Source organism: Folsomia candida, unplaced genomic scaffold (genome assembly GCF_002217175.1).
Source record: "Folsomia candida strain VU population unplaced genomic scaffold, ASM221717v1 Fcan01_Sc006, whole genome shotgun sequence".
In the NCBI taxonomy this organism is placed as follows: domain Eukaryota; kingdom Metazoa; phylum Arthropoda; class Collembola; order Entomobryomorpha; family Isotomidae; genus Folsomia; species Folsomia candida.
The window spans coordinates 5,772,939-6,015,519 of NW_019091198.1; the positions used below are offsets into that span (position 1 = coordinate 5,772,939).

The 242,581-nt window shown below is 39.6% G+C and overlaps 21 protein-coding genes, 2 long non-coding RNA genes and 1 other non-coding gene across 39 annotated transcripts; 10 read left to right on the forward strand and 14 right to left on the reverse strand.

Moving 5' to 3' along the window:
• Nucleotides 1–5,784: 5,784 nt before the first annotated feature.
• On the forward strand, nucleotides 5,785–60,751 carry LOC110850626 (teneurin-m). 4 transcript variants are annotated; one of them, XM_035852583.1, is made up of 31 exons: nucleotides 5,785–6,337; nucleotides 36,841–37,182; nucleotides 39,771–39,944; nucleotides 40,270–40,320; nucleotides 42,690–43,058; nucleotides 43,157–44,275; nucleotides 44,742–44,784; nucleotides 44,901–45,016; nucleotides 45,313–45,428; nucleotides 45,565–45,718; nucleotides 45,818–45,880; nucleotides 45,974–46,012; nucleotides 46,109–46,264; nucleotides 46,703–46,828; nucleotides 47,166–47,249; nucleotides 47,363–47,471; nucleotides 47,624–47,652; nucleotides 47,758–47,821; nucleotides 50,420–50,553; nucleotides 50,682–50,727; nucleotides 50,876–50,901; nucleotides 51,239–51,374; nucleotides 51,738–51,764; nucleotides 52,231–53,295; nucleotides 53,406–54,991; nucleotides 55,069–55,321; nucleotides 55,435–55,609; nucleotides 55,753–57,693; nucleotides 57,782–57,836; nucleotides 57,940–58,091; nucleotides 58,204–60,751. In XM_035852583.1, exons 1-31 carry the CDS (start codon nucleotides 6,316–6,318, stop codon nucleotides 58,561–58,563), a joined length of 9,132 nt encoding a protein of 3,043 aa, XP_035708476.1. In that variant the 5' UTR covers nucleotides 5,785–6,315; the 3' UTR covers nucleotides 58,564–60,751. The 4 variants fall into 4 exon arrangements, with proteins under 4 accessions (XP_035708476.1, XP_035708477.1, XP_035708478.1 ...); XM_035852584.1 differs by having other exon boundaries at nucleotides 36,841–37,176; XM_035852585.1 differs by lacking the exon at nucleotides 51,738–51,764.
• On the reverse strand, nucleotides 40,307–42,522 carry LOC118435986. Its single transcript, XM_035852589.1, has 4 exons — nucleotides 42,176–42,522; nucleotides 41,771–42,117; nucleotides 41,432–41,710; nucleotides 40,307–41,358 (listed from the first exon to the last, which is right to left on the reverse strand). Exons 1-4 carry the CDS (start codon nucleotides 42,489–42,491, stop codon nucleotides 41,341–41,343), a joined length of 960 nt encoding a protein of 319 aa, XP_035708482.1. The 5' UTR covers nucleotides 42,492–42,522; the 3' UTR covers nucleotides 40,307–41,340.
• LOC118435985 lies at nucleotides 47,870–50,483 on the reverse strand. 2 transcript variants are annotated; one of them, XM_035852588.1, is made up of 4 exons: nucleotides 50,343–50,483; nucleotides 50,064–50,191; nucleotides 48,979–49,955; nucleotides 47,870–48,900 (listed from the first exon to the last, which is right to left on the reverse strand). In XM_035852588.1, exons 3-4 carry the CDS (start codon nucleotides 49,280–49,282, stop codon nucleotides 47,933–47,935), a joined length of 1,272 nt encoding a protein of 423 aa, XP_035708481.1. In that variant the 5' UTR covers nucleotides 49,283–49,955; nucleotides 50,064–50,191; nucleotides 50,343–50,483; the 3' UTR covers nucleotides 47,870–47,932. The 2 variants fall into 2 exon arrangements, with proteins under 2 accessions (XP_035708481.1, XP_035708480.1); XM_035852587.1 differs by having other exon boundaries at nucleotides 50,064–50,452.
• Nucleotides 60,752–61,033: 282 nt separating the features above from the next.
• Nucleotides 61,034–62,899, forward strand: LOC110851277 (store-operated calcium entry-associated regulatory factor). The gene is made up of 6 exons (XM_022098991.2): nucleotides 61,034–61,351; nucleotides 61,450–61,631; nucleotides 61,725–61,835; nucleotides 61,913–62,154; nucleotides 62,247–62,462; nucleotides 62,588–62,899. Exons 1-6 carry the CDS (start codon nucleotides 61,267–61,269, stop codon nucleotides 62,763–62,765), a joined length of 1,014 nt encoding a protein of 337 aa, XP_021954683.1. The 5' UTR covers nucleotides 61,034–61,266; the 3' UTR covers nucleotides 62,766–62,899.
• Nucleotides 62,900–63,055: 156 nt separating this feature from the next.
• LOC110851366 lies at nucleotides 63,056–68,149 on the reverse strand. Of its 2 annotated transcripts, none has more exons than XM_035853191.1 (18): nucleotides 67,911–68,149; nucleotides 67,635–67,817; nucleotides 67,448–67,543; nucleotides 67,247–67,375; nucleotides 67,134–67,175; nucleotides 66,952–67,059; nucleotides 66,717–66,812; nucleotides 66,517–66,655; nucleotides 66,200–66,434; nucleotides 65,905–66,138; nucleotides 65,693–65,818; nucleotides 65,485–65,616; nucleotides 65,334–65,409; nucleotides 65,052–65,237; nucleotides 64,450–64,922; nucleotides 64,217–64,360; nucleotides 63,891–64,091; nucleotides 63,056–63,786 (listed from the first exon to the last, which is right to left on the reverse strand). In XM_035853191.1, exons 1-18 carry the CDS (start codon nucleotides 68,031–68,033, stop codon nucleotides 63,231–63,233), a joined length of 3,279 nt encoding a protein of 1,092 aa, XP_035709084.1. In that variant the 5' UTR covers nucleotides 68,034–68,149; the 3' UTR covers nucleotides 63,056–63,230. The 2 variants fall into 2 exon arrangements, with proteins under 2 accessions (XP_035709084.1, XP_021954799.1); XM_022099107.2 differs by having other exon boundaries at nucleotides 67,906–68,063.
• A 241-nt stretch (nucleotides 68,150–68,390) lies between these two features.
• Nucleotides 68,391–72,268, forward strand: LOC110850776 (protein lin-9 homolog). 2 transcript variants are annotated; one of them, XM_022098335.2, is made up of 9 exons: nucleotides 68,391–68,544; nucleotides 68,640–68,940; nucleotides 69,134–69,542; nucleotides 69,669–70,218; nucleotides 70,309–70,723; nucleotides 70,919–71,119; nucleotides 71,211–71,417; nucleotides 71,500–71,682; nucleotides 71,783–72,268. In XM_022098335.2, the coding sequence occupies exons 2-9, from the start codon at nucleotides 68,755–68,757 to the stop codon at nucleotides 71,951–71,953; spliced, it is 2,322 nt and encodes a 773-aa protein (XP_021954027.1). In that variant the 5' UTR covers nucleotides 68,391–68,544; nucleotides 68,640–68,754; the 3' UTR covers nucleotides 71,954–72,268. The 2 variants fall into 2 exon arrangements, with proteins under 2 accessions (XP_021954027.1, XP_021954028.1); XM_022098336.2 differs by having other exon boundaries at nucleotides 68,432–68,544; nucleotides 68,643–68,940.
• Nucleotides 72,264–74,511, reverse strand: LOC110850777 (ubiquitin carboxyl-terminal hydrolase 46). The gene is made up of 7 exons (XM_022098337.2): nucleotides 74,126–74,511; nucleotides 73,968–74,045; nucleotides 73,585–73,882; nucleotides 73,383–73,513; nucleotides 73,006–73,299; nucleotides 72,772–72,915; nucleotides 72,264–72,700 (listed from the first exon to the last, which is right to left on the reverse strand). Exons 1-7 carry the CDS (start codon nucleotides 74,126–74,128, stop codon nucleotides 72,590–72,592), a joined length of 1,059 nt encoding a protein of 352 aa, XP_021954029.1. The 5' UTR covers nucleotides 74,129–74,511; the 3' UTR covers nucleotides 72,264–72,589.
• Nucleotides 74,512–74,644: 133 nt separating this feature from the next.
• Nucleotides 74,645–76,897, forward strand: LOC110851171. Its single transcript, XR_004835180.1, has 4 exons — nucleotides 74,645–74,802; nucleotides 74,983–75,196; nucleotides 75,320–75,427; nucleotides 75,512–76,897. It is a non-coding gene; the product is annotated as an uncharacterized LOC110851171 (transcript).
• On the reverse strand, nucleotides 76,879–79,971 carry LOC110851170 (acyl-CoA synthetase short-chain family member 3, mitochondrial). The gene is made up of 11 exons (XM_022098829.2): nucleotides 79,785–79,971; nucleotides 79,471–79,668; nucleotides 79,152–79,380; nucleotides 78,703–79,075; nucleotides 78,391–78,622; nucleotides 78,198–78,308; nucleotides 78,031–78,103; nucleotides 77,820–77,946; nucleotides 77,599–77,744; nucleotides 77,120–77,521; nucleotides 76,879–77,044 (listed from the first exon to the last, which is right to left on the reverse strand). The coding sequence occupies exons 1-11, from the start codon at nucleotides 79,838–79,840 to the stop codon at nucleotides 76,952–76,954; spliced, it is 2,040 nt and encodes a 679-aa protein (XP_021954521.1). The 5' UTR covers nucleotides 79,841–79,971; the 3' UTR covers nucleotides 76,879–76,951.
• Nucleotides 79,972–80,388: 417 nt separating this feature from the next.
• On the forward strand, nucleotides 80,389–83,485 carry LOC110851242. The gene is made up of 7 exons (XM_022098941.2): nucleotides 80,389–80,630; nucleotides 80,902–81,488; nucleotides 81,554–82,400; nucleotides 82,488–82,606; nucleotides 82,699–82,849; nucleotides 82,924–83,162; nucleotides 83,240–83,485. Exons 1-7 carry the CDS (start codon nucleotides 80,543–80,545, stop codon nucleotides 83,372–83,374), a joined length of 2,166 nt encoding a protein of 721 aa, XP_021954633.1. The 5' UTR covers nucleotides 80,389–80,542; the 3' UTR covers nucleotides 83,375–83,485.
• A 5,519-nt stretch (nucleotides 83,486–89,004) lies between these two features.
• Nucleotides 89,005–175,905, forward strand: LOC110851528 (ecdysone-induced protein 74EF). 2 transcript variants are annotated; one of them, XM_022099343.2, is made up of 10 exons: nucleotides 89,005–89,921; nucleotides 122,770–123,136; nucleotides 125,433–126,429; nucleotides 129,872–129,985; nucleotides 162,264–162,410; nucleotides 163,751–163,858; nucleotides 164,191–164,295; nucleotides 172,025–172,363; nucleotides 172,454–172,646; nucleotides 173,209–175,905. In XM_022099343.2, the coding sequence occupies exons 2-10, from the start codon at nucleotides 123,014–123,016 to the stop codon at nucleotides 173,315–173,317; spliced, it is 2,235 nt and encodes a 744-aa protein (XP_021955035.1). In that variant the 5' UTR covers nucleotides 89,005–89,921; nucleotides 122,770–123,013; the 3' UTR covers nucleotides 173,318–175,905. The 2 variants fall into 2 exon arrangements, with proteins under 2 accessions (XP_021955035.1, XP_021955034.1); XM_022099342.2 differs by lacking the exon at nucleotides 89,005–89,921 and adding an exon at nucleotides 104,234–105,717.
• LOC118436093 lies at nucleotides 96,168–97,457 on the reverse strand. The gene is made up of 3 exons (XR_004835195.1): nucleotides 96,738–97,457; nucleotides 96,497–96,657; nucleotides 96,168–96,386 (listed from the first exon to the last, which is right to left on the reverse strand). It is a non-coding gene; the product is annotated as an uncharacterized LOC118436093 (long non-coding RNA).
• Nucleotides 175,906–179,322: 3,417 nt separating the features above from the next.
• LOC110850939 (calcium uptake protein 3, mitochondrial) lies at nucleotides 179,323–182,944 on the reverse strand. Of its 3 annotated transcripts, none has more exons than XM_035853322.1 (11): nucleotides 182,789–182,944; nucleotides 182,449–182,689; nucleotides 182,246–182,384; nucleotides 182,051–182,161; nucleotides 181,940–181,987; nucleotides 181,788–181,870; nucleotides 181,440–181,505; nucleotides 180,466–180,716; nucleotides 180,135–180,263; nucleotides 179,751–180,066; nucleotides 179,323–179,670 (listed from the first exon to the last, which is right to left on the reverse strand). In XM_035853322.1, the coding sequence occupies exons 2-11, from the start codon at nucleotides 182,662–182,664 to the stop codon at nucleotides 179,602–179,604; spliced, it is 1,428 nt and encodes a 475-aa protein (XP_035709215.1). In that variant the 5' UTR covers nucleotides 182,665–182,689; nucleotides 182,789–182,944; the 3' UTR covers nucleotides 179,323–179,601. The 3 variants fall into 3 exon arrangements, with proteins under 3 accessions (XP_035709215.1, XP_021954239.1, XP_021954240.1); XM_022098547.2 differs by having other exon boundaries at nucleotides 181,362–181,505; XM_022098548.2 differs by lacking the exon at nucleotides 181,440–181,505.
• A 126-nt stretch (nucleotides 182,945–183,070) lies between these two features.
• Nucleotides 183,071–185,325, reverse strand: LOC110851346 (calumenin-B). Its single transcript, XM_022099084.2, has 5 exons — nucleotides 184,913–185,325; nucleotides 184,706–184,833; nucleotides 184,120–184,544; nucleotides 183,938–184,053; nucleotides 183,071–183,830 (listed from the first exon to the last, which is right to left on the reverse strand). The coding sequence occupies exons 1-5, from the start codon at nucleotides 185,030–185,032 to the stop codon at nucleotides 183,642–183,644; spliced, it is 978 nt and encodes a 325-aa protein (XP_021954776.1). The 5' UTR covers nucleotides 185,033–185,325; the 3' UTR covers nucleotides 183,071–183,641.
• A 407-nt stretch (nucleotides 185,326–185,732) lies between these two features.
• On the forward strand, nucleotides 185,733–187,384 carry LOC110851243. The gene is made up of 5 exons (XM_022098942.2): nucleotides 185,733–186,306; nucleotides 186,377–186,504; nucleotides 186,597–186,621; nucleotides 186,693–186,768; nucleotides 186,857–187,384. Exons 1-5 carry the CDS (start codon nucleotides 186,193–186,195, stop codon nucleotides 187,300–187,302), a joined length of 789 nt encoding a protein of 262 aa, XP_021954634.1. The 5' UTR covers nucleotides 185,733–186,192; the 3' UTR covers nucleotides 187,303–187,384.
• Nucleotides 187,385–187,568: 184 nt separating this feature from the next.
• On the forward strand, nucleotides 187,569–189,095 carry LOC110851230 (mitochondrial cardiolipin hydrolase). The gene is made up of 3 exons (XM_022098923.2): nucleotides 187,569–188,283; nucleotides 188,364–188,500; nucleotides 188,574–189,095. The coding sequence occupies exons 1-3, from the start codon at nucleotides 187,803–187,805 to the stop codon at nucleotides 188,739–188,741; spliced, it is 786 nt and encodes a 261-aa protein (XP_021954615.1). The 5' UTR covers nucleotides 187,569–187,802; the 3' UTR covers nucleotides 188,742–189,095.
• On the reverse strand, nucleotides 188,736–191,922 carry LOC110851229 (E3 ubiquitin-protein ligase RNF14). Of its 2 annotated transcripts, XM_035853320.1 has the most exons (8): nucleotides 191,459–191,922; nucleotides 190,775–191,017; nucleotides 190,466–190,710; nucleotides 190,132–190,273; nucleotides 189,916–190,054; nucleotides 189,747–189,845; nucleotides 189,499–189,671; nucleotides 188,736–189,381 (listed from the first exon to the last, which is right to left on the reverse strand). In XM_035853320.1, exons 1-8 carry the CDS (start codon nucleotides 191,603–191,605, stop codon nucleotides 189,160–189,162), a joined length of 1,410 nt encoding a protein of 469 aa, XP_035709213.1. In that variant the 5' UTR covers nucleotides 191,606–191,922; the 3' UTR covers nucleotides 188,736–189,159. The 2 variants fall into 2 exon arrangements, with proteins under 2 accessions (XP_035709213.1, XP_021954614.1); XM_022098922.2 differs by having other exon boundaries at nucleotides 190,132–190,710.
• A 321-nt stretch (nucleotides 191,923–192,243) lies between these two features.
• Nucleotides 192,244–195,026, reverse strand: LOC110850813 (FGFR1 oncogene partner 2 homolog). Its single transcript, XM_022098386.2, has 5 exons — nucleotides 194,257–195,026; nucleotides 194,030–194,179; nucleotides 193,658–193,912; nucleotides 193,441–193,566; nucleotides 192,244–193,367 (listed from the first exon to the last, which is right to left on the reverse strand). The coding sequence occupies exons 1-5, from the start codon at nucleotides 194,326–194,328 to the stop codon at nucleotides 193,266–193,268; spliced, it is 705 nt and encodes a 234-aa protein (XP_021954078.1). The 5' UTR covers nucleotides 194,329–195,026; the 3' UTR covers nucleotides 192,244–193,265.
• A 539-nt stretch (nucleotides 195,027–195,565) lies between these two features.
• LOC110850608 (dipeptidyl peptidase 9) lies at nucleotides 195,566–200,618 on the forward strand. Of its 2 annotated transcripts, none has more exons than XM_022098047.2 (14): nucleotides 195,566–195,991; nucleotides 196,155–196,699; nucleotides 196,783–196,941; nucleotides 197,015–197,153; nucleotides 197,255–197,401; nucleotides 197,488–197,776; nucleotides 197,870–198,219; nucleotides 198,295–198,657; nucleotides 198,742–198,815; nucleotides 198,902–199,000; nucleotides 199,088–199,207; nucleotides 199,292–199,444; nucleotides 199,580–199,787; nucleotides 199,860–200,618. In XM_022098047.2, the coding sequence occupies exons 2-14, from the start codon at nucleotides 196,226–196,228 to the stop codon at nucleotides 200,000–200,002; spliced, it is 2,718 nt and encodes a 905-aa protein (XP_021953739.1). In that variant the 5' UTR covers nucleotides 195,566–195,991; nucleotides 196,155–196,225; the 3' UTR covers nucleotides 200,003–200,618. The 2 variants fall into 2 exon arrangements, with proteins under 2 accessions (XP_021953739.1, XP_021953740.1); XM_022098048.2 differs by having other exon boundaries at nucleotides 195,567–195,991; nucleotides 196,155–196,690.
• Nucleotides 200,614–207,967, reverse strand: LOC110850607. Its single transcript, XM_022098046.2, has 15 exons — nucleotides 206,643–207,967; nucleotides 206,239–206,572; nucleotides 205,970–206,158; nucleotides 205,098–205,889; nucleotides 204,694–205,010; nucleotides 204,483–204,623; nucleotides 204,301–204,405; nucleotides 204,120–204,224; nucleotides 203,911–204,045; nucleotides 203,282–203,845; nucleotides 203,021–203,182; nucleotides 202,754–202,933; nucleotides 202,178–202,677; nucleotides 201,887–202,092; nucleotides 200,614–201,817 (listed from the first exon to the last, which is right to left on the reverse strand). Exons 1-15 carry the CDS (start codon nucleotides 207,777–207,779, stop codon nucleotides 201,717–201,719), a joined length of 4,968 nt encoding a protein of 1,655 aa, XP_021953738.1. The 5' UTR covers nucleotides 207,780–207,967; the 3' UTR covers nucleotides 200,614–201,716.
• Nucleotides 207,968–208,968: 1,001 nt separating this feature from the next.
• On the reverse strand, nucleotides 208,969–219,544 carry LOC110850605 (transcription initiation factor TFIID subunit 1). 3 transcript variants are annotated; one of them, XM_022098045.2, is made up of 17 exons: nucleotides 218,645–218,790; nucleotides 218,115–218,466; nucleotides 216,744–217,956; nucleotides 215,121–215,408; nucleotides 213,728–214,155; nucleotides 212,886–213,638; nucleotides 212,596–212,770; nucleotides 212,001–212,531; nucleotides 211,326–211,919; nucleotides 210,931–211,211; nucleotides 210,715–210,859; nucleotides 210,512–210,639; nucleotides 210,261–210,420; nucleotides 209,876–210,180; nucleotides 209,651–209,768; nucleotides 209,443–209,562; nucleotides 208,969–209,342 (listed from the first exon to the last, which is right to left on the reverse strand). In XM_022098045.2, the coding sequence occupies exons 2-17, from the start codon at nucleotides 218,463–218,465 to the stop codon at nucleotides 209,182–209,184; spliced, it is 5,751 nt and encodes a 1,916-aa protein (XP_021953737.1). In that variant the 5' UTR covers nucleotide 218,466; nucleotides 218,645–218,790; the 3' UTR covers nucleotides 208,969–209,181. The 3 variants fall into 3 exon arrangements, with proteins under 3 accessions (XP_021953737.1, XP_035709212.1, XP_035709211.1); XM_035853319.1 differs by lacking the exon at nucleotides 218,645–218,790 and adding an exon at nucleotides 219,409–219,544 and having other exon boundaries at nucleotides 208,979–209,342; XM_035853318.1 differs by lacking the exon at nucleotides 218,645–218,790 and adding an exon at nucleotides 219,034–219,168 and having other exon boundaries at nucleotides 208,979–209,342.
• A 42-nt stretch (nucleotides 219,545–219,586) lies between these two features.
• LOC110850611 (NADH dehydrogenase [ubiquinone] 1 subunit C2) lies at nucleotides 219,587–221,860 on the forward strand. Of its 3 annotated transcripts, none has more exons than XM_022098051.2 (6): nucleotides 219,587–219,721; nucleotides 220,522–220,622; nucleotides 220,759–220,808; nucleotides 220,909–221,129; nucleotides 221,208–221,351; nucleotides 221,589–221,860. In XM_022098051.2, exons 4-6 carry the CDS (start codon nucleotides 220,922–220,924, stop codon nucleotides 221,636–221,638), a joined length of 402 nt encoding a protein of 133 aa, XP_021953743.1. In that variant the 5' UTR covers nucleotides 219,587–219,721; nucleotides 220,522–220,622; nucleotides 220,759–220,808; nucleotides 220,909–220,921; the 3' UTR covers nucleotides 221,639–221,860. The 3 variants fall into 3 exon arrangements, with proteins under 3 accessions (XP_021953743.1, XP_021953745.1, XP_021953744.1); XM_022098053.2 differs by having other exon boundaries at nucleotides 220,912–221,129; XM_022098052.2 differs by having other exon boundaries at nucleotides 220,522–220,619.
• LOC110850610 (chitin deacetylase 1) lies at nucleotides 221,857–224,834 on the reverse strand. The gene is made up of 6 exons (XM_022098050.2): nucleotides 224,562–224,834; nucleotides 223,776–223,870; nucleotides 223,552–223,663; nucleotides 222,922–223,412; nucleotides 222,447–222,832; nucleotides 221,857–222,374 (listed from the first exon to the last, which is right to left on the reverse strand). Exons 1-6 carry the CDS (start codon nucleotides 224,614–224,616, stop codon nucleotides 222,077–222,079), a joined length of 1,437 nt encoding a protein of 478 aa, XP_021953742.1. The 5' UTR covers nucleotides 224,617–224,834; the 3' UTR covers nucleotides 221,857–222,076.
• A 565-nt stretch (nucleotides 224,835–225,399) lies between these two features.
• Nucleotides 225,400–226,893, reverse strand: LOC118436110. The gene is made up of 3 exons (XR_004835214.1): nucleotides 226,549–226,893; nucleotides 226,220–226,401; nucleotides 225,400–226,027 (listed from the first exon to the last, which is right to left on the reverse strand). It is a non-coding gene; the product is annotated as an uncharacterized LOC118436110 (long non-coding RNA).
• Between the last annotated feature and the right edge of the window lie 15,688 nt (nucleotides 226,894–242,581).

Genomic DNA, 242,581 nt, shown 5'->3' on the forward strand with positions numbered 1-242,581 from the left:
TGAAATCGGCAGCAAGGCTGTAACGTATCCAACTAGCAAAGTGTCTGCATTTTATTGTCAAGTGTTTTCTTTTCAAGCTCTGCTCCCGATAACTGCATTTATTCATTTTTACATTTCTCACTTAAGCCGTGCATCTAAATATGTATGCAAACCATTTGGTTTTGAAGGTTTTAAGAATTGTATCAAATTTCCCAAAAACGCAGCCTCCTCTCCTGAGTGAGTCGTAGCCCTGAATACGAATCCAGCCGTTTGTTGGCTTTTCATTTCGTGAGCACTTCATCTCGTCAGTCACTCCCTTACACTTTTGCTGCCTGGTGATGTTCTGGTTGCGAGTGTTGGTGAAGGTGACGGAATGAATGCTCAGCAGCCTAAGTGGGCCACAGACAAACAGACTACTCGCCGTTATGTATTGTATATATCGTTAACTTGTTTTTATGCCTTGACGACTGACGAATAATGTTTTGACAAGAATTATTTGCTTTAGTTTTTCATTCTACTGCACACTTAATATGCTGTGGCCCAGTAGTGGTGCAATTTTCTGTTGTGTGAGCGGCTGCCAACCTTCTCCGCCTCCTCCTTCTCATCGCAACTCGGTTTTGGAGTATTTTTGAGAATTTCGAGAGCATACTCACCCGTTTCCATCCATCCTCTGGCTGTAAAGTGGCCAAGCACTTGTGCAACTTGGTTCTCTATTATCCTCCTCTTTTTCCCATTTGATGATGCAGCACAGAGTACGAGAGAGAGAAAGCATGCTAGTCGGCCTTTGTGACTTGGGATGGATGATGTGGACCAAGATGATGCGAGTTGACAGGACCTGCGTCCTGACCAGCGTCCTTGAGCTGAAGCTCCCCATCCTTCTCCACACACACACTCCGCTCCTCAACCTTATTGAATTATCCTGCCTCTCCGTGTCAATCAGACAAAAATTGCAGGACAACTTAAATCGCTCCACTATTTCACTACAAAAGAATTGCTTCCACGGCATGAAAGAGCAGCAGATATGTGCAGTAATAATAATAATAGTGCTGCGAGGGGAGAAGCAGGGAGGTCTTCTTGGTCATGTCTTGGCCACTTGAGCTATTTTTACTTACTCTTTTGTACTTGCACTTCAATAATGGTCACATTTGGACATGGAGTTGGTTGTGACTTTGGGAGGATTCGACGGTGGTGATGAGTTGCATGGTGAGGTCGGTTGGCGGTGGTGGTGGTGGTTGGCTTCCCTTTCGGCTTGTTGAACTTGATCAGGGTCGTAAAATGAAACGGCTGTTGCACATCCTTGCTTTGCATGTAAGAAAGGAATCGGATGGAACCCAATGAATGTGAAACGCAATCAGGACGGAGAGAGGGATTAAATCAATCAAAATTTGAGCCAACGGAGGCAATTTTGATTTGGCGATGGTAAATGGAATAAAAACCGGAACATAAAGATTAGTTTTGTGCCCAGTAGAGTTGAATGGGTGCATGCATTGCATCATCGTAGCCATTCTCTTCGGAGAATCATTGGTGGAGGATGCACGTTGCAGCAGCAGTCTTGTCCGTATAATAATAATAATAATGGTTCAATGCACGCTGCTGCTGTCGTCGTCCGGAAACCCAAGTTGGATCTCAGTCGACGAACCAAAAAGTAGACCCGATGCTGAGCCAAAAAGTGGACCTGATCAAGTATGGTTGCCGCCTCTGTGTGTGTTTCACCACCGCCAGTGTCAACGGATGTGAATGCAGTGGGGAGTCGACGAGGGAGTAAAAAAGTGTAAATGAGAGAGGAGTTGACATGACCTATGATTGATCACAGATATTCATTAGTAAGTGGGCCATGGTGGACGGATGGATGGATGTGGATGAGTCAGTAGTCCGGTTCCATTCTATTGATGAATAATGGACATAGGGATGACAGTCCCTGAATGAAATTGCACTCTAAATTGTTACATTTCATCTGGGCAAGCAGAGACCCATTACGACCAAATGGCCCACTCCACCATTCATTCCCTATCACACACGTTATTACGTTGCTCTCTCCCATTCATCTTATCCTCCACCTTATCTTTACTCCCGACGACCTGGATAAGCCAACAATAGCCACCAACCTTATTCGACCAATATCATCATCGTCGTTTTCTCCACTGCTCTCACTGTCAAGATTTCTCTCATACTCCATCAGCTCGTCTAACACAACGACATACACGCTCTAATCGTCACCCCACACACTAGCACATCAAAAAGGAAAAAGAGATTGGGTTGGACCAATGAACAACTGTCATAATAACATATTATATGAGACCATAATAGTCCTCATCTCAACTCCATTCACTTGATGGAGGTGAGCTTGCTTGTCGTCGTCGTTGTCGTCGCCATCGTCGTCTCTGCAGAATCATTTTTCTACTTTAAAATCCGCTTGAACTTTCCCCCACCAAAAATGTTCCTTGGTTCGTGGTGGTGGTGGTGGTGGTGGGGAAGAAAAGTAAATCTGCAGGCGTCCATCCGTCCATACATAATATTCGGTATTTCATATATAAAAAACATGTGTAGCAATACTGGCGAGGAAGAATGAGGAGGGAGAAAGGAGGGAGGGTCGCATATCAGAACTCATCAAAAGTATCAAATATCGAGCAGTGTGCATCCCTCATTAATAAGTAATGGCCAGGGTGTGTCGGATTCGCTCCAAGTAGGTGGCATAAAGCAAAGCAAGCTGAAAACAAACAATGAAATTTGTACAGATTTGTAATTACAGAATAAACGATGTTGTTCCATGGACGACGACGGAGGGATGGATGGATGTGCATAATTTGCTCTGGAGATGTGTGTGCGTATGTGTGTGTGTGCAAACATAATGCATGCATGCAGATGAGAGAGAGGGAAGCGAGCCAAGTACACGATGTGAGCTTTCTCTTGAGCTCAGCCTCTTGCTCACTGTATTATTATTACAATGTATGCATCACGGAAATGCAATAGATGTCTGAAAATGGGTCGGAGATAGTAGAATTTGTGAAGTTCGGACAAAGTTTTGGTTTTTTAATGAGGAGAAGGGAGAGAGAGAGTCGGGTCGGGATTGCGCCCAACAATATGATTAGAAAGAAGAGACATTGTCTTGGTTTTGGTGGTGGGATGGGAGTTTCGGAGGCAGTAGCAGATTCAGCAGCAGCTTTGAGTTTTAGTTGATGTTTGTTGCCACGGTGGAGAGGGGGATTTTTTATTTTTTATGAAATGAGATAGAGAGAAATGCAATTTCCCTTGCTCTCTCCGCTCAATGATACTTTCCCTAAATCATCCTTCTTCTCTGCTCTGGCACAAAATCCACATTAAAAAATATCCCCTTCACATAACAAGAAAATACTTTCGCCGAGGACCTCAAAGACATCCGCTGCTGCTTGGTCGGATTCACAACTCACCCTCTCCATTCCACCCGTCGTCTTCTTCTGCCTCGTATTTAGTAGGACTTTTGGACCACCACCACCGCCACCAGCTCGCTCGCACTTAATTCAGACCTCACAACGGGTAGATCTCTCCTCAAAAGGTGGGCAGCATTACTTTCTAATGAGATCTATCACTGCCTTTCTCCCCGCTTTTTAATACGGATTTGCAACCAAATCTACAGCAGAATTAATTAATCCTTTGCATTTGAATTGATTCAACCGCATTCCAAACCCGACAAGTATCCTCTCGACTGATACGACTAATACCTGTCGCCACCACAGTATGAATGGCTTCGAATATCCATGTTGGATGCGTTATTATATAGCAATGCGTATGTAATTCTGTTCGAAATCATCGTCATCAGCATAGAGTCTCCTCCTCACCCTAATTTTCCTCTCTCTATCTCCCGATGTGAAATGTAATGTGTGTGTGAGGAAACTGCTGACTCGGACGACTTGTCTTTCTTCCTCCCCGATATCCACTCGCTCTCTCCGTTTCATATCAAATGACGCTGTCGATGATTTATTGGGACGAGGTTGCTCAGGCTTCTTTCACTGCTCACTCTCTCTCCATTTTCCATTTAATTAACGACTCCCATTTGTTAATATCAGTGGCAACCGCAAATCTCTCCACCACCATCGCCACGACCACCACCACCACTCGCCAGCCAGCAAACCATCTCTTCTTGTGGGCCTTTTCTTCTTCCTGCTCTCTCAGTGTCCTCAAATGCAAATAGTACAAAACATCGATAATCGATATTATCAAACAAATCCAGTTTTCTTATTTGGTTTGTTGTGCTTTTTCCGTTCTGCTGAATGAATGAATTGAATTGTATTTTCATGCGGAATTGCTCGCTCGCAGCAATTGATTTCTTATCTCGATTTTGAAAGCCTCCCTCCTCCCATGTTGTTACTTTAAAAGTCGACCAATTTCGGCCAGGAATTTATGATGTCAAACATCTAAGCTGCTTTCTTGCATACGCGAGAGAGTGATGTGGCCCACCACCCGAAATAAATGATCGCATTTGCATGAGTTGGTATATTTTTTGACAAGGGCTTTTAGTTGCTTGCTGTTGTGTGAAGCTAAATGCATGGAAGCGTTCGTTACATAATTCCCACTTCCATCCACCAAGTTGGCATTACGAAGCAACCCTCACACCGTGGCACTGTCGGCATCATCATCGCGAGTTGATGGACATGAAGAGTTGGGTCAGTCAGTGGGTCGGAAAAGGAATGCATGCATATCTTGAGGTTCAATTAGCTCCAATAACAATAAAATAAGTCAGGATGGACTGATGATGGATTAGAGGAACTTAAAACGTACAAGGATCGCCTTGCCTCGGCTTAAGTGGCGAGAAGCATGAGAGAATAAGAGCAATAAATGATGGCTCAGTATCGATATTTACAAAAAGTGATGGAAGGAACAATGCGACCAACTTTTTTACAACTTCAAAGGATTTAAAAGAGGATGAGATGAGTGAGTGGAATTAACGTCCAACGTTTAAAAAAGGTCGAACCCTTCTAATTGTGGCCCTTACATGTTCCTTTGTCCCGCACTCAGATCATCATCACGTCATGAAAGTTCTAATATATATTTGGAACCTTTTCACCCATCATCGTAATATGGAAACATTCGTTTCTTCTCACAAAAATTTGTAGCATAATGCGAACGATACATGACATACATGCGTACATATGTGTACATATATGTACATATGTCCCATGTATTTTATTCGATGGCGTTTATAGAAGTGTATTCGCATAGTAAGAATTATTATCCTTTTACACTATGTACGTATGTATGTGCATTGTACATACGAGTCCATGTCAATGCGTGTGTCATATTTTGGGTTTCATAGCATGTTTCGTTTTTGATACGATCTCGAGGAGCAGGGCTAAATCCATCCTAGTGATTTCAGTTATTGAAAGCTAGATGAAGGTCTGTCTGTGAAGAGGAGAGAAGGTATTTTTCCAGATCATCGTCGTCCCTTCAAGTGGAATGATCCAAGGTCTGTAATAGGGTCGACCAGGTTGAACCATCCTCCTCATCATCCTGAGCCTCTTCTTCTTCTACTTTTCTTCTTCTGAGGATGTTAAGGAATTGGTTTGTGTAAATGATGAGCCGGAGGATGAGGATATTAAAGTGATGATATGTGCAATTTCGGATCTCTGTTGGAGTGCAGATGTCTGTGGGTCCTTAGATGAGGATGTGGATATGAGGGTGGATATCAAAAGGGTGTTCAGCACTCCGGGCATTCGGGGAGAGGGTCGGGTGGGGTCTGGTTGAATTCACTCTTTTGGATTATTGGTGAGGAGGCCATCGTCGTCGTTCCCTCCGCACCAACAACTTCGTTCAGCCAGTCTCTCTCCAGAACCCGTTCGCTGCACAGCTCATCGTCGCCCTCCTGGTCGTCCTCGCAGCGCAGGCTGCAGAGTAGCAAAGGAAATTTCATTGAACCCAAAAACCAACCAGCTACGAGAAGAGTGAGAGCAGTACATTTTCCCCACCAAGTAGTCGGACCTACAAACGCGAACCTTTCTTCGTGGGCAACATATTTTACGAAATACTCTCTCGCTCCGTTTTTCTCATCCGTGGGGCAGAGTTTTAGCTAGCAACAGAAATAAAGAAAGAACACAACTTTGTTTTATTGCGAGTGCTGCTGAGTGCATGGTCCGTGCTGAAAAATGTGAGTTTGCACCAATTCCAAGATTTCTTTTAAGAAACTGGTATCAATTTGTGTGGGAGTTGGTTGGTCAACAACAACACTTCTTCGTCGGGTGGGTTGTTATACTCGCCGTGTTCGAGTGGGTGGAATTTGGATGTGTGCAGAAGTAGTGGTTTTGCTCCTGGTGATATATTATTAAAACCTTCAGAGCAAGACGGATCCTTTCATGGGATACGAGAATGGAGTATCAAAATTATTCAGGTGCAAAAAATTCTTTTTAATCAAAATGGAGTACAACAAAATGTAGCAAAAGTGTATCATACCAAATCATATTTGCATTCATGCATACATGCATTTTTTTTACCAAAAACGGTTAAATTAAACATGCTTCACGTAATATGCAATTATTGCATAAGCGTTTCTCCTGCAAAACATAGTTATTCTTCGTTCATATTCATATTCGCATTCATTCATATGACAAAGAAACAGAGTTGAAGTTTGCATATTCCCTTTTGGTTAAATAAAAAGCAAAGTTTTAACAACCAAACTTTTTCATGGATGACAAAACCATTAAATATTCGTGTGTTCGGCTTGAAATTGGAGTCAATATAATTTAGCATATTACCATTATTTACGAGCATTAAAAACCTACTTAATAACAAAAGTATTGTTTATAAAGAGTGTCAAATTGTGACAAAATTCAAAGACTGGGTTCTCGCTAATAATGGTAATAATGTAGAAATAATAATGTGGATGACAGCTTAACTGCGGTATTTGTGTGTGTGCGAGGCATTTCAATTTGATTTTATTTCTCAAGTTGAGTAAAATGTTCGATACTTTCGCTTTGGTTTGGTTTGGTTGATTTGGTTCGACGCACCGAGAAATTTGGATTTCGCATGCACCATGCAGCTCTCTCCGCCGAAAAGAAACGTTGTGACTCTTATCTTAATCTGGGGTTGAATTGTGCAGTGGAAAGCTGTTGTACTTAAATCAGTGTGGATTAGTCATGCAAACTTAAAACGCAACGGACCAATTTAGATTTTCCTTCGTTTGTCTTTCCTCACTAATCTCTTAAATAAATAAATTACCAAGAATTACCAAAAAGGTCAGCTAAGTAATCAATCCCAGCACTATTTGTCTTCACGCAAGCAAACTACACGGCTCATGAATGGGGACTTATTGTTTTATTCCATGCACTCGGAATTACTACCATACATACTTTCACATACGTACACAGGCCGTAAGGCAAGCCGTATATATTACAGGTTACACACGGTAATGAAATTGTTTACCATGTTTCGTTTACTAGTCAACAATCGTGGGACGCAGTGTGGAAAGAAATAGTCAATGTTTAAACATAATTAAAGTCATGGGGAGTTTCACACCTCGGAAAACCATGTGCTAATTGTGACAGTTATCCGCAGCAGTGTTTCCCTTACTTATTCTTTTTGTCCACTCATCAAATGCATAGCACGGGCGTGGGGTAGACGGCTTCTAATTGTTTAATTAATTATTGATTACTCGCTTTGCAATGACACACAATCACACTTGGGAGTTGGGCTCATTTTTATTCCCTTTGCGGTAGGATCACGGTGCATATTGGATGTTCACAATATGCGTGCACGCGTGTGTATGTATCTATTTTGCCTGTAATATATCTGTAAACGAGCCCATTCATGTAACGGAACGTGCAGAAATATAAATCTCAGTCACACACAAGAGGAGCTTATTAGCAAACATTAAATTCGCCACTGCATAAATAGCAGATTGTGTAGTCCTAAACCCATTTCTAATCCTCTTGTCGGGATTGAGCTGCTGCTTTTGTTATGTTGGTTTGTGTGTGAAAATATTAATGCATTTCCCAATTATTCCGTGTTGGGCCACCACAACATTATGTAATCCGTGTTGAGGAAACCGATGAACCACCGCACTACACATACGTACGGACGTGTATGCCGTATAGGTTACCAACTTAGTGCCCAACTTGCTACCTGGTTCGGCTAGTGAATACTAAACCGAAAGAACGAAAACCACTACAGAATCCTGGGCACGAGTAAGACTCCCATCGATGAATTATTAATTAATTAATAGTGCTCCCACCTTCCTGTGTTGCTGCCTGCTCCACAAATGAACTTCTCGCTACCGGAATTAGCACTTGAGGACGGGGAGCAATAGCATTACGCCTTCACTACTGACACACCAATTTCGTCCAGTATTAGCTCATTAGCAACAACATTGGGTCGTTGTGGAGGAACATAATTACCACAATTGCGCGACTCGTGTGTGAAACTTTGTTTGGCTAAACGAGCATAATATAGTGCATGAGATAGTCGCCGAGATATTGTCACTTGACATATTCCCATTTTGTGTATACATCCAGGTCATAAAATATAAATGACAATAATTTGAGACACGAGATACGAATCTCAAATTTCATTCCTCCTTTCACCAACACACAATGAGCAATGGGAATACGGTGTCGGCATTAAATAATGATGATGATGGAAATGGAAGCTGAATGAAGGAAAGTGAAAAGTCCGTACCACCGCAGCCGCCCAGACGCCGCAATAAATATTAAATATCTAACGATAAAAATGGTAATGGAAATAGCAAACGCAGATAATGATAAAATACCCAAGATTGATTGACGGCTGCCACACACAAACAAATATTTTGTATTCCATTGTTTGCTTATTAGTTTGCCATTGTGCAGTTCGAATGTCGAATGAATTACAACATTTTACACTTCTCCTTCTCTCAGAGAATCCTTATTTTATATATTTGCCAACTTATTATTATACCCGCACCACACGGGACACGGATGGAATTTGCTTTTCGATTTATTATTTCTGTGTAGCAATGGTGCTGCAAGCGGTGTTATGGTGTTGTCACTTGTCAGATCAGAGGGAGCATGAAATGGCAATTTTTATCTTAATGTATGTATGCAACTGAAACACTATTTTTCTCTGTTTACAATCCAATGAATAAATCGGAAGTAAAAAAAAGTAACGTATTTACATACATGCTTACGTACGCAGGGATCCATTAGGATTTAAGATTGCTAAAACAGGAATAAAACAAATATACAAAATAATCTAAATGTGTGACATTTGATTGGTCTGCTGTGCGTGAATGGGAGTTAGTTTTTATTAGAGAGCGAGAGAAACATTTCCGTTGGAGAAGGCAGGAGGCAAAAAAAACGAATAAATTCAGCATATTCAAGCCACTGTGATGTGAGATAATATTGAGATTCAGTAGTTTGGCATTCAAGTTATCATTTCAAAATTCTAATCGTATACATTTGCCTGCCTCTGCCAGGCTGGTTGGCTGAGTGAATAAATGTGTCTCTTTCCAGGAGCTCAGAGAATGACTAATGATGTTTGATAGGGCTAGAAATGCACTAAATTATTATTCTCTCTCTCTTGAAGATGATCTCACTCAAGAAGTTTTGTTTGACAAATAAATGCGAATCTCCAGCCTAATCCGCTCCTGCTGAAGTTGAGATGCACTCTTGCCAATTATTGGCCAGCTACCAATACCAACAAGCAGCACTAAACATGAGGAATGTTAGTGAAACTTTGGTTGGTGGAGAAATAAATCAAGTCGTAAAAAAATGTTGCTCATCTTGTTGCCCGTCGTTTATGTACGTGTGTGTAGTTTGTATGTTTGTATGTACAAAGGCATACGAGAAGAAGGAGGAAGGAGCAGCTTGGACCAAGAGATAGACTCGACATTCTGCAATCTAATCCAAAGTGACCACGAAAAAATAAACGACAACTTAGTGAATTGAAGGAGTCATTAATTTTATAGAATTAAATTTATCCTCAACACTATAAAGTGACGGAGCGGTATCCTCATTGTACGTTACTCGCCACATTTAAGTATATCAATCTCTTGCCATCCAACCAAAGAAGTGCAATTTCATTGTGGGGTATGCACTGCAGGCAGAAGACGTGTAATTCATAGTTATTCTCCAGCACCAGAAGGACATCATCCCACATGTCAAGGATATACAGAAGTAAGACTCGAGCAGTTTTCGGTCCATGGTGGTGACGATGATGAAAGTATAAATGTTGTCATTAAATATTAAGAGGTTTTGGTCACTCTCTGGCATGGATGCATGTGGTGGTGATAGTTGTGAGCAAAAGGTCAGGGGCTGTGTTCTTCTTCTGCTTGCCTACTGTCGGAACAGAGCTCATCCAGTCATTGAGACGATTTAGTCAGTTAGTGACTGAATGTCTTGGTGGTAACTTTATGATTAAGGATTTATTTTATTGTGTGAAGAAGTCCATATGAATAATATACGGCTGGATGGATTATAAGAAGAAGCTGGTGAAGCAATAATAATATTGCACACCTTTCGAAAGAATATACTGTCAGCGAGTTTTGGCCTAGTTTTCTTCAGTGGTAAATAAAATACATAATTGTCAGCGTGTCTTTCTTGCCCGAGACATTTGTTGTCTCACACTGCCAAGGTGATCTGTTATATTGTCGTGTTTCGATCCTTCCAAAAATAAAAGACTGATTTAAGACACGGAAGTGTGTGTAAGTTGTCACCCAAAAACTCCAAGGTGGTGGAAAGGACCATGTTTAATTTAAACAAAGTAAATGTAAACAAATAGCGGTGATGTTGGTGGTGAATGTAAAGTTCAGTTGTTTATTTCTCAAGCTATTTTGAGATCGTTTGGCAAAAATTTTGGCAAAGTGGAGTTTTTCAATGGAATTGCAACAATTTCGTTCCAGAGGTAGGTGAACGCATAAACGTTGATGATGTTCATGATGATGTTATTTCTCTGTTGTTAAAGTTTTCAGCACATGTATGCATTGAAAGGGAAATAGAAATTAGACAAAGACGATGATGTGGTGGGGTAATGGGAGGAGGCGACCGTATCGGTTTCATTGCATTTATTCATTATTCTTGTACTCTCCATTGTGCATGTGCCCCGTTGACTTGAGCTCCACTAATTGACGATGTGGTCTTTTGAAACGGAAAAGGTGAGCATTGAGGAGCACATGCAGGGCTACAAAACAATACAATGAAGTGACTCTCTCTGTCGCAGTCATGGTTCAAATGGTAAACGAAACGCTGACAACACAAAAATCAAAATTCAAAGGTCTGTTAAACAACAAAAAGCAAAGGAGCTACTACACCGCGGACTCACACACTCCATGTCGTCGCCACGCAAACAATGGTACAAAATAGAGTCACTCTTATCATTGGCTACATTATATAATAGGAGGCAGAAGTAGTGCCAGCCATATACTTTCCATGTGGGGGGAATGAATCGTTAAATAACGTCGACTTACGATACAGTCAAGTACGTACGTAAAATGGTTAAAAATAAAGGTCTCCTGCTATAGTCACCTGCCAATCTCTCGAATCTCTTCTTCCGTCCTAATTTTTTTTACACCTCTCACTCTCACTTTGGAGACAATGAGATCTTGCTTTAAAAAAGTGAGACTGGAGGAGAGGAGAGAATGACGGAAGCCACAGGGGTGCTCGCCTAAATGGTAAATGAGCAACGACATCAAATCGCGTCACTGTTTCTCCCGAGTAGAACGTTCAAACTTGTGTGGATACAAGTACACGTAATAAATATGCACCATGGAATGTTCCACTTTCCTTCTTCCACGATTCCCTCCATGGTCGCCTTATTCAGGAGATTCGTGTAGTAACTTGTATGTACATAGTTATTACGTTATTGGGCATTCAATGCCAAGTTATCTGGGAGGGAAAATAAATATTATTTTTTTAATAAGAAGGATCACGCAGGCAATCCTTTGCTGGTGGTATTATACACTCCGCGTCAGTCAGTCAAGTCAACTTGGTTCGTGTCATGGAGCGACTCAACCGTAAATTAAAATTTTATTGCATTGTGTTTGTCGGAGCGAGTATATGAAATTGATTAAAGTTGGAGAATAAGACAGTGTGAAACGATTATGATTTCTGGAGAATGCGAATGGTGGAAGACGCTTCTTTCTTCTTCTTTAGCGGACATCCGGAGATAAGCAATAACACAAACGTAGGTCCAAACACCAGCCATCCATCCAAATTCCATCCTCTCTTTCATCCAACGTCGTTGTGCCAGAAATGTCGCTCAACTCGCGACCAGTCCGCCTATCATCCATCCTTATTCTTCTTTCATTCTTGTCATTGTTACCAGTTAGTTGGAGGAATATTTATACTTGGAGAAGCTCACTTTACAAATATGCAGCTCCGTGGGAAAGTACAATAAGAAGAGAGAGAAGGATTTACATAGTGTTTGTGTGGGTTTAGTTTATTTGGTTTAATTATTCATTCCAAGTCGTATTATTTCAACGACAAAGAGTAGCACACATAGTTTACTCGTCAATAACGTTTCTTGGTGGTGTGAAAAGTCTACATGTGTCCAAAGTGTCGTTAACACTTGGGTTTGATTTAAAATAATAATCCTACACGAATACGTAAGTAAGGAATTATGTTTACACGCAAAAAGTTGGTATAAATTAGTAACGTTAGTTCACTGTTTCCCGAGCTTTAACCTACATACATACGTCAACGATTATAAAAGTGTCGTCCCTTACTAGTTGTCAGTGTCGAAGAGAGAGCGTTAACCGGATCATTTATTTACGCCAACCTGGATATTATCAGAGGTACAGTAACAAACAATGTCAAACCAATAACTCATTTTCACATACAGACCCCATGCAACATTGATATCTTATAATTGTAATTTCTTGACGAGATAAGATAAGCACTTGAAGTTACTGGGTTAGTAGTCGTCTGGTTGGTTGGGGTTCTGTATGTTTACCTTAACCACCACCTCGGCCAATAGTCAAGTGGACCATGCTACTCGGTGGGCCAAGAGAAGAAGGCAAGAAAAGTGTTTTGTTTTGGAGGATATTATCTAATCGGACGATTTTGTGAGGTTTAAAAAGTCTCAAAATTTCTCGAGTTTCTCACTCTGTCCTGTGACAATGAAATGTTGACTCAGTTGGTTGGGTTCATGATACAACAAGAAATGCTCTTATTTTGTCAATAGCTAAAATTGTCTGGAAAGCTGAGGAGGGTAATAAAAAGGTTGTTTTTTTCTTACTCAAAAAGATTCTGACATCCCTACACACTATTATTTATACAATTTATATATGTGTACTGGATAGCATGATCCTGGGATGTACATAAAATTGACATTAAACACTTCTTTACTGTAAACTACTCGGAATAGAAATCATCCTTGAAAAAAACTAGAAATTATGCCTGTAATGCGCCATTTGTCGCGTTTTTATTATAAGCACCTTATTACTCACAAGTCGGAACAATCATGTCAAAAAAAATGCTGAGTGACAAATCTGTTTTCTTTTTAAGGCACCGATTACTAAACCCTAACTTAATTGGATATATGTATGCATCGTCGAGGATGGAGAAACTAAACTATTCTTTTTGACAACCAATGCGACACTTTTGACGTTGACAATTGACACCGGCGTGGACTTATATGGTTCACTCCTTTATTCACATGACTTAAACTGCAAAAACTCATGCAGCACACACTGGTCAATAGCCAGCAAATATAGCAATGTGAAAAATAAGTTTGTTTTGTTATCGCATTATCAAAAAAAAGAATATTGGAATGATATGTACCGCTTCGCACTGCAGTCGTCCAACTCTTTTGACGACTAATTCCTAATCTGGATTCTTGTCACTGTTCGAATCGAATAAGCAGGCATTTTGCCGTCGTGAAATATTTTCTTTTGTCTTTTCTCATCCATATCCATTTACATTACGTAACTGCAACCTTTCGAGCTGCTGCGAACGTGATTATACGACTACGACGTTGAGGAGTGGTTGGCAGCCTGGTTGTGCAAAAGTGAGATTGGGAGGAGCAGATAGTAATGAGAACTTCCTTTCCAGACGTTGGCATCCGACGCCATCACCTGCAATCTTTTGTTAGCAAATAAAAATTAGTGAGACAGACGCGCCCCTTTATATTGTGAGAAACTCAATAATTAGCAGTGGAATTAATTATCGATATCTCTCCAACAAAACTGAGACCACGCAGCCACTACATAACTAACGAAGAAACAAAAAGAAGAAAAATACTAATCGACTATTGATTCCCTCTTCTTCTTTCATTTCCTTCCTTTTTCTCCTGCTTATTCTCTCACTCTTCATCCTTTCCAAGTTTTGCTGTCATGCTATTATCATGAAACCCAAGCTGGAGAGAGAGTGAGAGAGAGAAAAGTTCATCAACAACGCTGCTGCCTGTCTTATTAATTATTATTGTTGCCACTGCCAGCAATAAACGCAAGTCAATCAATCCTTGCTAGGGACGAATTAGGAAGCAACTTTCAGACGCAACTCACAACAAAACTGTCTGTCAGCAGAAAATGTTTGTTCGTTTTTACTCTTTTCCTTCGTCTTTTCTTGTCCTTTTACCAAAAAGATTGGGTGAACGTGCATTATTGTCAAACTCGCCTCGTTTTCGAAAGTCTGGCCTCTAGAAATATTTTCTACTACTATGTACATACTCGTATATAATACATACATACAACTTTTATACTCGACTTTTGGGTGGTGTTTTGTTTTAGGTTATGGCATTAAGTTAACCAACCAACCTACATGAATTGACTGCTGCTAGCTGGACTGGACTCACGAAATTCGATAATATCTCATTCTCTTACTTCGCTTTACTTTAGTCCCGGTCGTAAACTCGAGTTTATGGTTTCTGAATGAATAGTTCACTTTAAGTTTCCAGATACTGAAAACAGATTGGATAGGATGGATGGTCAGATCAGGTCTTGTTCAAATTCCCTCGACTAAAACTCGGAGAAACCTTTCTCTCCATTTGATATTTTATGGGAGAGGGCTAAATGAAAACTGAAAATCTTATCAAAGCATGCATGCACCACAGCACAACCTGTATACATAAGTCGGTTCTTATGTCCTGGGCAAAAAGCTGTATCATTATTATTTCCAGTCAGTTTTTGAATCATAAACTCTTCTACTCCACAACTTCAACCCTACGTACTTCGTATTATTGACAATGACGCCTATCTTCAAAATCATCTTCGGTCTTTAAATCCACTCTGGAGGAATAGTATATAAACGAGGACATGCATATGTACATGACCGAAGCGGATGCCAATACGATGCTACACATGTAGATGTGTCTGCCATTGTGATGTCTGTCAGTTGCTTAGGACGTAAGTAGGTGAAACTAATCCAGGATAGAATCAATGATAAGTTGCTACTGAACTGAACTGGTGGTGGACCTGGACACAATAAAAGAGCTGATCCTCCAACAACATCAGAAGCTCCTCGGGCTATTTTGGTCATTAAATAAAGTAAAAATAGACCTATGACGGACTTACGGTGTCTTTTAGAACCTTTCCGAATGAAATGCAACGCTGTTTTATGAAAGTTTCAAACGTTCGTTGATTAGCTTGGCAATGTTCCCTCGAAGCGGAATATATAGGAATTCGTAATGAATCCATTAAAGGTTTCTTGCTGCCGGACAGTAGTACTTTCGGAGAGAGAGGTATACAAACACATATTGCTTTGTTGGTAGGTTTCAATATGGTTATTGCGTTTCCCTCTGAAATGGAAGAGTACGTATGTACGTACGTACAATTGGTATTGTTCTGTTGTAAAATGTGTATGTGCATATTGACCAGGAATTAAGAGCGTACTTGTGTACAGTAGTAGGTATGTGGTAACAGTGGCATTATTTAGTGGTTGATATGTTAAATATAAGATGTAAAGTGCCGAAGGGATGACGATTGCCATTATCCAGTTGATTAATTATTTGTAGACGCATCCCATTGATTTCGGAGAGAGAGAGAGAAACCTGTTCCCAATCCTGGACAATCAATTACTTTCATCTTCGTCTAACTATTCGTATAACATCCGATTTTAAATCTTGATTCGAAAATCGAATGTAAATGTGGATCTAATCTGGAAAACAGTTGCTCGATCATCCGCCATTTAGTTTGGCCATCGGCTCTGGTTTTTTTGTGTGAAGCAAGCCAACAACAACGAGAACCAGCTAGCCAGTAAATATATTATATGGACAAACCAACTGGCACCAACCAAGAACAAGCGTGTTTTTGGGACAAGCTGAAGCAAGTAGTACAGAAGCTCAATCAGTTCACCTCCAATCCACTTACTTATAAATGATTATCATCCATCCTTCACTCGTGGAAAATAAATTTCATCCACTTCATATTTGGTCTTCTCATTATTCCCTGCCTGCGCCTGTATCCAAAACTCCACGTACAAATACCCACCACCACCACAACCACCAACCATGTATGCCATTGTTTATGATGCACCGTTTAATTCCGCAATTTATTCCCAGTACCTCATCGTCCTCTGATCATGGCACACACACGCCATCGTATTTCTGATCGCTTGAGGTTGAAATTGTCAGAGTGGTGCATATGAATGTAGGGATTGTTTGCTGTAGGAGTGTATGCTGAATGTGTGTGTATGTGTGTATGTGGGGGTGGTTGTGGTTCTTGTGGATGAGGAGGCCATGGCAAATGTATCAAAGGAATTTCAATTTTCCTCATTTCATATTCAGCTTTGACGCAGGATAATGGTCTCTTATGCAACATTCGTTCCGAGTCTGAGATTGGTGGTGCATTGCATATTGCATTGCTTTGTGGTACATGAGAGGTACATAGGTAGAGTTGTAAAAGTATTTTTTGGACAAATGCGGTATGCGTCATGAGTGTCATAATTTTGGGCTGCAGTGAATTATATGCGGTTCACAGGCACATCCTTGAAATACATAAATGAGTAACAGCACCGTGAATTGCTTTGTAGTTGAGTTTGCTGAAGTCAGACAAGTCTGAATTTCTGTAGTACAAAGGTGAAATAAAAATAGCAGGTGTAGAGTTCCCAGAAACTTGCTCTCGCGTCGTAATAAAATTGAAACTTTTACAAATTTACGAGTTGGTCTAGGATTAGAGAGAGCAGACGTATCGAAACAACCTTCTTATTCTTCTTATTATTCTCACGAGATGAAAAACTGACCGGCCGGACTCGAGCTGAGAGAGTGCTGACCAAAAGCCAGGTTGAAGGATTAAGATTGGCATGCCCGGGGAGGACTTGGTTCTGCTTGTTGGTGGAGAATGGATGCAGAGTTTTCTTTTACCGCAGTCGACTACGACGACTGTTGTTGTTGTTAGTTTATGATGCATATTCATTGAGTATGGAAATGAGCAAATTGCCGACATGAATCTCTTCAGTTGTTGGTCAACTAAATTTTTGATGACATGGAAGATACCAAGACTTGGGGTTTGCTTGTGGCTGGCTTGCTGGTTGAGAAGAATTGTCCCAACTTCTCTCTTTCCATGATGATGAGACTCCATACGTAAGAGAAACGAGGCAATGTAGAAACGAGAGATAAGTCGTCGTCGAAACAGGATTGCAGTTGGATTGTGCCAGAGAAGAGGACACAAATTTGTCTCGGTTTGTCCATTGTGTCAAGGATTGATTTGTGAATGATGTTCACCATACATACAAGTCCGTGTCTACTACTACTCCACTCTTTCGCACCCAGCCTGCCAGGGTCCCTTCTAAACAAAAAGATATGTGGGGACAGTGCATGATACGATTAGTATTCTGCTGCTGCTGATGCACCTTCAATAAGAACAATAAAATACTGGTCCTAATCCACGTCCCATTATTGCATTTTCATAGCGATTCTTATAAAAGGCTTTCTGGAGGATTATCCTACAGGCTGTTGTAAATCACACTGTAACAATTCTGCAACTCTTGATTAGGAGGCCTTCTCTAATACCCTTTGAGTAGAGGGGCATAAACTTGTAGTACTTACATGAGTAAAGGGCTTCATAAAATTTATGAAGGCAGATAAGAGGTCAACAGGAAACCACGAAATTCATAGAGGTTCCTTGAGAAAGGGGTGGAAGGCAAGAAGGGCGAAGTGGATGAAGCAAAGTGGTTGTATCATATACGTAAAACATTATAAACCATCAAACTAGAGAGAGAAGAGTGGAATGAAACATGTGAAGTGAACTCGAGAGATCAGAATCGTCTTGCTGGATTGGATCTGTTTTTTAGTGTTTGAGCCCTGAGGGGGTGGTACGAGGAGTATCTCGTCGTTGTAGGCAAGAGCAAGTCGTCGTCTCTACTTCTACTTGAACTTCTGCCTGTTTGAACATCCTCCAAGTTGTTGCAAGACCCTTCTCTCTCATTTCTGCTCCTTCGTCGTCATCCTCGTCGTCGTCGTCTTCTGTTCCTGATTACACTCCACAGGAATTCTCTCCTCTCTCTGAAACACCAACCACCACCAGCAGCCAGCCAGCCAGTCAGCCAACCTGCATCCGAATTTATTTCCAACAACCGACCGACCCTAGTAGCGCATGGTCCACTATTTGCACGAGTTGACAATAAGAAAGAACACCATCGCCATTGTTTGAAGTTTAAAGAACGGCTTACATTCGATGAAAAGGGTTACGTGCTTGGCAGTTGCTTATTCTATGTCCGGGCGGACGATGGGCTGATTGAAACTTGGATTGGACATGCACCTCAATACGTAAATGCTCCTTGTGCTTGCAACCACTGCTGTCGTGATAAGAGGGCAAAAAGTTAAATGCTAGTGGGGGGATTATGCGCTAGTTGATTTTAAATGTGTGTCAATTAAGTCTCCATAATTTTCCAGTCTCACCTGCCTCGCATGTATGTAATAATTCCTCAGAGTGGAAATGACTCTCAAGGTTTCTCACTGGTGGTGGAAGTGGGTTGACTTGTTCACTTTGCTCGTTGTCGGAGCATTACACAGCAAAGTTTAAGAGTTGTGGAATAATAGATAAATATTAATTGTTGCGAGGTAACATTCTGAGCCCTTCTTGTTGCTCTTCATAAATACAAATACCTTGCAGCTCAACGGCTTCGAGTTTACGTGCACGCTTGCTTTAGATTTAGGAGAAGAAAGCCCGTCCCAAGTCCGTTTTGTTATTCTTGGGCCCAGAATGGAAGAAGACGAAGGGGAATGTTGCTGGATGGAAATGTTGGAATTATTATTGTTGTTAATGTTAATGGTGGGTGGATGGAGAGATGGATGAAGCTGGTTTTCCTCTCTCCTCCTCATTATCATCATCCACCAGCTACAAACCAGTCGAAAGTCGTCGTATATTCGCCGCGTCTATATGTACATATGCATATGTAGTTTATTCCTACTACTAACAATTTCTACATATTATAATTCCATATGCCTGGCTAAGGCTCGCTTGATCAAGCAAGAACCTCTTTCTATAAACTTATATTATTCCGTTTCCTCGAACCAGCTACTCACCAAACGAGCCAGCAGCCAACAACTCTGCACAAAGACCGGATTGCTTTTAAGCGTCTTGCTGCTTTAATTATTATCAACAATTTCTAGAATTCCGGTGGAAGTTGGTGGAAATGTGGCTCGTATAAAATATACAGCGTGATGTTGTGGCTTATTTAAACTTTATGCTAGAGTGGCCTCTTATTCTTAAAAGGATTAAGTATTGACATTCACTCCGCATCCATGAGAATAATATCGGATAAAAGTGATACAATAACCGTGAAGGCGTGTGCACTCATTTTCAATTTCGTCTTCTCCAAGTCTCGCTCGCCGTGGCGTGGTTGCTCCAGAAAGGATAAGACGGATGTGGATGAGGACAGAGTGATTTGCATAGCCGCCATGTCATCGTCATAACATCAAATGACCAGGTGGCTCCGTCGTCTCCGGCTTAAATTAATTGGAACAGAAGATGAAGAAGAACTACGGCCCTTGGTCATTTTTTTAGATTTAGGACCCTGCTGAGCCTTCCCGTATTTCCTTCTCAGTCAGCCAGCGAGGAGAAGCAGGAGCAGGAGTAACGCCGTGCAAAAAATTAAAAAACTTTAGAAAGAATCGCTCCATACTCGGTCGTCATCTGTCATAATAGCTCATCTCCCTCTCTCTCCTTGTCTTCTGTGTGAAGCAATAAGGAAAGAGAGAGAGAGAGATGGAGAATAAAAATCCATCCACCACCACCTTTTAAGGCTCTTGGTCCCAGCCTAATTAACTCCCCGATGTATTAAGCAAGGCAGCCCGAGTGTAGAATAGATGGGATGCAATACGATTAGGATCTCTTTATACGGGGAATTAATCACGACTTGAGTAGCAAGAAGCACAAGGAACACAGAAGTGGCGTCTCCTACCTGGTCCTTCCTTCGGGCTTCCATCATTACTGGGCTGCGTAGTGATTAAGTGCCTTCTTTTTAAAATATGACTGATCTCCAACTCAAACAACAAGGCACCATTACCTTCGACATCCTTATTCCTTACGGCATAGCAACATCTCTCCCGAGCAGCAGCAGCCACTGCCCATTGTACTTTTTATTTTCGCCTCCTCCTTCTTGGACGGGCAGGACTTGAATATAATTTCATACGAATAATCCGTGAGCATGATAGCGAGGGATGCAAATAAACATCAGCTATTAGATATGTATGCACTACTTGTATTGGTATTTGCATTGGAGGTTATTTTGTACATTAGGGAATTTGGGATGGTACATGGAATTTTAAAACTTTTGAATTAGAAAGGTTGCATAATGTTTTCAGCACAATGTGGCGGATGCAATTTGGTTGATGGTTCGCTGGTGGTTTATGATGTAACTCTGATTTATTTATTCTTCAGTGTAATGTTCGACGACAAAGTCACAACTCAGAGATTAACATTTGACCATGTCACTGTAAATGAAAACGCGTCGGGATGGAACGCAGTTTATCATTTAGGACGACGAGACTCATCCATTGTTCAAAGTTTTGGTTTCCCTGTCGTCAAATTGGATTTGGCGAGCATGGAAAGAAAATGAAAATGAGTGTATGAACTCCAAGTTGGATTGCGCGTGCATGTAGCAGAACAAGGGAATGTGATAATGGAATGAATGGAATATGGAGTGACAAAATAGTGAGGAGGAGGATGCAACCAGACCTGATCCGTTGAAACGGTTCGGGTTGGGTGAGTGAGCATAATGAGGAGTTCTCTGGTGAGATAGAATTAGAGAGAAGAGGAGCTTTGTCTGATGGGAAAAGAGTGTGGTGGGTGGAAGATCAATAATTTATGACCGCGAATGAATCGATTAGGATTTGATTAACGACATTGTTCCCCCTGTTCTACTTGTTTTCGCGTCCAACTGTCCTCCCCTTCTAATTAACTCGGAGCAAGCCATTCCGTGACAAAGACAAAATGGGTCCCACTTTTTGGTTTTTCGTGTAATTGAAGAAGGGCATTATTGGAGTCAGGGTCTGGTTCTGGTAGCTGCTAGCATGCATGCGATCTAGGCAGGCAGACCGGCATGCATGGATGGAGGAGGTTAGCACAAAGGGAAAAGTGGGGCAAAAATCTCAGAAATTCGACATTAATTATTCAGAGCAGAGTTCCCCGTGGTGTCAATATCTATGTTGCCTGTCCCGCTGGGAAATCTCTTTCCTTCCGGTTTCATCACCTCGACTCATCATTTTTGTCTGTAGAGCGGGGATTCAATGTTTCATCCATATTTTTATGGGCTCAAATTACGGCGAAAAAGTAAAAGACGAGGAAACTCCGCGTTCGTGTACTGCCAACACCACCACTGCCGCCATTTCGACTTTGATGATGTAAACGAAGTGAAGACAACACTTTTTGTCGCACTCTACATCCTCGCCTCTCTCGGTCCTCTCGCCCAAACTGCGTGGAATTCTTCCGTTTATGACTCATTAAAATTTAAACATCTCATTGAGTTTAGTGACTTCTATGATACAAAAAATGGCTCATTCTCACTCTGTCTCTCTCAATGTGAGTCTCTGTGGTGGGACTTTTTTTCTTTGAGGTGCAAATTATGATTCCGACAACTTTGAACGATTCCACCTTGTTCATGCTCAACATTTTTATGATTCATTTCCTCCTGTCGAGTACAAGAGTGAGCTTCATTATTTTGTCTGGTTCCTTGTTCTCCAGCTTGTAAATATCTACGAGGAGGAGCACGTAGCAGTAGTGCGGAGTATATATTTCTTTAAAATCCTCTACTTAACGACCAGGCAAGCAAGCGGTCATTTCAGGCTGTAGCATTTTTGCGCAAATAATGACGACGTGCAATTAAGTAGGATGTTAATAGGAGCATATCAACGACTTGGCTGAACATGGTTTCAGTTTTAGTGTACATAAATAAATACACGCATCTTAATTATGATCATGTTCATTATATTCCTGAAAATTCCATCTACTTAGCACTACTTACAATTAGCTATGCATTATTAAGGAGGAATCGTATTAAGAAGACGGGATCAGCACTAATACTTCTTGTGCATGAATTTCTATTTGAGTGGTATTGGATTTGTTTGTGTTCTTTGTTAACGAGCACTAAGCATTATTGTGCAGCACGACAGGATTAGTACGAGTTGGTAACAGTATAAAAACTCGGGTTGGTTTCTTTGTGGGATCTATTTGTAAACTGTCCCATTGTGAAAATCAGAAAAGTTTTTCGAGAAAATCCTTGCACGTTTCTTGTTTTGCAGTTTTAATCCCAAAAGGGAATTCTTGAGCTCACTCACAGAACTCAAATGTCTTTTCCGACATTTGACATTGGAAATGGAAGGGAATGAACTGTTAGTAGTGTGGTGTGTACCTTGAATGAATGCCTCTGCCTGCTCCTAAACATGTAGGAAATCGGATGACTGCAGATATGCTATATTTCCATCACCACGTAGGCATAGTGGTTGTCGGTGCAGCCAAAATACGTAATGATAATGGGGGTATGGGCCATCAAAAATTCTTGGCAAAGCACGCTCCCCCCATCGCACTGCTGCCTGCGTAAGTAATAAGTGTGGAAAAGTGGAAAATAGTTGGAAGACTGCCGGGTGAGATTCGGATGGAGGAGTAGAAGATATTATATATTGGACAGAGTGTTATGGCTGGATTTGAAGAGACAGTAGTCGTCATCGGCCGTATTGGCGGTGGTGTGGTGGCCATGGACATGGGTGGAATTAGGCCTCACTGCAATGGGGCATTAGTCAGTGGGTGGGGACATGTAATGTGTGTTGTTTGATGGGCAATAAGAAGAAACATGAGCAACACCATTCGGGGGAAAAGTACCCATTCTGCTAATGTGTCATGACATGGAGGCTAATTGACCCCCTCCTTCCCCAAACTAATTGCCCCACGTTCCCAAGGCACATCCCATCATCATCATCATCGGCCGTCTCTTTCCATATTTCCGCTCCCAATAATTCCTCGGGAAATTAGTCGCGGGGGGTCTCATTTTCATCCCGATGGGTTTCGCCCTCTCTCGCTCTCTCTTAAAAATCTAACTTTCATAATAACCTGGTCTCGTCCCCCCTACGAAGGAACGTCATTAAAGGAATACGGTGCTCACATAGCGAGGAAGCAGCCCAGCGACTCGAGTGGGAAACGTATATGGTTATTTAACATTGTCGTGCTGGGATTTACAACAAAAGTCAAAGCTGGAATGGCTCGCAAAGATTCTTGCACTGTGGAGGAGTGGATGGATAATAAAGGAAAGCACAATAACAGAGTGCAAAAGACGAAGAAATTGAGCAAGGAATTGCTGCCTGGATGGTGAAATTATGTATGGAGCCGCAGAGCCATGCAGTATGTACACAAGTTTTTGTAGGTGCCGTAAAAGTATTGGCGACCGGAGAAAGCTGCTTGTTTGTGGTTGAGTTGTGGTGCTGGATGTGTGTGTGCGTGTGCAGATATTGATGATGGGTGTGGCCTCCCCGCCCTCAGCACACCCACGAGTTTATTCACAAGCAAAAATACATATCGGATCGTTAGCCCATTGAAAAATTAGTCATTTATCCCATAATTTATACCCGTTTAAGTCTTTACAAATACTTATCAAGTATACACAACTATCAAGTAAATATTCACTCGCCTTCGCAAAGTCTTAACACATAAGTACTTATTTGTGTTCGTGTAAAATAGACGGCATGACATGCATACTACACGTACTTACTTTTATGAATATGCATGTATTAGTGTATGTATTTGTGTGACTGGACAATAAATATTAGGTGAGAAGACGTAATTACATGAGCAGATAATGTAACCCAGCCACTTGCGCTTTGTGCACAGTAATTGCAACTCCAAATTGATTCTCTGCTCATCAATAATTAGCAACAAAACGGACTTTGTTATTATTTGTATTTGCCCGTCCGTGGCAGAGGACGGTTGATAAACTTCTCTTTGTGTTGTAATTGCACATAATTGAAAAGCATAATAACGGTTCGTTCCAAAGTAATTGTAATTGCTCGTCTTTTGGCTACTAAACATTCCATACTTCAATCTCTCTCTCAACCCGTAAATACATACGACTGCACTACACTTTTTCCCGTGAGCGTCGAGCAATTGAAAGTCGAACGAGTTCATTTCCCCGTGAACATGCTCACACCAAAGTAATTAGTTTCTAATTGTCTGTTTGCAATGCAAGGTAACCTCTCTCGCGGAAATTCAGACCCAATTTAAAATCTTATTTAAGCGCAAATTAATACCCTTTGACACTTTTGGATTTATATGTAAGAGCCCACAAAACATTTCAACATGCCAACCTCACCACCATGCATGCACACATTATTTAAATTGTGATTACTCTCGGTGGCTGGAGCATTGGCATTTACTAATTTTCATTATTCCTCAAATAAGCGAATGAATTGCAATGAAAATCAGTTTTCAATTTGAGAGAGAGAATGAGTCTGTGTATGTAATTTACTTTTGTGCACATTCCTCCAGACGAAAAGATAGGTGGATATCCAGAGAGAAGAGAGTTCCTACTTGTCATAACCCCGAGTGAGTGACCATGTCGGTTATAAAATGACTGGTTATTAGCATTAGTGGCCAGGTCGTGAGTAAAGTAAGGCAAAGTGCTGCATTGCACGGCATCCATCCTCCTCCTCCTCTTCCTCCTCCGGTCGGGCAAAAATGTCAAGAAAGTAAAATAAAGAGTTGGGCTGGTTGAGTCTCTCTCTCCTCGTTTTCCTTGGTGAGGAATGGTGAACGACGGAAGGATTGCGATTGTTGTGACTTCCACTCTTTTGCTGCTATTTCCTCCCCGTTTATTTGCTATAGACTTTCGTTAAGTCCAAGTCACTCTCTCTCCTTGATGCAGTGCAGCGTGGTTCCACCACTCTCGACCACGACTGCAATGCATTGTGTTTCATATACATTGTGTACATATATAACTTGTTATACGTATACACCACTTTGCTCCTTGTGATGCTGCTGCTGGTGGTAAAAAGCGAGTTTTTTGTCCGGGATTTCTCATGTGGCCAAATGAAATTAACCAAGTTTTTGAGACTGGCTGACTGACTAGGACTCACGAACATGCGAGAGAGAGTGAGTGTTGCCTTTTGCTGTATATACTAGCTGCACGCAAACCCTACCAACAACCTCATCTTTTACCCTGACTTCTCAAATCCAATCCTGTATCCTGTTCGTTCGTATATAGAGAGAGAGAAACCACGGTCGAGCCGCCGATCTCTATCTGGATAACAGCCCTTCATCGTATTCTTTCCTTTGAGACTGCCAGGGACCTTCAACCACTCGGTTGGATTGAAATGATCCCCCTTCAAGGAGAAAGGGTGAATCCGGAAAGCAAATTTTGGAGGACTTTCTCTCTCCCCATGTCACTTTCTGACTTGTAGTGAGCAAGCTGGTGACGGAGGATGTTCCGTTCGGTGGTCAGTTGTTGATCTCAAAATGCAACGGGTTCTTCTCGGTCGTGGTAAGGAAGAGCAGCATCGCGTAATGCGATTGGAGAAAGCTCTCATAGCATTGCGGTTGGTCCCGTTGCGTTGCATGCCACCACCGCCACCACCACAGGACGATGGATAGAGTGAGTTGGAATTGTTAGTTGGGTGGGAGAAGAAAGTAATGATCATTGCATTGCATCGGATTTCCATTTGTGTCTTGTACGGCACTGGAGAGCAGCGGTTGGTTGGTTTGGGTGCAGGCCCTGGGCTTGCGGGACGGTGAAAGTTGGGGCGAAAGCAGGGAAGGAAAGTTCTGTTGGAGAAATCGATACGACTCCAGTCTTTCTCCCTGTTCCACCGATCCGGGTGCGTCGAAAAATAAAGTAAAAACCCGAATAAAAGTCAAGTTATACACGCGTTATGCCATGCTCTTTCTCCCAGCATAGCCCCCACAAGTACAACACACTAGCATTTCCACTCATCTGATGTGATATGTTTCTAGATTAAGGGTCAAAGTGCCTTTCCTTGCCCATTTATTTGGACTCCACACCACTCTCATTTCCCACCACCACCAAATACCAAGTACGTACATTGTGTGTCCCACTGTGAGCGGTTGTATTTATGTCAAAACATGGCAGGCCGGCGTGTGTATCGTGGTGGACCATGAGAAAAAATAAAACCTTTTCGCATGAAATTAGACTCCGACGACAGCCCAATGCGAGGGAATAACCAACATAATAACAAACCAAGCAGTAGCCAAAACTTTATCAACCGTCCACTTTTAAATTGGGCAAAGTGCATCGGTATCAGTACTCCTACTCCTCCTCGTATGCTTTCCGAAGTGTGTGTATTTATATACATACTTGCGAAAAGATGTAGTTTAGGTTTTCTCTTTCTCTCTCTCTTTATGACCAGACTTTAACTTTGTGGGCTGGTTGGAAACTAAATTATGTAATGGCCAACCTTGTCTGACTGAAAGTTGTGGGGCAGAAAAAAGAGCTTTTCCTCCGCTCCTACTCCTGCTGAATTCATATGTTTGTGCAGAGTAAGAGAGTTTTTGATGCTGTAATTCCAAAGGTAAATATTGGGCCATGAGAAGAAAAAGGAGAGGAGAAAGAATCAACTAACTCGAGTCAATCGCTATTTGAAAATTCATACATAAATATTTGTAGCAAACATCTTGTCCTTTAAGAAGACGGAGATGGTCCTTAAATGTTAAAAGAATATTGATCACACAGCGAATCTCCTTCTCCTTTCATATAATGTAACTTGTCCGAGTTCCACTTTCCCCTCATGCGAAAAAAAGTCAGGAATCAGGTCTTTCTTTGAGATAGCGGGTTACATATCCTCTCCACGTAGTTGTGGGTAGAAGAAAAAATGTCTTTGAAGGTTATCTAATGATGCGCAAAATCGAATTCCTTCAAAATTTTGAGTCGACTACTTCATCATAATATCATATCGTGATAACAATAATAATACTGTACACTTTTTCCGTCTACATACAAGAATCCTGAAATATAATACTACACGTTCATCCTTATCTCTTGACAAGAAGTTACGACACGATGCCGCCGAGAGGAGGAGAAAGTCTCTTTGGGAAGGAAATTTAAGCTTTAATTGAAAAGGAGAAGATTCTCTCGTGAAAGAGGAGAAAGATTGCGAGAAGGTGGGCGGTAAGATGGGATAAGATGTTATCTGGGTTGGGACGACGTGGGTTGGTTGGCTGGCTGGTGGGTCGGTGTTGGCTGCTGGGACAGTCTAGTTGATGTGGCTGTTGACTCATCAGTTTCTCTTTGGTGACCGACGAGTGGCTGCTGGGATGACAAATGGAAGCCTGCTCATGAGTTGGGGAGAAAAATGCGGAGAAAGTCGCTCGTCTCTTCTCTGCCTCCTCTGCCAGCCAGCGACCGTGGTGGTGAATGCACTATCCAAGAAATGGAATTGGATTTTCAAGTTTTGAATTGAAGTAATAAAAAAGTTGGCTTCCTCGTAGCGTGCTGTCCTCCTCCTTCTTCTTCTTCCGAGGTGGTGGTGCGGTGCGGGATATGTTGTAGTATGTGGTCGGATGGGAGAAGGAAGGAGTTGGGCGCAATGCAATCATAAAAGTTTTCCGGCTGTAAAAATAAGTTGGTTGGTGGGTCTCTCTCTCTCTCTTCCTCCGCCTGGTCGAAAAGCGAATAAGGCTGGTGGTTGGTATGTAGTTTTGGTTGCTGGATATGAACAAGTGATGTTGAATGAGTAGTTGCCACCTGGCCAGATAATCAGCCTAATGTACCCTAGACCCAGAGACCAAAGAGAGGAGAGAGGACTGCACGGTGGATCCCCTGCCACCTTCCTCATTACCTTCCCTGCCGGGACCAACAATACGAATCCAAATCCAATTAATTCTCACCTCACTCTCCGAATTTCCAGCCACAAAATTGATCAACTCACAACGAGGATAATTGTCCCCACTTCCAACCGCCAACATAATTGTCATCATCCACGTCAAAGTCGTAAGTAAGCAGTGCGAGGATATTACGACGCCATTAGGCAGACGTGAATATAAATAAATATATGAGAATGCAAGGGATGCTCCACATTTGTCTTTTGACTCGACGACGACGACGACTCGCTCTGCTGATTCCAATAACTCACCCACCACACCACCGCAATATTGTTATTTCATGAGAAATTAGTCAACATTTTGCTCTTTGTCCTTAAATTGTTCAACCTGCACAATGGCTCACACAGCAAGTTTGTTGGTTCGTGAGACACGGTGGATGCCTTTCCCACGGAAGGATGATGCGTGGATTAGAGGAAGGATGCGTGGAAGTCAAATTGCTTCGATCATACAAATATTCAAATTGAAAAGTACAACAATTTAGTTCCTCATTGAACAAGTAAACAAATTGAAAGGTTTCTGGTAGAGTAATAATATGTAACTTCCTTCCACCATGGCCGCTTCGCTTTTGGCTTTTACTGACTCCATTTTGCGGTCAATGAAGGTAGATCAAAACAAAGCAAAGCGGAGAGTGTGTAGTAATCAAGCAATTATTATGTCCTGTATCCCATTGCGTTGTATCTCTTTCAAAGGCCGAACCGACAGCAAAATGGGAAAATGTTGCTTATTTGTAGTTTGGTTTGGTTCGTGAGAGAGTGTGTGAAATAAAAGTAGTTCTGCTTTTCCAGTAGTTTGCCTACTACATATTCACGTTTCACGTAGCAAGTTGTGGGGAATTGAGGAGACGGAATAAAGGATTCTCATGAAGTTGAGAAAGAAAAAGGAAAAGAATGTCCTTTGGTGATGGATGAATTTGTGTGTGTGGGTGATTCATGGGGCTTGAGTTGAGCTATGCACATAGATATTACACTGCACGGTGCACTACTCCTATTGCCATATTCAATACTTTACACAATAATTCAACAATGTCTTCTCCCAACAAATTTTTCAGCTTATTAAACAACGATACATCGAATTTACAATTTAAGAAGGTTTTCCCAAATTACAAGACGTTTAGGTTTGACTTATTGCTTTATGACTCGGTGTGAGTACCTCGTATTTGGATACGTCTGATGGCACACGTAAGACAATCCATCTCGGTCAATGAGCCGTGCGATGCGGAATGAAATATTTTTGCAGATTGAGGAGGAAAGAGGGCTGGCAGAGAGGAATAAGAGAGATGGGACAGATCGAGATGAAGGAATGGTCGGTCTCCAGCCGAGGAGGAGAGGAATGCGGAGGGGACTTAATGTCAAGAAATTAGGGACGAGTTGTGTGTGGCCCTTTTTTGTCCCTCGCTTTCAAATCGGTCAACAAATCTCTGAAACAACATCTTCCACTCTGTCTCCTTTTGTTCCCCTTCTCACCCAGGCAGCCCCATATGGCATAATACGGCATTATTTTATGTATGTGTGCACGGAGAAAAAAGCATACATGGTTCGTTCGGATTATAATCATCATCATCGTCATCATGCACCAATATGTATGAACTATATAGGAATATATCACCTAAACTGTTCTTTCTTTCTCCTCTGCTACTGCTGCTGCTTATTATGCTGCATGTACGACTCCGCTGGCAGCCGGGTCTTCTCTTTCACATTGAATTTCTTCACCCTCTTTTCCAAAGCAATTATATCTATTACTGCATTTTTTGAGTCAAACTTCCGATCCATCCCAACTTCCGAACGATTTTCAACAGCAAATGTCCAAATGGACGACTGCAGCCAGTTGTTTCTGTCCAATTCCGTCCGTGGCGAGGGAGAGAGAGAAAGATGGAGATGAAAGATACGAGCCAACAGTCCGGACGACGGGAGAAGTGAGGATCCCGCAGCATGCGATGTGATGGCGAACATTATTTAGAGAATGAAATAAAAGAGACTCATGTGGCCTAATAAAGGTTGGCTGCGAGTTAAACGAGTCCTGCAGGGAGGTTGTGTCACAGGGCGAGTTTGGGTAGACGAGAGACGTACTAGATATCCACTGCTCCCATAAATAACAATAATTTCCCAAATTGATCATCCATAACCTCGACATTGCTCACGAATTGGACTGGTTGGTTGGTTGGTCATCACTTTTTTCGCAAACAAGTTTTTAGCAAACACCAAAAAGCAATCTCATCTGAGTAATAACAAAACGCAGTTTCTTTATTAGTCATCTTTATCTATTTTGTAAGGTTTACTTCTGTCCGTCTTCACTTTTGTCTGGATGTTTTCATTGTTCTGCAGTGCATTATTTTTGTGTGATCATAAAATCCTTGTAAGGGTAGACACAACTAATAATCCGAGCCATTAAGAAAGTGAAACTACTACTCACCAGACTCAGACGATTCAGACGACGACGACGGCGGACGGAAGTTGCTTCTTCTGTCCATTTCGTTCGTCCATCCGTCCGTTCTCTCTCTCTCTTAATACCCACATCTTTGGACTACTTTACGTTTGTATTTATTACATTACGTGCATGTCCACTTTAAACCAAGCCAAACTGTTTATTTTACATTTATGCACTCCCTTACTCACTAAAGCATCTCTAATTCTGAGAGGATAAATCATACACTAAAGACCCACTCTGCCCACATAATGTATATTCATTCAGTGGGAAAACCATTCTCCCTTCCTTCTCGTACTTCTTCTTCTTCAGGCTTAATGGCTTTTTCGAATATTGACTCCCTTCTTCTTCTCCTTTTCCTTCTTTGCTTTGGTTTACTTTAGTCTGAGGCTGGTTGGGCGGAGAAGTTGTGAACTCACACACAACAGTGCTCCGCAGATTCTGCTTCAACTCGGTTTTCTTCCTCTTTCAACTTTTAGCCAGCTCTTTTCTTCCTCTCAACAACTCGAAGTATTTGTATTTATAAAGGAGGGGAATTCGGTCTCACTTGAAAGAAACCTGCCTCTGCCTCCCTGATATGTCGACGGGGTAGAATGTGTGTATCCTTCAAATTTAACCTGCACCACTTTCCCTACTGGGTTCGGATCATGGCATTAAGGCGCACATTTTGGCAGAAGAAGAGGATGAAAATAGTTGCGGAACACTATTTGTGAAAGGGTTTGAGAGGATGACGACGAGGGTGGTGGTGGTGGTGGTCGTGGCGATGATGACTATACCACGCGCCCCCTTCTTCTTATAAAATTCCCCAGTTTAGGCTTTCATTATTGACAATGGAGGAGAGTAGGAAGGAGAGAATAGGAAGAAAGGGAGTGAGTACATTAACGCGTAAAGAATTGGCTACAAATGATTTTGAACGAGCTCTCTCAGCAGCACCCTGAATCCGATTATGCGAAACACACGCCAAGAAAACTTTTTTGGATGAAATATCGAGATATTATTCATGTTGGAATAGCTAATTAAATAAGAGTGGATGGCCCTTGACTTGACTTGACGCCTGAGTTGAATTGAAGTGGACTGAAATTGAAATTATTCTTGGAGTGAGTGAGTGAGAAGAGGGAATGCAAAAGATAAAGAAACACCAACCAGAGTTTTAGTCAGTAGGACGGCTTTTGTTGTTGACTGTAACGTCGTTTGTGGGAACTGGAGCGTTTTTCCAACTCGTTTCCTGAATTTTTTTATTAGTTCTTCTACTTGTTCTCAATGAAGGGAGCGGAGAAGGAGGAGGAGGAAGGGGCACACATTATATGGGAGCCACTGCTGCTGAAAAGAGCAATTTCCTCTCTATTGGCGGATTTCTTTGAACATTCTTCTTTTTCTCCAGTCTGCGTGGGGGGTGCAGTTGGGCCAAAGTCCGTATATACGTGTTGACTTGAAACAGTGAAAGCAGTTCTAGATGGCAAGATCAGATCACTGCCGGACTAGTTGCAGCAGTGTAAATAACAGCGAGAAGACGGGAAAAAAAGTTTAAGAGAGAGATTTTTGTTCAAGACAAACAGACGGAGACTTTTTTTTTGTAAAAAACCAATTTAAATGTAAAACGGAGAAAGAATGTAAACAAATGAGCCACACCCACTCCGTCCTCCATTCATTCTCCCTCCAGGGCTTCATAAAGAGTCTTCTAACCTCTCTCAACCGAAATGCAAATAAAGATTTTCCAGCAACACAAAATCCCACTTTCACTCTGAACTGAACGCTGCTGTTGACTATTTGATGGTGAAAACAGGGGCACACACTTTATTTAGAATAACGTGAGTGCATTAAATAAATGTGTATTAGAGTGGATGGTAATTTGGGAGAGAGAGATTTTCGGAACAGGTTGAGACAATTTTATTATAATAGTTTCCCAACTAAATGTAAATACTGCTTAGGAACAAGTGCAGGTCACAATTGGTTCAGAAATTGTGGTGATTTCTTCTGAAATATATCTAACAATAAGTACATGTGTATGTGTACGGTATATAAATATACTAAATATGTATGTATGGAAAGACAAGATTAGAACCAGGTTTTTGTACATGTGTCAATAATAATAATAGTCAGAACTGCCTCGACCAGCAGGTTGTCTCAAATGACTTTGCTCAGCCCGTCCATGCGAAAAGTGTAAGTATAATTTTAGTCCTGGAGGAATTTGTATTACGAGAAAAATTAGTGGACGGTTGATAAAATAATTTTGTTTTCCTGTTTCTCTTACCTTTGATTGCCGGGTTGGTGGAGAATGTGGTGTTTTTACATTCAATGCTCGTACAACAGGAGAGCGAGAGAGAGACAGAGCTACTATTTCGGCATGGGAGACATTTGTAGAGTTGAGTGACTTTACTTAGTGCAGTCGTGATTTGCATTGACTTGGTCGACAACGACGACGACGACGAGGACGACGAGGAGCAAGCAGGGAAAGAGGGAGAAAGTCGGGACGCAACTTTGCATGAAGAGGCAATAAGGCGGAACTCTTGGTTTGGGTGGGTTGCTGCTGCTGCTGGAGAGAAAGTTGGTGGAAATTGGAATGTGATGTAGCTGCTGCTGGTGACTATTAGTGTCGTAGTTTACGAGTGGAGCAGCAGCCTCGTCACCCCCACACCCACGACCACCCACTCGTCTCCCTCTCTGCTCCCACCAAGAGCAACCACTTCTTCTTTGGTCCAACTTTCTTCTTGGAGGGAAGAGGAGGAGGACGGATATTGCGTCCGGAGAAAGCAAATATCCTGCTGCGAATATGATTTAAAGACAACAAATTTGGTATAAATGTGTGCTCCATCTTTTACCCTGGTCACCTCGGACTGCAACAGTAGTAGTAGAAGCAGAAGAGCAGTTGCGTCTGCTTCTTCTGGTGCAAGTGAAACAATATTTAGCCGGGATTTCCGCAGGCCCCCTTAGGGCTCTCATAATCATTTGTCTACAGGCCAGGGTTGTAATGTTACACAAATTTCGCAATTAGTTTCGCCTTCGCCCTTCCTACTCCAAACAACTGCCCAACTTTCCAAGCACACCATGACATTACTCGAGCAGTCCAGGAACAAGGTTATGGTAATGAGCTTTCTCCTAGCCTCGTTCCACCCGCACTATTCATTTGGCCCCGTGTGTCGCAGTAGTACGTAGTACAAACTAGTCGTAGCCGCCGTTCTTCGGACTTTGGTGCGCAAACAAAACTCCTTTTTGAATTTATAAGCAAGCACCCAGACATGGAACATAATGTCGTCTTTAGGACGACGACATGGAGAGAGAAAGGGTCGCCAGAGAGCCAAAGCGATGCTGAGTCATGTCATATATGTAGATACTTATAAGACGTCAAAATAAAGGGCGAAGGCATGTTGGTCGCAAATGTCTGTGCACCATCTCGACTATGTACTAGTCAACATTTAGTAAACGCAAGACATTTCAAGAATTGAGTGACAGAGTGAACTTTTGTCCAGTCGATAAATCTTCAACTTAAGAGTTGAACTTTCCTTTTGGAAAATGTCACAATTCGAAATGTGTCATAATTTCACAGCCGATTGGGTTCCCAAGCAGTGCAACAATGACAATGAGCAGTGTTCATCTGTCAACCCCTGAGCGCCTTAATATGCACAGACAAAGTAATGAATGGCCACTTCCACGTCCAATTTAGTGCATTCCTTCCCCCAACTTTCACTTCCCCTTGCACTCCATTCATCCATCCTCTCTCTTTCTCCCGGCAACATCAGTTTTCATCCACCATCACCCTGTCTCTCAGACTTGTTATTGATCACATGGAAATTTTATTGGAAAATAAGTTAAAGGAATGGCAACTTCTGAGAGAATTTCAAACATGCTGCTTTTCATTCCCGTTCGTCCTTCGCTCTTACCTGTGCACATGTATCACATCTGGTCCTGTGTATAGGCAGCTCAGTTCTTGTGTCTCTGTTGCATGTGTCAGGTTTAATGAGCTCGTAAAATACAATAAGGAGACAACAACTGGCGGAATGAGAGACATCGTTTGAGGCGGTTAGTCTTGGGTCGTGATTTATTTAAGGCTTTGGTTCTGTCTTTGGTCGTGCATGGTTGGTTACTGTAGAAATGCAAATCTTGCTAGTAGTGCAATATCCCCGTGACAGTGGCGATCATTGCAGGAACATAGTGATGACGATGATACGTTTATACCGATATAGATACATTCATACGCATATCAGATAGCAGAAGTGTGTGTGGACTATCTACATATTGGAACAGTACGACAGTACCGCGATGCGTATAGATAGCATGAGCCGGGTTTAAGGGAACAGTGGATTTGTCGTCGTGAAATCCAAACGACGGTGTTGTTAATTGTAGGAAGAGATAGCGAGTTTGTTCCGTCTCCTCTGGGAGTTCTCGTCACAAGTCCAATCAATTATTCATCAACATTTCCCACCCCAACCACTTTCACCTTGCTTTCATCCACTGCTTAATAAAACCTTCTTCACAACACCTCCACCTCCTCCTCCTCTCTCCACTTTTACTACCACGACGACTACCACTTCTCCTGCCGGGCTTGGGTGCTAGGTTTTGGATTGACGCAGAGGAGGAGGAGGAGGAGGAAGCAGGCAAGTGCGAGATGGGGAGCAACGAAGCGCGTTGAAATACTTTAGCGGAGGGCTGAATAAATAAGCAAGGAGGAAGACGGACTCTTTTTTGAATTAGAAAGTTACCCACCAGCAAAGCACCCAGTTTTACATATCTCTCTCTCCTCTCCCGTCTCACGCGCTATCTAGATTATGGTGATGATGATGATGAAGATGGTTCAATATCTGGAGCTATACCAACTCCACGGCCACTCTAGAAAATTGTTATTATTATTATTTTTACTATTATTATTATTATATTGTTCAGGTGTCTTGATTGTATTGCACGTACTGTTCGTGTGTAATGGTGAGGCGAGGTGAGAACAAGTCGTGTTTTGGGGCTGCTTGTCGCTCGGTTGCATTGATGTCTGATTGGGTTCTTGGGATCAGAGTGGAATAATTAAGTTTGAGACGACGAGTCGTTATTGAAACCTTTGACAAATTATGGAGCGAATGAGGCATGGCTTTCGTTTAATTTGACTGAGAGAGTCAGTTTCAACTTTGTATTTTATTTGGTTGAGTGAGATCGATATGGTAAAGCTTACCTTCTCATCGATTTCCGTCTCATGCTCGACAAGGCAGCACCACACAGCACCCAAGTAGAAAGCAGCAGAGAAAGCAGTAGGAGCCAGCTCATAGAGGGATCGTTGATGGTTATGACTTTCTCTCTCTCACTCACTGTTTCTCTTTATCCGATCATTTGCTCTCACCCAAAGCCAGAGAAAGTGAAAAGGGAAACATTAGAGGAGCGGAGTCGGAGAGGAGATCCTTCATCAAAACAAACTTAAAGTCAACTCTCTTGTTTACTCTTATTCCTTCTGCTCCTTCTTCTTCTTATTATTATTATGATGATCATGATGCTTTATGCCACTCTGGCCAATCGATACTCTTCTCCTCACTCACTCACTCGCTTAGTCGGGATTACTCTCTTTCACTCCAATTGGATTTTGATTGGATTTTCTCGGCATGTAGTTGATCTCTCTCTGCTTGAGGTCAAAGGTCGTCTCCGTTTGACGCCTGCTAAAATTTACAAGAGATACTTTCACCAGAAGAGAGAAAATGTTGTCTTGGCAAAGATGAGGATGATGATCAACTTCTTGAAATATTGGTTGTGTTACGAGGAGAGGAACACGCACAAATTCAATTGATTTGACGAATAAATCTTTGAGTGAAGAGGAGGCAGAACCATCTCGTCCCCTCCATTATTCATCCCACCGGCCACAAATTAGACACTCTTTTGTCTCCATTGTTCTCTGGGAGAGGAAATCAGTTGCAGTTGCCCTCATGCTAAAAGTTGTAGCGAATAATAATATAAATAATGTGGAGATCTACGGCCTCTTCCATATCGATGGTACATACATACACATGCATATTGCGTAGAGATGACAAGATTCCGTCTTCTTTGTCACCAGTTTTCCCTATTACGCAACAATAACAAGATTCTAATGCGTTGGAAATGAATTTTACTCGTGGTGATGGGGGAGCGGCTCACACGCATATACAAATAATAGGATAGAGTGACCCCCTACTGAGGCCTGAGAATTTTACCATGCCTGCATTCATATCTATGAAACTACAGTATGAGATTGTATGATTGATGACAAGGACTAACGCCCTATTTTTATTGTATAATTGCAGGGAGCGGAGTGGGGTATGGAGGGGGGAATTACGGTCTGGGGGAAACAATGGACTACCACCACCGGGCTGAAATGGAGGAAGAGCCCCCACGCGGACACCACCCCCACGCCCACCACACCCAGCAGAGTCTCCGCCGGAGTAGGAGTCGTCCATCCCCAGGAGTGATTTACCAAACGCCTTCGGTGGGTCACAGTTCGGAGAATCCTTATCAGCAACCCTATCTGCCTGGACGATCTGCGGGTCTCTCCGACTCCCCAACGTCGGACAATGGTTCTGCAGACACACTCACAGACTCGGAGCTACCCTTCCCAAACCCTGCCTTACCTCTGCAGAACGGTAAGTGTAAGTACATATCAACATTCTCCTGCTAATAATAAAGCATTCGTGTAGTATTAGCTCTTGTCGTCACATGGTAATGAGAAAGATGTCGCATTTGTGACACTCGACTGAGTTCTCGAGTTCATCCCTACTCCTCCAACGTGCAGTCGGTCGTCGATGGATTGTTAGTTAGACGATGCTTGATGATGGAGATGGTAACTGATGATGATGAGAGAGATGTGAGCTTTCTATATCCATTGGACGGATGGATGGAAATGGAAGTGAAAGGAGAGACTCGTCGTCGTCGTCGAAGCTGCTGCTGCTACCACGTTGCTAGTTGACTTGACACAAGTCAGTTTTGTATTTGCACAAGAGGGATGAGTTGGATGAGGCTTGACTTGTTAGTGTGGCATGAGGATCAGGGCATCTGATCATCTCTCTTCGCTTGTCGACAAAATTGAGAGAGAGAGAGAAAGAGAGAGAGCTGGTTGGTTTCCATTAACTCGAGTCCATCTCGATCAATAAGTCAAATAATGAGGGAGTCTCTGATCAAACATGGAATTCAATTATCCACAATTTGAATTAGTCTAATATAAATATTTATCTCCTTAGCCAGGATGGATGGATGGGTTGAACGGATGGGTGGGTACGCACTACAATGCTCAAGAGTTTCTGCTACTGCTTCTCGTCTAAATACGTAGTTGGAGCACTTCAATTTTTCGCTCTACAGATTTCATGTTTCCAAAATCTCTCTCTCTCTCTCTCTCTCTCTCCTGGCCAAACATTAAAATGATATTGGATTGATTCGCCTCCCAAGTAAACTCGAACATTTCCTTGTATAGCGTTCAGGAATGAATGACTGTTTGGAATATTATGGACACGGGTGGTCCGACTAAGGACACGAACTAAAGTTGGGCTTGGATTGCGATTGTAAATCAATTTTGGGGTGATGGCGTCTGTGTGTGCATGATGTAAGCAAGGAAGAAGAACGGAAGAACAGGCAGGCGAGGAGGATTGAAGGGAGAGGGAGAAAGCGACTACATAGTTGGTCGTAGTGGGGATGATGATGCAGCTCGTGCTCTGGCGTAATGGATTCCCAGAGGAGTTTGGAGGTAAAAGGAGGTCGCAGCAGCAGCCGTGGTAGCATCAAGCATCAAAAGTAACATTGATCAGAGATCCTCACTCACTCACTCACTCACTCAATGATGTGTCATTGTGGATGAGTCGGAGGGGAAATGGAAGTGGAGAGGATAGAAGAACTGGTCTGGAGATGAGTCTTGGTTGATTTTTTATTTTTACAAAATCGGCACTATTCAATCGCCGTCATTCTGTCACATTTGCTCGTAATCATTTCTCTTCTGTCCTCCGTGACACTTTCACTCCTGCGGTTCTTCCAACGCACATATTGATGAGGGCATTTAGCAACTAGTTCTTCGACCTCGATGTTACATCCGCCCAGCCCAACTCTGCATTTCATGGGATGGAGAGAGTTCTGGTTATACAAGGTTCCGTGGTGATGGTGGGGGTTTCCTCGTCTCCAGGGACCACTTTATCTCTGAATTGCTATGTTCTCGACGATATGCTCACCTTGCCGACGTGAGCATGCTAAATGCTAATATCTTCACAATAGTAGTTCCAGCCAGCCACTGACGTACATATGTATGCGCTATGCTCGGAATACATATTCGACTACTGCTCTGCTACTCAATCAAATCAAGTGGATTTTCTTTTTCCATCTCGCAAAGAAAGAATTTGGCAGGAGGAGAACCAAGAGAAAGCAAATTAGATTAAATTACAAGTAATCTGTTTGCTTTTTAATTTTGGGAGTAAAGTGGGAATAACGAAGCTTATTATGCAGATGGGTTGTTGAGGTGGAAGGAAAAAAAGAGTAGTCTCTTTCTCCTTACTTGTGGTGATGATGGGTGGAATTGGAATTGGTTGGCTGCTCAGAGGAAAATCATCGGTAACTAACTACAGGACAGAGTTGGTTGTGGGTATGTAGTTGGTTGTGTGCTTGGTGGGACAATCAGCATACGTAGGTCCCATTTTCTCCGTCTTTTTCTGTCCAGGATGAAAGGACGACAGCGACGACGAGGAGGAGGAGGACGAGGAGGATGGGTGAGAATTAGAAATGATGATGTTGATGTGGCTGGATTATATAATTTTCCTTTATGTGTGGGCATCCACCGTTCTGCTGGTGCTGCTGTATGAGGAGTAGTCCTGTCTCATTAGGAAACTTTCACTGTGAGCGCAAAGGAGAAGGCAGAGTTGGCTTTTATTTTATTGCCGATGTTTCCGGTTTTTTCATGGTTTCTCTCGGAGAAAGTGTGAAGGGAGGGAACGTAATTACGACTCTGGTGCGGGGAATCCACAAGATGAAGATGAGGATGTTTGGAATTTCCGTCTTCAATCAATTTGCATCTCATTTATTTCCTTTGCTCAGGGTTCCCTTCATACGTTCAGTGAGTGAAAGGAGTAGTGGAAGTAGTGAAAGGAGTTTATTTTGCACTGCGGTTGTCTACTTACGAAGGGAGCTTCTTCGCCATGCCATCATCACCACCATCGTCCCGACCAATGTCACACAATACTGAGTCTGACTTTCTCTCTTCTAGGTGCCCTGCTTATGGGAGGAGGAACGCTGGATTTCTCAAATACGGCTCGACTCAGTCTGAAGAGACCGATGAATTCCAATGGGAAGAGCCAAACCGGCGTTGGTCTCAATCACGACACACTCATCGATCAATTTGTGCTTCATACCAATACGGGAAAAGTCTATATTCCTTCAGGTATTTTGAACTATTTTAATGCTGCACTAAGTGACAGTAAGCCGAATATTCCCAGCCCCTTAACTTCATGTCGCCTAAAAGCCATATTGTGTCATGTGGACGTTAGTTTAAATTGATCTGAATTTTGCTCTAAAAAGACATATTCAAGCTTTTTTACGTATTTCCTTCTCCTCTTGCCACCCACATTATCCATACAAAAATACACCCTATCTTGAGATACTAGAACCACGAGCATATAGCATGCGATGCTCACAATAAGATTAGCAGCACTTTTGAAAAGCAGTGAGGAAAATACAAACTGAATCCTTTTTTGTCATTCTCACAGATACGCCGAAAAATTCGAGTTCGGAGTACAAGACGAGTCCAGGAAGCACAGGTGAAAAATCATGTTTTAATTACCATAAATCGAAAATCAGCCTAAAAGAGGTTACGTATGAATGTATAATAATATTAATTTCACAAAAGGGTTTAAATTATTTGTATATGTAAACATATTTAACATTTAACACAAAGAGAGAGACTTGACACCTTGACCGTAAATATATAAACATTGTGGAGTTAGTAATTAATTAATCTGTAAAATTGAACTTCACTCTCCCTTCCTTTATCTCCAGGCATTCCTGCTCCACCCCTATTTTACGCTGCGTCTTCATTGCGAATAGAGTTCCAAAAGTGTCCAAATCAAAACCTGCTTCAAAACTATAAAGTTTAGTAGTTAATGGGTGGATGGAGTATCTATTGTTGGTCATCTTGAGCATTGCAGCAATGACAGTGGCCATCAATCCCATCATCTCCACCTGATCAGCCCTCTTCTTCATTCTATTAAAAATATTCGCCGCCTCATTTAACCCTTCATCTTCATCCCCTTCTAATTCTTCATCATCGTCCAATTCTTCCTCCAATTCGCCTCCTTCTTCCTCTTCACCCAATTCTTCCTCATCCTCGTCATTTCCAACGTCCACTAAGCCCAGTATCGCAGTCTCTTCCTCTGTCAGTTCATCCTGGAAAATGTTGACTATTGTCTTCTTGTCAACATGTGACATTCCAGTCTTTTTCAGCCGGTAGTGGCCCGTACTTCCGTTCCCGGCATGGGTTTTTCGACGCGAGTGTTTCTCCCCGTCATAAAAACCACCCTTGTTGTCGTGACCTTCATACGTGTGGGGGAGTTTGGAGTAGAAAGGAGTAGGCTTGAGAGGGCTCTGTTTTCTATCCATGAAGTAGTCCATAGGTTCGGTGGTAAATTGAACGTGGTTGTCTTTTAAAAATTGCAAAACTTCATCCCAGTTGGCTGTATCTCCAACTTTCCCTAACTTGGTCCTTCGAAACACAATCCAACCCATGAGCATCTTGATCTTTTCTTTTCCTTGTGAAGCGGCATTAGCGTTGTGGAATTGAGTTAACAAAAACAGGCGGTCTGTGATTAACATCAAATTATAAATATGAGATAATTAATTAATGGATGATTATTTGAAGGTAAACAAACTTACCGATACAGTATTAAACTTTTGAATAGCTGAAGTTGTAGGGACAGGCCAACTCTTCGTAATCTCAAACCACGCGTCAGGGTGATCGCGAAAGTGCTTCTTTAATTTGGGGTGACCCTGCCTGTCTCTCAAGTATTTGTTTACGGACACCTCATCATATTTGGTCATCTTAAAGGCTGGTAAACCGACTGAATAAACAGGAGTGGCACTCTTGGTGTCTCGAATGAGCAAAACTTCTTGTTCTTTCTTGGAGTGAAGGCGACAGAGTCCATTTTTAAAATCCTAAGTTCATACAAAATATATAAATAGCAAAGGTCAAAAATGTCATAAATTAGTACTAACCGCAGAATGCCACCAGCATAACATGCATTTCTTGTGTGCGTTTGTTTTTTGGGTAAAGAAGAGGTGGTAATCTTTTGTGGATTTTGATTTTGTCCACTTTATGTAGACAGCTTTCTCCTCATGTTCCAACTTCGTCATAGTTCCATCCGCCTTCTTCACTTCGCAAGTTCCTTGTGCAGGGAGACTACGCATCAGAGCCAGAAACATCTCACTTGAATAAAAGTCGTCGATATTCCCTTCAAACCCGAGATGTTCGACGAGTGTGTCTCTGATGCTATCCATCACTGTATGTTTTTTTGATGTGATTTGTTGTTGTTGAGGAACATCTTGGGAGCCGTATGGTGAATCTACAACAATTTATTTATTCACATTCATTCATTAATGGCCTTGTTCCTGTTTCCTCACCTGTTTCCTCTAATTCAACGAACTCCCCATCATTTTGATAACCTAATTTTATGTTGGAATTGTCCGGGAGGATAAACTTCTTCACATTATTTCCACCACTCTGCAGGATCACACGTTTTTTATTTGGTGGGGGAGGTTCTGCGACGATGGAATTTTCTTCAATTTCCACTGGGCGTTGCACTTTACAGGACGACGAAGTTGAGGGGAGAACGTTTTCCACGCTGGAGACAACAATATTCTCTTTTTCTGACTTTTTCACTAAAAACCGGTTCATGGAACCCATTGCTACTTTATCGTGGTCAATAGGCTTGACCATTGTAAAAAAAACTAATTAAAATTTAAGTTTTGAAAATGTAAATACTGTAATTTTGATAATTGAGAGAGAAGAGAATGTAAATATGTAAATTTTGAAAAATGAGAGAAGAGATGTTGAGTGGAGTGGAGAATTAGAGTTGAGTACTCTCCTAAGAGTAAAAGTGAAGAAGAGGTCATTAACCTAACGTTAATTTCGCAGCCTCTAAAAAGACTTCCGGCACTCTGCTCTACAAGGAGAGTGGAACGATGGGTACGCTGCGACCACCTCCTCCAGATCCTCGCCAAAGGTCAAAGGTGGACGAGGATGATCTAATTTACAAAGTCAGAGGGCTCTGCACGTGGAGACAACTGATCTTTTTCGGAGCACTCCTATTCCTCGCCATTTCCCTCGTGCTGAACATCCTCTACAGCACGGGAACACTGCCACTGGGGAGCGAGTCAAGTTCCAGCTGTGGAGATGGGCTCGGTTCTGGTGACCCATACAACAGACAATCAGGGTCGAACGGGACTTTGCAGTCCGCCCAACACCCCACAGGACCCAACCACAGGGCCGTTCCCACCCCAGCAGGTCTGATTTTTTCCTATTTTTGTAGAACGTATAATTATGTAGAGCATGCATTTTTTAACCCTTTATTTTTCCGTTCACCCATCCATTCACCATAAAAGCACGAGGATGGGGAATTTTAATCGGCGTTGTGGCGGCTGCAGATGATAACAATGCCCAATCACTATACACTTCAAATTGGGCAGCTATTGGTGGTGGCTTTCTCTTACCAAACTCCTCCATTGTGCATGTTCCTCACTATCGCATGGACAGTAGTGCCATGCAATTTGTTCCTAGTAGCAGTAGTAGAAGCACGACCACTTCCTCAGTAATGCTTTCACCCTCCTCACCACCGGACTTGGAGCAGGAGGACGAGGACGAGGACGAGGAGAAACCTGACAACGATGACGATGTCGCAGGAAATATTGTAGTGCAGTTACACTCTTTGGAATCCTCCTTCAGTAACGATTATCTTCAAAAGACTCGGTACAATCCAGAGGCAGAAATAAAAGAGTCATCAACCACACCACGTAGTATTACGACGGGACCAGTCCAAGAACAACCAGAAGTGGTAGGGGCCTCAACAACGACTTTTACAACGGAAGTGGCTTTTCACAGTACTTTTTCTCCACCACGAAGCTCCATCCACTTCCTAACCGAGAACCCATCGGCATTCTCAACATCAACTACAGCACCCACATTTGCGGGTGGTGGTTTCATATCAACTACCGTTGCAACCACTGCAGCCCCAAATGACGACCGAGGGGGTGCCGTGTGTGTGTGTAACTGTCCGAGTTTGGGTGGTCAGAATGGAGATGACTCGGACGAGGAAGATTATCCTGTTGATTACCAAGGGTCTGGGAGTGCTCGACTTTCTCCACTAACAACGGATGAAGAACGGCAAGTCAACATTTGGGATGATGACCATTTTGGCTCCGGTTCAGGATCTGGCTCTGGGGATGGAGGAGAGGAATTGTTTCACGACGGACGAAATTCTCGACGCATTTCCAACCCTCCAACAACAACAGAATTTTCCAGCATCAACGACCTGGCATGGTTAAAGAATGAGCCGGTGTTTGGTGGTGAGGAGAATGGCTCAGTAGTTGGTAAAACAGAGGAAGAAGTGGATTTAGCGGAAGAGAATTACATTCCAGTTTTTCCCGGAGCTGAAAAACCCAGCAAGAGCCAAAACCATTATTATGATCGAAGTAAGAGTAACTGCACCATCTGCCAATCAGCAGGTAGTCTCAAATTTAATGGATTCATTGTCACTGTTGAAATACTCCAGTGCTTTTTGGGGTTGTTCTCAAACGCTGCTGCTGCTGTTGGAGTCAACGTGTGCTCTCTCTCTTCATATGTATGTCTTATGTCGTGTATGAACATGCATCATCATTATTGATGTGTGTGTGTGTGTTATTATTATTCCTGACGCCTCCTCTCCAATTTCAGATAAATTCGAACGCACCAACCAATGAGGAAATTCTGCATTAGCTCCGCTTCTTCCCCTTCTTGATCAGCATGCGTCCATACCTTTTAAGAATTTGTTGTGCTGCTTTGCTTGCTTGTGACCAATTCATAACCATCCACCTGTTTTCTCCCTTCCGTCATCATCGTCTGTGGCGTTTATGTGGCAAATTTACGGACCTCCTCGCTTATGGAGGAAACCAAATGGAGATCGTAAATGAAATTGTTGTTGCTTGTTGACAGGTGGGAAATTTCCAGGAATTAACTATCCGCCGGATGGAACAAGGTATGAAGAAAAAAACCCACAATCTGATTGAATATACAGTTGTATTCGTCTTATCAGTAATTTATGCAAATGTGTGTAGTACATTTCATGGAAATTATTTACACATCAATTTTCAGCTTTGGGCAAATCACGATTCCTACCCGGTTGTCTCACGTGGTGGGACCTTACAGTTACTGGAACATGCAGTTCTACCAGGGCGAAGGGGCCTATGTCAACTGGGAGCTATCCGTTGGTAAGAAACACTTTTGAGTCAGCTGTAGTGAACAGAGATGTGAAACATTAGTACCTATAACAAAAGTTTTATTATATTGATACACAACGAAAATGAACGGTAAAACAACAGAGGTTTTATGCACTGTTAAGTCCTCCAGAAAAGTATTAATTTTTGGCGATTGTTAATTAACGAATATGCCAATTTCTTGAGACAGATTGAATGGGAATTATTTGTTTGCTAGTGCAAGGAGATTTTTAGTCTGCAATTGCATACCCGTCAAATACTGAATAATATTTATTTTGTGATCTGTTTAGCTCGTGGAGCTTCCATCGGGTTCTATGCACGAAGAAATGCGCTTCCTTCGCACACTCATTATGACTTTATGGAGATTCTTCGCGGATTCAAAACCAGAACTACTCGCAGCTCCCCGGTAATTATTCGTTTTTTTTTTCTTTTGTGAGAGATGATTAGCGTAATTTATGTAATGATGGGTATGAATTTGCAAATACGTGGAGGATTGTTTTACTGCAAATCTCACCAAAAAAGTATGCATGTCTTCCTTGCAGCCCTCTGTTTCTAAAGAGTTGAGCAACTTCTTGGAAGCTGGCCACTGGTTCCTCAGTCTATATAATGATGACAGTGACCCGCAGGAAGTTGTCTTTGTGTGTAACATATCCGAAGAAATGACTGAAGGATGTCCGAATGGGTGCTCTGGAAATGGTTAGTTTTTTCAATCCACTTCCACTCTGATGTGTATTATTGACTTTCAAATATGTGAACATGTTACCAAAATATGCACTCTAATTAAAACGATTACAGGCCAATGTCAATCCGGTCATTGCCACTGCAATCCAGGTTTTGGGGCGGACGATTGTAGTCAAAGTATGGGAAAAAAATTATTGATTTTTATTTTGCATTTCTTTCTGAAAATTAAATAAGAGAAAGTATAATGGAGTTAAATTTCCATCTTTCTAGGCGTTTGTCCCGTTCTCTGCAGTGGTAGAGGAGAATATGGTAAAGTTCACCATCCAATCAATTTGTTCTTAAAATTAATTCTAGTAAAATTTAATAAAAAGCTTATATATTTACATATAATATGAACTTTTTTAGCGGACGGGTTTTGCGTGTGCAACCCAGGCTGGAAAGGCAAAGAGTGCAGTTTACGACACGACGAGTGCGAGGTGTCGGACTGTCACGGTCATGGCAAATGTGTGAATGGTCACTGCCAATGCAACCCAAAATTTAAGGGAGAATTCTGCGAGCAAGGTAAGATTGTCGCCCTTCAAGTCCGAACTGGTTAGATGTTAATTTCACTCGTACAAAATGAGTGAGTTTCTCCATTACAAGTTAATGAGTACAACGTTTCCCACGTGGATTAGCCACAATTCAGTGAGTCTAGGATTTACAAGGGGCGATGGACACTGTTGTAAGAGATTCCTGACTGGCACACGCCTCTCTCTCTCTTCGAGAGAAAGCATCAGATGCCGCATTTCCCACGCCCAATTCTCATTTAATTCATTTCAATCATTCTCTTATTTGAAAAGCAGGTAGAATAGAGAATCAGTTTCTCGTAGTAACACTTCTTTCATCATCATCATCATGAGAGATTTCTCTGGAATGGACTTTTCAAGTCTTTAATCTCCACAATTAAGCTGAGACTGGGGAGTACACAGTAATAAATGGCTTATTTGACTGGCATTGCAGTGGACTGTCCTCATCCCTCGTGCAACGGACATGGTCTCTGTGTCAATGGGACCTGCATGTGCAAGAAGGGGTGGCGAGGGGTGGACTGCGCTTCAACCGACAAAGAAGCCCTTCAATGTCTTCCGGGTAAGTTATTTTGCATAGTTCGTGTTACTGAAAAATACGCAAAGTTTAAGAAAATATGTCAAGCCAGAAGTAGCACCCTCGTTTTTGTTAAAAATGGTTAAAAGTATTCTTTAAAATTAATTTCCACGAGTAAATCACCTCCGTGAATGTAGTTAACAAGTGGGAGTTTCGTATTAGAGATAAACTAGCTTTGTTTATCAACATTCTGCAAGGTTGGACCCTTAATTTCGATAAATACTCTAAAATTGCGTGTTCATTACTTGAGCAGCACATACATATTTGAGTGGAAATGAATGGCTGTAGTCAATGATCTCAATGCATTCATACGAAATTATAGACTGCTCTTCCCATGGCGAGTTCAACCTCGAGTCACAGACGTGCACCTGTCAACCCAAATGGACTGGGGAGGACTGTTCGCAAGGTCAGATAACTTTCACCAATACTACGTCTACTTTCCCTCCGAAAATACTTTCTCTCCCTCGCTGGAGAAAGTTTGATGCAAAAACTAACGAGTATTTAACTATTGTTGTGTAGAACTTTGTGACATAAATTGTGGTCCTAATGGAGTGTGCATTGGAACCGGCTGCAAGTGTTCGGAAGGATGGGCAGGACCATTGTGCAATCAACGCCTCTGCGACAAACGGTAATGAGTCGTTTACACTTTGCTTCCCAGTCATTAGAATGTCCAAAACAATTGCATTTCATGAGACAAATAGTTATCTAGTAATACTTGGATGGAATTGTGTACGATATTATTTTATCATTATTAAAACTATGTTTTTGGACTGTTTTTAGCTGTGCTGAACACGGTCAATGCAAAAATGGTGAGTTACGCATAAAACATGTGGAAAATATACAGCTAAAAATAGGTCTTTTCACTTTTGTACGAGATGACAAGTTGTGAAACTGATTTATTTTTGTTTTGTAAGGAATCTGTCTGTGCGTGTCTGGGTACAATGGGAAGCACTGCACGTTGGAAGGTTGTCCCAACAGGTGAGATATTGGTTATTTGAAAGCGTATCGTTTGGCCGTAACAGAGCGTTAGTATTTGATCAGTATCAAGGTTTATTAAGAAATGTAGATTAAATATTTAATACAAAAGAGTTACAATTTAATAAACTCAAATTTGCAGCCAAACTCTCTCTTCAAAAACAAAACAATTTTCTCCCACGAGTTATCATCGATATAAGAAGAAATCACCTCCTTGTTCAGGCAGTAGGGATGGGTTTTGGCAAAAGTTGGGTGAAAAGGATTTCGTAGGCGGAAGAGATACGCAATATAAAGACAAATTTGAAGATGAGCTTCTACTTTCTTGAGAGGATCTTCTTCCTTCTTTCGCGTAGATGAGGTTGCCTTATCCTCTGTCTTTGTCTTTACTTTGTTGGATATTGGAATTGCACACAATGGAATCTTTACTAAATTTCCGGTTCCATACTCGTTCTCATACTGGGCAACCGTGTCGGTAGGATTTCGTACGATATCATGTGAATCTTTTCCGCTCACTGTCTGCCCACCATAAAACATCTTCTCGTCACACTTGATGTAAAGGGCTCCATTATCGTCATCCAACAAATCAGTCAATTTCTCTCCTGGTGCAGCTCGCCTACCAAAGGGGAACGGGATTTTTGCATTCGCAGACTTAGAATTATTGATTCCTGTGATCTGAAGTGTAAATCTTTGTTTCTCCATCTCTGCCTGCACTTCCGCCTCGAGGCCATTTGCCAATGATACGGATGGTGTGATATATTTGAATTTAGTAGGGTCCGATAAGCATTTCAACATAGACACCGTCTGCAAGACGGCAAACCTCTTCTCAGCATCATCACAATTATCAAAAAGTTCGGGTTGTCCTGCAGTCCCTTTCGGTTTTAGCCTGGAACTGAAGGCTTCTGTCAAGTGGTCAATTTTTTTATTGCTGGCGTAATTGTAGCTGATTATCATATGCCCAATTTCCGTAACTTCTGCCTCCTTCTTTTTGAACTCATAAACGGAATAGCCAACGTTGGGTCCCTTGTGCATGAAACACTTCGGCTCCATTTCACTTGTCCTTGTTCCAGTCGTAGAAAAACAATCTGTAAGGGAGGAACAAATAGTAATGCATAGAATAATTAACGTGATTTGCTAAAAATATGTGAACTAAATATGTTTACCTTCACACTGTGGACCAATATGAGTGCATATTGGTCGACAATGACGGCCAACTTTTAAGTGCATCTGGTCTGAAACCCTTTCCTTTTGCCCAAATCCAACTCCACACTTCTCTTTCCAAATAAATTTTATCCCCGTATCTCCAATATCTTTCCCCTCTTCTCCTGCAGCTATAATTTCGCCAATGGCAAAGGCTCGCTCTTCTTTTGAAAGGAAATACAACTCGGGTTGTGGAACAATTGGTGGTGTTGATTGTGATGCAATTTCTGGTTGGCTATATATATAATCATGGGGATCTACTTCCATCTCGTGTGAAGTTCCGTTTATGGGGGGTTGACTGCATTGATGGTGGTGATGAGGAAGATGAGACGATCGTCGTCGTCGTTGTGGTGTGTGTGTAATAATTGGGAGGCGAGATGAGACTCTGTTGCACTTTTCTTATAGAGGTTTTATTGATTACTTGTATAACAGGCAGAACTCGGCCTCTCCCAATAATATTGGGAGAGGTAAGATGCAGTAGCACAAAATACTTCCTCGACCCGTCCTCCACCGTCCCCCGTCTGGTGGCTGCGCTTTCGCTTATATATCCTAGCAATACCTAATTGATACCTATGTGTTGACCGATTATGAACCGGTTGGCCACGCTGAATAGAGATATCTCAGATGAGGTTGTGACGAAGCTGGTTTGCAACATTGTCTCTTGTTTGTAAGAGATGATGGAGGTGAGTGGCATACTAATTAGGGGGTTTGGCATTAATGAAGTTGACCAAACCTGCTCTTTCACACTCGATTGGTCTGGCCAACAGGTAAAAGGCAGCCTTAACTTCCTCGACAGACCCCCCTCCACTGGGTGCTCCCTCCCGTTTCATCTTTATTTTACAAAATGCCGGTGGCGGTCCTCGGGTGACAATGTTTTGTCGATTAGGCTGAACGGGACCAAAAAGACTCAATGAGTCAATGTCCGGCGAGACGTCTTCCGCTACAATACAAAAGTTTTATTATTATTAGTACTACTACATACATAGTACTACATAAACAGTAGGCACTTGTCAACTATTTAGCTGTTGAAAAAAGGGAAATCGTCTACCTTCAGCCTTATCTTCTCCTCCTTCACCAGTAACACGCTCTCCCCGTCTGCCATCTTTCTTGATTTCTTTTGATTTCCTCTTCTCTCCTCGTTTCACACCCTCGGTTACATTGAAATCTATCTTGAAACTATATAGAAATAGTCATTATCACTTATTATGACGTGACATGAGAGAAGAGGGAATACAAAATTATGTGAATTTTTTAACCGGTCTCTCAAATCAAACCTTCCCCCGCCCCATATTACCCCTAAAAGTATTTCACGAAAAATTGCCCTTACTTGTTTGTAATTCTTCTTGAATCAAGTTAGGATGGACGAATTTATTGAGAAACAAATTACTTGTTCTGTCCCAACAGTTGCAGTGGTCACGGTCAATGTAAAGCCAACATGGACGGCCTTTGGGAATGCAAGTGTCATTCTGGATGGGCTGGATCTGAATGTGCCGTCATGATGGAACAAAATTGTAATGATGGAAAGGATAATGACAAAGGTAACAAAAAAACAAGTCAACTCAGCACGCACCATTCTATTTTTAATGCTATTATCGCATGGCATTCTTGATGTTTAATTTACATTCCTACTTTGTGGGTTTTACTACTTAATTGCTCTCACTTATAGATGGACTAACTGACTGTGAAGATCCAGAATGTTGCGGAACAGCACAGTAAGTAGCATCAAGTGTTAAGTTTTAAAGCATTTAATTGGACTTCAAAAAGAAGCTATAAGTTGTCACCATATAAGTTGTCATTGAATATCTCATATTCAAATATTAAATGTAAATCTAATACTAATTTATTGTTAATTATCCTTAGATGTGACAAGTCTCAACTTTGTGTCGGTAAGTGAGAATTTTTTATTTTGGTAGAAATATAAAATCGTAAAGCATATAAATCAACCTATAAACCCCGTGAAAGTGAAAGCATATCGAAATTCATACTCGTATTGCTAGTGGCACTCACTCGCCAAGAAAAACTAGCCATACGTTTTGTATGACAAACAATTGCGTATGTATTATTTCGTAGAAAACTGAAATTTCCAACTTTTCTTTGTTTTTACAACTCGACTCTCCCAGAATATCTTACCAAACGCAATTATAGTTTATGTATTCGGGGTTTCGATTTTTTGGGTAACGATTTTTGTATGCCCAAATTGACTTTTTTTTTACTTTGTTACAGCTGCCAAAAAACCGACCGACATTCTTCTCCGGAAGCAACCTCCTGCAATAACGGCATCCTTTTTCGAAAAGATGAAATTTCTCATCGAAGAAGGAAGTTTGCAAAGCTATGCTCGGCAGGACGCTTTTAACGGCAGGTATGCGAGAAATTTATTGGTATTTGGATCCGTGGGTATATTAAGAGAGGATGAAAAAAAAGATCGAATAACCAGTTGCGTACTGTGTACATAATATATAGAATTTTTGGAGATTGGATTCCCATTCTGTACATTTTTTATAAATATTGTTCCAGTTGTTGTATAAAAGTTGACATACTTTATCGAACCCCGATTAATTAATAATGAACCAAACTAACTGTGCCCCTGTCTTTGTACTTGTTTCCTCCTTACTTACCTATATGTGGAGTGAGATCAAACCCACTCTCAAATGTGTACTCCGGTTAGTCTTGGCTAACTGTGCTTTTCAATCTGTCTTTTTGTGCTGCTTCATTGAATTCCAAGTGTGTTTTGGAGCCATTTCAACAAGAGGTAAGTTATATCGTCAGTCTGTCTTGTTCTTGTTGTTGTTAACTTGTCGTGTCCGTCCTTACATTCTCTGTGCGTTTTTCTTCATTCAAACGTTATCCGTCAATTATCCAGTGTCCTCTGTGTCAGTCCGTCCTCCTATCGTCCCCATATAACAACCACAACGACGACTACTTAACTAACCCTTTCCCATCTCTTACTAAGTTATTCATGAGTCAAACACTTTATTAGTTGAACCTCTTCTTCTTCTTCGTTTTCTTTCCACCCAGAATTATTTATTATTATGCCCAACGTTCTTCATTATGTTTGCTTCGACTTTGGTGAACTTCCACAACACAAGCGTGGTCATATTTAGTACGTCGTGTGGTGGAAAAGTTTTGTTGCTATTTCCTGTCATAACTTAATAAACGTAATTACAATTTATTAAATAATGATCACCATGCTTAAATACAATATGTTCAATTTACAGTCGAAGTGGCGTGGTTCGAGGCCGCGTGGTCACCCCGAACGGAAGTGGTCTTATGGGTGTCCGCGTGTCAAGCAGCTCACCTTTGGAACCGCTCGGAGGTTTCACCCTCACTCAGGAGGATGGTTGGTTCGATCTCATGGTGAATGGGGGTGGAGCCGTCACTCTGCAGTTTGGCCGAAGTCCTTTTAACTCCCTGTCTCGCACTATTTTCGTCCCCTGGAATGAGGTGGTTATCATGGACACGGTGATCATGGGGTCAACCACTTCCGACCCAGTCCTCGTCCCCACTCAGTCATGTGAAGCGCATGACTACGAAGGCATGCGACCCGTGGTACTGGCAACTTGGAAGCATGGATTTCAAGGGAATTGTCCTGGCACGAGTGCAATCCTCATCGAGTCTCAAGTTGTTCAGGAGAGCATTAAGATCCCAGGATCAGGAATTTACCTCATGTATCACAGCTCTCGAGGTACAGGTTACCTCTCCACGATTCAGCTTCAATTGACCCCAGAAACGGTGACGACGGCCTTGAAGCGAATTCATTTGAGAATAACGATTGAAGGAGTTCTGTTTGAAAAGACGTTCGAAGCAGATCCCGGAATAAAATTCACTTATGCGTGGAACAGGCTTAACGTGTACAGGCAACGAGTATACGGAGTGACCACAGCCGTCGTAAAGGTCGGATTTGAGTATGAAAATTGTGGACAAGTGATTTGGGATGTTCAGAGTACCACATTGAGCGGACATGACATGGGGATAAGCGATATCGGAGGATGGAATTTGGACGTTCATCACCGGTACAATTTCCATGAGGGGATTATTCAGAAGGGCGATGGGTCAAATATTTATCTGAAACACCGACCCAGAATTATTATGCCGATTATGGGAAATGGACACCAGAGAGCATTAGACTGTCATGCAGATTGTAATGGGGTGGCTAGTAAACAGAAATTGTTGGCCCCAGTGGCTCTGGCGACTGCATCGGATGGAACGCTATTTGTTGGAGACTTTAACCTCATTAGACGCATCCTTGTCGACGGAACGGTTCACACCATTGTTAAGCTAAAGTAAGCGATTGGAATGAATTATTATTTGATTTATGTACTAAGAATTGGAAATCATATTTACATAAATTATGAATTGTGAACTTTTAATAATAATGGTTTAAATTTTTCAGTGCTACCAGAGTTTCCTACCGTTACCACATGGCTTTAAGTCCTGTTGATAATACACTATACATTTCCGACCCTGAATCTCATCAAATAATCCGCGTTCGAAATGTTGAAGATTTCTCTGATCCGGAACACAATTGGGAGCCCGTCGTTGGATCTGGTGAACGCTGTCTTCCCGGGGACGAAGCTCATTGTGGCGACGAAGCATTGGCCAGAGATGCAAAACTTGCATATCCAAAAGGAGTTGCTGTCTCTTCTGACAATGTCCTATTTTTTGCGGATGGAACCAACATTAGAAAGGTGGACCGGGATGGGATAATTACCACCGTGATAGGGAATCATCAACAGAAAGCTCACTGGAAGCCGATTCCTTGTGAAGGGACATTAAAAGTAGAGGAAGTTCACTTGCGCTGGCCCACAGAACTCGGAGTGAACCCAGTGGATAATTCCCTCTACATTATTGATGACCACATGATTCTGATGCTGACAAGGGACAACAGATTACGGATCATTGCGGGGCGTCCATTTCACTGTCCAATCCCACTTGGAGGATACGATGCAGATCTCGCAATTCACACCGCATTGATCAGTCCACAATCAATCACATTTGCGTCGAATGGTGATCTCTTTGTTGCAGAGTCTGACTCTCAGCGAATCAATCGGGTGCGAATGATTACAACGGATGGGAAGGTTCGACACTTTGCTGGAGCTGAGTCGAAATGCAATTGCCTGGATCGAGGATGTATTTGCTACGAAGATGACCACTATCTCGCCTCCACGTCCAAATTTAACACCATCAGTGCAATAGCGATGGCCCCTGATGGAGTGCTGCACATTGCAGATCAAGGCAACTATCGCGTGAGGTCTGTCATGGCCTTAATTCCTCAACCCAGTATCGGAGAATCCCGACAGTACGAAATATACTCACCCGAGACGCAGGAAATTTACATCTTTAACAGATTTGGACAACACATATCTACAAAAAATATCGTCACTGGAGAAACCATTTACACTTTTCTGTATAATGTCAACATGTCAAACGGAAAATTGAGCAGTGTCACGGATTCGGCTGGAAACAAGATTCAAATTCTTCGAGATTATTCATCCCAAGTGAAAACAATTGAGAATGCGCAAGCTCAGAAATTTAACCTTCGAATGTCCAGGGTACGAATGCTTCAAGAGTTTTCTTCTCCAGAAGGATACAATTATACATTCGATTACCACGGGTCTACTGGACTTATCAAAGCTCGACAGGATTCGTCTGGTCGTGCCAGCGTATACTCGTACGATGAATTTGGTCGACTCACACAAACTGTTAGTCCCACCGGACAAGTGGTCAACCTCAATTTCGACCTGAGCAAAAAGGGAGCGTCCGTACGTGTCACAAAAGATCAAAATGCACCAGAAATTTATTTCATTAAAGGATTCTCAGTTACAAAGAGGATTGGAAAATGGGAACAAATGACCTCAGTTCAGGACACTAATGTTGTCCTACAAGAGCCCTGGGGCCAAGTAGTCACGACAGAATCTGTCCCCTACAATTTGCTGGGTGAAATCAATCCTGCCCTATCCGATAGCTTCCCTGTTCCCGGTAAGTACTCACTGTTATTAAATAAAATATGTAGTATGGAACACTTTTATGCAATATATCTATATTTCTATATTTAGGAAAACAAAAGACGGAACTTGGTGGCGATCTGATGAACCGAGTCGAATGGAGATACGTTGCAAGAAAGGAAGGTCGAGGCAAAAACAAGCAGATTGTTCAGATTGATAAGAAATTACGAATAAATGGAGACAATGTGCTCATGCTCGAGTACAACAGGGAATCAAAATCTGAACTCATCGTAATCGACGATAGAAATGTCATCCTTAATGTCACCTATGATAAAACTGGCCGTCCACTCAAATGGATTCCAAGGTAGGTTGACAAGCAGTCATTCCCATTTTTTTTCATTTTTTAAGAACTGTCGAAATTAAATGACAATAAGATGATGAATGTTATGTGAAATCTTTTATGTCCGATTTTTTCAGGGGTGGATTTGCATCGGTGGAAGTGGAGCATGACCGTTTCGGACGATTAGTGGGCTGGAAATGGGATCAGTTAATGGAAACTTATGAATATGACAGGGCAGGGCGATTGTCCAAGATTAGTTATGCTGATGGAACCTCACTATCGTTAACGTTCAAAGACCTCATTGCTACTCTGGTAAGACAATTTTGACTTTTGACAAAGAACGCTAAAAACTTCGTTGTTCTTTTCAATGCAATAAATTAAATAAATTGCATAAATTTGCTATAAATATAACTTGACGTATGCTCTAACATTTGTATTTGTGTGATTTTTTGCAGCCCATGAAAATGACAACTGCTGGTGGAAGCGACTATCTGTTAGAGTACGACAACGCTGGGGCATTCCAGTCATTGACAACTCCTAGAGGACACATTCATAGCTTCGGTCTTTCCACCTCCATTGGCGTGTACGAATATCAATATCGAGCCCCGAGCAGTCGTGAAATGTACAAAATCCAATACAACGATAATGGCGAAGTTGTGAGCATCGTCTATCCCCAAGGATCCGGCCGGGTTAACTTGGTTTACAATCGATTAGGAAAATTGGAAATTTGTGTGGCCGGACTCCGCTCTACCCGATTCAATTATCAAGAAAATACAGGTCTCATGAAAGTTGCAGAAGTGGCTCAATCTGCATTTGAATTGAAAACGGAATATAAATATCACGGAGGAATTTTGAAGGAGCAACGAGAAAAATTCGCAACCAAGAGTGGTTTGGATAATGTCCATCTCAAATTCCAATATGATGGGAATGGTCGAGTCAGTTCTGTTGAGACGGAAGTAAATGGGAAACAAATTCAGACTTATAGCGTAAAACGGAATCAAAATACGGGTAGTTTGGAGTCTATCGGTGATCTCAAAATTTTCGGAACTCCGCTCCAATTTAATCGCACCATTGTGGAAGATTCTTCCAAGTTATTTGTCTTAACATCGGACCGAGACGCTGTAGGCCGTCTCAAGGAACAGAGCATCATTATCAAGGGGGCAGAAGTGTACAAAATGAGCATGCAATATGATGCCAGGGGCAAATTGAAACATCGCAAGTTCAACCTTGACGTCCGAGGATCAGTTTACGCCGACAATGTAATGTATGATGAGGACGGACACGTTTCTGAAGTTAAAGGATCAGGACACTGGAAATACTCGTATGACGAGAATGGGAATGGAATTCAAGTGATGGAGCAGGGAGAAAAGTCCTCTCTAATTTACGACTCAGGGGACCGTGTAATCCAAGTAGGCGAACTTCTCCGATACACGTACGACGCTCGTGGATTCCTAGTTCAACGTGGGGCGGAAAAATTCCAATATGACGACAAAGGTCATCTTATCCACGCCGTGAAGAAAGATGACTACAAAGTTTGGTTCTTTTACGATCACTTGGATCGTCTCATCTCTTGGAAGGATGACAAGGGAAATGTCACCCAGTTCATTTATGCAGACCCACAGCATCCTCAACTCCTTACACATGTCCACTATCCCGTCACTGGGTTCAACCTCCTCTTTGTTCACGACCAGAATAATCACTTGGTGTCGATGGTCACCTCGAAATCGCATCGCTTTTATGTCGCAACGGATCAGAATGGTTCACCCCTTTCTGTGTTTACACCGGATGGCAACCTCGTCAAAGAAACGCATCGTTCTCCCTTTGGAAAAGTGATTAGAGACACAGCCCCCGACTTTTACCTCCCGATTGACTTTCACAGAGGAATTGTGGATAAACATACCGGGATAATTATCATTAACGGGAGAGCATACGATCCAACAATTGGACAATGGATGGTTCCTCGTTGGCAAGCACTCACGTCCAGTTTCCACAAGCCCACGGATATTTTCACCTACAGATTTGCCGATAACGATCCAATTACCCCGAAACTGTGGCAAGTCGCTAGTCGTATGACTACTCTGGACTCTTGGCTCCGACTTTTTGGCTTCGATATGAACCAAATCTTCGGAAAGGAATATGCTAAGCCTCCCATAACTGGAGCACTAATTGACTCCAACGATGCCAACAACTTGAATCCAGACTTTGGCGTAGTTTCCGGTCTCCACTGCATGGGACAAACGACGTCATCCAGCTTCAAAAATGTTGGATTTAGCCGTGAATCCAAACTAAGTCCGGAGCGAGTCTTTTCTTGGAACTTGATTCCTCGCATTGCCTATAAACGAAGTGGGTTTGGTCCAGGTTTATTGGTGTCCAGATCAGAAAATGGGAGAGCCTTGGTTCGTAATAGATAATCAAATTAATAAGAAATAATTATTATCTAATAAATTAATAGTCAAATTAAAACATATCTTCTCTTTTATTTAGGTGAGCACAGTAGATAACTCAGTTGTTCAAGGAGTGATAACGTCCGTCTTAAATGGTAAGCAATTTGCATGTAATTCTATTAATACAATGCGTAGAACAATGTATGTACATACATATCTACATAGTAAGCATTTCTAATAATATTGATTTTTTTTCAGCATCAATTTTCATCGAGTTCCGGTCCACTCATCAAAATAGCTTCTATTTTGTAAAAGACAATCCACACAAGCTGAGGGACGACTTGGAGGAGCTCAAAAGGCTTGGGGGTCTCTTCAACACTTCTGTGCATGATGTTGAAAATGGCATCAAAGTAAGCTACTCATTATGCATACAAATTGTTATATAAATATAGAGTTAGTTATAAAATGTCCAAATTACGACTTCTACTAGTCTGCTAACTATGACAATGTTTTCTTTCTCAGGAGTTAAGACTGTGGGGTGGGGATACTAGCATTTCCGTGCGGTACGGGACGGACGAGGAGGAGGAGCGGGGTCGGCTGCTTAAGCACGCCCACCGCCGAGCCATCGAGCGTGCCTGGGAGGAGGAAAAGCACTACATATCGCTCGGCCTGGACGGTCGACGCCCTTGGACGGACGAGGAGAAGGACCAACTCGTCAACAAGGGCCTCGTCCATGGCTACCGACCCTCCGACCTATTCAGCATACACAAATACCCCCACCTCGCCGATGACCCCAGCAACGTCATCTTCCAAAAAGACGCGAGGCGAAAGAGGAGAAAAAGTACGAAAAGACGTCCGCCAAATTCACGATCCTTATTATAGGACTCGGTTGCGCCATTGTTAAGGACTTTAAAATACATAAAATATACATAGAAAGTGTGCTACCGCCCCGTTTCGTACTTAACAATATTTATTATACATTTTTTGTACTTTACATCATGACCAGTGGTGCAGAATTTATGGATTTTTATATTAGCGTGTGTGGTAATTGTGACGAGATAATTGAGAAGCTATTTACAACGCAAAATTAGTTTTACAAATTGTAAGACTCTTGTAAGAACAAATCTAGTAGCAAAAAAAGGAAAGAAGGTTTGCTTACGTACAGGGTATCATCCCCAGGTTGACAATTTGATAAATATATATGACACTTGGTTCCCTTCGCTCGTTCGTCCTCTGAATTACGCTAAATATGCTAATTTTGAAATTCAACTCCAGCAATTAATAATCCTTCAGTGATATTTGAATTACATTACATATTTGGGTTGGGACGAGGCGTTTCAGGCTTTCGAAAGCTTATGTTCTAGTCGCATTAGATTTATCTGAAACAAATCAGCAAATTTAATTCAATGTTTCAAATTTCAAATGCAGAGTGCCATATATAGAGAGAATTTGTTTAGGGTTTTTAATTGTTTTAATAATGGTGTTAATTTAATTAGTTGTACTTTTTAAATAGTCTTATTGCACGGATAATTATGCTGGTATGCTTTAAAATTAAAGTTGAGTTATAATTAGTGTTTGCTCTGATTAATACCTAATTTCTTTCTCTCCCCTAAAATCGGCACCTATTTTATTCCATAATTAAACGTCAGGACAGATTTTCATGTCCATTTTCTTGTAATCATTTTAACCAGTGCGTGAAAAGGAAAATTAATGAGTAAAAAAAACATTTATCGTCTGTGATGTTTGTAAATCTCTACGGAAAGATGTATGTAAATAGTTATTTAAAAAATAAGTAAGGATTTTATTATTGAACGTTGACATCATAATAAATGCAGTCAATCATCGAAAGTATTTATAGTTTTGACCCAGATGTGTAACAATTCATAAGGCATCGCGTCAATAATAAGTACATCACACATTGAGATTGTTATGTAAAACCTTGAATAATTTTTGTACTTACGTTTTACGGGGACGGACGATTTTTTATACATAATATTATGCTTCAAAAAATGATTTATAGTCACTCGCTGAGGAAGTTCGGAAGGGAGGATTTGATATGAAGCAATAATTAGCGTATCTTAAATATAAAATACCACTTACTTTATGTAATAGTGTAAATAATCACTGGATGAAATGTTAAGTCCGCCCAAATTTTTCAAACCTATAGCCGACGACGATTTATAACGGCTTTGATTTGTTCAATCGAATTGTCCACATTCCAAGAAGAAGGGGAGCTCATTCGGTCATCATACAATTATGACGGTGACAGATTATATTGATAAATAGGACTACACATAACATGCAACGATCTATAATTAAAACCTTTCATTCGACATTTACCCCATGAATAGTTTGTTATTATTGTATAATGATTCTATACATAGTTCATAGTCCAAGTGTATATAACAATGTAAAAAGATTAGACGATGTTCAATTTTGTAAAAACTGTCAGTCTGTATTAAATACGTTACGTAAATATTTACATTTACATATGTAAATTTTTATACGCTAAGAATCTATTAAGAACAACGCTATCATAAGTGGATACTAAATATATAGTTAAAGAACGTCTCTTCCCGCATTGCCATTAGTTATGTAATGATAATTACTACTCGTTATTAAAAAACCAGTTTCTGATATTTCTGTAAACGTAAATTTCCACGTAAACACACCCTTTTGAGAAATACATATACGGTGTTTAAGCTATGAAATTAAATAGGTTAGGTTACAATATGATCAGTCATTTAAACCCCATCTGCACGTACACATCTTTCCCCTCATCACCTTAAAGTAACAGTTGACAGTTATTATATAATATTAACGATATTTAGGCAGGCAAACCTTTTCGACATGAGGATTCTTATCTACGAAAAAATGAATACTTATTTTTAATGCCTGCTTAACCCATGTATGATGATCGCTATACCAAACTATGAAAAACCCATTTCCCTAATTAATAAGCAACTTATTGTTATTAATTAATTAGATATTATCCTCTTTTATTGTAATGAATGTACTCACAATCAACATGAAAACCTGAAATAAAATTACCTATTCAATTGTGAAAAAATTGTATGAAAAAATGTCTCATTTTTTGCAAAACTATGAATTTTCTGAAGACAAATGACATATCTACATATGCATTAGTATAAAATGAGTATAAAAAGGACACCTAATTTCACGTCTTAAAATCTGAACAGTCATGAAAAATTGCTTACGCACATCCAACTCCGTGAGTGAACAATGAGAGAAAGCACACGTAGATTATAGTCGAGCATCTCACTATTTGACGTCACCGAGTTGGGTTTGTTATCCTCACGTGGCAACTGGCAAATCTACTATTTGTTATGGTTTTGCCTTCTCATCTCAACCAATATTCTTTCATCGGCAGTCAGTCTTAGCACATCGATCGGTCAAGTATTAACTTGAACAAATCGCAAATTGATCTCTCTCGGCACGCAATAATTGCTGCGCTATTTATTTATTTAATGGATATATTGGATAATTAATTTTATTGAATTGAGATCAAATTTGTTGGTCCTATTCTTGTAAGAACGTAATTGTGTCGCACAGTCGCACTTGGAAATGAAGTGGTCAGCGACAATCGTTTTGTTCGCTGTCCTTGCAGTGTTTTCTCCATTGTTCGTGGAAGCATCGTGGGGTTTTGGAGGTAAGTTATATAATTTGGTTAGAATCACAAGTTTTAAATTATTTATGTGTGGAGGAACGATTTGATTGACTAAACTAAATTTTCTCGTGTTGATGAAGATGACAAAGTCAAGTTGAAGGATATTGAAGTCTTGACGTTACGGCATGGCCACTGGACGAAGGGTCGGAGGTCGCCAGGGGTGGAGCAGTTAAAATGTGTGGGGGGTACTGCGGGGTGTGGAGCTTTTACGCCACAGGTTGTTCAGTGTTATAACCGAGGGTCGGATGGTTTCGATGTCCAAGTGAGTTGCTGTTACTGATTTTATTGCTACATATTGTAATTAATGAAAATTATGCCTGTGACTGACTAAAAGTGCGACTCTGTACTTTTGTAGTGGGAGTGTAAAACGGATATGGACAATGCCTACCGTTTCGGACGAGTGGAAGTCACATGTGAAGGATACGACTACCCAGATGACCCATACGTTCTTAAAGGGTCTTGTGGTGTAAGCCAAATTCATGTTTCTTTCTAAGTAATAAAGTTTCATGGATTTTCCATTATTTAACATTTGTCGTTTCGTAGTTGGAATATACAATGGATTTGACCAAGGAAGGGATGGCTCACGGTCAGCAACAGCAATACCACAACTACTATGGTGGTGGTGGCGGCGGCGGCGGGGGAAGTGGGAGTTACGGTTGGAATGTTCCACCATATTCTAAAAAAAGCAACTCGATCACCAACATTGTCTGCGGGGTCGTTTTGGTTATCATGATCTATGCCTTTTACAAAACTTGCATTGCTCCTTCACCAAACCGACAATACAGGTAGAGATGGATGTACATATTAAGTTAATTATATTTATGTGGGGATTTATACATTTACTTAAACAATGAATGAACATCGTTTATTGTTTCAGTCCAACCAACGATGATTACCCTGATAATCGAGGCGGACCGGGTACAAGGCCACCACCGCCTGGATTTAATCCATCTTACTATCCCAATACCGGAACTGGCTTTTCGGATTCTTGTTCAGGTGGATCCGCGAGACAAAGTCAAGGTCCGGCTGGAGGAGGATTTTGGACAGGAGCTGCTACTGGAGGACTTTTAGGATATTTGTTTGGAAATAGAAAGTAAGTTTCATCAATATTTCTTATGTTCAACTACTCAATTATGTAATAGTTGTACTACTAAATAATGAAGTGGTTGCAAATCAAGTTGTTAGCAATTTTTCACATGTCGGGTATTCTTATTTTAGCAACACCGGGTACAACACCATGTACAATCAACCAGGACCGTCGACTTCATTTGGAGGATTCGGAGGAGGAGCGGGGCGCAGTTGGGGAGGTTCTGGTGGGTCAAGTGGCTATTCGAGCGCTTCGACGAGTAGTGGGACACGTACGGCGTCAGGATTTGGAGGGACGCGCCGACGATGATTCATCTCTTACTTAATAATAAACGAAGCATTTTACCATTACCATCTTGTTATAACTCTGCATATATGTTTAACCAAAAGATACAAAATTGAACGAATAAAAAAAATTGCCTGTGATGTTCCTAAAACCCAAAAGTAATTGTATACAAAGGTCAAACTCATGCTATAATTTTGCCACGTCAGAACAATGGAGATCATTCCTACAAATCCCTGCGCCATGAGCATAAAAACAAACAAAAATTTGGGGATGAACCTTATTTTTTTAAATAAATAACAAGTACAGAGTTAAGATCCATTTTCAACAAAATTTAATAAAATATAAAATGACATTATAAATTACTCGATGAGTGGAAACATATAATTTTGCAAAAACTAGAACGGTTGTAGTTTTTTTTTGATTTAGTTCCTGATGTAAAGTCTGAATGAGATTCACACAATATAATAGAATAAAAAACTACGCTGCCAGCTACTCATTTCTATCCATTTCTCGGGATGATTTTTTGACGCTAGTTTGATCAGCGTTATGCGAGGATTCAGGAACTTCTCCATCAGGCCAAAGCCAATCTGGTTCTGGTTTTGCTGCTGCTGCAGCGTTATCATTCTGAATTTCGCTAGCATCAAATAAGGGCCACGATCCATGGTCTCCCGAGGCTCTATGCACATGAAATTCTTCATTATCAGACGTTCCCAATAGCTTCTCCAGTTCCTTCTTTGATGACGAACTACTTGCTCCACCGCCATCGTCACTTTTTCCGTTTCCACTAGCAGATGACCCAGCTCCACTATTCAGTTGTAGAAACTCATCCCGTGACACCAAATCTACTTCTAGAGACGAGGGGGGAGACATGACATGACCATGTACGTTTGTATTTCTCCGATCTCCATCCGAATCTAGCGGACGTTCGACCCCACCGCCACCAGATGAAGACGAAATCCTGGTACCGTGAGATGGTGAAAAAACTCGATTTTCAGCAGGCTCTCTACTAGACGAACCGAGAATACGATCATGTGACTCCACGTTACTGAAAATTAACATGTTCAGCAATCATTTATTAGACAGATTCATTAACTCTACTGACTCGTACGTCATTAAACACATCAGTAATATATATATATATATATTTACCTTGAGCGACTTCTAACTATGAGATCATTTAGAGATCCTGCTGCACTACTGTTTGAAGATGACGAGTGAAGGGGACTGCCAGAAGTTAATGCTGAAAACTGTTTCTTCTGATCTTTGTTTCGCTTCTTCTGGCCAATATTTTCAACAAAATTTGCCGATAAGGACGACCGAATTGTGGAAGACCCCTGTGACCGATCCCCACTATTAGCAAAAAAAACAATAGTAGTATCAAGTAATATCAATAAATAAATAGTATTAAATAACATGTCTAGTTGATTGACTTCAATTTATTTGCAAGTTCAATAATGAGGAGCAAGCAAACTGACCGTGAATCTCTGCGGACTGAAGGGGACGACGCCTGGAATAGATCCTCAGTTAATGCATTAGCAAGTTGGTCCTCCAACCCTCCACAAGGTGACAATCCAGGGATATTTGTTTTAGAGTCCGACAGTAAATTCAGTCGAGAGTAGCTGCAAAATATTATGCATAATTTTGACAATTGCAACAACTAGTAGTCACTATATGTAGCATAACACTGTCAATATAACGTAATATTAACCTTTTAAAGTTATCCCAGTAATTATTTGCTCGATTTCCTGGTGGAATTTGGTTATTCAGCATGTGACAGTTAGAACTGTTTGTTGGAGTTTCATATTGTTCACTATTCGGTGGGGGTGCAGTTGCAGACGTGATCTCTCTTCTTCTTTCCATAGCAGCAGCAGACAATGGATACCGAGAATGAGAGAGCGGTTCGTGTGGCATCGTCATATCTACCATATTCGCCCTAAAAGCAGAATTTTCACCACGTGGCAAAGCAGAACTACGGGACGACTCCCAGGAGCGATGGTTCAACATGTTTAGCGTAGACCTTTCATTCTGCCCCTGAGAATCAATATTTCTCCAGTTGTCATCTGATCTGTTTCTGGTAGGAATGTGAGCAGAATAATGGTCTGGACCAAATGCAGCTTGAGTATTTGAATTGGATTTCAAAATTGCTACGTCCTCTTGAATTCTGGCAACGTTTCGATTAATCTATAAATAAGATGAATAACCAAGGTTGTATTAAAATATTGCATGCATATACAAGAAATTGGCAAGATATATATATGTATGTCAATGAATTCCTTTGCACATTTCTTTATCAGAGTGTGATGTACTCACTTCGTCAACAGCAATGACCAAGTCAGTCAACAATGAGTTGTTCCTATTGACAATGCTCCCACTGTTGCGTACGGACATTCCCAAATGGATTACGCGTGTCATCATATCTTGAAGCATAACATTTTGTCGGTCATAACCAGTCATAACAGTCTGAGCAAGTAGTTGATCCGGGGTATCGAAATTAAGCTGCATCAAAAACCAAAGAAACAAAAGTAATTATTTAATATTAAATGTTTAGTGCATATATACAATAGATAAGTAATTGTATTATATCGAACTTACCTCATTTTCATTATTGTGGTGACTACTAAAGTCTGATACTTCAGCAACGGAGGATGCACGGGAGCGAATATTCTGCCTAAAATTATAGACTACATGATTAATATATTTTGTTTAGTTAAATACGTGATCAAATATAATCTACTTTTCTTACGTTATGTTGCTGATGTTTCTTGGAACTCTGGTAAATGCGCTACTTGAATTCAATATATTTCGTGAAGGAATTTCATGTGTCATATAATCTTCCCCCAATGCAGTGTACTCTGGTTCTTGGCGTCCATCAGACCTTATATTATAAAAATTAACGTAATATTATGCTACTGATGAATAAACATGTATTAGAAACATTGCATTTTAAGTACCAACGACATGACTGTCGGGGTGTATGATCATTCAGGTTTGAGTGTGATAAGTGGTCAGTAGTGAACCAGCGACCACGTGAAGTAACTTGGGATGCGCCGCTTCTTGCTCTGTCATTGCTTCGATCACTATACACAAATACAAAGAATGTCATTTGTATTTTGAGTAACAATGCAGAGAACATATACTTAATTTTAATGTCAAATGTGCTAACCCTGAGAGCACCCAAGAATGTTGCAATGGCTCCGACAATCTCGAGGGAGGCGGAAGAGGCAATTCGTTTGAGATTGGAGGATGATTATTGGGATTGGAACTAGAATTGATATTCACAGATGATAATGAACTGAAAGCTAAGCTACGATCCACGTTTAAATTGCGACGACTATGATCCTCTCCAAGCGTATTGTTAAGGTAAGGAATTCCAATAGAACGTCCATCAGTTGGGAGTCTAAGTAAATTCACATTTTGATGTTAATATCCCTCAAAACTTTGGACTAGAATAAAATTACCCTTGATGAGTATTGGCAGGTCCGCGTATTGGTTGAAATAATTCCACCGTTTCTCGAAACAGGGCAGCAACGTTACTTTCTGAATAGGACTGTGGAGTACGAGTAGGAGTAATATTACCTCTGGCTTCCTCCATCATTCGTACTGTTGTTACAATCCGTTGCAAATTCGTTACAAGACCCATTTCGGATTCAACCAGTTCAACTTCATGGTGAAAATCCCTTACATCTAGAGAGGCTGAACAAAAAAGTACAAAAATAGTTAGTTAAAGAGCAAAGGGTAAAAACTTGATTCGATAACAATTAAATTCATTGCATACTAAAATCTGATTGAAACCGGCTCTCATTCAAGGTCTGCATCAGTGACAACAACTGGCGACGACGATTACGAAGAAATACTAACGAATTGGCAAGAGCACCGCCGTTTTCCGGACTTGATCTCCCCATTGAGGAGTCAACCTGAATACACAAATTACTGAAAACTAGTTATGAGCAATAATTATAGTTATATAAAACTTACAAATGGTTGAATTGAGAGAGGAATATATTCCAACGGATGAGGCTGTGGCAGAAATACTTTTTGGACTTTAGACCGACCAAAATTTGCACTTGCGACCTATTTATACGTGAAAACACATAATTATTATAAAATCATACATGACTAGGAAGGTCCTCAAATTAGGGCTTTAATTAGTTTACTAATATTGGTCCCAATTTTTTTTATCAAACCTACGAAAACGATAACCCGTTCTTACGCTTTCATATATTTCGGCTTCATAATCTAGCAGAGATCTTTCTGATTCTTGCAATTGCAAGCGAAACTCAGCCCTTGTTTGCGCAGCTCTTGCCAAATTAGAAGAGAGCTATAATAAAAATTAAACTAACTGTAAATATTCCTGAACATGGAATGTAATACTAATTTGCATAAATAACATACCATTGTTTCAATGCTTTCTCCAGCATGAAAAATTCGTTCATTCTAAACAAAATTAACAGCAATTAATTTAACATCTTTAATGTTCCATAAATGGATGAATTAATTAAAATTACAAATGTTTTAGCGAAGAAGACAATGTGAGCTGGTTCTGGGTACTGGTTGACTCGAACGAGCATCGCCGAGTAGCGTTTTTCAAATGCACGAAGTGTCTCAAACAACTGGTACAAGCCCTCAGAAATGTGCTGCACAAATTATGCAACAATAAATTACATTATCAGACTCAAGAACCATCAGTTATTTGATTGTAAATTTACCTCCAGTCTGTTCAAATGAGCAGTAGATATAAGGTCATGAGCCCTTAGACACAAAAGGTGTAACTCACACCAAGAAGTCAGTGCAACCGAAATTGACTGTAAGCAGTAAGAGTTAATGATCATACTCATTGTCCATATTTACTGACCTAGTTGTTTTATTAATTAAAAATATATAATAGTATATTACTTTCACTCGAGGTGACGAGTTTGGGTCCAGCAAATAGCTACTTGGTCCGCCCGAACCTTGTGCCGGTGGGCGTGAGTGTGAATCCCCACCAGAAGCCATTAGTGACGATATCAGAATTTCACTTATCTTGACAGCAATAAGACCACAGAATCGACAGTGTGCAGTGACCTGTCGTAAGCAAAACTACACGCGAACAGGGAACAGAACAAAAAATTATTACGATTTTCACCGACATTGATTGATACTAATAATGAAACATTTTATATTTCACCTTGCCTGATTGTCGCACCGTATTGAAAAAGTTTCAAAACCTGTGAAAATCTTGGACCTCTGAAAATCGATCAAGTTGACATGACAATCGGCCGAAATCTGCAAAGAACTGTCACGATTTACACACATTACAATAACATAACATACGACGTCGATGTGCTTGTGTGTGCCTGGCTCAACTTGCAAATCTCGACTACACTATAAAAATAATATCCATCCCATGCAAAATCTCAACCACGAGATTTATTAGTGTGCAAACGCAAATTTCAGCTGAAAGTGGTACTGGTCATCCATCAATTTTGTGTCATTTTCATCACAATTTTTGCATTAATTAGTTAAATATATTAGACAATTAGTCAAATATTAATTAAATATCAAGTTAATTGGGTTGGATATGGATGCCCCTTGGTGAGGCCATGGATTATGGAAGAAGTTCTCGATTCGAACGTCGGCGGGTGTCGAGCCTCCCTTCGTCACGGGGTTGAACTGACGCCAACAGATTTTTAGTCCAGTCTTCTTCGTCCCTCTCTCTCTCGTGCTCTCCTGCTCCCATTATTTCCCACTCTGAACACACGGAAGCAAATAGTTCCTCCTCTCTCTCTCATTAATTAATTAATTAGCACTTGGAATCGCAAATTAGGTAACTGTTCTTTCTAATGTAAAACTGTTGTGGTTCTAGCATTTGATTTTGACTGGTTGGTGATACCAATTGTTTTATTTCGCTACTTATTTCAGCAGAGGAAGAGCCAGCCAACCGGTGGCCGGTTTCTTTTCACCGCTGCACTCGGGTTGGGTTATCTGAATTGGAAAGAAGTATATTTGCTGTGATTGTTTAATCGAGTAGTAAAGTATGGAACGCCGATCTACTCGAGGTCGAACTTCTTCCATTTCTGAACCATCGACAAGTGTTGCTTCATCATCGCCTTCAAGGTCGGCGCAATACATTGTTCCTGCCGTAGAAGTTCCAATGGCAGGTTATTCGCCAGAGGTCCCGGAGATTGGGGCAGAAGAGGTTGTACTGAATAGGAGAGGAATGGTAATAACTTTATAATATAATATTAGTATATATATATTATTATGAATATTAAGCGATAAATTGAGAGGTGACTGGTTAAGGTGGAGAAGATACGTTCTTGTTTGTAATAAGTGACAAATCTAATCTTGACATATAATGACCCAGTTATCTGAAGTATCCCATTTAAATTAATTAATATATTATTATTTTGCAGCCAGCAAGGCAGAGGAAAAAGAATCGATTCTATTTCGACGAAGATGTGATGGTGACTGACGCATTCAATAAGCGTGGCCAACACAAAAATACAGGAACAAAGAGGGCGATCAAGATAGAGCCGGTGGAGGATGAACCAGAAATGATAATTAGTGATCTTCTTGATTATGGAGTTGGGGAAGAGGTTGAAATTCCATCCGCTGTGGAGGAGGAAGTAGTGACTACGTTTCCAACTAGGAAACCAGGCCGTCCATCGAAAAAGTCACTAACAAGTCCAACAATGGTACCGCCGTCACCAACAAAGTTGGGTAGGCGGTTTGATGGAGACACAACGCCGAGAAAAGGAGCTGAATCTAATAAAATGAATATAAAAACTGTTCATAAAAGTCCAGCCGAGGTAGCTAAAGGACGTAAGTTGTCTTTATTCTTTTAATTCTTATTCAAATACTGAATCTTTAACTGCAAAGTATGAACCAACTAAAGCTGAATTAAGATGCTTAATGATAATTAAAAAGCGTTTAATGATAATCAATTAGGAGGTCGATCAGAAACCCGGAAGAGTAAAGATGGCAGGGAACCTACACAGAGGGCCGGTCGATCCGAAGACATGATTCAACATCGACCAAGTAAAACACCAGAACGTACTCCTGGAAAAGCAGCTCGAACCTCTATCAAAGATGAATCTCGTAAATCGACAGATTATGTCATGAAACCCATTGCTAAAATCAAAAAGGAACCGGGGACATCTGGCAGTTTGGAAATGATGGAGCAACGATACATTGAGAAACGTGAGAAAGATCGTCTTGCCAAAGAACGTGAACGGGAGAGAAAGAAGGAAAAGGAACGGCAAATGAAAGAACAAGAGCGAGAGTACAATTCTGTTCTGCCCCTCAAGAGTCGAGGTCGTCGAGAGCCAACACCCACAGACTTTACTACTGGACTTCTTTCCTCCTCTCAGGATGACTTTAAACAGACTATTGACAAAAAGACGGCACAAGACATTAGCTTGCGACTAAGGAATTTGTTAAAGTTACCAAAAGCTCACAAATGGGTGTGCTATGAATGGTTCTACAGCAATATTGATAAGTAAGTAATTTATTTTATGTATTTATTACCTGCATTTTATTTATGTACATGATCTTAATGCAGCTAAACTCATCATAATTTGATTTACAGAGTGCTATTTGAGGGAGAAAATGATTTTCAAACCTGCTTGCGAGAATCATTTCCGCTTTTGAAGGCGAGAAAGTTGACTCGTGTCGAATGGTGCAAAATCCGACGAATTATGGGAAAACCTAGACGATGTTCTCAAGCATTTTTTGACGAGGAACGTGAAGAACTTGGACGCAGACGGCAAAAAATTCGAATGATTCAGCAGCGCAAAATTACAGACTTCAACTACAAAGAACTTCCAGACGAGATTCCATTGCAGTTAACGATTGGAACAAAGGTTACTGCTCGTTTACGACGCCCTCAGGATGGACTCTTTACTGGAACCATTGAAGGCGTTGACACTTCCAACAACACGTACAGAATCACCTTCGATCGAGCTGGCCTTGGAACCCATTCTATTCCAGATTATGAAGTTCTGGTATGTAAACAGTGACTGTGACAATGTGCTGATAGTAGCAATATTAACTGCATATACATGTCCCCGCAACAAATTAATTTGGGATTTTTAACAAACCCTTAGATTAAAAATTGATTAGCTTGCATCCCATAGTTAAACTAGTTTTCTAATTCTAATTCTATTGAATAATCTTTCTTACGTTTTTCAACCGTATAGTCTAACGACCCAGTGGAGACGGTATCCACATCCAGCTTTGCACTGAAAATACCAAGGCGAAGTTTCGGATTCGGCACAGCTGCGTTCAAATTTCAAAATCCAGGACTAGTTGGCGAAGATGGACTCTACCGATTCCCCACATCCCCATTCCCAGAGGGAGGAATGCTTGGTGGATTTCCCATCCGCCTCTTGGATATGATTGTAAGTCATAGTATATCTGACATTTGTATTTGACATAGATAGGTTGGCAAAATTCTTACCCTGAGAAATATCCATATATTTGCATAAATAGGTTCGACTTTCAAAACTGCTAAAGGCCAAGCGGGAAAAAATCCTACAACTCAAGGAATTGAACGTGGAAGCGGAAAAGATGCTTTCATATGGAAAGCCATTCAACACAGATTACCGTCTTCGGTATGCTCGCTGTGTTTTGGATTTAGACTCAATGAACAAGGAAATGGCAATGTATGTTGAAGGAATTCAGACGTATTGCCTGGAGGTAATTCCATTAATAGTAATATTGATACTATTTTTTATTGAATGCACGCATTCACTAATAAAATTAATTCAACCTCTTACAGCAAATCGCTCCTGATCATGGAGCCAATCAAATGATTGTTCCAGAGCAGGTTCAGGATCAGTGCAAACAGGAGGCTACGCTTATTGTTGAAACGTACAACTCAAAGAACAGTCGTCGAGCTGTACAGGATCCAAAGACTATCGGGCTGGTTAGCAACTTGACTTCCCTCATGCTTCAAATTAAGGTGAGTGAAAAGAGAGTTGTGTTTTTCATTTTATAATTGAATGGGTTTTCTTATTATGCAGTTCACTTTTTAATAATTGACATGTCTCGTGGGTTTGTAGACTTTATCAACTGGTGAAAGGAACTTGTACGAGCTGAAGAGCATCAAGGACACTATTAAAGAAACCAAGGCTTCCCTAGAAGGAAAAAATTTACAGTTGTTCCAGAATCGGGTGGAGATTCCAATGAATCGTATTCAAGCTGGTCTTTGCATATACACCAAATCGTTCTAATTGTACTTTTTGGTGATCATACCTGGCTGTAGTATAACATAATCAAATTTATTTAAAAAAGTTTTTGTTATTTGTAAGAAATTTCTTGAGCTATGCTTTCTCCCATCATAGATATTTAGATATGCTACTGTGACTCATGATTGACTAATAACTTAATAATAAGTTTGTAGCTTATCAATACTACACTACTTTTTTCAAGTATGCGTATCAAATATACTGTTTAAAATATACTTGTATACATTTTTTGAAGAATATGACTCGTTGTTTGTTTATGCAACTATATAAACAATAAAAGTTCATTATATTATTATTGCATATAGAAGGATTATGATTTATTCATTATTCGTCTTTCAACAAAAACTATAATTTGGTGTTTTAAGAGGGGTACATTCTGATCGAATTCATCAAGTAACTATTCTGCAGATTCTATAATAGCCCTCTGTTTATAATTTTGAGTAAACCTGTCGAATATTATGTCGTAAAAATACAATTAATTATACGAGAGTTAAAACAGTTGCACGGGGTTCTTTTAAAAGATAGCGTTATGATAATGGATGGTGGACAAAGTTGGTCAAAGTAGTCGTGAGGAGGAGGAAGAATTAATAAGGAAAGGTGAAAGCAGGAGTAGGTTGTCTTTTATCCGGTGCAGTCTTTGGACTGGTAGAATAATATATAACCCGTCTCGGAGGACTTTTGAACGTTCGACGTGAGTCCATAAAAATCTTCTATTGCTGAGGCATCGATTTTCTGCAAATATTTAATGGACATATGTAAATCATAAATAATCCTACGTTAAGAAACTGTTTAATTATGCTTACGTCAACCATGTCATCATCAAATAGGAGCCAAAATCCATGACTTTTCACTATGCTAATGTAGTGACCTCGATTTGGTCCACTGCCACAGTGAATGACTACGGCTACCAGGTCATAGAGTCGATCTGGATTGACAGCGTCGTCAGACTGAAATTTAAAATTATGTTTCTCAATTTAATTGTTTCAGTGGTTTCATGAATGCAACGTTTAAAATTCGGATGATCCAAAGATACATACTGTATTGAAGAGACGAAGCTCAAGGGGAAATACGACACGATGTGAAACCTTAATATGCCTATTATACTGTTCAACATATTTGAAACGTTTTAAATGGAGAGCCAGTATGACGGGAAGTTTCTTTACTCGCATGCGTTTCTGCGCTTCTTGATAACTGCAACAGTTGTCGCATTTAAATTTGTTATCTCCACACAACATTTCTGTGTTGCTAAAGCACCGAAGACAATGCGTGATACTGGTATTTTGGTCAATATCTACTTGCAAGTCCAAAAAGTCTTCATCTTTACTACTCACCTAATAATACATATAAAATCCGGCTGTAAATTTAACTTCTCTTCCAAATGATATGAGTATATTGAATGTTATATAAATCTTACAGTTTCACAATTGAGGCATCTCGTCTCACTAGTCAAAATACCTTGAAATATTTCATGTACCCAGGTCGGTTCTTGCCCTTTTGAGTCATTTTCAGACCCAGGTTTCTTTGTCGTCTGCGTCTGACGTTCAGCTAATTAAATAACCGAGTATTAAAAATCACTCATTAAAAACTTTCGAGTTCTGAACAAACTGACAACTCACCCAAAATTATTTCATTGATGCGATTAATTAAAAAGTTTAAAAATTCGTGAGCATCCTGTTGAAGGTAATTATCAAACTCTTCTTTCTCCTTGCGTAGTCTGGCAATAAACTTTTTGGGCGCAATAGACCCAACCTTCTTCTTTTGCGTAGTAATCGTGTAGAACAGGTCGGCCAGGCAGGATAACAGCGTTTCCTTTGGTCGCTTATTCTTGGCCTTATACTCTAATACTTTCTCTCGAAACGGTTTACAGAAATACAACGCCTGCAGCACGGAATTGCTGTAGCAGGTGTTTCCGAACTAAATAACAGAATCATAGTCATTTAGTTTGACTTACAAAAAATAATCCTTGTATACAATTTTTTTATGATTCAGCAGCACATACGTTGGCGAGACCAAAAAATCGTTCATTTGGTGGGAACTCCATTCCGATCTCTTTTTCCAACTGCGAGGCGTTGGTTCCCTAAAAGATACAAGATAAAACTGAACTTGGTTAACGTAATCAAGAATCCTAATATAATCCCAGTATTTTTACACACTCACCATAATTCCTCCTAGTCGTTTGAGAATTTTGACGGCCTTTGACGCCTGAAACTACGCTCACCTTTAAGGGAGCGTAATTTCAGAGCTAAAATTCCCCTATAAAAACCCCCACCACCAGCACCACTAATTTATTGGATGAAGTGCAGCTTTCGGTAATTAAAAATTACCATTGGTTTGGCGCAGGCGAAAACTATGTAAACTGCGTATCTATCTAGTTGTACTTGAACTCTAATTTACTAAATTACGACATTGCTTCAATGTTTGGACTGTCTTTATTTAATGGAAACTGGGAATTTGGATTTCAAATTCATGATGATGAGTGTTGGTTTTTATTGCTTTGATTTGCTATTGACGGAATTAGTGTGTGTTGTTGGTTGCTTCGTATTTTGTGAATTTGACATTGGGGAGAATTGAGAGACGTGGAGAATTATTAAATGGCATCCGATCCGTGTAGGAAATCCAGCACGACATAACATTCTGCGCTTCTGGAGTGTAGCTGGAGGCCACTAAAACTCGGACTGGAGATTTCTCAATATAATAATTCTGCTGCTCTCCACAGCTAGAAACTCACTCTGAGGATGAGGAAAAAGTGAACAATTTGCGGTCAGCTGTGTCTTGTCGTCCCTGCATTGTTTTTTATTCAACTTGATAAGCCGGCTCGGACGATAAGATAAGAGGTGAGTAGGGCATGAAAGTTAATGTGGTGGAGGTGCAGATTAATTTGGTGGTTGAGACTATATGGAGAGGAAGGCGTTTAATGATGCACAGATTTTTATTATTTACTATGATTTACTTATTTCAGGTGTCAATTTGTTGATATGGAGGGATTGATAATTGTTTGTTTCTGTTTCTTGCAGCTACTTTTAAACTGTGATCTGAAGAAATAACATCGGTGTTCAGAGTGTCTAGTCTATGACGTTTCGAGATTTGAGGTCGGATTTTAACACGGGAAAGTCTTTTTAATTTGCTTAATGAGGTCTAGAATGGGAACGTCTGGGGAAAATGGGTATAAAAATAAACCAGTGGATGATAACTTGCTATATTTCCCAGTCCCAGATGTTACCAAAGCCGGTGAGTGTATTAATTATTAATATTCGTGTTTGAGTATTCATATATTCAGTGTTTGACAACATTTCTGTGTTTAACACAGAAATTTCAGTGTTCATCACTTAAAATGAATTTTATTCCATTTAGATGTCGACCGAGAAGGCCGAATCCATGTGAGGATTAACGAGAAGGATATTACAATAATCTCCCATAATAATATGCTCTACGCAGTCCTCCAAACTTGTCCCCATCGAGGTATTAGATATTGATTTTTACGTCCAAATCTATGTAACCTGATTGTTGGAAAAGGTTTGTTAAATTATCGTGTAATAATAAAAGGTGGGCCGTTAATGGATGGAGAGATTGAGGAGGTCCCTGGTCCCGGCCTTTGTATTCGCTGTCCATGGCATGGATGGAAATTTGATCTTAGACGTGGACGTTGTATTTCACCTAATCGTCCTGACGTTGTAGCAAAAATATTTCCTGTGAAAGTGGAATGTCCAGGGCATAAGATTTCAGTAGGATTTACTGAAATAGCTCCAGAAACATTTACCCAACTACCGACACTATAGACTGATGAATCAAGATAAAAGCCAAAGAGATTTTTCGTTGTCATTTTTGGGGGTTCAGAGGATTTTAATCAACTTTTATTATATTGCTTTATTTAAGATCACGCTATAAACTACAGCATTCCAATTCAAAGAAATCAAAGTGAGACTACTCCTTTAGGGTGATTATTTCATATTTAATTAATCATTACATACAAGACCAATCCACCACCATAATATTGTAGTTTTCCTACCGAGATTGCAACGTGTAGGCTGCGTCAGTGTTCAGATAGATCTAATTATATATGTAATAAGTTTAATTCACTATTTCCGAATGCATCGAAACAATCCAAGTATTAAGTGTATGCCAAAAATTAAATCAACTAGTTCAGTTAGTCACTTAATTACAATCTTAATTTCACGTGTGCTATAGAAAAGAAGAGGCTTTATTATTTTTTACGGCAGCTAAACTAAAAAACAATGTTTTCACTCTAAAATTGTTTAGGTCTCATTAATGCAAGCGTATTTTAAAATCAATGCAATATATTCATGTAAAAGTTCCGAATTTGTGAGGACTTTCCTGTATATCAATATTTTTTCCAGGTGAGTATCCTTCACAGAATTTACCAAGCATAATCACATACATAATATGAACTGACTCAGGACTCGTGATAAGGAAGACGAGGGTGAAATGTTGTTGGATAGTTATTAAATACTCACAGTCTCAGAATTAAGGAGTTTTGCAATATATATGATTCTATTCACTAGTGCGCTTATATAATTAATAATTTATTTAGTTACACCTCAAATGTTATTGACTTACTCAATTATGCATGCCTAAACTGAGATTTCATAGTTAAATTTATATTAAATTCACATTTATCATTATCATAATTCTATTTATGACGTGTTTGTATGTGTATGTATAGTCAGGCAAAGGGAGGGTTTCAATATTTTGTGTGCAATTAATAATTTGTATCATGAAAGTTATTCGTGTGAAGAAGAACTGGTTAGTTTGTACACTAGTTTTAGAGTAGCAAGTAGTACTTACTAAGTACATGCACAAAATATATTGAATGCGAACTTTTACGAACTTAACAAACGAAATGCAATGTTCCTTGAAATGTATACTTTGATGATTTTAAGTAACAAATACAGTTAAGTTTTTGAGAGACTACAAATCCGATGTAGCTTCATTTCTTATTATTAAAAACAAATATAATTGTCATAGTCATTTAAAAGAAGAATTTTTCGCATAGCCTATCCGTTGTAGTGATTCCACGATATGCTCATACACCGAAGCATCCTCAATTGTTGGTGGAATCTAACAATAAAAAAATTACAATTTATTAGTTAACACATCCAATTTAAATCACTTGAAATTCGTGCAACCATTTACTTTCACAGATTTATCCTGAGCCAAGTCGGATATGGTTTTTCGTGGCGTCTTTCCAGATCTTGTCCTAGGCAATGCCGGGACGCAAACTGCTAGTTTGAAGGCAGCCACAGGGCCAATTGAGTTCCGAACTTGTTGAATTAGTTCTTTTCCAATCTGTTCCTCAGAAATTTGTCCATGTTCGGGTTTTAGGACGTAGAGAGCAAGGGGCAGTTGACCTTTGAGAGAATCAGGTACGCCAACAACGGCAGCGTCGGATACGTATGGGTGTTGCAAAATCACTTCTTCCAAAGCAGACGTAGATATCCTGTGACCTGCGACGTTGATCACGTCGTCATCTCTCGCCATCACGTACACGTATCCCTTCTCGTCCATCACTCCAGCATCCATCGAATCGTAGTATCCCTATGTGGATAATGAAATTGTGGCATATTTTTTTCAGAATTCAATTGACCATAATTATAGAATTTTTATGAACGTACAGGATATTTTGAAAAGTAGGCTTCCTTGTATAGCTTATCGTTAAGATAGAGCGTTTCCATGAAGCCTGGAGGGGTTGGGAGCTTGCAGACGATTCTTCCTAATTCCCCTGCTTTTGCTTTTTCACCATCTTCTCGAAGTACCTCCACTTAATAGCACAAAGTTTGTTTGGCTTATAAGTGAGGATTTCAGAATATTGACATATTTTTATTGTTTTTTTTACATTGGTATCCAGGAAGAGGAATGCCACACGAATGTTCTGGGGGATTGGTATCATTTCCCAGGCCAACACATGTAGCTGCAATGGGGTGTCCTGTTTCGGTCTGCCACCAGTTGTCCAGTACAGGCACCTTGGAAAAATAAAGAGACGATATATGTAACAAAAATTATTTATGTATATATAACTGTAATATATATAATCATAATATATTCACTTTAAATGATGTTTGTGCCCAGATTCTAGTTTGATTATCACAATGTTCACCTGCTACGAAAATGTTCTTGAGTCTATACCAATACAAAGAATCTCATAGAATCACATAAATAACACAAAGTAGTTCTACTAAAAATACAACAAATCTAAATAAAGTTGTCCACCTACGAAGCTCTCGAGTATTGTTTAGACTCTGTGTTTTCCGGGTCGACCCGTTTGATGGCTCGAAATGCCGTAGGAGCCGTGAAAAACCCGTTGACCTTGTATTCATCTATTACCCTAAAATCACATAATTGTACTATGAATTATGATATATTTTGTAAATATTTCTAACACCCAAAAAACACATAGACGAGAGAACCTGTAAAATTGCGCTGCATTTGGCGTCCCTACAGGCTTCCCTTCGTATAAAATGGTTGTAATTCCAGCGAGAAGGGGAGCATAGCAAATGTAGGAGTGGCCCACAACCCAGCCGAGGTCAGATGCAGCCCACCACACTTTATTCGGGCCCTCCATGCCAAAAATATTTTTAAGAGACCAATTCAGCACTACGGCATGCCCCCCTGATCCGCGAACTACCCCCTTTGGCGTTCCTAGTAAAAATCGCAAACAAAAACAAGGAAATTAGTTCCAAGATTCGATTTCAGAATTAAGCAAATAAAATCCGTAACACCTGTAGTTCCCGAAGTGTACAAAATGTAAAGAGGATGACTCGATTCCACCGGAACTGCGTCATGCCCCCGACTCACTTTCTCCACGGCTTCATTCCAGTCAAAATCTACTCCAGGTTTCAGGTGTGCTTTGGGGTAATTATCTCGATTGTAAATTAGACATTTCAAGTTATCGACTTTGGAAATGGCAATCGCTTCGTCTAAAATTGGTTTATAGGGTACGACATGACTCGGTTCGATACCGCAATTAGCAGAGAGAACGACTTTTGGGTGCGCATGAGAAATTCTTGTAGCCAATTCCTTCGCAGCAAAACCACCAAACACGACGGAATGAGGTGCTCCTAATCTGGCTGCAGCTAGCATGGCCATAACTGCCTTTTATACAGAAATTTAATATAATTATACTATTCGTATTAGTATGGTTTGAAAAAATCATAGTTAAATCTAATACTTCTGGAACCATAGGAAGGTAAATCAGCACCCTGTCTCCTTTCGACACTCCCATTGACACCAACACCTGAGCCAACTTGGATACTTTGTCCTGGAGTTGTGCGTAGGTGTATTTCTTGACAGTTTTTGTCATTGGGCTATCGTAAATTAGTGCGGTTTGCCCCCCACGGCCTTCATCAACGTGACGATCAATCGCATTATAGCAAACGTTCAACTCGCCACCAGGAAACCTTTTTTTACAAAATCATAATCATTCAGATTCTGAATTTCAGAACCGTTCAGGGAGGATAAAGAGTGATATGCATTGTTCTATAACTTACCAGCCTATCATGGGAGATTCAGACGTGTCCAAGACCTTGTCAAACTGCTTGGTCCACACAATTTTCTCTGCAACTTGTCCCCAAAATTCTGCCGGTTTCTCAATTGATCTCTGATACGTCTCATGGTACAAGCTTCCGGCCACTGAATTTCCATGCAATTTATGTGAAGTGCATAGCCAAGCTCGACCACATCCATAGCTGTTAGGAAAAAATTCAAAATAAATTAATTGACATATGAAACTAAAACATTCACCAGTAAAGTAAAATCGCTAAAATCTGATAAATCAGACAATATTGATACGTTAAGTCCTCACCTGGCAGAAATAGGCCTTGTAAACTGAGCATACTTCAGCACCAATGTGAGACTCATTTTCAACCGAAATCGAAGGCACAAATTTTACAGGATAAGGATGGTCATGTTGAAATTATTTATATAATTAAATGGTCAAATCTAGTGTGTGGTATTCAATGTATGAGAATGAGAAACCGTCAGCTGCTGAATGCGAGTCTTGTACTCGTACTGTTTATGCCGTAAATGTCTTGCATGAATACTATATAGTCAATTTTTCTAAGGAATTACGAGATTTTATTAAGCCATTGTGCTGGAAAATAGTTGTTGCTGATCTCTCATGCAAAATGTGTTTTAAGTAATTATTTAACTATGATGATAAACATAATAAACTTAGCTAATCAATTTTAGGATATATATTGACATTTGTCAAAGTATACATACAGTATTCGGCAACTCTAGGTTGGAATGCATATTTGACTATAAAATTGATACTTAAGTAATTTGTATTATCAACAGGATTATTTACTCCTAAATCAAATCAAACTAGGACTTTGTGTAAAAAAAATTACGTTTCATGAAAAATATAGAAACTTTAAACCCGACAATGACAATCTCATAGAACGTGAGGTTGCGCGGAGTTTATATCTGCCGACTATTTTCATGTGCTTAGCTTACTCTGAATTTCTGACAATGGATAAATAGCCATGTTTCGTAAATAATAAACCAATTCATCTATTTCAAATATTTATCGTAAAAAGTAAAATATATCCACTCTTGAATATGCTGTTACGACGATTATCCACCTTGTACGGATGGAGGAGGCTTATCTCTCCCAAAGACATCAACTCGAAAGTTTTTCAGAATGCAGGTAAATAAAATAGTGTACAAATTATTGATGCATTTCTTTATGCACTTCTATTTATTTTTGGTCTTATGCAGCTATATTTCAGTCCTTTTTGGCAAATTTATATTCGATTGCGTCTTTCATACATTGTGGAGAGCTGAAAAAAACAGCAATGAATATTCTAATGGTTTTCCGACATCGTTAATAAAAACCTACCAATCGAAATCAATGTCATATTCGTATTAACATCAACACCAAATATTGAAAGTATAATAAGTTTTATTGCTGTCTTCAGGCCGACATGAAATTCAACAAGTAGAGAAATTTACAACACCGGTGCTAATTTTCCCATCGAAGAGGTACTTCCGAGTCTCGCCAACCTCATTGTACGAAGATGCTGATATTGGCTCAGAAAACGCAGCCCGAAGAAACATCCCCAACATTCTGTTTATAAGGAATCATCCCGCATACCTCGACCTCTTTTTCCATTACGACCTCCACCAAGTTGAAACCGAGATTACCCATCCCGCGGTCAAAAACTTCATCGCCATTGCGAGATCTTCCCCTGATGAGCATGTGTTTCACGTCAAGTATAAAGGGGAGGTGGACGCCCTTATTGCCTCTCTTCAAGAGCTGACTGAAGTCGAGCTGCAGTATGCACTTTTCCATCTGAGATTGTTTTCTTATCCGAAGGATAAGGTAGGCAAGGTGAAATTTGCCAAAATCTGGATGCCATTTGACGACGAGTGTCTCAGACGGGGAGTGGAACGGAAAAAGTGGAGGGTACCCATTAGCTTCGTTTATGCAAACTTATGGGACTTACTCCTACTTGGGAGTAAGTCTACGTTCCACTGGATTGTTATTAAAACTTGTTTTAGAAAGGTGAAGAAATTATATACTTCACAAATTAGAAAGTATTATACCCAAACTTTCATTTATTGATCTAGGTGGATACTTTGTCTAGAGAAAAATTTGTGCGAATGTGCCAATGCATTTGTCGGGCAAAGAAGCTACCCAAGGATCTCAAACTGTATAACGTAGAGTATAACATCACCAGACTGATGGAAGACTCGGAAAGGAATGGGAGACGACCTATCACGATGGAAGAGTTGAGTGCAATATGCACCGTGTTTTATAAAACGAAATATCCACTACAAACGACCCAAATTGTGATTGACATCCTTAATATGTGTATAGATAATTCAAAAACTATTTCAAACGCGAGTGTAACTGCGATATTTAGTGGACTTTGTATTTCAAGACGACTCCACATTGAGGAGACCGTGGCTAAACTGTTAAATGCAATGCTGCCCGAAGTGCCTCGGTTGGATTTAAATGCATGTGCTGCATTACTCTTGTTTGCCAGTCGAAATCGGGTGAGAAATGCTAAATTTTTGTCAGCCATCGCAGATCGTTTAGAAGCTGAGAAGAACAACGTAGATGCGAGAGATCTTGACATCACTCATATTGATTGGTTGGCCCGTTCATTTGAAGATTTGGATCAGCCATCGTCGCCCGCATTCAAAACAATTTTCACCATTATGGAAAATTTCGCTTTAGCAGTACAAGCAAGATCATCATTTAGAGATGTGCGTATTAATGATGAAGAAAGTGATGAGGACGAAGCGAGTTCTGAAAGTCCTGATGTAAAAGATGAATCAGTGAATGATCTAATTGCTAAAATATTTCAAAAGAGACTAATCCCTATTTTGAATCATCTTGCGTATGGTGGAGTGTATCCAAGAAGTCTGATAACAAAGGCTCTTTCTAAGGAATACTTGAACACAACATATGGTGAGTTATAGTTCTAGAGGATGGTAATTGCTTGTTAGTCGATATTTTGATCAGTTTTACCATTGCTCTGTATGAACTACTTTATAGGTAAATCTATGTACACATATCCGATGGAAATTCTCCGATTGGATCAAGAAGTTGCTCCTCAACTATCTGACTATACTGGGCAACGACTTTCGGAAAAAGTTTTAGGATTTTTGACAAAGGTAACAACTAGTAAACATACTTTTAGATCTCAGAGAAAGGAACACGAAATCTCAAAGCATTTACTACTTAATAATTTTCTCTTTCCAAATAGACATTTATGACATGGGTTCCTGATCCAAAACAACAAAAGGTTCATGGTTTTGAAAAGTTTTCTAGAAATGTCTTTGAAATGACAGGAGACATTCTTGGCGATTCTAGTCACGCGTACTTTTGCAACGTAGTGCCCCACTTTGGCACTCTAGGTATTACCGAACAACCTCTCTTCAGATCTACTCAAAATGAGTTGTAAACTGAAATACCAAATTTTTATATGTAGATGTTGTATTTTGTACCAACAAATCTGGTCAAATTGTTCCCGTCCCAGAGTCATTTAAAGGAAAACAAGAGTACCAGCCAAAAATTTTGACATCTGAAGACCTTGATGGTGGAGATTTACAATATCATGCGATTATTACTTATTCGTGGGACAAATTAATATTTGGAACTGACGAACCCCTCGGACGTTTCAACGTACTTAAAGGGAAAGTTGAGAAAATGGGATACAAGATTTACGAGGTACACACATGTAACATGGTTAAGTCAAAGTTTTACTCCATTGGTGTCTATTTTCCTTTTTGTCATAATATAATTAGATTTCATACAACGCATGGATAAACAAGTCTCCTGAGGATTGTCAAAGCCTCCTACGAACTGTGCTACGAGACGTCCTGGTTAAAATCCCCAAATCAGAAATTGAGAATGAGAGCGGACGACTGTCGCAAGTTTAGTAAGAGTTGTTTGCATAATTTATAACAAAATTGAATAAAATATTAATAATATGATAACTGTTATTGAAATAACACAATCTCGCATTTCATTAAATTTCTTAATATTGCTAATATTCGTAACAATACATGTATTTTTATGTACACGTACGACATGTACATGTATCCATTATATTTTCTGACTTTCCATGCACAATTGAATAAAAACGGTGCTCGGTACTTCGTCTTTTGATTGTGTGGGTTATGGAACTCAAATATCCTCAAAGAGACCTTATTACTTACTCAAAACTCAAAGCATAAAGAAATTTCATCCGAAATTGCTTTCTATTCATAAGCCAGATACAATAAGGAATTTTGTGCGACGTAGGAAAAGCTGGGGAAGCAAATACAAATCTGAAAATAAATTTCGCATGTTCAGTTTCAAAAGTAGGGCATCGGCACTGTCCCCGTGAAATTAAAATTGGAGATAACTACGAGAACACCAGCAACGAGCTTGGCTCGACATTGAGCCCTTTTCCCAAACCAATAATACCTGTTGCCTAACGTGGTGCAACTTTGGTGTAGGTGAGGGTCGACTCGTGGCGCGTGGCAGTGTGTCACTTTAGATTAAAATAGCCCACTTTCTCCCCTAATGATAACCCATGGCCAATTCGTTTAAGTAGGAGATAGGGATTTTAAGCCACACTGCGTCTGCTGTCTGATCTGCTCGTACATTTTCTCCGATATGCTCTCTGCTCCACTTCTACATCCTTCCTGGTAATTTCCGCAATTTGTAAGTCCTTCCGTAGCTTCATCTCACATTACAATTTGTAATTTACAAACTTTCGCCACCTAAAGGATACAAACTTATGTAATTTTATACACAATTCATTATAAGTTCCGTAATTGAACCGGAAAAAAATATGCATCAACAAAGAGTTTTTGAAGAATTGTTTGCCTACGTATTGTCCAAATACTCCAAATAGGTAGTTAATTATACATAGTAAAACCTTGTAAAGAATAATGCATACGACAAAATTCCATCCGCTATGCAAGACAAGACAACACGACAACTACGCAACAAGTTCTGCTGCACCTACGTCCGTGGTGGTTGTGGTTGTGTTGCATACAAGTAGGTAATGGATGACCCACTTTCTTCCAGGAGAAAGTGGTTCCCGGAGAAAGAATGTGCACGTGGAGTGCGGTGTCCTTCCTGCAGTTTAATCCCGATCCCGACTCCATCCACGCAACTTTAGTAGTGCAATGCAACACGCAGTTCATTTCGGAGTAGCAATTTAAACTGATACTTCGCAAACCTTGTTGCACTTCTCGAATGTTTTTCTAATAGGCGAGCCCCACCACCACCACCACCACCAAGCTTATGGTTGGAAGGCTTAACCTACTTCTCCCCCATTGTCAATTATTCATCACCAACTTGTCCCTTGTTTCATTTTATGTTTACATTCTTTCATCAGGATAAACGTTGAGTCGTAGAAATAAGGAATTTATGTATGTATGGTGGTTATATTTATGTTGTTCTTGAACATGAAATGATTACTCTGTGTCCTTCCGATGATCCCATATCATCATGTGTACATTTATTTTATTCTGAATATAGCCTTCTGTCCTTCCTCATGCCTTCCACTTCCCTACGCTGCAATAATCTTGCCCAACTCAGGGACTTTCTCCGACCAGACTGTGATAATATGAAGGTTGCCTTTCAACTTTCCACTTTATTGGGTACAGAGCTAGCTAGACGATACATTTAGGTCACGCGTATCTCTGGTGCAATCTCTTCCGTCGGAAATATGACAATGTTCGACTTAATTGCTTGCATTTGTTCTTTTCCAGGGATGCAAAACTTTGCAGGAGTTGCTTCCGCAAACACATTTAAATTTGCGTAGAAGGAAATGCCCTTGTCCTTCGTGTCGTAATAATGTTTGACGTCAGAACTTCTGACTCAGAAGTTTTTAATATATTCGGATTCTTTCAAATTGAATTTCCGGCATAATCTTTTCCAACCCAGGTAGTCGCCTGGATCAGTGTTGAGACGTAATATTTTCCTCATAATAAATGCTTTATCAAGGTCTCTCTCCCTCTCAAAATGGTAACAGCGATATTTTGTAAGTCCAGCTTATGCAAGTAACGGCTAAATTGTCATGGATATGCGCCCGAATTGTTATTGTACAGTAAACAACATGTCGGATAAATATTTCTATTTTTACCTGAAACCTTTTCACTTACCGAGAGGATTGGTGCTGATGTCCAAACGAAAAATACGTCTAAAAAGTTACACAATTTTTTCAGAAACCACTGAACAAGAGTGTTACTGATGAATTTGTATTTATTTTTGCACCAATGTTTTCAGGAAATGTAAGTGAAAGTTGGGATGCAACTCTTAATAAGGTTGTTGGTTGGACAAAGAGAATGCAATGGCTTGATGGTTGGAGAAACCGTTCGTTTTGTAGTGGAGTGAAAGCATGTGAGGCCACCAGCACCGGGAGGCGCAGGTCTTCCTATGGTTTCCTCTCTTATTTTCATGCAACGGAATGCACGTAACGTAGCACATGGTGTAGAATAACATTGCTTGTTCTACTCTATAAATAAAGTGAGTAGCGTGTCCAGTCCATGTAATGCATAACTTTCACTCGTAGCGAATCCACTGTTTTCTCTAATAAAAGTATGAAATGAACTTAATAATTTGCATAGCGGTGGCGACTGATAGCAGTAAAATTTACGCCAAGAAAATAAACTTGATAACAGAAACCGAAAATTAACGTGACAAGTTCCACTACAGGTGGACTAATCTGCAGGAAATGCAAAAATGGTCGTACATATCTACTTTTTTTGGTATAAACAGTTAACAATTGAAGAAAGAATTTTGTAAATTTAGCATGTTACTTATAGGGAACTTAAATAGTAGTTTTGATGAATTTAGGTAAGTTGATAACATTTTTTTTCACATTGACTATAGCTTCTCAGGATTTAATACCGTTATCGTATGGGGATGGACATTTTGTTTGGCGTTATTATGTGGCTTGAATTGTATCTTAAGTTTCCTTTGAAGTTTAGTGTATCTTAAGTTGTGAAATGGGATTGTGAAATGCCTGTGATGCTAAATTTAAATTTACATGACATAAGTTTGCTATGAAATGCTTTCTCCTATATTACACGATATGGAAGGTTAGATTTTCATTTTGAAAGTGTCATTTTCATGATAATTCAGTTGTACTTACAAAGTATCCTAAATAAGCAGGACTTACGTGTACAATGTATAATTGTCTTGATAGTGAAAGAGGGGACATATTCACATGTGATGCAAAATATTGATAGTAATGAGATGATGATTGATGGTAATGAGGGTAATGAGATCGGCAAATTGCACCCTAATTGAAAATGGGTTGTTAGTAGCGTGCAATTTAAATTGATGGTATATCGATTAACATTTTGATATGGTATTGAATTTTGTTGTGCTAAATTTAACGAATAATTATTCCAGCGAATATATGCTTAGGAAAAAGTTTTTGCTAATGTAATTTACTACACTACATTGTAATTACCGCATGAAGCATTCTGTTATTAAGCACCGAAATTTAACCTATAAATATGTAGATACCTACATGGAAATAAATATAAATTAAATCTTCAATTTTGTCATGTAACCAACAAAATCGATATATACATAGGTGCACCTAATTCAATGCGTAATTCAATTTTTGATTATACTTTTTAAGAATTTAAAATTTACCTAACTTGTGACATTTTTGAGGAATGTGGTAAAAAATGAAAAGTTGCCAATTTTGACTCGCAGACTGTTAAAATCGCCTACTAAATTCGTATTTTATCGATATTACGCCCTGTGGACTATTTGCATGGCATAAAATATACACATACCTATACTTACTACAAACGAAGGTTATTTAATGGTTGGTTATACCTACTCGCAAGACCTTAGGTGTATGCATACATATTCACATATACTACATATATGCAGTAGTCTGCCTATTGGAATTTCATTGATTTGCAACTATTAATTAATGTGGACTCCGATAAATGGCAGTATAACCTACGATTACTTGTGAACAATAATTTCTTCGCTGCTTAATTAATAATAGCGAAATCCATTTAAAAAATAACACGATTAAAGGTTCCAATTTTCCAGATGAGCATAACCTCCTTCGGAGCACATGCATTTCAAAATTTTCTGACAGTTCAACATATTGACTTATTGTTAAATGCATTAAACTGAATTTATTGATGCAAACTTGCTACACGAAAACGATTAATTTGCCATTATTGCCAGACGATGAGTTGTATATACACTGCCACCTACACATTTTGCTCTTGAGCCTTTGTTCTCATCATTACTTCCTGTGGGTCAAGAACAATTAAACTCACACCATAAATGTAGACATAAACACTCGTAACAATTTTATTTGCGGTTTGACATTCGTGGTGCATTTATATTGACATGTGAGATTAATCTGAAGCAACCCACAAATCACATCTTCTTCACTGTATAAATTCAATTGAATCGAATGTGGAGCAAGGTCGCGTCTCAATCTCAATGTCCGTATTTCATTCCATAACAAGAACTTGTGGTGAGAAATCACCATCTCAGCAACCATGACCATTGACCAGGGTAATAATAAGGAGGAGCGAATTAAAATAACTTGGTAATATGCATGCTTCAAATTTCATGTGGCATTAATATGCGCTATTTATATTTCAGGGCATTTATATCTGCTTATATGGGCATTTATATTTCATTTTGTAACAATAGTTAGGTGAGAATAACTTTGGCTTAACTTTGAATTTTTATCACTTAATGTACCAACTTACTAAGTTTTAAAATTTTAAAATGGAATTTTCATAGCTTTGACTACTGTGCAAGTTTTTTCCCAACTTCGCAAATAATTTGGATTCAATTTGTCCTTTAGCCTCAAGTCTGTATGTACTTCTAAACCAATATGAAATATTAGTCATACAAATTAATGCATATTTTTGCATATCACAATTCCTTTAATGCTGGGAAAATGAGACGACGTGGTTTTCCCGTTAATGCTATACTCTCAAAGCTCATTGACCATTCACTGAATGCAGTTCCTCTGTTGGTAGTCACCACAAACCGTCACTACTTGCATTTATTTTGGATAAATAAGTAGTACTACAAGGATATATTCATACATTTCCAGTAATTCCAGTCAGTCGTAGGCCGTTACACCGAAGCACGCGTTCAGCAACATGACGGAGCAAACGATCAATTTCCACTTGTCTCATCTTTCCCAATTTTGCTTACGAATCAATGTGCAACATCAACAGTCTAATTTCTCACTCTGTAATTTATTGAGGAAAATAGACTGCAACTGCAGCCTAGCATTAATTTGATATTCAACGGTTGTGTTGCGTTTGGCAGTGGCACTTGACAGTGAATAGCAGCAAAGCAACAGTACAAAATTTGTTTGAATCTTTGTTCATTTGCCGTGATGGTTTGAGTTGTGATGAAAAGCAAGCGCATGCGATGCTTTACTGTGTGTTGCTCTCGCTGGAGCAAATGCATATCATACTGAACGATGAGCGACGAGATGAGACCAATGCCAAATCCGTCCAAGTAAAACTCGACTCAAGTTGGCAAATCCATGCGAATAATATCAGTCAAGCTCTGCTCTTGCTCTGTGCCACACACAAAGTTTCACACACTTCCCCAAAGGCAAGTTTTCCACAAGTTTCCATTCTAAAACGTCATACTACTATTTTGCTTTGACAGGTCATGTCATCCATTACATTACGACGACGAAACTCCACACGTATCTAGGAAATATTTGTATGACCTTCTCTTAAAAAATAAATATTGTGCTGCGGAGAAAGTTGAGATCCTTCTTGTTAATCGGTGTACCTGAATTTAAAAAAAAGTGGCCTGGAATCAACTTGGAGATTTTAAATTTTCATACGGAAAAAAAAGTTGTTTTACAGTTAAACCTGAAACTTCATAAAACGTCATTCATCTGGAACCTGCTGTCGTAAAACCCGGAAAAGGAAAGACCTTCCTGTTTTCGTGACCAATCTTCTATATATATATAAAGAAAAACTATATAAACATACTTTTTCTATAAAGAAAAAAACAGAGATAAACTTATACGTGCAATTTGCAACACCGTCCTCATCACTTTATCGTCCAAGGTGCTAGCAACATTAACATTAACTTCGTAACATATAAAAAAATCTACTACTTAATATTTAATTATACATTTAACATTTAATACACACTATTTACCTTCGTTTCAACCTGACATTTCTCACTTTAGGCTTTTATTATTGCTGAAATAAAAGTGAAAACTTTCTCCGAGTGCGACACCCACGAAACGAAACAAAACAAAACCACACGCGTCTCATTTTTTCGATTCTTAAAGTGTTAAGAGACCGTGACTTATATGCCCGTGGGTGCAGAATTGTGGTGGTTGAAATGGATAAAAAGTGGAGAAAGTGACAAAAAAAATTGATAACGAAAGGGAGAGGGAGCCGGTTGAGGAAGGAAGGAAGGAAGCTGCGTTGTTTTGGCTGGAAAAGTAAGGTAAGTTCGTGCATTGGCCTGCTCAGTGTCGTTGACCTTCCCCGCAATACTCACTCTCGCACCACTACTCATTCATCCATCCACTCTCCAGCACCACCAAAATATAGCAGAAACTCATCATCATCATTATTATTTTTAACTCCTGTCCACCAATTTCTGCACCAGCTCGACGACTTCAAATATCATCATCATCATCGTCCAAATGCAAATCATTTTGTATGCACAAAAAACGATTCAACTTTGTAGGGGGACCTTAACCTTGCATGTATGTGTATCTGGTTGGTTAAATAAGTTTGCGTATGTATAAATGTTTTGATTGAAGCTGGATTCTTCAAAGGGTTTCAATTAAGATTTGCGGTTGTAAGTCTGTTGTGTGGATTTTGGTAGCATTGACACTTTGCTCGCTGCATGCATCCTCTCCCAACGTGAAGCAATAAGCCACTTTTCCTTGGATGATGACGATGAGAGGAGAAAGAGCGAGGAGTTCATGGAGTTTCGTAGTGCTATATTTCGAGGTAGGTGTTGTTATAAAGCTTGTATTTTGCGAGGGATATACATGGTTTGACAAATTAATTGTTTAGAGGAGGAAGTTGGTATTGATTAAGATTGCCATTTTGCCAGGTTGAATAGGTTTTGATAAGGGGAGATTTCATTCTTCTATATTAAAGTGAGTGTGAATATGTACAATGGGCATAAGGCGAAATGTCCACTGGCAGGATTTTGGATGTTGACCATCACATTATGTTTGAGACAGACAAACAAGCAAGATTCACGACGTGACATGAGAGGTAGATATGCTACATGCATACAAGAGCAGATTTAAGGCCAAAGTCATATCACACAAAATGGTGAAAGAATGTAATTCAAGTCATCACAAATTCAAATCACACACACAACGAACGTTTAGTTTGGGTGATTCCAATCGACAAATATTGTAAGTGGTCGACTTGCTTGCACTAACTTTTATGTAGCTCTGATTTTGTTCATTTTATTGGGAATCTCTCTCTCTCCCTCCTCTCGCTGACAAATTGTGAGGATGATGTGACGATGACTGCGTCACTTATCGCCATATTTTCATTCTGGCTTATCTTAGGCTGGCTAAATGGACTCGATGACTGTATATGTATGTGTTGTTCGGAGTAGGTGGGTGGGGATGGTGGTTGTTATAGTTATGGTATTAGAAGTCATTTCCTCATTGCTTCCTCCAACCAGATAGGAAAACTTTATTAATGTCCATCCCTATCGAATTACTTGCATGCATTCTATTTATTCCCTCCATTCTCCTTCACCCAACATGGACAACTATTGCGGCGAGGATAAAATAATATAATCAAACCCATGCACCACTAGAGTTGGTTTGAATTAACGCGAATCATTCACAAGATGCATTGCAGTATGTGTGTGTTAATATGAGAGATATTTTTTTACTAAAAAATTATACAACTGCATGGGAAAATGCTGACAGCTGGATGCAATATCAGGGAAAATTTCTGGGTATTGACACAACTACTCACTAAATTTATTTATGTTTTTTTCTTTCTTCATATGTGTGTGTGTAATGAGTTGTTTATCATTTTCCGATTTTTTTTCCTTCCATCCTTTAATTGATTTTGGTTCAAGTATTATTTTCACATCAAGAAGAGACAGCATTTAATTGGGTCACTTGCTCAGATTGTGAAACTCATGGTTCGTAGTATGTATGCAGTAAAGAACTATTGTTCCGTACAGGATAGTCTATTCAGTAATTATATCGGATACATACAACAATTGGTAATGACCCGTAACACAATGGAGATACAAGAATGGTTCGAGAATTTCTATTAAGTTCATTTGGGTCAGCATCACCAGTGGAGAGTGGTGCTGTTGTTGATGTGGAAATTAGTAGCTGGATGAACTTGACCGATGTTTGTAAACAAAATTATTCTAATGACCTGTTCCAAAATCCGAATTGACGTGTTCCACATACAGCATCCATGTCGGCATCATGTTACCGCGGTACGGATACATAGAATATGTATGCACATATCGTACACAATTTTGCGTAATGTTTTTTTAACTGTCTCATCTCAAGTTTGCTGTGTTCTACTCTGCGTGTGAGTGAGTGGTGGTGCTAATAAAACGAGGGCTTGGAATTTAATTCAACATATAAATTCGTCACTTTAATGAGTAATCAAAAACAATTGGATGGCTAAGCATGAATCGAAAGCACTTTCCATTTGTCTGATTTGATATTTTCTTTGCATAGATTAAGAGCAAATTCAACCACACGCATGTGTATTTTCTTACCCGTGGTTGGATAAGATTGCAAGAGACAGAAACCGTAAACACACACGTGTGTAAATGGGACGGCAATTTTATTTTTATTCTACGCCAGGGTGACAAAAGTGCGAAAAATGTGTGTGTATCGAATGGTTTGCCAAAAATGTTTCATACTTTTCAAACTCTGATGTGCTTACACCCACACTGTTGCATATCTCACCGCATGATTACGTCTTGATCTTCTGTCTCTCTATCTCAGACTAGACAATCCTTCCCTCTGGGAATCCGCCCATCTAAATCCATACGCAGAGGTAAAGGCCAATGTTGAAACATTAGAAGGATCTACATAAATTTTTTGCTTTCCTAAAAATTCCGGTCCCGTTTTTTCTTATCATGGTTCCAGCAGTTAAATGTGTGTCTTGACGATAAGGATAGATTTGCTCAAGGATTTTAAAATTGCAATAATTCGACTTGCTCGAAATGTTAGCAGAATTTAAGAAAATTACTTTAGGAATATATTTTAAGCTGCATTTATTCCCTACTCGCTACTCGAGTGCTTACGATAACCTTGGATTGGACAGAGCTGTTCAGGCCAACGAAAGGTTTCTCTAAATGCTGGATATTACGAGGAATAAATGCTACCTTTTCGATGTAACTGCAATAATAACTGCTGCTCGCTTTTCAATAACCACTTTCTTGTCTATTCTTAAGTAAGTATGTGACATGTGAAATTACACAAAGTGGACGAAGTGCAGTATTCCGCTTTATTTATCTGGGACAAGGAGAAAGCGATTAGAAATAAGAATTGTGGTTATTACTCCATTTTCATATTAAAAAATCAAACTAATTTGCTTTCACTTTTCCAAAAATATAGTTGCATCGGAAAAAATGATGTAATGAGTGGCAACTCCTCACTCTCATCTCCTTTGATTACGTAAACTGTGAGAAATAGGTGCGTACGTTTTGCGTGTTGTGGAGAAAGGTTGGGCCAATGAACTTGGTTGAAAGAGTCGTTTGCAATTGGCAAGTTCCCCCGAATAGATGCATGTGACGGAACATTAGTCACTGTCGACTGCACCACTGGCTCTCATGGGCCGTTAACAACGGGAACCCTCCTGCAACCCGCCTTTTGTTGCTGCCCGGCTTGATGTGAGGATGATGAAGATGATGCATGGGCGTTGGGAGGTGATCGAACGAAATTCGGGGTTTTTGTTCCCTGGATGAATGACCCATCACGAGACAGCAGACCATGGCCTACCTTAAGTCCATACATGCATACTTTTCTCTTCTTGGTTTATTAAACCCACAAAAATGTGGAGAACATAAGTAAGTGGGCTATATTTCAAGATAAGATGAAAGTGCGGCTTTTACATGGAATCATCGACGTATTGCTCTAAAAAAATCTTAAAGCACTGTGCTCAAATTCATGTACGGACATTGCACAAATATTAACATCGGTTTGTTGTAAATCCAATATTACGTACTTATTTAAACTACTACAAGTCTGGACCAATTGGTAATAATGAGTGGCACATGCGGGCTGAAAATAAACCTCTAGAACCCACTAGAATCCACACTAAAAAAACACTAAAAATTCACCTACCACAATGTTACGACGTCTAACTAACGCCAATTAATTTAAATATTGGCATAAAATTGAAAGAATTAGAAATAAAAATGGAAATACCACAAGTCACCGTTACCCGATCGTTACATTTTTGGGACATTTTTTAAATTTTTATTTCACAATGTATATTGCCTGACTGTAACACTGTAGTGGGAGCAAAATTTCAATATGAACAGGATTTCCGTGATGTACACTTTGAAGAAAATAGGACAAATACGTAATTACTTGCATACTGTTTGCATAATACGACTCACCGAAAAAGAAGCTGTTTTCCTACCAAAAGTGATAGACTCTTGTAAAAATATAGACAGTGCTATTAATATTACTCGCATACATAAGCGGCAGAAGTGTATGTGTAGCATGTGGTTAGTCTAAATAAGGTATAAAGGCGTCTTTTCACCTACCCGACGACGACGTGCACAATGCACCACATTGCTTTTCCCATTTGAATTGAGGCATGTGCATGCACGCGAATTACACGAGGCTGGTGGTGGTTGGATGGAATGATGAACTCTGATGATTGAGTGTTTTTGGAGAAAATACCATTTTATTCCACGAGCCTTTGAAACTTTTCGTCCTGACGAAAAGGTAATAAAGCTAAGTAGTTGGGAGTAAATGTTGTGTACTCATCGAAGCTGGGTATCTGTGTGATGAGATTGCGAAAAGGGGGATCAATGTTTCCAACCCCAACACCAACCGAGCAAAAGCAAGCTCGCTATATTATTTGGCCATGCTGAAGGTGAAGATTGAGCTGTGTGGTGTAGTAGTTTTTGGCAAGGCCGGACCAGGGCGGTGAACCCGGTGGACGCATGGTGCTGTAGTAGGGTTGAATACCCGGGTGTTCCGAGATCTCCCGGAACTTTCTCCTCCTGGTCAACGTCCTCACGCACTTACACACACTCAGCACACTGAGCACGGTGGTGGTGGTGATACTACACCGAGGAGTTAATGCCCGCCGCCCATTCATCCACCCGGGTAACCAACCCAGCTTTTACCACTGCCACACCACAATCATTTTCTTTTTCTTTTTGCGTCATTCCAAACTATGCTCTCGTCTATACGTTGTTCGTTCCTTGGTTGCATGCACATTTGTCTCTCAAGCCCACTTGATTTCTTCATATGCTCAGAGCTGCAGCAAGCTTTAAGTGACGGAATTGCTCTGTCCCGAAAAAAATGACCATACTTTTAGACGAGTGCAGACGATGGAGTTACATAAGTGGTGGGGTAGAGATGCATCAATCAAGCTGAACCGCAAGGATTATGGCATTTTTACCTTAATTCGTAATCACTAATGTGTAATATGCATATCACGGATCTATTTGTACCATGTACTAGCTATATTGGCACGTGATGAAATGCTTTCACTTCCAGGAAAATTGATCCCAAATGAGAACTACTTATTAAGTTGTATGAGTTTCATCCAATTAGTTTCTCCAGTTTGACTTACGATTAGCTCTGACATTGCTCGTGTTAATATGCTCCTGACTAATTTAAATCTGTCAATTACATGCATATTCCATCCTTGGCCTGCAGTTTATAGGTTCACATTTCTAATGGCAAAGTGCAGTGTGCGAGGAATGCAGAAATTGGAGGGGATATAATCATCCTCATCATGATCAGTTGAGTGGTGGGGGCAACATCAATTAAGCGAGTGTAGCAATTAGTTTGTTGGTTGGTCTATCGGAGCTGGAAAGTGCGTGCATTTTATGCTGCTGGATAATAAATGGCACTCACTCGCTATCTTCTCCTCCAAATGCTATGCTTCCCCAATGCAATGGTGGCGTAGTGTGCTGTGCGGTTGCAAAAATGGTGGTGGTTACTGTGCAAAAAGAGCCGAGTTGTTGGAGTTGTGTTGTTATTATGACGGAGGGTGCACTGAACTCTGCTTGCTATTAAAAACCCTCCTGAGTCAACGCACGCATCCACATGAACGCCAATGCCATTCCATAAGGAATCACTTCATTGTAAAGCTGCTGCTGCTGCTACCAGGCATTAGCCAATTCGTGCTCATGTGTGTATGCAGATTAAGCACATTGGCGTCTTATTATCCCCGCGTGCTTGGTGGGTTGGGTGGGTGTGGCTGATCTTACCTCGGAGAAAAACGTTGCTGCAGCAGTTGGGCTTTTTTTCTACTGCTGCTGCTGCTGATAAGCCATGTCTGCCACCACTTGATATTTGAAATATGTTATTATAATCGTTCCTCATGGTTTCATATGTCACTTGACATGAATTGTGGTAAGGAGGAGGAGACGTAATAATTATGAGAACCGTATATTGTGATGTTTGCTTATTGTACTTAATGTTCTTAAAAAATGTTGAAGACAATAGCGCAAAGTATTTTTTATTTGACCTGGTAATAAGATCGTAATGCTGAGATTTGGTGTATTAAAAAGTATGTTCATGTCATAAAATGGTTGTGAATATGACGGTGAATGACGGGACTGGAGACGAAATTTGTGCATATAGACGAGTAGGAAATGCACTTTTGTGGTGGTGCAATTGAGGTTTGCCCTTTGGAGAGGAGGTAAATGGTCATGGAATGAAATGATCAATTAGTCACTCCGCCTGGCCCGGTTATACTGAAAAAAATAATAATCTGAGCGGGTTCATAGTTACACATAAGCATAGCTGACGATGATAGTACACTAATAATAATACGCTCTCGAGTGATAAGTACATATGTATTTACAAGTGTAGTGGGGATGATGATCTCTCCAACCGTTATCATACTAGTGCAGATTTATCTGGAGATTGGATTTGTAAATTGTTTGCAATTTGTTTCCGTGTCTGATATCTGTCCTTTACCTCTCGAGAGTTGATTTGGTCCCCACAACAGTCCACATTTGCAGCCTGTCGGATAATCATGTTACAAACTCACCACTTTTTTTTATATATAAATGTTGATAAATTTAAATATTATAAGTACTTACGTCAGCTTGTGGCAATGTAAATCTTTCAGGTGAATAACTCTGATTTTGATGGGACCAATTTTAATTTTATACTGTACGCAGTTACTCTGTAAAATTTCCAATTTTGATTTAATAAAGAATTAGAAAAACTATTATTCTTAGAATTAGCTGCTTAATTCTTCAAAAATGTATTTTCGAAAATTTGGAGCTTTTGGATTTTTTGCTCCTTTTTTAACTTCACGAAATCCTAGGCAAAATTAAAATTTTTTGAAATGCATGTTTTGAAATTTTTGAAATCTTGCCAAAAATAGAAAAGCTACCACATTAAAAAATAAGGTTTTGGCTTAAGAATATTTTGGTGATTTTTCACGTTCGGAAAAATAGTGGAATCTGCTTAGTTTTTTGTAGCGAACAAAATAAAATAGCTCTCACCAATATCGGATTTATACATGTGAAAGACTTTCATTGTAAGTTAACAGTGACATAATTAATACAGTGACGAGACATCAAAAACCATTTTTCAACTGTGTTGTTGAAATATCAACATTTAAAAGAGCAGAATTTCTAAACATTATCTGAACACGTTTGAGACTGAGACTGAATTAATATAAATACACTATAACTTGGTGTTTAATATGCAATTGACTTTGCTCAAAAAGTGCACTCACTACATACAGCTCGTATTCACGTCCACCAAATAATATGCACGTAATTTATGCTTAATGGCAGCAAAAAACATGAAAATTACTGTAAATATCTCTTGATCCAGAGTGAGCACAATTCATCCAGTCACACTGTTATTTATTTACACCATTTATTATAAGTATGCATGTACATATGTAGCAGTCAAAAATGAGTGCTGTCGAACATGCTCAATTTAAAAATTGACATGGAGAATATCAACAAGGAAAATCGTGCGAATAAAACGATGATGAATGTGCTCCGAGTACAAAAGACATTAAGCATTAAGTACGAGTAATTCGCGACAACCGATGAATGAGTGGATTAAATTGACAAGTTTTATTGTCACAATGAACATACTATACGACATGTGACAATGGATTACTAAATATATTTGTGGATTGCTCATTTAAGCCAATTTTAGCATTTAGTATGGATCTCACCAGAGACAAAAACTAGTCGGAACTCCATTTCTCTAAAACAATTACGCCATTTGAAAGAATTAAAATTGAAATCAAACAAAGTAAGTATGACAATGGGAAACAATCAAATGCGAGTAGAATGAATTATGTAAAACAAGGTTTCCAATATTATCGAGCAAAGTTGAGTTATAGCAATGCCAAGGGTTCAGACTTGCAGTTCACGTATTTATACATATGTGCATACATACAATTACATATGTATGTATATGAGGAGCAAAGGGTGTAGTGTATTTATAGAATGCATTGTTAGGAGAGCATCAAAGTGTATCAGAATGAATGTCGATTGTTGACTGGTTGGCTGGTTGATTGTTAATTGGCAGTCTCAGATTCTAAACTCACGTTGAGTTTACCTCATTGTTAGTAGATCTACTCTCTCTTCTGCTACGGAAGGTCAGTAACTTTTCTGCTGCCACAACGTTGCAGCGATTTGCTTAAACCACTTATTTCTGCTTATCCAACTGAAATTTTAATTCATTTTGCTTTGCTAAAAACTTCAGGTTATTAAAATCGTGTGATGAAGTCTGATACCCACTTGGCATTTAATGCAAGCATACTTACTTGGCTTGATTTTTTAGCCATTACGTCATCATCGTAATAACTTGAAATTCAAATTAGTTGAAAATAAATGTATAAATTTTTGTAAGGAAATTTCTTCAGTGGTTTAAAAATGCTCAAAACTATGCATGAACACTATGGGCTTGTGTCTACTCGTATGAAGGAAAATCAATCACCTCTCTTTTGCATATGTACCTACATACGTTTCGTGCATCACATGTCGTTTCTTCGTCATTTAAAGAAAACAAGTGCTCGGCAGAACGAACGACATTGCATGACCAAGCACCACTACCGCAGTAAAAATAAGGCATTACATGCAATGCATCAGTGGCTCAATTATTCACCGAATCGTTCTTAAAGATAATTGGATGCACCAAAAAAGATATGGGAACTGGATCTGAGAGAAATTGCATGCAGTGCAGAAATGGTTCGTGTCCCCGAAGAACAATGCAACTCAAAAAACCATTTGATCCATCGGAAAGGGTTTCTCTCTCAAATTTACTCATGGGATTAATATAAAACTCTTAATAACAGACAATCTACTTGCTACTTACACGTAACTCGGCTACAATGATGTCATGAGCGGAAGTTGCAGTTCACATCCTAATTTCATATTTGCATGCAAATGCCCTAAATTGCATGGACCAACTCAACCACTGGTCCAGATACCGAATTCCGACTAACTAGAGATGGGCAGAGAGGAGAAAACTTTATCCCACGGTTTCCTCACTCGTGGCTGCTGAAAGATACATCTTCCGGGATTACATTTCGTGACCAACCAAATAAACAACTCGGGTCAAGTCGGATGCTGGAGATGAAGAGCTTCTTCTCAAATATTTACTATGCATTCCACCACCATCGCTGAAAACAAGGAGATAATTAATTGGAGGAGGATCGAGTGAGGAAATATTTTCCTTCTCCAGCCGAGCACTCTGCTCCCGCATGCAACCATAAGAATTTATGTTCTGCAGTTTGCGTAATAATTGTGCAGCAAATTTAAATACACGTGTCGAAATTGCACCAAGTTACGCACCCCGATTTAGCAATTCATGAGCAGTTCCGCAGTCTTCTTACGCATTAAGATGGAAATTATTCTGCTAATTATAAACAATTGTACCAGTGTAATTATGCGTACGCAGTAAAGTAGAACAATGCATCGTTGTCTGCATACGGCGGCTACATTATACGCGACTTTTTGACTGCTGATGAGATGAGACATTGTGATGCAGATTTAGAATGAAAGAGTTTAATTTTTAACACTTGAAATGGCTAATTATGAACGTCGTTATTAATTGATAACAACCCATTGGTATCCAATTATTAGTAAAAGGACGCATGCACATTGTATGTTTGCATGTGCGGACTCGACACATTAGGAATGCATCGGCATTAAAGTAGATAGATATGAATGGATTGTTGTTGGATGGTTGGTGGCTGCAATGTGTGTAAAGTTAATGCAATGTATGCAATGTAGTTAAGTTAGTTGCTGTTGCCAAGAGAAGTTCAACGACCGATCATAGTCAATACGATGAAGACTACAAAATACACATCAAATAACAACACTGTCTACATATATAGCAGCGCGTAACCACAGGACCAACCACCATTTTAGCACTGGTTCACTACTTGCTCTTCTATCAAACCAACGCAAGAAGACGAATTACAAGTGCTCATGTTCAAGAAAGATGCATCTTAATTCTTATCTCCCATGCTAAAAGACTTCTTCTTGGTCGTGGTGGAAGAGCAAAATGCAAACTGACGGATGCGAACCAGACTTTAAAAGTCGATTCTTTGTAAATAGATTCACTTGCACTATCGATAAAGGGCTGATGCGTGCATAGTGTCGTTTCGAAGAATTACGTCATACATATTTTCGGTAGATGTGCAGGGATAGAACGCAGAAGTACTGACAATAAGCTCCCTGTACGTAATCTCAGAAAGTCCGCGTGGTAGCTTCATCATGATAAATGCGTATTATCATGAATAAATAGGAATCTTAAGTGAACATCAAAAATTGACTGCTCACTATAATAAGAAAGAATGAAGAACAGTATGCAAATTATTTGAAAGATTATCTTCAAAGGATATCATTCTGAGCTGTTGTTGGCAGGCTGTAGAGGAATCACTTGAGATTTCGATTTTCACATTTGTAACTTATGGCACGACTTTTGCTCTTACTTTTTTTACAAAGCTTCGCATCAATGTGTTTTACTAAATTACATTTTTAGCACATTATTGTTACATCTCATTGCACTGTGTTGTACGCAGATTTGAGACCTTATATTATATATGTCAATCACATTTGTTACATGTAAGCGTGGTACTTGTACCTTTATGGGCCTTTTGTTGGTCAAAGACAGAAAGAAAGGAAAGAAAGGTCGCACTAAAATTAATATATATGTCAATAAGGCAGAAATATATATACATTTTTAAGTGCTTAATGCTCAAGTAAAGGTACAAATTAATTAAGATATTATATTTTTTAACCAGACACGTGTATCCATCCGCAAAGTCAAATATTTACAAGTTCTTCACCTTAAACTTGATTTCAACCGTTAGAAGGGAAGACATACAGTGTCAACTGCAATGCAAATAACAGAATGACACATAGTCAACAACACTCCTCGATCTTACAACAATGCAACAGGCTTACAAATTGTACCATTAGCATCATTATGCAATGCGGTGCTAAGCTTTAAGCAAATGTTACGTTACCTCTCTGTACATAAGCATGATTGTCACTTTCCACATGAGGAGAGACACTGGGTGTAGAGTGACATTTGCACCTCCGACCGAATACATGTGTATGTGCTTCCGATGCTGCACAATGTCGTGATATTTCATTTAAAAACAATTCAATTGCATACAGAATGCAAAATTCCTATCGCTCATTGCAGGGTCAGTTCAATTGTTGGCTGTACAAGACAAGGAATTGAATTGTTTCCAGTATCTGTATCTATGTATAACGTGTTTATCTAGCGTGGCTTTATGCATAACAATCAAACACATTGTATATGTACATGCACACATATTGACAGAATTATAATTTGCCATCGCAAGGCGCATTGTGGCCACAAAAGGCATATGTATAAGGTAGCAGCAGTGGTCGTATCATTACCAACGAGTGGGTGTGGTAGTCAAACAGTCAACTTGACCTTCTTCGCTTACACTTTGAATTTAACGAACAGGATCAAGCAAGACGTAGGTGATGAGTTGGTGCATGTGTGCAATGACAGACTCGTGTATGAACATCTACAAGAAATGCATATCGTAGCAGGGGAAAGATTTATCCCATATCGCATCATCAGCATCATCGTAAATTCCATCTCGCAACGTCTCTCTCGCTCCCTCAACTTAATGATCAACTCGAGAAACTCGACTAAACTTTCTCCACAATTTCAATCATCATTAGTTATTTTGTGGCATGGAAGGAGAGGTGAGCGCATAATAGTCATACGACAAGGACGGATATTTGATATGCTGCTGTTGCTCTGCTCAGGGGGATGTGATGAAGATCGTACATATGTACATCTCGTTTAATTTCAAACTTTCCGTTCTTATTTTAATTTTATAGAGAAATGGAGGGTCATAAGTTGCGTTGACCAATAGATATGCATACCTGTCGATGTTATTAAATTTATGTATGTACAAACTTGACTAGAAGACAATCAAGCTCTTCAAAATAACAATTAAGCTCTCAAGTTTTTGCAAGAACCGGCACCACCATTATCCAAAAGGAAAGGATCAAGTATGAATGGCCGTGGTTTTGCTCATGGAACGGTGTGGAAAGTGACGTAGAAAGAAGGAGTACCTACATAACTACCCACCAACTGGTATCTTGGGTCCGGTGATGGTGGTGGTGGTGGTATTGAGTAGTATTCTAACGGGATATTAATGCCCCTCGGCCATGGGGTTCAAAGACTTACCTGCACATTATTGCCTGCACGACCAGTTTCTGAGAGAGATTATTTCAGCCCGAGATGGACATGTAATTTCAAATCTCATCCATTCTACTCTTCTTAATTTTATTTTATTGGTTTTTTCCCAGTGAAAGTGAAAACCTATACGTACGGAGATCAGACTAATATGTAGTCTTTTTTTAATACGGCTTTATTGCAGGCAGGGAAAGTTATTTTTTCCGGATATTCGTTTAAGAATCTACACTTGTAAGAAATCAACCTTTATTCCTCATGACGATTAAGATGATATTTTCTTACGTAACGTCGACAATGATGAAGACGATACATTTAAGCATTATCATGATGATGATGGTTACTTGGTAATCCTGCACAATTGTTTGCAAATTGGTCCACTATCTGAAGGGTAGCAAGTAAGTTTTAGTGGATGATGTTGGTTTGGTGAGATGCGATGTGTTATAATTTGTTGCATTGAGGGTGGCAGTGACACTGAGACCAGTGACACGACAACAATCCTCACTCAAGGGAAGGTCGACCTTCAAGTTCACTCACCAACCAAACCCAGCAATTAAGATCTGAGCTACCTTCTCAGAAAGCATGCACAAATCGTGTGAGATACATGCTAACGAAACCGTTTGACTTGACGATGCATTTTATTTTCGAAATTTCTGTCCAATAGTAAAGCATTTTGCCACAAATAACAGTTTGATTCCTAAAGATCTAACCAAGCGAGTGATTGAAGTTTGTTTAAACAATGGGAACAATAAGCCGTAAATCATATATTACCGATACCTATGCCACTATTTAGTGCAGATTGACACGACTCGTGCATGCGACCTGAAGGGTTACCTTGTCTCATTACCAACTAAAGTGAGACCAGCATTATTAGTATGTGCGAGCATTGCGCACATTGCATCATTGACATTGCCTTCTTTTGCTTAGCCATCAAATCCACTCTTGTTGGTGTCTCACTGAGCAAAGTCAAAGTCAAACGTAGGCAACTTGCTTGCAGTGATGAATTGTTATAATCACATCAATGAAAAAAAATCGTTTACCAATTTGGAAATTCCTCTCTATACATTTATACATCCGACTATAGGCATAGGTACACACACATTGTAGTCGGACAATACTAAATAAGTATTAAATGTTGATGGCCAGCCAGCCAGCAGCTCTGCACATTTCTCAGGAACACAATTAGTACACGTCTTCAATCTTCAATTTCATTTCCCGATTGGAATGATGTCATTTTTAATTTCTGATTAAAAACAATGAATTTGAATAATGATTGATGAAGTTGCATACTTCAAAAAATATGATTCTCTCCTTTAATTAATGTATTAATTTTGATGTGCAATTTATGAGGTCATCTTCTCGTTTAATGGACGAATTTGTGTATACTTTTAGAATACGTTGATCCTTTGTGGAGTATAATTTATTGCTTATTCAACCCTTCCCTCACACCGGCTCCTACCCTTTATTACTCCTTAAAACTGACCTATCTAAGGCCAAGGTTACTGAGTGAACTTGGGGGAGGACTGAAAAATAAGATTAGCGGTAGGCATCACAACATAGGAAGTGAGTTTCAGGCCTCGGAATTGGTTTATTAGTTATGCGAACTCCTCACATAATAATACGAGTGCTACGAGAGATATTGTTTGTGTGAGGAGATTGGATGGGATTCGCGAAAGAATTGCAAGTTTGTTTGCAGCATTGGAAGCTTGTACGCAGATATGCACAAGTACTTGGTATACGTGTGTGCACAGTGAGGGGAGAGAGAATCTGGTCTCTGCAGACCTTGGTGGATTTCTGCTTTGGTGATGGGAGAATAGGATAGAAGGCTGAATATGAATGTGTAGCTGTACGTATAGTCAAATCGTTTAGTTAGTTCACTCTCAGTTCCCTTCCCATAAACATCACGGATATCTGTTCCTTTGGCATCCCAAATTCTCACTTGCTCATCATTGGACCCTTAATAGTGGGATATCATCTCGCTCTATCCAAGAAAAAAAAACCCTGGGCCCCTCTTCGACCTGGGTAAATAAGTAAGGGGTTGTCATCATGGGTTAAAAAGTGAATCCGTGCCGGGCAATAAGAACAATAAATAAACAAATTAAATATACAAATACTACTCCGTGCTTATTATGTGATATCAAAAATGCAAGTAAATTTTAAAAATTTGAAAAATTTGTGAGAATTTGAAAATCACTTTCTGGGATTGCCCACCGAAAAGTGAGACTTGTGACGTTTTGGATTGTGTTTGTACACACGGGATTGATAACTTCCGTCTTAATTTCCCTTTCGTTAGTGACATACTGAAAGATTGTGTCCAGGTCGTTTGTTCGGAACTGATTATTTTGTCATGACCACATGAAAAATATAGAACACGAGTGATTGTGTGAGAATTGCAAGTGGTTTGCGAGACAATTGTCGAGTCGGTTGGTGGTTAGTTTGCAATGTGAAGTGAAATTGAAGAAGTTGGATACATTGACCCCATATGCAACCAATGTTGTCTTACTCCCCAGAGCACATTGCCTTCTTAAAACTCAACTCACCTTACTTAACAATAATAATTCCCACTTGGTGAAGAGCCTGTTCTTCCTTTTAACACGTTTTTGAAACGTTCGGAATTTTGAGAAACGTTAAAAATTGTGATTTTTACGTGATTTTTTACCACCCAAATTTCCGTGATTTTTGTACCTTATAGAAATAATCCTATCTGGAATTAAAAGTGTGTGACAGGGTGGATGATGTGAAAAAGTGCAGGACAACATTTTTTTCCGTGTACATATATTTCCATTCATGAATTTGAAACTTCACTAATTCCTGCCCATGGTTGTTTCATGGAATCTGATGGATTCGTCTCAAGAATAATTGTGAAGAGTGTTGACGTGTGTTTCTCATATGGTCAAAATTATTGACGAAAGTTTGATAAATTTATCATTTTTGTCTAAACTGAGACTCACCTTGATCAGTGTTGGTAGGTAGGTAGGCGCATAGGCTATTATTATTATGGTGACTGCTACCTCGGCTCATTAAATTGTTGCCTGTACACACACACTGCAGTGCTCAGTCACTCAATTGCATATGTATTGCTCCTGCTACCTGTGTTATTGAGGATTGGATTGACTGAAGGGAAGGCCTGAGCCTTGCCATTGCATTCTATTCAGAGAAGAATTACATTACCGTAGCCAAACAATTGCTCGCTTATAACTCGACATATGCAAGTGAAAGTGTCTCGAGTCTGTCTCATCATTTGTATTGGAGTTGTGGTGGTGGTGGTGGTGGAGAGATACGCGTTAAATAATCACTCGTTGGATTATTATTGAGTGACTGAAAGGAAATACATATACGTTACTTTCGAAGGTGAGTGTTGCTTAGATGCTGCTTTTTTTACGTACGTACTAAAAACTGCATCAGTATTATCATTGTTATTATTTATTATTTGTGTTTATCTGACACGCTTCCTTCCTGCTGCATAATATTCTGCATCGTCTTCGCCCATATGCATACGATTTTCGACACGGTCAGTTCCGATGGAAATCTCGAGAAATTCATGTGCACATGGAAAAAATTGGATGCGCGTTTAGTTTAAGATTGGATGAGTAAGCAGAATTCGAAGCAATATTAAAAATAAATGATTTGTGACCGGTTTGAAATTTGAATTTAAAGAGAAATGTTGGAAAATGATTTTTCATGTTTTTGTCTTATTACAAAGCAAAAAGCTACATAATGGAAAAATCGAGGCAAGAATTCATCGTGACCTATTCCACATGACTTTTTCTGCCCACTTACAAAGTATGCAAAGGTGAAATATGTAGATCTGCCAATTAAAAAAACAACAATTGAATTGGTCGATACAATTATTACGCGATCATTGCCGATGATCATGTAATAATTGAGAAATTATGGCAGCAACATGAGCGACTGCTAAACGTTTGGGTGGCTCGGACCAAGGTCGGTGGATTTAAATGGTAACAATGTTTGCCAACTTGTTACTTACATAACTTTCCATCATCGTCCAGTGGTTTAACTTGGTTAACTAACGGAACTCTCTTCTCGTGGTCTTTTATGCTAATGCCAACGTCTCTAATGGATAAATAAGCAGTGATGATAATAAGACTGGTGGTGGATCAAGAGACTCACTATTGACTCTGTCATTGACACTTTGCTCGCCCTTCAAGGCTCAATGTCGTCTCTTTTTTATTCCATTGATTGCCACCAAGGTCCACTACTACATCATGGCGTAGAGCGAAATCCTATACCCTCCTGCTCGCCACCATTATCAACGTCAACACTCCACGCATTTTGCTTAACCCTCATCATTATGGAAGCACACGACAAATTTTCATCACCACATCATCATCCTCCAACCACTACATTCTGCCATCATCAAAATCATCACCCATTCTCAACAACCCGCAGCTCCATCGTTTAAATGAAACTTTATGTGTATTAACTTTATGTGAAATTTAATTTAAGTGTGGCTGACCCTCAACTTGCTCTGATTCAGCTGGATAACAATACGACCTTGTCATCTAGACCAGCAATCTTTTTCCAGCTCTTCTCACACCATAGTAATCACAACCATACACTTGATACTGCCACCACGCTGCCACTTGTTGCGTTCTTGAGCTACACTTGTTTTATTCGTTTTCTCTTATTTTCAATATGCCGAGGTCACCCCTCTGCTGTTCACACTCTTTACGCAAATCCACCTTCTGCAAAAATAAATAAAATCTGAATAACTGCCAGTTACTGTGAGCAATGTCAAGTTTTAAGGACGTTCCAGGAAGGCAAAAAATACTCATGGGAGATGATGCGGGACAAAAAAAAGTTGGCATACGTACATACATAACAGTTCTATCTCTACAAGCCCACATAAAATATAGATTTCGCTAATTGCTGCGTGTGAGAAGGTCAGGAAAGTACCCCTTACAAGTTGACCCTTGACACGAAAGTATGTTTCCATCTGCGGATGAATTATATCTGCAATTAAGATGCTGATTTTGGACAGACGGCGACTTTGACCTGGCGAGTGTCATTGTCAGTGGAATTATCATTAGTCAGACACACTGTAAAATGTATTGAGACGCACTGGAAAGTGGGTCACTGGCTCCAGTGTAGTTATGTAGCAGAGTGCAAAAATGGTGATGGTAATGGCATGTACACATGTAGTATTTAATGGCGTATGTATATAATAGTGGTTCTGTGGTTAAAAGTTGGCATTAGTCGGTGGTGGTCCAGCGAGGGCGAGAGTTGTTTGAGATTTGTGTTGCGAATGTGAGGGATGATATTGATGATGATGAGTTATGAAGGATGCGTGTCCTGTCCTCCAGCTACAGGGTCATCACCAGCTCCAGTCCAGATTTTATCCTTGCCAATTATCGCCATCATAATAATATCGTCCTTTCATTCTCTTCACTTATTCTGCCGCTCGTAGTAATCCGATTCGCAAACAACGTGCATTCTCATGCAGATCTAGTGTTTTTAAAACCCAGATATATTTCACACCACATTTTTTGAATCATTCACAAGATTTGCCTCATCCTAGATAAATGCTCCAGAGTGTAAATAGAACGCTATGAAATGGTGTAGTAAAGGAAGGCTTTTGTGAAATGTGAGGTGTGAACGCATGGCAATGCCAAGTATTTGCGTTCTGGGGCCATTTGTATGCTGAACCGTTTATTAAACATTGTTCGGATTTTTGAAGCATGAGGTATTCTGCCCAAGTTTTAAATGGGAGTTGCATTACAGGGTTGCTGGTGTGCAGGTGAAGCATAAATTCAAGGATTTCCCATGATCAAAACTGTCTGAATTCAATGAAAAGATAACTGAGACTTATCTGTCGCAGGCGTTATAATAAAGTACATATCCTTCGAATTACGGGTACCTGTATTGGCTGGAATTGCTTTCCGACTTTTCAGCCTTCTTGTCATAATCCACATGATGAAGCATGTGTGGCTACATTTATGACAAAATTCTAGCGTGTTTAACCCATTTTTCAATAAAATGAGTTGGCAAATAGGACACAAAACTAATTAGTGATAAAATATTAAATGCTATTTATGGTTTTTCTGATCCAACTGACTGCACAAAATTTTAATTAAATTTTCTTACTCACTTTTGTATCAAATACAATTCGAGGTTTCTGACATTTCATGTAGCATCTCTCTCTCTGTACGTGGTCAAATATTGAATTTTGAACCTGGTTATCATTTATTGCAACCGTTTCACATTCATTGCTTTGACCACCACTAATAATGAATACTTTCAAAGTGGAACATATTTGCTGGCCTCTGAGTCATCATTTTTGTATAGCTTGGGGTTTGTGTGGCGTTTACCTGCCTGGTGAACGGGGTGGTCGTCGACGAACGACGAGGAGGAGACCATCATCAAACCAAAGAGGAATTCACCCTCAGGAATTCCACCCATTGAATAATATGCACTCTCTCAATTCTGCTCTCTTTGACTTTTAGTTTTGCGAATCTGTTGTATAATTTGTAAAATCAGAATTTGAAAACCCATGTTGTACATATGTGGCACACGGCGGTTCAGTTCAATACTGATGATATCTGACTTTGATTAGAGGACAAGAGGAGGAGGCTGCAGGTGAGGTGAGGCTTAATTAATTCCAGGGCACACATACACAATGCATCCCACACGAACTGGTTGTTCGAAAGAGCAGTGTACAAGTCCGGTTAATTAAGTGCATTCTTCACATGTGCAACTGACAAGACCTTATCAAAGGCCTCAATCCAACCACAGACCTCCTCGCCTCCATAGCATCAAGTCAAATCTCGTCCACCAGGTTTCATCATTTCGGTTTTGACGGATACCTTCCGGGTGTTTCTCCGTCCGTCCGTCCGTCCATCCACCCTTTATTTCGCCCAGCAATTATCAAACTATTCCCAACTTCTGTCCCGATTTTATTACTCATTTGTGAAGCCTCACTAACTACGTTACATCTGTCAGTTCAACTCCTCAGTTGTAGTACTAGCATGTAGTAGTCTCTCTAAAACACTTTTCCCCGCTGGTCACATCCTTCAATTTCAATTTCAAATTTCAATTCCAACAATTCTAGGCAATTAATGGCTAATACGTATCCACCTAAACCTGGCTACGTACAATGATCATTTGTACTGTATTTTCCCCCTATAAATAAATACGTCCATTATGTGATCAGTTGTCAAAGAAGGTAACCCGTTAGAATTGCTGGGATTGTTGACCTTTTTGGTTGTTTACTCCAGATTGAAATTAATGCCTTTGCAACGGCCTTGTGAATGTCTTGAAGGGCAAGAACCCTTATTCAGTTGAGTCAATATATACATAGTCGTTTGTCATTCTCACTGGATATACTTTCCTATACACTGACAGCAGATGACTCAAGGACGCCCTTGATCGTTTTTATTAGAAATGATTATTTTCAAAGAAAAATGAAAAAATGTTGACGTTGCATGCATGCACGCGCTCAATGAAGTAATCTTTGACCTATGGTGCTCTTGATCTGGAAAAACGAGGACTTTGGGGTCGGTCGTGGCGATTTTTCAATGATTTGACACACTTTTCTAAAATTGTTCCAAGTAATAATTGTTTGTAAATATGCTTCGATTTAAAGAGGCTTCAATAATTGCTTCAACAATGCATAGTGACCAGGCCAGTTTAAAACAATGGTTGGGAAACTGCCAAAAAGTGGCACACTCCAGAACAATGGAAAATGCGAGTCAGGCTTAATCTGGCAAATAATGCCCACTACAAAATCATTTCACAAGCATGTGCAAGAGGGAGTGGACTGGTCACACCATGTATTAGTTAATATATACTAACTATCAATGTTCATAAATGGGTTTGAAATCTTAAACTTGAAAAAATCTACATCTCTTAACAACGATCATAGCTTGGCGTTTAAAATTTAAAATTGCAATAAACATGAGTGTGAAATTTTTATAAAAAATTTCAAGATACGATCCGCATAATATAAATATACAACCAATCAGCATTTGCTCTCGTCCAAGATATTCTTCTTCACTTATGAAACACGGACAAGAAAATCCTACTAACCCTCTTTCAAACATCTTGCGATAAGAATTTATCCTCCCCATTTTTCTGTGTCAGAAATAGAATAGAATTTTAAATTTTAACATTATGGAAATTTCCTCCAGTGACAACGACGACGACGGCGACTCCTTCGTCCTTGACTTTTCAGTTCTTTCTCACTCTCTGTATTTTTCTGTCGAATACCTGTAAAAGGTTTCACACTGCTCAATTATTAAAAACCTAGCTGTCACCTGTTCTGTGGTCTGATTTCTGAGTTGAGATAGCTTTTAAAAGTATTGCAAATGTCCTTGAAAGAAATTCAGATTCAGCATTAATATCTTTGATCAAATCCGTACCAACCAACCTGAGCATTCTTTTATCATTGCAAATTTCCGCACCATTTAACTCGCAACATTATTATTGTTTGAGCACGACCAAATTATAAGTTCCACATTTAAGATAAATTAGAAACTCTGAATCGTGAATCTTTTAACTACTCTTGTTTGTGCATCATAATTTTCTATTCTTAAATATACCCAATTAATAGTGACTCGGTCATTATAATTTTTCCCAAATTTTTGACGAGATTTTATATCATCCATTACAATACAATTATGATGATATAACTAGCTTGGAGGTTTTGTGGAATAATGCAGGCCTGCGTCTGGTTGTTACGCGTTATTACAAGATTATGTATTGCTTTCGAATCAGAAACCACAACCAATATTCGCCTTCCTCTTTAAGAAAAGGGATGCTCCTTCCTTCCTACTTACTTACAGCCAGCCAGCATAGCCAACCAACCAACCAATCTCATTGTCATTCACTGCACACCACCAATATTTCGAATATAACGAGTCATGAATAAGTTTTACAATTACGCCAAAATAATGGAGCAGCAGCTATGAGGTATTATTATAATGTATGACTTCACTTTTGAGTGAATGAGCTCTGCATAAGCTGCTGCGTATCCATCTCTACTTCTTCTTGGGGGTGACAACCAAGTAGAAAGTGAGACTGGTTGAGTAGGTCCAAACAGTGACGACGACGACGACGACTGCGACTATTATGCACCATATACTGCATACATACATGCATGTGTATAATATTAGTAGATATGTATTCGAGTAAGAGGAGGACTGGTTCCTTTAGTCACATTATTATCTCTTTTAAAGTTCCCTTCGAAATTACATAAAATGCAAAACCAAAGCAAACCAAATGCTTCAGTTTAAGCTCATTTTCAGGAAAAAAAGCCCAATGCATCATTGTTACGAAATACAAAGGACTCAACGAGCCAGGGATTAAGGATCCAAATAAATATTTCACACTTTCTCCTTCTTCTCCTCCTTTTAGTCCATCAAAGTACTTACTAGCAAGGCGTTCGTATGTAAGTAGCCTGACTGAACTGAATGATGGGAAGCCAAGCAAGCAAAGAATCAAATTCTGTTCACTCCAACTATTTTATAACACTGTGTGCGTGTAATTCAATCTGATTCAGCTATACCCACCACTAATTCCTTTACTTCCACTTCACTTTGCTTCACTGCATTGTTATCTAATAACTATAAGAACAGGGAAATTATCTAACACTGGGCTGGTTAATTAGTGTTTAAAGAGATTTAAAATCATGACCGCGAATGTTTTCTATTATGCAATAAAAAAAGACAACAATATCTTGGGTGTGTTTATGTATACTTATTATGTGGCTTGGATAATATGTAAATACTTGGTGATTCACACAGGTAATAAGTGCAGGTATTTAGTACCGTGGAGACAAATCCGTACATATGCAGTACTAGTGCTATCTTTTTATTGTTCAGTACAAATATGGACATTTTCTTTTGGAACGTACAGAATGTCAGTCAGCCAGACTTTGGACAGTATGCAAATAAGTTGCAGTGCAGTTATTTTATGTGGGCTTGAATTGTTAAAAATGGTATATTGAGATGTTGAAAGTATTAAAATCCGACATTTTTTTATCTCCATTATTATTCAGCTATAAATCAGTATGTATACTTTGACGGGGAAGTAATGGATTGATTAACTCGCAATTAAGGGATTCGAAGAGGCTCTTCGAATCTACGTACGTGTTTAGTATGCCTGTTTGGTCGAGACTTGCATAATTTGTAAATAAGCAAACGCAAGTTACGTGGTGGTGGTGAGATCAGTTCTTTCTGAGCGTGTTGTTGTGGTCACAATTGAATTGTGGATGTTGCTAACAATTTTGATTATTCTCTCATTCCTGTTTCTTGGTGGGGTCAACATCCGTCCGCGCAAGGGTTACCTCTTTTTTTGGCATCCTTACACTTATCCTACATACATACGTATAACGTATTATTGGTGGTGGCGTTGTTATTATTTGCTTGCGTATAAGTAAGTACGTACGTATCGATAGTCGTCATCATAACACTATGATAACAACAATAAATAGTATGCAGTACGTAGTATGTAGACAGATCATAGCAGTGATAGGGACGGAGAGCTATGTTTGTATGCATGCGAATATTTGGCATATCAACAATTAATTTACGGGATAAAATATTCATACGGATTGATGAACAAGTGATTGTTTAGTATATTTGCTAATTAATCATGCTAACTGGAATAAGTGGATTGTGTACATACTTCCTGTCCAATTCTGCACTCCTGTCAGCTTGACAATTTATGCGTGACACGTCCCAGGATCTAATGGATCTAATTCGAATATGTGCACCCTAATTGATCGCATGTGTAAGAAGTAGGATGATTCGTGTGCGAGAAGTTTTAAGGGATGATAAAATCAATACAATAGCTTCATCGAGTTGGACGACATCAAAAATCCCGACTGGAATCAATTTACGGCGTTACCCACGTGTCCATTAAAGATGCCTCGAATTGATTCGAAATCCTGGCGCGGGACTGTTTGAAGCGAGTGCATTAAAGGAAGGAAGGAAGGAAGTGTAGTATGCATGCAAGCCGTCGTAAGATGTGCAGTGTGGTGAATGGAAGGTAAAGGTGGCGGATAGCAAAGTAAAGGTGGCCTAGTTTTAGGTCAAAAACCTCGTGAGTTCACTCACTTGAGCTGCACACAATATAAGCACCTATTATTTTTATATGCTCAACAATGCTCAACTGAACTAATCCACTGGTTCTTGTCGTAATAAGAAATATAAGGTAATAAGAAGAAGGAGTGAATGGGTGCCTAAAACTCTGCACGCCAATTGTTGCTCGGCACAAACAATCGGCTTCCAACTCCCAGATTTTGCGGAGTCACTATCACTCTCGATCTGCCAGGATCCACCAACATCAGCCGCCGACCTACGTGCTACCGTAAAGCGATCTGCGTCAGTATCTCTGAGGGTACAACAACAACGAGAAGATGCCCAGATTTTACTCCCGATACGTAAAAAATAGCGACTCTTTCATGTAGTACAAGAACCATTCTTGGTCGTCCCAGAAGAAGATGTGCCGACGAAGATCACATTTACACAAAACTTATGACGGTGAAATTGCATGACGATGAAGAGGTGCGAGTATCTGGTGGTAGGTAGTCGGGATCATAATCGGGTGTATATGCTCTATTGTGCAGACCTGCCCTACTGCTAAGAATTGAATCTAATAGCACAATTTGATACACGTCTTGTTAATTTTTTCCAAACTATTACACAAATCAATTCGGTCAGCAGTAAGGGGTTTTCATACACACATAAACTTACCTTAGCATAACTTAGTTCTGAATTAACAAACTGTCACACATTTACCTGCCTGGCACTCGTAATCGCATTTTCTCGTTACCCTAAACTGCTCAAAACTGTCAAATTCCTATAAAACTGCTTCGTTGGGTAAGGAAGTGTGTAAGGATGGGAAGGTGATTTCTAATTTAAATTGGCAAACCAAATCCAAGTCGAATTCACCATGACAAAGCTCCAAGCATGGCATAACAACATATAACTCAACCAATTGAGCATTACTTTTTACTCGAGAAAAAGAAGAAGAGAAGAAGGAGGAGGACAAATGAAGAGTTAGTTTTATACTTGTTGCCAGTAGTGCATTGATAATAGCAAAATCAGCAACACCACCACGAGCAACATTACTTACTTACTTCTTGAGACTTGATGGTTGGTGGTGGTTTTTTAAATTTTTTCACGAGATTTGAGAGAGATTGAGGAGGGCAATGACTCTCAGTTTCACTCGCATTTTTCCACTTTTTCACTTTCCATGCATTATTATATCACGTCGAGTCTCACTGCAGTTCCTCAACCAGTCCGCACCACCACCACAAACCACCAGATTCTCATTCTTCCTCTCAGGCTTAAGAAAGAAAGAAAGACAAACCAGTTCAGGGGACGAGCGTGCATTTCGTTATTTTCTTGCCCATTTTCCCACCCTCGTCTGACCTTTGACCACCCTTTCTCATCACTCCACGGAGGAAAAGGCCACAGGCAGAATTTCTACCTGTTCGAAAACCCCAATTTCCTCCATAACGGAAGAGTTCCCATCTTTTTACTTGAGACACCTGTGACACGAACTTGCCTGCTTGTCCCTAAACAAACTCTTGATTGCAAATTGCAATCTTTTTTTCTTAAATTCAGTTTTGAATAATAAGGAATTAATGAAACTGCATAGTTGATAGTGCCATTTCATCTCCCTCACGACTAATTGTAAAAAGAAATGCTTTCGTCCTCGCATGTAGTGCAAATGTGAGAATTCTGAGTCGTGCAAAAATTAAAATTAACTCGGTTTTCTAATAACTATACAATTATCTGACAAAATTTTTTTTACACAATTGTCACGCCAAGTTTTATGTACATATTCATTTTGTGCTATGGTCATACGTACTACTCATTAACAGAGATTGGCAAACCAACAGCGGTAGCAAATTAAAGGCTACTTACTTGCCGGCATGCTAAAAGTTTCACGAGGACCGACTGCGGCAATTATAATTATTTGATCCACTAATATTATGAACTAAATGTGCAGAATTGATATGCATGAATACAATGTAGCCTCGGTTAGTTGTCTTTTTTATCACTGACCAACCAACTAAATATGTGGGCTCATCATCATCATCATCAATACCAGATCATAACACGAGGTTACAATGGAAAAATAAGCAGCCGAGCCAAGTCAGCTTATTATTATGGAGGTCATCATTGTCCATGAATGAGCAGATTTTGGATCTGCTGCTTCTGCTGCAAGGCCGCCAGTTGTTTAGTTGTTGTGTACCAAACAACTCTTATTTTTATTCATGCCTGTGTATAATTAGCACAAGAGTAACCTCCAATTTTGGTAAGTGGTTGCTCACTATTTCTGAAGTTGCTCCAGTACTTAGAATTAGCATGAGAGGGGGATAGATTTATAAAATTGGCGTTTTATGGAGATAATAAAACTTGTACTTGGGTTGAGAGTTCTTAGTTCATGGTTGGACAATTAATATATAACACTTGATGAGCAACAATAATAAACACTGTCGATACATGTGATGGATGGATAATGTGGAATATATATAGGAAGAACAAAAAAGAGTCAGGTTGGGATTGTATATCGTCACTTGTTCTTTGTGTTGTGCAGAATCAATGGAAAAATGCATGATTATTTCAGTGTTGAGGCTATATGCAAATTATGTCCAATTCAAAGCAAGGTCACTTATCCAAAGAAAGATTAAAATATCGTGTCTTTATAAATAGCATCGCATCTCATCCTTCCGCAAAATTTCGCATTGTTCCATTCAGCAAGAACAAGTTCCTTGGGATGCCACTCCACTCCACTATTGTTAGCCTTGTGCCGCAATCTGTGCATGAAACAAAAGGGTTTGTTTGTGGTGGTGGTGGGCAATTGTAAAAGTTGTGGTTGTAAAAAAAACTGCGAGCGTGCATGCTGATGAGACTGGAGGCAGGTAAAGGCTTCACCTGGACCGGTACTCTGGGTCTTGTGGTGAGGTGTGTGTGCACGGCGTAGCGGTCGTTCTTCCACTGAACTCACCCTCTCCTCTCCTACCTGGATGAGACGTCCAGGTAACGGGATCCTTGCAAATTCAAACTGGTGGCACAACAGGTTTTCCTATCTCTCTTTCTGCTCTGGAGCAATTCACCACCACCTTCTTTTCCTCTTTCAAATCTTCTCTCGGCAAGTATGTAATCACGTATTTGCAATGTGTGTCTCATGATGCATATTATTTTATTTGTCTAGTAAATTAAGTAAATTTGGGTGAATGTGAAAACCCTATTTGCTCTCTTAACTCGACCAGATTTATGTGTGTTTCTAAATTATGGAATGAATTACGAGCGAGTAAGTGTGTAATGTAATGTTATGACTTGTGATGAATGCTTCCGTACACAATCTATTGGACTGCGTAGCCAATATGCATAGTAAGTATATGTGATTACGTATACACTTCTCGACAAATTGAGGGTATACGTGCAATTTGAGACGAACTAATTATCAAAGAAGGGCAAATATTTAATCAAAAGATTTGTAAACAACTCAACTAATCACATTTTTATACACACTTATCCCATTTTTCTCCTTATCATGTCAATTCTCCAGTTGAACATTTAATTTCAAGTTGTTTTGGCAAATTGTAAAATGTAGTGATATTCTAATTTTAATTTTTCAATAAAATAATTACACCGTTCTTATAAATATGTATGTACATACATACAAAATATGTCTTGGCAAGGAAGATTTTTTACCGCATTAAAATAAAAAGGATATAAAAATGTGACCAAAAAGAAGAACAGGATATGCATCGTACACCTCAATTATTATTTTATCTTGTATACATGTCGTGCTTTGATTAGTGGTCAGAAGAGGTATGCTCTTTATTTATGGCATTGTCCGACCATCGTCGTTCGTGTATCACATACATTTGGTTGGATCCCAAACCACAAGCTCATTCATTTTTAGAACTTGGTTATTTTTCCTTTCATCTTGTCACTATCGTTAACCGCAGCCGCATGGCAGATCAACGTTGGTAGGTATTCCCCACGCCGTGGGACGAGATCATGATACATATTTTACGTTCTGATACAAGAGAGGCGTGTTGATATTTGAGGAACATGAATTGCAAATGAAATGATCTATGCGACCAATTACTCGCAAATAAGTATAAAAATATATACAGATAAAAATAGATAAAACATAATATCTTTTTTTATACGACCACACATTTGCATATTATAACCAATCTATTTCAAGAAATTGGACAACTCTTGAGCAAATTAATCTAATTGACCAAAAAGTTAAGAGTATATAATTTTCAAAGATTTCTTCTTCTTCTTTATCTCCCAAAATTTGTTATATATAAAATTAATACAATTTTATTGATACTTGTTATTCGCTACACATGCAAACTGATCGCTGCTCGTGACTCCCAAGGCTGATGAGAATGCGATGAGCATTCAATGATGAAAATCGCAAACGTTGAGTCTTGGGCTTGTTCAATGTTATTTCAATTACTGTGGCTGTGAAACTGCTACATAATGTATAGAATATACCGTGATTGAGCCCTTTGAAGTTTTTAGTATGTGCAAATAATGTACATACATATGCACGACTGGTAAACCATTGGAGTCGTCTTTTCACTTGAACTTAACATTTTATTTAGCCACTTAGTTGCGGAAGAGTGATGAAGGACGTGTATCATGACTTTTTAGTATAATACAAATTATGCATTTAAATGTGATCATCTCATGTTTTAAAGGGAAACAATTTGTACAATTGTATGTAGGCAGCTCTGTGTGCATTTAACAACATAATTTATCCTGAACACTGGGAAAACTACACATGTATTCGCAGTTGGTGAAAATGTACAAATTTATTTAGTAGCAGAGTTAAAATTGCCATGAATATGCTTTACACACATGTATCACGAAAAGAATTGATATGCTGAGTTTCCGTAAACAGTGATTAAGCATGACGAGTGGTGTTTGGATTATTCGAGGCATACGAAAACTGTGCGTATCGAACAGGAATCCACCTTGATTTTAACACTGAATTTTGTATAAATGGGCTGATAAAAGATGTGATACACGCTTTTAAAACTACTACACATGTAGAATGATTAGCATTCCGATATCGCCGGGACATAGGTATTGGCACATGTTAACTTGATACGGAGAGATACGTGGAGGTGTTGGTGACCTAGGATGCGGAATCGCGTCCTTCGACTTGTGTCAATTCTGTCAATACTTTTCTGCAAATGTGTGCGATGGTTGCCAATTGTGAGCTGTAAATTCTTTCAAATTTGTATCCTATTCTTTGACACAAAAATGTACGTCTCTATACATATACAGTTAAAAATCAGTATCAACTTATTGCTTTTCTAGTCATTGTTGTGACTAAATTATTGGAAAATGAGTGGAAAAATGAAATTTTGCTCATGTCGACAATCCATCTATGGCGTATCGATGGGATAAATGATATGAGGTCTTTTGTCGACGTCGGGTTGTTTCTCCCCACCCTCGCGTAAATCATGCACAAAGTCATACTTGGTGGCAGACCTGCCCATACTTAATCGACATTTTGTTTCTGAGCACATGTCGAGAGATGATTGCGAATATTGGTAATAATAAGATGCGAATACTGTTGTTCAATGCCGACGAGAATGGTAGTTGGTTGGGAGTATGAAGGTAAAGGTGAGTGTGGCCTCACCACGTTCACTCTCCGTCGAAGGCCACGTTGAAGGCTCACCATTATCTCAACAGCAGCGAATACAACTGATGATTCTGATTCACCAGCAGCAGCAAACGTCACTCTTTCTTACGTTGGATGAGATGCTGTGTGAGTATGTGTTCATGAGTTATTAATTATTGCCATGCCAATCCAATGAGGGCATTGTTGAACTTGTGCGCATTCTAAGGTCCCACCGACCAAGCAACCAAGGTCCATAGCCAAGGCCACTTCCTTACTCATTGTTATTACCAGCAGAGCACTACTCTCTTGAGCCATTAGTTGAGCAATGATTCAAGATTGTTGACTGCTGATGTTGCTTACTTTTTATGCACTTTTTACGACTCCATGTGCGTTCAAGAATTGGTAACCTTAACTGTTTGGAGTCAAAGTGAGTGAGATGATGTGAGATATACGTGATATGTATGCACATACGATAGTCAGCTTTTATGGACAAGTGTGTGTATACGATATATACATACATATATTTGTACTTATACTACTACATTTCCTAATAACACAACGTTGCACGAGTTAGTACGCAATGAATGAAGTGGAAGAATGTCAATTCTGAGAAACCTTAAAGACCTTACTTGGGAGTGTAGTTCAATGTTAAACAACTTCTTTTGAGATCAGGATCTTGAAAATTGTAAAGTAATTCTTAATTATAAACGTTGTGATGCTATTATTATTATTATTCCTGATGGAACAAGAGTCTTGAAAATATTGGCATGCAAACACAATTGTTTTAGGAAGCTGATACAAATTACTGACACGTGAAATTTGATAAAAATCGGGATATCGTAATGACATGACCTCGGAAGAATAATTGTTGCCAATGTTATTATAAGGAAAAAGTGTACAATTTGCGAACTGTACTATACGTATACTATACATCCATCCACCCATTTCCTATCAATATAAGCGTTAGTAAAGCTTAAAAAATGTTAAAATAAATCATAAATTATTGGCAGTTTTTTTTATAGATATTTTAGAAATTCGCTCAATATTGACAGGCCGTATTTTTTAAATCCCACGAGTAGAGCACACTGTTCATAATAACGTATCATCCTAACGTTGGTAAGGCCGGACGTTCGACTATATTTGCCGATTACAGTCTCATTGTTGGCAAAAAAAGAGCGACAGTTTTTGCGCACTATTACAAGTCTCTTCTTAAGGAACTGCTCGTGCAAAAGGTTGCAGCAGCGATGGCAAAGTTAGATATTACACGAAATGGCATGTGCTTAAGAGCCAGAGGAGTTTAAAAACTTGCTAGCACACACAAGGCAATGCGAATGATTCCCCCATAGGTACGAAGGGAAAGTGAGATGTGACCGATAGCGAGTGGTGCAAATCAGCTACATATTTACACACATACAGAGATAGCACGTTGTTGGTTGGCGAATTTCTTCCCTTGCATTGTTGTTCTTCACTTCCACTGCATCTGATGCACTTTGAGACGAAGGTGGTGTGGGGTCATTGCCTTCCTCTGGGGGTGCGTAGCTACCACGTGGTCGTTTAATGGTAACGAGCTGTGCATCTTGTTTTAAAAAATCCCGTGGTCATTATGCACATAAAACTGACTTGTGTAGAGAAGAGTTGACGAACTTTACAATGTGTGTGCCGTTTGGCATGTTGCACCTTCATTAACTCGCATTAATGCGATTTGCATACGTACACACACACTATGAGTGAGCAGAGCATAACAAATGTAATATGTATGCATTGGAACAATGTAATATGCAGTTCAACCATTGTTTATTAACTCAACTCTCAGTCTCAAACTGGATTTGATAAATTGCACTTTTGATGACTCAACATTAAAGATGCACGAGTGGGGGAAAGACAGGATCAAGTTGTAAAAAAAGTAGAAAGGTGACAGGTTACATTTCTATATGTTGAGAATCACACATGAAATTATTCTCTATTCCTTTCAAAAAGTCTCAATTTCTTTGATATCTACTGTTTTTACGGAATAGTAAAAAGTACACAACTTTTAATTTTTTTACGACTTCATAAAAATATAGGAAAGTTATTTAAGCACTTGTTGTGAAGAATTTATTGGAAGAGAGGTGTTTGAACTTTTACTATATCTCAAAGTTTCCACTATTCTGAACTCTACTTGTTCAAATTACCCGAATACTTACTTTCACTTTTGAAACTAGGATGCAAGTAATAATTCCTACCAACCGAAATTGCTAATAATTGCTCGTTACTGCAGTCAAGCGTGGGCATATCTGGCGAAAAACGAACCGTTTCATATGAATAATTTGATTTAATAATAATACTCACATGTACCGCGCGTTTGATTTCATAACGCTTTATTGAAAAGTCAATCACATCAACTGGCTGACGGTTTGTCACCTGCTTCGAAATTCATTCCCTGTTTGTCAGACTCCTTGTCATTGTGCAGTACGGCAATTATTATAAAAATTTCATTGTCACTTTGATTAGTTCACGTAAGAAGAAGTTCGAGATTCCAGGTCCTATTGTACCTTCATCATCACGCGTTGCAAATGATCTGCAAATGATCTATCATTTTTATGCAGCGTGACCAATTCCCGAGAATACAGTGGTGATGGGGTCGTTGACGCTGCTTAGGTTTTCTTGGGCATTACAAAATCAGGACATGCAATTCTTCAAATGGAAACTGATAGCTTTTCTATATAGAATAGGTTCCTATACATTCTATACCTTGGAAGAAACTTGGAGTCAACTTGATAAAAAAAATTCTCAAGTAATGACTTGCGAGATCCAGTTCACATTTCGAAAGGTCTCTGTGGGCATCGTATCGATCCGATATTTTCCTCTGAGCTACTTACTTTCACCGTGATACAGACAAAAGTTTCCATGATTAGATTAGAGGATTGGTTGACTTTTATCTAAGTTGATTCAAGTTGGGTTCCAAGGAAGAGAAACTGGAAACAATTTGAATTAGGTTTGATTTTTACTGATCATCAATGTGCGTGCATCGGGCGTAGGTTTCATGGTGATGGATGTTATTATTTTACGATGTGGTGGATGATCAAATGGAAATACAAATTGTTTAAAATTCGGTGAAACGGAATAAAAGATATGTTTATGAAATGCGAGATTGTGGTCAGAGCTATTAATTTGAACTTTGCAAAACAAACCTTTTGCGGTGGTACGTGGGTAGTATAAATAATAAGTAGTTAAGAAGGTGCTGGAACACGTGGCCGGCATTGATTGTACATAATCTATAATTATAAACTGCACAAAATTTTAAACCTGCACCTTGCAAATAAGTCTGTAGAGAGGAGGGGGTTCTGCGCGTGGTGAGGGGACGCGACGGCTAAATATTGTACACAATATTCAAACGCATACATGTGAGGAGGAAGTATTGAAATTATCGGATACCTTGTCCAAGTAGTTGGACCATTAATCAGAGCCCAGAAGAAGCACACGACGACCATGGGTTTGATTACTGGGCCAAGTTTTGATTATGAAATGTAAACTATTGAGTCGTGGATTCTTGGAAGGAGTCCATCGTCCATGCTAAGAGGGCAGGTGCAATGGTGGTGTGCCATGGTGTCATATATGCTTATTCGTCCCTGATGTGCTCACCTCTCTGGGAACAATATGTACGACGACATTCTGCAATTAATTATTATTAGCACACTTCACCTCCTCCTCAACCACCCCCTGTTTGCTGGGCTGCTAAATACTCACCACAAGTCGGTTCAGCTCGTAACAATCGTTTGTTTCTTTTTGTAGAACTCTTCGCCCGAGACCGGGATGTAAACCCAAAGCCAGCCAGTCTACCCTCTGATTCACCAATATGAAAGAAACCGATCAGGACGACAGCTCCGGGACCCTGCCGGAGTGACCACCCCTCATCCATCACAGTAAAAGGACAACAAGTATCCACTCCAAGCCAAGAGGGAGAGATAGAGAAGGATAACATCTTTGCTACGAGTGGGCGAGGCAAGAAATCAAAGTGGACATCAACATAGAAGCGATGTCCTTGTCGTGTTCTGGAGCCCCGCGTGGGTTTCAGGACTCTGACGACATGGCCTTCATCGACGAGGACTTGCTCTGGTGCTCTGACAACGACAGCAAACTCATGGACCTCTCCTGCCTCGTAAGTTCTTGAAAATCAGTATATTTTTATATAAAATAATCAAAATCTTTGAGCATTATTCATGGCGTGGGTCGCTTTGAGACGACGTGAGATGAGACCAAACGCCTCGTGGTGCAAATAGATTTCAGTCCACGTTGCGCCCTCTCGCCTCAGTTGAGCAAAATGTAGCCGTAGTTCACCAGCGGCGAGAGAGAGAGCGCTGGTGGTGCAGTCACAAAGCGTTGGCGTGGGGCATGTCTCAACTTCTCGTGGCACTCGATACCGTATAAAACTTTGTATTTAAAATACTGATAGATTCGTAATTCGTCCAAAATAAATCGGTATTAGGTTCCCGTTGGTTAGTATGCGTTCGATCTCGTTTTTTCGATATTTTAGTTTTTTCACAGATGATCTTGCCAGAAGAATTTCATTTTTTGCTACTGAATGAGGCATGGGTTTCTCAGATAAGGAGATGGACTCTTCGAGCCATGTTTATGAGTCAATAAAAACTGAAAAGCATTTCCCAAATTAACAAGGACACTTTCTTCTGGCATTAATTTTGTCACATTAATAGCAGGGCATAAAAAACTTTTCCTGGGATGGGCAGATTTTTTTATTTATGTATGTACGAGATAAAACTTATAATCGAAGTAGTGGGTGGCATATTCACTATTAATAAATAGTTGTTGACTGCCTAGTTGATCTTATAGTTTGTAAAAATAGAGTATTTTTAGCAAGTTTTTAATAAACTGACAAACTTTATTGCTTTTTTTGTCCTCATAATCACACGAGTAAAATTAGCTGAAAACATTCGGATCAGAAAATTAAACTAAATTATGTATGTATTTATTATTATTTAGATAGGGATATAAAATAGCAGAAAATAGGGAGAGTTATTGTTTATGGATGTACAAATGAGAAAAACTTGATTGTTTTTTAATTGGTGTCAAGCTGCTTTCGATCTCGATTGCGAACGTCATCAGGACGGAAAATATTATAAATCCTAAAGCAGAATTTTTTTATGCCATACATACAACATATGTATCTCAAAAAATACTTGGATTTTCAAAATTACTGATAAAATATATTTGGACATTGCTAAATAAAAATATATATTTTTATTTCAAGTATTGAAATAATTAGTTTTGCATGCAATTTGACAAAATTTGTTTAAAACCATGAAAATTCTAATCGCTTGATATTTTTATAATGATATGACATTCTTGCTCAGTATAAAAGAAATACTAGAAACACCTGGAAATATATTATTCGTTTATATTAACCGTTTTCGTGAGAGTGCATATAAAAAATCATTTACGCGACACGCTTTTTCGGTTCCAGGCGAGTTTTCGGAGTTAAGCCGAGAGTGTCGTAATAAAATTTTGACGTTTTACGTCGAATAATTAATATTTCATGTGGTGGTTGGAGGTGGAAACTTCTCCAGCTAATTGCCCTTTTAGGACGCCTAAATTGAATCATAAATGTTTAGAAAGGGTGACACGCTTTCTCAAAAGTAGGAAAACCACGCAAGGTTTTGTACCGCATAGCAGTTGACAGTGAAAACAAGTAGAAATACATAGGAGAAAGTGGGCATGGGCCGTCAAAACTCAATCCTTTCACCGTCTCAACTTCAACGCAGAACTCCACCTCGTATCTTTTCATAGGCAGGAGTTTAACTTTATGAAAACATTTTATGTCAAACTGGAAAATGTTGCGAGCTTTAATTTAGTTTTTAATAAAGCACAAATTATTTCCTTCCATAAAGGAATTCTGCTAATGCACGGGGAAGGTTTTACAGATGAGAGAGCTTTTTAAGTTGTTCGCCAAGTTGGGATATATTTTTGCAAACTCATTAACAACTGACATAGTAAAGCCTTACAATTCTTATTATTATGAATATTTCGCAAACTATGATTCCTAAGCCGGCATGATTTAATTACTTGCATGTAGAAGAAATATTTTGTTCAACCTGAATGACTTTGTTTTTTTTATAAATTTTGCCAATTTTTGATCCACAGTAATTTTACAGTTTGAATTGCCTGCTAGCAAATGTTAGAAGACAATGTACATGTATTTTAGTTCTACGGTTGTAAATCAACCAAACATAACGAATTATATGCAACAATATTACTATGTACAGGACGTATGTATTTCAAACTCTACTACTTACTACACATGTATATTTGACCTTGCGGTGTCTTTATGTTCAGGTTCATGTCACCAATTATGATATTTCTGTGTGAAATTACTTCACAATTAATAATTCAATCCCAATGTATAACATAAACTAACTTGTTCTTGTTGTTGATAATTTCAGGAGGGTGGTCCAGGAGGAGGAGGAGGTCTCGTCTCGAGCAGCACCGGCTTCACCAGTGCAGGCGGCGGTGGAGGGAACAATCACGGGTCCAGCAACAGTAGTCACCATCCTTTGGGCCCATTCCCCTCCAACCACCACCACAGTCACCATCATCTTCGCTTCCCCAATGTGACCAACAATACCGTGAGCTCTACAAGTGGACCTGTCGTCAGTTCAAGCTCATCCCCACCATCCAGCGTCTCCCCCCAAGCCGCGTCATCCGCACCCGCCTTCAACTTCATGAACAATGGAGGAGGCGGCGGCGGTGGCGGTGGTGGAACTGGTCACCCCGAGTCTGGAGATGCACCCGAACTCCCCACGCTCTCCCAATTATCGCAGGCAGATCTGAACGGTCTCGTTTCCACGCTGGATGACGACGATGACGATTGGGTCAAGCAATTGGGTGACGAACCGTTCGAGCTGGACCCACTTTTAGATGAAATCCTAGAACCAAATCGGGCGACAAATCATCCCAATCACCCGTCCAACAACAGCAACAACAACGGGATAAGCCACAGCAGTAACAACAATCAAAGCCAACAAGGCCAACAGCAGCAACAGCAGCAGCAGCAGCATCAACAGCAACCGACCGGTCAAAATGGTCACTTTGGGAACAATCCTCATCACCACCAATCCCTCCAGCAATTCCTGGCATACAGTCAGCAGAATCAACAGCAACAGAATAGCAACGGGACCAATGGCATAGAGATGGAGTCATCGCGACTTCAGAACGTACCACGAAGGCGTAAGAAGCCTCCAGATTCTAAAATGGGGATGGAAATCAGCTTAGAAGAAGCAGTCCCAAGTATTCTTCATCTCGCTCGAGCCTCTACTTCGAACAATAACCCGAGCAGCGGAGGAGGAAAGATGGGATCCATCTTGGCAAATACGCTGTGTGGACCTCATAATGGACAACACAATAAGGCAAACATCGCAGCAGCCAACCCAATACTTGCAGGTAGGACACCAGAGTTGCAAATAACGATTTTTCTCGCTAAGCAATACATAAGCCTGCGCCCTACGCGGAGTAAGTTCAACAGGCAAATGTTTGGCCGTGACATGGACTCAGAAAACAAAATTTATATGATGACGAAATCAAACCCAAGCCTTGGCCAACGAGAAGAGGCTTGTGAACCATGGAATGATGGGATGGATCAATTTCCATGGAATGAAAGAACCCCCACTTTACAGCAGCAGCACCACCACTCCTGCCTCCTCCAGGCCTTGATGTGATGTACTGCTTCACAAACAACTCAATTTCCTAATCCTCCTCTCTTGAAAACTCACTCATCATATAGAGTGAAAGCATGAAATGTAAACCCTGGATGGATAGCTTTCAATTTGATTAACCAGCAGGATAGCGTCAATAATGGGGCATACCTACGTATCCAGTTGCACTTCCAACTCCAAAATCATGCCATGCCATTCATTGCAACTTGCTTTTCCAGGATGCACACGGGTTTAGAAAATGCACCAAAGCTTAGAAAAGTCGAAAATCTCGTAACAATTTCAAAACTACATGTACTGAATTCTCAAATAGATTTCCTTTAATTTTTTTTAAAAAGAGGTTTCTCCTAAATTTACAAAAACCAGGATTCCAGCAACCGGAGCTGGCAATATGTTCGTACGTAGTATGTATGTAGTTCGGGTCATGCACGATTAGGGCTTACAAATGCCGAGTTTGAAGTTTTGCAATCCGTGAAGTAAATTCTAAGTTGAATTTGTAGGGTTTTTAAAAAGAGGCCTTTTAGTTGAGGATTTAAATGTCAGGGATTATGAAAAGCATCTCAAAAGTGAAAGCATCTGAGAGAGAGTACGTTGGTTATGTACAAGCACGTTGACAGTAAGTACACGGCAGGGAAAACACCGAATCGGAGAAGAACACTTTATGAACACACACTGTCAAAGGAGAGCATCACTCCTTCATCAAATCAAATCCCTTTTGTTTTCTCTCTGGTTTATTATGCGTCAAATTCTCTCCTGTCTCTCGTCCTTGCTTTCTCTCTCGTGTTTCACCATCCAAGGTAGCAGACAGAGCAGTGTATATACTTTAAAACGAAATTGTGTTCATGGGATGTTGGTTAATAAGGTAGAAAATCCCACCGGGGGAGAAGAACCCGATATCTAGCCGTACATTCTGTACACTCGATCCTTCCCATAGAAATAGTTTGACGTCCGTCCACTGCGTTAGAAATTTGAGAGTAGCATGTCTGGATTTAAGCCTTAGAGTGTTTCATCACCAACTTAATGTGAAACAAGTCTGAGAGAATTAAAGTAATGGAAGATCAAAAGAAGTGAACCCTGACCTTTCCTCGCATATACTTTTGCTTTCTCTCCTCTTGATCCCTCTTCAGGCTTGTTAAGTGCTTTATGTACCGTTGATGTGTATATAAGTATGGCCTTGGGAGAAAATTCAACTTTCACCACTTGTTCATGTTTCAACAACCGAACCATTCGTCCCTGATTCTCTCCTCTTTCTCTTTCTCTCTCTCTCTCTCTGTTTTTCCTGCCCTTCCACTGTCCTTGAGCGGAGAAAGTTCCATGGCCATGAGAATTTCAGCGAATGAAAGCTTTGAGGTAGGTAGGGGACAGAAATAGACTCCTTTTCATCTCCCATCATCCAATCCTCTCACAGAAGCTCTCATGTCATTGCATTAAATGTTGAACATGCTCGCTCAGGAAAATTGCTTGTTCCAACAATCCGCAGCATTACGGCGACGACGACGACGAGGACGACGCCGACGGATGGGTTGAGAGGAGTTTGGAGTTTGAGGCCTTGGGCTGCTCCATCCAATCGTGCACAGACCAAACGTTCTCCGACGCTTGCCTATTACATGCAGAAAACTACACAATATGGAAAATTCTCATTATTATGTCATTCAATTTTTTTATCAGACTAAATTGTAGACAACATTTTCTCTGGTGATGCAGAAAAAAACTTTTAGGTTGGTGGTCTCAGGAGTTGGTTGGGATGTATCGGTGGAGTGGAAAGTTTGCAAAGTTTGCTTTTCGTTTGAGATCTAAATCCAACAACTTTTGAGCTTATTTTCTTCATCCGGAGGAAATGGTTGCTTGTTAGTACATGAAAGTTCCTTGATACATACTAACAAGAAAGTTAAGAAGGAGGAGATATAGGAGCGCGTCAGGCAGCACGGAATCTTATCCAGACAGGGAGACTTATTTGTTTCAGCTCCATAGCTATTAAAATTCTCCACTTGAACTGGGAAGGGCCATGGCAAGGATATACGTATACGTAGCATTTTATATCTATGTCTCTCTCTTTAGTCTTATGCAATACCTATGGACGTACCTATAGCCGAAAATCAAAGAGCGGACTGTAGCAGCAGTTGCTAATCATTCATTATATATGCCATGAATATTATTTCTCGTTTCTGCGTATTTTCTTTTGACATCTCTCCCATTTTCTCCCATCACGGAATCTGCCTCCCCCATCAGAATTCTGCTCATGAACTTTCCCTCCTAATTCCGGTTGCATAAGTGACGGCTTCCATCTTGCAAATAGGGAGTCGTTTCGTTGGGGTAGGGTTGGGACAGGTCAGGGACGCCATTGGTCTCTGCTGCTTATACCTCCCCGTTCGCTTCTCTGGTCTTGCACAACTTTCTTCTCACACGACCCAGTCCATCGACTTTCTCATCCGGCGGCGCAGTTCCCTTTCCGTTTCTTAACTTCATCCACCGTATTATGGCCTCTCTCTCTTTATTATATTCCTCCTTCATGCAGTCCCCCGAGTGTCCCACAGAAATTGATCGGCCTCTCACTCCACTCATACATAATGAATTTAGGATGGAATGGCGAAAACTTATGCTAGTTTATGCCCAGAGGAAATGTGTCGTAACAAGGACTGTTAGTAATTGTTCACTCTAAAATTGAATCTCCGTCCATTCGTCCGTCCGTCAGCCGGACTTGCTTGCTTGCTTGCTTGCTTGCTTGCTCCGTGCTCTGTGTACGACAAATGCAAAGAGACGCATTCTCGAGCACGTCTGCGCCTAAATTGAGATTATTACGAAACCTAAGCGTCCTCGTCTCTCTCTGCTTTTGTGCCAGGCATGAAATTTCGGAAGGAATGACTTTCCGTCGCCTCCCAAAACTTTGTAGTCAAATATTTATTTTACACCCGTCTCTAATAAGGCCCCCTGCTTGCCCATTACTCTAAAACGGTCATTAATGGTAATGACAATGACCGCGTTTTGTTGTTGTTGCATAACACTCGAGCCGAGCTGGTTGTGCCAATGACCGGAAAGTTTGTACGTACGTACGATGTGTAAAAGTTCGAAACAAATTCTCGTGTATTTTTGTTACGCGAAAAAAAGCCCGGTGGTCAGGCATAATGATTTTGACGATGGACGAGAATGATGATGAATGGTTGATTGACTTGCAGAAAAACTGGCCGCTCCAATGGGACAAGTTTGTACGGGACGTCATGGTGCATGCGAGATGGGACAACAGCAGCAGCAGCCGCAGCCCAGACAAATCTCTCACCCAGAAATTAAAGGTTAGTCATTTACTATTATACTCCCACTTTTCTAGGTTTTCATTCCATGCGTCGTTTTCAAGTTTACTCCTGTCACGTTGCCAGCATGTGGAGAGAAGTCTACTTTTGTTTTCTTTGTTTGAGATTTACCTATTTCAAAGTGAGAAAGTTACTTCATTCCTCTACTCACTTTCTGTTAGGGTCCATACTTTCTACGTGGTGTGAGCTAACGTAACCTGACTCTGTGCATATGCTGCAATCCTGCTGGCAACCTGGAGTTAATTTGAAAATGAAGCATGGTTTTGGCATAAATTCTCATCTCGCGGAAAATTCACTTTCGGGTAAATTCGCATTTGCATCACAATGACATTGAATGACCAAATCAAATTCGATGGGATAGGTCGTCATCTCCATACCCGCTGTAATCCTTTATTGAGGCTGTCCAGTTTTTAAATCCGATTTTGCATACTCTGCGCCCAAGGGATTATATATACTGGAAGGTATTTTGCCCATTTATGAGAAATCCGATTTGGGCCTCCTCCAAGGTTTTGACGTCGTCGAATAAAACGGCGTCGTCTAAATTTTGCAACTGCATTGCATAAAAGTCTTGGGAAAGAAGAAAAGTGTTGATGGAGGAAAAGTTTGCAGAGTGTGAAAGTCGTTTGGGTGCAAGGGGCATGAGTTTTATAGCGAGACATTTTGCCACTGGTGGTGTTGGCGAGGATGGAGTTGAGCTCGTAATAAGAAGAACGTGTTCCGCAGTAAATAAATAAATATTCCAGGTCAACAGCGTCTCTATTACCTACCGCAAACATGTTTCGAGACTCGGCAACACTAGGCGTGTTAGTTTAGTTAACAGCAGCAGCAAAATCCGTAGTGATCACTTGGGTCGACACAGCACTAAATCAATTTCGCCTCAGCTTCAGGAGCAATGCAGTATGTGGCACAGTCCTTCCGGGCTATTTTTGATTTTCTATATGCCAGCATTATTTTCAGCCTGAGTGGCTTGGCGTCAGATTCATCCGAAACAAACATCTGCAATGGTGGGCAAATTTATAGGCTTACCTTGCTATTTGCTTTGGCGGATTAGATACGCGGAATGGTGTTGAGCATTTGCTGAAATCAGGGCCATGGGACCCATTTATTTCATTTTCTACGGTACTTGTCAGATACGGTACTTGTCAGATACTCGCTCTTGGTTCCCGAATTCCCGAAACTAAACTAATCTCAACTTGAGACTCTCTAAACTATTTCAGAGCACTTGTCCGCAATGGAATTAACGCGTGTTTGTCGTTCTGACAGATTTTGATATATTGTACAAGATTTGCACAAGATACGGAAATCAGTGTTCCGAATTTGTGCTTCCGATTCTCGAAACTTATTGAGATGAAGGATACCATACCAAAAAGCTAAGGCGTATGATGATGCGACAACTACGTATTTATGTGTGTGTATATGACCCATTGCTTATCTACTATTTACATATTATAAATAACCGCTAATAGTGGAAGAGGTGACAGCACTGCAGTGCAATGACAGAGAAACCCGTCGCATGTCACACATTAAACAAATTGTGGTTCATCCCGGTGCCAAAAAAACGTATCAGAGTCACACGAATTGGTATCAAGGTCGTTTTTCTCAACCTAGAATGCGAATTCTGCGTGGATTGAATTTTTGACCTCGGTTTATTTTTCTTCCCACCTTTATTTACACATTCTTCACTAAAAACCAATAAGAAGACCCATTAACCCAAACTGCTACGCTTTGTGTCTCATGAATTAAAGTGTCAATTGCAATCAAGGGAACTGTACGAGAGCGGTCTATATAGATTTCCTTATCATGATGACCAAATGAAAATGAAACCAAAAGATAGTAAAGAAGCTCGAACTCTGCGTCTTCTTCTATGCAATATTCATGTCCCAATGAAACTGCCACTTTAACCGATTCATGGTCACATTGTAAAATACAATTTGGACGTGGCTCTCTTTACGTGATTAAAACGGTTACGCTACACAAAACTGCTCTGAAACGATATACTACATACTCCGATTCCTACTCTACTACTGCTGAATTTATGTCTTGTCAGGAACAACCTTGATGGTATTGTTGAAACCGAGAATGTCCTCCGCAACGTAATTAGTACTCAATATCCACCATTTGTGACACTGCCGCCACACCACAACCATTTACTTTCCCATCATCATCATCGGTTTTTAAGCTCTACGAGGACCCCGTGTTTGTAAGTTTCATATTGAAATAATGATGAAATGAAAGCGTTTGGTATTTGTGGTTTTACGTTGCGGCCAGATTTCGTGTCTGGTGATGGGGGTCAGTGTCTTTCTTATCTTTGGTTGTTCTATTCAGAGTATGGAAAAGTAAAAAGATTGAGTATCACGAACCGCATTGTAAATTAAATGAGCAGAGGGCTCTCTGTTTTCTGCTGCTGCACATTATCTGCTCTGGACGATATGAATTTGTTTGTATTGGTAAAGTAAAAAGTGAAAAGCTCAGAGTTGAAACCGGATCGGGAAAAAGATGAGCCCATTAAAAAAAGGAGCAGATGAGGTTGAGATGTGACACAACATTCACTTCCAGGATTAGGTTTCACTCCAACAACGTCTTCTGCTTTAACCCTTCCTTTTCCTCCTTCGGCTCTAAGCAGGTCACCCATAGTTTTCGTCACTGGTTAAAAAACAGAGTTGGTCCACTGAGTCAAAGTTGAACAAAGTTTAAACCTTATCAACACTAGTTTACAAAATACAAGTACTTCTAGTTGAGAATGGCTTCCCAGTTTCAAACTTTCTGTCCATGGAAATCAGAATTTCTGTTTTGGCATCGTGCTTTATGTTTGGCGTCACACACTGACAACCGAGAAGAGATGATCACTACCCGCATTGTGGGAAAGCAACATGTGTGCTCATCATGAGGTTTTTTACGAGACAAATCATTGTCCATGTGGGGCACTGATTCCTTAAAAGCGATCATCTCTCTCAAGACGGCGATATGGTCCCGTTGTACACGAATTTAGCTTTGCTTTGGTCTCTTCACCACTCTCCACAATTCAGCAATTCATCTTCTTTAGGAAAACTCCTCAAAGGACTTTACTTATCTGCAACTCTTTTGCTTCTGGAATAAAAGGCATATGCCATTTCAACCACAGACAGATAAATAAAGTTGGTGATGTAAGAAGAAGCGTCAGACGTGCGGGATTTGAAAGTTGCACTGGAGAAGAACTAAAATAGAAAAATAGATAGATGATACTTGAACTATGGGCAAAGAGATGAACGTACAATACGTAATATATTTTGACCTCAAGAAGAATTCTTAATATACGGAGTGGAAGTTGAGCTGGTCGAAATATCTCGCATTTTATAAGATGTGGGTCTTAAAGGGCATATGCGTTGGCGTCCTCATATGTGTGCACGTACTTACATAGCCAGTGGTTAAAGTTAATAGCTCCCCGTTTGCGTTGTTTACAATCTCAGCCAGTGTTGCATAATGCTGGTCAGTTCCTCCAGCCAATGTTTTGACTACTAAGACTTGGAGGGTCGGACTACCGAACTAATTGATCTTGTTCAAGCGTTTACTGCACCCATTGTTAATTGTTCCTCGTCTTACATGTTGAGGTAGTCCGACCCACAGGCTTTACACACATCGTGAAACAAGGAACTCTTTCTACGATGGTCTCCCTCCGTCTAGTAGAGGCGAAACCTAAACAAAACAGACGACAGCACCTTACCCAATTATGTAAAAGTATTTGAGTTATCTGACCCAAAATACTGCGGTTGGATACGATACGTTCAATAATAAGTCTCTCTCTCTGTCCATGACGAGTCTCTCTCTTTGTAAACATGTCTCCAGCAAAGTTCAAAAGATTCCAGGCTTACTTTCATGTATACATAAATCCGCGCTGCCAGTTTTGTGAGGTATTGGTTTCACTATGAAATTCTAGCATACCTCTTTTTATTTGGTCTCTTTACGCCAAATAGAGTAAACTGTAGTACTAGAATAATAATAATAATACCACCGCGTCACCACATTTTGTGGTCTGGTATGGATTCGTGTGATTCATGTGACTAATACCTACTGCTTTATTCTGATGTTTATTAAACTGTGATTTGTTTCTGTATTTAGGATTTGTCTCATCCTCGTAATTTCTCTGAACCCCTTTTTGAGAGAGACATAAATAATAACTCGATGGAAGTTCTTTACTGTTTCCTACTCCATTATCACCAGAACAAGACCCATACATAATTAATATTTTGAAAAATTACAAACAAAAATTTCCCTCTTCTTTTCAGGAAACTTGTTACCAGCACGGTATTAATGAGCAAATTACTTTCTCCGTCGTGTTTACCAAATGCTAATGTTTCCGCAGTAAATACGAGTAATATTCATGTAGCAATTTAACATGGAATGTTTAACAGATTAAATGAGTTACGGAAGGAAATGTCTATAAGCTCTTTATAAACACTTCATTTTCACGAGTAAACCCGTAAATTATGCATGTTTGTCTTACTCGAGGCAGTTGTTGGAAAATGTAAATACGTAGCCAGCAGAGCCCTGTCATTTCATAACCTTCCAGGATGAAATTAATTTTTCAGTAGGATTTGCCCCCGTCCATTACAAGGCACACAGACAAAGTAGCGTGTAGGTCAGGGAAAGATAATGAATAATAATTGCATGGCTCATTTATTATTAATAATCGACAACGACCGTTTTTTAAACTATGCGAATATAGAAAGTAAGGTCTGCATGCATCAATAAACTATGCGAATATATAATGGACTCACTCTTGACCTTACCCAGTTGTCATCGGGATTTCGTGTATTGAAATGCATTAAGGGAGAAAATATCAAGGTACACCATCAACTGCGCATGAGATTAATTAAGGGTGAAAAGAACCTGTCATTTTCTCTTCTGCTCAAATATGAAGTAGGCAGCTGTCAAACTGCTGTATTGTTCCGCACACATATGAAACAAGAACATTGTACGCCACTATTTATTTCATGTTCAAGGTGAGCAGAGGGAAAGTGAAGTTTTCGATTAGGACATGTGTGCATTGTCTCCAGCCCTTTCTCTCTCGAACTAATGTAGTTCTGATACAATTAGGAAAAATAAGTGAGTTTGTTCAACACGAAGAGTGTGAGAGATCTGGATGGAGAGAGAGAGAGAGAAAAGATGGTGCATCTCTTTCTCTTGGTATCCTTGAAAAGGATGGAGGAACATATAGCTGGTGGGTTTCACATGACATGACATGCTCGTAAAATTATGTGGATTCCTCGGCCAAAATGGTTGGTGATGATGAGAGATGTAGAGACGACGACGAAGACGAAGAAGTCGTAGGTAGAGGAGAGCGGAGTTTGGCGAAAATCACGGAAATAGCGGTTCCGGCCTTGAACCGGGAGAAGGGATCGATAAGAAAGTAGAGAAAGGTAATGGAGCGTCCTCGTAACTCCGACGCCTTGTGAAGTCGGTATTTCGGGGATTTTCAACCCTCGTCGCTACGCTCGTTCCGTTCAAGGTGACTCCGGCAAAGCCAAGTATCGACCACCTCTCCGTTGACGTCAATCGTATCTCTCTCTCTCTCTCCTCTCTCTCTCCCTCTCTCTCTCACTCTCTCTCCAAACTCAAGGGCATTTCCGGTCAAACCCGGACCGTCTTTCACATCCATCCGTACAGAATGCTGTCGTCTCCAGAGGAACAACCGTGTACATAAATAAGGTTTAATTACTCAATCTTGTTTATGACCTCATCACATTTTTCTTCTGGTCCGATGCTTTTCTCGGACAGAGGAACGTGAGGATCTCTCATCGCATTCGCACTCATCGAAAAGGAAATGCCTTCCTCCTCCAAATAGCGAGTTATGCAACCTCTGGGACATTACGATTCTGTGCAACTTCTTCTCCTCTCTTTCTCTCTCTCGTTCTCGATCCCTTTGGCACGTACGCGATTCTGTGGGAATCCTTCTGTTTTAGCAGCGAACGAGTGTATCCATACCCTTGGATGTGAAGTCATACTACTCCAGACTCCAAATTATAGATGACTCGGAGAGAATCCGCATTCTTCCCCAATGTTACATAACTTTGTGGTGGAAGCTTATGTTTGCCCTGCTGCCAAAATGGTGTTTATTATGTATATATGCCGTCTGCAATTTTTAATGAGTACGTATTGTACCGTTGAGGTTGTTGGGTGAGGTTGGGAGAGGCTGATGGGAGGGAGACTTGTGCATATATGCTTAGGAGAGAGAGAGCCCTTATGGTGGTGAGGTTGACAGGTCAGGAGGAGCGGGTAATGGATCGTCTCGCTGATGGGTGACTAGGAGACTTTTCTCCATTTGTCACTTGTCAATTATCATCCTCCAAATTCCTCCGTGTCGGGGTCCACGATGCGACTACATTGTTTCGTAGTAAATACTTGTATCCACGATTTAAAATGTGACGAGAACATGCGAAAGTTGCAAGATAATGGTCCAGTGGATGGATTGCATCTCATGGTAAAGTGACCTTACGTCAACAGAGTCACAATCATTAATTCTGCTCCCGTTTCCTCCAACACGGACATTGTATTGGTGGATTATGCCTGAAACAGATGCCTTAATCGTTATGCGCACAACGTCCTGCAACTCCTACCCCAATATTCTCAAAGTTTATGGCTTAAGAAAAATTGACAAAGTTTCTTCGAATATATTTTAAATTTCCTTAAACGAGGCGCTTAGTAAGAAAATGAAGAATGCATAAGTTAAGGAATTGGAAATGATGAGAGCGAGAGAAAGGATGTGCATTCAGCAAATGCGAGTGAGCGGTGTGAAGGTTGGACACGGTTGATGCAAATAATAGGATTCGGTCAATTTACGCTGTGCTGTGCGGTCACTGATGGTTTCCTAGTCCGAGCTATATTTATCCCAATTACCGGAATTAATGACTCTTCACGCCACATTTCTCGTACAATTCCTCAGTTCTCTCTCCCAAATGGAAACATCATTACTTTATACACAACTTATTTTATGGCTCGTTATATGTTACATACACACTCAGAAGTTCTCCTGCATGGGAAGGAAATAGGTTTAAAGACTCCGTGGGGCGTGTTCACGATCCGTGCAACATGGATCGATAGCAACTAAATATTTAAATTGCACTTCTTCCTGCTCAGGGTCAGGTATTCTTTTATTTAATTATTTTTACTCAAGTTTCTACCAAAGTTGGGAAGAATTTGCTAAATTTTGGACCAACCACATTTCGGACTGTCCGTTGTAGTCGGATTAAATTTATTCGCGGACGTGGGCTAAATTTGGTGAATTTTTTATGCCATCCACATTCCCCAAAGTACCGGTCATATTTATCTGTTGGAATGCGAGCAAATCAACAAATGCCCTTTGCTAGAGCTGCACGGTGGTGAATGCTATAATACAAATGTTGGGCTTTTGATGCTCACTGGGTTATTGGAGTTTCTCCAAAAAAAGTAATCAATAATATGCAGTGGCCAATACGGACCTACCCCAAAAGTTTTGCCTTATTTAGCTTATTTGGCAATCCGTCCGTATGTGGTTGCCAATCTTAAAAATTCACGAACCGCACAAAAACTCGGCTACACCTGGGTTTACCATATTAATTTATGAATATTTAAAACTGAAGCTTCATTCAGTCAGAGTTGGAATTGCATCGCATGTCAATGAAAATGACATTGGCTTTGACTCAGTGTCCTTGATTCAAAAGTTTGAGACTACAATTTCAACTGGAATGTGTGCGTTGGCTTGTCGTCGATAGATGATATTCCCGATAAATTTAAACCCTACTTCATTTTTCCAGCATGTACAAAAGCCATGTATTAACTTTTCTCATCAGTTATTTACTCAGTCCTCACAGTTATTATGCTGGGCGGCTATATAGACTCTTATCCTTAGTTACGTGCACAATTCCAGAAAACTGGGCTGTTCTAGTTAACCTTTCCCTTTAAAGTTGTCAAATTCTAATACATTTTCGCTATACGCGTATGTAGAAGTTTGGTATCGCTTGGCGGTTGGTGTATCAGGATTTTATTGATGTGCCAAACTTTGAACAATGTTACTTTGCGCCTTGAGCTTTGAACAATTATGGAATATATATGTGTGCAGGGACGCATATTAAAGTTCTTGAAACAGTTTGTAATTAACTTGCCAATTTCTCTGGCTTACATTGGGTTGATCATGTCTTGTTTTAATTTCCAAACTTGTGTATCAAGGACATTTTGAAGGAGGTCTGGCATGACTCTCTTAGACTTATTTCTTGATGATTTCGTACAGTAGTTTTGACTGTACGACACTTTTGCTTGTACGCAGGAAACATGAAACGACGCAGAGATTGCTATAATGTTTTTGCTCCAGTAGGATTTTCTTGCGGTTGCTACTTGGCAGTTGTTCGGTTACACGGGATATGCTATTTTTATAAGATTGTAATAGATAGATAGATGGGGAAAGCATGAGAAGAGGGCAAATACGTGCCTGCTGGAAAATGGGGAAACATATTATGAAGCGATTTTTGTCTGCATACTTACGATTCGTTTACTTTGTTTACGAACAGGTTAGAAAAAGATTAGTGTATGTTTGTTGTTCATGATTGAGCAAGCAGCACCGTGTAGAAAAGTGCTCACTCCTTGGTGGGAGAGGAAATGAATTTTCTCACGGCAACGACAACGACGATGAGCAGCAGCAGCGATCTTATCGAAGGCACCCCTCCTCCAACCTGGGCGGAAGTTCCTTACGCCACCACGCTCATCTCCTCCTCAAGTGCTGCCTGTTGATCCTTCGCCATTTGGTCCATTTCTCACCCGGTTGCGACACCCCTTTGTAAGCAAACAAGGCAGAAATAAATAAATGGGACGGATTTTGCACAAGCGTCGCTTCTCACCCTCTTTTCCACGTCCAAGACACTGAGTATGCACATTTCGATATGTGCATAATATTAGTCCATCCATACCAACCACTTAAATAGATCAATGGCAAATCGGTCTCTGCCATTAAAATTGTTATTGCCGTCAATTACTTTCTTGTCATGTCGTAATTTTCCTGCAATGTCATAAGATTTTGCGAGATTATACATTCAGCAGAAAAAGTAAATACATGCATAGAGTTGTTTTGCAAAAACGGTATTTCGGAATGTGTAGTAGTCTACGTGGAAAGTGGTAATTCATGAAACTCTCTTCAACTTCTCATCAGAATGTATGAAGCTCAGTTTCGATACATTGTAAAATCACTTGCGTATTGTCCGACATGGGAACTTTCTTATCCTCTCGAGCCATCAATAGCACTCCTTATTGGTTCGAACCGCATACAAAGGCTGCTGCAAAGATGAGAGATTGTGGTAGGTTGATCCACCCCGTTCTCGCAAATTAATGGGAAGACCTGCCAGAACGGTTGGCCATATTAGCGGAGAATAAGTGGTTGCTGATTTTTTATCCAGTTAAATTCTCTTTGTGTATCGATATGTTAAAGAAGCAATTGATGGTTGTCTTGTCGATGTCCAGCTGGCAGCAATATTCACAAAGTTGAAGACGAGGCTTCCAGCTTTCGAGTTCTTGACCAAGTTCAAGGCTAAGTCAGCCTCGTCTGCATATAATTATATCGAGCCATCTTCATTGTTACTTTGTGCAAATGATGATGATGATGATGGTTAACTTGTCTGAGTTTACGGTGCTCAGCATTTTTGTGAATCAAAACAGGTACAAGTATCTAATACCAACATCCAGCTCTGCGCTCAGCAACCGTTGGGTGGTTCACTTTGAGATGTAGGAAAAGAAAAGAAGATTTGCATATGTATGGCAATTCACTTGCTACTTTTGAGCTATGTGCAAAAATTCATCCTTCTTCTTAATATGTATGCATGTCCATATACACTCCTCTCGAGGTGTGCACATATGTATGTACATTATACATATACGACTAGTTATTAATCATGTCCAAGATTTTTTTATACTCTTTTATAACATCGGAAAGATGTGGAAGTAAATACGAATCTATTTTATGAATAATATAAACTGAAAGTTTAAACATCCCAATCTTGTCCAAGTTTTCCGATGAGTATGCATCTTAATACTTAATTATGAATAGTATCATCACTCATTTTTATTTTTTTACGTATAATAAAACTTATATCGGGAACACCCAGGCTCCATTCTTAGATGCTTTTATTCCTCTTAATGGTCACGTTTATATGAGACAAATCCAAATCCGCGCACAGACGACGTTACCTTATCGAGACCAAAATCATTATGTCGAACCAATTATCAACATCAAGCGTATTTATTTATTTATTTATCTACATGTATATAACCCAACAGTCGCTCTGCTCGTGCACGTCGCGTTTTTCGCCAAAACTTTGCTACAATATGTATCCACGTCCGTGCGAGCAGTGGTGTGATATGAGATTGCAGGGATAATAGTGTTGGTTGGTTCGTTCGTTGTGAGAATAATTTGCAACGCGATGGTTGTTACAGACTCAGGGAAGTGTAGTGTAGTAATGTGGTGTAATATGTAGCGTAAAGTTAATGGGTGGAAGTGATGATGGTGATGATGGTGGTGGTCCCCACTCACTTTTACTGTCAATAGCCCAGTAGAAGGTCAGCCCTTTCCTTTTTCGCAATCTCTGGAAGCGGCTCATCCATCTTTTTAGGGTGCTAAAATGTAAATACACACTGACTTGGCGTCGTCCCTAGTAAACCAGTGCTTGTTCGGTGTACACACACATGTGCTCATTTGTGGTGGATGATCTCAAACAACGCCACGCTAAGTAAATCCCCATCCTTCCCGAGAGTGTGTATGCATGCATACAATCTTCTTTAGTCGAGGGCTGCTGTCTTATACTTTGTTCACGTCTTCTGTAATTGCTGCAAAAAACGATCGTTCCATCTTTCATGTGCAAATATGGATTTGTAACTCCACGGCAGGCAGAGGCAAGTGCTCTCAAAATGAGAAGAAAAAAATACTCTTCTTTCCTCTACACAACGATTTGTTCTTGGGAGTAGCAAAAAATTGCAAAGTCTACTCGTCAGAGTGGAATACAATGGACCCACTTTGTCTGTCGAGGAATGAGTGTCGAGTTTATGCGTAATTTTATGATGATGACTTACGTAACCGCTCCTTATACTTTTTTAAAAACTTCTTACCGTCCCAGTATCTGTGGTAGTAGTGGCTCTCGAAAAGACATGCACAATAAAATATTATTGGACGACGGTGGTGGTGGTGGTGGAAGAACCAAACTAATGTCTCAATACTAATAATAATAATAATGTGGAATGATTTGTCAGTTTCAAATGATAAAGAAGAGGAAACAACGAGCGTTTTTGTTTAGTTGATGCAAGACAATTTTTCACTCAGCCGCCCAGGGATTCTGGTCGCACAATCCTTTAATTGGCGAGCTTCCTCCCATTGCATTTCATAAATTTAAATTAAACGGATAAACAAAATTAGATGAGTTGGTTGGTAGCAGTGTTACATACGTACGTACACTTATCGTTAGACTTGATTACAGCTGCTGCTCCTGCTGCTTAAAGGAATAGCTTAACCTTGTTGGGAAAGTATTTCGCAAATACGGCGAGTATGCAACAAACGATGCGAATAAGAATTGTGAGTGCAATTCAATCCTTCGCAATTCTCGCCTTCTTGGTCGTGGTGGTCAAACGAGTTTACTCTCAATGGACGAGTGCCAATCCGTCTCTAATGTTTTTAATGGTTACCTTAACTTTACGTTGGATCAATTCTCATCATGCTCGTATCTTATAGATATGCACATACATATTGCGTTGGTTTTACACCGTGACGTAATCCTGTGGATTCTGCATTCTTCTTGTGTGCAAATTCTTGTTTGCTAATAAATAAGTTGTAAGCGGAAAGTCTTTGTCAATGTTCACTTCACTTGCACTTTTTCCTCGCAATGTGTAATCTCCAATTTGCTGTTCTTTGATCTGTACGCAACCACAAATTATTAGGGAAGGAACAAACATACATTCCTCCCCAGCATACATATATAGTGAGTATTTAGAAACATTGAATTTCTGTCCCTCATTTTCATCAAAGCAGAGACAAGAGACGTAATCGCCTTTTTTCAATTTGTTTCGCCTAATCTCAAAACAATAGCTTTGAACTTTGAAACGACACTTTAGAAATAGTCGTATTTAAATACCCCAAAATGTGTGAAATGTCTTTTTGTCAATTTTATTCCCACTCCTACTGCACGAAGAATGCAGACTGTGACTTATTAAAAACCCTACCAAAACCCAAGTTACGTCGTTGGTGAATGCAAATTGTGAAATATTGATGTGTGAAGCTCAAGACTTTTGGGTGATAGGAGTAAAAGAGTGCGAAGCTAGGGGCTATTCCGCTCTTTGGTGATGTTTTATTATTGTCTGGTGTATAGTGTTGCATTATTCGAAATTAATTGCTCGTCCCAACTTTACACCAAGTTGATGTTGTGGTGTGGTGTTAAAGCTGTGTAAATGTACATAACGACAGTCTCCCACGAATACACAAGTATTGGCACTCTTTATTAAGTAGACGGAGAACTCGTGCATGCATATCATTCCTTCTTTGCTTACACACTTATCTTTAGTCTTTGCGAATTCTAAATGAATTAGTGCTGATCTTGCCATTGTAAGTGAGCAAGTAATTGTATACCCCACACACCCCATTGCTTCAGTTCAGTTGTTATAGTCAGCGATGCATAATTTGATTAGTGGTCTGTTGACTCTGTCACTCACGAGTCGACCACGTTATTCCGTTGCGTTGCACCAAGTATTGATTACGCTCATTGCAGTCATATATAATTACAAGTTGCAAAAATAAAAGGCATGTTTTGAGCAAGAGTAAAGAAGATAACGTGCATACATACATAGTCGAGATACATACATTGGCAAGAATCTGAGGTCTTGTTAATTGTTTAACATTGATTTTGAATCTTCAATTGTTGCGACATACTATCATTATGCATCCCTCGAAAACAAAACAACGGCCAGCCGTGTTATTATAGTTTATATGTAGATGAGACTGACTTTTAAAACAATTAACCATTTTTAGACGTATAAAATATAGTCTTTTTTGACTGTTGAGAGTCTCGATTCCAGTTGAAAAGCTGTTGCCCCTTTTGACAGTGACGCAATGTCGAAATAAATATAACATGACGACAATCATGATAATAAGAGGAGGGAAAATTGAGACTTGAGTGGAACAGCCCTTCATTTCTTGTATTGAGGCAAAAAGGCCACCAGTTGAGTCGAGGTGCGTCCTAAAGGTTCAGGATCCAATCGAGATGCAAATGTCTTTGGAGAAATTAGCATAAAAAGCAAGTATTCTCTGTTTTAATCCAGCTCGTCGTAAGTCCCCTTTCGTCCGGAGAACCCTTCCATTTCCCTTTCTGCTGCTGTGTGACTCTCTCCCTCGTCTCCTTTTCACATCCGACGACGATTGACTCCACTTTCATTAATTGATACAAAAAAAAGGATTTAAAAAATGCACGCAAATTAAACGGAGAGCATTCCCTGCTCTTATTGCAATTAGGGTCCCGGATAAAAAAACGGGCGGTAAAAAAAAACTACTGTAGCGAGATGAAGAAAAAGAGTCCCACCTTTTTCACCTATTGAGATGATGATTCCCATTTGGTTTCACACTTTCATCAAATCATCCCAACTTTCCCACCTTTGCTCTCTGCACTAAAAAATGTGGCTGCGTGTCATTGCATTCTCTGCTTGATTCATTCTCGATTTAATTAGAGACATGGAAGTGAGTGAGTGGATCTGAAATGTAAAACTGTTTTTTTTATGCATATAAATATATCTGCACACACTGACGATTTATTCTGCTGCTTGGTCGTCGTCTTCTTCCTTCTCTTTAAGTGGCAAGGATTCTCAGAATTGGGTGATGGTTACAGGCCAAAGTTTAAACTCGCTTGAAAGAAATGTTGAAAGAAATACAGATCTGTATGAGCTGGAAGAATAAAGAAAAGAGGAAGGCCATTCCACTCTCGTGTTTGTTTTGCCTCATGTCACCCAGGTTGGGTGATGGACGTTTGCGTCCCTGATTTCCGAATTGAAACGAGACTAATTTCTAAATTTTAATGCAATATATAATATTTCTAAGAGTGTGTGGATGGAAATTCCTTGGACCTTGTGCTTATCCAATTAGTTATCGTCATCCTTAGAGATATTTGCAATTGTAATATTTACACTCATTTCCTCTTATTGTTTACATTTTTTTCCAATATTTTCCTTCTGAGATAATCTTGCATCATGAATTGACACTTTGTTTCCTTCCCTGTATCCTCCACCTCTTCTGTGTACGTACGTATTTGTGGAGACCAAGCACCAGTATTTAAATATATACATAGTTGCAAGTATTTTTTACGGAAGGTTTAAAATACATCATCGAAGAAGGATAAGCTAAATATGCAAGATTTTTTTTTCTTGGGAGCAAAGTACATGTAACTGCATCGGTCGAGAGAGGGTTGACTACTACGTTGGTAGATACCTTAATATACGAAAATCGAGTGGATGCAGTGGTTAAAAACTAAACTGGATTGGAATTCGGCAGTTCGAAAAGTCATCTTCAGTTGGGTTGACTTGTCTCCTTGTCCTGGCATGTTAATAATTGGGGACAGTTGTCACAGATGCACTGTCACACACACATGTGTGTCAGTCCTGATCGAAGAAGAAGAGCTAAAAAATGTCCAGGTTTTTTAGGATGGATGCCGACAGAGGAACAAATTATTGCCTAAATGACCCTTGCTTCGATCACATTACCCTTTTCCACCCCCGAGGGTAACTTGACACCCAAATTCTCTCCGTCTTCTCCGCTGCCACATTCGACGTCTCATAAATTTAGCACCCAAAACCCCCTTGCACACATACACGACCATTCGTCAAAACGGACAGGGAATGCAAAAGTCTACTTAAAAATTCCGATGCTCTCGCCCAATGACTCGGTTTACATTAATATTTATCTCTTCATATAATGACAATGCGTGGTGGTGACCAATGTCCACAAAAGAAGAAGGGTGAAGAATACCGAGGGAAGGGTTAGTTTGACAAGTTGACGTTGAGATATTAATTTTGTTTGGCAATATTATGACTCATTCTTGTGACTAGATGGTCAGTTAAGGTCACTAATTAAATATTAAATTCCAACAAGGATTACTATGTCATTTTTGTGACCAAATGCATGTAAATACGTACGTACTTACATGTGGTGGTCATAGAAAAAGTGATAAGAATTTATTTTTCCGATAGTGATAAGACGACATCAAGGCACCAAGTAAACATGAAAGAGTTTCAATCAGTCTCGTTCCTATTTCCGATTTAAGTGATATGGGTCGAATCTAATGCGGAAAAATTTCCCTTCGATCAGGAATGAATGGAAACGTAGGTGTTGGTAGCAAGGAGAAGACTATTGGAATTTATTTATGTTTGAACCAAATATCTGCAATTCTCTTCGTTTATATCGCCTAGATTCATTTGAACCCCTTCACGTTCAACGGATACGGACTAGACCCAATTCTCGTATTGGCTTCTTCTTATAATTGAAGGATCAAAAATCCATCGTATTCTCCGTTATCATCATTTTATTCCCGATTCAATGGCAGCTTTCCCTCGTATCAGTGGAGGAATGTGCATTAAAGTAATTCCTCATTTTCCAAACTCATTATTATTGCCCACAGACTGGCGTCCAACTCATTCCCAACGAGATTAGAATGGTTACATAGATTTAAAATTTGCTCTAATGAAATCTGAACCTTGGAAACTCGTGTCATTGTTCGATTTGTAACTCTAGATTTGGCAAGCTTTCAGCAACATGCCCTTTATTTTTATTATTGAATTGCATCTGCTGTTTATTGTGGTCAATTATTGAAGTGTTTCATATTTCGCAAATGAAAGGAAGAACTACACATACAAAAAAAAATTTCCGAATGCATATTGCATACGTAGAGGTGTCCTGTTGAAGCGGAATTTGATCCGTCATACAACCAGGAGTAGTATCACTCACTAACATATTTATTTAGTAGTAGTAAGTGCAAGTAGTAAAGAAACCGTAAAACAAAAATAACAAAAACAATGATAATGGTACGAGTCCACCAGCGCATAATCAAGCGACGCGAAAAATGAGAATGTGTCAGCTATCGTTTCATTAAATAATATGAGAAGTTGGTCTTTATTTATTTATTTGTTATGAATGCAGGTAAAGTTCACGTAGTGTTGAGAATTGCAGTCGTAAGTGCTGTTGTAGTGGGGAAGATAAGATAGAGAATGGCGATAATGGGAAAAATGTTGCAATATACTTCTTTTTTACCAAGTTGCATTGTTGGTGCAATTCTGGATTGGATGCGTGTGTCGCAAGTGACTTGGCACTCGAAGCGAGTCGTCGCACTTGCACTTGCCCCTTCACACACTGCCCTTTGCACAACAATATCTGCACAAGAAAATTACACGTAAGAACCACCATCGCCAATTCCTTCTGGCCTGCAGTACCTGTGCATATCTTTTAAGTGAAGGTGTCCACATCCTATGTACGTACATACGTAAATTCGCCACTTCTCAGCACTGCACTAATCTCGAGACAACTCTCATTATGGATGTAGCTCACACAAATTTGTAGCTCGTCAACCCGACGAAAATTAGAGAAGGAGAGGAATGAATGGTCATGTAATTTGCAGAGTAAATTGAGCATAGCGCTATTAAGATGTGTGTTTTTTGCATATATGTATTGGTCTTGGCTGTTCGATTTGATCTGAAATGTGAGTTTTTATATGTATATGTGCGTATATGCAGATGACGTAAAAAATGTATGTATAAGGTACATAAATATAGGAATAAATAAATATACGACATTTCTGTATGGATGGATTGGAATTTTGTTGGTGTGACACGCACGTATCAACCGTTTTCAATTTCAATAGGGTTCGCAAACAGCTCGGAATTTATTTCTGTTTCACGACTTTAATGACACACATTTTCAGACAATGGCAGTTAACTTTTATGCTGTTCAGATTCTGTACTTGTTGTGATTGGAGAAAGATGAAATATTTCGAGTGCAGAGTGGATGGAGGAATGCTTCTTAAATATTATTGCATAAACATCCCGTGAGCGAATTTAAGGAGGGCAGGAAGTACATTATTACATGTAGTACCTATAGAATGGAAATTATATTAGCAAGCAGTAAAGAAAATGTGTGAGTAAAAATAGGAGTGATTTGCGCAGGCAATTTTTGTCGTTAGTTTCATTAATTAATTAAATTTATGATATCTTAACAAGTCCTCCCCTTGATTTTGGAGAACATTTCGTTGTGACAGAAAAAAAGAAGTCTAACCTAAAATAGTACTTATTGTTATTGATGCCATAACCAAACATGTGGGCACTCTTCTTCCTTTCCTCATTTAATTTTGTGATACTCGTTGTCGTTGTAACGTGATAAAAGCGGCGATGCTCCTCAACAGTGGAGTGGCGTGTGGGGGTAAAAATACATAAAACAGGTTGCTTTTTACACTTTGCGTACCTCCTCTTCCTTTGAAAAGTTATAACGAACATAATAATACCGAAACCTATATTCGTTGAGACAGTTTGGTAAGGAAATGAGTAAAAACCACAGGAATTGGACCCACAAAAAATGCAGGAACAGATAACAATTAAAATCAAACAATTTCCTGTTGAACCAAAACCACTCGTAATCTCAACAATTCTCTGTTTAACTGGAAAGGTAAATCTTTAAACACAAGTTCATTCATCACTTCCAGTCAGTACGATTCTTAGAATTTCGAAATCATACATAATTTCCAAACCGACAACTCACACCGTCTGAGCAGAGAAACCAATACCTGTCAAAACTCGAAATTCTCTTCTAGCTAACCATTTTTTCTCAGATTTCCCTCACCCTCCAACTTTTCGGAATTGTATCCAGGCTTAATTACTCCATCTGAATCTACGAAGCGAAAGAGCAGCGAGCAGACAGTGTTGACAGTTATTAGCATTTATTTACACATTTTCCGGTGTTTGAATTAATAGAGGCTCATCATTCTCGTTGTCTTATCGAATGGATGCGTAAAAATAACATTGGAGTCTCAACTTGGGCAGCTAGCTGGCTTGCTGGCATATAGAAATCGAGAGTAGTAACTCGTACGAACTGAGTCAGTGGGTCTACTCCTGAAGCAGTAGTCGAGTTCTCAGTTACTAGCCAACCTCCACTCCGCTCGCACACGTTGCTCCGCTCTCCGCTCTCTCTGCCTGCATCTCACTCTTCTCTCTCGAGAGGAAAACCCAGTCTCAGCCTCCTCGAACAAACCGGCCTTGGGCCTCTTTGCACGTGGTGTGGTCACATCGGCACACCCATCGACACGACTTGGCGACGACAAAGACGACGACATTCAGTCAGTGAATTTAATTCAGTGAATTGAATATCTACTTGCCTGGTTAACTGTGGAATTTTGTGAGTGGTGAGAGTGAGACAGTTTGTTCCGAGTGAGGATTTGGTCAGTAAATTCAGAGCTCATATTATTATTCTTATCCGAATTATTGTGTGCTGTGAGATACATACACAGTATTTCCTTCTTGACTTAAAGATGTGTATTAATAATCGTGTCCTGGGAATCATGTTCCGTTCTGGTAGTAACTGATACTTATACGAACGGTTCAAAAAAAAATTGCTAAAATAATGAGTGTGAGTGAGGGTGGACTACTCAAAGTTGAAGAGATGGAGTTGGAAAGGTCAAGTCCACTGAATCTGCGAACCGCGACACGGTCCGGTTCCGTGTCTCCCACCTTTCAAAAGAAAATCCCCTCAAGGAAAATGCTCCTTTTACGGATCAGTCGGGCATCCGTGAAGAAGGAGGAGATGGAAGAGGAAGACGAGGAGGACGAAGGGGCACCCTTGGACTTGAGTTGTCCGGGGAGGAGGTCTTCCTCCTCCGGGGTTGGGGACGACTTCAGGGTCACCAAGAGTCGGGGGGACTCTTGTTCCTCATCCTCCAGCATAGAGTGGAATAGAGAGTACACGGAGGAGGACTCGGATGACTCCGATGGTCAACCCATGGACCTCGGGATTAATCCTAAAGCGTACAAAAAGTCGTTGATGAAGCGATACCGTAAGTCTCTTTTTGGATTGTCGCATTTTGTCATTTCTCCTTTGTCGCATATCCTCCAGCCGTGTGGTTGGTGTAACCGGGTCACCCGGGTTGCTTCATGTTGGCGTGCATGTTATGTGGGTATCATCATGATATTATTGTTACTAAAGTGGACTGGGCATCGGGTAGCTTTCTTCCAGGGAAAGTAGTCGTAGTATAATGTGGGCATGAAATGGAAAACTGACTGAACTTTACTTGTTGCTCATGTGTCACTCACTCATTCAGTGGGGAAGTATTTCACTAATCTATTATGTGATTCGTGAGCTGAACACGCATTTGGAAGCTTTTTTATATTATTTTTTCTTTTCGAAACTCATGCGTGACAGCAATTAATTACTAATTGCATTGTGGCGACGAGTGTCATCACCTGAGTGAGTTGTCATACTTACGTACATATGTATGTACATATGTATGTTTGGATGAAGGGGCTTAATTTGAGGTATTATTTTTTTTGGACAATGTCAAATGAACGGAAGTTGGTTGGGTAAGATGGTTGGACGGAGGGATGCAATTTTGAGATGAAGGCTCGTAAGTAGACCAGAATAGTACCTCCTAACTCACTCTCTCTGGTGTTTTTGGTCATGGTTGAGCCCTTAGCTCATCTTTACCTATGCTCTAGTTTTGATCTAAACGAAAATGAAACTCATCTCGTCAACGTCCACCGATCCCAACTTTTCATTTTTATGCGTTTTTCATCCTTCCGTTCAACTTCTTTCGAGAAGAACCAGGTCGTCTCACTCTGCTTCGCCAAACCAACCACCATAATACACTACTACCTAGACCTTCACAACGCTATCCATCTCGTATATTTATAAATGTGTCCTTTGAGGAGAAAAACCTTTTTTTGGATTTGACGAAAATTTCAACTCCTGCGTAACAATGCAATTTTCGATTCAAATAAAACTACGTATGCAAAAGATGCAGCGTACTGACGTTTTCTAAATCTGTTTCCGTCTTCTGAATAAAATATGCGTGCGTAAAAGAATTAAAGAGATTGATAAATGTTCATGAAACGAGATGAGTGGACCTGAATTACGCATCGGTTATGTTTTACTCGTAAGTACATGTGTAATTGTACGAAGGGAAAGAGAGAAAGTGTCAAATATTTGGCTTGGTTATGAGTTGTGCGTTTATTGTAGGGTCCCTGCGTGCGTTTGGGAGTTTGTGCCGAAAATGATGTGACCGACATAGATTCAGTCCCCCAAAGGCTCATTTCCGTGTTTCATTGGTCTCTGTGTGTGCTCGATTAGTTGGGTAACACGGAACTGGAAATCCGGGCCATTTCTCGACCTTTTATTTAAATCTGTTCAAAAGGAGTAGTAGGCGAGTTTAGTCAGTTGGTAGGGGAGAGAGCAGTTAGGCTGGAAGTGAGGAAATTTTGGGACTCGGTTGAAAAATATTGCTTTTATTCTCTGAATAATAATGATAAGGGTGATTTTGTGGTAACGCATTGTGTGCGTACATATGTACATCCAGAAATATTGTACAGCAGAAGTTTGAGCGTTTACTTTTCGTAGAATAATTATGTGGGTAAAGAATCCTCTTGGTTTCTGAAAATTGTGCTAAGTGCGAGTTTGTCAATGGTGACAAGAAGAAGACGATAAAATGCTCAAGGCAATAAATGCAACATCATGAGAAATCGAAATGTTGTTTAATCAATCAATGATCCACATCCATTGCAACGTCATTGAGACTGAAATTGGGGACTGAGTTGGTCTAAAAAGTGTTAAAACTTGCCCCAATTGTCCCTCCGACCGAGCAACAACAATCTTTTTCTAATCAATACAAAACCAAAATACTTTCTCAGCATCTCGAGTTTCCTTGAATCCTAAATTTGTAGATTGGTGTGAAATTTAAAGGCCTCGGTAGCAGGCAGTCCTTAAGACATACAAGCAAAAGAGATTTCCTTGAAGTAGATCAAAGTCACTCTGTCCTTGTACGGAACAAGGGCACGGCATCGTCATGAGACGACGGTCGGGTCAGTGGATCGGTCGGTTAGTGGTGGTCAAACAAGGGTTTTCCTGTCTTAAAATTAGTGTAGTAATGTCAAAGGATGCAATTTCCATTTCCCTAAAATAGCCTCTTTGTGGAGCAGAAAGGTAAAAAGCCTTGAAGGAAACGGAGAGTAAGTCGTAAACATGGAGGAAATTTGTTGTTTGGTTGTGTGAGAAAGAATGGCAGTCAGTCAGTGGGCAAAAAGTGCACAATAAAACCAAACTATTGAGAAGAGTCAGCCCAATCCCTAAATCTGTCTCAGTTATTGAGTTATCCATGTCGAATGCACAAAGGAATTAGTCCTAATTCGTGGCCTTGGTCAATTCTTTCGTATTGTGAAGCAATGAGTAGGTCCTAATCGCTAAGAGCCCTTTGCTACTGGTGGCGAAAGCATGAGAAGAGGTAGTCAAGTTGAAGGGTACTGGTGGTTGAGTAAACAGTGAAACAGGTCCACTCATCTTCCTTAAAATAGGGCAGAAGGACAGGAGTTAAGGGAGAGGGAGAGACTTAAGGTGATATGATGACATTGATTGGAGGCAACCTTGGACAAGGGAAGAGACCGGAAGGAAGGTCGAAGAGGTATATGTCTGCTGGTCTTTACCCGGGTAGCAGCCAAGTTAGTGAAGAGAGATAGGCAAAGATGTGAACCGGGTATCCATGTCCAGGAGTGAGAGAGAGAACGAGCGAGAAAGTAAACCTAGGCTAGCCAAGGTTAGTTGAGAAAGGCCGGGAGTTCTCCCCGAAAAGTAAAAATAGGCCACTCAGTCTCCCAGTCTGGCTATGTAGTACATGGGTGCAAGCTGGAAGGATGCAAGTATTGGGTGAACCTGGCCCCCGAGGTTGACGTCACAGGGGAATCGATACTCCGAAAAGGCCTCCGAGTCGCCGAGGACCAAGGATCGATACTCCCTGGCCTGGCTGGATGCGGGGTGGGAGGTTGGTGGTGGTGAATGAGGGACTTCCGCATCTGCGATTTGCTCTCCGCTCATGAACTGGCGGACTAGTCCTTGACCCATCCAACATCAGCCAAATTATGCTTCCTCTCGGGAAATTGCATACTTTACTCTGCGCTTTTGCCAACCATCATCATAACCATCATACTCTGCTCTCACGACGACGACAACCACCACCGGAACTGAGCACTCAACTCTCAACTTCCACATACCATAATATACACACTACGAATGCTACTTACTCCTCTCGCACAAAACAATGTTGTTGGTCACTTGCCATAATATCTTCCGTTCATAACTTATGCGTCTCACATTACTCTGGATCCATTTTTGCCATACCAGAACTTGCACAGAATAGAGTCAAGTGGACTATTAAATGGAAGTTCATGTTCAGTAATTTTGGCTCATCATCAAATGACGATGATCATAGCAGTGCATGATATATATTTTAACTCCTACTATCACATATCAAGTGCAAAATGCATGCAGATCACATCCAGCTCAAATCTCTCGAGGAAATGGAACATGTTATTCGTTTACATATGTGATGAAAACTGCTCGCTGAAAAAATTGCATTCTAAGAAACGAAATAAAAATAAACGTACTTCTTATTCCTTTTGTTGTTCACGATATGCAATAACATGGACTGAAAATGGATCGTTTAAATTGGGACAGCCTGAAATAGTGTCATCGTCTAAATATGACCAAATATGACAGGATATTCCCGCAGCAGCAGTCGTGTAATAAATATGAAATTTGACTGATTACTAGGCATGTACAATAACCCTTCCCTGTGGATTGATTCATGATATGAGTCAGTCAGTCCGATACTGTCTTTGTGTATGTACATACATATTTCTTATAGCCGATCTAGTGGGAGTGGTGGTGGTGGCATTTTGTGTTGATGATTGCACTAAATACATACAATTTTTCGTGCCCTTGATGAGCTCAGTCACTTAGGGAGCAATGTTTGACTTATTTCTTCGATTTTCTTATTGCACGATAACCTTGCCAGCACTCTTCCGCTCCTGCTTGCCTGTTCCAAACGACGTGAGTGAATTGAATTGATGTTAGTAGGACAAGCGAAAGTTTCTCCATATGCGATGCATTGTTTTCCTTTCCTTTGCGACTCAACTCCAGCCACAACTTAACTGCTCGTCGTTGTCGTCGCGGTGGTGGATGAAAAGCCATTAAACCATTTTATTTATTGCTTATTATTCAACTGTTTAATTTTCAACTCTCGATTCACTTTCAAATAAAAAACCCATTCAATTACAGAAAAATTCGATAAAGTCCTTGTCCTTCCTTCCGTACACAGGACATTACATTATTGCATTATTATTACATTATATATAATTCCTTCTCCTCCATCCACATGCATTGTTCTGCACGGCACAAATGCGAATTTCTTCCTATTGTCAACCATCCAAATTGCATTATGTAGTGCACAAAACCAATAAGTTGAGCAAAAGGAGAAGAAAAAAAGTTAAGCAAAGTCAATCGTTGTTGGTACAATGAAAAAACCACAAAAATATATTGCGAGGAATATTGCCCAAGATGAATCATGTTGAGTAGAAGAATTGTTTGCGTATATTTTTTTTTTACTTTGGCAACAAGTCAAGTTCTCTCGCATCTCAAATCAAAAGTCAACGCTCAAGTTCAACTGGATGGTGACCTATGCTGCAGTTCCCTCAATTATGCAATACAGAGATGTTAGATATGCGAGAGACTACATCTCGTTGGCATGGGGGGTACAATTAGTGGCCCTCTTTTTCTTGGTACATTTGCACGTCCCTCCACACACAATGGTTGCATTGCACGGCTGCTGCGATATCGAAAAAACAACTCTTACTCCTGCTATTACACAATCGCAAAGTCGTTACTCTTACCACACTCTGCGTCCGCGAGGCAAAAAAGCACACCCCTGTGAGCACTTTGTATTACTACATATTGCAGATATTCTCTGCAGATAATTAGCAGTACTCGTCGGTGTAACGATGAGTGCGCCATGTTCTGATGCTTCTCATCTTACGAATTACTTATGAACAACATTGTATTAGTTATTATTGGGAGACGAGTCTCCTACTAAAAACATCACTGTGTGACGAGGTACATATCTACTATTTAGCTATATATACTCCGACATGTGTGTGATACGGCATTTTTCTATAATTGCAATAATTCTGCTATTATTACAATCGTCGTCGTCGTCGTCGTAATTATAGTTTAATGTGATGCACCTCCATTCAATACCACTTTTTTGGCTGTTGACTCCTCTTGACCTGGCCTTTGTCTTTGTGGTGGATGACTCGGGTGAGAGGGAAGTAGGATAACACATAATACGTGCGCCCATAACTATGCACGTCTCCTTTTTGGTATTGGTATTCACATATAGAAAACGAATGTGATCTTTACGTACATTGTTTCCCGTCGGTGATTAATATGGCGTCGCTCTGTCTAGAAGGCATTTACGTGATCTTCTTAGGAACCTGCTAAAATATTTGCATGCATGCATCCGCACGATTTGCAGAGTGAAAAGAAGCTGTTTGAATTGGAGGACCAATAATAATTGGGTCACCCAATAGCTGATACAGTGGGAGGGTGAAAAGGTGGGTGGGTATGCATACGGTGGAACTGTCAGTCAGTCGGTTGCAATGGTCACCAGTGTACTGGTGATGTAGTCCCACAATCTGGAAACCAATATTTGACAACAAACAATGATCTGATGTAGTTCATCTTATTTCCATTGAATGAGGATGGTAAACAAGTGTATTGGGTTGCGTGTTGCTTTATAACGACAACGTGCAGGAGGATTATTCTGACTGTCCTCCCGAATCAGTCCACGCTTTCCGGTTTTCTTGCTCTCATTATTGTACTTTTGGGTAACAAAAGGGAAAGCGATGCATCGCACATATTTGACTTGTTGAGTAAGTAAATGTAGACTGAATTCAATTCTATTTGCCAACCTCTGCTCTTCAATTTAGCAACCGCACGGGTGTGATGGTAGTTGAATAACAGCAATTATTATTAAATAAATGTCTCTTCAAGTGTTTAAAAATGTTGGCAGTCTCCACGCCCACCTCTCTCATTCCACACTCTCGGCGGCTTAATTATCCCATACATTAACATTTTATTTTATTTCTGCTGCAAGAATGGAATGGTGGTGGCAGTTGGTTGGTAAGAGTGAGAATGAGGCGAAGGTCTTCTATTCTTCCCATTATTCGCCGTCAATTTGCAATATCATCATCGTCGTCGTGTCGTAGTCGTGATTGTGGATTCGCAATATAAATAAAATTGTTTAACCGAGAGACTGCAGCGACAGTGCTATATGTACAGAGCAGAGAACGCTGTGAATGCAACATGCATTCACAGCGTTACATATTATTCGTTAGTTCAGAGCTGGTTTAGATTTATATTTGGAGATTGCGGATTGTCGCTTTTGCAATAACCGCTGTTGCTCCAACGACTCATTATTATTTGTACTTCTTTTGTTGTATTCTTGTATTATTATTGAGAATTGGTGGGATTCGTCATTTGCTGCTTAGTACAAACCTCATCGTCAGCACCATACATCATCATGCATACATACTTTAGCAGGCATCATAATAGTTGGAAAAGCAAAAGTATGTAACTTTACACATGTATGTACAACTAACTAATATATGTAACGACATATATTAGCGGTGAGGCGGTTGTAACATTTTTGAAGAGTGTGAACTGTGGCATGGGAATCTGGAAGTTGCATCCGACTTCCTTTTTTACTTGTATTTGTTTCTTCTCATCACCACCAATACTTGCCACACCAGACGACGTACGTACAACCCTTGACTCATGTTCATGCACTTGGCACATTTATTTTCGCAACATTTTACTCTCCTCTTCTTCTTCTTCTTCTTCAATTACTTCCTTCCAACTTCAACTTGACTTCAATGCTACATATGCATTTATGTAGCGAGTGAGAGAGATTTCTCAAATTAATGAAACATGCTTGCCTCATGTGGTGTGCAAGTAAGGAGGTGAGGATCGAGAAATTGTATGCTTTTCGTAGTATGTGTTTGATTGTGTGGAATTATGAGAGCGAAGAAATCATCAACCAGTAAATCACAAACCACATCATTAACGTGCTTTGCAACACATGGGATAAAGATGATCCATCGAGTTAGTTGTTGACGTTTTATCCCATCACCGACGTGCATATGCAGTGTTTCAGGAACTTGGAAGTTTTTTAATCAATAAGGATATAGCGAAGCATATTTAGTTTACGAGCAAGGATACCTGGTCTGGTTTGACTGCCAAAGAATTAATTTTATCGATACTAGATTTTTAGAATCCTGATGCGGAATGAAAAGGAAAGCATTACGCAACCCAACCCGGTTGCAAGCCAAATGGCTGAGCAAATAGCGAAGTAAGTAGAAAAGCATCATGTGTATAGATACATGTGTGCATGGCCAAAATGATTACGAAGATATGTAGCAAATGTGGCATACGTTGAGTTATTATTGTTATTATTATTAGCTCCATGATTATTATTAGATATAGAGGCTTCTTCCCCCACGTAGCACAACGGATATTTTATTATCCTGTGCTCCACCTAAATGCAGATGCATTACATGGCTTGCTCGTTATTTTTATTGTGACAACAATTAGAACAATGCTGAATACGTAGGAGAGGTGTCAAGTTTTTGCGAACAATGACGACGTTCTGAATATAAATACTGATATTTCTCCTCATCTCTCAATCTCTGCTATGATACAAATGTGTGTAGCTATCTTTAGTTGCCTACGTTTGCGTCATTGTGTAGTGTGCTATACTAAAGTTGAGCAGGATATGTACTGTGCGGATGGAGCCTAATGGTGAAAAACCGTAGGCCTCAGGACAAGAGAGTTGGTTGGAGAGAGGAGAAATGAATGGTTTTTCACTATTAGGCTCCACCCGCACAGGACATATTCTGCTCAACTTTAGTATAGTACTGGATGGGGTATAAATACGACCATGATTTCCGACATAGAGCTCGTTTTTATATTCTTTTTAAAATAATGGTTCCGAAATGGTTGTTAACATTAGAATAAAAAAACACACGAATGATACATTTGTTAGAGAGGAAGGAAACATAATAATGTTGATGCGTGAATAAGTATATGCAGAGCTCACTAGAATCATTGGTGGTTCAGTAAACTGTCTCCTTCATACTTTTGATAATGGTGATGATGATGATACATTATTATGTGTATCGATAGGATCGTGCTTCGAGACATGGAATGCCAAGTTGTTGTAATTATTGGCCCCAATTCAACACTAAGCGGGTTAGGATCATGTCCTGAATATCGGAGATGCATAATCTACCAGATTCTTTCCCCTCTTGGGGTGATGAATGAAAAGAGTGCCGCCCCAGTGGATGGATGCAATGGGAGAGGAATCCCGTGTGGGCAAATGGGTCAGGGTTGTACGTCTTCGGGATTTCTTGACCCACTTACTTCCGCTAGACCCCAATAATACACTCACTTAACTCATTCCTGCTTCTTCTACTGACTGAGATTGTGGAAGATGATGATCACGATGAGGTACGACGACGTACAATGAGATGTTGCACCACACGTAGTAGTCGTCGTTGTAATAGTAATCGCAGTAGTATCATCATCTCATAGTTCATCCACTCCATTTTTCAATTCTTGTATTATGCGGGATCTCCAGGCTACACATTTTTATTACCGTTTATCCATCGCTTGCTCTCCTTTCTCGTCGCTTTTTACCGTCTCGTCCTAAATTGTCTGGTCTCGCTTATGCTTATGTAATTCATCCTCAGGAGGAGCAACAGCAGCAGGTACATCATACTAAGGAAGCCATCCAAAGAAGAAACAAGTGCACCATCTCCTCGTATCTATTTGTCTTCTTCCTAGTCTGGTTTTTTATTCTCGTAACAATGCTCCAAAATCCTGACTCACTTTCAACTCATCCTCTAGGGCATGAGATGAAGATTGTTAAGGGTTCCTCCCTTCAAGTGCGGTGTTCAATTAGAGTCTCTCCCCGCTATTCGGCTGGGAATTGGGTCAACTATTCCACCTCAGCCAGACGACTTGACACGATGATGCGATTGTTGGGACTTTGTTTAGTAGTGTGGCTTATGTACACATGGAGAGTAGAGGAGGTGATGATGTGGGTCAATTCCAACAACCAGGAAGGAAATGTGGGGAAAAGGAGGGAGGGAGGAATTCCTCTCGTTCGGGTTGATTTAATGCTCCGAATTCGTGAGAAGGTCACCAGACATACTTGAGACGATTGGGAGAGTCACAAACATCCCAATCCAACCGGGTATTGCATACATACGACGAGTCACCAAAAGTCAGTCAGTGAGTTATAGTAGAAGAGTTGTATTCGATGATGTGGCTCACGGCTTATCAGCATCAACAACATTTGTCCTTTTCCTAAAATCTTGCCAAAATCATTGTCAACTTTGCAGTCGGATCGCATTTGTCTCATTTGGAATGGTTCGTGGTGGTGTTGCCTATATTTATTAGCAGCAAATGCATTTTTGGAATGATTATTTGTTTGTTTGTTGTGACCAAAAACGATGAAATTGTTGGTGCATTGTAACATCCTGATGATCATATTATGCGTGGATGAATGGGCGAGATGAAGAGCAATGCTAAATCTGCTGTTGTAGATTATTTGGTCAGACGGAGAGAGAGAGAGAGAGCGATGCATCTAGTGTTGGATCTGATTGAGGATACAATCAGGTGAACATATACATATTTGCCGAGAATGATTTCCACTGATGATGCTTATTTTGAGAGATGTTTGCCATGTTCAGATGGTGGAACGAGATGTTCTTTTGGAGATTTGAAGGCAATTTTTCCTTTCGGTTGAATGGATCTGAATCAAGTGTTGCAATATCGCACACAAGGAGTGAGCCAAGTCGAAGCAAAGGAATGGCATAAGCAAAATCATACAAAGTGAAGGATTGCTTGGTGGACTAAGGAGTGAATAGTGTGGTGAATTCATTCTTTCTTTACCAGCACCAGCTCTACTGCTGCTGCTGCTAAATATATGGAGGGCTAGAGCTAAAGGTGTAATGCACGCAATCAAGGACACTTTTAGTCACTTGCTTCATCACAGCTTCTACATGCACCACCACCAACCAATTCATTTCAAACTTGCAATGTCTTTACCTACTAAAGAATGAACGGCTTGAGAAGAACTTGAGTAAATTTACGTAACTTTGGAGTGAAAATATAAGAGAAGAAGTTTGTGCGTTGGTTGGGTAGCGTGGCCAAATGTTAATAATGCCATCGTGCCATTACATTACATCGGATGGGAACGAGAGGTGGTTTCGTTGATGAGACCGGATTTGAAGTCTCGGTTGGCTGGACAGTTGAAAAAAATCATAAAAAGTCCAGAATTTAGCTTCACTATTAGTGCCTACCACCACCCCCTCTCACTTCCTTGATTCGGAGCCTAAAACCAGAACGGAACAGGTGAATTGCTCAACACGTCTTCTTCTTCTTCTCCTCTTGTCCTTCTCCAAAGGAGTACAAGCGTACATTTGTAGTCACAGTTAAAATAATAATGTTTCTTTCCTGCGGTTGTGAGCCAGTAGCCGTGTGTATTACTTACTTACTTACTCACTAAAGGTACGTCTTGTAAGTGATAAATGTGGGAAACGGCGTTTTTTCTCTTCCTGTAATTTGGAGGATATCAATAGAAATAATTTAGCGTCTGAATGTAATATGTGTAGCAATAACACATAAATAAGAAGCCAAGCAAGATCTCCAATGTCATCGAGACATTGGATCATCGTTCTTCTCGTCTTGTCTCTCGGTCGCTGGTGGTTCTGAGTGTAACGCAATAATGCAGTGCGAATGCAATGCAATTGTCGTGCGTTGGCTTGCACACTATTTCCACTATCACACACACCTCCTTTAAGCTTTGGTTGGGAAAAGGGAAAGGTGGCCTAGATTAAGTGCACAATGAGCTCGTAGTGAGATTACCTCATCATCATTGCCTCACACTTTTCAACATCCATCCACCAACCAATCTACCAACCAACATTGTGCCATTAACATTGTTGTCTGCGACTGCACTGAACCAATCCAACTTTTATTACAGGTTCGTTCGTATGCCCTGCTCTTGCACACTGCAGAGATTGATTAAACTCAAATGTGGCTTTACCACTACATTTTAGTTCTATTATTATTATTATTATTATTGCACGTCACTCCTCAACAAGCAACTGCATTCATGCGAATTACTCATACAATAAACCAATGTATGATTATTATTGCCATTGTCCATCGTTTTATTGAGCATTGAGCCATTCCTCTCTCACTAATACTGTCAAACATCCCGATTCACTAATTCAGCAGTATCTCACTGAACATCGTGTTCATGAGTGGGTAAATAGTAAATGTGGATGTGTAACTCGGTCCGAGTGTGTAGCAACTGTGAGAAAGGGAATGTGCTCTTTGATTGTAAGGAGAAGAGAGGAGGAGGAGGAAGACTGTATCATATCTGTCATTATGTAAGCAATCGGTTCCTCCGAGAGGCCCACCCTGCCTGGCGAACTTCTTCATCCAGGGACTGGAATATCTCCAGAAACGCTGTGTTTATTTTCATTATTTTCAAACCCCCTTCAGAAACTTCAGTCTCCCTCTTTTTCTCATGCAAACAAATGTCTTATCATTATCAGTAAAAGCAAAGGATGTTCGTGGGCATAAAACAAGGTGACTTTGTTGCTGCTGTTGCATCCTCAAAGTGGCCGTTAAACAAATTTTTATAAATTTTAATTTTATGGGAAAACGAGCACGTTGAAAAATGGGGAGAGAAGAAAAAGTATCAGTAGAGTAGTACGTACGTATTTAGGTATTTTATTTAGCAGGAGGAGTGGGAATATGTACGTATGCGTGGTTTCTTCTTCTTCTCCCTATTTTCTTATGCAAGGGAATGACGATAATGATTTCCGGACACTGATTTCCTCACTACTGGACTTTTTCTGTTCCACTTGGCTAATTCATGCAACAGGTACACCTCTCCTTTTCGCCTGGCGGAAGTTAACTCGTCCAATTATCTTCACGAAGAAAAGCAGACGGGCAGAGGTCCACCCATGCCACTTGTGACGGAATGCTAATCACGAAAGCGAAAACAATACGAACTGACATATTTATTACACCCCTCGTTTTGATGCTTAATTAGATAAACCACTGTCCCTCTATTTTATGACAAATGAGAGCAAACATATTCCGCCCGTGGAACAAAGGGTGGTTGTTGCTGCTGATGCATATTTTGACTGTGCTTTAGGTCAAATTTTTGTGACATGGACATTTTCCCACTACGCATCTGCATGAGCTCGTCTCGCTCGGTTGAATTGGTTAAAAGGTTGAGAGAAAAATAGGATAAGAAGGCGAGATGCAGCAGACAGTGAAGGAACAGGTAGCACTTTGAGAAGAGCTATGTATAATAGTTCCAGCAACGCCACAGCAAAAAAGTCGAGATGACTCGCAGTTCTTTTTCAAAAACGAGAAGAAAACAAGAACGATGCGATGGAATTATAATTCACGAGGAAAAGCAAAGTAGTATAAAAGTACGAGTTGGAGGAGGAGGAGGATGGATGGATGGATGGCATGAATATTCACAATCAACAATAATCTTGGCTTCTTCTTTCCTTTCATTATTGGGCTGGTGTCGTGGCTGCTGTGGCAGTTGCCGTGTGTGGTTGTTGAGAAGAACCAAGATTTCCGTTCCAGTTTTTTACTTGCATGATGAGTCAGTGGATTTGATGGAAGAGGAAGTCTCAACCAACCAAGCAACAATAACAGAGCGTCATAATAATGACTTTAAGCTACAATCTCATCCCTGGGCATGCAATCCATTGTTTACTCCAGCTAATTTTGTGGAGGAATATTTCTGGTTTTTCTCACATGCATGTTCACCTATGTATTCATGCGCCTATTCTCATTCTCATGTCGTCGTCGTCATCCTTGTTGTTGGTAGTAGGCATACACGGTACTTGTGTAAAATTTAACACGGCTGGAGTGCTTATGTAGTGAGAGGAAACGCACGGCATTACTTATCAATAAATCTGACAGTTTTATTCGTAATGATCCAGGCAAATAATATTGCACTTCATAAGTACTTGATCTCATCATGCATCCATATCACCAAATTAAAAATAAATTAATGTATAATTTGATAAATAATTAATGATTGTTATTTTTTAATGATTACAGTTGACGGAAGTGGTGTGGGACTGAGTGGATTGTTGGAATTGGAGAGTGGATCTCCAGGAAGGCAAAGCACACTTCTTCAGGGTATCCTGAACCATCACCCACTCCCACTGCCCCACCGACTCCCCCCGTACAACCACAACTCCACAGGTAACATGACCCATCGACTTTTATCTATATTAACGAGAAGGAAGATAGGAACATTATTAGAGAAAAATTAGAAAAATATAGGCGCAGTTAGATCCTCGCTCATTTCCTGTGGAAGAAGAGAAGGAGAAGATTACAAGTTCATTTTTTAAACTAATTTCTTCTTCCGTGCGTATGCAGTATGTGTATGCATGGCATTTTGTGAAGGAAACAATTGGTTGAAAAGAAACAGGCTGAACCCATTTTAAGCAATAAAATGAAAGTGAAGAAGGAAAGCCGTGTAGTCAGATGGTCTACAAGTCTGCATGCAGGCAGGCTAGGCATGGATATGTACATGTCATACACAACCCACGCAGAAGACATTGAGTAATCCAACTACTTCCGTTTCGGAAAGTCGTAACACTAAAACGGGTTCCACACACAGTCGAAAACTGATGGGATATTCGTTCACCAATAATCCCGACCACTTAACTTAACTCGAAATTTAAACACCTCGTTAAAACGTCTACGCCTTGGAGCCCCATCATTTTTCGCAATTCCAATGAAAGCATGACACATCTAGAGGAGAACCTTTTTTCTTAATTTGGAATTATATTGGGCAAGTAATAGATATTTGGAAAAAAGATCAAGTTCAGACGACTCGTCCGTTCCATGTGTATATGGAACATTACATAAAAAATGAGACGATAAAGCCCACAATATTCTTAGTCGTAGCTTAAATATGTAGAACGAATTTGTACGTACATATAGTTAAACTTTTCTCATTCTCATGCCATGACACCCAGAAGATATATAGTCCACATATGAGAAGAAGTACATAGTGTAAAGTCTTGTCTAATTAATAATTCATCCCACCCTGTATTGTGGAGTAGAATCGATGTATCGGCAATCTATTCATGAATTCGGGACAGACAGCAACCAACCAGGTCCCATTATTTTTATGATGTGGTACAAATGCAGGAGTCGAAGCGGATTTCCTTCATTTGCGGCTTGTTTTGTTTTTTAATGCTTAATAATAAATATTAGCTTTACCAAATATTGGAACACAAATTTACTCAATGCTGCAAAGATTCTTCTTCCCATCAGCGTGTGTAGGATTAAAACAAACGACAGTTGCATTCAATATGCATACATTTTAGGAGTATTTTTAGTAGAATACTAATATCCGTCTTATTCCATCATCACCATGTTCGCACACTTATATATTTATTGAGGCATATTTTATGTCACTTTGGTGCCGGTATGAAGCAAGCGAAACTTGGAATTTTTCAAGTATTAGCATTTCTGCTAATATGTACATGCATGATGACAAACTACAAGTTTCTATTTTGTTGATGGAACAGGTTCACTTCCGCCAAGCCCAGCAGACAGCGGAGTGTCAGATGTGGACTCTAGCAGCAGTGGTCACACGTCGAATGACGATACCAAAGGTCGACTCCAGCCCACTCCAGGTAATACACGTTCATAGTATTTATTCTCGATTTAGCACTGAATGATTTCTTCTGTGTGTATTATTGTTGTGCGCCCCACTTGATGGATGGCATGCTTTATGTATTGTGCATTTGTCCATATTCCGTCGAGTTTGACTCAATAGGCCAACGGAAACGGAAATGAAAATTGCACTTCCGGACGTCCTTTTACTTTTGCCTCCAGTAGTTTTACTCTCTACGTGTATGTATGTATGCAACGGAGAACGCGATGAAAAAAAATAATCTCGCTCATTTTTCTCATGTCCAATTTGTCAAGTGTTTGACCACCACTGAATTTCTGTTGTTGTCTTTAGGAACCCAGACGCCGGAGAGTCCAAGTCCCGGAGGATACCTCGGGTCACCCTACTGTCAGCTCCCAGTGCGCCACCCATACTCACTCAACAGGCAACATCAACCAGGTCAGTCACCATTTTTACCTATGTTCTTATGCTTCACTTCTTCCAGCATGAGCAGGGTGAACACTCTTTCCAGGAAAATCCCATGAGAATCAAAGAAAGAAACGCCAATTAATTAATAACAGCCAATGAATTGCATGATTATTACTGTGTCGTTTTTATCCCGCATGCTTAATGAGTTCGCACAATTTACCGCATCCGACTTCAATCCTCTCCTCTGCTGCCTGCCTCATTTTGCAATAGCCTGAGTTTTGCGGTGAGGTCAGGACGACTCGTCGGAAAATAAACATGGAGAAAAATAACAAGTTTAAATATATAAAAAAAGTTCCAGAGGCGGAAAAACTTGTTCCTCTATTGATTTGATGGAGAAGTGCGAAGCCATTATCAGAGTATCAAAACTTTGTGATAATAGTTTATGTATGTACACCGTAGCTTAATTTGCTTTGCTATTACGTAGAAAATCAGCATGCATGCAATCACATTGGTCTTTTTTATTGGTTAAATGACTTCTCATCATCACATCCATAATGTAATATAGCAATCTCTCAGGGCATGCTAAAATTGGAAAATGAATAGGACGGAAAGGGAGCGTCTTTCAGTGGTACTCTTGATTTTCCTCTCTTCAACAAGCCTTATTTTCATCTCCGTTTGAAGTGTCTCAATAATTTCTAATATCTTCAAGTCTGCCACTCCCTTCCTTTTCCGGTTCCTCGTCTCAAAGAAAGTTGACAAGCATCCATTGTGCCCGTGCAATTTGTTTCCTAATTTATTTTAATAATTATCTAAAAGTAAGTAGTGTGTGGTAGCAACATCATCATAATCATCATTGCTATTTATCCTCATCCAGACAATTTCTCATTTTAGCGTGATCATGCAAAAATAGTTTTGCTTAACTGCTCATGTTAATATAAATATTACATTTAAAGCCGCAAAGCATTTTTTGCAACATACTTCATCACATGAATGTCAAGCCAGATTTAAATGGTTGCATCAGGATTAAATGAGCGTGGTTAATAATAATACGTCGCACATACATGCATGCATCCATATCTCTGAAGATGAGGAAGATGATGAAGGACTGCCTGTGATGATTCCACATGAGTGTTCTAATTGACTCATTTTTACAACAGCGGATTTGTTCTGGTGTAACAGGGGTTCGTTCATTCGTCACTTTTAATGAGGGCTCTGCAAAGTTTCCTGTTCATCACTCGTATCGTATGGGACGCAAATTATGTGTATATATAGTTTTTTTTCTCGTAAAGTGGAAAAATTTGAGGAGCAAGTTGTTGGTTGAGCGAGCTGCTGAGCTGCTGCTGGAATGAATTAATGCTGGTCGATTATAGTGTTTCGATTGTGACACATAAATTGATTGAAGGCCGGAGAGAGAGAGAGAGAGAGAAAGGGGACGCAATTACTATTTGAAGGAGTGATAGATTTTGAATGGAACGCAATGGATGATCGATCCTGTTGCGAATTATTATTTGAACAGGATAGCATCGAATAGCACAGGAATGAATAGTGAATAGCGAATAGCGTAGCATAGTTGGTGATGGTGGGAGGTTGCTTGCAATTTGCAGCAGTTGAGTAGAGTTATCAACGAATGGACGATGGTGGCATACGTATGTTGTTATTGAAGTTGTGTGGTAATAAGTAACGAAGCAAATGGTGTGTTGGTTGTGTGCTTGTGGGTCAAACTCCTTTCTCAAGGCTGACAACTGAGGTCTGAATAAACACTCCCAACCCAAAAGGAAATTGGCAAACATTCCCCGATGGTTATCCTAACGCTGCGAATATATGCGAACAATGGACAACTTGGGATGGTCCCCTAGGCAGCCACTTGTCCAACCAACTACCACGGACACCATCATCACCAGCCACGCTACGATATCTATATAGGCTGCTCTGCTAATAGTATTGCTCGCCAATGATGAATGTGGACCGGGTTGGATGCATGCAACGAAAAACGCAATAAAGTATGGATGAGAAGATGGCTTACTTATATACCTTTACTTTTAGCGTGTGTCTCTCTGTGTGTGTATGTGTGCAAAAAGTTGTTGCAAAAATTAAACCTGAATTCTTCCTCGTTGTGCCTGGAACCACACACACACACAAAAGTGGGCATCGCATCATCATAATCATTATCACGGCGTATTAAATTGCTCTGCCTTCTCAGGCGTTGGTATGCATTAGCCGCTATGGCTTTCAAACACAATAGCGTAGTGGGCCGTCTCGGTTATTATTATTCCTCTTACATGCATAACAATGGTCGAGGTATCCATATCTCTGGTGACATTCGAACTCTCTTCACAATTCACCTTTCCTCTTGGCGAAAAAACTTGGTTTCTTAGGCCAAGGGTGTGCCAAGAAACGTTTAGGTTAAAGGGCAAATTTTCTCGCATTCAGTTTCTTGCATATGTAAGTACGTATGAGAAAATACGTATGAAACGTGAAATATGTGCAACATCTCTTTAATGTTTGTTGCCATAATATCATCCAGCAACTACTCTTCGTTGTTAATAGTATGTAGTAGTTTCGTCCATCCATCCATCCATCCAGCAGACGAACGAAGAGAGCAAAGCTAGTAAATCCTGGCTCTGGCTTACACTGTGACATTGACATTGGTCATGAATCCAGTCCAACCAGATATCCAGCATTCGCCTCGCCTGTTCGTTCGCTGAATCAGTAATTTGTTCATTGAGGAAGTGGGCTATCATCTGTCACGCTCCCCGCCCCTTCGTCCCCACCGCCACCAACATCGCGTCGTCAATTACTTGATTCTCCAATCCTCTTGTCTCTCTAATGCTTGTTCAGACTGCCAAGGCGCATCTTCTTGCTAGTTTTTTTTATGCTTTTTATTTATTACGGGGCGTTCATACATTCACCAATACGCCAAGTTCTTTGATTGCATCATGACGTTGATGACTCTGGCGATACTGCGGATTTTGGCAAGCGTCTCACCCGGAAATGTGACGAGAGCCAATAATAAGTTTATTGTTTATGGATTCGTGCTATTAGAAGAATTACATTTCCATTACTCCCCCTCCCCGGACACGCAAGGATCATCTTTGTACATGTGTAGCGTCGCTAAACGATTAGTTGGAGCGCTGACCCATGTGCAGATGGGCAGATATGGAAAGAAATATATTCCATATTCGCAAATCCCCCAGAAAAGACTTGAACGTAAATACGCAGAGAAGGAGGAAAAGGAGTCGTCATTATTTTAGTTTCAAGGGCGGCCTAGACTGGGGTGAACAAACACGAACATGCAGGATCCACTTGAGTACGAGGATTGAGGCTTATCGGGCAAAAAGATTGTGATAAGCACTTCCCACTCGGTCCCAGTATCGGTCCAGCATCAACACAACATTCATCCTCGTTCACAACATTATTAAATAAATTTATATCGAGTCAAGTGCATAGTAAATGATCATGTTCTCAAACCATGTTCTCAAAGGATGCAACTCAGCAACAAGGCAACAGGCAACAGTTTTCGTTTACGGGAATGGGGGGATGTGCAACACTTGAGATTCTATTCCAGCAAGCGATTAGAAATAACAATAATAATTATGCAACACAATCCCACTCCTCCGACGGACCACGGATACAGTGCAATTCTCGGCCACGTCTTTCCTGGTTCAGCACTAAAGCGAGTTCTTATTATCATTCAGGAGGAAGTTTCCGAGGAAATTTAATTCCAAACGTAAATTTCACTCAAGGTCGTGTCCATGTATGTGGCCGCTGTCCGATGGTGTAATGAATATGTCGATGCTATTATATTTTCTTAGAGAGAGGAGTCTCTCATGCCGTGTTTGCTTTGGCTCTACAACGATGTACATTCGGTCGATAGAATTCTGGCGTATTCGTTCTCGTACATCGTTGTGTCGTGGTGGAAATAACAATGCATGGCATGACAAAACTTAATGGGTAAAGTCATTCTTGTGTCGGTGGTGGTTCGCTATAAATTCACGTCGAGCTGGGGAACTACCGAAGTTGGACTTGCTTTCAAGTTTATGCTCATGTCTCATAAGGTATCTTATTTTGAGGGCCATGCACAGCAGTGATTTGTTCAAGGATAGAGAAAAGTTGCCTGGAATGGTTCATGCTGATGAGAGTGGGAGTGGAACACATCCCATCACCACGGGTACATAAGTACTTTTCCTCCCTCGCATAAGCTCCATTCTTATCCCGATTTCAGTAGCTAGGAAACCAATGAAACCATATAGGCGAATGGGGGCTGGTAGCGCCCACTTCCTACCTCGAACCATCATCGCCAGTAATATAATTATGGACAAGCAAACTTTATCTTTGATTGTAGAGCAACTTAATTGGGTGCAAACTTGGTTAGTTGATAATGAATGAACAAAAAGCAATGAGGATATGTAATCTGCACACATAAGCTACATCTCCATACTCTGCTAAAAAGAGAGTCCTATGTCAGAGTGACAAATGGTTACTAGTGGTGGTGGTGGTAAATATTATGATGAGTGGTGCTGGTGGATTGGATTTGCAAAAATAATTTGCACATGTCGGCGAGATGAGTGAGTGAGTGGTGTAGTCTTTGCACTGCTGACCTTTCAAAGTCAAAGAGTCGACGAACCACTCAACCAAACCAAGCTTCAGCTACTAAAACCACTATTCTTCTTCCCATTCATTCTTCCAGGACCAGAACATATTAGTACCACCTTCCTCCTATCCCACCACTACTGTCATCCCTATCACCACGCCAACATCAGGGACAAAACGACGGCAACGGCGGCGTCGACGTCGACGACGACGACGACCAACCCAGGTTGGCGATCCGACTCTCCCATTTTTACAGGCTGGCTCAAAAAATTGAAAATCTACGGCTTGCATTTCTAATACGTAACGAATACGCCAAACCTTGGCATTATTATTTTTGTTAAGAAGTCACACCGGAGGAGTTGCATAGTTAAACGTAGTTAATAGTCTATTCGTTTTCCTTCTCTCTCTCTCTCGCTCTCAGTCTCACTTGGGTGTGAGTTGGAGGTGTGAAGAGAGTGACAGTGTCCTATTAGCAGGAAATGATCCAACTGTGTAAACAGAGATTGCAAAAATGCGGAGAGTTGACCATGGCTTATTATTATACTCGCGGTGGTAGGTGGGCTGAAAACGTAATAGGTTATGCCTCTCCTCTTGTTCGTTTTCTTTCTTCAAGCTGCATACTTCCAAGTTGGAGTGTTGGCTGGAGTTGTGTTGCTAAGAGAAAAATCTGTGCCCTTGAGATTCGCAATAATAATGCCAACCAGCAGAATATCAGCATAACATAAGGAGAGCCACGTACATATAGCCGGCTAAACTGGTCTGGGGGCTTGGTTTTACTTGTCGCTGATGCCACCGATGCTGGTGCGGTGGTAGTGGTTTCATGGGGTAGAGATTTCCTGCAGTGTTGTGGACAACTAGCTCATTAATCAAGCCTTCAAATCATGTCCTGAAACCTGTCCTATCACACAGTTGACTTCCCTATTATTTCGTACTCGAACAGCAGTCATTTTACCTATTACTCCGAAATCCGGGGGTTCCCTTTCACCACACTCACACACACATTCGCTAACCACACAATTTTGCTTTCTCCAAGGGAGTGAGTGACCAACTCAAGGTTGGCAATATTTCATGCAGGCCGACCAGTCACAGTGTATGTACGAAGCGTAGTAAGTTGGTTGCGCCCTGAAACGAGCTGATGTTCGTTGTAGGAAGTCGTTAGGATCGTAGGAGGGATGATATTATTATTGCATATGCATAAGGAGCGCATTATTTGAAGGTGCCCTTTCCACCTGGGCAGCAAAAACGCTTGTTACGTATAAGGAAAGCTTTCCAGTGGGTGGCCCAAGGTTGGCGTGACCAGCAAAAAACTTTCACTCATTGCGAATCTTCAGCCCCAGGCGATTCAGCTTCTTCGTCTTCGTCTTCTTCTTCTCTTGATTTGAGCATCGTCAGCATCGTCACCACCAGACCAGCATCATTACTGCCACTACTGAAAATCTTCATAATCTTCGTCACCGCCCCGACCCTCATTGTCCAGCTCGCTACTCCTTGTCCATTTTTTCCTCCTCAACCTCACTTTGTCTCTTTCTCTTTCTCACATAGTAACAGCCTAATGCTTTCCTATCATGGTGGTGATGATCGTAACAATAATGATGATAAAATTACAATGATAATGAAGCTAGAACTGCTGCAACTTGGTGTATGCAACATTCTATTATAAATGCATATGTACATTGTATCCTCCTCGTTTCCCAGGCACAGGCCGTACGATATTGGGTTCATTGGTGGTTGGCAGTGTGAAATCGAAAACTGGGAAATAGCTCTATCTGCTTTTGTCCATTAGACACGCTTACTTATAGATATTTAAGAGACCCATTTTGGCAGTACCATTGGCTAGTTAAGGAACGGAAGATTCGACCAAGGATTCAAAGAAATAATGACTGTCATGTGAATGAATGAATCTGCAGAGATACATACATATGCAGATACATATTATGCAGATGGAACCCTTTTCCCATTTCCAATCAATTGAGTGGAAGACAGGTTCCGATGCTTCTATTTACCTCGCCCCTGTCTGAGGAGGGGGAAGGGAAGGAACTGGGCCGGAAAGGACCAGAAGAAGAAGAAGGGTGCGAAAAAAGGTGTCGCCATCAAATAAGGACCAAGCCTAGCGAAAGAAAGAAAGAAATAAAGAACGAAAGGGAAAGGTCCCTTCACGACACAGTTTTTTGCCACTTGCTCGCCTCACCATTCTTATTTAGCCAGTGGTTTAGAATGTGCAATGAACTGAGAGAGGTGACTTTATTTATTAGCTGAGATCGGTCCGCACCTCATCAAGGGTTCGCTGCTGGGCTACAACTTCCGATCCGATTTTACTTTCAAATTCTCTCTATTTGCATACCACCGTGTCATTTTTTGCCTCGGTTTTTTTTTCTCCTCTGTGATTGTTGTTATTCTCTAATTTAATTCTTTTAAATTAAGTCACCCAATCCAATCCTTGTTGGATGTTGGGAAGAGTTTTTCCAGGTCATTTTTTTATACGTAAAATATTTGCATATCGGCTCTTTTGATTTTTTGAATCCTTGTTTCGTTTTCGTTTTCCAACAATGCATAGGGCATTATTCGCTTCCTTCAGGGGATTCAGCTGTTGCTCGATTCTCAGAGTCACAGGACTACATATACTCTATGTCATTTCCGTTCATTGTCTTGAGCAACAAATGCAGAAGAACACAAGCAGCAGCAGCAGCCGATATACAATTGTCATTATCTTTTTACTTGGCTCTTCTATGCTTGCATTCACCTCGACGGAAATTGGGAAATTGTCTGCTTTGCAACACAAACGATGAATTCAACCCCTTGCCCTTCACTCATTAACGACAAAGGGTGGAAGAAAAGTGGGTTGCACGAATATGCAATGAAATTTTAAAATGCTTCTTCTGATTCTGCTGCATGCCTCCACCTCACGCTGATGCTGATGCAAAATGTAATTGATGTCTCGGAAGCAACAACTTCTGAGATTTAGAAATGATGCTGAGAATGAATGTTGCTTGATTTGTTTTTTGTTTGTTTTTGCCAAATTTTAATTCGGCAGTTAAATAGTGCTTCATTAGTTTGCATTCCCATTTACAGAGTGTATATATTTAGATATTTGGATATACAGACCTTTATGATGAATTGTACCTAATCTATTTTATATTTTTTGCATAATGCGTCCTCGTCGTATGTACAGATGGTGGATATCCATTTGGTGGGGTGTCCGGACAGTACTGTGACCTCGCGAACGGGGGGAACTACCATCACTTGGGAGGGGGCCAGCATGCGGCCATGCTCAACGCCACAATCAGTCACTTGGGCTCTCATCATGGGCACTACGGACATCACCCTCTGCTTGGGGGACCTCTTGGTCACACCCCTTCTGCCACCTCCACCAACACTTCCTCGCCCAGCTCCTCTTCATCCATGGAGGAGTTTTACCTGGCTGAGCTGGGGTTCCCTCCGAGGATCAAGAAAAAGTCGAGAAAGCCCAAAGGCATTGATCAAGGGCCGATGAAGCGCAAGAGTAGAGAGGGTAAGCTAACAACCTTACGCCACTGTTTACTCGAGAGGTCGGCGAACATTAATAAACTGACTTTATCCAATGTTTCGTATTAATTTGCAGGCTCGACGACGTACTTGTGGGAGTTCCTGCTCAAACTGCTCCAAGATAAAGAGTACTGCCCACGCTACATTAAGTGGACGAATCGTGAGAAAGGGATCTTCAAACTCGTGGACTCAAAAGCAGTGTCCAGGTTGTGGGGGCTTCACAAAAATAAGCCCGACATGAATTACGAAACAATGGGACGAGCTCTAAGGTTGGTTCATAATTATATAAATTCTAAATTTCTTTGTACATACATATATTTGTTGGAATATCTCTTGTCCTCAACTCTATCCCTCTTTTGTACGAGATCAGGTCACGATTAATATCCATATTTCTGACGTCACAGTTTTGTGGTTATTCAGTGGATTTAATCGAGTTTCACATTGATGGCCCGCACAACAATGCAGCCACTTGAAAAATCATTCCATCTCATCCCCTCCATTTACATATTTATTGTACATTATAAATTTACGGGGAAAAGGATTCTATCGAAGCACAAAAAATTTTGTTTCGGACAGCTTTTTCTCGTTCGTACTTATTCATAGTTTGTTTTGTGTACTGTGAATGTGGTTGGGCCCACTGGACTATTGTGCATGATGTAGAATATAATTTGGCAATGACCTTGTCTCGGTACATTTTATTTTTCTCCTTTTCCTCGTCTACCCTTTGTGACAGTAGTGTAAAGGAGCGTAGTAGTGTGGTCACCATCTTGCATTACATTGATGATGATGACGATGAAGATGTAATAATGTGTCGTTCTCATTTCTTTTCAGATATTACTACCAACGAGGGATTTTGGCAAAGGTAGATGGACAGCGTCTCGTCTACCAGTTTGTGGACGTTCCAAAGGACATCGTGGAGATCGACTGCACTGGAGCCTGAGTCCACTACACTGTTGGTGTTGACTGTGCATCCAAAGCATGCTACCTTTAACCATAATTATTTGAAGAAAGAAACAATCAGTCACTCAATCACACCTCAGCTAATCATCTCGGAAACAATCAGACCCCTTTTTTGTGCATGATATATACACATACTTAGAGTATAGAGAGAGTCCTTTGCCCCACAACCCTCAACCACCCCCTCCGAAAACCCTCGTCCCCATCTGTACATACTCTTTTAAATAGTCGACGACGACATCATCATTCATACAACAACCATCGAATCGAAGGAAACATTCAAGGCTGAAATCAACATAAAAACTACAACTACTTCTACACACACTCCTTCCCTCCTTTACATCTCCTGCAAATACCATTGGACTCGCGAGTTATCAAAAATAGAGAGAAAATTATAAAAAAATCACTCATCCATTTTACGGTCACTGCTGCGCCACAACGACGCCGATCACGACGACGACGATTCCACACACACCAAGTTCAAAAACGGTTTCGAGTGAGATGGAAGTATATTTATTAGCAGTGAGACATTGACGGTTGACCACTTTATAAAGTCTACACATATATAGAGCTACTCTTCGTCTACTGAATATATACGACTGGAAATTCAAAGTACAGAATTACTTACAATTAAACTACTAATTATTCGTAAATAAATAAATAAATCGCTAGGTTAATAAGAAATGTATGGAGATGAATTATTAACTCTCAGAGTGGAGAGCAATTCACGTTGGCTAAGGTTAGTTATTATTGCAAATTATTGAAATATATATGAGTGTATATACATACATACTTATAAAGTATACCTATTGTCCAAACAGGTTTGTTCCGCTCGATAAATGTACAACTAAACAATACACATGCACACAATGTTTATATTTAGACAGGTTTTACGATTATTTTAGTGGTTTCAGATAACACATAATGTCATTATATTATGTCTCTAGTACATACTTAAATTGAGCAAGGAGGCGAAATGAAGGAGAAAGGGACGAGATATATAGCTTTAGCTTTAACCAAACCCAGCTTTAGATTTTCAATTAATTAATTGTCCTGCTGAACTAGTTATTAAAACGTAATATAGTTGGTAATACTTGGTAAAGAGCAAATGAGAAGAGTGCGAAGACCGTGTGGTGTTGTCCGGTGGTCTCTCTGCGACGCGTCCTTGGTGGCGTGGTCCAAAAATGGGAGCCAAAAATGTAAACTCTTTTGACTCTTCTACAGAGGAATCGGATTGATATGTACCTTATACATTCGCTAATCGGTCGTCACTTGCATGATTCGATTATGATTATTATTATTGTTGTTATTATTATTGTCATCACTAAATGTTCTGTCCTTTCTCCTTAATGTTTGTTCTAGTTTTGTATTCCGTAGTTTTTCTCTTCTTCATTGTACTAGAAATCTTGTGGTCTTCTAACTTGCAAAAATTATACAAGCTAAATATTTTGTTGTTTGAGATAACTAACTCTCTTTCTTCTTTGTGAAGTGCGACGACTAAAAAGAATGCCAGATTTTTAGACTAGTTTTTAGATAGGTTCATAGTTTAGAGTAGAGAATGCAATAAACACAAGGAGTGTGTGAATGCGTGTATCAGTCCCAAAAATCCAGTCGAGTCGCAAAACAAATAACTTTTAGATACTAATAAATAGCTATACGGAAATTTAGTTGTAAGGATATTGTCTAGTAGATGTTATATAATTGTAGAGATGATGTTCGTCCTTGTTTCTCTCCATATTCATTCCCTTGGTTCCCTGTACTCGTATAACTATGTACAAAACTACGTATAAACATATATGAAACCTCATTTTCCATGTTGTGTAGGGATATAAATTAATTGTAACAATGTTCAACAAGAGGAAACTACAAGAATATGTAGACGGCGACAAAAATGCGGAACAAATCTCCCTCACAAGTTCTTCTGTCCCGTGTCGTCGGTCAAAATCATCATCATCTTGCTTGACGAGTATTCTAAGGAGGGATCTTGACAAGTCGGAATTATTTTAAAATTTATAAAACTATTTAAGGAATGAAAATGTGAAAAATGATCTTGACGCTTTCCTTCGCTCGTGAACTTTATATACTTACTTACTTATCGTGTCGTCATATTGTCAATTTTATGCTGATTGTTATACTTTTTAACGTAAGAGAGTCTATATATTATATTTCGAGTACACTTTAATGTATTCAAGTACGTATTGCTTTGTAAGAGACTTTTGTGTGTAATTAAGCAACAAGTCTCCTTCGGAGTGTGAGAGAAACTGGTAATTTTTTGAATAATTTCAAGACCTACGTGAACTATATGGTGATTACAATACTGATACTAATTACTAATAGTTAAGAGAGCACTATTCACGAAGAAATTGATTTGGTTTACATACGACGACGACAGCGGCGACGAGAAAGGCAATCTGAATTTCAAAATGGATTCGAGGATTTTAATCAAGAAAATATCAATTTCTTCAATGCTATATACAACACACGCGTATAGAAATTTATTGGTATATTATTATCCTTATTTTACCATTTATTATTATTCAGTAAAACATTTATCATTTATTTCATTACGATTTTCGTTTTTTAACTTTTACACATTTTATTTCGCTCATCATTTTCTCATCTTGTTCATATTTTTTATATTTTTATTACCTACATACAAAACAAAACTGCACCAACAATCCTAAATATTTAAACAAAATTATTGTCTTCTTTCTGCGCAAAACACCAAGAGACTCGAAACATGGAACAATGTACCTTCGTAAGTAATGCAGCTACATACAGGTTATGATTCTAGATTATATACCAGAAAAGAGTGTAAACCTGTTGGTCAGTACTTACACCTTGTGCTTTAGAAAAAAAGGAATGCTCATTCGAATTTTAAGTGGTTCTGTTTCTGTCAAGTGGTACAATAAATACATCCCATGTCATTGTCTATTAAACTATTATCACTGTATTTCTACAAAAATACAAGTCCCTCCCCCACATCACTCACTTACCTGATAACACATTCCATGTGAACCTGATTGAGCATTTGGGTAAAGAGCTGAAAAAAATTAATTTTTTGGCGTCCACTTGACATTTGAGATTTGACCACGAGTTTCACACCTACACAATTACAAATGCCATTCCTGCGAACTTGGCACACAAAAAAACCTGAGTTTTTTGGAACGAATGGTGATATTTATTAATAAATAAGCTAGTTAATAGAACAGAAGAATAAGTGATTATGATACAATTGATGGTGTTTTGACTGACTGACTGAGAAACTATTTGTAACGTGTGTAAAATTCATAGGTAGAGATAGAAAACAAAAAGATTACTACTCCAAGAAGCACGGTATTATACGTAGCATTTACCATTCACATAATTTTGACTAGCACAGTTATCTTAAAAACCTACTCGATCGCACATTTGAACAAACTCCCCGAATGCATATTATTATTAAAGAGAGGACGAATTTTCGGAATTTGCGGAAAATGTCGAGTTATTTAGTTGGAAGGTCGATGATTTTTCCAAGGAAAAATTATCAGGCCCCAACCAAAAATGAAGTATAAAAAGTGTGAGAAAACCTTAAAGAGACTGGCTTTGCAACGTACCTACCTACTTTTGGGTGGAATTTGAATGGGGAGAATTTGAGACTTTTGACTTTGTACCCATAAACATTATAAATATGTATGTAATATACCAAACTCGTCACAATATAATGAAGCAATTAAGTGTTTTATAAATTAACACAACAAGAGTTTAAAAAAAGTATCGGATTTATATGTATTTTACTAAATCCTATCAATATATTTCAAGAATTATTCGAAGAATATTCGAAAAGTTGATGTTCATAATTAAAACCTATGTAACGTCATTGTTTTCAGGATAATTATTATACAACCTAGGTGAGTATGATTGATTTCAAGTGTGTAGGAATTAGAAAACATGAATTATATAAAAGTATAAAATTATAGTCTTTAGCTGAAATTACATAGAATTAACCTCCAAAAATGGATACTCCTCGAGAAACTTTACTTCATATATACCAAACAACGTGTCATCCTACGTGACAATGTCTTTTAATCACTTTTTGGACACATGCTTTATTCAAAACCCAGTTAATTTTTCAGTTATTACTTACCATAAATTGTAGTTGTACAACATTTGGGCTTTACAAACTGCCAGTAGGTGACCAACACGAGGATAAAAAATTAAAAATTTAAAACAAATTCGTCTATTTCCCCCTGTCTGCTGCTCCTTTACTTGTATTATTACTCATTAAATCATGATGACTTGTGTTGTTATTAATCAACTCTCTATAGTATTAGTAACCTAATAAGTTGCATTTATAAATATGACTTTAATTAACGAATTAATAAAAGTAACACTGGTAAAGTTTCACATTTTATGAGATTTGACTAACCTATTCATTTAAATAAATCATGGGCCGGTGAGCATGAGATCCTACAAAAGGCGTTAGGACATGGTTTTGACGAATTCGCGGTTGAATATCTCTGGCGGGGAGTTGAATTTTGAACTGATTTTTGGTCAGTTGCAAGATAATACTCTCAAAAAGATATATTTAAAATTTTGGGCCGATAGCTTTATAAATGCCCCCTCCAGTGCCCCCAGAGTTGGAAGGAGCCAAAAAAACACTTTCCAAACTGAATTACTCATATAGCATGATAACCTAAGAGGTCAGAGGTGAATGATTGTTAATATTACAACCCTAGATAATCATTGCATGTAATAATAAAAGAATCCACAATGAATTACATAACGTTGGGCCTCCATCGTCGCTGATACGTTTTCATGAAAAGTGATCAATCGGACCGTGCACAGGAAAATTGACCTGCTGACCTTTAAAGCGGACCCACTAGGTCAAGTGAAGATTGAGGGCAAAGCTCTAAGTGTCTCAAGTAATATTAAATTAAACAGTGAAGATTTTGTGTAAACAGTTTTGGAGAAGGACCCTAGCTAATCAGCTGACGGGGAATAGTACAAAACTCGTGAACTAATTTAGGAAAATAATGGTCAAATTTTGTTGAAAACAAATTTTAATAACTTTTTTGTGTTCCCTGCTGCAGAACTATTTTACCTACAAGGTACAAGTGACAAAATAATAAAATTACTGCGTTTTGATTAGTTAAAAAAATTTAAATTTCCGCTTCAATTTCGAGGAGAACTTTTGTAAAAATTTTATAGGGTTTGATGGAAACTCATTTCCTGGGGTGTAACCACTTATCAAAATTTTACCAAAAGTACTTACAATGCAACATACAATTTCTACCTTGGATAAAAACCACGTTAGGGATTTTTAGCATCAAAGTCCTAAAATGTGGGGGCCTTTAAAGTCGAGGAGTTGCGTTAACGAGAGCATTCCATTACGACAAGTATGAAGCTAGACTACAAAAGGGACTTAAAAGATAAGCATGATACAAAAGTGGTTTTATATAGTGAAAAGCATGCTAAGTCCCTTGATAATAGTCGCAAAGACGATTTTTGCACCAGGACCTCAGAAAAAAATATTTTGTTCAACGCCATTTTATAAGAACACTGGTTTGGAAAACTAAAAAAGGACACCTCTCCAAATTTGACCTTTCCTCATTTCGCAGAGTACATAAAATCGGAAGCCAGATATGCTTACCTATAGTTTGAGACATGGGCTTTCACATAAAAAATGTTAGAAATCTCTACAACTAAAAACCATCCCGCAATTAAGGTATGAATTCGTCAAAACCATGTCCTAACGCCTTTTGTACAATTTGTCTGCATATATGTCACGCCATGACGGAATGTCATATTCTTATCAAACACCTAGAATTTGGGTGGTATCCTCCTCAAAATGCATCCTACGGGCAAGATTGACAGTGATCGTCACAAAATGCTTGGTATTAAATCACGTTGGAATTTGTATTTAGCAGTAACATAACATTCAAGAATCTACATTCATGAGCAGCAATGCTGATTAAAACCATTATTCAAATAAAAACACTCCGCTGCTAATTATTTTAATATTGCTTTATTAAATAAAATTTGAGACTGGTTTTCATATCATAATTTTGCACTTCTTTGCAAAGTTGGACTGTTTTAACTTCAATATCACACGCAGTTTAAACTAGTAAACACTTAACTTTCCAACAAACCGAACACGTTAAATACTGGTTGCTATAATGTTTAATATATTGCTTATTACAAGTAAAGCGATTGACAAAGTACATTTACAGAGTACGAGCACCACGTTAAAGTAATAAGTTGATGGCCATTGAATTGAAAATTGTCTTATTGTGTCTTCATTTCTTGGCGAATGCATTGTTTGAAAGCTTCCCAGCCTTCGTTTTTGGTGTAGAGCTGTAATGAAGATATTCATTATTGTGAGTGAAAGGATACATATATTGCAGTGTATAGTTATCAATTAATAAATTATGTACCTTAAAACCTCGGTGAAGCCTATCTTTCATGACTCCGATGAACTCTCGGTGACTGAGGTGACCATCGTCATCCTCATCAAAAATTTGGAATACGGTTTCCACAACATGAGGACTTAGGTCTGTTCCTGTACAAATTCTCACAGCTCGTCGAAACTCGTCTTGAGATATTGGCCTGTCCGCCAATGTGTACATTTTCATGGCTACGTTGAAGTCATCCAAATTATTAAGAAATTGGCAAAAGGCCCTAAATTCTTCAAATGTGATTCCTTGTTCTAGTTTTATCCTGTCCACAAGTCTGTCCAAGTACAGCTCGTATCTGGAATCCAAAATTGTCAATGAGCCACCAACTTTAATCTGATAATCCTCGAATTTTTTATGACTTACTCTTCCGATTGAAGGTATGTATATCTGAGAAGAATTTTGGCAAAGTCTACTTGTGAAATGAAATCAAGTCCTTTGGAAAATTCGTGAAACTCGAGTTCCTGAACTTCTGTTTGTAAATCTTCCATAAATCTGAGAGATAGAAATCAATTGTAATCACGACGTAGAAATTTTCAAACACATGCATGCACTATATGAAACAAATATTTGCGCATTTTGGATGGCTCCGACTTATCATTAAAACTAGTCAAATTTTCGAATATTGTTTTTACCATTTCTATTGTTTAATATAGTGTACATAAATGCATTTTATACAAAACTTTGAAATACATACTTGCGGAAATCTTCGTATTTAATTTCTCGATTCCCTTTAGGACCAAAAAAGTGAACCAGGAGCGTTGTATCAACCATATGTCGACGCTGCAATCCACGATCATCATCAACCAGCATTTCGCTTATCAAGGCCTCCGTAGCTTTAGCACTTGCTGTGTTTTCTTGTTCCTCGGCTTCATCACCGGTTTTTTCTTCTTCCGGATTAAGTAGGCCGCGTTTGTCTTTCCAGGCCATACTGAATATTTTCTCCAACTGCATAATTTCACACACAAATTATCAATTAATATCACATCAGTAATTACAGCTCAGCAACTTTGTTAAGTACATTGGAGCACACAAATCATGCATCATTCAACGATGAAATACCTACAAATAAGTCATAATAAACAGAGAAGACGACACACATTATCGAAAAGGAAAATAGGATAGGGAAGTTGCCATGTATATGTATTATATTGTTGCAGAAGAACGGGACAACAATATAACGACGAAGTAAAACGTAACTCATAAAAATTAGCAAAGAATTAAGAGAGTAAACAAGTAAGAAAAAGTCACACCGACCACACCCACTCACTGATGAGTCTAGTAGTAGTAGTAGTAGTAGAAGTAGTGGAGAAGCTACTGTGAATTGCACACACGAGAGAAGGAGGAATAGATTTAGACGGAATAAGAAGAAAACTGTGATTGATAAGTATCGCATCATCCGCACAGCCAAGAGAGAAACAAGAAGTTACTAAAGTCCACGTCTCCTATCGCGACACCCAAACCGAGTGAAAGTCATCACGCTTAAGGAAGAGAGTGTAATTGGAAATGTGACATGTACCAACATTTTTGAGAAATGTCTCAAATTTTTAATGCATTGTTCATAAATCAATTGGTTATTGGTTTGGAAACGACCTTTGGAGACGGAGAAGGAAGGGTTAGTTGGTCATTATCACTCTCGGTAAGATTCGAAGGTAAGTACATAGTACGTACAAACCCATGAAGACTTTGAATCATCGACTCACTCTTGTACGAGTGCAGAGGGATCAGATACAACAGCTACGAATAAAAATACAATACATAAATATAATAATGATAATAATAATAAATGAATTAACAGAAACAAGGGCGCAGTACTAAATACACCAATAAGTCGGTGGATACCCGCTTCGTAAATAAAAAAGGATACATTATGCAAGACAATGCAAACGAGTGAACGTCTTAAGACGGAATTTCAGAAGGACGTCATCCATCCATTAATCACAATCCCCATGATGTTAAAGAGATTGTCGCAACGCTTGTTTTCCTTTTTAACAAATTGAGAATTTGATTCTTTCTTACAACGAGGAATTCAGTTTTGTCCACTTTTTCATTTCCGTCAGTATCGAACATGTTGAAAGCAATTCTGAATCCTGTCTGAGGTTCTAATATAAAATAAAAATCCATCAAATAATGTAGAACTCGTCATATTCCGGTTGGTTTGAAGCACTTACTTGTGAGTATTGATAGAAGGAATAAGTATTCCGTGTACGAAATAACTCCTATAATTAGTGCATCATATTAATTAATCTTGTAAAAATGAGATCCACACACACCACGCTAACCTTTATCTCTTAAATTTCTCCACAGTTGTGGTGACCCCTTTTGCAATGCAGGCGTATGTTCCTTTATGTTTTTCAAATCCTCTTTAGTTAAGGCCTTGCGTTTTAGACGAGCTAAAACAAAATATACATTATTAATTCCTCCAGTAGTATTTAATTAGATAATTAGATCAATTTTATCCAATGGACATTTCTTACGTCTCGGCTCAGCCTCCACAACAGACTCTAGAAAATCCTGTGGTGTCATGTAAAGTTGTCCGTCAAACTCGACCGAGGCAAATCTAAGGAATCGTCTCTCCCTCGATGTCAGCTTTATTGACTTTACTTCATCATCCTTCTACAAATAAAGAAGCAGTACCTCCATTAAATAAGTTCAACAAATATGACCTTAGTTGACCTACCTTAGTCCGGGACTTGAGCGCATACACATATCGGTTCGGGTGGAAAAGTTGATATCCAAGGTAGACGACGGAGGCAGACGTGACCACCGCCCCGATCCAAGACGGCTGCCATTTCGACCACGCCCGAGGTTGCCAGGAAAAATCCCTCCTCTGCTGACCCCCACCCCCACGCCACCCTTGCAACACGACCCGCAGATATCTTCTCGATAAGCTCATTTCTCAATGAATTCTCATCTCGTTGCTGAAATAGCAAGTACATTATAGATCACGATTATCTTCCAGCTCTCCTAATTAATAACACGGCTTCTGATCTGTTAAGTCAATTAATAAGTACACTTACCCGATGGTGAATTTGTTGTTATTCTGAGGTCAAAATTGGGTGAACACTGTGGTGCTCAAAGCAAGATTACTGCACAAATATACAGATGTGTTCTTGTGTTGATGTTATGCTTTCACTCCACCAGCAGCATACCCACACTACTCTATCGCTCTGTCAATGTGTATAGTATGCTCCTGCTTTCTCCTCCATGAAAACTGTCCACAACAGCAATGCGGATTTTATGATGCCTGGATATGGATAATATGTTCCAAACGAGAAAGAATGAGATTATCTATTTATGCATTGTTATTTTGTTGCTTAAATAACTAGAAGACACTTTATTATTGGCACTTGGTTGTTGTGACATGAAAATACGCATATAAAAAAATGGTAAAATTGTAATGAACAAATGTTAATAAATTAACAAATAGAGGTAAAATTCAATAAATAATTAAACAGCAATTAGTACCCAAATTAACCAGCATTGACAATTCATGATTAATCATTCGGAAGAAACTCCAATAATAATAACATGAGGTATTAATGTAATGATTAGTTTGTCTTTGGTAAATAAGATGAGGATGTTATACACTTCCAAAACATGTCGGCGTATAAATAAATTAAAATAAGTTACTTTATGAGACTCGATGGTAACGAACGGATAAGTATACAAGGAAGCAGCCGGTTTCGATGTAAATATTTTACAGAGATTTCGGAAGGAATATTGATTGTCGTTTCTTCAGTCGTTGCATTTTGCATTAATTATTTTTGATTGTGTTGTAGCAACTCATGCATTCTACACTGGGCAGTAAAAAATAATTAAATCGATGGCAATCGCATGTGTAAGTTCGGAGGCAAAACTTGTAGCAGCAATTTAAAACTCTTCATGTTTGACGAGAGCCTCGCCAAAATCTGTGGCTTGTGATCCGACAAATACGTCGTACTTGTCGAGGACTTCGTCCTTTGTGAGTTTTCCGTCCGCGTCAGAGTCAGAAGCGTGAATCAAGTGATTGGTTTCTGCTCCAGCGTGGTCGTAATCGTCTGGCATGATCCATTGTTTGACCTATGCATGCATACAAACTTTTATATACTCTTCTACATATACATTCATATTATAAATGGAATATATAAATATTTGACAATTTGCAGTTGCACGGATTGATTATATACCTCTTCGCTATCCAGGTATCCATCCTTATTCTTGTCTCGGTAAGTTCGGAATGATTCACGCTCATTTTCCACCCAAGAAGGTTCACCTTCTCCAGATTCACCTCTGTACAAATCTCCTATGAAGCCAAACATAAAATTAATAAAATCCAACATTGTTTTATGCGAGTTAATGCTAGACTCACTGATGTACTCGTACAACGAGATTTTTCCATCTCCATCTTTATCAATGTCTTCAACTGTTTCAAGAACCACCACATCCTGCATGTGCGACACATCTTCGGGGTGGATGAAATGGGTGAATTCTTCCTGGGTGAGATGATCATCCGCATCCGTGTCTGCGATGACCCAGCGCCTTCGATCCCGTTGCATCATTTTCATGTACGTCTTCCTGTCCTCTGTTCCCTCCGGCTCGCCATCCAAGAAACCGTAGTTTGCTCTCCGATACTCGGTCCAATTGATCTTATCCTTCCCATCAGGATTGTGGATTCGCCATTGAGTTTCCGCATCCTTCACGATGAACCGGCGTTGAGTCCACTGAATCCACCTTTTCAATTCGTCAGCATCGATTTTTCCATCCTTGTCGGTATCAATTTTATCAAAAATCAGCCTACAAAAAAACAATCAATTAACAATTCTCTCATGTAATCATAGTAGAATCAATCTTATGAACAGCATGATGGTTGAATGGAAGTAAGCCAGTTAATGACGCGAGGAATGAATGAATCAAGTTAAGTCAACAGAGTGAATGACACATAGAAATGAGCGCACCCCAACCGACGTCTCGACTCTTGAGGTGAAAGGTCATCAAATTGTTGAGCCTCATCTCCCAAAAATGCTTCGTGATCATACGCCGAGTTATGCTCGCCCTCAATGAAATGATCCTGTTCACTCAGTGTCTACAATTGATGAAATTAAATTTTGAAGCTTTCCAAAAACTCGTACTAAATTCAACAATTAGTAATTTAGCTCACTCACCTTTTCGAACACCCTGCTACCATCTTTGTTCGGAAGGGCGAAAGCTGCACAAAAAGTAATCAAAAAGGCCAACGTCAATAGTCGGTGACTCATCCTGACCCCAAGAATTGGATCCGTCATGCAGTAATGTTCCAAAAGAAGAACAACAATCGTAAGAAGAACAAGAAGACACTGTCCCAATGTTTATACTACTGGAATCTGCACCAGCAGCAGAGAGTCCAGACGTGAGACTGACTGAGAAGACTGAGGAGGATATTATTATTGTTGAATATTCCGAAGAACAAGTTCCAGAACAAGCAAAAGAAATGCTGATGTGGTCCAATCCAGAAGAAGACTCCCATAAAATACCCGCTGCATGCTCTCACTTTCACACCCCCAACTTCCTCATATGAAGATCTCTGCCACTCTGCCCACTAAAATATGCAGCAGCCAGTCAAAACATAGATGATCATCATACTGGATGTAAATAGGGGGCCGTGCGTGTAGAAGATTGTCGATTTGAGTGTGGGGATAGGCCCCAAGGGGTGCTATCCTTAAGTACATGTTGATTACAGTATCGCATGACCCCTACCTCAGGGCCAAGGGTCAAAGTTCCCCAGTAATCGACTACATTCTTTACGTACGATCCCATAGAACTCACTTGCAAGTGTGGTAAAGTACTTAATTATTACTAAGACTTATGCAACGAGGCGACTATACTGATTCCAGAACTTTAAAGGTAAATGACATGGCATGACATGCATAGTTCTAGAACCTTTACAAGATGAGAGATGATTCAAGATTCATGAATACTATTTTAATATGCAGTTATTGAATTTCCTGAACAATCAAATCATGACGTAAAATGGATTAATTACTGGAACTGTAACTTTATAAGTGCAAAACTTGTTTATCCTTGAAATATTACTTTATCTGCGGTTTAGAACAATGGGAATAAATATGATTTATGATGGGCCAGTATGAAGAAAGTATTTCGTTGTCAGTAACATATATGTATAATTGTGTAACACTCCTGTACACATCTTCATTACTTAATGTTGTGCATTCTTGAATAGTGATCAAGAGCTAAGCATGGACAGGAAACGGAAATCAACTTTGGATAAGAGCTAGGTCGGTCGGAACATATACATGCATACGTTATGCCTCTAAGTAATCATTCAAGCTGCGATTTGCACATCACGCAGAGAACGAACAAAACTGTTGTCCAATGTGACAAAAATGCTACTTGAATAGGATTCAGTGATATAAATTGCAAATTTGTATATATTTTGCATGAAAAAATGTTACACTTTATAGAAATTTTTCTATTCTCCTGTCTTGTGGTAAGGGGTGGTTGGGGGAAGAGGGACAATTGTCCAGACGTGAAGCCTATGAAGGATTTTAACATTTTTCAAGTAAGTGAACACAATTTTTGCATAAATTCTACCCCAGTTTTGCATAATCTGGCACTTGTTTAATTTACAGGTTCTCGGACCATGGTTCGTTGTGCAGTACTATTCCAGTGCGGAAATAGCATTCACATATCACTGTATGAAAACAGAGTTTGGACTTTCAAATGGAAACATGGACATGAAAATGCGATTAACCTACAAGTAAAATTACTTGCTAAATTATGTGAATACTTTATAATTGCTGTTCAATATAGACATATATATGTACATGCATGAATACTATACATACACAGGTACGCTGCCGATCCGAATGAAGAGGTAGGAGAAATTATAGATAAAACGCACTAAATATTCCTTAAATTCCGGATAATGAAATTTTATACGACTAGATGCAAACAGGAAACATTACGTGGCAAATTCCTGATCCAATGCGACCCGAACACTGGCGACACACAGAAGACCACTGTAACGAAACATGAAAAATTATAATGCATAATTTGAGAGTAATTTATGACTGATTGGTACAATTTGTTATGGGCAATAATATGGACAGATAAGGGAGTATATAATACGGACGTAATCGACACGGACCATTCTTCCTGGCTAATTTTGCTCCATTGCTCAGATCCTGAATCAGAGAAAAAGTTCTTGTCAACTTTCATCCTGAGTCGAACCCCGTACATGGACAAATTGCAGATGGACTATCTTCGAGAAAAGGTGGCTGCATATGGCGTAAATCTGGAGTACCTCTTCCCTGTGAACCAAACTTTCTGCAACAACGGGGAGCAATTTTACGCACAACCGGAGGAGACGACAACGACAACGACCACAAGTTCACCAATTGACGAAGAAGAAGACCAGGATCTCTATTTTGCAGAAGATTCTGACAGTAACAACAGTACGGATGGTTTTGATGGTGAGGATCTGGTCCCGATTTCGGAGGATAACACTCAAGGCGATAATCCATCGGATGATAAGCTTCAAATATATCCGGAATAGGATTCTATTTTTGGCATACTTACATATTTGGTTGCTACGTTGTTGTTTTTAGCTAAATAAATAAGAAATTATCATACTTTTACTTTGCATGAAATTTGAGGCTATGTTTTGTTAAGCTCGAGTTGCATATGTAGACAGTTCTAACTGTTCTAATCCTAAGTTCTGAATAGTTCCTTATTCAACGTACAGTTAATATAAATACTAACATGAATGCGTTATTTTTTGTTGGTCTGTATTATAACGAACATATACATATCCATGCACAAAGTAGCCTCAAATCGGGACATTGTATGGAATAGGACTGGGCATTCCTAGGAGTCTTCAGTCTTATCTGTTTTTTATAGAGTGATAAAGTTCTGGCCTTTATAGTATCCTCAAATTTCAGTCAATCCTGCGTTTGAACTGAGAGAACCTCCATACTCTCAAAATCTTTACCTTCATCGTTTCAAATGGAATATAACCCTTGAAATTACCTATATTTAACCAGAAAATTTTTTAAAATGTTGTCATCCGTGAAAATGATTGCTCGTAGCAAATCTGTGAAGATAGTGATAGGCTTGTTTGTCGTCGGTGACCTACTTTATTCCATTTTTCTCGCATGGCAAGCTTTATCGGCATCCAAGAAATCAAAATTAGTAGAGGAGAAGGAAGTTATACCTCCAGAAGTTGCACCGATAAAGTCGAAACCTCAAAGGAAAGCAGACGGTTGGTACCGTCATTTGCCTCGAATAGACTTCCGGCAACAACCAGCAGAAACTTTGTGGAATACGGTCCTCTTTTTTCCTGAAATATTTCCGGAACAAGAATTTTCTCAGACTCATCAACTCATGTGGTACATGCAGCAGGCAGAAAGGACGCTGGATGTGGCAATATACCACTCGAACTTTAGACTCTTGGAAGACGTGCTCTTTGACATGGCCAGGAAAAAGGTTCGGGTTCGTGTCGTAACAAACGGTACACGCACACGATGGAGCAGACGAGGCGAGTTTGATATTTTGGAGACGTTGACAAACTATAGATTTCTCCAATTAAGGTTAAATTAATTCCTAAATAACTTTTAGGGGTCCAAGTTCGAGAGAAGCCGAAAATAATTCTCAGCCCTCACGGCGGTGGACTTCTCTTGGATCATATGCACAACAAATTTATTGTGATTGACGATAAGGCTATTCTCACAGGATCGCTGAATTGGACAAATTCGGTACAGTTTATTAATGCCGGTTGATGCAATATTTTTTATAAAGTGAGTGATTTAATATATTCAATTATTATAGGCTATCACTGAAAATCGAGAGAGCATGGTGGTGACGAATGATGCCAAAACAGTAGGTCTTTATACCGAAGAATTCCAAAAGCTTTGGGAAATGTCTGACCCAAGCGTGAAACGGGACCTGATTCATCCTCCCAAAATAGGACAATGGTACGGTGGGCGATTGCTTTAAGGAAACCAAATTGGAAAATTTATTATCATTCTTTCAAGTCATATATATTACTTAACAATACGATGAAATTGTAATTATTGTTGCATTTTGATACATTTTTATGGACATAACAGTTTATATTCGCTACGAATAATTTTTTTACGTATGAATATATGGATATATTTTATAACAATGTCGAGGGTAGAAGAACGAGTTCATATATATTTTCTATCACAAGGCACGTTTTTGCCACTTTTTCCAATAATATTGTAATTGAGTTCGTTTACAATGATGTTTTGTTTACAGTTGACAGTGCGATGTAACGTAGAGAGAGACAGTAGTAGTAGTTGATAATAAATTTAAATTAACTCACAATTTTGACATCTTGTATTGGATTATATTTTTAAATGTAGCATTGGTTATCATCAGCCGTGAACCTTCAAACCCAATCATCGTCATCGTCATCGTCGTCGTCGCTAAATTCAAAGTCGTCATCAGAATCAAAATCTCCACCCGCATTTTCAAAGAGTAGGTTATAACAAGGGGATAATGTGTCCTGGAAGTGAAAATAGGGATTTCCTTTGTCCAATTGTTTTGAGCACATCCAGCAGAAATAGGCGCCACATTTAGTACAAGTAACTTTGTTGCATCCTTCGAATTTCTAGAGAAATTATAACTCAGATTAAGTATGTATTAAGTACAACCGATCGCTATGCGTGTAGACCAAATTTCTTAGATGATGATGTAAGAAAGAAATGTAGTAGCGGCTTAAGTGTACCTCAATCGGAATCTTGCAATGTGGACATGGCTTGCTTTGTTTCTCGATATACTTTTCGGATAAAGTCGATTCTACCAACAACGCCAACTGCTTTTTCCCATAAGTCTTTTCCATCACCAATTTTTCTTCTTTGGATGCATTTGAATAAGTCTCAAACAGTTTTTGTTTTTCATCTAATACGAAACGGTAAATATATCATACAACAAACATATCGAGAGAAACAATGAACTTGCAATAATTCCTCTTACCAGATTTGAAACGACAAGGCTCGACTCCATGATAAACCATTTTACAAATGGAACAAAATCGGTACGAGCAATGAGAGCACCAAGCCAGTTTTTCATTCGCTGAAATAACCAAAGCAAATACTAAAATTTGGATAGTTATTGTAATTTTAAACTCTCAAGTAAAACAAACCTTCCAAAATGACAGGTTTCCCACATTGAGCACGAGGGCAATAAATCATATCAGTCATTCCCTCGAGCGCACGTTGAAGTAGAATTCCGTCATATCTGTCGAATAATTCTTGTCCGACGAGTTCGTGAACTTGCGCGAGCTGCAAGAATCAAAATGAGTTTAGACAAGTTAGCTAAAATAACACAACTGTAAAATAATGGGGACAGTTTTTCTTACGTTTGGCATTCCAGTGCACTTGACAGCGAGACACTTGACTGCATCAATTCCCCCTTCCTTGATATGGGTTGTGTAACATCCCCGCATGCATTCTTTACAAAACGAGTGGCCGCAATTGAGTCGTATAAAGTCTGTCCCTGCTCTATCCGTGAAACAAACATCACATGTATGAAACTGTTTTCTGAACTCAATTTCTTCTCTTTCCTTATTGTACTCAATGAGGAAGTTGAACAAGACCTCTTTATCCCTCATTGCGGAAGAGTTGACAAACACGGCCCTTTGATCTAATGGGCATTCCATGTGTCGGTGGTTATGATTATGATGATGGTTTAACCTGGGCCTAAGTCGTAGTCCGGAGGGAGGTTTTGAGCAATCCGCAATTGCCTGACTTTCAGTCGCAACCTCTTTGAAACTCCCATTGTGTCGAATTCTACGAGGATGAAGAGCAACTTCATACTGCTTATCACAGCCGATAATCTTCAAGGTCTCCTCACGTAGGAAGCTTATCCAAGAATATAGAACCACAGTTCCCTGATTCTTTGTCCAAATACAGTCCAGTGAGCTGCATAATTGAGACAACTGCAAAATAACATTGCTATTAAATTAATATGAAACTCGGATTGTTATGTATTGTTTTTGTTACCGTATGACGATCCAGCCAATTTGACTGCAACGTGTACAAGGGAGCTTCCTCGGAGGGATAGTTTCGAGGTAGGGTGAATAAGAGTGTAATGGGTGGAAGATAACTCACTTCCGCCGTTTGTGGTTGTCTCTGTCGCAGAGCGTCTCCATTCAATCCAAGCGAACTTTCCCCTTCCGAGGGTGGCGTTACGTTTTGAGATGATTTCAAAAGGATGCTAAATTCCTTGGGGAGTTCGACATCAATCTGTTTTCATAGAATAATAAAAATTGAAACAGTCGCACAACCAGAGCGGGGTCACTGGGGATTGGGCTTATGCGAAGTCAATACTATCTATGATGAACCGATCCGTTAACTTTTATAGATCACCAAAAATTCCAACATATTTTTTTATATTTCTACGTTTTGAGACATTTTTATAAATATTTACAAATACGTATATACGTATTTTATCGAAAATACATATATTCTGTCAATATTTCAATGAAGACGAAATATTTTTACTCGAAGAAATTGGGACCACAAAAATCCAGAGTATTAAACTCAAACGTACAAATTTTTAAAAGATTCTAATTTCTGTCTTTTTTCGTAAATTAATTTCGTAAATATTTTAACATTTTTCCTCCCTAAATATTAAATATATATTTCAGTGATTTTTCGTAAATACAAATCCGCCCTCTGATATACCTGAACTTGTCCGGAAGGAAGAACATCTGAAACACGATTATACACAAATTGGTCCTTATCCAGAATGCTCTCTAGGACAATCAACTCATTTTCTTGGTCTTCTAAATCCATAGGGTTTTGTTGAGTAATACTCGGTTTGATGTCCATTCCACAATGCTTTGTGAGTTGACCACATGCAGTTTTACTGAGAAAATAAGTGATTAACGTGTTTGACAGATTTTGTCGGTACTTATCCAACAATAACAATCAGTGGAATCATTTACTGTTTCTGTCTTGCACACTCGAATTGCTCAAGCAATTTTCTGCTCAAGCCGTTTTTTTAACCATTTGTACAAACGACTAGACTAAAGAGAGATGATGGACGATGGACGTTTTTTTGATGATAACGTCACTATGCACTATTGCAATTTGCAACGCGCAACGTCCACTAAAGTCACTAATAATCGTGTGGGATAATAATTAAGACGGCTTTGCCCGGAATCTGATCTGTCTCCTCGTGCCCCTAAAATACTCTACTAACCTATTAAACTATACTTTGTACATCTTATCGTGTTTTGTCCTTATCAAAAGACGATGATCATTTTCACAAGAGGAGAAACATGTCACATATGCCAATGGCAGATGGATAAAAGCAAAAATTGATGCAATATTGACACAGGAGAAAGAAAATTTCACATGAAATGATCTCGTGATTTCATGCAAATATACATACATGGATATCTTATATGTGTACTTAACAGTAAAGTCTTAACTATAAATAAATATGATAATTAAATATTACGATATCAATATTTTAATTATTGTAATTTATTATTTCCGGATTCCGTCTATTAGTCCAATTAAATGAGTCTAAATAATTAATAAATGCCAATTCCGAGAAAATGTGTTTTTAAATAGACCATGAACACTTTGTTACCCTTATTTACTTATGAGACTAATTTGTTATAAAAACTAATTTTGTTTTGTCTTTCTTAGAACGACTTGATGATTGCGACGACGAGACGAAGCTTACGATTACATTTTGTTAATCTTGTACATTATCATCATAACCAGCTTTCATTCCGTTTCGACTTAATATAAGGTAGGAGATGGAGAGCATAATCTGTGTGCAACCGTCTTGCTTCCTATGTAACTAAATTGTGGCAAAAGAAGATAACCGATTGACCAATTCTACTGATTGATTAGCAGCTTGTACTCCCACCCTGCGCACCCAACCACCATTATAATAGATAAATTATTATTTCACAATCAAACATGGCGAGAACTAAGTGGTGACCCATGCACCCTGGCATGAACATTATAAATAGTGAAAGTAAAATAATTGGGTAAGGTCTTGTGTAATTAGTCTTAAGCAACCAATAAAATCATCGATGGCACCGACGACTCATCATAAATACATTCATAATACTATGTATCACCTACCCACTAGTTATTGTAATTAATTGTCTAGTTGTTAGCTCTAAAAATGCGTGTCGTACATATATAAAAATTTGAATTTACGGATGATGGACAGTAGTACTGGTAATAATAATAGTTGGTGGATTTGTTTGTTCGCTTATTATATAATATCATACAGCTACCGATGATGCCAACCGAAACCCGCAAAAAAACAAATATACGTAAATATATCCAACTAACTAATCAACACAACATACTCTCGTATGCTGTGGCATAGTAAAATGTTACTTGAAATTATCATTCATGCAGCTCTTCTTATTTTCCACTAAGTAGTTGACGATGCTGGAAAAAATACAACACTTAATAGGGAGGGAGGAGTTGAGTAATTAAATTACAAGGGCTTGACGGGTCAGGAGGAGGTTTGAACTTCTTTATCTTCAGTTCCATGACTTAAGATATTATTCCCATACGATCCATACTTTCTAGAAATCTCCAACATTTCTCGGAGTCCCTGCAAAATATATTTTTATAGATATTATTTGCGTTAATCAATAAATTAATAAATAAATTAGAAGCAGTCGAACCTTGTTCTCGGCCCACAATCTGGACAGAAGACCTTCTTCCTTGGCTAGTGATTCTTCGTCCATACTAATAGCTTGTCGCATAATGAATTTCATTTCATTCATTTTCTCCGCGTTTGATTCCAACGCCTAAGAATTTAATTTAAATATTATTTATTGCATATAATCCGCGTACACATAAAAAATCTTGTTGATACCAGAGATTAAATAGATGGATTACCTTGTTATTGGTGTCCATTGTATTGAGCAGTTGTTCATCAAGTCGCTTGCACTCCATCAATTTGGACACGTGTTCACGGTACTTGGACATGATCATGTCGACGGCATTCTGCTGCTCTTCCAATGCAATTCGAAGCTCTCTATTTTCCTGTTGCAAATCCGTTATGTGTTTACTTTCCTGTTGAATCCCAGCAACCAGAGCTATACGAGGTCGTTCCGAGGCCAGGTCGTTCAATTGGGATATGTCCTCGTGATACTATGACAAACACAATATTCCACAAATCATAAACATCTTAATCTCCAATTCCAGACATCATCATCATTATTGTATTTTTCACATCGCACATTTATCATCAATTTATTTACGACCAACCTGCTTCATCGCCTCTACTTGTTGATAGACTGCCTGCATTTGCGACACTAAAGCATCCGCCGTGGAATCATGTTCGTTTAAACGATTAGTCAACTTCTTCGCGTCGTTCAACACGTCTTGAAATGCTAAGGCCATCGTGTTCACTGCAGGCTGAAAAGAAATAAAATAAAAACTCAAAAACCACATTCATAGTAAATCTTTGAACTTGTTTAATCCTCAATTATTACATCACTAGGCTGAGTGGGGTGCAGTAACGATGCAGTTGTTGAAGAAGTTGTGGGTGTGGGGCCAGGGGTCATGGGTCCTCTAAATCCTCCACCAAATCCGAAATATTTTTTACCCTCGTTCTTCTTCCTCCTCCTCTATTAGCAGAGTTAATTGTCCAACAAAACTTTGTCCATCAGTCCCCCGTGGGAATTTTCATCTCTGAATGTTTATTGTTATTTTATTATTTGAGTTTTAAACTAGGTGATCCTGCCAAGCTACAACTGTTGTTGATAACTGAAGCACATTTATTCGCACCAACCAGACCCACACACCACCACAACCCACTTAATACGAAGACTGTTTCTTCACTCCACTTATTTAATATTACTGTATTTCACTTATACAGCAGCAGTCGTACTATATTTTGCACACTGCTGTTCTGACTTTGAATAAAGGATTGAGAGAGATGTTGAGATTCGCAATTCCCTTTATATTCAGCCGCTCCTGAAGAGGCCGCTGTCCAATAATATCTCGCACTCTCTCCTGCTCCTACTTCCCAGTGGACGACACACGGCGATGGACATGGGTTTTGTATCATCAAAGGTTTGACATTTTACCGGAATGACGTCCACCAAATTCTTCAGGCCGTAGTGCCAATTATGTCAAATTCCTCGCAGCAGGATGTCCTCCACGGGTGGCAAAAACCTTTCCGGTGTAGGTCGACGAGACCTACACCGACCTGGGAGAGGATAATAATGAGACTATATTTTATGGCACAAGTTTTCTCCCTACATTTCCCGTATAGCACTTAAAAACTTGGCAAATTGTATATACTATTTTTTGATGGTCAAATGTATAGCTTGGAAATAAAGGTGATTAATGTGTATGAATTATGCATGTAGAATACAGTTTTGAAATATGCTGTCCTATAAATCATTTGTCAGTAAATTGACTTCATATGTAAACCGAGATGCAGGGAAAGGAGAGAGCCGTAGTCTCAACTTTCTCCTCCTTTCCAAATCAATCAATCAATCAGTCAATCACAACCCACTTAAAGACCATCATATCATTCACCCAATGACCGTTTAGTCATGAATTAATCTGGTAAAAATGTGTCTGCATATGTGGTCTGCCTGCCTACTTACTTGGATTGGAGTAATCAATCTATTGAGTCAACATGGATTACGAAAAGTTGAATTACTTTGACTTTCCCCGTAATCAGGAGAACCGATCTGGTATCATTCGTTCGTCTCGTATTACAAATCTCCTCGTCTCATGAAGTGGATCTCATTAGTGATGGAGTGCATGGGATCCAAAATCCACTTATTACGTGCGCTTACTACAACTTTCACCGTCAACCAAGCCCAAGTGAATTCTATACCCAGCAACACCAACCAGCAGTAGTCCATTCACCCAACAACCCATCGCACATCATCATCATCGTCCCTTTCACCGGATCCCCCGAGGACGACAAGGCACAAAACTGGAAGTAAATGGTGGAGGGGTGATTAATTCATCCGTCGTCGTCTCCCATACACCCCACAAAATAAATAAATATTTCTGCTCTTCGTCTTCCTTCACCACGGGATCCTGTCCTCTTGTTTGGGGGAGTTTAAGAAGAAACTCGAAAATTTAATTTCTGGACGTTGTTATTATTTCAAGAATTTTTCAAGGGAATGGAGAGCTTGAGACTGGATATTATTAAGAGGATACAACAACACGACGAGACTGAACTCGTGATATACGTATCGAATGGTGAGGAAATAATGAGACTATTGTAGTTTTATTAATAGTCAAAGAAAGAGTTATGAATGAGTCAGCAATGGAATGTCCTATTTTACATCAAAGGAGTGTAAAGGTAGAAAATTTTATTGTTATAGAGTAGGCAATAACATTTCTTTGGTGATTTCTTTGGTAGGGGAACACTGCTGGATGTCCTGAAAGTAGGGTTCCAGAAGCAATTGACCCCAAAATCTCTGTTGAATATTGATGGAAGTAAAGTCTGTTCCTTGCACCGAGAGAAGTGTCCCTTTCGAATTGCTGGAGGAGATGAAGACTGAAAATTTGGGGGGAACAGGGGGTTCAGGAAATAGCTGTGGTAGTAATAGTAGTGGTAGCAGCAGTGGGACGAATACTGCGTCAAAAATGTCGACTGAAGATATGCCCACCACGATGGGAAAGCAACAGCAGAAGAAAAGCTGGGCCGAGTTGCGAGAAGACGTTCGAAATCTACGAAGGAAACTTTGGACTCTTGGCTTCCGTCTTCCTCATTCGTTCACGTTTAGAAAAATGGCTGGCAAGACGAGGATTTACTTTATGGCCAGTCCACCCAATTCGAGAGATAACTCCATTTTTGCAGTCGATGTTCCCCACACGATGCAGGGAGTGTCACGGTTCAGTCAGCAACCTCTAGTGAAATTTCCGTGGATTCAGATCCTGGCGTCGGGATTTCCGGTATGCAATGTAATAATAAGGCAATACTTAATATATAGGCAAGGAAGCGTTATATTATTCCAAGGAGTAAATCGATTGTCATCTTTTTACAGGGTGGGATACCTCATACGAAAGCTGAATTATTGATGATGGAGCGGAAAAGAATGACCCCGACAGGAATAGCTGACTATGAATTTCACGAACCTACTGCCAAATTTGTTTTCACAGCCTCTTCCTCGCTGTACCAGTGTGTAGACGATGTTGCAGTAACTGTAAGTCTAACTAAATATCTATCTCTAGAAAGTTCTAGATTTACCATAAGAAACCCAACCTATTCTGCTTCAGGAATACCCACTTTCACCGACGGAAATAAGAACGCCAGAGACAACCGGAGCCCGTATGAATGCCACTATTTGTCCCGACAATTCAAATCTAATTGCATTTGTTAACGACGGAGATATCTGGGTAGTAAATTGTTTCTCGGGTAAGAATTTATTTTGCCGAAGCAAATCCGAGTTCAATTGCGACATATAGAAACACTACTTAGTGTTTAATTGATTTTATGTATGTCTGTACATATTTCAGGTGATGAAAAAAGGCTGACATTTGCTCGCACGAATGATGTTAACATTGAAGAAGATCCTGTGAGTGCTGGATTACCGTCGTACATTATTCAAGAAGAGTTTAATAGATTTGAAGGGTTTTGGTGGCAGCCTGCAAGTCGTGATAAAAGTGAGACAGTACAAAAAATATTAAACTAGTAATAAGCAATTAATATATATGATCAAACTAATGAGTCTTTTTTAATGACTTATCAGGCAACCTAAGCGACGCAAACGTGTATCGCCTGATGTATGAAGAAGTTGACGAGTCTAGCGTTAACCTGGTTAGTTTGCTCACACTACCAGGACGCGAACCTGAAAAGTATCGTTTTCCAACGCCTGGAACAGCCAATGCTACATCAACCTTAAGATTTGTTCAGTTTGAATTGGATATGCGACAGACAATCCAAAACATTCACAACTTTGATTTGATGTACTCAATTCCTCAAATTTTTCCATGGGCTGAATACGTAGTCAGGGCGGGATGGGTTCCAGAAGGCACTCAGTAAGATTGTTAAATAATTCATCATCACGATCGAAGTTACTTATGTATTTATGCTCGTGTATGTTTTATTTTATAATTAATTAATTGCTATAGTGTGTGGACACAATTGTTGGACCGACAACAGCAACGATTGGAACTTATTATTTTTCCTTTTACACTCACAAACATAAACATAACTGACAATGCTGAAATTGTCTCGGGAAATGGAGATAATTGCACGGCGGAAAATGGACTACCAACTGCACCCGTTTATGTGGTTTATGCTGAACGAACTGACGTATGGATTAATGTCCACGATATTCTTGCTTTCCTCCCTTGTGACGACCCGAAGATGATCATGTTTTTGTGGGCAAGCGAAGAGTCCGGGCATCGGCATTTGTATCTCATAAAATCCGAAATGCGCCCAGCAATTGAGAGTTCTTGGCCAACTGCACGCCATCCACGTAAATCTTCTATTTGGTCATATAATTGTATATATATACTATACTGCATTACATAGTAAATTTGCATAATTTCAGCCCTCTACTTGTCACCTAAAGTTCACATGAAGTGCGCGCTGACATCAGGAGACTGGGAAGTGATGAATTCTGCAATAGCAGTGCGTTACAATGTTGGGCTGATATTCCTTATGGGACTTAAGGACAGCCCGATCGAGCGACATTTGTATGTCGTTTCCACCAACCAACCTGGCGAAATAAGAAGGCTCACCACTCCTGGGCATTCGTACACTGCGTACTTTAACGAGGAATGTTCCCTCGTCATTTTGACCTATAGCAGTGTCAAAGATCCTCCCGTTTGCATCATTCACCGCGTTCACTATACGGACAGCTCTATTCATGGCGTCACCCTTGAGCCTCTGAGCTACTTAGCAGAACCCCCAAGTAATTAGATTATTAATATACGGAAATACGGACATCCCCATTGGATTTATGAGTTTTAATCCAATTTTTTAAACACACATGTAGATGTGGACCCGTCCTTTAGTTTTCCGGACATTTATTGTTATCAAAATGAATACGGCGATGACTTATACGCCATGGTAATATTTGATAATCAATAAGTAGTTGTTTGAAGAAAATTTCTACAACATAAGTTATTCATTGGAAAAGGTATTTTGTCACTCAGGTATACAAGCCGTTCGACTTTGACCCAAAAAAGAAGTATCCAACAATTTTAAACGTTTATGGAGGTCCCGAGGTGCAACTGGTGTATAATTCGTTCAGAGTAAGCATATGTATATTTTTATTTAAACTTACTGCTGCTACTTGTGAGGGGGATTATAAGTTATTATTGATTTGCACTATTTTTCAGGGGGTTGGACAGCTTTGGTTGTACTTATTGGCATCACAGGGCTACTGCGTTGTATCAGTAGACTCAAGAGGCTCGCATCACCGCGGAGTCCAGTTTGAAAGCCATATTCGTCGACGCATGGTTAGTAATTTTGTCAGACATATTACTTACATTAATTACAAATTATTTCACTAATGCAAAAATAAGTAAATTTGTGTAACGCAGGGTACGGTAGAATTAAATGACCAAGTCGAAGTTTTAGAATGGCTTGCAAAGAGAGATCAGTTCATCGATTTGACTAGAGTTGGAATTTATGGATGGTCGTATGGTGGCTACCTTAGTTTGATGGGTCTCATTCACTTTCCAAAACTGTTCAAGGTACAAATTACTTAACCAACCTCTAATTGTATACGACTACTCGCACACCTATACACATCTGTTTATGTGTATAGGTGTTAAGTATTTACCATCTAGTTATTGTAAAAAGTTTGACATTTTATCTCCTTTCAACAGGTTTGTGTAGCTGGAGCACCTGTAACGTCTTGGGAACTTTATGATTCCGGATACACCGAGCGATACATGGACCTTCCCCAAAATAACCCTGTCGGTTACAAGGAGGGGTCTGTATTGACTTATGCACACCAATTTCCGGACGAAGTTGGACGATTGCTCTTGGTCCATGGGATGAGTGATGAGAATGTTCATTTCGTGCATACTGCAGGTTTGTCTAAAAAATTATGGGCCATTTTCAGCGGAGATAAAACTAACATATTTTTGTTTGTGCACAATACAGAACTTCTTAACGCCCTGGTCAGGTGGGGAAAGCCATACCAGTTGCAGCTATATCCTTGCGAGCGGCATAGTTTGCGTCGTCTTGATGCAAGTGAGCACTACGAAACCGTTCTGCTCTCCTTTCTTCAGCAGCAGCTTCTCTGACCTATCTCAAATTACGAATTTATTATGTTATTCTTTGTGTTTGCACTTAATATTGTACAATTTGACGACGCGGAGCGCATAAGATATAGATTAGACTTGGTAACAATTACATACATAAATATATACTTCATTAGCTAGTTTTTATTGTTGAGACTTTGTACAGCATGAAATTCATAAATAACTAATAGTATTTCATTCTCTGGTTTACACTATCGTCGTTTTTTGAGTGAGGAACGTATGCAAAATATACTTTACGCATGGTTTCCAACCGTGTGACCATAAAATATCTATTGAGTACCTTTAACTAATATGTACTGCCTGACAATTGTGACATTTTTATCAGAGTCTGCTGCACAATCTCAAATAATGACCAACACAACGGAAAACACAAATTTTTAACCTTCCTTAATATACCAAAAATAATCTAAAAATTGACAGCTCTATACAATGCCCGATAACTCAAGTGACGCGACACGAATGCATGAATGGTCGTTGAACAACAAATTAAGCTACATATTATTATGATTATCTACGAGAGAACTGTAATGTTCTTTCAACGAAATTTGTTACACAACGCGTATAGTTACACCAAATAAACAAAATTCTAGAAATTTTATTCAGTACTGTGCTTATTTATTTCACATTTTTATTGCTTATATTGTATATCAAGAAGTGCGCTATCGTCATTGAAACCAAAAAATGGGTTAATACACTTGTTTTTGTATTTCATAAAAATCGTTGAATGGAAAGGCAATTAAAATTGTCATTTTGACTGATTAATTAGCAAATATTTTATTATTTATATACTTATTACTATATACTTATTACTACATACTTATATTCTATTTATGTTGCAAATACTTGCAATGTATCGGGTTTTAAATATACAAATGGGTTATTTTCCCTTTCATAAATGTGAATTCTTAGGATGATCAATTTAGCCAAGCTCTCGGGTCGCACACACACTTTGAGCTTATTTCACTAGCAGAAATTCTAGGAGTATAGAATTATCATCTTGTGTGCAAAATTTCAAATTTTGCAGAGTGGAGACCAACGTCAAACTTTTTTCCAAACTATGTCGAGGGTAGTTGCTTTTCTCGAAAACAGGCGCTGTTTCAAATAGCCAAAAACATAAAAGGAGTAGTGCTGGGGGTCTGTCTTCACAAAGGTGGCCATGGAGGTCAATTTCCTCGGAAGCCCCTTGCGTACCGTTTTGGATACTCTTCTAGCATGGTTGACGGGCCAAACAAGAAATTTTGTAACAATAGTATTTTGTTTTAATGAAAATTCCCTTTGCTATTCATTACGTTTGCATGGAGCAGTGGCTTGGCTGGTCGTCTTCCCTTCACTTTTATTACCTGTACGATCCCCCTCGATATCAAAGAAAGGTTGGTTTATGTATGCTTCCGTACATGTTGAAGTTAGATATTTTAAATTTTCACATAAGGAAATAAGTGACTACAACTTCACGTCCGTACGTGAAATTGGTCAAAAGTGTGCGCGCGAGCCGCGCCGAAGGAAGCACCTAGGCTAAATGGTTTACCGATCACCCTCAGTATGTATTTACCCACCACCCTATATAATATTCAAAACAATCACAATTCAATTCATTCTGTTCACAAAACTAGACAGAGTGACACGTATGATGTAAAACAATTATAATGTAATTCAACAACTGAAATTTAAAAAAATTGGAAATTGGTGATGGCTTATGTTATTGAGGATCGGCAATATTATTTTCCACGGTGCATATTGGTTGTTCCTGACAATTTTTAGGTCCACAGGCTCTGTGTCCAGTAGTTAGCAGATGATAGGCTGAGAATAAAATACGCAATTATATTACTGATTCTTGTAACTGGAATTATTCTATGGTTTGCCACTTACCAAATCGCCTTGAGCTACCGCTAACAAAGTAGCATCCTGAGCACTCGAGGGTAGTCGAATCATCATTTAGTGCCTTTGACATACCGAACATTTTGGCTTTGGCGATACTTTCATTCGGTTCAGTAACATCGTGAGATTGGACGTGCTTTTGTATTTTGTAACTACAACAAGTTTCAAATCGGCATCGGCTACATTTCATGGTTCCTCTGAAAAGTATAATAATTTCATGATGATATTGCCAAAAAATCAAGGAGATTGGGCCAAGAAGTTTGAACATAATATTTTACATACCGGTAATGGCCTATTAGATGAATAGGTTTCCCACACTCCCAACAATTCATATTAGAATGTTTAGTAACATCACTAATGTTAATGTTCATTGGTGTAAACATGTATCTGTCACAAGGATTCAATGGAACGGCAAAGCTAGTATTTAACGTAGTTAGATTTGGATTTGCCCCAGAAAGTTTTCGAGTCTTTGTTTTCTTTGGGGGTGGAATATTCATATCCTTGTTCACCAGTGGAGGTTTTGGCATTCTGATTGGATTATCGTCAACCTCGTGTTGAACGAAATTTTTTGTGGCTCTGCTCTGATGAGCTGAATCAGCTACGAGATGTGCACGGAAATCTAAGTCTGTCGAGAACGTGAGGCAACAATCTTGACACTTTTTGCCCTTGCGAAGGATATGATTTTGAAGATGTGTAACAACGCTTTTCAGGCAAGGGATGGATCGGCAGGCAAACGTCTTTAGGCAAACTGGACACTGGACAGTATCAGATCCACCGTGTTCCTATATCATGTATAAAATATAGTATACTACAAATAAACTGTAACTTAAGTTGTATCTTTGTTTTGATAGTTCTTACCTTAAAGAAATGGTCAACACTATCATAATGAAATGAGGTACGATAATCGCAAAGTTCACATCGATATGGGGCTTCGCAATTCACATGACGCTGCCACATATGAATAATTAACATTGTCTCTGATGGATATTTAGTGAGGCAGATTTGACAAACGTTGACTTCCCCAATCTTCTTGTGCACCTGTGAAGCGTACGGAGACAAGCGTTTTACACAATATTCCCTCATCTTAGAATTTAGAATATAACTAAATATTCGTTAGTAACGTACTGAATTTATATGGGTCTGTAGTAAGGCTTGGGTCGGTAGTTCTTTCATGCAATAGCGGCATCCATGAGGATTCGTTGTAATTCTTCCAGCACTTAGAACGTGACGGGTAAGATGTGAAATTGCATCCGTATTATTTCGAAGAACTTTAGAGCATAGCGGGCACTGTAAATACGAATCAAAATACAAAACTAGCCATAAAACATTATTTCACACTCTTATTTATATTTTAAACTATAAAATAAATTAAAAAATAATTATAACCTTCAGATTGGATGGAAATTCCACTCTGTACTTGTCCACAGGGGAAGGACAATAAACGTAGTAATATGCTTGAAGTGTGTGTGTTTTTGGATTTTCACGAAGAATTTTTTGCAAATCTAAAGCTACGTCATCATCAGCCTTTCGTTTTGACCCAACAGGTTTTGCAGTCGTTTTCTTGCTGTAATCTGGAGTGAGACCTTTTGCAGCGGCGCTGTTTTTTGAGCTGTTCATGTATGTCGAAACAAGACTGGAAATCCCACCGTCCATTCCAACAGCACTTGCAACGAGGTCAGACAAGGGCTGTGCTCTAATGCTGTCTGGGAGACATTCAATTCCAGATGGCGGTGGCAGTAGTTTCGAATATGACCATTCAGCAAATGGATTTAAAGAAATCTTGTTTAGTCGAGGGATTAGGAGTTCTCCTGTGTCTGCCTTTGTCATGGCCGCTAAATGTAATAAGGCTGTATCGAATGCTTTTAAAGGTTGCGAACCCCACAGTTCTCGCCATGATAGCTCGTCTAGGAACTGTTGTATCAGACTTTTGCTTAGAACACACAATGTATTCTATAAATGAAACGAAATAATATTAGTAACTGCTTGAATTGTAATCTCTAATTCCAGAAACTTACTTGAAACATTTTTGGGACAATGTTTCTGAGATAGTTCATTACGTTGACATTAGTCGGAATAGTCGTCTTAACTGGGGCACCAACAGGTGTTTTGGATTGGCTGACATTTCTAAATCCTAATTTTTCTACCATAGTCTGTTAAATTCAGAGAAGCAATAACCAATTAGCAAATTCTGTAGAGGTCTACTTTTATGAAGCAAAATTTGTACCTTATCTAGCGAAGAATCAATGAGAAGAACACTATCGCGGTTAACCCAAGTGCTTATAGGAGTTAAAATTTGATCAATCCTTTCACGCTTGGCCACATCTCCGACCTAAAAAAATGTGTATATAATTAATTTATAGCACCAGACCAGTTAATCAATGTATTCAAGTAACATATTCACGTACCAATGTAGAAGGGACGTTGAGTAATTTCATTCTAATAAATTTAGCCCCAGGATCGAACACTCCAAGAATTTCAATTTGCATCGGTCTAACCACGTCTACTTGCATCTGTAAATAAGGATATATTTCACACCTTAATAACTCTAGAAACTCAAATGCATAACTAAGCAATATTTTGAATATACCCCAGGCAATGTTCCGAGGGTGACGACTCCTACTTCAATGTATTTACCACGGCCTCCCATTACTGATGCGTTCTCGTGAAGTGCTGCCACACAAGCACTGCGTAACAGAGTGTAGAAATTTTTCAGATAGTAACTGTTAACCTGAAAAAGATTAAAAGTAATTTCTATATTCATTAACTTAACAAAAATCATTCAACAGGTTCTTACTAACCTTGACCCATTGCAGAACGCTTGGGGCTGGAGTTTGGCAAGCCCAATGGTAAATTAACTTCATCGTAGTGGATGGAGGGTAGACGGAGGCTTCAAAAATTGATCCGTGAAAGACAGATTGCTGTTTCTCTAAACAACAATCTGCGGTGAACACATAGCCCCCACTGTGAGGATACTTGTCACTGTCGGAATACATTCCCAGTTTGTAAGGATTATTATGATCTTCACATTTGTGATCCATCCTTATCAGACCCTTTTGAATCAGCCATTCCGTAAATTTTACGGGTGACTGCATTAAAATGTTCTTCACTTTTGCATCTAAAATATTCAAACAAAATTTCATAAGTTTTAAACTTTACCTTGCACATTTTAAACATATTTCGTATGGCAAGTATTCCTGTTTACCTAACTCGCTTCTAACTGTATTTGATTGAGGTTTAGTAAGTTTTTCTTGTAGGTAAGTTTTCACAACCACAACCAAAGAGGGGAAGGTCTTGGCGCTGGGACCCTTATCTTTATAATTAGGCGTATTCGTATTATGATTATTATTTTTGGGGGTGTTGTTGGTGGCGGCTGATTGTCTAGGAGTTATGCTAGTTAATTCAATCGGCTTATTTGCTTCAGCATGTGGTCGCTTAATAAATGCTGCTGAGACTGGAGCCGCAGTTGCTGGTGGTTGGTAGATTGGCCTAGATCCGGGAGCTTTGGGGGCAATCGACGTGTACTGCGCAGCCTTAGGTCGGGGGACGGATGAACGAATTATATTTGAAGCAGTCTGTGCAAATGACACAGAGTTCTGTCCGGAAATATTTGGGAACCTCATTCTTTGAGCTCCTGGTTGCGACATATTTGAAGGAGGCGTAATCACAGTGGCACTCTGTTGCTGTTGTTGAATATAGTTTTGTGACGCTGTCATTTGTACAGGCGTCGTCTTATCTTGGCGGATAGTGTTTGAAGACAAACTGTTCACATTCGTTGCTCCATTCATCATGGTTGAGGCGATGCTGGTGGCTGGCGGTTGTTGAACAACTCTGGTTAATGATGTGCCATTTACCATGAGGGGGGCAGCAGGTCGATTCAGCTGCAGAGAACCAGATCTGAGAGAGGCAATCAAGTGTGGGGGAGCTTGAACCGCTCTGTACTGCCGTAAATTTGCATTAGCAAATTGCTGTGATGCAGTAACTGCTGTTGAAGGCGCTAGAAGAAGATTTATCGAATTTCACAATTTTACTTTTACAAATTTGGTAAATACATATTTTTTTTTTAAACAAACTTACGAGCTTGGGTCGTGGGACACAGCAATAGTCCAGTGTTTGGGTCAAAGACAACTTGATGCATATTTCGAGATACTGAATTTGAACCTTGCTGTTGATTACTCGTTGACGAGGTTAATATTGTGGGCCTGTTACCAGCCCCTGAGTATGTTCTCAGTGGATTTGTTGTTGTCATTGTTGGCACTGAAGAAACTGCGAAGAATAAAATTAGTGAACCATGATATAACAATGAATAGCAACAAGTGTAAGAATTTGTGAAATAATGTTACTACCTTTTTCAAGGCCCCGTGACGTTACTATACACCGAACAGTGTTAGAGTTCTGCTGTGACGAGTTAGCATCAAGTCTAACAAATCTTTGGCCGGAATATGTGTTATTCCCTTCTTGTTGTTGTGGGACAGTTGTTGCTTGTCCAGCAGTCGACTGATTCGCGTTTGGTGAAGAGGGGGCCAACGTAATGGCTCCGGTTGCTGAGACGTTGATAACTGTTGGAGTTTCTCTGGTACGAACACATATCCCATTCTGGCCCTTCTTCTCAAAGTTTTTCAACATGTTGCTCAACTCCCCCAGTTTCTTACACAAGGCTAGCGACTTTCTTTGCTTTTCCTGAAACATAAAAAGCATGTAAAATCATTCAAATTAAGCAAACTGGAGAATATTATATATGACGACTAACAGATAATGGCACCGATGGCGTCGTAACGTCTGTTGTGCACAACATGGAGAATGACTGGAGAAGGCTGTTGTTAGGACTGTCCAACACATACGGGGTGTGAACTTGATTTGGAACATGATCCATATTCAAACTATCTAAAGCATCAGAGCGTATATCTGCAGTGTCATGATCAACCGGAATGATAAAATTTGATTCGTTGTCTTCGTTCAACACGCTTGTCGCAGGTGGTTTATTTTTTGGTAAAGTCGAACAGAGTTCAATAACATCATCGTCCGAGTCTTCATCTCCGCGCAACGATCCGATATCTCTAATTCGTATAACTCCTGAATCGTCATCCGAGTCCCCCGTATTTTTCGAAAGTCTTTCCTCATTTTGAATTCGAGCCTCACTCTCTAGGTCGCCTCCAATGATGGTGGGTGTCGAACCTCTGTTACTGAAGCTTGTGTCGAGCACAGAGGTTGACCTCAAGTCAATGTTCGGATTGGCTGGTCCATCATCCTCGTCATCAACATCCATCTGATTTTCATCAGGCTCTTTATTATTATTAGGAATCTTTTGGAGGATAGTTTCCACCTCAGAGTCGTCAGAATCTTTGTTTTCCTCCTGAATTTTGTCGCTATTAAGACGAGAAGCATTTTTACCATTGCTGTTGTTATAAATTTTTGAGACCTCCTCCCCTTTAGAATTATTGCCCTCTCCTTTGCCAGATTCTACGTCACCATTAACTTTATCTTTGGGTTGATCATCGATGTCCTCATCCATCATCTTATCTTCATCATCCTCAACGTCTCCATTGATCTTAGATCCTTCTTCAACTAAATCTTTCTCTTTGTGCACATTACCTCCACCACTTTTACTAATTTCTTCCTCTTCCTTCTCCTCCTCGTCACTCTCGTGATGCACTTCCCCATCGCCATTAATTTGTATCAACGGATCAATCTCGGATGTATCGCCAGTCTCCTCGTAACTGGCGTTTTTCATTTCATCGTCACTGTCGTTGAGGTTGTTGGTGACTTCTGAAATTATGTCCATTTCCTCCTCAGCCTGACCATTGGGAGTGACCCCATCAAGCACCTTTGTCCTCTTTTCTTCCGACTCTGGCCCTGCAGAGTTGTCATCTTGACAGCCTTGAGCCATCTCTGTTAACGATGACACGGCACAGCACAAACCACTCTACTTAATATGAACAATATCCAAGGATAATGACTTTAAACACAGTCATTATCCTAAATTAATAATAAACAATTTTTATTAATACAATAATATTTACTGCTGCTGTCTGTTCCTCCTGAATCAGGACTCCTGATGCTACTGCGAGAAGAAAGGGAAAACAAGCCAATAACGTATGCAAAAAAGGCAACTTGAGCTATGATTGGGGTTAAGTGCTACTAGTAAAATGAGATCCCGCCTTTGCCCCCTCAACGCCTTAAGAGATGACCATTATTTCGCCCATTTTACAGTATTACTCACAGGGTCAGAAGGTCATAAAAGTTTCAATAGCTTGACCGACCTGAGGTGGCTATAATTGAAAAATTGGTAAAGTTATGCAAGAAGCGTGTCTCTGCCAGAGGGCGCAACTGGATAAATTCATACTCACCGCCTCTTATGTCTGGTGGTGTCCATCTTGTGATGAGATTGCAATGCGAGAACTTGAGGTCCAATTAAATGCAATTAAAGTCCGAATTTCGGACTCCTAAATTAACATTAGTCATTAAAGCTTATTAGAATTGTAATCGGTATTTTACAATGATCTAATTAATCCGAATTAAAATATGTATGCTGAATTTAAAACGAGCCAGCTTATCTCAACTAATGTGAGAAGAAGATGATATGCAATTTAAGTTATAACTCGTACAAAGTAGGTCACGAGATGACATGATGTCCATCCGGTTCATCTCATCTCGTCGCATAGGAAATTTAAAAATAAATTCCCACATATTCGGCTATTGGAGGGTCCAAATCGAAATCGACATTTTTCGGTCCGATTTAATACTCACATCTAGTCATTCATAGTTCGAATTATTACGTTTGCAAAAAGTGCGCAAGTTTGCCGTTCCTCGTAAATATATTCGTAAATAGAAATTTCCCAGTTGTTTGGTGATTTTTGTTTTATGAACTTATTGAATATGTATGAATTTTTACATGTCACAGAGTGACTCCGTCACTGCGTAATATGTCTTTCTTTTTCTATTTTTATTTATGAATAAATTGTTTTTTAAACTAAAACTCGGTAACCAGAACTAATAACTCTATGCTTTTTAAGAAATTTATGCTTGATAAATGTATGAATAAAAACGATAAAATGAAATAATAAGTAGGATTTTTTACTAAGCTGGTCAAGTGTTACAAATATTTATTTGTATTCTGAAGTCTGAAATATTTCAAATATAATGAGCATGTAAATATTGTTTAACGAAACAATAAAGTTAATTAAATACAATAGTTTACATATCATATAAACTAAACTTTAAAAGAAAGTGTTTCTGTGTGGAAGCTTTAAAAAAATAATCGATTAATTAGAGATTATAATAGTACTGGTTCAAAACCATATATCCCGATCGTCGATGGGTCGCTCTTCTTGCTGCTTACTAGCCCGTCCTGACTGGTCTTCGTTATCATCATCGTCATCATCATCATCAGAGTCGCTGACCTCTAGATCGTCGTGAATGTTGCGAGGGGTCTCAGCTCCAAAGGGTTTATCTTTTGTTCACAAGATAAATGGTTAGTTTACCATTAGTTAAAGAAATAAAGCAGAGTGTACAAGTAATGAGGTATGGACATGTATTCATAATTGGCTTACGGTGGTGATGACTCGTGCTGGTTAGTAACATGGATTCGTCCATGACTGACCTGTCCTCATCATGTCTTATGGGGCTGCTGGAAAGTGCCCTAAAGTCGTCTTCGTCGCTGACATATTCTCCTGAATTTAATACATGTGTAAATATTAGCATTTTAGCACTACCATCGTAACTATCAAAACGCATACCAAAATAAATAATTAACCTCACCTTCTTCTCTCTCTTGTGAAATTGAAATGTCCGCACCTACGTCGGACAAAATTTCAGACTCTTCTAAAATTCCTGACACGGCAGCGGCCGACGCACTCTGCTCGTAGTCGTCTTCGTCCTATTGAAAAAAATTTAAAGTATATTAGTATTTGAAATGCACGCGTCGATAAGACATGCTATTATATTAAAGTATATAATAATTGAATTAAAGAAGTATAGTCTCACGGGAGCTGGCACCACTTCCATGTCTTCGTCATCCTCGTCGGAATCATATCCATCGCCGTCTTGAGAGTCTCCAAATGTGTCATCGGGATTGCCAAATTCTTCGAACATTTTGGATTTAGACTTTTCAATATTTGCTTCGAATATTTTCAACTGGTCGTTGAACTGAGTCAAAAACTCTGTCGCAATGTTGGTCAGTTCGGAGGCTTTCTTGGTGAACACAGATAATTCGCCGTTATATCGTTCAGCGTTGATATGGATTTGACGAAGATCGCTCAAAAACTCTTGTCTTGACTCGTACTCATTTGCTGTAAAATGATAAATTTAATTTATCTATTCATTGGAGTTAGTTTTTATAATTACAATAAAGAAAGAACCCCATTCATACCTTTGTTCTTATCTTCCATGTGAGACAAATCCATTGGTGTTTTGATCAAGTCATAGTAATCTTTCACCTTTTTCCTGTCTACCGGTTTCAAAAATGGAAATGCTTCTTGTGCACCTTTGAGCTTAGCAAGACACTGATCCAAAATGTAGGCAAGACCAACCTGTAAGCATATGGCATAAACCAAATTTGAATAACTCTGATCGGCAATTTTAAGCTTGTGAGTTTATGAAAAAATTATGCTACCACATTACCTGGTCGTCATCCAATAGTGGATTTATCAACCTTTCTAATTTTTCCAATTGCTCAGCCTTTTCTTTTAGTCTCTGTTTGCAGAGGTTAACCAGATTCAGAGCATACTCTGTAATGAGTGATTTTGATGCTGGAATAAATAAAATATTTATAAGATAATTACGGAAGGCAAAATGTGAAGAAATTATTATTATTATTTTCTTACTATTGTATATGACGGAGTTTTCATAGATCTTTGATACATCCCCCAAAAAGTCAGATGTAAGTTGATACTTTTTCTCGATTATTCTTTCACGGATTGTACGCAGATCCATGGGGTTGGGCACACGGTCGAAGTAATCAGGAAAGAACTAAGAGTGATTTCAATAATTAGAATTGTTGCTTTGATATGTCAAATATCAGCAGGACGTAGTGCACATACTTTATTATTTACAGGGAAGTGGAAATGGCTACTATCAGGCATGTCTCTGAGTTCATTGAGAATTTGTTCAAATATGCCAGATAGCACAATAACAGGATCGATTCTTCGTCGGTTGGTTTTTTGGTTCTTTTTCGCGAGGTAATCACAGTGTGGACTGGACGCAGCTTTCCTTTTCTTTCCACGATGACCAGAATGACCGCCTTGGACAGTTCCCTTTGGAACCTTCAGCACCAAAGACTGTCTCTTTATATCCTCCGTGTACACCATGTTCATTAGTTTTCCTATTGAAACATAATATAACAATTACAATTTAGTCGTTCATTGATATATGTATGCACGATATACATTCATTATGTGGTGGGTAATAAAATCTCTTCTATAAAATGGTAAATTACCAGATAGTTGAACCTTTGTTCCTTCAACACGAATAAGTTCCTCATCGTCTTCGGGGAGTGACTTGTCCAGGAGTTCATCCTCTTCTTCTTGTGACATTGATACATTTTGTGATGGAGGAGGAGAATTTCCGGAAGAATTGTAGAGTGGGCATGCCTTATTCGTCCTCATATGACCAACTTGACCACAAGCCCCACATTTCATTTTCAAGTCCGGTTTCAACTTTATCTTCTTCTTCCGAGGAGCTGGAGTGGGCTTTGTTGTATCTTTTTCTTGATTTCTCTTGATTCGTCTCAGTTGCTCTTGAATTCTACGTTTTTCTTTCTTCAGCTCTTCCTTGGCCTGCTCATCCAACAGTGCAAACTGGCGAATAAATGATTCTTCTTTCGTTGTACGGATGCGCATGTATATGTCAATAATGGCCGACTTTCGTACTGTTTCCATCCTGGTGTATTCTTTGCCGTCGGGAGTACGGAAAGTTCTCTGAATTCTCAATACACGGCCAGGATGATTAACTAATCCGCTGAGAGTCAGATTTTCCTCGTCCTCCTTTCGTTTCTTCCGGGGAGACTTGTCATCATCGTCCTTTGATTCTCCTGTAAGTAAAATTAGTGAAATTAATACCATCGTGGAAAATTAATGTACATGTTTATGGCGTCATTAAGGGTTAAGCATACCTAAAATCATTTTCTGTAGCTCGCGTCGTTCTTGCTCCTCTTTCTCCAAGTTCACCTGTGTATTGGTCTTCTTGTTTGAAATGATGTTCTCAATATTCTTTCCCATTTCTTCAATGTCGGAAAGCTCGGAGTCCGAGCTCTCATCGTCGTCCGTCGATAGAACTTCGTTGTTGGAGAGGACGCGATTTTGAAGTTCAAAGATTCGTTGACATTCCTCCTTGTACCGTTCTTGGTGTTCAGCCACGGAGAATCTGTTTCCTCTGCTGAATTTCGTCATTCCTTTCTCCCCAGCTTTGGCCTTCTCTGTGGACAATGTTCTAACAACATCAATGACTTCCCATCTTGACAACTTTTTGATTTCTTCTTCTGGAACATCAAACTTTCTTAGTAAAGCTTTTGCATTGTTTAAGGACAGCCGACGCAAATCTGCATCTGTTCCAGTCACAATTCTTTTTGGAAGTGCTTCTTGTTCTTCTTTGTTTGTTTGAGGCTTGTTTGGGACGCGAATGTAAGAGAAACCTTCCCCACATCCTAAATATATAATTTTAATTAGTAAACTTTCTTGTCGAACCACATCCAATTCACTAATATTTACCAGTTGGATCTGCTGGGCCTGTAAGTTGGAGGAGACACTTGTTTTTCATAGCCTGAATATATGCACGAGTTGTATTCCATGGTGCAGTCTTGACTTCGTCATCAATCTTGTTTTGATTCTCGTCGTCGTCATCTTCTTGGGGAGCAAATAAGAATTTTTCACCGTATCCAGCATCCTAGAGAAATAGAAACGTGAACATACTATTATTAATTTAATCCAAAATTGCATTCAAATTTTTCGTCGCCAAACACATGTGTATATATTATATGCGTATTTGTTTACATAATTACCTTTAGTCGCTGTTCTGCAGCAATCAAACTGCAATAGGCACAACATTGTTCGGGGGAAACCATTGATCTGATTTCTTCTTCTGTGGGTAATCGAAATTCTGGCTTGATAACCCACCAATTCGAATCAACCCCCGTACGCTTGAAGTCGGCACAGAGTTTTAACCTCTTCCTAATACTGCTCTCAGAATGCATGGGGAAAGCTCGTTTGATTTCCTCCATTCGAATACGGCGTGGACTATCTCTGCTCTTCCAAAACAGACGATAAATAAAGACTTGTAAAAAGTCCCGAACAAAATTATTTGCACGTTTTGAATTAGGACCAGGTACTTCAAACAGCGGACACTCTTGTCCTGCAGTGAATAATGCATCTATTTCCCGAATAAAGTAATTTTGACGAGTTCGGATGACCAGGAAATCCGAGTGTATTACTGGATGTTGATAAATGGGTGCTCTGTACAGCATGCTTTCCAAAGTCTGAATGCAGGAGCCAGACTGCATAATTCCCAAGAAGGGGGTTGTGTGAGCGTAGACCACTTCTCCATAGGGAAGCTCAGGAGGGCCCTTGTCCTTTCCAGCCTGACGTTTGTAGTAATTTCGAATTCGAGAGCACATTCCAACTTGACTGAGAAGAGGGGGATGTTCTTCACAGTATTCGATGAGCAGTAGCTCTCCGTCCTTTCCAGTGAGATCGTCTGGACCGCGCATGAAGAAAATGTCACCACCTCCAGCAGCAAGTCGTTCTTGTTCCCGTTGCTGTAAAAATACACAACATTAATTAAAAGTCATGATTTTATTTAAGAAACTATAGCTTTTATAATCAATATAATTTCCACATTGCTCACTTTTGCCTTTTTACGGATATGTCTTGTCAAAGAGAATACTGGATGTGGACCGGGCTGGGACAACGGACCGCTATTATATCGTTTCATAGCAGGACGATGAAAAGCTCGAAGTTTGGCCTGACTCATGAAGGTGGGAATGAACGGGGCTCTCAGTTCCACAACAGGGGTAGAATGTTGAATAATATTGCCAGATGCACTAATCTTCAAAAGCGACTGCTCCGAAAACTTGGGAAGGTAGAATTCATCGTTCGAAATATTATAGGGATCCTTGTCATTATTTTTTGGAGATGGTGGAGGACTGTCTTCCTCAATGACATTGATAACACCAGCCTTCCCTAACAGAATCTTAGATTTCTTGACATGTGGGTGAGGAATCTTCACCTTGACTGGAGCTGCCGTTCCTTGACTTGCACTCGGATCGACATCATCTGTCATAATAATAATAATAATAAATAATTTAATCTATATAAGGGAGAATGTCTTATGTCAACGGAAGTGACAGGAATTTGTTCGCAACGGAAGTAAAAGTAGAGAAAGTGGGGTCTTTATTGCCTGATGATGCTTATCGGGGTGTGGCTGCCTCATGGTGGTTATTGGGGGGTTGCTACCAAGTTATCTTATTGCCATTATCGTTGCCAGAAGAAGCCTGTGGTGGCAGAGGAGACTTGGCCACCAGGCTTGCTTACTCCCAATGGCAATGTCAATGGCAATCTTGGCTGGAAGAATCACCCAAGTTGACCCAAGTAGGCTGCCACTCTTACTGCCAATAGCAGTGCCTTAGGCAGTTTGATCTGGCAGAGATGGCTGAGCCAAGTGGGGTGCCAGACACACTGCCATTGGCAATGGCAGTGCCACTGGCAGAGATGACTGGGTCAAATGGCCCATTGGAAATGGCAATGATTATAGCAAGGCATGGTCAGTTCGAAATTATTATTTTTTCTTTCATCAACTTTCCACTTTCACATTCGTAACAAATTCGTTTCACTTCCGTCGGCATAGAGTTTCAGCTAATAATTGTGTGCAAAACATTTAATTGGGTGGAATTTTAAAATTAACTAAATCAACTCGACGGGCTTATACACTAGTTACTTAGTACGCACAACTTGTCATCTCATGATTGTACTACATGTATTCCATATAGCAAAAGAGTTGGCTACACGATTTTTTTTCAGGCAAAGTTTTTTAGCCCATTTCAAGCGGAGTCAATTGATACCGTATGATGATAACATGCCATGCAAAGAATATAGATAAATGGCTAGCCCACTCCTTTGTGCTGTAAAAAAAAGTCTTGTAACCAACTCTCTTGCTATTTGGAACGGAGAGTACTTTTGTCACTTTAATGAATACACAAATCAGCATATGATCTTGGCAAAAATTAAATTTTGTTTCTCACCTGGGATACAGAGCACGATATTCTCATCGTTTGGATCGAGGGAAAGGACTTTAGGCTCTGGAACATCCACCAATTCTTGTATACTCCAGATGACCTCATCCTCCCATCGCCCATAGACCAACTCTGGGGTTTCCACGGGGAAGATGGAGTACCACGTGTCATCAACTTGACCACCTTCGCCATCCTTCATCCCCTTGATACCCGACTGTTTTACCCCCATTCCACTACCCGGAGTGGAGGAACCACCACCACCACTGTGCGACGTAAAAGTGCTCGCCATCGGACCTCCTGCACAAAAATGAAAGAAAATCAGCCGTTTTCTTATTTCGTCTTTATCTTTCTCAGTCTGCAATAATTCCCACTCGGACACAGTACGAGTCTTGTCGTTTGAGTCGTCATCAGTACCACTTTTACAAACCCTACACCCACAAATAACTTCTAGTGGCATGATTAATTTAACTTAATATTGAAGATACATTAATAGATTAGATTAGATTTACAACTCGTACACATGACTCTGGTTTTCACTCTCGATCTTACTTGGCTCGCTGCTGAACACGGAATGCGCTGCTCGTCTCGTCACGTCACGGTCTCAGTCTCTGCTTGTCTTTATCGTGTTTGGAATTTCTTAATCTCCAGTGCTTTGGTAATAAATAATTTAGTTCAGCCACTAGCACCTGTCTTCCTCCTAGCAATCAGCGAGTTGTGGTGGTGGGTTTTTTTTTCTCCAGAAAGGTGATGATGTGGCAGTGCAATCTAGAGTGCAGATTCTGGACGTTTTCTTCCGCACGCGGTTACATTTGACATTCGTAGAACAGCTGAGAACCCAAACATTAGTTTTTTTCTACTAAGAAAAGGGCAAGTCAACTTTCCAAATACAAAATTGGTTTATTGTATAACAATGGTATATTAAGAAGAAATTGAGATAAATAAATTAAGACTCAGGTATAAGCACAATAATACTGTATTATTAATACATCAGTTAACTATGAAATTGTGAATATCCTCAATCAAATGTCTTAAAAACTAACATCAGAGTCAACTAAATTCCAAAAAATCTATAGTCATGCAGACGACATCAAAGAGAAAAACGTTTCTTCGCTCTTCCTTTCTGGATGTCAAGAAAAATTTTCTTGAAAGTCCCAAGTCGAACTGCCCTGCATCGAGTATCGTTTGGAATGAAGCGATTAAAGTCGCTAAATGTTCTTTTCATATTCTTCATCTGACCCTGGAGGATTGCCTCTGTGTTCAAGGTCGACTTGATTTTTATTGTTGTACAATTGTTGAGCAAAGAATTGCGAATTTTTTCAATAGTTAATTGTCGTGGTGATGAAATTGGTGTCTTTTTACCTGAAAAGCGACAAATTTCAAAGTAATTTTACTTTAAGAAGCTAAATTTTGTATTGTTTTGGTCTGCTTTTTCGGTTTACACTAAATTCACATACATATTTTACTTTAGAACAATAAATAAAAGATACTTTATAATAGTTCCTATTTACTTTAAAACAAGACAAATTTTTTCAAGAATGTTAAAAGGTACAGATGGACAACTCAAACGACAAATCAGCACTTTATTGAAATTGTACCAACCTAAGCCCAAGTATCTAGTGGTAGTTTTATTACCTTCTTTATCACCCTTTTTCCCCGAGCCTGTCATATTTGTCGCAGTTCCCGTTGGTGGAGCCCCCTTGGCACCTGGTTGGCTAAAGTTTTGTGCCGTCCGATTAACGCCTGAAGGGACCCATCCTGCTGCAGTGTTCTTGGTAAGTTTCTTATACTTGGCGTCGCTTCCATCCCACACAATGTCCGTCTCCCAGTCCCTCTGCGTCAGCATGTGGAACGACTCACCAGGGAATAAGGCTGCGTCGGTTAGATTAGAATTTTCCTTGTCACCCGCATCTTCATCCTCCGAGCTGGATTCGTCCTGGTCTTCTTTGCGAGATCGTAGATTTTGGATTTGAAACCCATAATCAAAATTTTCACCGTCCTCTGCCACATTCAACATATCAAACCATAATTCTGCTGGACCATGACGCCACATGTTGGGATTTGTTGAAATAATTGATCGTCCTTCGACATTGTTTCTTTGATTGTCACTCTTGGGTTTCTCTAGGTTATCGCTGAGAAATTCTTCCTCGTCTTCGGATCCCATTGCAAAACAGCTGGCGTCGTCAGCATATTGAAATCCCCAGCCTCGCTTTTCTCTATCTGCTTCTTCCGCAGCGTCAGCTGCAGCTTGTCCCTCGGCAAGAATTTTTCTCTTTCTGCGTCGTCTTTTTACATTCTTCCAAATTTGAGGAAGGCTGTTTGATTTACCAGGTAGGAACAATCTCGCCCACCGCAGTACCTTTCCTTGACGGAATTCTGGAAATATTTCACTCACATTTACACCTTCATATTTAGAAGGCATCATTGCGGCGAGCGGAGTCTCGAGCTTTTTTCCAGACAATAATACTTCAGCGGCAGCAGAAGTAGTAGATTGAGCGGAAGTGGGAGGAGGAGATTTTACGGGTGAAGTGTTTGGGCTGGATGTTTCTTTGGTGGGGGTGGTTCCATCTCCAGGCCCAGCTGCTTTCTTTATATGTGTGGTTAAAGGGGGTGGCATTAGGTATTTGTCGTCTCGCTCAGTGAACAGTCGTCGCACGTGTCTTCCTCCCTCCTCTGAAGATGGGTTGGGGTCATCATAGTCAGTATCATCGTCGTCATACGCTTTTGAAGCCGAGGTCAAGGTGGCGAGTGCAGAAGACTCTTCCTCCGCTAATTCATTAATGTCTGAGAAATCTACGGCAGACGGTGATTTTTGTTCGTCAAATATTTCATCCTCGCCTTTGGATTCCTATTTGGAACAAACCATTCATTTTATTATCACATTCTATATAAAGATTAGGAGGAAGGAGAGAATTTGCGCATTCACTTATTTCCATTCATATGGGTTTTCTGAATTGCACAAATTTCATAAAACCAAAACTCTAGCTCATGTCATGTTTAGTGTACCTGGTCAGATGGCAAGCTAGGAGATTCCGTACGGGTGCTGACTGGCTGTGGAGCATCATCATCATCGTCATCATCGTCCGAGTCTGAAGAAGAGTCATAGGATGATACCAATCGCCGAGTTTTTGATTTCTTTGATTTTTCACATTGCTGAGGCTGGCCTTGTCCTTCCATCACGTCGTCGATTATGGATCCCAAACCAAATTTTTGTAAAGCATTTAATTGTCGTTTAGATTCTGAGTCGAGAATGTCGTCTTCCAGTTGGCCCGTCTTCATATCTATGTTTCCAAACAGGAACCCTGCTAGCGACACGGTGCCTTCCCCCTCTTCGTTGTCCTCGTCGCTATCACTCATCCTATAAGCACATATTTTTATTAATCCCTTATTATGGATTACTACATAGTGTGATGTCATGCAAAACTACACTATAATAATCAATAAATTAAAATGAGAGGAATGTAATGTAATGTAATTTATATATAAGAAAAATTTGGTAATTATTTGAAAAACCAATTCACAAATTCAGTACAAACCATTGTAAATACAGAATATTCTTCAGGAAACACTTTTCCGTAGAACAAGGTGCACCGCACAACTGACTAACATTTGTACACGTTATTCGTCAAAATCGAGTTCATTTGGCCAAACTCTTACTCCCAGATAATAATTCATTCGTTCGGTAAGATAGGGAAATTGCCAGATTGTGATACTGTCGCATGCCATTCAAAATTTGACGAGTGTATGCTTAAGATGCTTTGCATTAGATTTGTTTATGAGATTGTACTCATCTTCTGAACTTTACAGTGCTACCACTTTTAGTTCAAACTACATTCCTGACGGAACGGACATTATATCAATTATCAATTGGCTATTACTTGAGTGGCTGAAATTTAATTGTAATTTAATCATTAAATCAACATACCTGATACTTTGTTTAATTCAATTAGTAAAGAATAGCTTTAATCTTCTATCCACAAATAGGCCAGCGTGTACAAATTCTATATTGTAAATATTCTTAGCAGAGTTGGTTTTTGTAAGGTAATTTCCAGTCCTAACATTCTAGTAATAAATGTAAAGAACTATTTTCCTGCAAAATTAAATAAGAATAAGTCATTAGCAATATGAATTTCTCTCATTAGAATTTAATCCGGTATTATGTTTGCCGGTTTTCCTTTATTTGTTGAATAAATTTAATAAATTATATTCATTATTTAATCGCAGCAGAACAGAAAACACAATATAACGAAATCCAATGCTAGTGTAAACAATTTATTCAAATAATTAACTAATGATTTACCTTGCTTAAATTATAAAACCTGATCAGGAAATTAAATCAGGTGTCACGTGTATAAAAATTAACTTCTCATCTCATCTAATACAAATCGTTTGTCGTCAGTCACTCACTTAAAAATAGGTTAAATATTGCTTAATTTGTACTAAAATTTCCCTGCGAAATCACGACTAATTTTCGTATTTATTAGTTATTACAAAAATAATCGTTATTAGTTTGTTGTTAAATAAAACAACATGTAATCACGGGAACGCAATTGAGTCGCTGTATTTTATTTGATGTTGTACCGCCCGTCATCTACCATCTACCCAATGCTACCGTACATCATCTACTTTTTTACCATCTATCTTTTTTTTATCATCTACCTTTCTAAAAATCTCAAATTCCCCAAAAATGTTAAAGTGCCCCAAAACTCCGGAATTTATAAATCCACCCCCACAATTTTTATGGGGCAACGTGAGATACATTGGGGCAACGTGAGATTTTATTTCATATTGGGGTATCGTTCGTTTTTTAGCGAGCGAAGCGAGCAGGTTAGGTTAGATCTGCTAGGTACGGGAAAAGTGTGAAATGTTTAGTTAGCCAACCTAACTAGCTAGGCTAGTTACAACCTAGCTAGGCTAGTTACAATCTAGCTAGCTAGGATAGATACAATATAGGTAAGCAGCTAACCTAGGCTAGTACAACCTAGCTAGCTAGGATAGATACAACCTAGATAGCTAGCTAACCTAGCGAGCTAGGCTAGATAGCTCTGCTATCTAGCTAGGCTGGGTAGCTCTGCTAGCTAGCTAGGCTAGGTAGCTCTGCTAGCTAGCTAGGCTAGGTAGCTCTGCTAGCTAGCTAGGTTAGCTAGCTAAGCATTTCACACTTTTCCCGTACCTAGCAGATCTAACCTAACCTGCTTGCTTCGCTCGCTAAAAACCGAACGATACCCCAATATGAAATAAAATCTCACGTTGCCCCATAAAAATTGTGGGGGCGGATTTATAAATTCCGGAGATTTGGGGCACTTTAACATTTTTGGGGAATTTGAGATTTTTAGAAAGGTAGATGATAAAAAAGTAGATGATGGACGGTAGCATAGGGTAGATGGTGGGCGTACAACATTTTTATTTGAAGGTTCCGCTAGCAAGAAATGTCGGCTGCCTTGCAGTGAAACTGGTCAGCTGAATTCCACAATCCCGGTAGTTTTTCACTTCACTAAAATTCTGGCAAAGGTGGTGAGTTTTTTTAAAAATATATAATTTTGATTTTCTATTAAACTGCTAGATAGTTTTTTAACAATGATTACATCAAGGCTAGGAGACTCATTTTATTGAAGTAATTAAGTTTTTGTTGTGGTCTTTCTTTTTCTAGGTTGAAGACTTGGCTGGTTGATTTTCTTCCTGGAACGGGGTTTGATTTTGGTAAGAATATATATATTTATTTAGTTAGTTAGTTTTAGAGGGGTGGTACTCAAGTTGATTGAAACTGAAATGGAATAAGATATTTTTTTGTTTTACTTAGCAGGAGAAATATTATGGAGGACAAAAGGCATCCACGACTAAAGGAGATTCCCTTCGAGGTCCCTGAAAATATAGATCCGGATGCGTTCTTGTTCCTCGGAGATCCAGAAGGGAAGACCCGAACCCTGATGGGTCGGTGGTGGACGGCTGCGTCGGGAGTTGTTATGGGGGGCGGAAGTGTACTCCTTGGTAACACTATGAGGCAAAGGCCCTGGTATGCAGGTAAGTGTTTGTTAATTTAAGTACTAAATAAAATAAAGAGCAATTGCTTAGTGTTTTTTTGTGATTTATCTTATTTAGGGAGTCATAAGCTGGCACTATTTTCCATTGCTGGAGGTTTCTTAGGCGAGTGCCTGCATCAATATAGAGAAAGTTACACTGCAGAACGGGACTTGCAAATGTTCCACTACATTTGTCTTCACCCGGAGGATTTCCCAAAACAAAGTAAGGCCAATATTATTGCGATTCTATTTTACAAAAAAATTATTTTGGGGGTAATTCGTACTAGAAATAGATCCCTTGTAACTTCTACCCCCAGTTGTGTAACTGATTTACTTTCATTCCAAAGTTAGAATATTATAGAACCTTAAATCGTTTCAACTAAAAAAATAAATGTTTTCACATTATGATGTGAAAATCATCTGAAAACTTACTTTAATTTATGTTATTGTGGTTTTGCAGAAAGAGTTCTTTACCGGGACTACTTGACCTATTGGTTCCCCATTCGCTAATTATCCTTCCGTCGTAAACGTTATAATTAAATAGATTAGAGCTAGTAGAATACTGAATGTAGATATGACAAATAAACTCGACGCTAAAATAGATCATGAAAATCGACAAATTCTGGATTCTAGATATATATATAAATGTATGGGGCTGCAAAGCCTATCATTTGAATTCTCCATTTTCATTAAAATAGGTAAATAAAATGATTGTAAAAGACAAAGCCTGAAGGTAGTATACTGTTTCCGATATTTATTGTGGTACACATTCTTCCCTTATGATCATTTATTGATGACCTCATCCTTATTGAGCCTTGGAAAAATGGGCGGAGAATGGATCACATCATCATTTATCATCTACTAATATGTAATAATAATGTATAAGCAGTTAAATTGTAAAATAGGTTTAAATTCTCATTTAAAATATTGAGCATTATTATTGAGTGATCATTTCTTTCTGTTCTGCTTCGTGTAAATGTCCGTCTCTTGGTGATTGTCCCCGTCAAAGTCTCCAGTCCATGGGTACTGCGGTGGGCAATCGAAACATGTCGTCATGTATCTCGTGGCGGAGGGTTGACCAGGATTCCGGAACACAAGGGGACATTTGTTGGGCAAGTTGCACGGAGGTGTGGGAACTGTCCTCTTCTTACAATCCCAAGCCTCAAAGTTGGTCAAAAGATCGGCACTCTTTGGTTCCGTGATCCAAAGGAGGGCCTGAGTAACGGTGACGAACCACACGTCCTTTCTGTAGAGTAAATCAATGTATAATTAATTTAAGTAAAGCACATAAACATGGTTTTCAAATTTAACGACATACTGAGATCGAGCCCAATCGACAAATTTGGCAAGTCCTTGTTCAAGCTCTGCCTGTTGAAACCAAGTGGTGTGGAATGGCATCATATATGGAGCCCTGTTTTGAGTATAATGACGGTTGAAATCTTCTTGCAGCCATTCCAGAACTTGATCAGGGTCGTGGTTGAAGAGGACGCACTGGTCCATGTAGGGACAGTGACCCCCTTCGAAACTCTCGACGAAATGAGCATTCAGTGGCAACTCCCAGACTCCGGGGAAGCTTCGAGTTGGACATGTCCCAGCTTTACAGTCATGAGGGATGGAGTAGTCAAGGGTGTAAGGCCAGACGGGGATTTTGATTGGAGGTACTCCCACCGAACTGTCCCAAACGAATCCAAAATCTTGAAGAACCTGAGATTGAGTTATAAATTAAATAGAAAAAAATTATTTATATGCAGTAAAAAATTATATTGGTTTTTAACAATAAAAATATAGCATACCTCATACTGCGCATTTCTGCCTGGTTTCAAGTAAGGAGCCCTCATCCCAATGATATCTTCGCCTGACACGTTGGAGAACTTGCCCAAAATCATTTTCATCCCGATCATCTCTTGCGCCCACTTTTCGTAGCTTTCAGTCTCCAAGCCCTTGGCTGAAGAAATGGTGTCCACAGCCAGTTCGTGCCCTTCGTGATGAAGTCGCTGAATCATGTGGTAGTCTGCGTATTCGTGAGCGACAAAGAAAGTTCCTCTTATGGGACACCCGTTGGGGTTCGTTCTGTTTGGGGCGAAGAGCTTGTCGTATTTGTCAATGTTGTTGGTATTCACGGCTCCGTCGAAGGTCAGGATGATCATTTGTGGCGTCTTCTGGGGTTCAATGCGACCTGGAATGATGGTCCCGTCCTTGGAACAGAAGCAATGTGGCAATTCACAATTGGCAGTTTCGCATTTCACGGCCAAGTCCACGGGAGGATCAGTGACTGGGGCTGGAGCTGCAATAATACATGATTTCTATATGAATGCACTTTTGTTTAGCGTTTCCTACCGGCATTTTGATATGATGGTCAGAGGGAGGTTAGAAATTTTTAATTTTAGAGAATAAGCTTTTAAAAAGAGAGACAACTTATTTACTTGTCGAAATTGGTCCACATCTCGCATCGGCCTTAAAGGTGCAGAGTTTGTTAATATCATCAAAATAAAGACCGGCCGGGCATCGACTCTCGTAAGGAAATCCATCTACACACTACGTTCAAAAAAGAATTAAAGAATTAAAATAAAATAAAATATGCTAATTATATTCAATTCCGCGTTTGTATTTTGTTCTTGACTCTGAAGGTGTATCAACCCCGGTGTACCTGATAAAATTTTCTGCAAGTGGCTGGGTCTGCAAAATTTCCTGATGGTTCTGGGCAGTCAAATTGTTCCTTCTCATCATCAGGCTTTGCTCCGGCTAGAGTCATTTTACATAATATATTAGTTTAGGTGGTCAACGGACTCACAGTATTTCAAATTAGCATCGCAGATAACACGTATGTTTGTGTTTGTTTGCATAGATATTCACCATTTGGTTGGACATTTGGTTGGCAAATTTTACAATTAAGAATTAGCATAATCGTAGACAGGGAGGACAGATTGGGCAATTGTGGATGGACTTGTTTCTGTTTCCCTTCCCTGTTATGTCACAAATTGTTATGTGGCCCTGCTTCTGCTTCCTGTAATAAATACTCTCCTCCAAGTACAGTTTAGAATGCAGGGTAATAATAATGACGAGGAGGAGTAGCAGTGTAATAGAGTGCATGAGAAATCCACTTTCACATTCCCAGCCTAAATTGATATATTATTGACCACGCCACACAACAACAGACTCCAAATAATAATCCTTATTGCAGTGATTGCATTCTATCCTGTGCATTCGATCTCAAATGCAGCTCATCATATCCGACTCTGATGATGGCTGTCTCAAATTCCCATACTCTGCATGCAATGCAACCCTACTCTGATTTCCATCCACCCTTATTTTGAGCCACTACGACGTATGTACATGGCCTGGACTATTTTATGCATGAAAATGATTCCTTCTTGAATTAGTACTAATCAACCGGCACCTGAGTAGAACCTCAGCAATAAAATAAAAGTCTTACCTGCAAACGCTACCAGGCATGTGAGAAGAATCGCTTGTCGACATATCGTCCCCATGACGCAGAGTTTGATTGTGTTCACTAATTGGGCTAACTATCGGCTCGACGTATTATTTCTTCTTCTCAATCAATGTGGAAACTTGAGACGAGGCAGATTAATTGGACTTCTGTAGACACCAAGAAGACTCTGGTGCTCTCAGTGACAGGGTTGGTGAAGGACTGAAGAAGTGGATTGTTGAATCATAAGAAGATTGTTACTTCATTGTTGCGCGTCGGTCAGGCAGGCAGATATAGAGTCATTTTAAAATTGCTATTCAATCCTCATGATGATGAGATAGTCGTAGCTAGAGGATGATGAGGACCAAGATCCACGCTATACGTGTGCTGGGTGGGTACTCACAGAAAGCTAGGAGGCTGCCATAGACGGTAATGAATGACGACTATTTATCCCAACAAGTTATTATTGTACCATGATAAGAAATAGTCTCAGCAGCAGCTAGGACACAGACCTAGGCAGTCATGCAGATATATATTATTATCATGTACTTGTACCTTCAACAAAGCTGTACGGCACGCAATAATAAATAATTTACAATTCTTCAAAAGTAGCCATGAACTGACTGCACTCAACTCATGAACTCATTTCCATTGCATTCGGTTAATCCAAATCAAATTTCAGACAGTTTTGATTTGGACGGACACGACACGATCTGGACAGTGAGAATGTAAAAATAACAAGAAGAGAAAGTGGAGATTTCTACTTGCTTGGGAAGTGGTCGTCGACAAATTATTTCTAAAAATAAGTAAAGATGCTGACCACTTTTACTAAATTTAGACCCTTTCTAATATTTAGCCACGTTGGTATACTTGTACAAATTGTGTGAAATGGACCGATGTTGTTGCACTATGTGCACATCTTCTGTTCCTTTGTCAAATCATATTCTATGTACATATCATAAACTTTCCATGTGTGATGTTGCATTTTGCATTCAATAATAACAACTATATAAATAAGAGAGGTGTGATCTGCGTGATAAATAAATACTAAATAGTTTTTGATCCCTTTGATCATGTTTTACATAACATATTGTCAAATATTATACATTGTCAAACACCAATTAATGAAATGACAACAGTTGACATTGCAAACTGTGTATTATTGCTTCATCATTGCGATTATGAATTTTAATTACCCTGCTGCTCTAGGTCAAGTTAAGCAATAATGAAAAATCATTTTGTGAGACCTGATCATGTCAAAATTAGAATGTTGTTGAAGACGTGAAGCTATTGGCGTATGGGACCCTTTCATTCCATCACGATGCGCAATGAGGCTCCGACCGTCCAACTTTTGTGTCGTAGACTCAATCGAATAATATAAAAGAAATCTGCATAATTTACTAGCAAACATTTTCAGTGTCATGCATGCAGCATGCATGAATTGGCATTGTGTTCGTTGTTGTTTCAACTACCTGAAAATAAATTGAAAGATGAATTTTAACACGTTATTATTATATGATTATGTGATTCTTATTTTTTTAATTGAGATTACGGTAGCTATGTATTTAATTACATTTTACGCGCGTGTCGATTGAATCAGAGAAATAATTATTAAATCAAAATATTCTAATTTACTACAAACAATGCACTTAAAAAATAAGTACCTTAATTAAGTGCGGAAGGGTGTAGATTCAGAATAGATAACAAATTTATCTATTTGTTCAACTAGATTAGATTTTTACAGGGCAATTTTCAATGGAATGGTAACTTTTCCGATCTCGTTTGTGCAGTGGCGAAGTAAGTCGTCATTGTTGTTAATTGAGTAATTATATTTTTCCCATGAGCACTACAAGTGTTTAAAAAATGTGTTTTATTACAACTAGACATCAGACATAAATAATTCTCTCGGTTGTCATTTCCTGAAATGTTTGTCAGCGACAAAAAGTAATCAGTCCACCGCAGTTCTCATGTTTTAATACAAAATGTAATTTACCTGCGTAGCCCGATCCGTAATCCACTTTACAGTAGGTCAGGAAAGCCATGAGTTCATTTGTATCCGGCATGTAAAAAGCCTTTTTAATTACAAAATCCAGCCTCGGTTCTTAGTTGTTGTTCACAAGGAATATAATGACAAACAATAAATTCAAGGTACTGTAACGGTATGCATGTCATATGACCTCGGATGGCTTTTTTAATGATGTATTTATCCGTCGTCATTATTAGTTGTGTATGTAATTACTTTTAATTAAGCACTTTATGTATATTACTTTTCGTAATTTCATTAAAAATGTGACTTGTTGATTTTCACATTGTATTAAATTATTTGTTGTGGTTTAAATATTTTGGAGTCGACAGGAAGAGAAAATTTAGCTCTTTTATTAACTGTAAACCACTCCAGGTTTGTTTCTTTAGGTGTTAACACTGGTATTCATTTTTTATGAATTAGACGCAAACCTGACTTACCAAATTCAAAGTGTTTTGAGCGTCAATGGTTAGCGGACAACAAAAATGATATAATATTAAGTAATATACAAAAAAAAGGCAAAAAGCAGTAGTCACGAAAAAGTTGTTGTCGACTATTTAACCTTACGAATTTAAATCTTACTGTTTGACAATTTTCTTGTATTCCATGTGAGTTATAAAATAGTATTTGTCAAAAGTCCTTTCTTATTCGTGAAACAGTCTAAAATTGTTTGCAAAAAATAATCGTTACATAATTACTATATATGTAAAAATGATATGTTCTGTCAGAACTCAAATTGGCACGATTGGCATTAACCGACCGACGGTCCAATCAAATTAAAATTGTTATATATTTATGGTCCTTCTCGCCTAGTAAATGACTTTACGCCCATCAGTTATGCATCCTAATGTACTAGGCCTTCCAATGAGATAACAGTTCATTATATCCTTAATCTAAATTATACGGAAAAGTAAATTCGATGTAGAATGCAGTGAAGTATATCATATCATAATTACTCATTAATTGGAGTTAACCAATCCAATTTATTACATAATTCTTAGCGTAAACGAACTCATCCTTCTAAATATATCTATTGCTGCATAACTAATCAGGGACAATCATTGTGTTGGAGGAGCTGCCTAATTACCTCATCCGTTGAGAAAATGAACTATTTTCCTGAATATTATGTAATGTACTTTTACTTAATTTTTAACTATATAAATATTATTAATAAAATAAATTATCATTTAACAAATTGATTTTTCCAGAGTCCAACAACTGCCCCTACATAAAATGCATCCAGGAATGTGCACCTCCTTTGTGCAACTTGCTTTTTTTATCGTACTTCATCATCATGAACCACGATAAGTATGTACAACCTTCGAAGGGGAAGTTCGAGGATGAAAAATACTGCTTCCATGAGAGTATTAAGTTTAAAGGGGTGGTAAATAAGAATATTTAAAGGATAGCATTATCCACTATTACAATATTAGAAGGGAGACAAAGACGAATTGCGTCTTCTGCGGTAGAGAAATAGATGGCGAATGCGGTATTGTTGAGAAAGCGCTGTTGAGATTTCATTTCACATGCGAGAAGTACCACTCACGAGCACAAGTCGTGTCGTAAATTTCAATTTCTCAGTGGGATCAAGATTTAAGGATTTAGTTACAGACTTGGTATCTGAATTTTCAATCATGGAACTCGTAAAGTATGACATCTCTGAGTCATGCTTTCTGCTTCCATCATTATCATCACGTATTCAAATTCGATATGCTCAAATCAGGAGATGAAGTACTGTGAAAATGATTTCGTACGTATAGTTCAGGCTTCTGCTTTAACAGCTCCACAAAATTAAGCTTGCTCTTTTCTGAGAAGTGCTATGAAAGATTTTCTGGAGCAAATCTGGTCATAAACATTTACGATTATGAATGTGGTGTGATATTAACAACTTGTTTATTAAATGTTACACATTTTACATTACCCGTTTAAAGCGTGATGTTAACATTGTGACCAAAAAATTAGTATAGTTTGTGACAAAACTGTCCCATGAAGTGTTTCAATTATCGTATCCGTACGATAACTTTCGAACGGATGCGGATTCTCTGTATTTTTTATTTATTCGTAAAGTGTAAGAGAAAATGAAACAAGTTAACAGATTTCTGGTCGAATGTGAACATCGTTCCAATTTGATAATAAAAAACGTCGATATTTTTACAACAAAATTGTCAAATGGCTCATTTGTTGATAAGAATTATAGCTATTGTTCCACACATCTAATTTCCATCTTGCTTGAGAGATCAAGACAAAGCAGAACAAATTGACGAAATAGATTATTTATTTTATTAGACCTTAAAGCCCTTTGTGTAAAAGAGAGGCAAATTTGTTTATTCTCAGTCAGTTTGTGACCAATGGGGGAGAAGAATTCGAGATAAGCACGTTCATCCTTACAGATTGACTACAAATGCGTACACAACATAACATAATACGTATGATTAAATATGAGAACAGAATTTCAGAGATCATTTATTATAACATGGATGTTTGTCAGCAGCATCGTACAAAATTACATATCCAGAAGAACACTGATCGTATCACTAATTATGAAACAAAACATTTCTACACAATTTCTTCCCTGATATGTATCCAGCCTCCTGGCGCAAAATGACAATCACGCATCATGCATAGTACACATACAAAAATACCATTGTTCATTACGCCAATTGGCCGCAGCATAATGAGAAAAGTCGATAAATGTTTATAAAATAGGCAGAGACATGAGTGATGGTGAAACAAAGGAAGAAGCAAAAGGACATCATCACACATTTCTCTCTCATCCATGGGTGTGGCACGTTAGCCACAAATTAATGAGATGTGCACGGCCATCATTTAACCGTGTGATCACTATTATTAAATACCTACGTTGTAAATACATGTAAGAAAGAACAGCAACATTACATTATGTACATTACATCGCGTCAACACTCATTCTTCTTCAAGTTTACAAAATAATTTGTCACACTCACTGGATCACAAGAGAAATAAATAAACTCGTTTTCAACTATTGGAGGATTTAGTCTGTGAAAATTACCTTGTTGACTGCGTGTAATACGATATCATTCACCCTCTGAGTCATGACATCGGAATGAGAAATCCTCTCGCTGGTTTGTGGCTAGAATTGGATTTATCACGCATTTTTTAATATCAATAAGAGTGTACAAATACATGCGGGATAAAGTCTGAGGAATGAGCATGTACATACGTACGCACAGAAGATTTGGGAGAGTTGTGTGCTTCTTCTCTCCCTCTATGTAAACTAATGGGTAGAAATGGATGCATTTAGTATTTGCCTCATCCCGTGAACGATAAGCTGATCTCTTTTCGTCTTTAATTTAAGTCATGCATTGAAGACAAATTGAATGAGAAAAATAACCGTCATGTTACCATAAGATCGTTTGTGCATACGTACGAATGCATTGTGTGAGGGAGATGGGGTTGAGAATTTTGGAATTGCCTTTTGAATAGTTGTAGGAATTGAATCAAACACAAAACTTGTAAGGATGATGAGACGAGAAAGATGAAATAAGTGAGTGAGATTAATTGAGATGGTTATCAGGCGCTTATTATTGGACGCACAAAACACTTCACAAGGTCATCCTTCCACGTGGCATGGTTCAGTCAGAGCATAGGATGTGATATTCCACATCACTTGATCATCATCATCATCATCTTTTGATGATGACGAGCGGATGGACGGAAGGAAATTTCCTTGAGTTGCGTTGCATCTCTCGCATCACATATCGTCGTATCAGGATGGATACGGAATAAAAGTATTCACTGGAGAATCTCGGCAAGAAGCAGAGGATTAGATTCTCCTTCACTTATTTGAGCGATGACGACGACGACGACGACGAGGATAGCGATGCAAGTAAAATAACTAAGCAACCAAAACTAAATGATGGTAACATGATCTAGTAGTGAAAATAAAGTAAAAATGAGCCTTTTTTTCTGTTCCGAATGTTTGTCCATCGTGTTGCCTGGGACAAGTTAAGAACATATGAAAACGCACTCTGCAAACTAAAGCTCATCTGACAGTCCGTAAATTCCATTCAGCAATGTTTTCACGGTGGTGAGAAGGACATTGAAACATGATCTGGCATCCTCTTCCTTGACGAGTATCCTTAAAATGTAGGAAGAAGATTTCCAATTTACTAAAAGAGGACGACACAAACTAAAACGGGCTCCGATTCCTTTACGTTCCTTGCTTCCAATATTTAATCAGGCAAAGCCAAACCAGACCGCAAAGTATTATCCGCTAACCACAAATACGTCCATGGGTATTAGAAGGACTTTGCAATAATGAATAATGTTTTTTGCACGTTCAGCAGCAGAAATCCCTTTAAATTAGCCGAAGGGAATTAAGTACAACATGATTTAAGCGAAAAACAGTCTTTAATCGAAATACCATTTAGGAAAATAAATCCTAATCCCTTTCATGCCTTTCCCATTTGCGAGGAAATGTCGTTAATGGAAAACTTGAATTGAAGAATCTGCTCGATTTTCTTATCAACCATGTTTATCTCTCTGTCGTCGCTCTTTCTCCGTAGCATATAAAACAGTGCATGTGAAAATGTGCCACACATGAGAAAATGTCACTCCTGGAATCATGTACAATATTAAAATGTTTGGTCATGCACACACCGAAATAAATACTCCTACATGGCGTAGATTTGGTTGCATAATTGGGGAGAGAAGTTGTGGAATTGATGGCAAAAAGTCCTTCAACTTGGACCAATTGAATGGGTTCATTGTTATTGCTGGTTGTTGTTACATCAGACATAATGGCTAAAAAGGAGGATGTGCAGTACAGCTATGTACATCCACGAACGACTACTGCTACTACTGCTCATATACATTATTCTATGCTGCTGCTGGTGCGTGCAGGACAAAAAAGAGCACAACTCTCGGTTGGAAACAAGTCGAGAGTTTGGCTTTGTTCACTTTTTTGTTCTCATCCATCCCAAGTTCAACGACCTTCTCCTGAGGAGTGTGGTCCCACTCCCACAGGAGGGTTGCACCACACCCACCTCCAAAATGCACCCACCCCCCTCCCCCACCACCCTTCTGCCCTCCTCGGGTAAAAAATAATTCCAAAATTTTCCAAAATTTCAAAATGTTTACAATTGCCCCAAGTCCTTGTCCATTGGTAACATGCAGCATAGCTACGCCAAAGCGTTGCTGCATCGATTTCTTAAATTTTGTTCAGCTCGGCGGTATCCACAATGCTGACACCGAGGAGTTGCGTGTAGCACACAAAAGCTGTGGGTTTGAGACTCGGTTTGTGTGTACATGACATGCTATACGCACTTCTTCTTCTTTTTCCTCTCCATCCATGCAACCGACCGTCTGTGATAAGTGAATAAGGGAAGATGAGACGACGACTAGGAATAAAACTTGGTTGGATCCGCAATGCACTCCTGCACCAGGCTCGTAGATCATGTAACATTCCGGAGTGAGGCTTTTAATTCTTGCCCTCTTGGCAAAATGAAACTTCCGCAAGCCTCGTCATCATCAGCGTCATGGCTAAAACTGTCCCCTGGTTAAATAAAAAAGACTACGACTGCGACATATTAGGAGAAGCAGCAAGCAGTCTCAACAAGTCGGAGAGATGGTAAATCAGAGCATGTCTTATTGTGCCCATTTAGCTACATGGAACGATATTCCTGGTGGCTTCTTCCCTTCTGGAAAAAGAGTGGAATTCGAGCTTTCTTTCTTTCTCATTCCGTTTCACTCGTGCAATGTGATTTGAATCCCCTGCATTCATTGTGTTTGTATGCGAGGAGGATGTATTGCCTTCATAAATTGAGGGAAGGGAGGCGAAGGCTTCTGGTCCTGTGATATCTGAAGAGAGATTTTCTTCTGAGGTTTCTTATACGAATGTGCATATTCACCTCCAGCACCCACCCACTCACTCACTCACTAAAATACGTATGTATGTACATATGTAGTTCCTATAACGGAGGACAATCCATCCAGCAAGAAACTGAAGATTTAGACGAGAAGGAAGTGAATAAAAACGGAACTATTTATTGCTTAGTAGCGAATATCAAAAGATGCATGATGATTCGTCTTCTCATTTCATGTGCTCACATGAATTTTGATGGCTTTGAGCTCTCTCCAATGCACAATAAAGTAGCGCATTAGGGAAGGCGTTGTGTGGTTTATTGATTAGTTCCATGTCATGCTGTACGTATTCATAAGAAAATGGGGGATTTAGGAATCGTAAGATGAACTCATTTTCCACTGGATGATACCAAAGAATAAGATGTGAGGATGAGTTGGAGATGAAGAGGGTGCATGGGTATATAAGCATAAGCTTAAAGGGGAGGATGATGCAAAGTGGATTTTAATGGCCCACGAACACAATACGACGACGGAGGAAGTGATGCACTTTTACTTTGAAATAGAGCAATAATACACATGCACACGCAGTGTGTGTAATAATAAGACGAGCAATAAGAATGGGCTTCTTGATGGCTGGCCAACTAATAATTTACATGAAATCTTTATCCGTCGTCCTCCGTGTCTGATGCCTCCTTGACACGTGTTCCTTTCTTGTACTTTCCACCCACCCGCCCACCTCTTGGACAGAAACAGGAACGCATTTATTTATTCAATTTTATTTGAAACGCATAAAACACACCATTTTACATTCTATAATACCATAAAATTTCTGGAGTAAGGGGAAACAAGGCGAAGGTGTGCTGCTGCTTCTGCTACTTCAAGTCTGTGGAATCCTTATGATTATGTATGCATGCCTGTATATGCTCTTCTAAAATTAGATTATCAACCCAACAAATCTCCGCATGTTCTTGGTTCTTCTTTCTTTTTTACATTTACTACATATTGTTGTATGTCCTCATGGCTGGATAAAGTTTCCACCAACGTTTCATTATTTATGACAATTTACTTAATAATTATGACTCAGAACTTACATAATATGCTCAATTAGATGAAAAACAAGAGCATAAACATAGATTGTCGTTATTAGTATTACAGCCGGAGAAAATTCATAATTGGAAAGAATTCCGTGCAAAGCGTTTGTGAAAATATTCTCGAGTTGTGCCCTTGAAAATGCCCCAAGCCAAGGCTTATTCGTCGAAGGAGGTATACGTAGTCGTCGTAGTAGTAGAAAGTTAGTAGTACATCATAATCCTATACATAACATCACAATGCATTCAGCGCTTCATTATTTTTCTTTGAGCAGGGTAAGGTTGAGCATAAATGTTTAATTAATGAGAAAAAGCCAGAGTTGTTCGAGACCGACTTTTACTTGCGGTTATCACGCACAAAGTAAAGACTTTAATTGAGTTCTTTACGAGTGGAAATGACATCGCATGTCTACTTTTTTTGGATATTGGTTCGAGAGACAGTGGATGAGTAGGTTTATTAATTATCCACCACACATTCATAACATAACAACTATCAACTAACTCCAAGGCAAACAAATAAACTGTCCTCCGTCCCTTCATTCAGTGTTGTTGAAAGAGAGAGGGAGACAAAAAGTTGACAGGGAAAATAAAATCGGCTTTCTTTCCACTTCTCCCACTTTCTCATTCTGCGGGGTGAAATGTAAACAAATGAGACAAAGCGAGGAGGAGAAAGCTTGCACAGCTTGCAAAACCGATTAGCAAGCTTTCCACACAGTAAGTTTCATTGTAACAACAGTATCACAACAACAAAGGTTCTTCGTCGTCGGCCTCCTCCTTTTAAGTTGTTGAATTCTCATTCAAATTTTTGGACTGCTCGCTGGCCTAATAATTTTGGCAGGTTTGTTATTGTTATTATTATTGTTTTATAATTCAAAAAGAGGATAATGCCTCCTTTTCTTTGTCCGAAAATTGTCTTGTATGGTACGCTTAATTTTAATCTTAATTTTATTTCTACTCTATACTTTCAAACACCTAACAAGACCTACTATTAGCTATAAGAACCATGCTGCAGGACCGTTTATGTCAATTTATCTCTTCCGCATACCTTGGGGAAAGGGATGTGAAGTAATTTTTTGAAATCTTATACATAACTGGACCCGTGAGGGTTAAAAGTAAGTTAGTTTTGGCTGGACGTGTTGGTGGGGGTGTCGTCGACCAAGACGACGACGATATCGCTTTGAAGACTATGCGGACACATCCTGCTTCGAAAAATCGATGAGGAACACACGTGTGTAAAAATGAAGAGGAAGAAGAAGACGCCCGTGTCTTGGCTCTTCTTCTGCTTCCTACTTTTCAGGACCACCTTTTTTCCCTACAATTTATTTCTTTTTCTCAAAAAGTACTCCATAAACCACACGCTACCTGCTCGGATCACTACTTCTTCCACAGATAAATCTTGCAGTTAAGAGCTTCCTGTTCATTTTCGAGGCACAACATTTGTTCGTCGATTCGTGTGTAATTAGGTTGAGAGGATGTTATAGATTAACTTGGAATAAATTGCATGCGTACGGACACATTAGTACATACGACTCACATTGGAAAGTTCGAAATGGACATTTACTCGAGATATGTATGTACAAACTTTTGATGCTGAATACATCCTGGGATCACTACAGCGAGACAAAACAAAGGAATAAATATGGTAGATGCCACTCACTCAAACTCTGAATATCGTGTAGGTCGTTGCGTTCGTTCCGATAATAACCTGGTAATTAGATTATGAGGAAAATTTCCGACAGAATCATTCATAAATCATCCTGCTCATCATGGTATCTATCATTGTGCCTGTAATTTACACCCCCAGCAAATAGAGTGTGTAGTGGGCATTATGCATTTAGTTGGCCACCTCGAACCCATCCACTCGCTTCGTCAGCGTTTACGGATAATATGACTGACTCTCCTTTATCGCACTGACACTTTGTGCACGTCAAAGCCTCAAACATATCCCACTTGCACTCTGAGATTTTGAGTAGCAAAGCTGTATGATGATCATTTGGTTTGTGCGTGTATTTTTTACCAGTATGGAACGTGGTTGCTTTCGTCTCAGGTTTCTCACATCAAAGCAATGTTCGCTTTTCTGTGGTGAGCTGCAGTACTTGAACGTGTAGTCAGAGTAAGCTCATAAGTGGACGAATGACTACATTTCAAATTCACGGCTCACATGAAATGAAATCCATAATAATAATTCGTTTGTTAAGTGTAAATCTGTTCACGGAGATAATTTAAAGTGGAGATGATGCCGTTGACCTTGTTGATGCACTTGCTAATTGCTTCATGCTGCTGAGTGCATCATCCACCAACCAACTAAACCACGCTGTGTACAATAGATACACCATGTTTATAAAGACATTTGCTAAATTGGGACCCGAGAATATGAAGACATGCTAATTTACTTGAAAGTTTCACAAAATAAGACAATATTTGACTGGATTTTTTCCAACAAGTACATAAGGAATCACTGGTTTGAATTTTTTATAGGCATAAAATGCATAATACAAAATATGTATGTAAATATTAGATTGGGTTCTGCTCTGATGTGCATATTGTAATCAGTTTGTGTCGTCATCGTCGTCATCATCATCAAAATTTATGCAGAGTTTCCTTCAAATATTTACTAAAAGAAACATTATTTTAGTAAAAGGTTTACTCTTGACTTGGAGCTTAATTAAGCCTCTCCATAGAATTTCAAATGCTCCTCGTCTCAATTAAGCAAATAATTAAACAAATTGCTACTCCTCCTCACACTTCTGTGTCAACAGCAAAGATTGTTTGAAGATGGGAATCCTCTAGCAAATACGTTGATCGTGTCGTTCTCCTAAAGGAATGTAGATTGAATGATGTTGGTTGTTTGAGAGCCGACTCGTCACAATAATAGATACACTGCAAGATTAAATTACAGACTGGGTGGAAAAGTGCAGACTTTTCAAATGACTCAATGACAAGAATTCGTGTTCATTATTATAAAAACTGGAGACCTTTTTAAACACATTAGTCACCACCGAATTTCGATTTTGAATGTACACCGGAGAAAATGCGCACTGTCCGATAATTCGACCAAGAGAAGTGTTTATTGAGAGAATGAAGATCACATTGGCTACCAACTTCTCATTATTTTGCAACTCGCTTCCGAAGGACTTGGACGAAGGAAGTGGTTTGGGTTGGTGTTGGAATTCCTTTTTCGACAACGACGACAACGACAAATACGACCGAAAAGCAGTGGTGCTGGTGGTGGTGGATTTAGCTGCAATGCGTAAGTGCGTAGTCTCTCTGCTCTGCACGCACGTGGAAGAGTGCGAGGTCGATGACCCAAGAGGAGGATGGATGTTTCATTTCGTGGGCCACGTGTCACTCACTCAATCTCTGGCCAAATACCCTCCAACCTACGGAACCAACCCCACCCACACCCACACTTCCGGTCCGGGATATTTCCATTTTCATTCACAAGAATTAGCAAGAAATTCTCCAGTAAAATGTCTCATTTTCCTCACATTGTTCATACACATGAGTTAACCAGGAGTCACATTTTCTTCTCAAACTCGCAACCCAACACTTGTTTTGTTTTGATTATGGAGGAACAAGTTTAATGTTTGATTGTTGAAATTTGTTGATGGTTGAATGAATGTGGTTGGTTGGTGTTGGGTTTAAGCAAGCTATGCTACGCATAAACAGTGGGTTCTACGAACTATAATTCGTTCCGAGCCATTTTAGCTGCAACAGTGACAGCAGAGGAGAAAAAAGCCGGAGGGAGAGAAGAGTGAGACGCATTTTTCTCTGATGTTTGCTTCTTGTTCACTTGTTATTATTGCGTCCATTATCATGAGCATGACTCTCTTTCCGCACCATCACCAGCCCCCTGTTAAATCTCACACTCACAAAACTCGCAATGTCACACAATGCAATGAAATAAAAGGATTGTGCAAGCAACAAGCTGGGAGGAAGGAGGGGTCGATGGCAAGAAGAAGAAGAAAAAGACGCTTTAATTATTTTTTTTGCAACAACAATGGTCAGGCTGTGTTTAAATGGAGGAAAAATATCCAGGAGATGATGACGATTTTTGTTTAATTTTTTTTGTCGTGTTGTAAATAAGCCAATGTTTGTATGTAGTGGTATTGGAATTGTTATGTAATATGGAGTTGGATTTGGATCGTGTTTATTTTTGCGTGGGGAGGAATTAGTAGGTGTGGTGTCCTGTTCCATGTTTGAATTCCAGCCAAATGGTCTATTTTGCTCTGAATTGTTTATGACGACTCGTCCATTGGTACTATATTATTCGCTATTTTATCCATTTGAGGTTTGCGGGAAACGAAGCGAATCTTCGGATTACATTTTCAAACAACAAATAGAATAATTGGTTTTGATGCTTTTTATGAAGGAATTGGACCGTGAATTGGTTAGCTGGTGGAAAACTAGATGAATAATATAACACCAACCATCCAGCTAGCCCACTGCCCACACATGGAGACACGAAATGCATATCGAAACAGCCGCTGGACTAAATTGGAACGAAACATTCGCGGATTTTCAAGCACTTTAATACCAAATTGAAATTCAATGTTTCGGATTTTAAGCTACGTCTATCCACACATGCAGTACACTAGAAATAACATTTTCTAGTCAGTACCCAGGAGTATGAAAATAACAAACACACCTCGAGCCGATTCCTGTCAATACCGAATCAAATAAAATCATAGATTCATGTACGTACATTAAAATATTCAAATTCGAATCCAGAACTTTACCCAGTAAACGTAGATGACAATTCAGATATCGGTTGTTTTTGGTAATTCATTGAATTGACCTAAATTAACGGATGCATGTAACCTCCTAGTCTTCTTCTAAACACATATTATACGCTTTCATTCCCATAATATTGTGGTTTTATGGGGGTTCGGTGTTGGGAGCAATTAGAGAGCATAATAATAGTGTTATACTAATAGTACTGGCATAATAGTACTACGAGAGGTGATTTATTGCCTCATAGCCATCCATACATGGGACGATGGAGGTTCATCGACCGACCTTCTCCATTAGGACGAGTGCTTTAATCCTCGTAATGATCAATTCCAACAGCGCCTCGCCTCACTCATTGTCGCCCTCTTTGCTGGAACACTTTTGACTTATCGAGCCGCACTTGAAGCAGCAGCACGAGCGACACAGTTGGTTCAAGTAGCGGGGAGAAAGTGAAAGTAGCAGAGTCGGAAGGGTTGGAGTGAGCGAAGGGACGAGGAGAGAGGCACACATGGAGAGAGCAAATCCGTTTATGCCCGAAGGGAGAAGGGCCAATTTATTTATTTTTTACTCCTTCAGCACAGAACGCACTTTAACTGGAAGAAGGGAGACCACCCACAAGGATGACATGTACGTGATGATGCAGTGCTGGTAATGTATGTAGAACCAAACCACCGACCGACATCAAACTTCATCATTATTCTATAAAGCGAAGGCGTGCGATATTGTCTTGTCCGATTTTTTTACAAGATACCTTTTTCCATCCATCCATCCATCCATTTCGCATGCCTATTGGGAATTTCCTTTAATTTTCAATCCCATTTTCCTTCCCTCAAGGAGAACATGACTGACTCGAACTTTTTTTTTGTGTTGTGACACCAACCAACTCGCTCTTATCCCACCAGCTCCTTTTTTCCACCCATCTCTCCTCGATCTGGAAGTGACATTAAGACTAATATTTACAGACACGGGACATTTGTTTGTTTGGAGGTGTCATTGGGGCACAAGTCCAATTAGTTGTTACACAACAGCTTAAATTTACTAATAGGATAGGAGGAGCAAGAGGAGAAGGCAAATAATCATATTATAAATAAATATACAAAATAATGAACAAATGTCTCTGAGGGTTGTTTTCCTACGAAGCAGGCAAGCAGAACGCTAATCTTAAAACAGGACTGGTGTATATGATTGCTGTTTCTAATTGTTTTACGACTCGTGCTAATTACGTGGAGGAGAACGCGGAAGAGAAAGTCAAGGTAAACAAACAGTCAGAGAGAGCGAGAGAAAGCATGAAAGTGGGTGAATTGCAGGAAAGCACAATGTTGACGGTTCATATGTATGGCGTGGGCGGAAGCCGTGTGCACCCAATGTCAATAACCAGAGAAAATCTACAACCCAATACTGAAAGTAAAAATGATCTCGCTGGAAGATATTTTTAGACTGATGGTGATTTTTATTAAACAACTTGGTTTTAAGGTTTTGACAGTACATAGGAGACATTCATACATATGTAATAATATGTGGTCAGAAGTGACCATACAAACTACGCAGAGTTATGCTCAAACGAAGTGTCCCTTCTAATGAGGCATAAAAACAAAAGGACCCTTTTAATCCCTTGTCCTGGGAAAAAGGTTGGAAAATGCTCAGCCCTCATAAAAGTCGACAAACTTAAAAATTGATAAATATGGAAAACTTTGTTAACATGCATATTTTAACATCCTCCCTCAATTTTTAAAGTTCAATATCGGCAGTTTCCACTGGATTTGCCCTAACCGAAATTACATTTGGCCGGCTTTTCAGAAAAAGGAAAACACAAAGAGTGGCTTGAGCAACTATTATTAGTATGCAAAGGGTTAAGATCCATTCCATTGTTGACCAGGCTGGTTCATTGCTTGTGTGGTAGTGGATTGACCCTCCTTCGTCAGTGGAACCATTGATCATCAGACTGGTCCAGTTGAAACTAGGCTGCAAGTGCCAGTTGGCTTTCATCGTGAATAGTGGGTCGACTACCTCTTGGTGAACAAGGCTGGATTCAGTTCCTGAAAATTCAATATCATTTATTTTAAAATTAGCATTCATTGGAAGGATGAACACGCTAGCAGGGCATTGTTGCAGCTTCCTCTCAATGGTAATATTGGACCCAGGGCAGTAGATATGCTATTGTCCATGGTGTAGTTTGATTTATACAAAATCCCATGGTTCAGCAAGGTTCTTGTCATAACAGTGGTCTATGTCAAAGTGATTGGAGTTCTTTGTTTTCGCTGTTGGCGTGCATCCTCGAGTGGGCGAAACAATTAGGTCGGGGGTTGTAGGCTCCTTAACATTGATGGAGTATACGCAGTCATCTTTCGTAGAAAGGATGGCATTATGGGGTCCCTTGTACTTTAGAACGCAGGTTTCATTCTTCCTTTCAACTTTGAGATCGAAGGAGTCTGCCTCGATGAGTTGCAAATCTTTGTTAATTTCAGTTGCTGTGAAGTCCACATACAGCTTGGTTCTGTCATCTGATATTTCGCACTTTTGAGATTGTGCGAAGCTAACTGGGCAAGCATCACCACAGGGTAACGTGAAATTAAAGAAATCCATTAGTGGTGCGTAAACTTTTCCTCGCCGCCACTGTCTTGTTGCTTCTCTAATTATTTCTCTACCTATCATGAGGCGACTGGTAAGGTAGGCAATTGCGAAATTGGTGTCAATGGATTTTCCCTTGAGTTCGTCGTGATCAAGCTGATGTAGCTGAAGCTGTTCTAGTATACCATTTAGGCTAACCTTAAGCTTCTCAATCTCTCTTTCCGATATTTCCACGCGACGTTCCAATTCATCCAGCATCTCTCTTTGTTCCGCTACTGTTCCTTGCAAAGCAGAGATTCTTCCAGTTTGAACAAACGAATTGATTGCTCCACCAACTGATAAGCCGGCTACAAGGACAGTCACACCAATTATTACTCCAACTGCAAGTAATGGGAGGACTCTCTTCACTCTTCGTCCAATCTCTCTGGTATGTCGCGAATTAATATGATCGGAGAATTTTCTTTTAGGGCACATTTTTTCTAGCTCATCCAGGAACATTTCGTCGTATATTTTGTTACATTTCTCGGTTGCATAGGCACTTAAATCCTTATGGAGTAGATCCTGTGTTAAAATTTCGCACGGGTTCATGAATTTGACGAGCAAGTGGACTTGGTTATATCCCGTTGTAACTGGGATTGGACTCTTTTTCCATAGTAAAGGGATCGCATTCTGATGTGTCACCCCACAAGCTTGCGTAATAAACATAAGAGGGATGGTGAGAAGGCTCATCAGTGAGAAGTTGGCTTGGAGGGGACCTCTCTTTACTTTAGTTGGGTTGTCCTTGCTCTCCTTTGTCTCATTTCTTTCCATACTGAGATCGTGTCTCATCTTGAAATGCTGGGTCTTCAGTAGTGGCTTAGTTAATCCATCTGCAATTTGTTCACTGGTATGTACATATTCAATTGCCAACTGTCCTGTACTAACTAGCTCTCTTGTGTAGTGGTACCGGACATCGATGTGCTTGGATCTTGAGTGCATCTCTGGATTTTTGACCAATTTTATTGCACTCTGGTTGTCAACATGAATTATTGTTGGGGACTCTTGTGGGAATCCTAATTCTTCTAGAAATCGTCGTAACCAAACGGCTTCACGCGCTCCAGAAGCGAGAGATATATATTCACTTTCCATTGATGACATTGAGACAATGGGTTGCTTTTGGCTTGACCATGAAATAACGCTGTCATTTAGCATTAAGACAAAACCTGTTGTAGATTTTCTATCCATCTTGTCGGAAGCATAATCTGCATCTGTATATCCCCTGAGAATCATATCCTCACACGGTTTGTATTTGATTTCGAGTTCCTCGGTGCCTTTTAAATAGCGGAGGACTTGCTTTGCAGCTTTCCAGTGAGTTTCGTCGTATGCGTGCATAAACTGAGACAGGCGGGACACTGCATATGAGATGTCAGGGCGTGTGCACTTGGCTAGGTAAATTAATGATCCAACGAGCTGTCGATACGGAAGGGTCTCGTTTATTGTTGCGGCTGGGACGAGTTCTCCTGCATGAGGTTGCATCGGCACATTCGTCGGGTTGCACTCCAGCATATTGTACTTTTCAAGCAGGTTACGGATGTAAAAAAGTAAACCATCATTTCCATCTCTGATTATTTGCATCCCAACATAGGCTGTGGGCTCCATTATCGTTATTTCAAAGTAGGATTTGATTGCATTGATGATCTTCTGCACGGCATTTTTATCTTTTCCAATGACCAGTGAATCATCTACCCATAAGCTGAGATAAGTGATTATTGCATCAACATCTCCAACAAATATGC

Bases quoted from the DNA above. Each gene is read 5' to 3' on its own strand.
- LOC110850626 (XM_035852583.1), top strand. From the start codon at position 6,316: ATGGAGTATCAAAATTATTCAG. The intron at 40,321-42,689 runs GTGAAAAATCAT...TTAATTTCGCAG, and splicing joins GACGAGTCCAGGAAGCACAG to CCTCTAAAAAGACTTCCGGC. The intron at 45,017-45,312 runs GTAAGAAACACT...TGATCTGTTTAG, and splicing joins CAACTGGGAGCTATCCGTTG to CTCGTGGAGCTTCCATCGGG.
- LOC118435986 (XM_035852589.1), bottom strand. From the start codon at position 42,491: ATGGTCAAGCCTATTGACCACGATAAAGTAGCAATGGGTTCCATGAAC. The intron at 42,118-42,175 runs GTGAGGAAACAG...AAATTGTTGTAG, and splicing joins CGTTGAATTAGAGGAAACAG to ATTCACCATACGGCTCCCAA. The intron at 41,711-41,770 runs GTTAGTACTAAT...GTATGAACTTAG, and splicing joins TATGCTGGTGGCATTCTGCG to GATTTTAAAAATGGACTCTG.
- LOC118435985 (XM_035852588.1), bottom strand. From the start codon at position 49,282: ATGGAAGTAGATCCCCATGATTATATATATAGCCAACCAGAAATTGCA. The intron at 48,901-48,978 runs GTAAACATATTT...CCTCCCTTACAG, and splicing joins TATTGGTCCACAGTGTGAAG to ATTGTTTTTCTACGACTGGA.
- LOC110851277 (XM_022098991.2), top strand. From the start codon at position 61,267: ATGAAGTGGTCAGCGACAATCGTTTTGTTCGCTGTCCTTGCAGTGTTT. The intron at 61,632-61,724 runs GTGAGTTGCTGT...GTACTTTTGTAG, and splicing joins CGGATGGTTTCGATGTCCAA to TGGGAGTGTAAAACGGATAT. The intron at 62,155-62,246 runs GTAGAGATGGAT...TTATTGTTTCAG, and splicing joins TCACCAAACCGACAATACAG to TCCAACCAACGATGATTACC.
- LOC110851366 (XM_035853191.1), bottom strand. From the start codon at position 68,033: ATGTGTGTAAATCGTGACAGTTCTTTGCAGATTTCGGCCGATTGTCAT. The intron at 67,376-67,447 runs GTAAATTTACAA...TAATTTGTGCAG, and splicing joins CTCATTTGAACAGACTGGAG to CACATTTCTGAGGGCTTGTA. The intron at 66,139-66,199 runs GTAATTTTATTC...GAATTTACTTAG, and splicing joins CCTGCCAATACTCATCAAGG to ACTCCCAACTGATGGACGTT.
- LOC110850776 (XM_022098335.2), top strand. From the start codon at position 68,755: ATGGAACGCCGATCTACTCGAGGTCGAACTTCTTCCATTTCTGAACCA. The intron at 70,724-70,918 runs GTATGTAAACAG...TCAACCGTATAG, and splicing joins TTCCAGATTATGAAGTTCTG to TCTAACGACCCAGTGGAGAC. The intron at 71,120-71,210 runs GTAAGTCATAGT...TTGCATAAATAG, and splicing joins TCCGCCTCTTGGATATGATT to GTTCGACTTTCAAAACTGCT.
- LOC110850777 (XM_022098337.2), bottom strand. The intron at 73,883-73,967 runs GTATGTGCTGCT...TCTGTTATTTAG, and splicing joins GATTTTTTGGTCTCGCCAAC to TTCGGAAACACCTGCTACAG. The intron at 73,514-73,584 runs GTGAGTTGTCAG...TTATTTAATTAG, and splicing joins CATCAATGAAATAATTTTGG to CTGAACGTCAGACGCAGACG.
- LOC110851170 (XM_022098829.2), bottom strand. From the start codon at position 79,840: ATGAGTCTCACATTGGTGCTGAAGTATGCTCAGTTTACAAGGCCTATT. The intron at 78,104-78,197 runs GTAGGTGGACAA...GTATTGGTATAG, and splicing joins AAACAATACTCGAGAGCTTC to ACTCAAGAACATTTTCGTAG. The intron at 77,745-77,819 runs GTAAAAAAAACA...TGTGCTATTAAG, and splicing joins TCCTCTTCCTGGATACCAAT to TGGAGGTACTTCGAGAAGAT.
- LOC110851242 (XM_022098941.2), top strand. From the start codon at position 80,543: ATGCTGTTACGACGATTATCCACCTTGTACGGATGGAGGAGGCTTATC. The intron at 80,631-80,901 runs GTAAATAAAATA...TGCTGTCTTCAG, and splicing joins GAAAGTTTTTCAGAATGCAG to GCCGACATGAAATTCAACAA. The intron at 81,489-81,553 runs GTGAAGAAATTA...TTATTGATCTAG, and splicing joins TTAAAACTTGTTTTAGAAAG to GTGGATACTTTGTCTAGAGA.
- LOC110851528 (XM_022099343.2), top strand. From the start codon at position 123,014: ATGTCCTTGTCGTGTTCTGGAGCCCCGCGTGGGTTTCAGGACTCTGAC. The intron at 172,364-172,453 runs GTAAGCTAACAA...ATTAATTTGCAG, and splicing joins GAAGCGCAAGAGTAGAGAGG to GCTCGACGACGTACTTGTGG. The intron at 172,647-173,208 runs GTTGGTTCATAA...ATTTCTTTTCAG, and splicing joins ACAATGGGACGAGCTCTAAG to ATATTACTACCAACGAGGGA.
- LOC110850939 (XM_022098547.2), bottom strand. From the start codon at position 182,664: ATGAGCTTATCGAGAAGATATCTGCGGGTCGTGTTGCAAGGGTGGCGT. The intron at 182,162-182,245 runs GTAAGAAATGTC...ATTTTGTTTTAG, and splicing joins TGTGGAGGCTGAGCCGAGAC to CTCGTCTAAAACGCAAGGCC. The intron at 181,988-182,050 runs GTTAGCGTGGTG...CACTAATTATAG, and splicing joins GAGAAATTTAAGAGATAAAG to GAGTTATTTCGTACACGGAA.
- LOC110851346 (XM_022099084.2), bottom strand. From the start codon at position 185,032: ATGACGGATCCAATTCTTGGGGTCAGGATGAGTCACCGACTATTGACG. The intron at 184,834-184,912 runs GTGAGTGAGCTA...CATCAATTGTAG, and splicing joins GTAGCAGGGTGTTCGAAAAG to ACACTGAGTGAACAGGATCA. The intron at 184,545-184,705 runs GTGCGCTCATTT...GTTTTTTTGTAG, and splicing joins GAGTCGAGACGTCGGTTGGG to GCTGATTTTTGATAAAATTG.
- LOC110851243 (XM_022098942.2), top strand. From the start codon at position 186,193: ATGTTACACTTTATAGAAATTTTTCTATTCTCCTGTCTTGTGGTAAGG. The intron at 186,505-186,596 runs GTAAAATTACTT...ATACATACACAG, and splicing joins AAAATGCGATTAACCTACAA to GTACGCTGCCGATCCGAATG. The intron at 186,622-186,692 runs GTAGGAGAAATT...TTATACGACTAG, and splicing joins CTGCCGATCCGAATGAAGAG to ATGCAAACAGGAAACATTAC.
- LOC110851230 (XM_022098923.2), top strand. From the start codon at position 187,803: ATGTTGTCATCCGTGAAAATGATTGCTCGTAGCAAATCTGTGAAGATA. The intron at 188,284-188,363 runs GCGAGTTTGATA...AATAACTTTTAG, and splicing joins CACACGATGGAGCAGACGAG to GGGTCCAAGTTCGAGAGAAG. The intron at 188,501-188,573 runs GTACAGTTTATT...CAATTATTATAG, and splicing joins CGCTGAATTGGACAAATTCG to GCTATCACTGAAAATCGAGA.
- LOC110851229 (XM_022098922.2), bottom strand. From the start codon at position 191,605: ATGGACATCAAACCGAGTATTACTCAACAAAACCCTATGGATTTAGAA. The intron at 189,846-189,915 runs GTTTGTTTTACT...TGGTTATTTCAG, and splicing joins GAAACCTGTCATTTTGGAAG to CGAATGAAAAACTGGCTTGG. The intron at 189,672-189,746 runs GTAAGAGGAATT...GTTTCGTATTAG, and splicing joins GCCTTGTCGTTTCAAATCTG to ATGAAAAACAAAAACTGTTT.
- LOC110850813 (XM_022098386.2), bottom strand. From the start codon at position 194,328: ATGACCCCTGGCCCCACACCCACAACTTCTTCAACAACTGCATCGTTA. The intron at 194,180-194,256 runs GTAATAATTGAG...ATTTCTTTTCAG, and splicing joins ACCCCACTCAGCCTAGTGAT to CCTGCAGTGAACACGATGGC. The intron at 193,368-193,440 runs GTTCGACTGCTT...TATATTTTGCAG, and splicing joins GATTGTGGGCCGAGAACAAG to GGACTCCGAGAAATGTTGGA.
- LOC110850608 (XM_022098047.2), top strand. From the start codon at position 196,226: ATGGAAGTAAAGTCTGTTCCTTGCACCGAGAGAAGTGTCCCTTTCGAA. The intron at 199,445-199,579 runs GTACAAATTACT...TCCTTTCAACAG, and splicing joins ACTTTCCAAAACTGTTCAAG to GTTTGTGTAGCTGGAGCACC. The intron at 199,788-199,859 runs GTTTGTCTAAAA...TGCACAATACAG, and splicing joins TCATTTCGTGCATACTGCAG to AACTTCTTAACGCCCTGGTC.
- LOC110850607 (XM_022098046.2), bottom strand. From the start codon at position 207,779: ATGGCTCAAGGCTGTCAAGATGACAACTCTGCAGGGCCAGAGTCGGAA. The intron at 202,934-203,020 runs GTACGTTACTAA...TACGCTTCACAG, and splicing joins TACAGACCCATATAAATTCA to GTGCACAAGAAGATTGGGGA. The intron at 201,818-201,886 runs GTAAGTGGCAAA...TTTTATTCTCAG, and splicing joins CGGTAGCTCAAGGCGATTTG to CCTATCATCTGCTAACTACT.
- LOC110850605 (XM_022098045.2), bottom strand. From the start codon at position 218,465: ATGAGTGATAGCGACGAGGACAACGAAGAGGGGGAAGGCACCGTGTCG. The intron at 211,212-211,325 runs GTAATTTACCAT...ATGTTTCAATAG, and splicing joins AACAAAGGTTCAACTATCTG to GAAAACTAATGAACATGGTG. The intron at 209,343-209,442 runs GTAAGCCAATTA...TGTGAACAAAAG, and splicing joins CAGCACGAGTCATCACCACC to ATAAACCCTTTGGAGCTGAG.
- LOC110850611 (XM_022098051.2), top strand. From the start codon at position 220,922: ATGGAGGACAAAAGGCATCCACGACTAAAGGAGATTCCCTTCGAGGTC. The intron at 221,130-221,207 runs GTAAGTGTTTGT...TATCTTATTTAG, and splicing joins GCAAAGGCCCTGGTATGCAG to GGAGTCATAAGCTGGCACTA. The intron at 221,352-221,588 runs GTAAGGCCAATA...GTGGTTTTGCAG, and splicing joins GGAGGATTTCCCAAAACAAA to AAAGAGTTCTTTACCGGGAC.
- LOC110850610 (XM_022098050.2), bottom strand. From the start codon at position 224,616: ATGGGGACGATATGTCGACAAGCGATTCTTCTCACATGCCTGGTAGCG. The intron at 223,664-223,775 runs GTACACCGGGGT...TTTTGAACGTAG, and splicing joins CTTGCAGAAAATTTTATCAG to TGTGTAGATGGATTTCCTTA. The intron at 222,375-222,446 runs GTATGTCGTTAA...TTTACTCTACAG, and splicing joins GTCGATTGGGCTCGATCTCA to AAAGGACGTGTGGTTCGTCA.